This window comes from Gnatocerus cornutus, chromosome 7, assembly GCF_029298725.1.
Source record: "Gnatocerus cornutus isolate USDA-ARS CGAHR chromosome 7, icGnaCorn1.1, whole genome shotgun sequence".
Taxonomy (NCBI): Eukaryota; Metazoa; Arthropoda; class Insecta; order Coleoptera; family Tenebrionidae; genus Gnatocerus; species Gnatocerus cornutus.
In genome coordinates this window covers 12,356,144-12,570,587 of record NC_142239.1, presented here as the reverse complement: position 1 = coordinate 12,570,587, position 214,444 = coordinate 12,356,144, and the positions used below count along the sequence as shown (strand labels likewise).

The following is a 214,444-nucleotide window of genomic DNA, read 5'->3' as shown; positions in this document are numbered from 1 at the left end:
GACAATGCTTGTCGAAAATTGTGATGTAAACAAAACTAGACCTAATTTTTCCTGCAGAGAATTTTTCTAGGCGCCAAATTTAAAATTAGCCTCTGTGATTGGGCGTTCAGCAGAGCGAGTTGTACAACTTGACAGTAGCATGTGGAGCCATCTATTAGACAAAATTAGCGCGTCTTCACTACAGGTATCTAACTTGTCATCTTTGGTAAACCGGTAAACTCTCTACAGGAAAAATGCACATTAGCTTTGTTATAAATATTGCTTTTAAAGTCAAATTCTAATAAAATTCAACAGAAAAATGTAGCTTTGACTAGTCGCAACATTCAAATTTTGAAAAATCTGCGCTCAGTAACAATTTTTGATTACGTCAACGCAAAATCTGACTCCACCGATTAAGCTCTCAATCTCTGCTGAATCGGTGCTTTGATCTCCAAACCCTTCAAGCACATTTTTGGAAAAAGTAAACATTTCTCCCCTCACGAACTAAAGCCCGATTTCTATAGAACTTGTAGTTTTTTGACTTAAGTCATGATTACACGCATATCTTAGCTTATTTAATTCGCGATAAGATTTTCTTTATCAGCCGCAACGTCTTTCGCGGCAATTAAAACTCGTTTTTTCAATGACAACAATAATGTATCGTTCAAATCAGGCAGCTTGCTTCTTGACTTATTTTAAGACGAGCTGAGTCCCCCCACCTCCACTATGACGTTGTACGCATCCAGAGAAACCCTAGGACCCATTCGCAGATCGCAGATTGTTGATGGTGGTACCTTGGGAGAGGTGTGGGACTTGAAAAATACGGAGTGTTCGCATGAACAGAAGTCAGGTGAGTACACTGGTTTGATTTTCTTGGTGTTGTGGTTGTGGTAAAATTTGCTTCCTGTTGTTGAACCTGGGAATGAGTCCCGAAATTCGGAACGTGCTGTTTTTGTTTGCTAGTGCGCTGAAATAACAAACACGGATCCTTAGTTTCCCATGGGCACGTGCCTTTAAGTTCCTGGATTCTATTCATTGCGACATTGTTATGCAATTGGAGCTTTGGCCCGAAAAAAAACTTTATGACTCAGCCGGTGTAAATTCTCCAGGATTTCCACGTGCCCTATTTAAATTTGGGGCAAGCAAATTAAAACTTTCTGCACCTGTATGGCGAGCTTGCTTTCACCCTTTTGTTTTTCAGTGTTGTTTCACTAACCAATGAAAATGGAGGACTTTTCTTTTTTCTCTGACCCTGAAATCCTTGAAAAGAGGTGATTATGACCATTTTGTTTTATGTGCATGTCGATCAACGTCTTGGTTTTTGGCCAAAAAAATTGAATGTTGCATGTCTATTAATAATAACAATGCCAAAATGACTCCCGGTCAGAAAGATTGTACTGTTGTTTTTTACTAGGCTGACCAAAATGGCACCAACTGCTACTCTTTTGAGTCAGCAACCTTCGCCGTCGTCCATCATCAATAGCTTCCCGGCCACCAACTGGGTGCAGTTGGCACAAGCGGAACCTTTCCAGGTGAGAATTCTTTTCTTTATATCTCCAGAGTTGTGCAATTTTTTTTATTTTTCCAGCCAAAATTATTACCGAATTGGAATCCATTCCACGACTTGGCGGATCAGTTCGCCGATTTAACAATCGATAAAAGGGTTTTGAAGAGGCCGCCGTCCACTTATATGTGCCATCTCTGCTTCCAAAAGGGCCACTACATTAAAGATTGTCCCAAGGTAGGTGCTTTTGAGTCTTCGTCTTCATGCGCAACGCGGATTTTTCTACATTCTTTTAAATAACGTCTTTGGATTGTCTTTCAAAACATTGATAAATTAGAAGGTTGGGAGTATTAGTTTCTGGAGCGAGCATGAGAAATACTAGTGCACATTTGATATCGTCTTGTTAAAATTTAAAAATTCAGTTTTTGTGTGATATGAGCAGTAAATTGCGTTTTTAACTATGATGAGGGTTTTTACACTTGTCGAGTGGGAACGTGCCTGAAACGATCCTTCTTGAGAGCACTTGAAAGATTTGTTGTCCTCCATAAATTTCGGGCTTGTTTGTTTTTTTAGAATTGGACTCAGTTTCATAAATTATTTTCACAGAATAATAATTCGTCAGTATCAAAACTTGGCGTTTTTTGAACGACCGAAAATTTCGAATTCTCGTTGCTTCAAAATGAAAAATTTGGCCAATATCTGCTTTACTAGTGGAGTAATAGGAATTCGTTTTAAACAGAATTCCACGTAGAATCTCAAATTTCACAACTACAAAAAAACTATTTTAATGCAATTCTCAAACTTTCTCAAAGATGCGGTTTAATTACACTTTTGTTTTTTCATTCATCTTATTCGGCTTCGAAAATGTCACCTGCACGACACATGTTTTCTTTACATAATTTTGAGAGATTATTTTTCAATTCACCGAATTTTGAATCAAAGTCATAATAGGAAATTTTTTGATTAATGTCACACTGACATTAATATTTTTGTACCAGTGGCGTAGTTGGTTTGTAATTGTGAAAATAAACTTATTTATTGCTCAATACGGCTATCGTTATTACGGTGGTTACATGTTTGTATTATTCAAAATTTATGGTCATGTTGAACAGATATTAAAATTGCAGTAGTTTTTCTTCCTCTTAATGACGCCATTGATTTCGGTGACAAATTATTTATTTGGTCAAAAGACTTGGATTTTGGCAAAATTCAAAATTCAAAATGTTGGAATTTAGTGCAGAAGAATGTCACGTTGAAAGAAGTAAAACATGCAAATTTCACTGTTTTATGACTAAAACTGCTAAAGCTACAGACTTTAATAAAAAGTAGTAGAGAATTTTAGGTCGTCTTCATTATACAAATTTCAAAAAAAAATTTTTATTCTAAAATTTTGGAAACACAGTTGATTGATAGTCATCAAGTCAAAGGCAAATTTTACTATTTTGTAATTCAAACCGTCAAATTATAGAAATTCACCAAAAAACCAGAAAAAAAAATTAATTTTGTTTTGTCGTGTCATTTTTTTCTTAAACAATTCGCAATAAAAATGATAAAAAAAAAAGATTTTTGTTTTTTTAATGCCTCTCTGAAGGTACTTAATCTATTTACCATCTTCGGATTTAAGATTTATACAACACCCAAACTTATTCGACGTTATTTTCACTGCGAAACAAATTTTAAAATAGACATTAATATTATTGTGTTATTTATTCTACTTACTATTTATTTATTTATTCTACTTACTTCAATACTATCCACACCTCGAGATAAAACTGGTTGAAAAGTCGCCAAATGCCAAAAAAGAAAATATTAAAAACTAATTCTGACAGTTTTCACGAAATTACGAGCGCTTACCTTCTTTGATTTGCTGATTTAATAACTGTAATAATTACAAAATTATTGAGCGTAATGTAATTCAAAATGTAATTTTGAACGAACCAAAAGATTTACATAAAATTTTTGAAAATAAAACTGTCACATTAGAATTGCAATCAATTTTGGGGGTGTTCCCATTTTTCACGATCTAATTTTGAATTGAAAATGCTATCAGGTTAATTGATTTTTTCCAATACATATTTTTATTTTAAATAATTAGTTTGTTTACGATTATTCTGTTTACATTAACCATTTGGGTGAAAACACGTGTGTAAAAGGTATCTGCGACATTTTAAGAAAATAACACTTTTAATGGCAAAATTTGCTTGAATTGTCTTAAATGGAAACAAGAATCCCGCCAAATTTTGGTTATAGGGCGTAATTTTTTATACTTCACATGATGGTAAATATTTTGCATATACAGGGTGATGAAAAAAGGCCCCCATGCTACCTACCTATCATGTTGATTTTTTCCTGAACCCAAAATAGAAAACCAAAACGAAAATTGTGCTTTTTTAACTAAGATAAAAACTTTTTTTTATAAACGATCAAACTTTGTTTGGATAAACTTTTTATAGCAAGTTCATAGTTAGACATCACATTTTTTACTGTAAATGTATCAAAAAAGGACAAAAAGTGCTTCAAACAATTTCTTGGCTTTGTAGAAAATTTTTCAATGTTGCAACATTGTAAAGCTCTTAGTATTAGTTGCTTAGTTCCGGAGACTGCCAAATGTAAAATTTTATTAAAAATGGTTGAGCAGCAGCATTGCCAAGTTTTTCCTTTGAAAAAAATTCACGTTGTGAAAAGTAACGGATTTAAATTAATTTTGCTTTGATTTCTGAGATGGTTTAAATGAAAAGGAAACGATCCTCACTCATAGACGCCTTTTTTTCATCACCCTGTATTTACCTATTGAAAAGGGTACAAAAATTGCACTTTTAACATTGAAATGGTTTAATTAATATCAAATTAAACTTCACCTACTCAGTAGTAATTTGGGCGCGAAAGTCTTGGGTGGGCCACCCCCTTTTTCGACGAATTCACAAAAGCATAATTTTTTAATAAAGCGATATCTTCGCAGACAAAAGCTGAAGTAACCGTAGGACGAAAATAAAATATGAACACGTGTCGTCTACTATTACCGGAATTCCTGTACATTTACGATAGAAAACACATAAATCTAATATTTCTCCACTTTTTTCACAGAATTGAAGTGAAACAAAGAACGCATCAGTAACTTGTCTTTCTGTCATAACTGTTCTATAAAACGAACTTTTTATCACGTCCAAGAAGTTTTGAAATGGAAAACCAATCCCATTCAGATTTTGCCTAAAATCTAATGAACGCCAATTGCTTGAGCATATCGCTGAGTAAACCATTGACATTTTATCACTGTCAAACGTGCGAAAATGTGCGAATTCGAAGCGATTTTAACGGGTAGACATTCTAAAAATACTCTGATTTATGGCGTGCGAAAGCTTACGCGATCACAAAGAGCTATTAGTAAAATTATTTGTCGTTTCCTAACCCCGAACTGGCTATCAGAAACTGATCCGCATTTTCCTGCAAATGTAGAGGACCATCCTAACACCGCGGTTCTGATTGATCGTTTCCACTACTTGGAATAAATTCACCTGATGACACAGCACCTGCTGTGGCTAAAAATAGCCTCTGGTTTAACCCTGATTTGATCAAAATTCATTTGTTTCAAGAAAAATGATCTTCAGTCAGATCTGTAGCGTCAGTTATTTACCAACTGCCGTGCGATATCGACAGTGATAAGCGGATGTTAATCATGTGATCATATCCCATACACATCATTCGCTACAGTGGATCAGTTAAGACCCTACTGAAGACGAAGAGAGAAGATCAGTTAAACGGACTTATAACACTGGTTGCCTCCAACCTCGCGTAGTATATGACGTTGAGCGCTCTCTATGATCCTCTACTTTAACTCGGGAAATTTAAAATTAGATCTTTTCAGGCTCGACCGAAAGGCGAAGGGAAAACTCCCTACCAAGGAAGGAAGAGGTGTTTCGGGGAGTTCAAATGCCCCAAATGTAAAAGGAAATGGATGAGTGGCAACTCCTGGGCGAACATCGGCCAAGACTGTATTAAGTGCCAAATTAACGTGTTTCCTCATAAACAGGTGAGATTTTGAAGTTCGGTGGAGTTGAGGGACTGATTTTTGGTTGTAGCGGCCTTTGGAAAAGCCTGATGGGTTGGACGTTTCGGACCAGTCCAAAGTGCATCCTCAGCACCTATGCCAGAAGTGCAGGGAACTGGGATTTTACTGCAGGAAAGTGCAGTGAAATACCAATTTTTTATTTTTTTTTTATTTCATTAAGTTCCACACTTATCTTTTTATTATATTGTTTATTTTATATTTTTATAATTTTATGAGACATTTTTACCTGACCATAGTTGTTTTCTTATGAAGTATATTTTTATTTTGTGTTTATACATATTAAGGATATTGTTTTTGTTTCATGTTGGTATTTTATTGTTTTACTGCAAGTATTATTTTATTATTAGTTCCGGGCAGCTCCTATTATTCTAGCTTTTGAATTATCTCAGGCTACGATCTGGTTACAATTATAGAAGTTTTTTGTATAAATTTTCGCTGATTAAATATTGAAGATTGTAAGATGTCTCGTTCGTTTACAGTGTAAACAAATATACCTCGTTTATACCAGAACATGTTTCATTGAAGCCCTGGATGTAAAATAGAATTATCTGTATAAATTTGGTTGCAATTTGGGCGTAATATCTGTATATACCCCTGTGTGCACTAACAATAAGAAGTAAGAGTCCATCTAACACAAAGAGTGTTACCCAATAAACTGAAGAGAGCTCACGAGTTGTTTTTTATCCCCAATCAACGAAAATACGTTCTTAATTACCAAAACAATCAAAAGAACTCACCAAAAGATCGATTACCACCGAAAATTGTAAAACTTGGCCACTATCATTTTTCAAACTTTGAATCTTGACACGCACAGTCGCGACTTTACCGACCGAGCCAAGTCATGCGTACCACTTATCTGTCACTTGTCACTTGTCAAATCAAATGTGTGAATAGAGGTTAGGTAGTTTTTAAAAATAACTCTTTTAAAATTGGCAACATTCAGTTACGTGACGAGTTAACTCGCGATGAAGTAAGTCTGCCACCGGCTCTTTAAGTTACATAACCTAGAACTCATAAATAATAATTTCTTGATATTGTCTCAGGGTAGTAACGAGGAGTTTGAGCGTGGTTTTGGGGCTATCAGTCTGTGGCATCTCAGGATACCTCCTTTACCTTCTTCTGAAAAAAGACGAGGATGAAGACTACACCGACACCTTCACCAGAGCTTCGAAATTCAAAATTCTCGAGATTGCAGTTCCCAAAGACATGGTGAAGGTGCTTATTGGACGTGGGGGCAAGAACATCAAACTTATACAAGAACAATCAAACACGAGGATCAATTTTAAGGAGCGCGAAGGGCAGAATGACTCAGTTTGTGTCGTCCGGGGCTCCGTGGAGGCTTGCCATATGGCCGAGAACCTGGTGCAGGAGTTTCTGAATAACCAGCCTGTGGTGGAATGCGAAGATGTCTTCGTACCACAGCAATGCATCGCGAGGGTTATCGGGAGAGACGGGGAGAAAATCCGGGAGATTTGCTCAATGTCCGGGGCTAAAGTCACGGTGGATAATAACAGAGCGAGCGCCTCCAGAAGGGTCACAATCAAAGGTAAACTCGTCTTCAGTTTGTCTTGTTGTTAACACGTTCTTTAGGTTCGAAGGAACAGATCTGCGTGGCGAAATCCCTCATTGAAGACGTCGTGGAGCAGTTCCAGAGAACCCAAGTCCAAGTGGAGGCGAGCTTGGCGAAACGCGAACCTAGACTACCTCCGAAATCCGGCGACAGCCCCAAATACCTCAGTAGTCCCAAAGTTGAAAGAATATCCCCAGTTCCGGGTAAAACTTTATTTCTAATTAATACAACTAAAACTCAATACATTACTGCTTGTACGATTGGATCGTTGCGGGGTTAGCAGGGTGGCTCCCCCAGGTGGAGTGGTACCCTCTGGACTGTCCAAACGCCAAAGTTGCAGTCAGCGTGACGATTCCAATGACCAAATCGCGGTTGTACTTCCGCTGGTTTCTATCGTAATGCGTCTTCCAGCTCCCTTGAGGGTTTGGAAGTTCGTTCATTGTGACCCTCGGGTGGGTTTCATTGGTGGCGAAACGTCTTTGCGCGGCTTGTCTTAGGCGGATGGTTTGGCGATAGAGGCGGAGGCCGTGCATTTTTGGGGGTTTGGACACTGAGGTTTTGTTATGTAAGAGAACGTGGACGTTATTGGGAACTTATAGGTGCGATAGGATATCTTATCTACGCGGATAAAGAGGATGGCGGAGTGTCAATATTGGTTTAGAACTGGTTTGCGGTTGAGGGACATCATTTCGGTTTTAGTGTCTATTGTTTCTATTTTTATTATAGAGTTTTTTGTTGTTTTTTGTTGGGGTAATGGATAAGTTTGGTTGAGCATATGGGGACACTTTAATAGTATTCATAATTGCGAGTCTTCTTGCATAACAGTTTTTTTTATTTTTTTTTATTTGTATGATTGTCTAATAGACAAAGAAGCAAATATTTCTTTCGCAAACTGTATTTGGAAGAGCAAATAAATCTAGAAAACTAGAGCCCAGTCGAAAGAACGAGATTTTGTCTAGATTGTGCATTTTCTTTAGATTTTCTTTTCAATTCGCATCTGTAATTTTAGTAGTTTTGATGCTAGGACAATTAAATTAAGAGAGATTACTATTTTTGTCCTGTTGACTGTCTATTCCAAATTTCATTTTTTTTGAGTTACAGGGACGGATTTTAGAAATTTTTATTGTTAAAACAAGCCACAAATTCCCAATATTTTCCATTTCCAACTGAAATTTTAATAATTTTGATGCTAGGATAATGAAATTTGGAGAGATTTTTACCTTTGGCCTGTTGACTGTCTGTTCCAAATTTCAATTTTTTTTGAGTTACAGGGACGGATTTTAGAAATTTTTATTGTTAAAACGAGCCACAAATTCCCAATATTTTCCATTTGCATCTGCAATTTTAGTAATTTCGTTGCTAGGATAATAAAATTTGGAGACATTACTACTTTTGATCTAATGAGTGTCTGCTCCAAATTTCAATTTTTTTGAGCAACAAGGACGGATTTTAGAAATTTTCGTTGTTAAAGCGAGCAAAAAGTTCCTAATATTTTCCATCCGCATCTGAAATTTAATAATTTTAATAGTTTTGATGCTAGGACAATGAAATTTGGAGAGATTACTGCTTTTGGACTGTTGACTGCCTGTTCCCAATCTCACGTTTCTTTGAGCAACAGGGACGGATTTTAGAAATTTTTATTGTTAAACGAGCCAAAAATTTCCAATATTTTCCATTCCCAACTGAAATTTAAGTAATTTTGATGTTAGGACAATGGCATTTGGAGAGATTACTACGTTTGACCTGTTGACTATCTGATCCAAATTTGAAATTTTTTGAGCAACAGGGACGGATTTTAGAAAATTTCTGTTTTAAAACAAGTCAAAAATTCCAAATATTTTACATTCGCATCTGTAATTTTAGTAATTTTGATGCTAGGATAATGAAATTTGGAGAGATTACTATTTTTAACCTGTTGACTGCCTTATCCAAATTTCAAATTTTTTTAGTAACCGGGACGCATTTTAGAAATTTTCGTTGTTGAAATGAGCAAAAAATTTCCAATATTTTCCATTCGCATCTGAAATTTTTGTAATTCTGATGCTAGGACAATGAAATTTGGGGTGATTACTATCTTTAACCCGCTGACTGCCTGTCTCAAATTCCAATTTTTTTTAACAACAGGGACGGATTTTAGAAATTTTCGTTTTCGAAACAAGCCAATAATTTCTATTTTTTCTAAAATTCTTAATCCAACCCTGCAAACGTGTTGGTCTAGAAAAAGTAGAAACACGAGCAGTTGTTTTTAGAAAACTTGTTATCTTCAACATCATCTTTATTGAGCTAGTCCTCATTGTCGCATTTTAGTGCAAACAGTAAAATACTTATGTAACTAAATTTCTTTGTATTTCAACAGCTCAACACACATTTAAAAATAAACTCTGACTCAAAAACAACAAACAATACAATTTATTGCGTTTGTTAAACAAGATAATTTAATTTGCAAGTTTCTGGTTGCACTGTGACGATTCTGAGATAATCTCACACAGTATTTTATGCATCAAGCACGTGAAATAAAATTTTTGCACCAAGAAGATTTTTTTTCCCAGGTCAGCCCGACGCACAATTCGAAGTCTACGTCTCGGCGATGGTGGACCCCTCCCGCTTCTGGCTTCAAATCGTCGGCCCTAAAGCAGCCGAACTCGACGTCCTCGTCGAAGAAATGACCGAATACTACCGCAAACAAGAAAACCGCGACCTCCACACCCTCGACAAAATCACCAAAGGCGATCTCGTTGCGGCCGTTTTCCAATACGACGGAAAATGGTACCGAGCTGAAGTCCTCAACTTGACCAACGACAATCCTCCTCAAGCCGAACTGTACTACGTCGACTACGGCGACACCGATCTCGTCTCAACCGAAGAACTCTACGAGTTACGCACGGATTTTCTTCGGTTGCATTTCCAAGCGATCGAATGTTTCCTCGCGCGAGTTGGTAGGTAAACTCTTTGTAGCCTCCAGAAGTTGATGGTTTTGTCGACAGATCCTGTGGGAGAGTCGTGGTCGGTGGACGCCGTCGACAAATTCGAAGAGTGGACGCACGTGGCGCAATGGAAGAAACTCTCGGCGAAGATCAACGGGTATTCGGTTAGGGAAAAAACGAGGGCGAAGCGAGAGGGCTCGCCGGTTCCTGGTGTGGACTTGTTCGATGTTAATAACGAACAAGACATGGATATTGCTCAAGAATTGGTTAATCAGGGATTCGCGGTGTTTAAGAAAGACGTGGATCTCAGGCCGAGTAGTCGAACTACTAGTGCTAGCAACATTAGCATAGCTTCTAGTTCGTAGTTTTTTTATGTACTTTTTTACGATTGCTATATTTGCCATTTTGTTCCTGCATGTCAGAAAGGTGTTTCCACAGAGTTAACAGTTGAATTATTTATCCAGCGAACGTGTGTCCGAACTTGACGGAAAAACGTCAAATAAGTCACAGATGTCGGGAAAGGACAGATATTAAGACATACGTTCACAAATAGTTCAATTGATTGCACTGTATATTTTTTACGAGAGTATTTTGTATACCTGGACTTTGTTACTTAATGAGGCTTCTTAATTCTTCCACGAGTTGACCGCTTTATAGGTGTGTCTGTGACAATCTTGTCCCAATAGGTGCATTTTTTACTAATTTATTTTACAATTAACAATAATTTGTACCTTACACTATCATTAGGGTAGATATTAATTTTAACTAAAGAAATTTGTGCCTTATGAATTTCTGCAGCACATTTCTTGTTTATGTGATCATTTCTTGTTAAGTTTCTGTTACTTTCTGTAAATAAATCTTTTCAAGAAAATCGAGTTTATTATTTTTACGACCCACAGGTCAATTTCGTCACAACCAGATCTCACTCAATTTTACTCTTACACTCCTAGAAGAGTTCTTGAGGAAGATGCAACAGTATCTACTCTTCCTGTGCGTTTGTACGATTTTCTGCCTCCTCAAGCTCTTGTACGAGAGGCGCAACTACTATTTCTTATCATGGAAACTTCCGGGACCCTTCGCCCTTCCCATAGTCGGAAACGCGTTTTCCTTCTTCTGCAAAAACGAAGGTGAGCCCTCAAACTCCCAACTCCTGTTAATTCCGTTCTTTCAGACGTTTTCAACAGAGCCGTTCTTATAGCTTCTAAGTACAAGAGCCCCATGCGCTTCTGGTTGGGCCCCAAATTCTTGATGGTCTTTACCGATCCCGAACAAGCTTCGGTAAGAAAATTATTGAATTTTCAGATGTTGACTCAATTCTAGAAGATACTGTCATCGCCGAATTTCACCCAAAAAGACGAAATCTACAGGTTCATGAAAATCGTGAATGGTGAAGGGCTCATCAGCGGCTCGGGGGCTAAGTGGAGACGGGACCGGAAGCTTATGGCCTCTTTATTCACTAAAAAGAACGTGGAGGAGTACTTCTCCGTCGTCTTCAAGCACGCGGTTGTTCTTTTGGACAAACTAAACCACCTGGAAGAGCGGAGTTTCAACGTGGAGACGTTCCTCCATCGCTGTTGTGCAGATTTTGTGAACGGTGAGAGCAAATAAATTTGTTTTCTAACGTCTTTTAGAGTCGATCATAGGCATTAGAACCGACGCTCAAAACGGGGAGTTGGACGAGTTTCTGGGGGCTGTAGACAGGTAATACCGCCCTTGATAAAACAAAACTGACGTTGATTTTAGGATGTACGCCCTCATCCACGCGAGAATAACAAAAGTCTGGTTGCAAATCGAATGGTTTTTTAGGCTCACGCCCTATTTCCCCCAACAGGAGAGCGATAGGAAAAAAATCCACGATTTTTTAAGACAAGTAAGTCTGAGTTTCCACCTCAGTACGTTTGATTGCCATTTCAGATCGTCCGGTTCAACGAAGAGAAGCGATCAAATTCCTCTCAGATCGCCGGGACTTTTCTGGATAAGCTTCTGGATATCAGGGAGGAGTTTCACGACTTTGCTGTTGAAGACGACTTGGTCCACCACTTGTGCACTTTGTACACAGCGGTACGGTTTTAGAAACCGCAGGTCAAATTCTATATTTTCAGTTTTAGAGCGAGGATACTGTTACAAACATCGCATCTTTTACTCTTCTCCTCCTCGGGATGTATCCAGAAATCCAGGAAAAAGTCGCAACAGAAATAAATAACGTCGTTGGTGCCAGAGATCTGGAACTCGAGGATTTGGCTCAACTCACCTACTTAGACTTGTGCCTCAAAGACGTGTTGCGACTTTTTCCCATTGCGCCTTTCATAATGAGAAGAACAGCTGAAGATTTTTCAATTGGTGATGTGACGGTTCCGAAAGGTTGCTCAGTGGTCATCGGCATCCATAATATTCACCGGAGTCCTGTTCACTGGGAGAGACCCAATGAGTTTTATCCCGAGCATTTTCTTCCGGAGTCTGTAAAGAAGAGACACGCGTATGCGTATCTTCCGTTCAGTGCAGGACCTCGAGGATGTTTGGGTATGAGAGTCGTGAAGAAGTCGCGGGTTTTAACGTGTTTTTCAAGGAAAACCGTACTCCAATATGGCTCTTAAGATTCTCATCGCGCTGATTGTGAGGAAGTATCGGGTTTGGGCTCGAGGAAACGTGGAGGATTTGGAGCTGAAGACGGATATCAGCGTGCGGCCAAAGGACAGGCAGTTTCCTGTTAGAATTGTACTTAGGCGAGGCCCCTGAAAGCATTATATTGCGTAGAATCTTAATATTCTGAATTGTAGGACTCCTTAAATAAGTTTTTATTAAATTTAAATTCAAAATTTGAACTTACCGCTTTCTGCTTAAAGTAAAAAACCCCATACTGCAACGTTGCCAAATGAGCAAGACAATTTGAAATATTGCATGAGTTAATCAATTAATCAAGAAAAATTGCACTTTTTTGTTGGCGGTTTCTTGTTATCAATGCACTAATCATAAAAAATCGGTGCCACTATTGTTTTTAACAAACAATTTATAAAAACTCGACATTTTTGACATATGTTAGAAGTGCGGCAACACTGTAAGAGTTTGGCGGGATAGCGTCATTGTATTTGTTCCCGGTTTTCCTGCTTTTTGTCGTAATTTTTTAGTCAGTAGAGCGAGTGTTGGAGTTCCTGTCCACAATGGGTGATAAAGGCGACGCCGGTAAGTAATTTTCGCTAATAATTCCGTTATTTTACCCCTCTTGTTAATATAACCTCAATTTTTGTCCCTTGATGTTATCAGTGTTAATTCGTACAGAACGTTTTTCAATTGTCTTTTTGTTCAATTAAGCACCCTCTGATGCTCTTCCAGAGACTTTCGACGATGCGGTGGAAGAGAGGGTCATCAATGAAGAATACAAAATTTGGAAGAAAAACACCCCTTTTTTGTACGATTTGGTAATGACACACGCTCTTGAATGGCCGTCTTTAACAGCTCAGTGGTTGCCGGACGTGACGAGACCCGAAGGCAAAGATCATTCGATCCATCGTTTGATTCTTGGCACACACACTTCAGATGAGCAGAATCATCTGCTGATTGCCAGTGTGCAGTTGCCCAATGAAGACGCTCAGTTTGATGCCTCACATTATGATAACGAGAAGGGCGAGTTTGGGGGTTTTGGATCAGTCTCTGGGAAGATTGAAATCGAGATTAAAATCAACCACGAGGGTGAAGTAAACAGGGCGAGATACATGCCTCAGAACCCTTGCGTTATCGCGACGAAAACCCCTTCAAGTGACGTGCTGGTTTTTGACTACACGAAGCACCCAAGCAAACCGGACCCCAATGGAGAGTGTCATCCGGATTTGCGACTAAGGGGGCACCAGAAAGAAGGATATGGACTATCCTGGAATCCTAATCTCAACGGGTATTTGTTGTCGGCCAGCGACGACCACACTATTTGTTTATGGGATATCAACGCAACCCCGAAAGAAAATCGGATTATCGACGCGAAGACAATCTTCACCGGCCACACTGCAGTTGTTGAAGACGTGGCTTGGCATCTTTTACACGAGAGTCTCTTTGGATCTGTCGCGGATGACCAGAAGTTGATGATTTGGGACACGCGATGCAACAACACCAGCAAACCTTCTCATACAGTTGATGCCCACACCGCTGAAGTCAACTGTTTGAGTTTCAACCCTTACTCGGAATTTATTTTGGCCACTGGGAGCGCCGATAAAACTGTGGCTTTGTGGGACTTGAGAAACTTGAAACTGAAGCTTCACAGTTTCGAGTCGCACAAAGACGAGATCTTCCAGGTACAATGGAGCCCTCATAATGAGACGATTTTGGCGTCGTCAGGAACTGATAGGAGACTCCACGTGTGGGATTTGAGCAAAATTGGAGAGGAACAAAGTCCGGAAGATGCTGAAGATGGACCTCCTGAACTGCTCTTCATCCATGGAGGACACACCGCTAAAATATCAGGTGAGGAGACTTATTAGTTAGTGGTGGTCTTTACGATTTTTTTTAGATTTTAGTTGGAACCCCAATGAGCCCTGGGTGATCTGTTCCGTCTCCGAAGACAACATCATGCAGGTCTGGCAGATGGCCGAGAACATTTACAATGATGAAGAGCCGGAACAGCCCGCGGATATGGAAACCCCCGCTAATTAGCTTTGTCAATTTGATTTTTACTTTTAATTTAGTGTTACCTGTAGCTTTTACAAGTTTGGTCCGTTACGACCGGTAATATCTTGTGATGTCATTATTTTTTGTTTTCCACTTATGTCAACATTTTTCTATTTATGTATTTTTTACGAATATTTGTGTAAGCTAAGTGTTTATCCAATCAAATTGATGGGGCGATACAGGCAACGAAAGAAAAGTTTTAACTTATTTGTTCCCGCTCTTCAGGTAACAATTGGCAGAGTGGATTTGGACTTCATTCATTGTAAGAAGTACAACCATAAAAGAAGACAAGTTTTTCTTTGAAATGTGTTTGATGTGTTAAATATTTATTCTTTCCACCTGCCAAACACAGTTACCTTTCTTGTTTTTGCTTAGTATTTATGGCACTTCATTGTAAACTTTGATGAAAAAAGAAACATTAAATAGTTGGTCTTTTAAAAACTGTCTTTTACCGCGTTTGTTGGAATTCATGTTCAAATTTCGCGCCGATACTTTTCAACGATCTTCTTTTGTTACGTAAAGTCCGTTTTTTTTATTAAAAAACCACAAACACCGCACTCTCCCATTACTTTACAACCGGCAACATCGTCGATGGTGACATTTTGGTGATAAAATCAAATAGGTTAGCTGCCTAATTGACAATTTGATTACACAAAACGGCCTTTCAGGCTGTGCCGAGTCTTTTCACTATTAAATCATTTGATTTGCAATCTAACAGGCTGTAAAAGAAACGTTTTTAACGGAAACACTGCCTAATTTTCAGAAATGTCACAAATGTGACAGCTAATTTCTCACCAAAAATCTCCCTAGGCAACGTTGCCGGTTGTAATGCAGGGGAAAATTGCGGTTTTGGTGGTTTACGGACTTTACAAAATTTTCAGAAATGATAAATCTCCACCTGTTGAATGGTTGGTACAAAATAAAAAGTCCCTAAATTAATTTTCTAATTATGAATTAATTTATTATTCAATTACACTGGTCCACACGATTTTTGTCGTCGGCGTAAAAAGTTGATGTTCTTATGTAATTTGATTCCCTGAACACGAAGGTGACCTTGAAAATTCTCTAGGACCTCCAATTTTTGAGATATTTATATAAAAACTCAAGATAATCACTTATTTCTATTCAAAAGATCTTTTAAATGAAAAAAAAATATATCAAAAACGGTTAACTGAATAGGTTATACCCATAATTATGTGAAAATTTATTAAGTAACATTCAAAATATGACTGTCAATGTTCTTAAAAAAAGATTTACCCCAACTTACCTTATTTCGAAAAAAAAAATTATAGAATAGAAAAAATCTAATGTTTTTTTTTAAATTGATATAAAAAAAAACACAAAATTTTTGTCGTACTCATAGCTGCCAGGATCAAGATTTTCCGAAAAAGTGTAATCAAAGTGTTTTATTTTTGCGTTTTTACTTGCGGTGAAAAACTAGAACTTCCATTATGCCAATTGTGTGCAAACACAACCCCGCCATTGCAACATTTGCAACTGGACCGACTTACACGATACAAATTTTCAAATTTAACTTAACAAAAATAACTTGCGTTACTGCAAATCCCATTTGCAACATAGCAGCGTTAATCACATTGCTCATACCTTGGCAACGGTTGCAAATTGTTAACGCAGTGACTTGAAAACGACCCGTAACTCTCCATTAAATAAAAACGCCAAAATTTAAAGAAAAAAAATTCTTTATTGAATTCACAACTTCATCCCAGTAAAGTGCTTGCTAAGCCCCTGCCAGCACTGGTAGTACTTCGGATCTAATTTCTCGCAGGTGGCCAATCCCCATTCCGTCACAGCCAGCCCCAAGCAACTTTCAAACATAAAAGACTGAGTTCCTTCAGCAACTCTTTCCGGTTTCAATTCCGCCTTGCTCGCAGCCTCGAAACAATTAAAATCAGGACCATGAGGCGTCATTATACTGTGCAAAGTGGCGCCCCCTGGTTGGAAACTACCCTTTTTCGCCTCGTACTCCCCAAAAATCAAACCCATGAACTCCGACATGCAGTTTCTGTGGTAGTACGGCGGTCTGAAAGTGTGTTCTTGCACGGACCACCGAGGCGGAAAAATGACGAAATCGGCGATGGCGGTACCTTTTTTCTCCGACTGGCAAGTTAGTACCGTGAAGATTGATGGGTCCTGGAATTTGGAGTTATTTCCAAACGGTACTCTTGGTAACTTACGCAATGGTCGAACGACACGGAATTGATGACCATGAACTTGCCCAGGTCGTACTTGTACGGTACGTAGTTTCCATACCACGCAACAACATCAAAAGGACTGTGGTCCTGCTCATAAACAAACAATTTTCCTTGGTACTTGGCCACAACTTCGTACTTCTTCACGTCGCGATCCTCGAATCTCGCCACAGGGGTGAGAAAATCGCGCGGATTCGCCAATCCGTTCGCTCCAATTGGACCCAAATCGGGGAGAGTGAAGTGCTGTCCAAACACTTCCAAGATGTAGCCTCGGGAGGGTTGGTCGACATCCACCGCGAATCGCATTCCTTGTTGGATCACGCAGATTTCATTTGGGGCGACTGCTAGTTTTCCGAACTCGGTGGTTATTTTTAGACTTCCGGATTGCGGTACTGTTGGGGTGAGTTTTATTAGGAAATTACAAAGGGGTGAACGAACCTATGAGGAAATCGCCGTCGGCATTGTAGAAGCAACGATCGCTCATTGATTTGTTCGCGGAATAGATATGGATGGCCAAGCCTTGTTTATTTTTAGGGTCACCAGCCCCTGCGAGGGTATTTAGGCCGGTGATGAAATCCTTAGTTTGGGCGGATTTCGGGAAATCGAACGGATTCCAACGCATCTGCGGGGGTGATAAATAATTCACCATTTAATGAAGAAACAGATTCAAACTGTCCCGCCAGCGATTTAGAATTCAAATTGAATTTATTAAAAAGTAATTTACCTGATTGGGGTCCGGTTCGGCCTCCGCCCACTTATGGGTGACGTTCCCTTCATTGAAGGGTTTGAAAGGGCTGTGTCCCACTGAGGGTCTAATTCTGTACAGCCAGCTTCTCCGGTTTTCGCTCCTGGGCGCCGTGAACGCGGTCCCTGATAATTGTTCTGCGTACAGCCCATAAGGGCACTTCTGAGGGTTGTTTTGATCCTTTGGTAATGAGTTGGGGCATCGTGGATCTTCAGAGGAGAATTCCGATCCAAATCCGTTCAAATACTGCCGAAAATGGATGAAATTGGTGAAACGGGAAAGTGACTTACCTTGAGTGAGGACATTCTTAGATAACACTGTTGAGACGACTGAGATTTCTTGTATTTGTCGCCGTAGAAATAACATTATGTAAATGATTGAGTTGTTTATAATACAAGATCACAAATAATGATTAAGCAGTTTTGTGGTATTTATGGTAAACAAGTCGAGGGTTAGAATAAAAGAGAAATTAGAAATAATTTTTACTTCACAGAAAACCAAAGGTACAGTCTTAAACACAAATGTTAACTGAAACGAGATTATAGCCAAACGCAGTACTTTTATTTTTGAACATCACTATACTTAGATCAGGTAATGACTTCTCAGTGATAGAACGAATTCACATACAAGGTGTGTCAGGGGCAAACACCCTGTACATAAATATCACACATCAATATTCACTTCATAAAAAAAAGAATTTGTACACAATCTGAACGTTTTTACATAAATATAGAAAAAGAAACTGCACTTAATTAAAAACACTGAGTATATAACTAGGACATGCATACCTACCTTTTATATTTATGTATAATAATTTGGTCGCGAATAGGGCAAACCTACCAAACCTCAGTACTCGAATTTGATAATAATTTAACAAAACAGTTTAGAAAAAAGCTCGTTTCGCCCCCCTTTCATGTTAAATTATTAGTAGGGAACTGGGCGGGGAAAAGGGCTGTTCTCCTTCAGACTGCGCCATTTGTACGCTACATTTTTTTGTTAACAAATACAATATATCTAAGCAAGTTTATGATATTGCGATTGACAAATATAAGAATTACAAGAAGTAATCGGGTGTCCTGCGCGTCACGTGAGGTTCGCCACGACGAGGTGCTGGGTCGAATTGTAAGCTGAAATCACATCAATTAACATCAAACCGTACCCACATCACCATCTTACAATGAATATTTTAGAGCGTCATCTAGTTCCATGATGGCGGCTTGGTTACCACAACGATAACAGTAATTTGGGGCGCTAAAGATGGTCACGACGTTGCGATCGTGACACCAATTGTAACCTTCCATAACTAGCTGATGAGCTCGTGAAACTAAAGTCAAACCATTTGAATGATTGAATGTTTCGGAAATGTCTTGACCAAAGGTGTAACCAGCTCCTCGCGGCGAAATTCCCCATCCGCCACGATCGTCTGGGTCCGACCACAACAGGTCACACATCGGGCCTTCATGAGGAACCTGAAAGAACAAATCACTCACTCTCATGTTTTATTAAACGCGCGTGGTTGATTATCGATTCTGTCATTAAACGCCACTATCAATGTTTCATATCGCGATACAAAACAGGACGAATTTTCATCAAAAATTGCAATATCGACTCTGTCTTTCATTCAATTTGCTGTTTTCCCCGATGGTCCTTTGTTCTCTAGTTTCAATTTTCCAACACGTACTACCAGAGAATGGCTTTCCAACTTGGGTAATTCCACGAATTGTTGTCAATATTTCCTTTTCGCAACGGAGAACATCATTTCCTCCGATAAAATATTAACTTCGCGGGAATAAAAATAGAAGTTTTTGGGTCAGTGAAAATTAAATATTATCAAGAAAATTACACTGCGGCGTGAAAAGTTCTGACCACCTTATGGAAGCGAAATTAGTCCCAGGCAACAGATTTATTTGTTACTATTTCAATGAACGCTTTAACTGTGAATAATGTAAAACTAATTGATCGACTTGTTTACTGTTTACGTACAAAAAAAGAAGCACTTTGCGTAGGTGTCTAGTCTAATTTTATTACCCATCATCGATTATTTAGATATGCTTAATTAATTTCATTAAATTAATGATTCGACTAATTAGACACTGCGCGTCCTGATAAAACACGTCGCTGCTAAAAAGTTTCCACCAAATTCAAATAACTCATAAAAATGTGCATATCTTTGATGATATGATAATCACGTTACGTCAGAAAGGAAGAAAAACTAGTTTCAAGTTTCTTTAGTACGTATAATGACAAGCAAGTTTTAGTTTGAAAGGAGGGTGCCTGTTTTTTTAACTCCTTCATAATACAGTAGATTCTCGATAATTTGAAATTCAAGGAACCTGGCAAATTATCGAGAGTTCAAAATATAGAGTGATTCAATTAATCAAGAGAAAGAGAAGAAGCCATTCAAATAAACGAGAGTTTAAAGGCAAACAGACAATAGTCAGAATAAACAAACCAATCAGAGAAGAGAGCGTAAAATCCACTAACTCCACTTTGAAGAAATATCGTAATACTTATGTTTTGTAAGCTATGAATTCGTCTAATGAAATAGATTTATGCTACGACGAAACTTCCAAGAAGCCTTTATTAAAAGAATAAAAAAATTTGGACTTTAAAGCTGCAATGGAATTTTTGAGAATGGCTTGTTCAGAAGTTCTCTGTTTTTCTGTTGGCGGGAAAAAAGTTCTAGATTTTACTTTAAATTAACGAGGGGACCAAAATACATTGAAATTTTTTAATTTATCAAGAGAAATCGAGGGAACCGGGAAAAAAATCAAATTATCGAGGTTCAAATTATCGAGAGTCTACTGTACCTCAAAAGTTTTTTGTGCTTAAAGTAACAGTTGGATTCTTGTTTAGTTAAGTTTAATTAAGTCGACAAAAATTCGACCACAAGTTATGTTAAACCACCGTCATGTCAGTTAAAAGTTCGTGGCCTATTCCAATTCCATTTTTTTCAAAATATTTGTACACGTAATTAAACCAAATATTTATCTACAAACACCTTTTAAAACATTAAAAAGTTCAGTTTAACACTTTTTACCGTGTAAATGTGAAGTTATTAGAACATAATTCAGTTTTTCAGGTTAATGATTACACTTTATTACTTTATTATTATTAGTCGGCACGAAACACGACTCGTTATTATGTAAAAGACAAAATTAGAAGTTTCCAGTTCAGCAAAGTAAATATAACCTTTTAACTCTTCTGTATTGTCTGTCCTCATCTATGTTTTGTGTAACTCGAGACAAAATATCTCGTGACGTCTGGAAAAACAATACCTCTGTGTCACTGTCATTACTTAACAAAGAGTTTCATTCATTACAAACGGCCAGTTATTTCCGTTTAATCTTTCTTATCTTCAATACTACAGTGTAGTAAAGAAGCCGACTACCGATAATTGCGATAATGACAAGGAGATTGGTACGACCACCCTAGAAATAACTAGTCGATTCAGATTGCAATGTGCAACTTTTAAACTTTTTCAATCGTGTAACTTGTTCTCGTTGCATTTGTTGCAATGCGTAAATTGGGTTTTGGGGGACAAAAGACGATCGTGATGTTCTGTTTCGGTTGCAATTGTCCGCTTGGAATCTTGCTGAATTAATGGCATATTCTAGAGAGACAATGATGCCAACTCATTTTAAAATTTCCCAACTTTAAATAAAGAAAAAACTGTCAAAGCAGACATTTGCAACCTGATTGTACGAGGGGTTAATCTCCCTGGGAAATCAGTGTATCAGTCTTAGGAAATCAAGGGAAGTCGTTTGGAATCAGGGAAATCAATGGAAAATCAGGGGAAATCATTAAGAATGTCTTAAGAGGCAATCAATAGGAAATCAGGGAAAGTTTTACGAAATACGAAGCAAATAAGGGAAAGTTGGACAAAAACTAGACGAAATTAGAAGGAAATAAGTAGAGTTTGGACGAAATTAGAAGGAAATAGTTGAAATAGGAAGTTGAACGAAATCACAAGAAAATAAGGGGAAGTTGGACGAAAACACAAGGAAATCAGGGAAATTTAGACGAACTTACAAGCAAATAAGGGAGAAAATGGAAAAATCACAAAGAAAATAAGGGGAAGTTGGACAAAAACACAAAGAAATCAGGGGGATTTAAACGAAATTACAAGAAAATAAGTGGAGGTGATACGAAATTACAAGGAATTCAGGAGAAGTTTTACAAAATAACAAGCAAATAAGTGGGAGTTGATCTAAATCACAAGAAATTCAGGGGAAGTTTAACGAAATAACAAGGAAATAAGGAGAAGTTGGACAAAATCTCAAGGAAATCAGGGGAAGTTTTATGAAATGACAAAAAAATACGGGGAAGTTGGACAAAAACTGGAAGAAATTACAAGGAAATAAGTAGAATTTGGACGAAATCACAAGGAATTCAGGAGAAGTTTAACGAAATAACAAGGAAATAAGAGGGAAGTTGGCAAAATCACAAGGAAATAAGGGGAAATTGGACGAAAACACAAATAAATCAGGGAGATATTGACGAAATTACAAGGAAATAAGTAGAGGTTGTACGAAATCACAAGGAATGCAGGGGAAGTTTTACGAAATAACAAGCAAATAGGTGGAAGTTAACCAAACCTTAGAGAATCAAATAACTTTTGCAAATGTGTCGGCAGGGCTACCAACATAAAAAATAATTAAGACTGTGGGAAGTTAATATTTCCTACCGTCGCGAAACAGTGGAGTGTTGTAATTAGGTCAAGGGTTGTCACCAAAACAACGTCCTTCATCTGATCAATTCATCTCGCCCTACATACGAAGGGGGTTTCGTGCGACAATCAGCAATCACCTTCACCCCCATCGCACGCGAAATTAGCTCAGACTCGCCTTTTAAACCCGTTTTATGCGACAGGCAATTAATTTATTATCAATTGCGCTTGATTACACCACACGTGGGTTATGTTTTGCATAAACACATCGCGTAATTTTTTGCCAATTAAACCGTCGCTCATTACGCAAGACTAAAAAAAGGAGGTTCATAAAGAATTGCGGAGACCCTTATAAGTGCCGTTTTATTTAAAAGAGGGTTTAATGTTCTGCCATAAATAAGAGTTCTTTGAGCTAACGATATTAGTCATAAAAAATTCATAAGGAAAATGCAATAGTGAAAAGACGCGCGTAATCAATATCCGGCGAATTTTTCAGATAAAATTCAATTCAGCTGGAGGGAAAAACAGTGTGCTACCTAAACACCAACTTTACCAAACTGTTAATTACCGTTTTGACAGAACAAATTACCTTGTTAACATGTTCTCCACGTGACTTGTACAACCAATCGCGAATCCGACCTTGAGATCGGTAATAATGAATCAGATCACCGGTTTTACGGTGGGATTATACCCCATATGAATCTTTTATTATTAGTAATAAGAAAATAATTAAATCCAGTCATTTTAACGCTTTCTGATTCTGAACTAACAAACCGGATAATCTTCGTGCGGCGCCCGTAAATACCAACGAAAATAAATCCATGATGCAATCTAATTAGGGACCTTTGCAACTGAGTGAAGCCACCTAGTTTTCAATCATACATAATGAATCTGTGTCATATTATATCGTCGGTTGAGATTCACGAAGCCCCAAATCGTCTTATGTTTAATACAGGGTGTTTTCTTAAACTCACCTCTTGTAAACGATCTAGCGCCCTAATGTGATCCAAGGTGTCGATGCTCGGACTCAACCCTCCATGCAGACAGAAAATTTGACTATCGACGAGTGCCGTCAACGGTAAATAATCGAACAAATCAGTGAAGAACTTCCAAACGTTGGCGTTTCCGTATTTTCTCAAACATTCGTCGTAGAAACCGTAAACTTGGGTGATTTGTCTGGACTCGTGGTTGCCTCTTAGGATTGTTATTCTTTCTTTATACCGAACTTTGAGGGCTACCAGTAGTGTCACCGTTTCCACAGAGTAGTAGCCACGGTCGACATAGTCACCCATGAACAGGTAGTTTGTATCGGGGCTCCTTCCTCCTATCCTGAACAGCTCCATCAGGTCGTGGAATTGGCCGTGGACATCGCCGCACACAGTTACGGGGCATTTTACTTCTTGTACGTTCGACTCTTTTGACAGGATTTCTTTCGCCTGGAAAATGCGGAGTTATGATTATTTAGTTGTTTTTTTCTGGAAAGATTGACATCACGGTATGAATCATTTATAATTACAAGTGTGGACCTATTGTTTGATTTGATTCAATCGAGGGGGCTTGAAGACGCCAAGCACCTCGTTTTTCTTGATAACGTAAATGCAAAGTAAATATTGAAAGGCAATTGTAAACTCGTTAATCATCCGCTGATTAAACGACACGGTAATTACATACACTGATAATAAAGTAAACGTACAATTCGAACTGTTTTTCCTCGCGATTTCGTATATTCTAGAAGAGGGCATATTTACCTTATCACAGAGTGTCTTTACTTGATTCTCGGACAGTTGCTTACAGTCATTTAACTGTTCTATCCACTGATCCAGTTCTTTACACGAAGCTTTATCATCCATTGCTAGCGGTATCTGGTCATACACACAAAAATAAGTTATATTATAAATAATTACACTAAACTGCACGGAATTCGGTTTGTTTTTCTACATAAAGTACCCGTTATTTTACTTTTTATATTTTCTCTGATGAACACACCAAAATGGCGATTGTGTGGTATATTTCTGAAGACTGACGATCCCCCTATCGGGCGCTTTATGTACTCCCAACACCCGGGAAATTCAAACCATGCGCACTCGTACCCCTCACACCCCATTACCTTGCACGGTTTTTCAACAATCAAAGGAGCCCCATTTCCCGGAGCCCTAATCTTAAAAGCCTTCGGTATCTGAGGGGGCTTCATCGTCACCAAAATCAGTTAAAAGACAATCTGACAGCTCAAGGTCGTTAGTTGCAGCCGCGGCCCATGCGATGCGATTGGCCCGTTTAAACTCACCAAGAAAAAATAAAACAAAAAAGCAGAACAATCCGTCAAACCAAAAAACAAAATAAAATCTCAAAAAGAACTTAAATCAACGCAGGTTTCTTCAGAACTTCTCCTAACAACAATTTTTAGTTTAGTGATTTTGTTTCCTGGAGGTTGGTGTTTGGTCGTCACGTTGGTAACTTTCCACTTCCCGTTCTTTTCGTGGCGGTGCTGGTCGTGTAAGGTTGTGTTCGCCTAACCTTGTGCTGATTTAACGAAATGTCTGAGACTCTTCAATTGAAAGGGACCCTAAGGGGGCACAATGGGTGGATTACCCAAATTGCCACCAACCCCAAGTACCCTGATATGATTTTGTCTTCTTCTCGAGGTGAGTGGCCATGCCGGGCCCCCAATCTTTCAACATTTTCGAATTTCGCAATCATCCGCCCCAGTTTCGGGGCAAAACAACCAAAAATGTCTCCAATGCGTCGCGGGGTTGTAATATTTTCGGTTTTGTTCCACAGACAAGACTTTGATTGTATGGAAATTGACCCGCGATGAGACCCAATACGGTGTCCCCCAAAAGCGTCTGTATGGTCACTCGCATTTTATTTCTGACGTCGTCCTGTCCAGTGATGGCAATTACGCTCTTTCTGGATCTTGGGACAAGACTCTTCGTTTGTGGGACTTGGCTGCTGGGAAAACCACACGTCGCTTCGAGGATCATACCAAGGTTTGATTTAATACAGTATTTTATCCAGACAGTATTATATTCTCACGTTGCAACAGTTGGAAGATTTTTTGTTTTTATTAAATAATTGCGACGTCTGAAGTCGATGCAACTTCTGTAAGTATAGTGAGAATGGCTGTTATGCAATCACCAACTCCACACTAATTGAGTACTTAGATTTGTGTTTGTTTAGGATGTATTAAGCGTGGCTTTCTCTGTTGATAACCGTCAAATCGTGTCAGGATCTCGAGACAAAACCATCAAACTATGGAATACATTGGCTGAATGTAAATACACCATTCAAGACGATGGTCACTCTGATTGGGTAATTTCAAGGAAACCACCTGTGATTTTTAGTAACCGTGTCTTTAGGTGTCTTGTGTTAGGTTTTCGCCTAATCACTCCAACCCTATTATTGTCTCAGCTGGCTGGGACCGCATGGTTAAAGTATGGAACTTGACCAATTGCCGCCTGAAGATTAACCATTCAGGCCACACTGGCTATTTGAACACTGTTACTGTTTCCCCTGACGGAAGTCTCTGCGCCAGTGGTGGCAAAGACTGCAAAGCCATGTTGTGGGACCTCAACGACGGCAAACATTTACATACGCTTGACCATAACGACATCATCACTGCGTTGTGCTTCTCGCCAAATAGGTAAGATTAGGTCAAACTTCACAACTACTTGATGGTTTTAGTGATGACAACTAGAACTGACCACTTGATTGCTATGAGAGGTTAGCGGATATGGGGCTGATGTAACTTTAATCGTACCATTTGGAAGTTGTCTCGACTGTGGTGTTAATTCTTGACTTTGATAGGTATTGGCTGTGTGCTGCCTTCGGCCCATCTATCAAAATCTGGGACTTGGAGAGTAAAGAAATGGTTGAAGAATTGAAACCTGAGGTGGTTTCTCAACCTGTCAACAAACCTGAGCCTCCACAATGTTTGTCACTGGCTTGGTCCACCGATGGACAGACTTTGTTTGCTGGATATTCTGATAACACGATCAGAGTGTGGCAAGTTAGCATCTCTGCCCACTGATTTTGTATTTTAATATTAAATAAACGTCAGAAAATAAGTTATATTATTTTCTTTATATATTTTTTTATTTAGTATGTAATCTGTTGAAAATAAACAAAATTAAACTCATTAGTTTCGATTTGTCCGATAAAAAAAACAGAATTTGACTTGAAAATGGTCCATATTGATAAGTCGGTTTTTGTAGGTTACGTTATGTAACCACAACCAATCAAAAGTGACGTCAACAACTAAAAATTTTTGTTCGCTACTGTAAAATAAAGCGGTTATGCAACATAAGATACACGACAGAAAGGTGTGTGGCATAATTTACTTTAGATTTGAATTTTTAAGAAAATCGGAATAAATTTATTGTACAGTTAGGATCGTGTACTTGGGATTGTATTTCACTTTTAATTACAACATGCAGTTTAGCACGATTTGTGTCTGCTGTCTAGATACCGTTGAAGTTTCTTGTCTTGGAAGTCTTAATTTCATCATATAATATAAACCTACAGAGAAGATTTCTCTCTACTTCCTTTAACGTTTTGTTCCCCTAGATTGACGAGTTGATTAGGCGCTCAATATGGGGGCTCTGAGTTACATGGTTCAAATAATAAATTAGAACTTTTTGGAGGTGCTGTTTCTTTCTATTTAAGTCATAGATTCCAAAGTTTTTAGGCCTTCAATTTCAAGATTTCTCAATTTTTTGGAGTTTTACGTTGTCAAAATTTGAGATTTGGTTTTCTTATAGGAATTTTAGGCTTCTAAATTTTTGAATTCTGTATTTCTTCTAAAATTTTTGCACTTTTTTAGTGTTTTTTACTTTTTTTATTCGTTTTTTCTTTCTTTCGAATTTTTTCTTCTTATTTAAACATTTTTTCAATATTTAAAACCTTTCTTTTTTAAGATAGCTTTTGATGAATTATAAAAAAACCTTTTTTTATTACACATTTTTAAAAAATATTATATAAAATTTTAAATTTTTACAGCCTTTTAAAAATTGTTCAGATTCTTGAAAATATTTCGGAATTCTGTCTAAATTTTTATACATGAACAAGTTTTTAGAAATGTTTAAGGATACATACATTTTTTAGGAAAACTGGAACTTTCTCTAGATCCTTAGAAATCCAATGTAGACAGACATTAAAGATCAATAGAAGAACCGAAAATTTTTGGGAACACATTTAGAAACTTTATAATTCAAAAACTTGTTTTTTTCTAATATCAAGGATCGTTAAAAGTCCTCAGTGTTTCTAAAAAATTATTAGAGATCTTTAAAAAGACTTCTAATTATAAAAAAATCTCTTTAAGATCTTAAATAGATTTTAAAGTTTTACGAAATCCCACTTAAAAATCTAAAATAGATTTTAAAGTTTTACGAATTCCCAATTAGATTTTCCTATCGCGAGCTTTCCATTTTATCGGTTGCCAATTTTAAGATTTTTTCACGTTTTACCTTTTACCTTTCGAGTTCCAAGGCTCCAAAATATTTAAGTCTTATGTTGTCATGTTTCAGATTTCGAAATCTTTAAATTTTAAGATTCATCTTAAGCAAGAATTTTTACATATTTAAAATTTACGGTTTTTGGTTCCTAAAGTTCAATAATTCTTTGATTCTAAAAGAGACAAGTATTTGACAAATGTTGGTTTCCAAGTATTCAGGTTCTCAAGATTTTTATTATTTCTTCAGTCTTCGAAATTTCTTATTTTTTATTTTCTAGATTAACAGAAATAATAAGTAATAACAAGTTTTTTATTTCCCCGTTTTTTCTGTAGTTAATTTATTAACGTCAGGTTTATTAATTGACATTTTTCTGATTCAGTGCTTTAAAAGTTCCATTATAGCATTGTTTTTCAATGGTTTCAGGTGTTTTAATAAACTTCTTAAAGCACTGTTTTGTGAGTTGGTACTCCTGTCAATTGCTTGTCAAAACTATGAGATTCGTTCAATAACAAACGCCAGTTGATAACAGATGAATCTTAAATGACGTTTTACCAACTTAACTGTTGTAGGAAAATGTCCCTAAATGGAAATTTCAAATTGTTTGTCTAAAAAAACATTAAAATAAGGCCTCGACAAAAAGTGGTATAAAACCCACATTAAATAAACTTGTATTGTAATATACTATTATTATGTAACAATTTATTCACACAAAAAATCAATTCGTAACATTTTTTAAATGAACAAAATGCTATTATACGCCAGTTTAATACAAGTTTTTATCCAACGCCGCTTTGTGGATTGTACGAAACGTCTTTGCTAGTACTTGTAGGAAAAACTTCTTCACTTCTTCTTCTGCATCCAAAACAAACCGCAAGAATTCTAACTTGTTGATAAACGAACCTGTTTAGGTGGTGGTTAGCGATGATTTCGTCTTCCTGTTATTGTAGATGACCTATCGCACCACCTGCCGCGTCTTCAGATAAAAGCTCACAGGAAGAAATAAATTACCTGATTAGGGGTTTTACTTGTTTGGTTGTCGCTGCTTAGTTGTAATTTCCATCCTGTGATGAAAATAAGAGCAAACGGAGAAGAATCAAGTGTTGATTGTCGTCAAAGCCCAATTACCAATATGTCAACTTTTCGAAGCAGTGACGCGGGTCATCTTCATTATTAAAGTAAATTAACGTGACATTCAAAAGGACACAAGATTGAATTTTGAACAAATATTTAAACGGAGAACAAAGGTAACAATTAGGGGCTCAAAAATATTGACATTTTGATGTAAAAATAGCCTTGGAACTTTGATGTTAAATCGTTGTCGTGAGTTATGCCGGTCGTTGTTTATGACAAAAAATGATTGTTTGATTGATGTCTCGTCCAAAAATACGAAATGAGCGCCTCTGTTTATACAACGAAGAAATAAAATATAATATGAAGTCTGTTATAAACATCAATATAATCACTTATTGATGCCAACAACATATTTCAGAACGGATGATTGATAAAGTGACGAAACGAAATTTTTGGCAACGATTTTATTAAAATCATTCATAAAAATTAGCAAGTCGTTTTGAGTCGAGGATGTGGTTTCATTACCTCGAGAGCAGATTCTGGTCTAATGGAATGTTTTTAATACGCGTCTTCCTCAAGGTTGTTAGCCCATGAAGAGCAATGTTGATTGCCTACTCTTGGTGTTCTTCAGGAGCGTCTCTGAAGAGGCGCATCATTTGTTTAATCGCAAAATCACAAACCCGTGCTAATTAACAACATAAACCGAAAGAGTTTTCCAAAACCTTGGCCTAAAAATAACCATCGGGAGTAGTATGCATGCGGTTTGTACGAAAAGTATAACCGTGAAAACGAGCAGTATCATTGGTGAAACGGTGAGGTATACACAGCGTTTTAAATTCTCAGGTGAATGCCAGTCCATCAAGCTAACTTCCAGTGGTCAACTGGTGCTCAGTAATGGCGTTGTGCGTGTGCTCCTAGTGTGTGTTTAAAAACCGTCTCGTTTTGCTGCGTTTTAAAATAAACCTCACGCATTTTAAAGAATTGTAGCGTGGTCAAGAGTAATAATAGCGTTTTACTCCGGCTGGACTTAAATAGAACATTGGCTACCACCAAAAGGGGGATTTTTGTGCTAATGATGTGATAGTGCTATGTGGATTCTTCCTACAATCACCCGTTTAATGTTGAGGAAGCCGGCACTACCAGAGGAATGTAGATAAGGTAAAAGAATCCGTAACATCAAATCTCATTATCTCCACTAGAATAATTACATCCATACAATTCAAGACTCGCCCGTTTTCTTCGATTCTGATGATAATGAAGAGTCTCTTGTATTTCCGTCATCGAAAAACCTTGCGGAACGGAATAAATATTTACCCAAACGTAACGGCTATCCGGACAAAAAAGAATTCAACGCGTCCACAAATTAAAAGGGAATTAGGATTAAACACACTCAACTCAAATCGGATTAAGTTATTTAAGTCATGATATCTTCATCGACTGTGTAAAATTCTCAGGTGATGAAACGTCCCCATAAATTACACGAAATATCATCCAAGACGCAATTAAACCGTTTGCACCGAATACTAAATTGTTGAGCGTCCATAATGGTTAGTTTTCTTAAGACGACGCGTAACAAGTGTATAATTTTGCGAAAAGCCGCCGATAATAGGAGCGATTCTTGGAGTTGGAATTCGTGTTTATTATAGCAAAATGTTGAGTTGTCGTAAAAACACGCCTACAACTAAATAACGGAAATTTTGGGGGAGCGAGCTCGTCTCTGTTATCGAAAAATAACGCGTTGAAGGTGTTAAATTATAAATTGCATCCATTGGTACTAATTAATATTCATGAAACCCGTCGAAATTCTTTATCGGTGTTTCGGTTACTCTTCAATTCAAAAAAGCGTGTAGGTTGGTCTAGCCTTTGACTAATTAACAATACGAAATCGTAAAGTTGCCTCGAAGAACGACAAGAATTCAACATCTGCCATCTGAAGCTGCTGTTTTTCACTCGCGTCTAGAAAGTGCAGAAAGTAATAAAATAAATGTCTGTTTTATTTTGTGTTTCCTGTGTTTATTTTTTATTTAATTTCACACGTTCATGATGGATATTGAAAAATTGTAATGAGAGGTTTGATTTTCATTTTTGTTTATTTTCGCGGTCGGTTATTTGGTGTTCATTTTGTTAACACTACTCATTCTTGATTTGTTGACGCCAGGTTTGACTGCAGAGCTGTCATCGCAGAAACGACGATTCCGAGTTTCAGGCGAAAATTTCCGACTCAGTTGATGAAAATTTTGGAATTTTTTGACTCGGACACTTTTTGACCTACCGAGCTCAAATTTGGCCAGTTGGTAGTTTTCGAGCTGATCTTTCGATCAATGTATAACTCAAAGGTTTTCGGCCTGAAGCAGAAGTTAGCTGTCTTTCAGTCTCTAATTCGGACTCGGTCGCTATCTCGCTTATTTATTAAGCAATCTTAACGTATTGGTGCTCATTTTACGCAGAATTTTACGCATAATCCAAAAAGGTGAGACTCGTTAAGATCGGTCCTTCAATGACTGAGTTATGAGCGATCAAATTTTCGGACATTTGATTCCGATCTTCGAAACTAAAAAAAAATTTAAGAAACGGTTTGCGCCATCGTTTTTCTCGGCTTAAAGCTCTCAAAAGTAAAAAATTCGATGGTAACATTTTTGGGCAAAAAAATTTTGCGACTCGATAAAAATTTTTCAATATTCCGTTTTTCGATCTCTCCTCGTAAACTACTAGCTCGATCGATATGAGATTTGGCCAGTCGATAGATCTTGAGCTCCTCTTTCGATCGATGTATAATTCAATAATACTAAACGCAGTTTTCGCCCCGAAACAGCGTCTTGAAAATGACCCTAAAATCACCCTCTAAAAATGTAATTCGGTCGATATCTCGGTTATTTGTTGAGGAAATTTGAAAAATATATCATTTTACGCAGAATTTTGCGCTGAATCCAAAACCACCCTTGTTTTTTATCGTCAGTCAACAAATAACTGAATTAGAGGCGTTTGAAATTTTGGCTTGTGGTGAGAGGACCAAAATTTTGAAGCCCCGGAAACGAATTTTCCCAAAATTTCCGAAATTATGGCAAATATGACGAAACTCTTTAGAGAGTTCGAGTTCGAAATTTAAATTTTTTCAATGTAAAAGTTGTCTTTCAGTCTCTAATTCAGACTCGGTCGCTATCTCGCTTATTTGTGAAGCAATTTTAACGAATTGGTGCTCATTTTACGGTTCAAAAATAACTGAGTTATAAGCGATCAAAAATTCGGTTATTGAATTTTGAGTTGGAATATTTTCAAAAGCTCTACATCTCTGAAACTACGACAGATTTTGAGAAACCGTTTTCACCATCGTATTCCTTGCGTTTTTTTGTTTAAAAGTCGTTCTCAAAAGACTAAAACTCGATGGTCCATTTTTTGGGCAAAAAAATTGCGATTCAATCGATGACAAATTTTAAAAATTTTAGACTGTATTTTTTAAATTGTTTCGAATATCTATCTATACTCATTTTTTGCACCTTTTCTTTCGGTGTTTTTGGGTATAGTTTTCACTTGTTATATTGTAAATTTCCTCACTTTTATTTTCGTAAGTTCTTTTGTTACAAGTTTCCATTTTTTTTTTTACAAATCAACTTCTTAAAAAATTGTCTGTTATATACCAATATTTACAATTTTTACAATTTATCAAAACATGAACAGGAAGCTAAAACAAACCATCTTCTATCTATTGAATCTTCACGGTCTCTTTCTCAACTCCAGGTGGTAACCCTCTGCTGGCTTACCCAGAATATGGAAAACCATCTCAATTTCATGCAAAGATTTATATTTTTTGTTCGGAAGAACCTCAAATTTTCCTAAGACTTTCGCCAGTAAGATTTTAGCCGTTCTTATTCCATGCCTATAACCTTCAACAAAGACTCTTGCAATAATAATAATTATGAAAATAAAAGAATAATTTCATACCGATGCAGTTCCTTGGTCCATAACTAAACGGTATAAACGCACAACGTGGCCTATTTTTACTTTGTTCTGGTAAGAAGCGATCAGGATCGAATTTATAAGGATCAGGCCAATATTCAGGTTTCCGATGAATCTTTATAATGGGAATAAAAACGGCACTTCCTTCTGGATAAACCTGCGAATCAATCTCAACAGTTTTGTCGACGTATCTTGAGATGAAGGGAACTACAGGGAATAGTCGACTAGTTTCTTTGATCACACGGTCTAAGTAGTCTAAACTATCCAGTTCTTTATGTGTGAATTCGCGCTCGCTGAAACTGGAGAGTTCTTCATACAGCCGACTCTATAAACAGTGGAGTAGTCGTTGCTAGTTTATTATCAGTGGTACCAACCTGGATGTGGGGGTAAATACTCATTGCCATAAGGACGTTACAAACTAGAAGAGCCGATGTTTCGCTAGCGGCGACGAACATAAATCCTACCTCATCTTCTAGGTCTTGTGGAGTGTAATTTTCTTTTTTTATGCAGGTGATGAATTGTTTCTCATCTGAAAGAGACGTTGCAATGGTTTTTCTTAAAAACGTTCACTCACCGTTTGGATCAATAAACTCAGTTCGGTGGTGATCGACTATCTAAAACGCCAAAATAACACAGTTTTGGAAAAAATCGGTTTATTTTAACAGGTCCGGATTCAGAGACAATTTTGAGATATCTTTTAATTTTTCGTGAAAACTTGCAAAGTTATGAAGTTGCTCCATGGTGTTTTGGAAAGACAATTTAATCAGCTTGACAACGAGCTATAAGTACTTCTGGTCATATTTTTGAAAAACTAGTCTTATATTTCAAAAAAAAAACTTTTTGTATGCAATTTTGAATAAAACTCAAGCATTATTTTAGTGATTTTTTGATGTAATGCATCATTGAAACGAGTGAGATTTTGTCTTTTTGACGCGCTGACAAATCAATTGCGTTGTTATGTCTTATTTTTTAGAAATTACAAGACAATCAACATTGAAAAGTTTATCAGAAGAGAAAAGTTTTTTTAATTTTCTCGCGATTTCTTTGAAAAATCAATGCCATTGCTTACAAAATCGTCATTTCTAGGCATATATTAAATTTTAAAGTGACTTTAATGCTAACGCAGATCAGAATAATAGAATTACTACATTTAAAAAAATTCTTGAGAGTTTTTAGTTTGGTCATGGACCAAAAAAAATAGAGTGTGGAAATTAAGGGGTAACCCCTTTGGAAAATTGGTGCATCCGTTCTGGGAAATTACTAGGAAATCAGGGAAAATCGTTAGGAAATCAGGGAAATCAGTAGGAAATTACTAGAAAATCAGAGGAAATAATTTGGACATAAAGGGCAATCAAGGGGAAATCAGAGGATATCAAAAAAATATCGGGGGAGGTTAGACGGAATCACCAGGAAATTAGGCGAAGTTAGACAAAATTACAAGGAAATTAGGAGAAGTTAGACGAAATTACAAGGATATTAGGGGAAGTTAGACGAAACCACAAGGAAATCTGCGAGATAATCAGGGGAACAGTTGCTGCATAATTCTTATCTATGATTTTCCATTCTCTCTAATGAACTTATTTTGAAACGAGATTTATCGAAAAACTACAATTTTGTGGACTGCAAACCAAAATTTTTACAATAGCTTCGAAAGTTAGCAAAATGTGAATTTTTTGTAAAAATCGCTTCAAATTTTTTGTCTTGTAACTTTAAAATGTTAAGAGATAATAACGTTTTTAACACCTCTTTGGAAAGCAGAGATCTGCTATGAGACATTACACTAAAAAATCAAAGTTCCTATTCAAGGATTCTATGCAAGTATGAAAAAGTTTAAAAAAAACGTTCGTTTTTCGAAATTTCCATTAGTTTTTCTTAAATAACTCGACATAAACTAACTCTTTTAACGACTTTAAAACTTTACAAAGTTTTATAAAACTTTGCAAATTGTAAAGCAAAAGTGAACGTGGTGCACTCGGAAAAACTTAATTTACAAATATTTCTGAGTCATGACCTAATGGAGGAAAATTCGTCCAAAAACTATTCTACGACTTACTTCTTTAATTTGGCGCCCCCATTCTTCCTTTATCAAAGTCAGTTCTTTAAACGCGGCGCTCCTCTTCCAGAAAAAGTCCTGATAATACATAACTTTGAGTAGCCGCTCCACTGCCAGTTCTTCATATCTGCAAAAAAAATCTCAAACTTTGCAGTCAATCAGTGGGATTTTACCTGATGATCGGTGGAATAAATTTCGAGAGGTTTCCTTTTAGCACCTCAACATCGTATCCTCCGATGGTTTCAAAAACATTGTTTAAGTTGTTCTCCCAAACGACATTTAGTATATTTCTTGGATTTTCTTCTAGTTTTTCAATTAATTTATCGGCGTACTTTACGCTGGTATCGAAGAACGAGTTTAAAATAGTTTGACTGAAATTCCGGTTCATATTTTTCCGGCGAGGTTGCCACAAGTGTACTAAAATTTGAAATTAAAACACGCACTTTGAAGTTTTCAGACTCACTATCTTGCGTTAAAATTGCGTTGAAATTCTCATGTGCGTAAGTATACAAAAGAATGTTCTTCTTCTGTAAACAGTTAACCAGCAAGTACTCCACATCTGCAGCTCTTGAGGTGATGATAAACAACTGATCTGCGATCCACATTCTAAAAACTGAAGGGTACTTTTCCAGCATCGACAGTAGCCTTCCACATAAGCCTAAAATTTCGGAAATTTAACAGGAAGTTAAAGAAAAGGGCTTACCTTTTTGTCCCGCAAACACGACGTAGGGACTTCCGATTATTGGTACGGAAAAAGGGCCTGGAAGGGTCCAGGATTGGTAGTAGATCCAACGGCGCTTCCATAGACGTCGCGCAAAGAGGATTAAGCACAAAATAAGAACAGCCCACAGGAAAATACTCCCGAGTGGAATCTCAAAAGTGTTCATGTTGAGGCTCAGGACGCTACTGCAAGAGGCATCAGAGACCCCAACAAATTTATCTGAAATTCAAAGGTTAATTAATGGACCAATGCTAATATTGCTAATGCTGATAAACAAAATTAATTCAATGAGGCGTGAAAAAAATATAAATAATCATGAGGTTTAATTTTTCCGGAATAGTGCAGTTTTCCCTAAAAGGGCGTGAAAATGATAAAATTTTAAACAACTACTTTTTACAATGCAAATATTTAAAAGTTTTAAAATTTGAGGTGCCATTTTTGATCTCCAGAGGTCAATAGGTAGATACTACGACTTATTTTTGTTTTTAAGGATTTCAAGGTTCTAAAAATAACTATATATTATTAAATTATTCCTAAAAAAAAAACAAAATTTATTATTATTATTTGAAATGAATGAAACTTTAGTTCGAAAAATATACAAATTTTGAGTTCGCTTCCGCGAACGTGGAACATTTCGGCTTATTTACTTCCAATAAACTGGGTAACATTCCTACTAAATTATAATTACTAGTTTTTGGCAAACGACCTTCTTAATTTTTCCTAAACTTAATATTATTTTGAACGAAAAATTACATAATTTTGGCATTTTTTTTGGGAAGTGGGAATAAAATGTGTAGTTTAATTAGCTGATTTAAGAATTTGTTTGCACAGTTTTAGCACAGTAGCTGACCTTATGAGGAGGTGTCTTTAAGAAGCTGTTGCAAGTATTAATTAATTAACATTTTAAGTTATTTACCGGGTTTAATTTGCAAGATTTATTATTGGAAAACTTCCATTACATTGGAACCGGTTGATGAGGAGTGGAGTTATGGGCTGATGTAATCTTAATGAAAAAAGTGGAGTAACTACTTTCCTCATTCTTAATTTATTAATAAACAATTCCGCATGCTTACTTCACATTTCATATTAATTATAAAATTATTCATATTAATTATAAATTTAGGAAGGTTGAGAAAGTCGAAAAATATTGTAGAGAAAACAAAGAATAAGAGAAGAACCCAAAAGAACAAATGTGAAAAACTGAAATTGAAATTTGAAGAAGCGAGATGATTCTTATTATTATTTGATAGAATTTAATTTTTTTTTAACTTTCTTTAATAATTCTGAAATTTTGAACACTAAATAAACATATAAAAAGTAACAAGTTCACCAAGTTTCAGTCTGTTACTGTTAAAATTGACGGATTTTCAGATTTTAATGGTAAATTGTGAATTTAGCTTGTCCTCCAAATGAAAAATTCCAAAAATTGTATTTTTTGTTTTAAAATTGGATTCTTTAATACTCTAAATATGCATGTAAAAAGTAACAGGTTCACTAAATTTTATTAAATTAGCTTTAAAATTATGGCAGTTACAGATATAAATAGACAACTTTGAATTTTGCGCTTAGCTTCTAAATAGAAAAAAATCCAAAATTTTCATTTCTTGTCTTAAAATTTTGAAATTAGGTACACTAAATTAGCACTTAAAAAGTAAGAAGTTTACCAAATTTCAGAGTGTTCGCTTTAAAATTGACGGATTTACTGATTTTAATTGAAAATTTTGAATTTCAACCTCGCTCTCCAAATAAAATAATACCAAATTTTTCGTGTCTTGTCCTAAAATTCTGAAATTTAGTGCATTAAATAATCATCTAAAAACTAATAAGTTCCCCAAATTTCATTACTTTAGGGTTAAAATTGTCGGAGTTACGGATTTTAATAGAAAAATTTGAAGTTTTAGCTCGTTCTCCAAATAAAAAATTCCAAAAACTTTATTTATTTCTCTAAAACTCTGTTTTTTAATGCTCAAAATAGACATAAAAAATATAATAGGTACACGAAATTTCATTGCATTACCGTTAAAATTGTCGGAGTTATAAATATTAATAGAAAATTTTGAATTTTGCCCTCGCTCTGCAAATAAAAAAAATAATCAAAATTTATATTTGTTGTCCTAAAATTCTGAAATTTGGTACACTAAATAAACATCTTAAGAGTAATAAGTTCCCCAAATTTTATTACTACAGCGTTAAAATTGTCGTTGTTACAGATTTTAATGGAAAATTTTGAATTTCGAGCTCGTCCTCTAATTAAAAAATTCCAAAATTTGTAATTTTTTTTTCAAAAATTTTAAAATTTGGTACAATAAATAAACATCTAGAAAGTAATAAGTTCACAAAATTTTATTGGTTTATTGTTCTAAAATTTTGTTATTTGGCACACATAATAGGCATGCAGGAAGCAACAAATTCAGCAAGTTTTATTGTTTTAGCATTATCTCTGAATCCGGACCTGGCACTTTATCAATAAAATCAAAGTACATAGTTGAAAATATTATAAAAAGTCTAAAAACCTTGAAAAATCCAGCGAACATAAAAAATTTCGTTTTTTTTCTCTTGAAATAATAATTTAACCGACAGCAGCAAAAAAATCTTGTCTAGAATGATCGAAGTTGATGAAGACGAGTTCAACAAGTCCATTGAAGTAATGAAGGGACATGAAAAATGGCGAAGGAACAAGTTTATGCTGACGAGGAAGATGAGAGTCAGGAAGACGGCAAAAAATAAAATAACGAGTCTTCATTGCTGCAATGCAAGAAATAGAGAACAAAATCCACGAAATTCGAGAGCGATACTGTTTTACGCAAGAGTAACAAACAAGATTTTTTCGATGAATAATTTAGAATGGTACAAAATAATTGTTTACTTACAATACTTCCACACTAATATGTTCTTTTTACGCACTTTCGCAGTCAAAATGTGCACTTAATCCCTTTTTTGAAAGGAAAACGGTGGGAAAAATAGTAACAAACTGTATAAATGACTGTTTTATCTTGCCCTCGTTGTGGTTTGTGTAATTTTCTCGTCGATTTCTTTGTTCTCAATTTGTTGGGTTTTTCACAGTCAATCGCTTAATTGAGTGAGCCCACCGACCACTGATCGCTTTTTCGTATCTTTATTACGTTACAGAAAACTGTAAATCAATGTTTTATCTCAATATTCTTGTAATTCTTTCCGCGGTATCTTCGCAATGCCGTTTTTTGGAATTTCGCTCTAGTAATCTCAACGGGCAAATACCTGTAAGCAATCACTTAGTGATTTTAATAGCACACTTAATTATAGCCACTTTTATAGGTGTAGTCATGCATTTATCATTTCTTATAGTGCGATTTAACGATAAGTCTCAACTAGAATTAGTGTCAATTTTTTTTCAATATAAAACTCTCATTTTCTTTGTATGGAGACGACACTTAACCAAGAAAGCTAAATGATTATTTTTATTACGAATTCTTCATCAACACCAACGGCTATTAAACTGTTCAAGAGATCCGTGATAACCGCCAGTGTCGTATTGTTTTAACGGTTATGATAAGAGCAATAAAATCTTTATACTCTTCTTCGAATCATGACCTTACATGTCTTCTGAATCGAGCAGATCTATAAAACTTTCACGGATGAAGAAAGTGTGTCGGATGCTAAAAATTGTGAAGGTCATTTCTGCGCATTTATTTATTTCGTTTGTTGCATACCTGTGCGGTTAATAGAGCTACATGTGTTATAAACTTGTATGAAAGGTGCCATAAAATGGAAATTTACAATAATTTATTCTGGAGGCGAAGAGCCTGGCGAGAAGCCGACCATGACAAACCTGCCGCATTATTTTAAAGATAAGACTTTATAAAATAATCATAAAGTTCCTGTAACTGCGAGAAATGCGTGTTGGGTCGAGGATGATTAACTTTAATTTGTTGATTATGAAAATGGAGTGCACGGACAGGGGCGTACGGAAACTATTTCTAATTTCAATGAGATTTCAGACTTTTGAAATTATCAGATTTCTTCTTTTTACTTAATTTTTTGTCATTCTGTAAAAAGTTTTAGGACTCTGTAGGATTCTCTTATCTTTTTTCAATTTTTTTTTCTGTCATTTTACTTTTTTAGACTTTATTCTAGACTTTCCAAAGTGTGTCTAAAGTCCTCTAGGTTTTTCCGGAATCTTTAGGATCTACCGGACATTTGAGATTTCTATTTGTAAGATTCTTTGAATTTGTTCGATACTTCAGTTCTCCAGGATTCTTCAGGGTTCTCTGGATGCTCGGGGATTCTTTACTTCAACAATAAGAATATTTACAAATTATCCCGGATTCAGGATTAATAACTACTCTCTAGAATGTCCGGGCACTTTTTGCTCTAGGAATATTTACGAATTTTCAGGGATTTTTTTGTACTTTTTCAGGATTATCCAGAACTTTCCAGGGTCCGCCAGTTTTTTTTTTTCGTTTGCAAGATTCTTTGAATTCGTTCGAAACTGTACAATTCTCTAGGATTGCTCAGAGTTTTATTGGATTCTCGGGGGTTTTTGGCTCAAATACTCTATCAGAATTATTCAGGATTCGCGTTTTTTTTTTCTTCCATATTTTTCTAGATTTTTGTAAGATTCTTTGATTTTTCTCTTCAACATTCTCTAGCATTTCTCTATTATTCGGGAATTTCTAGGGCAATTTAGGAAGATTTTCTAGTTTCTTTTAAATTATCTAGGATTTTAAAATTTATGTTATTGTCTATACAGGGTCCGGCAACACTTGTGTCCACCCCCAAAATCGCCTTCAATTTTAAAGATAAAATTTTGAAAATTTGCAAACGCTCATAGTTGACAAGGCTCTAAAAGCTGACGCAAAAATTTGTTTTTTTATCACTGATAGTGTTGGCGTCGCGACGCCCTTAAAATGTCATTTTTAGTTAATTGTGAGGGTTTGTGATATCAACCTCTAATTTAATTTTTTTTCAATATAAATGTGTAAAAAATATCTCAGTTTTTAACAACTAAACTCTGTTAAGTTTTAAATGTCTTTATTTACAAGGAATATAATTATTACAGTAAATTGCCTTTGGGGTCAGGACCGCTAGCCGGTGCTCTGTCTCCGCAGGAGTCTTTCTCGCTTGTTCTTTTGGGATTGGGACCGCTGCCGGTGCACCGCTCTCAAAGAAAAGTCTTATTGAAAGATCAAGAAACAAGTGCTCGTTGTTGGTGGCGGTGCATCTTATAGAGGGTTGCGGGTGACCGTTACAATACAGCGCTGAGCTGGACCAATGAATCGTGAGGGTGGTGGAGTGGGGTCTTTGGCCGTTATGTCCGAGAAGGCGACGGTGGTGCCTAGGCAGAGGGTGGGGCGGAGCGCATTGACACTATTTTCGTTACAATCTCCCCCTCAGGCCCATGAAGACGACTCGGCTAGTGGGCCTGAATCTTGCATGGTCGACCTCGTTTTCGTAGGGGAGCGATGGGGTTGGTCGCTGCGTCTAGAGGTCCTCTAAATGGTATTAGATCGGATGCGTGGTATACTCCCAACACCAGGTCTGGTTGCGAGGGACTGGCAACTTCAAAGCTAGTGGCTCCTTTCTGTTGGAGGATTACATAGGGGCCATCTTGCTTAGGGGCAAACTTCGAGGTGTAACCTTTGGAGGCGTTGCTGAGTGGATGGGTTTTTACCATTACTAGGTCACCAGGGATGTATGGGGGAGTGGTTCGTCTTTTTCCGTCGGCGTATTTTTTCCGACGATCTTGCTCCTTTTCATGGGTTTCCCGGGCCTTCTTTAAGGTATCATCGAGTTCTAGTAGAAGAGGTGTTGCTTCTGGTATGAAGTTTTCGCTAAGCGTGATGCTTCGTAAGTCGTGGGTGACGTCGTCTACGGTACGAAGTTCACGCCCAAACATCAAGTATGCCGGACTATAGTCTGTACTAACGTTCCAGGCGGTGTTCATCGCGAATCGAATGGCTGGCAATTTCTGGGGCCAATTCGGATGAGGTTGATCACCTAGTAATATTGCTAGTTGCGTTTTAAGGTCACGATTCTTTCTTTCCACAGGGTTGGCTTCTGGGTGGTACACTGGGGTGAATGACTGAGATATCCCCAGACAGAAGGTGATTTTCTGCATTACGGCACTAATAAATTGGGTGCCATTGTCACTGACGAGACGTCTGGGTAGACCATAGCGTAGAAAAACCTCGTTAATCAGAGTGCTAGCGCACGTTTCGGCGTTGGCTTCGGTTAACGGGAATACTTCAATCCAACGAGTGGCGTAATCTTCAATGATCAAGACCCATTTTTCTCCTTTCGAAGATGGGGGTAGTGGGCCAAATAAATCAACGGCGAGTACTTCCATGCGCTGTTGCAGCACCGGGGTTTGTAGTAGCCCAGCGGGTTTCATGTTCGCGGTTTTATACCGTTGACACTCGAGACAATTTCTAAGATAATCTGTAATGTAGCGTCGCATTCCCGTCCAGTAATATCGTTGTGCAATGCGACGCGTTGTTCGTTCGATTCCGTAATGACCGGCAGTTGGTGAATTATGGTATTCTGCCATAATCTTTGTGCGTTCATGACTTGGAACAACGAGCTGAGCGTCATCTCTTTCACCATCTTGGGAGTATCGGTACAGTACTCCTTGATTTAGGATGTAGCCTCGTGTAACCCAGGGTTGAGTTAGGTCAGCACTAGATTTAGTGATATCTTCAATGATTTTCTTTAACTCTGGATCCTTGAGCTGTTCAGCTCGGATCTCGTCTGCTTTTCGGATTGGGAAGTCAACTTCCACGGTGCTTATAGAAGTAATTGTCTCTTCAATCGAAGGTCTAGAGAGCATGTCTGCGACTACATTTGCTTTTCCAGGGGTGTATTCGACGACCAGGTTGAAAGGCTGAAGTTGAAGAGCCCATCTGGCGAGCCTTCCGGTAGGTGTTTTTAATGTCATCAACCACTTAAGGGGTTGGTGGTCAGTGATGACAATAGTGGATGATTCTTCAAGATATCCACGAAACTTTCTCACAGCCCAAACGATGGCGAGGGCTTCTCTTTCAGTAGTAGAATAGTTTTTCTCTGGGGTGGTTAAGAGTCGGCTTGCATATTCGAGCGGTTTCTCTTCAGGACCCTCCCCCTGGAGGAGCGCCGCACCGATGGCGTAAGAACTAGCATCAGTCCTTAGTATGAATGGAATGTTTGGATCTGCTTGTCTTAAGATAGGGGCGGCGACAAGATGACTCTTCAGTTGTTCAAATGCTTCCTGGTGAGTTGGACCCCATTCCCAAAGGGCATTCTTTTTTAGTAGGGTGCACAGAGGTTTCGAAATAGCCGCGAAACCGTTGATGAAGCGTCTAAACCAGGAGCAAGTTTGTAAGAACGACTGTAGTTGTTTTACGTTCTTTGGAGAAGGTATTTGTGTGACGGCGCGGACTTTTTCGGAATTTGTTGCGATGCCGGCCGGTGATATTATATGGCCGAGGTACTGCACTTCTTGGCATCCAAACTTGCATTTAGCTCGGTTGATTCGTAATCGGAATTCACGCATTCGCTCGAATACCAACCGCAAATGTTGTAGATGGGTGTCTTTATCAGGCGAGATGACGACCCAGTCGTCCAGGTATGCAAGTAGAGAGAGCTCTGGGAGTCCAGTGCGAAATCGATCCATTAGTCTTTGGAATGATGCGGGCGCGTTTCGTAGCCCAAACGGAAGTCGCAAGAATCGAAAGAGGCCGAAGGGACATATAAAGGCTGTCTTATCTCGATCTTCCGGTCGCACCTGGATTTGCCAGTATCCGGCCTGGAGGTCAAGTGTGCTTATACACCCAATTTGCCCAACTGACTGCAGAAGGTCGTCTAATCGTGGCAAGGGGTACGCATCTGGCTGCGTGATAGCGTTGAGTCGACGGTAGTCGATGCATGGTCGAACGGTGCCATTGGGTTTGGGTACCAGCACTACGGGTGCTGACCATGCGCTATCGCATTCTTCAATGACCTGGGCTCGCAGCATCTTCTCGATCTCTGCTTGAAGTAGTTCTCGTTTGGCGGCCGTAAGTCGGTATGGGGGTACCGAAATTGGTGCATGACTGCCGGTTTCAATTTTGTGTTCAGCATATGGAGTTGGAGGTCCATTTTCTTTGAAGACGTCTGCGTACTCGTCGATAGTCTCGTTGAATATGTTGCGATCTTTGCCTTGGTACATCGTGCCTTCTTCGGGTCGTAAGTGCAACGATGAGATAAATATTTTACGTGGGCCGCCGGGGAAAAGATCCATTTGCGGCATCTCTTCATAAGCGTCGGCGATGGCGACGTTAGCGTCTCCCCACATAAATTGATCTGCGTGCCGAGCTTGATACACGTTCCATACCCCGTGTGGAGTAATAATACCGGTCTGTTGTATCTGTGGGACAGGTGGTGCCGGACCATACCCTTCGTAGATGTCATCATCTTCCATGGGTTCGATCATTGCGTCCAAATTCATTTCTTGGAACACCGCTTGGACCTGTTCTTTCGTGGGCGTCTTATGTTTGTCCATATCTACAAACGGATGGCGCCGATCGGGACGATCCCGGAAGTAGAAATATTTGCCACACAGGTCAGGGACCACCTGGGCGTCTTCCAAGAAGTCTGCTCCCAGCAGAGTACGTGTGTTGTTGTTGGTTGACAGGACTATGAAAGTGGTTTTCACAATCCTGCCCATGACCGCGACGTTAGTGGTTATAGAAGGAACCACCAGGTGCCGAGTTGTACCATCAGCGAGGGTAGCTAGCACGGGTTCTGTCTTGGCCGTGTGCCCCGTTTTCAGCAGGTGGTGGTACAGTGACGCGCTGGCTACACTGTTGCAGGCGGCGGTATCTAGGTAACCGGTTCCCTCTGAGCCGGCGATGTTGACTTGGATCGCTGGACGCGACCGTGGTATCAGTGTGGTCGCTTCCACGGCACAGAATGCCATGGGTTCTGTACTCGGCCCATTTGATGTTGGCTTGGGGTTGCAGTTAGGACAGTTGCGTCGGAACACCCCAGGACGATTGCAACCGTAACATTTAATTCCCTCAGCCGGGTTCTGTGGGGTGGAGCTCGATGAAGGTGGCATTTCTCGCTTTTTCTTACGGCATTCTTGCTCTTGATGACCGAAACATCGACAGTAGTCGCATTTCGGTCTGGAAGCGCGAGTACCGTGTTCAGTCTTTTTGTGGCCTGCAGGTTCGACTACCGTCTTCTTACTTCCCTTCCTTTCTTGTTCGCCGTCTTCAACAGCGCGAGCTTTGTTTAGGAGATCAGCAAAGCTCGTAACGCTGGTGCGCGTGACACGGTCACGAATTTTGTGACGGAGGAGGCCATAAAGAATGTCTATCTGCCATTCTTCATCCAACTCTCTAGACATTCTGGACATCTTCTCCCGCTGGATGGTGACGTATCTATCTGTTGTCATGTCATCTGGTTGGGGTTGGTTGAAGATATCGACGAAGAGGCGATGATTCGGAACCGTTGGTGCGAAGGCACCCCGTATTAGCTTTACGGTTTCCTCCCAGGTTGTGGCGTTTGCCTTTACGCCGTTCCACCACTGCAGAGCTTCTCCCCTGAGAAGCAGTGGTAGCGTTTCGATGGCATCTGCATCGGCGATCTTCTCCACCTTTTTGTAGAGAGTCGAAGCGATGATGAATTCATCGACAACCGCGGCGTTTCTGGTACCGTCGAAGCGTGCCGAGCACTGGCTAAAATGCTTGGACACCTGGACCTGCGGTGCTTCAGGTGCTTGTGGAGTCGCTCTTCGCAGGTGGTCGATCAGTTGCTGAAACTGCTCATTCGACATCTGCAGTGCCATGTCGGGGTTCAAGCGAAGACTTCTTCGAACTGTAATCGGCGTCGTGGGCGCAATATTGAAATCTCTTGGCGGGATTCGGGCCGCTACGTTGGGCGTCAGTTTTAACAACTAAACTCTGTTAAGTTTTAAATGTCTTTATTTACAAGGAATATAATTATTACAGTAAATTGCCTTTGGGGTCAGGACCGCTAGCCGGTGCTCTGTCTCCGCAGGAGTCTTTCTCGCTTGTTCTTTTGGGATTGGGACCGCTGCCGGTGCACCGCTCTCAAAGAAAAGTCTTATTGAAAGATCAAGAAACAAGTGCTCGTTGTTGGTGGCGGTGCATCTTATAGAGGGTTGCGGGTGACCGTTACAATACAGCGCTGAGCTGGACCAATGAATCGTGAGGGTGGTGGAGTGGGGTCTTTGGCCGTTATGTCCGAGAAGGCGACGGTGGTGCCTAGGCAGAGGGTGGGGCGGAGCGCATTGACACTATTTTCGTTACAAGTTGTTATTTTAGATTCAAGGCAAATTGCCTTCAAAATTTGAGAAAAAAATGCTGTTTTATCAAGTTAGTTTCCAATTTCATTATGTCAAAGTTGGGAACTACGTTTACACCCATCTGCCAGCATCTTGTGTCACAAATGAATTCTATCTTTTGGCTCGCTTTAGATTGTAACAAAAGTCTTACTTGATGAAATTGTCGCTTTGTCGATCTTAATTAACGATTTCTGGTGTCCATAAAGTGTAACATGCCCGTGTTAATCAAAATTAACCTTTAAAAGAGTGAATGAAGTGACTTGTGAAATTTTGGTGCAAACGTAGTTTGCCGCTGCGATGTCATAATTTTGAAAACTAACTTGATAAAACAGCGTTTTTTTCGCAAATTTTAAACACAATTTACATTAGATTTAAAATAAAAACTCAGATATTTGCATCACAGTTATGTTGAAAGAACATTGAATTCGCGAATATTTCCACAAAAACTCAAAAATCGCGAAAAATTATACTTCTTAGGCGTCGCGACGCCAACCAAACCGTGATAAAAAACAAATTTTTGCGTCAGCTTCTAGAGCTTTGTCAACTATGAGCGTATGCAAATTTTCAAAATTGTAACTTTAAAATAAAAGACGATTTTGGGGGTGGACACAAGTGTTGCCGACCCTGTATTATAAAAAAAGTTTGATATTATATTTTTCAGATTTACATATTTTATGATTCTTTCGGTTTTTTCGAATGTTCAGGTTTTTCTTCAATTTTTTTAACGCAAAATCCTTAAAGAACAATTTTTTATTAATAGAGAATCTCGAACTTTTACAAAAAATCGAAATTAATAAAAGTCAAAGAAGCATTTACAATTCTCAGTCTTAAAATCCACAAAAAATTATCGTTATTTTCTAACTTTGGTAGTTTTAAGACCACAACAATGAAATTTAAAAACAGATATTTACATTTAGTTAGTACATTTATTATCTGTGATAAATTACAAAATTTTAGAACAAGTTCGGTAGTTTTATCGTACTAATGACTAACTTATTATTTTGGGTAAATTTAAAAAATTTTGACCAAAAAAAACGCTCCTTAAAAATACTTTTTGATTTTCTTAATTTTTGATACATTTTTTTTTTATTGGCTAAAAAATAATTAAACCTGTTTTTGTTTAAACAAACCGAAAGGTCATTTTGATCAATAACAACACAAGCAGAAAAATCTGCTAACGGTACCACCTAGTCCAAACCTCTAATTACACCAACATGGATGAAAATGAATTTGAATACAATAATAAACGGTAATTTTCGCATTCTCTACAGTGAATGTAGTAATAGAAAAAAAAACTCGACGAGACCAATTAAATTTAAGTACTAAAGAAGGCAAGTTTCCTTTTTAAGTCCACCGGGATAATCTAATTCATTTTTTCTAAAACAAATAGTTAAAAAACAGCTTCGCAATAATCTTTATAAATTTCTGTCACGAAGCTATCGCAATTCAATTTGGCTTTTAACCTCAATTATAGCACAGCCAATAGAAATCAGGATGACGACCTTAAGAAAGTCAATACTCGGTACTAATAAATTTTATGTAAAATAAGAGAGAATGCTCCACGCGTCGTGTGATATTAAATGACACTTCACGTAGGCTGTAATAACTGAATCCTCTTGATTACATCCTGCATTCCATCTTTTTGTTGTTCTTTGATCTATTTGTCCCCATTTCGTCCTTTTGCTCTCCAACACCTGTTATTAGCGTTTGATGAACGAGTGGCACCATTAGACAAAGAAACTGGAGCTGTGAAAGTGACCGATCCTCCAGTTTGGCACTATTGTCAGTTGATAGACGGTCAAACCATCTTGGGTTTAATTGCAAAAACCATCTGTTTGAACAAAAACGGCGATAAAGACATACAAGGTGCTTTTAAATGAGTCTGTTAATTCGGTTGTGATGACACGGAATGGAAGCTTCGAACTTGTAATAGAAATGTTTTGTGATACTGAAGAAATTCTCGAGTGTTTGTTGTCGATTAACGTATAAATATAGGATGTTGATTGTTGACACTGCTATTGACAAGCTGGTATTAACCGACATTAACACATGTACGACGATTTAGAGGTTTTGTTTTATTTGCAGCGCCTTCGGCAACGTCGTGTTAAAATAGACGCGGGATGACAGATCAAAGAACAACTATTCTGCCAAAAAAAAGCGCTATATTCGGAGCCCAACGGATTTTGTTTCGGCAGGAAATGAACGGAAAACCGACTCATTTCTCAGAGGATGACATACCTATGAGAAAAAAATCAAAATCTGGAGCTAAAACTTGGAAATCTATCGATTTTTTATTAAAAAACTCTAAAATACGAGAAATCTTGAAACGAAGAGAATTTTTCAAATTTAGAATTTCAATATTCATAATTCAAACAGACATCACTTTTGAATGAAAAAATTTGAAGAAAACATCCTGTCAACACGTCATTTTGACAATCTTTGTCGTTCGAAAAGTTTGTAATTATGTCGAATTAATAACCACGTCGGAATTAGTAACTCTAAATTTTATTATTTTAACGATAAAACTACCGAAGTTACGGAATTTAATAGGAAAGTATGAATTTTTTTTTGTTATGTAGTCTTAAAAACACAAATTTTTAAAATTGTTGCGATTTGCACTATAATTTTGTAACTTGTCACGAATATTAAAACTACCAAACTTTTTGGAAAATAAAAGAAAAATTGTCGCTTCTAAAATCCAAATTTTTAAAACCACTTTTTGTGTTCTAAAATTTTGTTATTTGACACAGATAATTAACGTTTTGAAAGTAGTAATGCTAGAAAGTTTATTATTTTACTGGTAAAACAGAAAAAATTAAGACAGTTAATATAAAAATGATATATTTGTTTGTCGCAAAAAGAAAAATTTTTAAGTGCCGTTTTTGTTGTTAAAATTTTTTGAAATTTGGTATAAATAATAAACATGTTGAAAGTAGTAACTTCTCTGATTTTCATTATTTTAGCGATAAAACTACAGAAGTTACGAAATATAATAGAAAATGATGGAATTTTTTTGTTAGTCCTAGAAACGAAAATTTCTAAAATCTGTGGGACTTGTACTAAAATTTTGTAACTTATCACAAATAATAAACGCACTTGAAGAAGCAGCGTCTTTAAATTTCGTTGTTGTGGGTTTCAAATTACCAAAGTTACCGAACATTTTAGGACATAAAAAAATGTCGCTCCTAAAATTCCAAATTTTTAAAACTAATTTTTTTGTGTTCTAAATTTTTGTCATTTGGCACAGATAATCAAAGTTTCGAAAATAGTAATGTTTACAAAGTTTATTATTTTACTGTTAAAACAGAAAAAAATAAAACAGTTATGGAATAAAAAAATTGGGTATGTATTTGTTTGTCCCGAAAAAAAAATTTTAAGTGCCGTTTTTGTTGTTCAAATTTTTTGAAATTTGGTTTAAATAATAAACATGTTGGAAGTAGTAATTCCTCTTAATTTCAATACTTAAGTGATAAAACTACAGAAGTTACGAAATATAATAGAAAATGATGGAACTTTTTGGTTAGTCCTAGAAACAAAAAATTCTAAAATTTGTGGGACTTGTTTTAAAATTTTGTAACTTATTACAAATAATTGAACGTACTTAAAGGAGCACCGTGTTTAAACTTCATTATTGTGGCCTACAAATTATCAAAGTTACGAAACTGAAAAATGTAATGAAAAATTTTTGTTGGTTCTAAAACTGAAAATTGTAACTTCTTTGTGTTGTTTTTTATTTTTATTAATTTCAATGATTTTTCAAAAATTTCAGTCTCAAAAGATCTTTCAAATTTCAAATCTTTAAGGATCCTGCAAATGGAAAAAAATTAGAGAATCTGGAGTTAAAGCGCCGAATAAAAGTAAAATGTAAACATTTTTAGAAATTGGAAATCCATCGATTTTCCATTTAAAAACAAACTCGGGGATTAAAAACGAAGAGAATTTTGTAAATATATTTAATTCCAAAATCAACAATTTAATAAAAATTAATTTCTAGGAAAATTTTGTAATCGTCCTGAAGCAGGCTTTCGAATGTGAAGCGACCATCCTGTCATCACGCCATTTTGGTATAACCTGAATCTGTCAGAGCTACCAACCTATTTAAAATTCCAAAGCCTACAAGTTCCTTCGGCAAAAATCTCGCAAAACTGTTTACTTTGCGTTTTTGATTTGAGCATCACGTAAATTATTGACGCTGACATAAACGCTCTCCCTGAAGGTAAACTTGGAAGCAAATCTCCCATTTAAAAATCTCCTCTCCGTGATCGTGAATATTCAGTACAGTTACCGGGCAATTCCCCCACGTCTTCGTCCGACTTTTCTACAATTCTGATTTACTAATTACTGCTCCATTCCTTTACCTTCTGGCACAGGAGATTGATGGAAACTCAGGTCACTTCCTCTATCATACTTAGAAAACGCGCGTTTGTCGCTTCGAGGCGGAGTTTTTGTTATTTCCGCACAGTACGCCACTGCCTTACCATCCACCACGATGAAGAAATAATATTTGCATATTCTCGAAGGCGCACTTATCGGAATTAACACGAATTAAATTAGCCAAAACGTCATAATCCCAATCCTGCTGAACAGCATTCCTGCGAGGTGTATTCAGAAAATTTCGTTTTTGATGGACTGCCAATAGATCAGGCCCGGGGCCTCCTTCAATTTCCATTAATTCTCTCCGCGATATTATCCCTGTCATCAATGCAACTTAATCGGGTGTAATTATGAAGTTCGATAATTACAGGTTGGCTCCGGAGGAAAGTCCGGGAAAACTTCTCATAATGTATCTTTGGAGTTATGAAATGAAAAGAAATTTATTCATCTCGAACTAGTTTTTGTGTCCGTCTTGGAGCAATTCTAATCTTGATTTATTGTAGTGTTCGTCAAAGCAATAATGATAAATCTTGAACAGGCTTTTATACTTTTTTTCGTTGCCTGTATCAAATTGCAAACGAGAATGTTTCGTGTTGGACAAACAAATTGAGTGAGACGTACCAAATGCGATTTGCATAATTAATTCTGTAGTACAAATTTGGTATAAGCTCCAGTTCCATTTAAATTAGCTAAAACGTAATGGGAGCTATTAAATTCATTCGATTCGGATGACTTCTTTATCTCCTCTGTTAACAATGACATGCTTCAGCGAGCCAAAGCGGTTTTTCAGTAAAAAGTTCGTTTCGTGTTCCAACTCGCGCATTTATAGTTTGCTGTGATTAAATGTAAAAATATAACAGACATAAAACAGAGTCCAGAGGAAGCTAATAAATTATGTGTTCACATAATTAGATATTGTCGTTCTGGTTGCTGGTGTCCAGTGGGAGTTGGGAGTGAACAATGGTAAAATGTTGACAAGTTAATTAGACTCGAAGTAAATATGCAAATACAACTTAATTATAATAAAATACAACAATTAACAGAGCACCTATAACAAAAAACTAAATATTTAAAAACGGGCATGATTAATCGGTCTGTGCTAATTGAAAGACCTATAAATTCCAACGCTGATATAGGTGGTCTTAAAGATACGATCACAGAGTGATTTATAATTGTTTAAGAGTCTGACGTCACCTTTAGAAAAATAGAGCTTTGTAATTATATCTGATTTTGCAATCCTCCAGATGGTACACCTTTTACCGTCCGTTACAATAATAACGATAATTATACTAGGCCGCAAATTTTGGACGAAATTCTATTCGAGTTTTACTTAACAACTTGCAATATCATGAAACTTCATCATACATTGTTGAAAGGTAATTGAATAAACTTAACATTCAACTATAGAAGTCGCCGAGAAAGTAAGTTTTTCACGCTCTAATTTTTTTTTTATAAGCAAACTAAGAACTCATCAAGAAATTTTTGGCTCGTCTTGACAATAAAAAATTCTAAAATCCGTTCCTGTTGCTCAAATTTGGGATTTTGGACAAACAGTCTACACGTTAAAAATAGTAACTTTTCCAAATTTTGTTGCCATAGCATCAAAACTACCAAAATTACAGCTCCGAATAGAAAATATTTGAAATTTTTAGCTCATCTTGAAAATAAAAATTTCTAAAATCCGTCTCTGTTGCTCAAAAAATTTGGGATTTTGAACAAACAGTCCATAAGTTAAAAATAATAATCTCTGCAAATTTCATTGCAATAGCATTAAATCTGCCAATATTACAGGTTCGAATGGAAAATTTTCGAAATTTCTGGCTCGTCTTGAAAATGAAAATTTCTAAAATTTGTCCCTGTTGTTCAAAAAATTTGAGATTTGAAACATACAATTAAAAAGTCAAAAATAGTAATCGCTAAAATTTTCATTGCAATTGCATCCAAACTACCAACATTACAGGTCCGAATGGAAAATATTCGAAATTTTTGCCTCGTCTAAAAAATACAAATTTCTAAAACTTGTTCCTGCTGTTCAAAAAAGTTGGAATTTGGGACAGACAATCAACAAACTAAAAATAGTAATCTCTGCAAATTTCATTACCATAACATCAAAATTAATAAAATTACAGGTTGGAATGAGAACTATTCGAAATTTTTGATTTGTCGTAACAATAAAAACTTCTAAAATCCTTCCCTGTTACTCAAAAAAATTGAAATTTAAAACAGACAGTCAATAGGTCAGAAGTAGTAATTTCTTCAAATTTTATTGTCCTAGCAACGAAACTATTAAAATTACTGGTCCGAATGGAAAATATTCGAAATTTCTGGCTCGTCTTGGAAATCAAAAATTTCTAAAATCCGTCTCTGCTGTTTAAAAAATTTGAAATTTAAGACAGATAATTAACAAACTAAAAGTAGTAATTTCTACAAATTTTATTACCATAACATCAAAATTACTAAAATTATAGATCGGAATGAAAAATATTCGAAATATTTGGCTCGTCTTAAAAACGAAATTTTTTAAAATTTGCTTTTGTAACTCAAAAAATTTGGGATTTGAAACAGACAATTAACAAGTCGAAAATAGAAAACGCTGCAAATTTTATTGCCATACGCCAACTAAAAACTGTAGAAAATAAAATTTCGTACATTAAAACTCAAAAAAAACAAACTTCAAGAATATTTTTGAGTCCGGATCTGTTGGAGTAAAACAGGCCTTTAAACTCCACGTGGAAGTGTTTCCTTCAAAACATAAGGCACTTCCGGTACTAAATTGAGAGCAGGAGTAAGTTTTATTTTGACAATTAAATGAAATTACATGGTGTGATTTCACTATTTGCATTTTAAGATTCTCAGGCTTATTTATTGCAACTTAGAGTAAATTATAGCTGATCGTGGCGAGCAATTATCGAATTAAAAACAAGTAATGCAGAGTTTAATTACGATAATTGTAATTCTGAAAAATTAATTATTTATTTAGCAGACGCTACAGGTCATAAAAATGTAATTTAGTCTCGGTGTGATTATAGCATCGTTTGTTTGATTATGATTCTTCTCGGAAGTGTGTTAATTATTCGGAATTTAATTGATTGCAATTTTTTAACCCTCTGGACGCTTCTGGCTATTATTCTGTTTCTTTTTTAAGAATAATAGTTTTAATAACGGTACTGCAGTCTCTTCAACTTTGCTATTGTTATCTCGGGAGTTCGTGAAGGAATTTTCGAGTTCTATTTGTTCATTAGCATTATTCAAAAGATGTGAAAATTTTTAATGGTATTGCTGGTAAATATTTAAAAACAATTATCGATTTTATTATGTGAAGAACGGAACTGGAGAGCTCTTGGCAAAAAGAGAAACCATAATTTTCACATTCAAACTACTGAAACGATGATGAAAGGATAATTTATAGTCTCATTTATTACAAATTTCTGAGAATGTTGGTATAATTGCCCGGAGCTTTTTTTTTCTTTGTCGGTTTTAATTTTTTTGTCATGACTTATCTTCCTTCAGTTTCTCTGTAATTTCGGTCTTGTCTTGTCGACGAGAAAGAATAGTGCATAACACGTGCTGATTGGATATTTTGCACAAAATAATATAAATAAAATAATACTTTAATAGGTGGCCCTCGTAAATTGATGGATCTCACTTTTTTTGTGGACCTCGTTTTCCCCCTGTAATGTAATGACTTAATTTGTTTGTTGTACTATTAAAGTACTAGTCAGCTAAAGTGACATCAGTAAACAGTGTCGGAATATAAAGAAACACTTTTTTCTACACCGAAGAGTAAAATTCCGGGCGCATTACGCCACAGCATTCCTGAGCCCATCATAAACTTCTATTTACACAAAATATTTACAGTTCATCTTTGACTGGCACCATTGTCCAACCAGCAAATTTCCTCCTCGCAACTGTCACCCGTTTGTTCCTGAAGACATTTTTTCTCCGCCAGAACATTCAGATTACAAGTACAATAGCTAACGGTGCACAAAAAGCATGTCACTTCTTTCCTCTGTAATTTCCAATTATTGCGGTTTGTAAAAAATCCGGAGAGAAATCCGTTAAACCACTTCATTACCTTGAACTTTATACTCCGAAGCCCTAAAATTTAGGCCAAAAGAAAGTACAAAAGAAACCGATGCTTGGTTAGAAATGTAAATTCAACTGGATCGCTTTATCTCTCCATCCATCGAGGTGTGAAAATCGTGAGACTACATGTTTTGGGAGCAATTAAAAAATTTTTGCGTGTCCAAATTAAGAAACATGAGAGAGGAGAGGACGTGGAGGAATTCATGAATAGCAGGCAGAGACGTGGTCATCACAATAATTTTCTCAAATGGAAATTTATCGCGTTTTATTGTTGCAATAACGTGGATTGATGGGCTAAAGTTTCGGTAATTTGCATTAAGAACTATGGGAAAATGGAATTGAGATGTTCGGATTTTTTAATTGGTCTATAGTTACGGGTACCCTGTAGGTATTTGGTGTGTGTAAATAGTAATTAAATACCTCCTGGGATTTCTAGACTGGTTTTATCGATAGGAATAATCTCGATTGCCAGTTATCGAGCAAATTTTTAATTAAAAAAATCGTGATGGATTTGGCTAATAGGCTATAAATACAGGCGAGGTGTACCGTTAGATAATTTCTCTAGCAGTTGTAATCTGGTGCAAAAAAGTATTTCAAATAATTCTCAATGTTTAATTAGATACAAGTGTGCCGGCTATTTCGAAATGATTTGTTTATGATGCTGTGGAGATGAAAGTTGCAACAATCTCGATCTTCAATTAAGCAAGGAAAAAATAATTGGCCCAAATACAGAAGTCTTGAGTTTATTAATAAAATTTATGAATCCATAAATTCGTGTGGTAATAACTTTAAATTTAGAATAATAATGTAGTAATTTAGGGACGTTAAACATAACAAAATATGTTGTATACAAATTAATCTTTAAATTTAGGGCGTAATAACTCAACTCTGAGAACACAAATAAAACTTTTTTAGCCAAAACGCACTAATAAAGTGGTCTTTATTCACTCATTTGAGACAGATAAAGTACTCTATTACTCTCTAGAGACCATACAGAAAATTATGCGAAATTTTCATTACAACAACGCAAGGAAAAGCTTTCTAAATGCCAAAAATTTGTCACTGCAGTCACTTCTCTCAATTTTTTAATGCCTTAATTGCCACCAACAGAGGCCTTGGATAAAATCTAGTATTACATTAGAGTGTAAGAGCAAATTATTCACGACGACAAATCAGTTATTCTCGAAATCGTAGATCGATTTCTTGTATATCTATTTTTGAAAAATTAAATTTAAGAAATTTTAGATTTTTGAGTTTAGTCGGAACATAATGTCTCTCTTCTTTTTATTCTTCTATTTTTAATTGAACACATTTAATAAAACCACCAAAGATACAAAATTGGTGAAAAAAATTACAAAAGTTTATCAGTTAAAACAGATAATAATTAATTTCATTTTTTTTAGGTTGGTACTCTGAAATCTAAGAAACGATGTCACTAAGTCGTAGAGTAAGTAAGATTCGACAGAATTTAATACAATTTTTTATTAGTCCCAGAAAACGCCACAGCCTGCAGCTCAGGCGGCATTTGCTGGAGAGACGTAAAACGTCACTTGCAGTTTTCGAGTCTACTAATAGATCGCGCCACCAATAAAATTAAATTTTGAAAGTCCATAAATTATCTTAAATAAATAAATTACTTGTATACTTGTTCTTTGATGTATAATAATTTTTGTTTATGTCCGTTTTTTTATTTCTATTTTTTGTTGTAAGATTTTATAACTTGGTACACATAATAAGCGTGTCTAAAGTAACAATGTTTCCAAAGTTTATTTCTCTATTCTTAAAACTACAAAAGTTATGGAACTAATTAGTAAATAAAAATTTTTCAATAGGTCAAAATATGAAGAATTTAAAAATTATTTCATAATTTTGTTCTGAACAAAATACAAAAGCTGAGAATAAAAATGAACAAATCTGTAACCTAATATTTCCCTAAAATACATTTTATTGTCAAAAACCGAAGAATAATGAGCGAAATTAGATACTCTTGTGCGACCACTCAAGATTCTAAAATCCGATTTTTATAAATTTTTTAAAGTCAGAGTATCCAGTACACACTTTTTGCGCTCCTTATTTCCGGTTTGGAAACCTGAAGCTCCATGTCCCAGACGTCACTAATTAGCATATTAAACTAATTTCAATAAACAACCTGACAGTTATAAATTAATTTCGAATTACGTTTTTGTTCCTCCGTATAATTCAGTAATTTCTCTCAATTTGCAAAAACCGATCGTGTTCAAAATCCGGCCGATTTTTTCTATTTCTGTCCGTCTCGTCTGTCAGCTTTTAATAGGCGTTTCAACTCTGTTTTATATCTCCGTAGGTGTTTTATGTCACATTTCGTCCAGATAATGTAGGAAAAAAATTATTCTCGATTTCTTCGTTTTTTGTTCCGCGTATTTGGACGGCGGCCAAGATAAATGTAATTTATCTAAATCGAACGTTGCCACCAAGTACCAGCACCCCCGCCATCAAAGCCGCATTAATTTTATTTCAAACATTACAGCACCACTTTGATTTATGAGCAAAAAGACAACAAAAGTTAGGAAAGTCGTCCAAGTTTATTGCGCATGTCGAAAGCCCACTCACCTAAGCTCATTATAAATTATCAGTGTCACAATAAAGGAGATGTGGACGTAGGACGAGCTTTATTTAGACGAGGGCGGATTGTTGCTGCTACTTCACTTCCTAATTGCAAAGGAGGACTTTTCAAGAAGTGAGATTCGATGGAAAATTATGATTTTGTGGCGGTTATAAAACAATTTAAAATTACGTTTTAGGCAATGAGTCAGCGGTTATTCTACCGGAATTATTTTAACATTTGGTAGCGGTGTTGCACAATTAAATTACTAGAAAAGCTATTATTTCTGAATTTAGAGATTTATAACGCGAATTAAAACAGCCTGATTTGATTCAAATTGTTCCAAGAACGAGAAATGCTTAAATTTTCGTCTGTCTAAACGTAAAATTGAGGAATATTCCTGATATTCTGAGAATTAATTAAAATATGATTTTTTAAATTGCTCCAAAAATTAAAATGTTCTCAATCTCAATCAAAAATTCTAAATTCTTCCTAAAAACTGTAAATTTTGAAAATGTGGGTATTTTGTTTTACTTTTCGTCTGTCTAAACGTAAAAACAAAACACTTTCCGAAAATCTACAAAATTAACTAAAATACGATTTTTTAAATAACTCCAAAAACGAGAAATGCTTAAAATCTCAAACAAAAATTTCTAATTGGTATCAATAGCTGTAATCTTGGGAAATGTGGTCATTTTCCTGCAGATTTTGTCTGTCTACACGTAACATTAAGCAACTTTTTAAATATCTACAAAATTAACTTAAATGTGATTTTTTTAAATTATTCCAAAACGCAATTTTTTCTGAATTTCAAAGTATTATTTTCTAATTTTCCGTAAAAAAATGAAATCTCTGAAAATTTGGTGATTTTTTTGTAGATTTCGTCTATCGAAAAATAAAATCGAGAAATTTAAATATCCACCTATTAACAAAAATATGATTTTTTTAAATTGCTCCATAAATTAAAAATGCTTTAAATCTCAAATAATAATTTCAAATTTTGCCCAAAAACTGTATTTTTAGAAAATGTCAATACTTTTTCTTTTACTTTTTGTATGTCTAAATGTAAAAATTAAACATTTTTAAAAAATTTACAGAATTAACTAAAATACGATTTTTTAAGTAGTTTCAAAAACGAGAAATGTTCAAAATCTCAAAATAAAAATTTCTAATTTTTTCTAAAACTTGTAATCTTGGAAAATTCAAAGATTTTCTTGTAGACTTTATCTATCTAAAAGTAAAAATCGAAAAATTATTTAAATATTCACAGAATTAACTGAAAAATGTTTTTTAAATAGCTCCAAAGACGAGAAATGCTCCAAAGCAAATAAAAATTTCAAATTTTTCCCAAAAACAGTAATTTTAGAAAATGTCGGAATTTTTTTTACTCTTCGTCTTTCTAAACGTAGAAAACGAAACATTTTTTAAAAATCCACAGAATTAGGTGAAATACGATTTATTAAATAGCTCCAAAAACGAGAAATGCTTTAAATCTCAAATAAAAATTTTTAATTGTTTCCAATAGCTATAATTTTGAAAAATGTGGTAATTTTTCTGTATATTTTGTTCGTCTTAAGGTGAAATCGAATTTTTTTTAGATATCTATAAAATTAATTTAAATATGATTTTTTAACATATTTCAAAAGAAGGAATATTCCTAGAAATCTTAAAAGAAAAGTTTAATTTTCTATAAAAAATTTTAGAAAAAGTAATAATTTTCTTTTAGGTTTCGTCTGTCTAAATGTTAAATTGTCATTTTTTTAGGCATCCACAGAATTAACTAAAATATGATTTTTGTAAATTGCTGCAACAATGAATGCTGTAAATCACAAAATATAAATTTTTATTGTTCTCTGAAAGCTACAATTTTAGAAAAAATATGACTATTTTATTGTATATTTCGTCTATTTAAAGGTAAAAACGGAGAATTTTGCAAATGTCCAAAGAATTAAATTAAATAGAATTTTTCTTTTCTCGAAAAACGAGAAATGCTCCAAATCTTAAACAAAATTTCTAATTGATTAAAGTGGTCATTATCTTAATCTTAATGTAAACTGATGCTATTTGCAGAAATTTTTTGAACTCTAATAAAACGTTGTTGAAAATTCTTAGATTTATTGGATTATTCTTGCGATATCTTTAAAATTTTGGTCATACAAAATTTCACTTTAAATTTTCCTATTTATAAAAGAAAGCTCGGGCCTTTATACATTTTTATCCACTTTTTTTGCAATATTGTGGTGTAAATACAGAAATCTTTCAGTTTGTAGAAATGATTAAACAATAATTTTCCTAGTAGACACGCAATAAATATTTATAACATGGTGACAAGGCAAGATATAAACCAGCATAAAAAGAGAAATATCCATGTAATTAATGTCCATTTAATTATCTTTAGCGCAATGAATTTGCTCTTAAGATTAGTTTTCAATTTGATCTAAAAACTCGATAAACGTTAACTTTTTTTCCTTTCAAATGACTGTTAATTATGATTGTTGGCAGTTAATAAATTTGACTTGGTCGGTTTTTCGTCACTTTCTACTCGCGATACTTTCCTATTTTTCCGCTTTAAAAGAGCGAGAGATAATTAGATAGCCGCACTTAACTAATCAGGAAAGTCAGCTATAATTCAAAATTTTCTTCATAACTCAAAGCGATACCTACCATTACTCTTTAATGATAATGTCTTGTGCATACCGCTGTCGTAACCTTTCTTCAGTGCCTCGTAAACTTTATTATTCATTTCTACTCATAATAACATACTTTTTGAATAGTTTTTGCTAGTTAAATAAATTCTTTCGGCTCCAACGATACGAATAAATTCTCTCGTGAATTTTTTCGTGCAGTCATTAAGAAAATTAGGAAGTGCTCTCGACCTTTTCACAAAGACGATGGGCTCGGGTCCAAAAACCCAAAACGAAACATTTGTTCGGCGAACGCTGTAATTAACTTCTCAAAGGAAACACAAATATCTTTGCAAAGTTATCTTTATGAAGTCTCGGAGTTGTCACTGCCAAATGCACGTCGAGTTATTCTTAGATGACAGTGACCTAATTGCTGGAGAACGAGGGATAATTATAGACGCGCGTCTATTACAGATGATCCGAATCATTTCTAAATATTTTATATTTATGCAGTCGGGCTCGTGTTGTTTTTACAACAAACAAATCATTTCCCGGCGAATTATAAGTGATTTAAGATAGAGATAAATGTGCAGTTAAATTTACGAGAACGGGCTCATGCATCATGCTGAAAAATATGCGTCTTTAAATTTTTCGCATTTCGCAAATGAAGAATTTTACAAAAACTCAATTTTACTTTTTAATAGACGAAATCTGCAAGAAATTGAACACATTTTATAAAATTCCAGCCTTGGAAAACAATTACGAATTTTTGTTTAAGATTTTGAACATTACTCGTTTTTCATCCCTTTAAAAAATAGCATTTTAGTTATTTCTGTGACTTTTTAAAATATATTTCGTTTCTGCGTCTAGACAGGCGAAAAGTAAAAGAAAATTCTGTCATTTTTTAAAATCACAGTTTTTGTGAAGAATTTGGACTTTTTGTTTGAGATTTGGTGTAGTTTTAATTTTTGAAGCAATTTAAAAAATCATATTTTAGTTAATTCTGTGGATATTTGAATAATTTCTTGAATTTATGTTTTGATAGACGAAATCTATAAGAAAATCACCAAATTTTCAAAGATTATAACTTTTGAGGAAGATTTTTATTTTGATATTTCGAGCATTTCTCGTTTTTCGAGTTACTTAAAAAATCGTATTTTAGTTAATTTTGTAGATTTTTAAAAAATGTTTGATTTTTACATTTAGACAGACGAAAAGTAAAAGAAAAAGTATTGACATTTTTTAAAAATACAATTTTTGGGCAAAATTGGAATTTTTATTTGAGACTTAGAGCATTTTTAATTTTTGGAACAATTTAAAAAAATCATATTTTTGTTAATTCTGTGGATATTTGAATAATTTCTCGATTTTATTTTTCGATAGACGAAATCTCCAAGAAAATCATCAAATTTTCAAAGATTTCATCTTTTTACGGAAAATTAGAATCTAATACTTTGAAATTTCGAGATATTTCTGTTTTGACAGAATTTTAAAAAATCATATTTTAGTCAATTTTGTAAATATCTGAAAAAAATCTAGATTTTACGTTTATACAGACAAAATCTGCAAGAAAATTACAGATTTTGGGTACAATTATAAATTTTTATTTAATATTAAGAGCATTTCTTTTTTTTTTGACTATTTAAAAATTCCGTATTTTAGTTATATTTGTGATTTTTTTTAATGTTTTGTTTTTGCATTTAAACAAACGAAATGTAAAGGAAAATACCGACATTTTTAAAAATTACTGTTTTTGAAAAGAATTAAAAATTTTTGTTTAAAATTTGAAGCATTTTTAATTTTTGGAGCAATTTAAAATTTCGTATTTTAGTTAATTCTGTGGATTTTTAAAAAATGTTCTGTTTCTACATCTAGACACACAAAAAGTAAAAGAAACTACCGACATTTTTAAAATTACAGTTTTTAAGAAGAATTTGGAATTTTTGTTTAAGATTTGTAACATTTTTAATTTTTGAAGCAATTAAAAAATCATATTATAGTTTATTCTGTGCATATTTGAATAATTTCTTGATTTTACGTTTCGATAGATAAAATCTACAAGAAAAACATCAAATTTTTGAAGATTACAACTTTTAGGGAAAATTAGAATTTTTTTTTTGAGATTTCAAGAATTTTTTGTTTTGACACAATTGACACAATAAAAAAATCGTATATAAGTCAATCTTGTAAATATCTGAAAAAAATCTCGATATTTTGTTCAGACAGACGAAATTTGCAAGAAAATGACCACGTTTTCGAAAATTCCAGTCGTAGGAAACAATTAGGAATTTTTGTTTAAAGATTTTTCGTTTTAAAACCGTTTAAAAAATCGTGTTTTAGTTAATTTTGTAGATTTTTAAAATTTTCCTTGTTTAACGTGTAGACAAACGAAAGATAAAATAAAATTATCAGTACATATTTTTCTATTTTTTTAGTATGAAGTAAATTTGCAAAATATGCAATTTATCTATAAAATATAAAGGAAATGGGTACAAACCCGATATCATGCAAAAAACCGTTGTGAACTCCTAGGTACGATAACAACGGAATATTTTCATTTCCCCGCTTTTCACATGCGGCATTTCCTGTACGATAAATCTCCCTGCTAATTGTAGACGTCGATTTTCCCTTCTACTTGAACAAAACACGCTAATCATCCCGGATTTTATCCACTAGAATTCCTTTTTTGTGTTAGAAAAAGATATGGGCTACGCAAAGCATGATTTGTGGCCACCGGTTCGTTGTGGTAGCGTGAGTCCACTTCTTCGGCGTGATCATGCTAAATGGTTGTCGTGTGGTGGTCTGGAACTTTTCTATACAAGCAATCACATCGTTTGCTCGAAGAATTAGATGAGAAGTTGCAATCGTGCGGGAAAAACTGACCAAAAGGTCACGTTTTGTGTAACGGTTTTGCTTGAGATCAAGGTTGGAATTGATGGGACGGACAATGGTGAAGATTTGAGTTTAATGATAGGGTGGAGTGCTAATATAAATGGTAATATGCGACGGTTTCACACCCACAAGGAGGTTGTGACTCACTGATTTCATTTGAAATAATAAGAAAAATCATTTGAAAGCCTGGGAAGCAAGAGGAAATTGTTCTTTTCGAGGTTTATTTCTACGATTATATGGAAAGTTGGTGATTGCAATAAATTAGATTACTTTTTCATTAACGGAAGACTGTTGAGTGTTTGAAGGAAATACTTTGTCGTTTGTAATTGCCTACGTTTATCTTTACAAAGGTTACAATCAATAAGACAGGCAGCTTTTATGTATTGAAGCAATGTCGACTCATGCAAATGTTAACATTTCTTTTTCGTTTCAGGTTCGTAAATTGTGAGCTGCAGAGGAAGCGGCAGAGTAAGTAAGACGTGGCGAAATGTCATTTTTTCTTACATTTTTTCATATATGTTTACAAAAATTACAAAAAAAAATTACTTTATAAATAATGCAAATTTAGGTTTAGAGATTTTTATTCAAATTATTTTTAGTACAATTAGCTGCATACTGTCTGGAGGCCGTGAAAAGAATTTAGCAGCAAATAAATCAGACATAGAAAGCTAAAAAAAAAACCAGATAATTCCTCTAATCCCGCAATTAGAGTTAAAATATTTTTGTTGTTCATTCTTAGGTTCATTGCCTTTTACTCAAAACGGATCCAATATAAATATTTGCAATGAGAACGAAGATATTTATGAGTTATGGCAAAAGAGGTTTTTGTGGTAACAGTAAGAATGAATATTACAGTTTTACGAGTCTTTGAAGAAATTCTTGGTTCTGAATTTTTACAATTTCAACTTTTCCTGTTTTAATTTGCGTTTATGTTGGAACAAAATTTTATTATTTTTGAGATGGAAATATGAAAGTTTCTATTGGATTTAATTTTAATTTTTTGAGTTTTAAGTAAACATTCCATAGACGTGAAAAAAGACTTTTTAAAGATTTTTAAAGAATTCTGTCTGCAGACATAAAAAATTAAACAAAATAAAATTTTTTTTTTGTTTGTTCCCAATAAAAGTTGCTCTAAAATTAATACCCAGGTTTGAAATTTAGCCAAAAACGATAGAAATGTCACTTAATATGATAATGCAATTTTTTAATTCTAAAATTTGTAATTTTTCACAGATTGTAGTCTTCATAATTTAACAAACTGAAAAATATTGGAAATGTCTGGCTTGTCTCAAAAATTAAAATTTTTAAATTCGTTACTGTAGCTCTAATTTTTTTTATTTGGGGCAGACAGTCAACAAGTTGAAGATTGTAATCTCTCCAAATTTTATTGCCGTAGCGTCAAAACAACCAAAATTATAGGTCCGAATGTAAAACATTCGAAATATTTCGCTCGTCTAGAAAACGAAAATTTCTAAAATCCGCTCCTGTAGCTCAAAAAAAATTGGAATTTGGAACAGACAATAAACAAGCCATAAATAGGAATTTTTACAAGTTTTATTACCATAACATTAAAACTATCAGTATTACAGGTCTGAATGGAAAATATTCGAAATTTTTGGCTCGTTCTGGAAATTAAAATATTGAAAATTCGATCCTGTCGTTCGAAACGTTTGGGATTTAAGACAGACAATTAACAAGTTAAAAGTAGTAATTTCTGAAAATTGTATTGCTCTAGCATTAAAACTACCAAAATTACAGGTCCGAATGAAAAAAAAATGGAAATTTTTGGGCTCGTCTTGAAAATGAAAATTTCTAAAATTCGTCTTTGTCGTCTAAAAAAATTGGGATTTGGGACAGACAGTCGATAAGATAAAAACAGTAATCTCCGAAAATTTCATTGCTATAGCACTAAAACTGCCAACAGTACAGGCCCGAATGGAAAATATTTGAAATTTCTGTCTGGCTTGCCTTGAAAATTAAAAATTCTCAATTCCGTTCCTGTTGCTTATAAAATTTGGGATTTCGGACAAATAATCAAAAATTCAAAAACAGTAATCACTGCAAATTTCATTGTCTTAGCTTCCAAACAACTAAATTTACAGGTCCGAATGGAAAATATTCAAAATTTCTGGCTCGTCTTGAAAATGAAATTTTGAAAATGAAAAATTAGGATTTGAGACAGACATTCAATAAATTTAAAATAGTAATTTCTGCAAATTTCATTGCCATAGCATAAAAACTGCCAACATTACAAGTCCGAATATTTGTAATTTCAAAAAATTCTATTTTTTATTCTAATATTTTGGCAATTACTACATTTGATAAGCTTGTCAAAAGTAGTAAAACCTCAACGTTTTACAGTTTTATGATTGAAAATACCAAAGTTACGGAATTTAATAACAAATTTTGAAAATTCTTGGTTCGTTCCAAAAATCAAAATTTCTAAAAAGTTTGTTGTTCTTAAATGTTGGAGATTGGCACAGTTTATAAGGAGGTCTAAAGTGGAAGTGGAAAAACCTACAAATTTTGCTGTTAAATGATTAAAATTGCCAATTGCTTGTCAAAACTGTGAAATTTATTCAATAATAAACTTCATTTAAAAATTTAAAATGTTTGCTCCACAAAAAAACAAACAGTAATAAACACACGTCTGGACGTCTGGCAAATTTTTTGTATGAAACTTATATTTTAATATCCTTTGAACCACAAAAAGTACGCATTTTGCATACCCATCAAGTTTTTTAAGTTAATTAAACATCAACATGTAATTAGCACTAAAAATTTGAATGGTAAGATTACTTGGAATTCCACAAGAAGATTTGCAAGAACAAAAAAAGTGCAAAATCATGTTCATCAAGATCGAAATATGTGTGTCATAAAAACGGTCGTTAAAGACAGATTTTCTTTGCATGTTTCTCAACGAATTTTTGTTAGAAAAAGTTTGATTTATTTTCTGAGAGATTCTCCTGCTTTTTCTTGGTAAAAACCAGAGATTTGGAAAATAATAGATCCGGTTACCATATGGAAATTTGGACATACGTTACACAAAACATGTGCAACAAGAATTTTTATTTCCGTCTCTACCTATTGCACTGATTCCTATCGCTGATACGCTTATGCAGTATTGTCTCTCTCGTCAGGATGGAACCAATCAGAGATCATGACGTAGATTGTTACTCGAATTTCAAATGGCAAATCCAAATTGTCATAGCTAATGTCAGTAAAGAACTTTGAATGCAAAGTTTTGTGAATTTAAAGGTTTTAGACGTTATTTCTCTTGTATGTTGCTAAATTTTGTGACAAGGTTCTTTCATCACTAGTTTGATTTCGTTTTCCTGTCTTTTAATGTTGAAACTTTCATTCCTTAATAGGCCGAAGTTCTTCTACATCAAGTGGAGACTCCCACAATATGAATGCGGTAAAACCGATCATTTATAGCTCCACAATTAAACGATATTGATACAATTCTCAGTGTGCATAACATAGTTTTCAATAGGTTTAAGGTCAAACACTAATGACAAAATCAAAATTACCAACGTGTGACTAACACTTCTAGTCTGACACCAGAAACCTGGCAAAATGGAAAAGCTAATTCAAACAGCCTAGATTAATTGTAAGAACATAGAAAACTTTACATTAGACCCAGACTTCTAAAGAAGAAAATGCAGAAAATCTCTTTTAAGATGTATTTGCCACTATTTACATCAATTTGATTTTGCTCCTCGTCCGAGTGTAAGAAAAAAGCACAGTCTTCTGTCGGTCTGCCACGATCTTCTTTTACTCCTTTCTACTCATTGTCAACCTTTTTGCCTCTGTCCAAATCTTAAACAGAATCTTATTTGCTACAATGTCACAGGTTTCCTAGCGTGTTCTTCTTTCTGTTCTTACTTGTCGTCAGAGCTGTCCATTATTTTGTTAACCAGTTCTGAGCTTCATATTCTTTTGATGTTCTCAACAATCTACTTGTCCCTTTTTAATGTATTTTTTACTGCTGTCATGTATATTTCTTCAATACTTTGAACATTTCTCCATTCAACCAATTTAGTTAGATACACCTTGGATTTTTATTAACTAGGATATTTCTTTCAATTGAATCTTGATCTTTTCTTTCTTCGTCAAAATCCATGTTTTTCTTCCTCTCCGTATGTTTGGTGACTTCCGTTTCAACTATAAATCATCTGCTAATCGCATAATAATTCACTTTCTTTGCACTTTGTAGTCTGTGGTTAATTTTCATATTTTGCTTCTCAATTTCTCCACAGACGACGAATTAGTTCAGAAACATGCCACTTGTAATATTCCATTGATTTTTATTTCACTAGTTAGCCCTTATTTGTACCATTTCTATTCTACGCTTATTACAAAATCTGTTGCCACAATTCTCGCACAAATTTGTTCAAATGCGTCTTGAGCCAAAAATTCCTCTTTGAACTCACTTTCTGCCGTCTGTCGTATGGGACGTCGGTAGTTTTATGGTGCTGAGAGAACTTGTTGTGTTCCAGTACGTTGGATTACTCATTTTGCTGTGAACTGTCACACATTACAATTGTTGTCAATCTGTTGTCAAGTTTTAAAATTAGCCAATCAAAAACTCTCCATCCTGGCGAGAGAGATAGGTATACATTGTATCCAGTGAATGCGTGCAACAAACAAGGACGAAAGTTGTCAAGCTAGTCGTAGATATGTTTCTAAGACTTTTGACTATGTCTCCCCATCTATTAATTCCCAAATCTCTGGTAAAAACCGAGGAAATTTGTCAAATAAAAACTTGCGATTTTGGGAGATTTTACCCGGCGCCTCCACCATTAATAAATTATTATTTTTTTAAACGTTATTTAAAAGGATAATAATTTAATAAAAGATTTAGAGCACCGCGCAACGTGAAAAACCATTTCAAAAATAATAATGACACAATAAATCTCTGTTCTAATTTTAGTACTTTTATTTTTTTTATGATACAGATGTGTATCTATTTATAGATGAACCTCCCATTTTTCCTGTATTTTTGACTATAAATAACCAAAATCAGCTATTTAAACAGAATGAAATCTTGAGCACCATAGCCCTATTTATAACACTCGTGTAAAATTTTCTTCCGATCGTTTTTGGCTGCAAGTACGAAACATAAATGAGGCAATTTTCGGAAAATACGAGCAAACTTAACTGCAATTCGGTCCGATTTGCGAAATAGTTATTTACATTCGAGCAAACGTAAGTAGGATTTTACGGCTCAACAGAAAGAAATACGTGAAGGCGCCATTTGCGCCCTTTAAGCGGCCAGTGGCTTTTTTGCCGCACTGACTGCTTTACTATTCAAAAATGTCGCATGAATTTTCTCTTCCATGCAATGATATCAACGAGGTGCAGCCTAGCGATGAAAATGAGCGTTTATAATTCGGGAGTGGGCGAACTTAGTCCCGATTTCACTAAATGAACACATCACGCCTTAGCGTTCCAGTTTTGACGGAGAATGTCATCGTTCCCTGTCAATCACAGTCACGCTCCACACGAACTCAATATGATGAAATCCGCCGCGTCAGGTGGTCAAATTCAATTTTTTCATTGTAGCCATCATCAGATTAGTCGTTGACCGCAGTCATACCAAGCGTAACAATGACTGGATTCTTGTTTGTGACGAAACAAGCGTCACGTTTCGAACAATCCTAATATTTGTGATATCATATAATCCAATTAAGTTCCAATGGGAATAATTACACAGTTCATTGAGTCGTGAGGTGCGCCCAGGAAAAATTCTTTATAACCGTTGGAATTGCGATGATGGAACTAGTAAAAAACGGGTGCCGTTATTGATACTTTGACGGATTTAAAACGAAAACGAAAAATCCGGTGACGAGGTGATGTTGTTAAGGTAGTTACAAGCATTTACTAGATGTTAATTAACAGTTCTTGCGTGACAACTGTCGGTGCGAAGATCGGGGAATGTGGGTGTTATCTAAGGATATAAAAGGTTTGATAAATGGTTTAATGACAGGCACTAAACAGGAAGTGCGATGAGAACGCACCTGGCGCAATTTTCTCAACTTTTGAGCTCAAATTTTCGACTCCTTTAGATGAGAACAACATGGGGGATTTTAAATATTTACTTCCATTGTTCGCTCATAAATCTAATTTCTTGTTAGAAACTATCTTCGGTGCTTATATGAACTCGGATGATGTTGGCCTATAAACTCGCTAATTTGAAAATGTATTTGTCACTGAAGCAGGGAATTAGTTCAATAATTTACTAAAAAAAGTTTGGAATTCTATAGTTTTAAATAGATTAAAACTAATTTAAATAAGTGTAATGTAAACTGTTGATGGTCTGATAATAATAAACTTGGAGTTCACTATTTCGTGGTGAGTTTATCTCGAAAAAAGCAAATTAAAATCATCATTGAGGACAGAAAGAATGAGAATTGGAGCGGATTAGCAATAAAACGGAAGGATTACAAGACAGGAGAAAACAGACTTGGATTAAGATTAGCGGAAATAAAAAAATGGATGTGGTAGACTTGGTAAGACTTGGAGAGCTTTCATCGAGATAAGCTAAGATAATCCTCAAAATCTGTTCTAATTCCGGTGGAAAACTGCAAGAAATTTAAGAACTTTAGGGAAAACCTGCAACCTTTTATTCTCGAATATTTTTTAATCTAAAAATCAGAGAATTTAATAAGACCCGAAAATCACCAAAAATGTGAAGAGTTTGAAAATGCTAAACCTAATTTTCGTAAACAGAGCTTAGACACTTGAAAAAGTGAAAACTCAAAAGCGAAAAGTTTGAAAATTAAGAATCTCTCAACCTGAAATTGTGCCTAAGAATATGAAAACTTAAAGCTTTTAAATTATTTAGGTTTCTTTTAGAAAACCAAGAATTTGAATGCCTAGAAACCTGAAATTGATTGTCTATTTAAGAATCTGAAAATAAACCAAATAAATGAGAATTTAGTTTTCAGATTTGGAAATTTGAAGTAGAAACCCTTAAAAAGTGAAAAGTCAAAAGTCTAAACTTTAAATACAAACCTGAAATTAAGGCAAATATTTTTAAAAGCCTGGAAACCGAAATTGCCTGTCTACAAGTGTGAAAATGTGAGAACCAAAAGATTTCAGGAACCGAATAACTTGGCAGTTCTGCAAATCTAAGTAGAAATACCTGAGCAACTGAGGATCGAAAGCCTAAACTTTGAAACTAAAAGAAAAAGAATCTAAGAATTTTAACCTAAAATAGGTCAAATTAATCTCAGGAAGACAGCTAGCAAGAGACTGAAGAAATTTAGGAAATTCTACAAACCTAGGATTAAATAACCCGAAAATGAAGTTTAAAGTCTCGAAAATTTGTGCATCTATTGACCTAAAAATTTGAAAGGAAAGTCTACAAACCTCAAATTAATGGTGAAAAAGCCTACAACCTTGAGAATATAATAAGAATTTTAGGTCTTGAAAAGCTCCAAAAGTGAAACACGATTGATGAAATTCTAAACCTAAATTGGACAATCAGAGCTTGAATGAAATTTCTAAAAAGAGAGAAGTCAAAAGCCTAAATTTTAAAAGCAAACTTGAAATTGTGGCGAATATTTTTAAAAGTCTAGAAACCTGAAAAATTGATTGTCTAAAAGTGTGAAAATGTGAGAATCTAAAGATTTCAGGCACCAAACAACTTGAAAATGCAACTTGCAAGTCTGAGTAGAAATACCTGAGAAACTAAGGTATTGAAAGCCTAAACCTTGAAACTAGAAAAAAAAGAATCTAAGTATTTTAATCTAAAATTGCGCAAATTAATCTCAGGAGGACAGGTAGCAGGAGACTGAAGAAATTTAGGAAATTCTTCAAACCTAGAGCCCAAATAAACCAAAAATTAGGTTTAAAATCTCGAAAATTTGTGAATCTAGGTACCTAAAAATTTGAAAGGACAGCCTACAAACCTGAAATTGATGGAAAAAAACTCGACAAACCTGAGAATATAATAAGAATTTTAGGTCCTGAAAACCTTCAAACGTGTAAGACGATTAATAAACCTAGATTGGACAATCTGGGCTTAAACTTGCTAAAAAGTGAGAAGTCAGAAGCCTAAAATTTGAATACCTGAGAATCTAAAAAACTCAAATTGATTTGGACAACCTGAAATTGAAAATTCTGCAAATTTGAAGCAAAGCCCAAAATTTAGTTTTATTCACTTCGCATGCATTAAATGGAATGTTTTAATTTCGGCTTTTATTCACATCTATCTTTACTTTTTCGCAATTCTTCGCATGTTAAAGACTACTCCATTAGCGTGAGCCATCAGGTCAAATGAAGTCGTGAGAAACTAATTCGTGCTTAGTCTGAAAAGAAGGATCATAAACTGACGCCAGGTGGATAATTTCTGTTTTTCTTCCACTTTTTGCATTTCTTCCTTCAGTAAGTGTAACCGGATCGTAAGGAATAAAATTTTGTAGAAACTCATTTCTAGAAATGTCAAGGAAAATGATTGACTGCATGGTTTAGATCTGGTGAAAGCTAATGGTTTTCTCTTAATTTTATTTACGTTATGGCGTTTTATTGGCTATTATCCAGGTTAATAACGCGGCTACCTTCCCAAGCTGAAGGCATTGTATAAAATAATTTAAATGCCTTCAACCAAGAAGGGAATAAACCGCATACCACCACATGCAGATTCTTTCTAGGCCCATCAACCCACATTTTAATTGGTGTCTGACAAAAAATTTTATTACAAGAAGAGCGGACATACCTACATAAAAATCAGCCAAAGAATATTAATCTCGAGTTTAAAAATGTCATTCCATTCCTGAGAAACAGGTTAACAGTATAACAAGTCGTTTTATTGTTTATTTATATGGCAATTTTGTATAATTGAACTCCGTTTAACGGAACCTACATTATCTACCGATAGCAACTTTAGCACATTTTTATGAACTCGGCCACACAGATTTATGTGCACTGTACTGAAAATTCTGGCATCTTTCTAATTGCGGTAATAAAACCAGCGGCTCTTTGATAATTTCAGCGTCATTTCGCCAAATGAATAATTTATTTATTGTTAATGAAAATCGTACAGTAAATCACGGAAAGGGACGTGTGAACATTTTTATTACAACCGCTCAAGTCGCGGCGTTTTTGAGTGTACTAATTAAGCATGATTTTATGTTTATTATTATTGTGGCGGTGTTTATTTATTGTTGCCACATTTTCAGCAATTTTCGTTAGATTTGTGACTGGCATGTTTAAGCACAGATTTTTTTCAAATTCGCGTTTCCGCAAAAAATGTAAACGTGGTTTTCCCACGTAAGCTGTTGCGGATTTCTAGGAATTTCTAGACGATTACCAGACAGATAGTCAGGATGTCAGACGTGTTTATCCGTGGATTGGAATCACTGGTAATCTCGATTTTGGCGAGGAATGTGCTTTTTTGGTCTTTTGAATTGCTATTCACACAACACACGTGGTAAGTGCGGAAAAGCTGCAGGAGTGCGGCAAAAAAGTCAAATTACACGGGCAGCTCAAGGATCTCAAAGCTCTGAAGATTTTTAAATTAATTTTTGTTTGTTTAATAATTTCTAAAATCTCCGCAAATTTCAAAGTTATAGTCCAACAATTAATCAATTTACGAATTTATTTCACAAATTTTCAAAAATTTTATATTCTCAAAAATGAAAATTTTAAAAATCTGTCCCGTTTTTTGTACAAGTTTGCAATTCGGCTGGAGTAATAAGTTAGGTGAAACTAGTAACTTCCGCAAATTTCAAAGTTACAGTTCGACTATTAGCCAATGTACGAATTTATTTTACAAATTTTTAAAAATTGTAAATCCTCAAAAACGAAAATTTCTAAAATCTGTTCTGTTTTTTGTACAATTTTAAAATTTGGCAGGATTAATGAACAATGAGAAATTAGTAACCTCTGTAAATTTCAAAGTTATAGTCTAACAATTAACTAATTTACGAATTTATTTTACAAATTTCCAAAAATTGTTGTTCTTCAAAAATGAAAATTTTTAAAATCTGTTTCATTTTTTGTACAAGTTTGCAATTTGGCAGGAGTAATAAGCTAGGTGAAACTAGTAACCTACGCAAATTTCAAAGTTATAGTCCAACAATTAACCAATTTACGAATTTATTTTTCGAATTGCCCAAACTTTCAGTTCCTCAAAAATTAAAACTTTTAAAATTTGTCCCGTCTTTTGTAAAGTTTTGCAATTTAGCAAGATTAATAGCGACGGTGAAATTAGTAACCTACGCAAATTTCAAAGTTATAATTCAACAATTAACCAATTAACGAATTTATTTTTCGAATTGCCAAAACTTCTAGTTTTTCAAAAATAAAAACTTCTAAAATCTGTCCTGTTTTTTGTAAAATTTTGCAATTAAGCAAGATTAATAAAAAAGGTGAAATTAGTAACCTCCGAAAATTTTGAAGCTATAGTTCAAGAATTAGCCACTTTACGAATTTATTTTACAAATTAAAAAAAAATATTTTTGAAGAACTAAAATTAAAATTTTTTGAAATTTGTAAAATAAATTAGAAATTAGTAACTTCCGAAAATTTTGAAGCTATAGTTCAAGAATTAGCCACTTTACGAATTTATTTTACAAATTTCAAAAAATTTTAATTTTAGTTCTTCAAAAATATTTTTTTTTAATTTGTCCTGCTTTTGTACAATGTTGCAGTTTGGCAGAATTAATAAGCAAAGTGAATCTAGTAACCTCCGCAAATTTCAAAATTATAGTCCAACAGAAAAGCAATTTACGAATTTATATTTTGAATTGCCAAAACTTTTAGTTTCTCAAAAATGAAAATTTCTAAAATCTGTCTCGTTATTTGTACGATTTTGCAATTTGGCAGTATTAACAAACAATGTGAAATTAGTAACCTATGCAAATTTCAAAGTTGTATTACAACAAACAATCAACTTACAGATTTGTTTTACAAATTTCTAAAAAATTTTAGTTTTTCAAAAATGAAAATTTCGAAAATCTGTTCCGTTTTTTCTATAATTGTGCAATTTGGTAGTATTACTAAGCAAGGTGAAACTAGTAACCTCCGAAAATTTCAAAGCTATAGTTTAATAAATAATTAATTTAGGAATTTATTTTTAGAATTGCCAAAGTTTTGGTTCCTCAAAATTGAAAATTTCTAAAAATCCGTCTCGTTTTTTGTACGATTTTGCAATTTGGCAGGATTAATAAGCAAAGTAAAATTCGTAACCTCCGCAATTTTCAAAATTCTAGCCCAACATGTAGTCAATTTACGAATATTTTTCGTAGAAAATCTATTTAAGTTAAAGGTGATAATAACCATAAATTATTGTGAAATTTTTAACCATTGGAAGCCCCAAAGACAACGAAACAAACTTCCATTTAATAAACGAGCTCTGTTGCCATATCTGTCGTAATTTCGCTATTTCCAGATCCAGTTTTTGTAATTCCACAACAGGGCGGAGCTCGCTGCGCGCGCCAAAGCCTCACTCTTCAATGACTGTAGCATTTTCAGTTTTTATTCTTCCGAGTTTAACTACTCGTACATTCATGAGTTTTTTTGAAAGACCATCTTTAGTAGTATTAGTTGTGTTCATGGATATTTATAACAACCTCTAAAGAAACTAATTAGAATGCAAATTATTAATTAAATCTCCAGTAATACGGATTATATGACACACAGATAAAACTTGGCTCGCTTGAAATAGAGTGTTTGAAAAATCTCCATTCTGGCGTTCTCACCGTGGTCATAATTCAACATTTCCAAATCGCGGAAACAAAAAGAGCCCTAATTGCCAACATAACAACAAAAGATAATCGAGTTGGCATGCTTTTCCATTGTCCATGCCATGTAATTGTTATTTTCGGTTGTTTTGTTTGAAAAGTCGTGTTGCAAAGTCGTTGGAACTCCACGCATTGGTGAGAATTTTCCTTAGTATGCGAAATGGGTGTGATTTTATATGTTCGCGAGTGTTAATGGGCGCCAAAATACGAATTTGCATATAATCGATGGTACCGAAAGTTGAAATCCTTGAAAGCTGGATTCGGTAACCGCATTTTTGCGACAATGCCAGTATTGAAGAATTTATTTTAAGACAATGAGAAGAAAAAGATCGGATATGAGGCGTAACAGTGCGGTTTTATGCAAAACGCTAAATGAGCGCAAAAGGAGGAATATTTTCAGTTTTTAAGATTAACGACTTGATAAAATGATGTTGGCAGAACTTCAATTTAATGCCAACACTTTTTATCTTTGAGGTATTGGAGCGGATTAAGTGCAATTAAGTCAAACTGAGAAGATTTTTTATGTGGCGCTTGTGTGTTTTATTGCACAAGTGCATTCGGGACGCTGAGTTGACAATACTGCATTTAAATGCATGAAAAATGCAGCACCACTAAAATGTTTATTACGAAGTTAAAGTCTGCTTTATAACTTCATTTTGCTTTAGCTCTGCATAATAAAGAAGGCAATGGCTCGGGGAGAATTTTTCTCGCTTTCTATCGTTTCAAATTACAATATTACAAAATTTCGACCTTTGTCTCCTTGAATAATAACTGTAATTTTGTACGTTTTTTCTCAGTTCATTCAAATATTTTTATTAAAATTAGTTGTTTTTGCTCTATTATTTTGAAATTTGACACAGTTAGTAACTAAGGCTCAACTAGTAAGATCCTCAAATTTGATTGTTGTTGCGTTAAAATTACCAGAGTTACAAAATTTAATTATTTTTTTTTGAAATTTTTGGTTTTTCTTGAAAAAAAACCCAAAATTTATCTTGTTTGACTTACAATTTTGCATTTTGACACAGTTATTAAGCAACACCAAATTGCAAATTTTCTGGAATTTGATTGTTGTGGCGTTAAAAGTTACACCTTAAATAAAATGTTTTCGTAGTTTTCGGTTCATTCTAAAAATAAAATTTTCTAAAATCCGTCGTTTGTGCTTTATAAATTTAACATTTGGCACAGTTAGTGACTGAGTCCAAATTAGTAACTTTTCCAAGTTTGATTGCTGTGGCGTTAAAATTACAGAAGTTAGAGCCCTTAACATATTTTTTCAGAAATTTTTTGCTTACTTTCAAAAAAATAAAGTCAGTCTTTTTTTTTGCTCTATAATTTTGAAATTTAGTTTAGTCAGTAATTAGGTCTAAACTAATAACTAATAACTAATAACTAATAACCTCCACAAATTTGGATGTTCTGGCCGTAAAATTACTAGAGTTACAAGCTTAAATAATTTTCTTTTGAAAATTTTTGGTTTATTTTTAGATTAAAAAATTCCAAAATGTATTTCGTTTGACTTACAATTTTGCAATTTGACACAGTTAAAAAGCAACCTCAAATTACTAACCTCTCTAAATTTGCTTACTGCTTAAAAGAGTTTTCTTCATTTTCAAAAAATTAAATTTTTAAAATTGGTTTTATTTGCTCAAAAATTTTGAAATTTGGCACTCTCAGTAATTAGATTCAAAGTAAAAACCTCCGTAAATTTGGACGTTGTGGCCTTAAAATTACTAGAGTTATAAGCTTTAATATGTTTTTTTTTAATTTTTGGCTCATCTTCTGAGTAAAAAATTCCAAAATGTATCTCGTTTAACTTACCATTTTGCAATTTGCCACAATTAATCAGCAACTCCAAGTTACCAAGCTTCCCAAATTTGACTATTATGATGTTGAAATTACCGGAGTTTTAAAAAATTTAAAATGTATCTTGTTTGATTTACAAATTTTCCATTTGCCACAGGTAATAAGCAACTCTAAATTAGCAACCTCCCCAAATTTGAATACTATGGCGGTGAAATTACTGGAGTTACAGCCCTTAACAAATTTTTTTAGGAGTTTTTGTTTGTTTTAAAAAAAATAAATTTTTAAAATCTATTCTTTTTGCCCTATAATTTTGAAATTTGGCACAGTCAGTAATTAGATCTAAACTAGTAACCTTCTCCAATTTGGACGTTGTGGCCTTAAGTTTACCAGAGTCACAAGCTTCAATAAAGTTTTTTGAAAATTTTTGGTCTATCTTTAGAGTAAAAAATTCCAAAATGTATCTTGTTTGACTTACGATTTTGCAATTTTCCACAGTTAATAAACAACCTCAAATTATCATCCTCCCCAAATTTGATTACTATGTCGTTAAAATTACCGGAGTTACAGTCTTTAACATATTTTTTGAGAAGTTTTTGTTCGTTTTCAAAAATTTAAATTTAAAAAATCGGTCCTTTTTGTCCTATAATTTTGAAATTGGCACTTACAGTAATGAGGTCTAAACTAGTAACCTTCCCAAATTTGGATGTTGTGGCCTTAAAATTACAAGAATTGCAAGCTTTAACACATTTTTTTGAAAAATTTTGGTCCATCTTCAGAGTAAAAATTTTCAAAATTTATCTTGTTTGACTTACAAATTTGCAATTTGCCACAGTTAATAAACAATCTCAAATTACCAACCTCCCCAAATTTGATTACTATGTCGTTAAAATTACCGGAGTTACAGTCTTTAACATATTTTTTGAGAAGTTTTTGTTCGTTTTCAAAAATTTAAATTTAAAAAATCGGTCCTTTTTGTCCTATAATTTTGAAATTGGCACTTACAGTAATGAGGTCTAAACTAGTAACCTTCCCAAATTTGGATGTTGTGGCCTTAAAATTACAAGAATTGCAAGCTTTAACACATTTTTTTGAAAAATTTTGGTCCATCTTCAGAGTAAAAATTTTCAAAATTTATCTTGTTTGACTTACAAATTTGCAATTTGCCACAGTTAATAAACAATCTCAAATTACCAACCTCTTCAAATTTGAATACTATAGCGGTGAAATTACTGGAGTTACAACCCTTAACAATTTTTTTTAGGAGTTTTTGTTCGTTTAAAAAAAAATAAATTTCTAAAATCGTTTTTTTTTTGTCTTATAATTTTGAAATTTGGCACATACAGTAATTAAATCTAAACTAGTAACCTCACCAAATTTGAATATTGTGGCTCTTAAACTACCAGCGTTACAAGCTTTTACATTTTTTTTTGAAAAATTTTGGTATATCTTTAGAGTAAAAAATTCCAAAATGTATCTTGTTTGACTTACAATTTTGCAATTTGACACAGTTAATAAACAACTTCAAATTACCACCCTCTCCAAATTCGATTAGTGTGTCGTTAAAATTACCGGAGTTACAGTTTTTAACATAGTTTTTTAGAAATTTTTGTTTGTTTTAAAAAATTTAAATTTCTAAAATCGTTCCTTTTTGCTCTATAATATTTAAATTTGGCACAGTCAGTAATTAGATCTAAACTAGTAACCTCCTTAAATTTGAACGTTGTGGCTTTAAGTTTACCAGAATTACAAGCTTTTATAATTTTTTTTTTTTAATTTTGGTCCATCTTTAGAGTAAAAAATTCCAAAATTTGACTTACGATTTTTCAATTTGACACAGTTAATAAACTACCTCAAATTACCACCCTCCCTAAATTTGAATACTATGGCGGTGAAATTACAGCCCTTAACAATTTTTTTGAGGAGTTTTTGTTCGTTTTCAAAAAATTAAATTTCTAAAATCGGTCCTTTTTGTTCTATAATTTTGAAATTTGGTACATACAGTAACTAGGTCTAAACTAGTAACCTCTCCAAATTTGGATGTTGTGGCCTTAAAATTACCAGAGTGACAAGCTTTAACACATTTTTTTGAAAAATTTTTGTTCATTTTTAGAGTAAAAAATTCCAAAATTATCTTGTTTGACTTACGATTTTGCAATTTGACACAGTTAATAAACAATCTCAAATTGCCACCTTTCCCAAATTTGATTACTGTGTCGTTAAAATTATCAGAGTTACAGCCCTTAACATATTTTTTTAGAGCTATTTTGTTTATTTAAAAAAAAAATATCATTTTTTTAGTCTATGTAAAATTTTGCAATTAAACACGATTAATAAGCAACTCTAAATTAGTAACATCCCCAAATTTAGTTGCTTTGGCGTTAAAATCACAATAACTATAAGCCTTTGATTCAAGAATTTTCTGTCGAACTAAATTTTTTTGAGGCACAGATTGAAATTCTGGCCCTCAAAAGTAAACAATTTTTTGTTTGTCTAATAAAAAAAATAATTTGTAGTAGTTAATATGCGACACACTTTTTGCAATTACTCTCAGGTCATCGTTAATTAAAACCCACCTGCCACAAGCCACAAGCCTTTCCATTTTCCATTCCTCCGAAGCAAGAAGCTGATTATTTCCTGCAAGAGGTGACATTCGAGACTTATTGTGTATCGAAATTTATAGTACCATGTAAATGAAGTTGCGTGATTTATCCAAGACACGCATTCATAGTATCACCATACATCTTATGAACCCGATCGTGTGTCGTGCGATTATCTCTCAGCAAACCCATTTCTCTTCCTTCCAGTTCGTTAAACCGGGAACGCAGCAATAAAGAACTGTTTTCTTTTCCAGGTAGTATGTCGGATGGCTCTGGATGAGCGGAAGCAGTACCGGGAGCGGAGGCGGTGCAGCGGCGCTACGAGCTGCCGCAAGCGCAGGAGATGTGGCAGCCTGCAGCCGTTACTTGGGGACGGCTCGCTGCGTCCGCTTCTCCAGGGACGAGCATGGGAGATCAGCCCTACATTTGTCGGCGAGCGCCGGCCACGGCGCCGTCGTCAGATTGCTTCTCAATGTTGCCGCCCCCAAGGAAGTCGACAGTCCCGATGGCGCTGGCTGTACCGCCCTTCAAAGGGCCGCTGCCGACGGACACGAGGAGGTGCTGAGGCTGCTGTTGGCCCGGGGGGCAGATGTAGATAAACAAGATAGCGTGGTAAGTCAACGATTTGCTCAGTTAACGAATTTTATCAAGCGTTGTGGTGGAAGGAATTATTTTTCAATTAGCCGAGACAAGAAGTTATTGTCTGTGGAGGAAAATGAACAAAAAGAGGAAAGTTCTTGCAAGTTACAATACTCCATCACCTTTGTACCTTTCATACTGTTACTGATACCAATGGAACTGTGATTGAATGCCTCGTTCCTTCTAATGATCATTTCAAAATAGCTTAGTCGTGCCTCGTCTGATAATAGGATACTGTTTAAACGAGTGTGCTTTATGCCTCTTGGAACTAGCAATCAAATTGAATGTGAATTTTTGATATCTGTAGTCGTGAGCAGGCAACAAACTTGTGAAAAAATTCTTTACTAAATGCTTTAATTATAGAAACTATTGTGCTTATTCCTTCCTTGTTAATTTAGGATTAATGACCACTTTTAACAATGGTCTAATAGACAATAATTCACTTCATGCGTGACATTTATTGCAGTTTATGAATAAGATTGAAAATCAATTAAAGCACAATAATAGCTATTTATGTAACAGAAGATAAAAGCATATTTAGTGGCGAAGCTGTTTTCAGTTCTGAAGCCCCGACTATTAAGTGCCTGTATTTTTGAAAGAACCAAATAAAAATCATAAAATGACTCATTTTAGTGACTTGAATGAGTCCGTAAAATAGCTAAAGTTACCCCGGAAACTGTCTAAAGATTCTTGATTAAGTTTACGGTACTTCTGGCATAAATGAACATCAGAAGGAACTCGACAAAAACTAGAAATTATGGAAAATATGTAGAATTCAAGGTCACATTTCCTTTTCAGTATTTATGGCTACCGAAAAAAAAAGATTTATGCGTTTCATCCTGCAAATTACTAAATTATCACTGTTAGAGACGAAACGATTAGAGAAATTTACCGATAAAATTGCCCACAGTTGCTGCACTAATCTCTTAATAGTATTAATAAACGCAAAAAGTATGAATTGAAATGAGTGTTGGCGAGGAGGTATCAATTTTGTATAATTGGCTGCAAATTGCTTTATTTTAAAAAGATTTTTATTTATGTCCTTTCTTTCGCTACAGGCCAATTTTTTTAATAGTTGGCTAGTTTACAGGCGTTTTAAATCATTCGTGCCTAATTACTAAAAGATATATTTTGGGATTATTTATTGAGGATCCACTCTTTGTTCACTGCAAAAAGGAAAATGGGACTGAAATCGGATTAAATCACAAAAAAACACTTATTTTTATTGGCTTGCGTTAAGAAGTTTTTATGACAAAAAATGCACCCGTTTTGCAATTGGGCAGGATTAATAAGCAATGCAAAACTAGTAATCTCTGCAAATTGCAAAGTTATAATCTAACAATTAGCCGATTTACGAATTTATTTTATAAATTTCCAAAAATTTTAATTCTTCAAAAATATATATTTTTTTACATTTGTCCCGCTTTTTGTACAATTTTGCAGTTTGGCAGGATTAATAAGCAAGGTGAAATTAGTAACCTCCGCAAATTTCAGAGTTGTAGTCCAACAATTAACCAATTTACGAACTTGTTTTTCGAATTGAAAAAAAAATTTGGTTTTTCAAAACTAAATTTTTTTAAAATCTGTTTCGTTTTTTCGTAAAATTTTGCAATTTTGCGGGTTAATAAGTAATGTAAAATTAGTAATCTTCGAAAATTTCAAAGTTCTAGTCCAACAATTAACCAATTTACGAATTAATTTTTTGAATTGATAAAAAATTTTGGTTTCTCAAAAATGAAAATTTCCAAAGTGTGTCCCGTTTTTTGTAAAATTTTGCAATTTGGCAGGGTTAATAAGCAAGGCGACACTAGTAACCTCTGCAAATTTCAAAGTTGTAGTTCACCAATTACCCGATTTACGAATTTATTTTACAAATTTATAAAAATTTTAGTTCGTCAAAAATAAAAATTTCTAAAATTTGTCTCATCATTTGTACAATTTTTAAATTTGCCAAGATTATTAAGCAAGGTGAAACTAGTAACGTCTGCAAATTTAAAAGCTATAGTCCAACAATTAGCTAATTTACGAATTTATTTTACAAATTTCTAAACATTTTAGTTCCTCAAAAATACAAATTTCTAAAATATCTTTGTCTTGTTTTTTGTAAAATTTTGCAATTTGGCAGGGTTAATAAGCAAGGTAAAATTAGTAACTTCCGCAAATTTTAAAAATCTACTCTAACAATCAGTTTACGAATTAATTTATGAAATTGATAAATGAAATTGATTTGTTTTCTCAAACATCAAAATTTTCAAAATCTGTCTCGTTTTTTGCACAATTTTGCAATTTGGCAGGATTAATAAGCAAGATGAAAGTAGTAACCTTCGCAAATTTTAAGGTTATTGTCCGATAATTAACCCATTTACGAATTTATTTCGAATTACCAAAACCTTTAGTTCGTCAAAAATTAAAATTTCTAAAATCTTTCCTGTTTTTGGTAAAAGTTTGGCATTTGGCAAAATCAATAAGAAATGTAGAATTAATAACCTTTCCAAATTTCAAGGATACAGTCCAACAAACAACAAATTTACGAATTAATTTTTGGAATTGTCTTTTGCACAAATTTTGCAATTTGGCAGAATGCGCGAAGAAATAACTGTTTTCATTTCTGAACGGATCTAATTTTTCCCCGTGATGTCATTCTCGTGAAAAATTACCTGCCACGGGTAATTATGAATGTAATAATTTTACACTTCTGGAGACGGCAGATTTATAGTGGGAGTCGTAGGTGGGGTCATTTCTCAAATTTAAAAAATTTCGGCGACGGGAGGCGCGGCGGTTTTTGATATGCTTTGTCGGCTCTATTTTATTTACGTCTAACGGTGAAACCACACGCCTTTATAATGTTTTTGTTCTGCAGAGGAAGTCATATTTTACGCCGTTTCAAAAATTCACGTATCAATTTAATGTGGAAATAAAATTTCAGGTATCCGCTTTTTGAACATAAAATGAAATCAGATATCTCAGATTCTTCGAAAGTCACGACATGACATGTTATGTAGGTGAGAAAAACACGTTAGATAACAAGTTTACCTTTGTAATCGTTTCACATAAATTAATTTCTGATTGAAGTGTTGAGTTGCGACACCGAAAAATTGGGTTGATTTAGAATTGTAATTAACTGCGACGGTAAAGAGGCGAGTTATTGTGTAATTTAATGTTTGGTTGGATTTTATTAGGTGTTTATTTATAAATAAAGTAGTTAATAAAGCAAGATCGCGTGTTTTGTGAAGAGTTGGATTTCTGCCGCCTGCAGGGAGAGATTTTTGAAATGGAATTGAGATATTTGTATGGAAATATTTAGGAGAAGCGAATTCTTTCTGGGTGATGAAATTGGTTTCGTTTCTCTTGAAACAAACAGAAATGGAAAGACAAGTAATCTCATTAAATCAGTGGAATAAAATGTTCAGTGAACAGAAAATATGCAACAAATTTTACGAAAATTAAACAGTTTTTATAATAGAAATTTATACAGGGTCCGGCAACACTAAAATCGTCTTCAATTTTAAAGATAAAATTTTGAAAATTTGCGTACGTTTATATTTGACAAAGCTCTAGAAGCTGAATTTGTTTTATTATCACGATTTGTTTGGCGTCGCGACGTCTAAGAAGTAAATTTTTAGCGATTTTTGAGTTTTTGCGGAAATACTCGCGAATTCAATTTTTTTTCAACACAACTGTGATACAAATATTTGAGTTTTTATTTTATATTTAATACAAGTTGTGTTTTATATTTGCGAAAAAAACACTTTTTTATCAAGTTTTTATCAATTATGACGGCGCAGTGGCAAACTACGTTTACACCAAAATTTCACAAGTCACTTCATTCACTGATATGAAATTCAATTTTGATTAACTCGGGCATGTTGCACTTTATGGACACCAGAAATCGTTAATTAACATCGACAAAACGACAATTTCACTAAGTAAGACTTTTGTTACAATTTAAAACGAACCAAAGGATCGATGTCATTTGTGACACAAGATGTTGACAGGTGGGTGTAAACGTAGTTCCCAATTTTGACGTAACTAAATTGGAAACTAACTTGATAAAACAGCATTTTTTCCTCAAATTTTGAATACAATTTGCATTAAATCTAAAATAAAAACTGAGATATTGAAAAAAAAATAAATTAGAGGTTGATTTCACAAACCCTAACAATTAACTAAAAATGATATTTTTAAGACGTCGCGACGCCAACACTATCGGTGATAAAAAACAAATTTTTGCGTCAGCTTGTAGAGCTTTGGCAACTATAAGCGTTTGCAAATTTTCAAAATTTTATCTTTAAAATTGAAGACTATTTTGGGGGTGGACACAAGTGTTGCCGAACCCTGTATACCAAGAAAAGGAGACATTTTTTTTAAACAATTTTTATCGGCCGGCATGTTACCGCAAAAGGGTAAATTTGAAAAATCGTTTGATTGAATTAACTTCACAGTTAATTCCCGTTTCTTAGTAAAAGAACACATGAAATAAAAGCGCGTTCAAAAAAGGAATTGAATGTGCAAAATGGCGATAAAAATTAACAGTAATTTGTTGTGACGAGGTTTTTTGAACAGGGTTATTACTTTAATTTGACGATACGGCTTTGCCGGTTAATTAACTCGTAAGCGAAAATGAAAAAGCAGTCCACACCGAGAATGGGAAAGATGCAAGAGCGTTCTAATAATCAACATTTTTCAAGTCTAAAAAATAAATTCGTAAATTAGTTATTCGTAAAACTATAACTTTGAAATTTGCGAAGGTTACTAGTTTTACCTTCCTTATTAATCCTGCCAAATTGCACAATTGTACAAAAATCGGGTCAGATTTTAGAAATTTTAATTTTTGAGGAACTAAAATTTTGGGTATAGTTCGAAAAATAAATTCGTAAATTGGTTATTTGCAGAACTATAACTTTGAAATTTGCGAAGGTTACTAATTTCACCTTTCTTATTATTATTAATCCTGCCAAATTTTAAAATTTTACAAAAAACGGGACAGATTTTAGAAATTTTAATTTTTGAGGAACTAAAAGTTTTAGCAATTCGAAAAATAAATTCGTAAATTGGTTAATTGTTGAAGTATAACTTTGAAATTTGCGAAGGTTACTAACTTCACCTTGCTTATTAATCCTGCCAAATTGCAAAATTGTACAAAAGACGGAACAGATTTTAGAAATTTTTATTTTTAAGGGTTCCCACTATCGTCTTCAAAAGTGTGAAACTTCATTCTAATTACCCGGTATTTTTTCACAGAAATGACATCACGGAAAAAAATTAGATCCGTTCCGAAATCAAAACAAAATCATTCCTTCATGCGTCGCATATAAATCAGAACCGATTGATGAAGATCTGATCGATTTGTGTAATGAAACGTATTACACGCTCATATTAATTATGTAACCAGAAACCGATTTTCGATAATTAAACTATATTTAAATATTTAATAATCCGCGCTCGGTTCTAACATTGATTTATGGTTCGATTCAAGTCGAGTAATAAATTAGAGAGTTTTCATTTGCCAGTAACGATTAACCTGAATCGAAGTTTCAGGAGGTAACGGAGCTTTCAGGACACTACTTTTACGACCACTTTTCTTATTTTTGTAGCTCCCTTTATTGAGTCAGATGTCTGCATAAACAAGAGTGGGCAGCTCTTCCTTGTACAAATATCACAGATTAACGATCGTAATTTGTTCGACTTTGTCATGCTGTGATACGATTAAAACCATAAATAAAACAAAGAAACGGCGCAAATGCGGAACCTTGGGGGACACCGCGCGATTTTTTCCCATTAAGGCCGTTCGAAAGGGAAAATTTAGTCCATGATTAATTGCCTCTATATTCGTTATTTATTATTCTAATAATCCGGTTTATTACATTCTTCGTTTTTATGGTCGTTTTACTATCAAAACAGAATGTTTTATTTTTATAAGAGTTTAGGAAACTTGGCATCCATCATAAATGGGGTGTGTCAAAAGTAACGCCCACTGAAGTATAAAACTGAAGAGTTGATCCATATATGGGTATCTTTATGGGTGACCTTTTTCTGGTCGAGAGGTTTAACGTCATGGATAAAAATAAAATGAAATGGGAAACTGAATTCTTGACTTAGAGGAGAGACAGTCTGGAGGCGTCTTTGGGGAGAACAAGTTGTCTGGAATAACGTCTCTATTTCACATTATCTTATCACATACACGAAGCACGAGTTGGGCTTGTGGATCAAGTTTCTTGGAAACAAAGATAAATTAAATTTACTTCATAATTTATTACTTGCAAAAGTGTTCATTGTATTCAAATGATTCCAAAATCTACAAACAGTGTGCCTACGCAAAGTAACATAAGAAATGTGAAACGGACAATAAAACTTTGTTTTATACTGTGGGAAATATAGAAAATGACACTGCTAGTAAATCAGCGTATAATATGTAAATAACGTCACTTTTGATTACTTAACTTTCTTTCGATTTAATTTGGCTAGTTTGGAACTTTCTGCGAAAATTGAGCTCTTGAATTTAAACCTGCAAACCATGAAAGTTGACGCACCGTTTCAACCTTATGGGAAAAGACCTAAATTTTTAAAAATTCCTAAATTTATTATTCGTTGGACTACGACTTTGGAAATTGAGGAGGTTGCTATGTTCTTTATTAATCCTGCCAAATTGCAAAATTGTACAAAAAACGGAGTAGATTTTAGAAATTTTTATTTTTAAGAAACCAAAATTTTTAGAAATTTTGTAAAATAAATTTGTGAATTGGATATTTGTTGAACTAGAACTTTGAAATTTGCGGAGGTTACTAATTTAACTTTCCTTATTAATTCTGTCAAATTGGAAAATTTTACAAAAAACAGGACAGATTTTAGAAATTTTATTTTTGAGGAACTATAAGTTTTGGCAATTCGAAAAATAAATTGGTAAATTGGTTAATTGTTAAATTATAACTGTAAAATTTTGCGGAGGTTACTAATTTTACCTTTCTTATTAACCCTGGCAAATTGCAAAATTTTACAAGAAACGCGACAGATTTAAAAAAAAAATATTTTTGAGGAACTAAAAGTCTTGGCAATTCAAAAAATAAATTCGTAAGTTGGTTATTTGTAAAACTATAACTTTGAAATTTCCGGAGGTTACTAATTTCACCTTTCTGATTAATCCTGCCAAATTGCAAAATATTACAAATATTACAACAGACGGGACAGATTTTAGAAATTTTCATTTTTGAGTAACTAAAAATTTGGAAATTTGTAAAATAAATTGGTAACTTGGTTGTTTGTTGGACCATAATTTGCAGAGGTTACTACTTCCACTTTGCTTATTAAGCTCACCAAATTGCAAAATTGTACAAAAAACAAGGCAGATTTTAAAATTTTTAGTCTTGTAAATGACGATTTTAGCCAATTCTAATTCTACTAAAATTTTTTAGAACACACTTTTGTTTACACAAAACTAATACTAACTATTGGCACCGGTTCAAAACATAATGGCACACCTAGACAATACAAATTCATCTTTTCTCCACAATTTATGGCTCGGGTGTGCCAACTCAATTTTAATTCAAATTGTGTGTTATTTAAAAAAATATAATTAAAAACACAATAACTGTTTTTGATCTTAACAGATCGATTTATCGAGGTTAGATAAAAAAGGAGCACCAATCAATGGATTGCAAAGTTCTGTAATTCTAATTACACTCCTAAGTTCTAATTAAAGATAAGAGCAATAAATAGCTTGCTTGGTGTTAATGATCTTGCGTTAATTGGAATCCAGAAATACGCAATTATCATTCTAGAATTATGACACCCACTCGGCGTTGTTGTAATAAGATAACAATTTGCAGTTACGGGTGTTAAGTTTCAGGACTCTAATTAACACACTGTATATTGTTAATAAAGTTTATACAGTCTGTTATCCAGTTTTAAACAATTTTTGGTTGGATTCTTCCGTCTTTTACCTTATAAAAAAATGAGAAGAAGGAGACTGTTTTAACAACTCTCGCTTTTCTATTTTATTTGGCAACAAATTCTGCGCGCTACTATGAACTTCTGCAATAAATTCTAGGTTTACAAGAGTTTCTCAGACAGTTTTAGCAACAAAATTTTCACTCTCATGAGCTCTCAGAAGCTTTTTCTGCTGTTTTTGCAAAAAAAACTGTGCTTTTGAGAGCTTTCCATGAATTTTGCATTACCATTTTCTGGAGGCTTTCACAGGAAATTTTCTAGCTGTCTTTCTTTGATAGCAAATTTTGGGCTCCTATGAGCATTTCATTTTACGATCGTTAGTAAGAAAATCTGCATTTTCATGAGTTTTTTCGACTGTCTTTAATGCTTTAGTGCTGTTTTCTCAGGAGATTTTCCGCCTGTTTTTAGTAACTAAATACACTTTTGAGGGCTTTTTCCGATTGTCTTTTACAGAAAATTTTGCGTTTCCGTTTTTTCCTTTTGCGGAAGCATTTTCACAGTCTTTTTTTAGTAACAAATTTTGAGATTTTAAGAACTTTTCGAGTGTATTTAAATAAATTCTAGGATCGCAGAAGATTTTCAGTCTTTACCAACAAAAAGTTCACTTTTATGTGTTTTTAAATAACAAATGCTTTTTTCCCAGGAACTTTTCCGGCTGCCTTTAGCAGAAAATGCGTTTCTGAAAGCTTTCCCTGTTTTTTTTGCAGCAAATTTTGTATTTCTGTTTTTGCAAGAGCTTTTCCGGCTGTCTTTTTTATTATTTCAAGTGCAGCATTATAAGGAGATATTCCAGCTGTCTTTCTTGGATAGTAAATTTTGTGCTTCTTTAGCAACAAAATCTGCATTTTCTAGAATTCTTCCGACCATCTTTAACAACAAAAACTGTTTTCTCATGAGCTTTTCCATGTGTTTTTTGTAACAAACTACACTCCTGAGAGCTTTTTCCGTTTATCTTTTACAGAAAATTTTGCTTTTCTATTTCCTCTTTTTGCTGGAGCATTTCCACAGTTTTTTTTGCCAACAAAATGAAATTTGTGTTTAACAACAAGTCCTACTTTCTTTAGGAAAATTTTTTTGCATTATTATGAGAGCTTTTCCAGCTGTCTTTTTTTATTTGCCAATAAATACTGTTTTCTCAGGAGCTTTTCCAGCTGTCTTTTCTATTTGGCAAAAATTATGCTTTTCAGGAACTTTTCCGACTGTCTTTAGCAGGAAACTGCACTCCTGGGGGGTTTTTTCGATAGTCTTTTGTTGCAAATTTTGCTCTCCAAAGGACTAATCAATTGTTTTTGGCATACATTTTATGCTCATAAGAATTTTTTGGACGGACCAAAGAGTTTTTCTTTGTCGTTTTCCGATGTTTTCGATTTATTTGATGATTTTAAAATGGAAGTTTTCTGTTTTTTGCGTGCTTTTATTAGATTTTTTTATATTGTGCAAATTTTTTGAATATTCTTGTCTTTTAAATTCCGTTAATTTTTTGAGTTTTATAAGCCATTGCCTCTATGAATTTCTTACTTAGATTCTTCTAATTCTTCAGCCCTCTTTTCTTTGAATTTTTTAACTTTTTATTCTTGTGGATTTATTGTGGAGTTTTTTTATTTGTTTTTTTAGGTTAATTTGAATTCTCTCGGATTTTTTTCAGTTTTTTTATTTTATTCTGAAACCTTCCGGAAATTTGTTGTTTTTTTTGAGTCTTTCTAAATGATTATTTATTTAGGTTTCTTTGGAGTTCTTTACATCAATTTGAGTTCTTCCGATTGTTGTAAATTCTTTTAGATAATTTTTGTGGTTTGTTTCATTAATTTCTGCTTTTTGGTAAAATACGATTTCAAATTGAATTTAAACTGAAATGGTTCGCAATTCTCATCGTATTTCTATGTAAAAATCGTTAATTAGAAACTCTTCTTTTCCAGCACGGTAACAGCGCCCTGCACGAAGCCGCCTGGAAAGGCTACTCCAGATCCGTCCGTTTGTTGGGAGCGGCAGGCGCCACCCTCTCTCGCGCCAACGGGGGTGGCTTCACCGCCCTCCACCTCTGTTGTCAAAATGGCCACAACCAATCCTGTCGGGAACTCCTCCTCGCCGGTTGTGATCCCGACATCCAGAACAACTACGGGGACACTGCTCTTCACACAGCTGCACGCTATGGCCACGCGGGTGTTACAAGAATATTAATTTCAGCACAGTGTCGTGTGTCCGAACAAAATAAGAACGGTGATACCGCCCTCCACATAGCGGCGGCTATGGGGCGGCGGAAACTGACAAGGATATTGCTAGAGGCGGGATGTGATAAAAGTGTGCGGAACAAACAGAACGAGACTGCTAGAGACATTGCGCTGAGGAAGGATCTAAACGAGATTCTTACCATTTTGGATGAGTGCGTGACGAAGAAGGAGAAGAAAGGGAAGAGTAAGAAGAGGTCGAAGAGTAAAGTGAGATTTGATGCCAAGTACGGGACAGGTGAGGGTGATCTCAACTCTTAATTCTTCATTTAATAGTTTTTTTCTGCACAGACGCTGTGGATCGAGTTGAAAAACCGCGCCACTGGTCCCCTTATGGTTGTCACTACTATCCAGACCCTGAAGCTTTTCCATCGCCGCGTCTGGACTCCTTACCTCAAGAGCCGCTTAAAAGGGGAGAACAGTACTACCTGGATCTCGCCGGAAATATCTGTAAAGGTCCCGTGGGCGTTGGATACACGTGTTACTGCGCCCCTTTGTTCCGCCACCTGGAGGCGCGTCTGGAGAGAGACAAACGCGAGCTCCAGAGGGCTCAAGTCCGACTAGGTCAACGCGTGGCGGGTTTGGAACAAAAACTCAACCGCGGAGCCCATGGAAGGAGGTCTGAGAGAATCATCCCCAACCAAAGGGAAGAACCACCTCTGCCCCGCTCCAGAAGCTTGGAGATGTTGGATAAGATGGATCGCGCCCCCATACAAACCGCCAGGTGAGTTACCATCTTATCCTCCAGGACTCTGTTGGTTATTGTAATTTTTACCACAGAAGCATGGACGAGTTGGACCCGGTGGAAGGCCAAGCATCTTCACGCCCCTCCGTGAAGGAACTCGTCGCTCGGATTCAGCAGCAGCAACAAAACAGCACTGGTAACCACAGTGAAAGTAGCGAAGATGAAGACAGCCCCATGCGGATGACGCAGTATAAAGGTACCATGGGCGACTCCAACATGGCGAGTCCGCTCCCCATGCCCAACTATGAAAACGTCCCAAACGACGCTCCTCCTCGGAGCAGAAGCGGCGTTTATAGCCCTACCGTCATCAACCCAGCGCTTGTGGACTCCAGCAGTCGCTACATCGAACCCATCGTCAAAATTCAAGAGTCCAGCATCCGCTACAATGGACCATCAACCAGTGGGTACGTGGAGCAGAACTACCGCCATCCGTACTATGATAACGACCCGGGGAAGTACTATGATCACAATTCGAAGTACGTTGATTTGAATTCTCGGTTTGCCAAGTTGAGGGTTTTGGATGGAGGGAAAGGAGGTCTGGAAGGCGCGCGGATGTTGGATTCGAGTAAAATGTTCGAGAGCACCACCAGGATGTTGGAAAACCCGCAGGATACCGCTGATAGAGACACTAATAACGATTCGGGGTACTCGACGAAAGTGTACGGCAGTTCTAAAGGAAACTCGCCGAGTTTGTCAGGACAAATTGATAACGAGTGCTTAGGTGCGTCCAGTCTTGTGTGAATGAAGACACCAAATTTGTAATTCCATTTTTTTCAATAGATTGATTCTGTAGGTTTATGTACAAAGACAGTCGAGACGACGTGTCAAAATTTTATACTGAAATTGCTTTAATGATGGTGCCGTATCTTCATATTTAATTTGAGAATACCTGATGTATTAAACTGTATTATATAGGAAGTTATTTTGTTAATTTAAGTTTAATATTGCATATAAAATATTCATTTTAGACATCACTATTACATTCTCCATTGAGTTTTATAATTAGGTTTAGAGTTGTTGAGATATGTATATGTAGAAAATCATGAATAAAGTTGATATATTTTATTAATTATTATATTTTGAGAATCAACACGCGCACAAAGCAAAAAGGAGGGAAAATAAAAACAAAGAGATTTACCAAAAAACAAAATAGAGGAAATAGCACGGAAAGACTTAAAAATTTAGCAAACGTAGACAAAAAAATGACATAGAAAGGATAAATTTGAAAGAAATAGTAACACGGATGGATAAAGGAACGAAATTAGACAGGAAAATGCGGTAATTGGACTAATGTTAAAAAAAATCGCATTTCCGTTTCTTTCTGTTCTTGCAGAAGCTTTTCCATAGCCGTTTTTTATTTGACATCTAATACTGCTTTTCCGACTGTCTTTAACAGTAAACTGGGCTCCTTAGAGGTTTTCCCGATTGTCTTTTGCAGATTCGTTTTGGATTTCCGTTTCTTGCTTTTACACGAACTTTTTTAGCTGTTTCTGCTCTCAAAAGAACAATTCGATTTTTGCTAACACAAATTTATGCTCGAAAGAGTTTCGCGGACTAACCAAAGAGCTTTTCTTCGATTTTTGATGTTTTAGATTTATTTGATAATTTAATTAAAGTTTTGTTAATTTTTTCGTGAATTTATTTGGATTTATTTAACGATTTTATTTCTTTGTATTTCAGTCTTTTAGATTCTTTAAATCTTTTGGGTTTTACGGGTCTTTTAGATTCTTCAAAGTCATTCTTCTGAGTCTTTTTAAATTTCTTGGTTAGGTTCTTAAAATACATCGTCTTTCTTTTCCATAAATTTCTTTTTATTATTTTAAGACTTTTTATTATTTTAAATTATTTAGAATAACCATAATTTTGTGACTTCAACTACTAACTAAGTTTCTCTTCTTCTTTTAACATTACATCTTTTATTTTGAGTTTTTAGAAATTTTGGTTTTATAGTTTTTTTTAGAAGGTTCTAAAATTTTCAAGAATTCTCAAAATATTTTGACCATCTCTGGACGTATTCGAAAATTTTTGATATCATCAGGAATCTCTCGCAATTTGTACGTTATAGCAATGAAATTTGGATCTTTTACTAGTTTCTAAACACTTATTAATTGTGCCAAATTACGAAATTTTTCAAACTGACCAAAATTTTCTTTCTATTAGATCTTGTAACTCTTGAAATTTTAATGTTAGAACAGTAAAATTTAGTGGAGTTACTACCATCATTACATTTATTAACCCAAGAAAGTTACAAAATTTTAGAACAAGAATCACAAATTTTAAAAATTTTTGCGTCTAGAATAAACAAAAATTTTTTTAAGCACACGGCGTCGGTCATGTCTGTTAAATACATTTTTAATAAATATTTTTCGTAAAAATTCCATTAAAGACAAATCAGTTTTTCAAAGAGAATTAAACGATAAATACAATGAAATTTTTGAAAATTCTTCCTGTTTGGTTAAAAATATATAATTTCAGAATTACACATTAAATATTACATTGTAGTGTCCCACTTCAAATTCAAATTTCAAACTTTTCGCGCCACAACGACCGCAGGGATTTTTGCGTTAAGAAGTTGGTGGACTTGGTAGTTCACCGCCGCCACAGCGGAGGAGGCGGGCGATGCCGGAGGCAATGATTTCTTGGTACGACTTCGGAACTACCAAGGTGCTGTGTAATCGAGTGCGTTTCGTCATATTTTTGACAGTGTTAATTTTTATTGCCATTTTGTTTGAATTTTTCATTTTTGCGTTTTTGTTAATTTTTTTTGTTGGTCAAAATCTTTTAAACAATTTTTTTTTATTTTAACGGGAGTGTAGTGACTATTTTAGGGCTTCTTGTAGAAGCGCTTGTGTGTTGTCACCTTTTGGTATGTAATTATTTTTGTCATTTGTTGTCTTAAGAAGGAAGTCTCTCCGGATTCATGTAAAGTAGCTATTTTCCGTACAATTCTAAAGTAACGCGTTTTTTTTGATGACGTAAGCGTCTGGATTCAACCAGTGTTCGCCCGCCGTCCGATAAGCCACGTGCAGAAGCAGTTTAGATTCGTGGAAACCCGATAGTTTTGGGAACTTGAATTTTATTCGATTCAGTTCAAGGAATTTTTACTGTTGAGTTCGAAGGATTAAAAATAGAATAGGATTTTAAAGAAATTGTGAAATACATCAAATTAACTGGAAATGTCTTTTTGAATCGCTCTGTGTCATTCGTGAGCAAAAACGAGTACATTTTTCCTAAAGTCCACGACTTTCTCTTCCATTGTATTTTATTGAAACTGAAACTGAAAATTTATATGTTTATGTATTTTATGTATGTCCCTTGTTTTCTTAGCTGCTCTGTACTTGTCCGAACCCAATTCTCCTTTCTAGATTTTCTTCGTCACAAAAGACTCAACATAACAAACAGCCTCTCGCGTTAATATTAGTAGATTTTTCAGAGTGTGATCAATTCAAAATTAAACTTTGATTTTGACTTTCGAAAACCCTCCAGTGCTGGAAGCTTGTTACGTGGGACTCGCGGGGTAGTCAGGGTTCACCTAACTAGCGGGTCTTCCGCGGGTGAGATGTTGGTTACTCTTAATCTGGCCATAATTTGTTAGTACTCTCGATAAGACACCGCCTGTACTATGCTTGCGGAATAGGAAAGATTGTCTTTGGGTCTTCCGAAAACATAATCTCGTCCTGTTTCTGTGTGTCGCCTTCGAAAATAATTATCTTTTATTAATGTTTATTGATAAATTGTGTGTACATGTTTACTTGGTAAATTGTGTGTTGTTTTTCATTGTTATTTTGTTTTCAATAATTTTTGTAGTTTGATCACACTCACAACAGAGAGAATGGAAGATTTTTGTAGTTCTTTTGATGTAATTCACTTTCCGTTAATTTGTTTATTGCATTTTTTGTACCGAAACGTTTCTTTGTAAAGTGACTTCTTTTGACATTAAAGATTATTAAGAATTTTGTAACATGATCAGTTCGTCTGTTCAAATGCTTGTAATTCTTGAACAATTAGCTGTAAAATTTAAATCAAAACCATTCAAACTTTTAAAGTCTGAATAAAACAAGTTAAACCACATTTGGTCTGGTGTATTTTATTGCTTTGTGTTGGTACGTTCTTCCCAAAAAGACGATGCACTGCTTTGTATCCAACGAACATCCGCCTTCACAACACAACGTAGGTCCTAGCCGTTTCAGACGATCACGATTTTTGGCCATTTTATTTATTTTAAAGTTCGCGGTTCTCGAGTTTGGCGGTTCATTTGAATTTTGGCGGAATTGGGTTACAGATCATTACAACATGGATTTCTGGCAAAATTTTAGCGTTTTCTACACGTTATGAGCTCGTGCTCTTAATACTTTTAAAGTGACGAAGGTTGTTAAAATAGTACCGTTTTGTGCCCCCAAATCGATTTCTTACGAGCCATAAAGATTTATTTCCGAAAATCAGTCTCGCTCAATTTTGCCAATAAATAACGAAATGTTCCCTCAGGTTTGATTTAGTTCACTTCACACCAAAATACTGCCAGTTGCAATATAAAAAAAATACCGTTTGAATAAGAGACCTTTGAGTATTAAAAATGGTGGATGCGCCGAATTAAACCTTGAAACCGAAAGACTCTATTAGCCAACCCACGCCGTAAATAGCTTGTTGCAGCCTTGAGAAGTCTGATTTTTCATTTCTAAAGTGTTGATCAGAGCCTTTACCTTTTATTATCGTTTCAAACTATAAATAAATGATAATGTGTCGTCAAAGATCGCTATGATATAATCAGCGATGACACATACTCGTAAAGCAAAGAGGGGAATAAAATAAACAGTCAACAGTTTTAGTATTAGAACAACGCAGCTGTAGTGAGTTGCTAAAACTGTGCGTGTCCTTCATCTCTTTATCTCAATGTCAATCGCATAATCTCTGCGCTCAGTGTACATCAAAATGTTGACAATAATCCTGGGCGTTCTTTTGGGCGCGATAATTTACTACAAACTACTAAAAGGGACGAAATTTTGGGCCGAAAGAAACATCCCGCACGCCCCAGCATGGCCATTCTTTGGAAGCTTTGGGGATTTTATGATAAGAAAAAGACACTTTTTCATCATAGCAGACGATATCTACAAAAAGTTTTCCAATGAAAGGTAAGATTATCTCTCTTTCACTGTATGATCGACCATTTTAATTTTAGATACGTCGGTTACCACCAATTTTCCGCTCCTGTTCTTTTAATACGTGACCTGGAGCTGGTTAAACAGATTGGAGTTAAAGAGTTTGAGAGTTTCCATGACCATCAGGCGATAGCCAACATCCAAACTGATCCTCTTTTATCCAAGTTTTTGATTCATTTGCGTGGGGAGAAGTGGAAGGAGATGAGGGCAACCCTAAGCCCGGCGTTCACTAGTAGTAAAATGAGGAACATGTATCAGCTCATGGTGGAGTGTGCTGAAAACTTCGTCGAGTTTTTCCGAGGAAAAGAACACGACATTGAAATGAAAGCCGTGTCCACCAGGTTCGCTAATGATGTCATTGCGTCTGCAGCCTTTGGGATTCAAGTGAATGCAGTCAAAGAGCCAGAACACGAGTTTTTTAAAATGGGGCAGAAATTGACTAATTTAACAGTGTCAGACTTTGTGAAGGCGTTCATGTTTGAGATTTCAACGTGGATAGCTAAAGTGTGTTTTTTTTCGGTGTTCATACTAATTACACTTCGTTTCTAGTTGCTCAAAATTCGATTGATAAAACAAGATGTGGCGGATTTTTTTTCCTCCATTATTAAAAACAATATTAACAATCGTCTGAAGAATAATATTACTCGGCCGGATTTGATCCACCTGTTGTTAGAAGCTCGGAAAGGCAAGCTGAAGCACGACACCCATGAAGAGCGCCAAGAAGGTTTTGCAACAGTTGAGGAGTCCAGCATTGGTAAAACCACGCAAAAATTGGAACTCTCCGACGACGACATTGTCGCCCAAGCTGTTCTCTTCTTCTTTGCGGGTTTTGACACGGTTTCCACAGCTACGTGTTTTTTGGCTCACGAACTAGCTGTTAACCCCACGATTCAGAAGAAGCTCCAAGAAGAAATAGACGCAGTACGACTTCAGTACGATGGTAAAATCCCGTACGAAGCGCTCCTCTCCATGAAGTACCTCGACCAAGTAATCTCTGAAAGTCTAAGAAAGTGGCCTCCAGCATTCCAAACTGATAGAATGTGTGCTAAAGACTTCACCATTCCTCCGACGCGACCGAATGAAAGAACAATTGTGGTGGAGAAAGGAATGACTGTTGTAGTACCGATCATGTCGATTCAACGGGATCCGCAGTACTACCCTGAGCCTGAGAAGTTCGATCCTGAGAGATTTAGCGATGAGAATAAAGGGAAAATTCTGCCAGGGACGTACTTGCCGTTTGGAGTTGGGCCTAGGAATTGTATCGGTACGTTTAAAGGGCCTTGAAAATTGCGATTAATGTGGGTTTTAGGTTCGAGATTCGCTCTTCTTGAAGTAAAGACATTGTTCTTTTATTTGTTGTCAAACTTTGACTTGGAGCCCAACGCCAAAACGGAAATTCCGATGAAAATTAGCCCGAAGAAGCCTAATATAGGTCCTGAAAACGGATTTCAATTGAGATTTAAGCCTAGGAGTTAGGCTGATGGGTTGGCAATAAATTGTTATTAATAAATTCTTGTTTTTGCTATCTGAGACTTTTTCTTTTTTTATTCGCTAACTTTGAACAAATCGCAAATCGGTAGAATTTCGCTCTACAAGATAACAGAGCTGCCAACATAAAAAGATGTGTGAGGGCCTTCCTGGCCAAAGTTTTGTTGACATTTCAGAAATTTCTTAATTTTGTTGCTTTATAGACTCATTTCGACACTTTTCAGATAATAAATTTTCAAAAAATGATTTTTTTTTGAATTTCTAGCGGTTTATTGAATTATTTGGTGCTGTGGATTTTTTCTTATTTTAATTTATTATTCGTGCTTAGATTTTATTTGGGTCTTTTGAATGTTCTGCTTTTATTATTGCAAATTTTGAAGATTTCAAAAAAGTCGTAAATTTTGTTACTTTTAATCCTACAGTAACGAAATTTGCCATGATTACTACTTGTAACAAACTTATTAATTTTGACGAATTACAAACTTCTAGAGCAAAAGAGACACTTTTTAGAAAATATATTTTTAAAGATCCACCTTATCCTTATAATAAAATGAAGGATGTATTGAATTCGGATTAAAACCAAAAAAAGAATTTGTGTGATTGGCTGGCTTTCTCTTTATCGAAGAAGTTTTTATAATAAAAAACGCACTAGAGCAAACGTAACTTATTAGTTAACAATTATCATTTACTGGCTGGATGTTTAAAACTGCTTATTAGATCGATTTCTTTGCTAATTAAAACATGCGCAAAAAAATGTCATTAATTTAAAAATTCCAAATTTTTGTTCTTTTACCTGTAATTTTGGCAGTTTTTATGATATTGCAATGAAATTTGGAAAGCACTTTCTCTTTGATCGGTTTATAAGTTGCACTAAATCTTAGAATTTAAGCTCAAATAAAACAAGTTTTAGAAATTTTTATTTTAATAACAATTAAAAAAATGTCAAATTTTCTGATCTTTTGCCTGTAATTCTGGGAGTTTCGATGCTATTGCAATGAAATTTAGGGAAAACACTCTTTTTTATCTGTTCGTGAGCTATTCCAAATTTGAGAATTTAAGAACGAAAGATATTAATTTTTTTTAATTTTTATTTTGAGGACGAATTATAAATTTCAAAATTTTTCAATTTTTTCTATTAGACCTTGTAACTCTTGTAATTTTAATGTTATGACAATGCAATTTAGTATAGTTATTACTGTTATTACACTTGTTAACACATGTCAATTACAACATTTTAAAACACAAAACAAGATGTTAAAAATTTTTTTTTTTAGATAAACATTTTTAATTATTTTTTGTTTAATAAATTCGTAATATTGTTATCTGACATTTTTTCTTTCTTTATTCTACAAGTTTAAACGTTTCATAAAATTGTTCTGTTTTAGTGCTTTATAGACTCACTTCGATACTTTCCAAATGATAAATCTTCAAAAATATTTTTTTTTTGGGTTTTTTGCGGTCTATTGAAACATTTGCTTTTATTTTTGTAAATTTTGTTACTTTTAAACCTACAGTAACAAAATTTTCTTAGCTAATTAAATCATGCACAATAATGTCATTCATTTAAAATTTTTAACAACAATTTCGTTGCTGTAGCTCTTAAATTACCAAAATTACAAATTTTACTGGAGGATGAAGCAAATTTGCTTGGATTTCAAAATAAACATTTCTATAATTTAAGTTTTTCGCTCAATTTTGCAATTTGGTAGAGTTAATCTATGACTCAAAAATAGTAAATAGTAACTGAGTGTGTGAAAAATTGCCTAAGTCAGAACTCAGCAGACTCGCGACAGAAACTTGCGGTATTTATTGCAAACAATCTAAACACGTAAGAAAGAATTCGCACGAAAAACTGTCGCGAGTTAGTCTTCAGTCTATTCCTGGCAGTGATATTTTTGAATCAACTTCTGGTCGGCAAACAGTCAACATCAATTGTTAATGAAATCAATATACAAACCGAAATGTCAAAATTTCCTAGTTTTATAACAAAATTATTTGCACCAAATTGTGCAACATTCACCATTCGTGTAATATTATATTTATTGCGCAACCCTGGAAGTAGATAATTATAATTACACAATATTACAAATGTGAGCATAACCTTGCCCAAACCTTTTATTATAATTTCGAATTCCACCAATCGCTACAACAAGTGCAACGTCAGAGATAACAACACGAGAATCCTCAATCGATAAAACCACTAGGTAAACGCGTCTAGCACCAAACGTATCAAACGTTACCTTGAAAAATGTTGCTGTTAATCCTCGGAGTGATTTTAGGTGCTTTAATCTACTACAAGCTTATCAAAAGGGCGCACTATTGGTCCGACCGCAAAGTTCCCCACGTCCCAGCATGGCCCTTAATCGGAAGCATGTGGGACAGTATCATGTGGAAAGCACATTTTATGGACGTCACTACAGATTGGTACAAGAAATTTTCCAACGACAGGTAAAAATCCTTCCTATATTATTACCATAGTGACTGAATTTCTAGATATTTCGGTTACAACCAATTCAATACAGCTTGCCTAGTTATCAGAGATCTCGATCTTATCAAACAAATCGGAGTGAAGGAGTTTGAGACTTTCCATGACCATTTTAATATTTCCGATCCTGATATCGAAAGTGATCCTCTTCTGTCAAAAAGTCTGATTAATTTAGTGGGGAATAAATGGAAACAGATGAGGGCGACACTAAGTCCCGCTTTTACCACGAGCAAAATGAAGAATATGTACCATTTAATGGTGGAATGCGTGAAAGACTTCACTACTCATTTAGAGGAAAAAAAGGAAGTTGATGTTGAGATGAAGGACTTGTTTGGAAGGTTTGCTAATGGTGTGATTGCTAGTACAGCCTTTGGAATTTCTGTCAACACGGTTAAAGACCCAGAGAACGAATTTTCCACAATGGCACAAAAACTAACACAGATTGACTTCTCAATCGCTGTAAAAGCAGGCGTGTTTGGAATATCTCCAAAACTTGCCCAGGTACTTTATTGCATTTTCTAGACATTATAACCACTCTTCTTTACAGATCTTAAAATTGCGACTAGTTAAACAAGAAGTGGCGGATTTCTTTTCAACCATCATCAAAGAGAACATACACAAAAGAATCAACGAAGGAATAGTGCGTCCGGATTTGATCCACCTCCTTTTGGAAGCGCGCAAAGGAAACTTGAAACACGACGACCAAAAACAGGAAGTAGGTTTTGCAACGGTTGAAGAGTCCCATATTGGTACTAAAACTCATGGCATGGATCTAAGTGACGATCATATTGTCGCCCAAGCTCTTCTCTTCTTCTTCGCTGGTTTTGATACTGTTAGTACCGCTCTGTCGTTTATAGCCTACGAGCTAGCAGCTAATCCCCACGTCCAGAAGAAGTTGCAAGAAGAAATAGACTCCGTTAGACAAAAACACGAAAACGTACCGTACGAAGTGTTAACTTCAATGAAGTACCTCGACCAAGTCATTTCTGGTACGTTCCACACTCGCTGTTGATAGTTTTGATAAGATTCGATTTTAGAGGGTTTGAGAATGTGGCCCCCAGCGTTTCAAACCGACAGAAACTGCAACAAGAATTTCACCATTCCTGCGAAGAAGCCTCAAGAACGATCTATTGTCATCGAAAAAGACGTTCTTTGTGTTGTTCCTATCACCGCGATCCATCGGGATCCTCAGTACTTCCCTGACCCCGACAAGTTTGATCCTGAGAGATTTAGCGATGAGAATAAGTCCAGGATTGTTCCAGGATCGTACATGCCTTTTGGTGTAGGTCCTAGAAATTGCATTGGTTTGTAGGGCGTTGGGCAATTTTCTTAAATGAAAAATTAGGTTCCAGGTTTGCGCTTCTTGAGCTGAAGACGTTGTTTTTCCACTTGTTGGCGAAGTTTGATTTGGTGCCCAACGAGAAGACGGAGATTCCTATGAAGATTAGTCCGAAGAAGGCGAATCCGGCGCCGGAAAATGGGTTCCAGCTGCGGTTTAAAGCAAGACAATAATAGTATTTTTTGTCTCTATTGAGCAGAAAAAATAAATTTTGTTGTTTTTTTTTAGTTCTTTGTTTGTTGTTTTTACCGTTTTCTTCTTCATTTTCTTGATCTGTTTTTGAAGTCTAAGTTAATGGAATGTTCAAAGTTAGAAATTTCGTTAATCGGCGAAGTTAGCAGTACTTATTAGTAAATACTCTGAATAACACTGGTCAACAAGATTTTTGTCGTCAGCGTAAAAATTGATATTCTTATGTAATTTGATTCCTTGAACACGATGGTGACCTTTAAAATTCTCGAGGACTCCTAGTTTCTGAGGTAAATATAAACTTAAAATAATCATTTTTTTGTATTCAAAAGACCTTTCAGATGAAGAAAAATATCAATAAACGAAAAAACTTTTTTTTTCTTGGTTAGTTGACTCAAAAACGGTTACCTAATTTTTTTTTTGTTACCCAGATACCCATAATTATGTGAAAATCGTTAACAATTTATTAAGTAACATTTAAAATATGACTTTGTATCAATTTTCATAAAAAAATTACCCCAACTTACCTTATTTTGAAAAAAAAATTATAGAATGGAAAAAAATTAAATGTTTAATTTTTTAAATTTGGTAATGCTAAAATAGGAACAAAATTTTTGTCATCACGCTTTCATCAAGATTCTCCGAAAAAAAAGTTATAAGAAAAGTAAAAAAAAGTGTAATAAAAATGTTTTATCAACGACCATTAGAGAAAAATCTTAGATAACCATAAGAAGAGTTTATTATCAACAATTAGTATCAACCTAACTCCTAGGCTTCAACTTCAAATTAAACCCGTTTTCAGGCCCTAGATTGGGCTTGTTCGGGCTGATCTTCAGCGGAATCTCAGTTTTAGCATTGGGCTCCAAGTCAAAGTTTGACAACAAATGGAAGAAGAACGTCTTCACTTCAAGCAGAGCAAATCTCGAACCTAAAAACCCCATAAGCCACGATCTTTAAAACCCTTTAAACGTACCGATACAATTCCTAGGCCCAACTCCAAACGGCAAGTACGTTCCTGGCAGAATTTTAGCTTTATTCTCATCGCTAAATCTCTCAGGATCAAACTTCTCAGGTTCAGGGTAGTACTGCGGATCCCGTTGAATCGACATGATCGGTACTAGAAGTCTCATTCCTTTTTCCACCACAAAAGTTTTTTCATTTGGTCGCGTCGGAGGAATGGTGAAGTCTTTTTCACACTGTCTGTCGGTTTGGAATGCTGGAGGCCACTTTCTTAGACTTTCAGAGATTACTTGGTCGAGGTACTTCATGGAGAGGAGCGCTTCGTACGGTATTTTACCATCGTACTGAAGTCGTAATGCGTCTATTTCTTCTTGAAGCTTCTTCTGGATCCTGGGGTTAACAGCTAGTTCGTGGGCCAAAAAACACGAAGCTGTGGAGACCGTGTCAAAACCCGCAAAGAAGAAGAGAACAGCTTGGGCGACAATGTCGTCGTCGGAGAGTTCCATGTTCTGCGTCGTTTTACCAATGCTGGACTCTTCAACTGTTGCAAAACCTTCTTGGCGCTCTTCATGGGTGTCGTGCTTCAGCTTGCCTTTCCGCGCTTCTAACAATAGGTGGATCAAATCCGGACGAGTAATATTATTCTTCAGACGATTGTTAATATTATTTTTAATGATAGAGGTAAAAAAATCTGCCACGTCTTCTTTTATGAATCGAAGTTTGAACATCTAGAAACGAAGAGTTATTTGTGTGGACATTGAAAAAACACGTACTTTAGCTAGCGATGCTGACATATCCAACATGAACGCCTTCACAAAGTCTGAAATGGTAAAATTAGTCAATTTTTGCCCCATCTTAAAGAATTCGTGTTCCGGCTCTTTGACTGCGTTCACTTGAATTCCAAAGGCTGCAGACGCGATGACATCAGTAGCGAACCTAGTTAACACTTCTTTCATTTCAACATCATGTTCTTTGCCTTGGAAAAACTCAACAAAGTTTTGAGCACATTCCACCATAAGCTGGTACATATTCTTCATTTTGCTACTAGTGAACGCTGGGCTTAGCGTTGCCCTCATCTTCTTCCACTTATCCCCACGCAAATGAATCAAACTCTTAGACAGAAGAGGATCAGTTTGGATGTTGGCCACCTTCTGATGATCGTGGAAACTCTCAAACTCTTTAACTCCAATCTGTTTAACGAGCTCCAGGTCACGTATTAAAAGCACAGGTGCAGAAAATTGGTGGTAGCCGACGTACCTAAACCGAAAATCATCGATCATGCGTCAAAAATTAGCTAATGTTACCTTTCGTTTGGAAAATTCTTGTAGATGTCGTCTCCTATGGCCAAAAAGTGTCTTTTTCTTATTATAAAATCCCACATGCTTCCAACGACTGGCCATGCTGGGGCGTGCGCGATTTTTTTCTCGGCCCAGAATTTCGTCCCTTTTAGTAGTTTGTAGTAGATTGCGGCCCCCAAAAGAACGCCAAGGATTATAGTCAACATTTTAACACACACTGAGCGCAGAAATGATCTCAATGTCAAGCACGTACTCTCTCCAGCTGCCTTGTTATGATACTAAAAAGTGTTTGTTCCTCTCTTGACTTATGAGTCATTGCTGATTATTATTATCATTCCGATCTTTGACGACACAGTATTTCTTCTTCTTAGTTTCCACGACAGTTCATGCTGCGGGATTTTTTCCTCGGTTCAAAAATTATGAGTTTGTTGTAAATTTCGGCAGTCAAAACGACACCCAGGATTATGGTCAACGTTTTGATGTGTGGGCATAGAAATTATATGCTTGGCTAACAATAGGATAAAGAGATAAGGACACTTATAATATTAGAAACTCATACAGCAATTTGGTTTTAAGTAAAAGTGTTTGTTCCGCTTTTTCACTCATCGATGATTACAATCTTATCGATATTTGTAACCGCATTTCTGTTTATTGTTTAGATGAAAGTGGACAACAGAAGTACATAGGAACTGGTTGAAGAGATCGGTATTTAAAATTTTTTTGGTTGCGAATGAGTCAACGTCAGTTTTACCCGGCGCATCCACCAGTTTTAACATCTCCCAAAAAATCTTTAATATAAGTAGTTAAACCTTGCAGAAATCTGAGGATTGCCTGATTAACCCGTTAGCGGTTGTAAATGTATATGCAAATATGCAAAGGATAAGAATTTGAAATTTTGGGGACAAAAGTAAGGGGATAAGACAGGAAGTGGCATTCAACTTGCTTATTTTAAAGAGAGCACCCTATATTCTATTGCATTTTTAAATTCTATATGCAAATTAAAGATCACTTTCTATATACCGTGCTATACAAAAAATGTATCATTTCTGAAATATACCGATTTTTCAAAAAAATTAATTAAATCTGCTTTACAAAAAAAATCTACAAACATTTTTTAGAATTTTTATTTTTATTAGACCACCAAATTTGTTTATAAAAGATCCACATAAAATTGAATAGTAACCATTCCAAAACATGCTTAAAAAATTGGAAACAAAAGAGTAAACACAGTTTTTATTTCAGAAAGAAAATTTCACTTCTGTTGTGCAATTTTTTTTACAAAAATCAAGATATTTCTGAAATGGCTTAATTTAAGTATAGCACATTATACATAAAGTCACCTATAATTTGGATGTAGAATCTGAAAATACAATAATATATAGGGTTAGGTTATATAGGAAGTGTCACAAACATGTAATTATTGTCATTCAATTAGATTTATTCGCTTATTTTTATTCCCAAAATTTCAAATTCTCATCTTTTGTAGTTTATGAAAAAAATGTCAAAACGTATGTACAGGTCTCCCAGAACTCGTGACCCAGGGAAAAAAGGCTTATACAGGGTGTCCCAGAACTCGCGCTCCAGAGAAAAAGGGCTTATGGAGGCAACAATTCTAAACAAAAATTTTGAAACTATAATTTTTTAACTCAAAAAATAACAGAGATAAGACAAAAAAACTGTAGCCAATCCTGAAGCTTAACAGAATTTGAAAATTGATAACTATGAACACATACTATCATCCATTGGTCAGATGAAAATTAGACTCTCGTTGCCTAGGAAATTTGGATAGCCTTTTACTCCACTTCTCGAATAAGCTTTCGGGATTGGTTATTAATTATTTATCAGTTCTTGAATACTATTAAACTTAGTCAATTTTTGATTTGAAATCAATATCTATGGGGCGCGAGTTCTGGGACACCTGTATAGGCAACAATTCTGAACCAAAATTTTGAAACAAAAATGAGTTCTGGGACATCCTGTATGCGTTTACAACAGTTAAAGGGTTAAGAAAACATTTTTTTTCTGTGAGCAAAATGCTCAAAATACTAGTAGATCTCACATAACGCTTGCGCAATATATTAATGTGATAACACGTCAATTTTTATTAATCGATAAAATTGATAACCGCTATTATAAAAGCAAACACGAACATAACACACCACAACTGTGAAACATGTTTCTGTTACTCCTAGGAGTTCTTCTGGGTGTTGTAATTTATTACAAGTTTGTCAAAAAGACGCACTACTGGGCAGACCGCAAGATTCCTCACGTTTCAGCATGGCCACTAATCGGAAGCATGGGGGCCTTTGTCACCAGAAAGAAGCACATGTTTGAAATCACCAATGATATCTACAAGAAGTTTCCTAACGATAGGTAAAAATCCTTTTTTTATTATTACTTTATTATTGCAATTAATTTAAGATACGTCGGATACAACCACTTCAACACCCCTGCACTCTTCATCCGAGATCTTGACCTAATTAAACAACTCGGTGTGAAAGAGTTTGAGACTTTCCACGACCATTTTAATGTTCCCGACGTCGAAACTGATCCGATCATATCAAAAAGTCTGATAAATTTGGTAGGGTACAAGTGGAAACAGATGCGGGCGACGCTAAGTCCTGCTTTTACCACGAGTAAGATGAAGAATATGTACCAGTTGATGGTGGAATGCGTAGAAGACTTGACTACTCATTTGCAAGAGAAAAAGGAATTGGATGTCGACATGAAGGACTTGTCTGCAAGGTTTGCTAATGGTGTCATTGCTAGTACTGCCTTTGGGATTTCTGTAAACGCGGTAAAAGAGCCGGAGAACGAGTTTTACACGATGGCACAAAATTTACAATACAATTTAACGTCGTCGCTGTGGTAAAACTAATAATTTTTGGGATATCCGCCAAATTTGCCAAGGTACTTCTAAGGTTTTGCTCGGTTTTATAATCACTGCTATTTACAGCTATTGAAATTAAGACTGATGAAACAAGAAGTGTCGGATTTCTTTTCCTCCATCATCAAAGAGAACATGCATAAAAGAATCAACGAAGGAATAGTCCGTCCGGATCTGATCCACCTCCTTCTAGAAGCGCGCAAAGGAAACTTGAAACATGACGACCAAAAACAGGAAGAAGGTTTTGCAACCGTTGAAGAGTCTCACATTGGTACCAAAACACAAAGCATGGAACTGAGCGACGATCACATCATCGCTCAAGCTGTTCTCTTCTTCTTCGCTGGTTTCGATACTGTTAGTAACGCTCTGTGTGTTATAGCACATGAGTTAACAGCTAATCCCGACGTCCAGAAGAAACTCCAAGAGGAGATTGACGAAGTTCGACAAAAACACGATAAAATTTCGTACGAAGTTTTGGTTTCAATGAAATATCTTGACCAAGTTATTTGTGGTACGTTTCAAACGTGCTAATATTTTTTTACTATAGGCACCAAATTGATTTCAGAGGGTTTGAGAATGTGGCCTCCGGCGTTCATAACTGACAGACAATGCAAAACTGATTTTACCATCCCTCCGAAGTATCCGCATGAACGGACTTTTGTCGTTGAAAAAGGCATTCTGTGTATGTTTCCCATCGCGGCGATCCATCGGGATCCTCAGTACTTTCCTGACCCAGACAGGTTTAATCCTGATAGATTCAGCGATGAGAATAAGTCCAAGATTGTTCCAGGATCGTACATGCCTTTTGGTGTAGGCCCAAGAAATTGCATCGGTTTGTAGGGTTTTGGGGCGATTTTCTAAAATGAAAAATTAGGTTCCAGGTTTGCGCTTCTTGAATTGAAGACGTTGTTTTTCCACTTGTTAGCAAAGTTTGATTTGGTGCCTAACGAGAAGACGGAGATTCCTCTCAAGATCAGTCCGAAGAAGGTGAATCTGGCGTCCGAAAATGGGTTTCAGATGCGGTTGAAAGCAAGACAGTGATCAAATTTGTTGTGATCATTGAATAAACTTAATAAAAAGTCTTTCAAGTTGTAAGTTTATTTGATTGATATCTCGCTTATTTGCGGAGTAAACTGAAATTATTGGTGCTCATTTTACGCAGAATTTTACGCAAAATCTAAAACTGGGCAAATTAAGTAACTAAATTGGAAGCGATTAAAATTTTGGTTATTAAATTTTTAGTTCTGAAATGTTGACCGCTCAATATCTCCGGAACTGGGAGATTTTTCTTCGCGCTTTCGCTGCTTAGAATCTTCTCTCAGATATCCAAAAATTAATAGACAATATTTTTGGGAAAATAAATTGACTCACTGACTACGGATGTTGGGCGTTTGGCGGTTTTCTTAAATGAAAAATTAGCTTCCAGGTTTGCGCTTCTTGAGCTAAAGACGTTATTTTTGCACTTGTTGGAAAGCTTGATTTGGTACCCAACGAGAAGACGGAGATACCGCTCAAAATCAGCCCGAAGAAGATGAATTTAACGTCCGACAATGGGATCCAGCTGCGGTTGAAAGCAAGACATTGATAGTATTTCTTGTGATTATTGAGTAGACTTAATAAAAATTCAGTCATGTTTTAAGTTTATTTGCGCATATTTCGTCGTTTTTCTATCGTTTTCCACGCACTTTTGCTGAAAAAAATATTTTTCCAAATCTAATTCGGTCAATATCTAGCTTATTTGTGAAGAAAACTCAAGTCATTGGCGTTCATTTAAGGTTCTACGCTCCGCATATACTCGCATATGGCCTACGATTTTTCGTTTTTGAGGCGCACTTTAGACTTTAGAAAATCGCTCAAGTTTTGTATGTGTGCGTCTCAGGGAGATCTATGGAGGTGACATCTTCGAATTTTGAAAAAGTGAAAAATTTGACTTTAATTAATCAAAAACTGAAAATCCCATTTTTCGTTTTTAAGGAATATGAAGCAACATACGAAGTTCAGAAAAACACCAACTTGTAGAGAATTAAAACCTCTATGGAGGTGACATTTTTGTTTTTGACATTATTTCATAATTTTGAAGATATAAATAAAAAAACAAATCAAAAATAATGTAAAATTTCACACAGAATCCAAAACTGTGAATTTTTTAGATATGTCAATAAATAATTGAATAAGAATCGATTAAATTTACAAGTAGTAAATTTTCAGTTCCGAAGTATTAATTCAATTCTTTCAAAACTAAAAAAAAATATCTTTTTTTGGGTTTTTGTTGTCTATTGGTTTATTAGGAGCTGTGGATTTTTTTTTATTATTGTAGTTAAACAAACTAAACTGACATTCACAACAAACTTCAAAGTACAGTCCTATGAAATGATGATTGAAAAGTACACTCTGATTTTACAGAAATCAAAGGTAATTTGATTTTTATGTTTTGTGAATGGATATTAATTAAAACATGCGCAAAAAATGTCATTTATTTAAAATTTCGAAATTTTTGTTCTTTCACCTATATGTAATTTTAGCAGTTTTTATAATATTGCAACGATATTTGGAAAGCACACTTGCTTTGACCGGTTTATAGGCTGATTTAAATCTCAGAACAAGTTTTAGAAATTTTTATTTCAATGACAATTGATCTTTTGCTTGTAATTCTAGGAGTTTTTATGCTATTGCAATGAAGTTTGAGGAAAACACTTTTTTTATCTAATTATAAATTGTGCCAAATTTCAGAATTTAAGAACAAGAGATATTACATTTAGAAATTTTTATTTTGAAGACGAATTAAAAAATTTCAAAATTTCTCAATTCTTTCATTAGACCCTGTAACTCTTGTAATTTTAATGTTATGAGAATGAATTTAGTATAGTTATTATCACACGTATTAACACTAGTTAATCACAACATTTTAAAACTAAAAACAAGATTTTTGAGAAATTTTTACTTATAACATTAAACAAAATTGTAAATAATTGAATCGATTTGTTACCTAATTAAATCATGCACAAAAAAGTGTCATTCATTTCAATAAAAATTTCTAAAATTTTAGAACAAATTTTGTAAATGTTGCTCTAAAATTACCAAAATTACAAATGTCAGAAATTTTACTTGAACTTTAAAATGAACATTTCTAAAATTTGTTTTGCTCTATAATTTTGTAACTTGATAGAGTTAATCTATCACTTAAAGATAATTAATAATACGCCAGTGTAAACGGGTGTGTCTAAAGGTCATTTTCGCAGCGAAAAGTTTGTTAAAAATTACCTCGAAAGGACCCTTGGAAAATCTAAATTGACCAATATTTTGTTTATTTGTAAAGCAAACTCAAGGTACTGGTACTCATTTAATATTACGCCGAATCCAAAACTATGAATTTTTCACTTACATCAATAAACAACCGAATAGCAGCGATTGAAGTTTTGGGTTGTCGCCAGAGAGCAAAATTTTATGAATCGTTAAAAGTTGGAAAAATGAAGAAAAAAAGTCAGTTAACAATAATACTAATTTATTGATAACAATTTATTGCCAACGCATCAACCTAACTCCTAGGTTTCAACTTCAGATAAAACCCGTTTTCTGGTGCTAGATTAGGCGACTTCGGACTAAGCTGAAGCGGAATTTCCGTTTTTGCGTTGGGCTCTATGTCAAAGTTTGACAATAAATGAAAGAAGAACGTCTTCACTTCAAGAAGAGCGAATCTTGAACCTAAAAACCACATTAGTCACGATCTTCATAACACTTCAAACGTACCGATACAATTCCTAGGTCCAACTCCAAACGGCATGTACGTCCCTGGCAGAATTTTTCCTTTATTCTCATCGCTAAATCTCTCAGGATCAAACTTCTCAGGCTCAGGAAAGTACTGCGGATCGCGGTGAATCGACATGATCGGTATTTGAACATTCATTCCTTTTTTCAGCACAACTGTTTTTTCATTTGGTCGCGTCGGAGGAATGGTGAATTCTTTTTCACACTCTCTGTCGGTTAAGAATGCTGGAGGCCACTTTCTTAGACTCTCGGAGAATACTTGGTCGAGGTACTTCATGGAGAGGAGCGCTTCGTACGGTATTTTACCATCGTACTGAAGTCGTACTGCGTCTATTTCTTCTTGGAGCTTCTTCTGGATCGTGGGGTTAACAGCTAGTTCGTGGGCCAAAAAACACGAAGCTGTGGAGACCGTGTCAAAACCCGCAAAGAAGAAGAGAACAGCTTGGGCGACAATGTCGTCGTCGGAGAGTTCCATGTTCTGCGTGGTTTTACCAATGCTGGACTCCTCAACTGTTGCAAAACCTTCTTGGCGCTCTTCATGGGTGTCGTGCTTCAGCTTGCCTTTCCTAGCTTCTAACAACAGGTGGATCAAATCCGGACGAATAATGTTATTCTTCAGACGATTGTTAATATTGTTTTTAATGATGGAGGTGAAAAAGTCTGCCACGTCTTGTTTGATGAATCGAAATTTGAACAACTAAAAAAAAGTTTTATTTGTGTAGACACGAAACTAAAACATACTTTAGCTAACGATGTTGATATTTCCGCCATGAAGGCTTTTATAAAGTCTGTTAACGTAGAATTAGTCAGTCTTTGCCCCATCTTAAAAAATTCATGTTGTGGGTCTTTGACTGCATTCACTTGAATCCCGAAGGCTGCAGACGCAATGACATCAGTAGCGTACCTGGTGATCACTTCTTTCATTTCAATATCGTGTTCTTTTCTTTTGAAACACTCGACGAAGTTTTGAGCACACTCCACCATAAGCTGGTACATGTTCCTCATTTTACTACTTGTGAACACTGGACTTAGTGTTGCCCTCATCTTCTTCCACCTGTTCCCGCGCAAACTAATCAAAGTTTTAGACAGAAGAGGATCAGTGTGAATGGTGGCCACCTTCTGATGGTCGTGGAAACTCTCAAACTCTTTAACTCCAATCTGTTTAATTAGCTCCAGATCACGAATTAAAAGAGCAGGAGATAGAAATTGGTGGTAGCCGACATATCTAAATCGAAAATTATCATCTATTGAAAGAAGGGAGGACTTTACCTTTCATTGGAAAAATTCTTGTAAATATCATCCACGATGGTGAAAAAATGTCTTTTTCTTACAATAATATCCCACGTGCTTCCAACGAGTGGCCATGCTGACACGTGTGGGATTTTTTTCTCGGCCCAGAAATTTATTGGTTTGATGAATTTATAGTAAATGGCGGCACCCAAAACTACACCAAGTATTAGAATCAGCATTTTGATACACTGAGATTGAATAGCACAGTTGCGATATTTATATACTTTTATCGGTCCGGATATGGCGATAAGAGCACTTACACTTTTAACAATTCATCATAGCGGCGCGATTTTAACACCAAAATCAGTTTTAGTACTTTTACATCGAAAGACAAGAAAACAAGAGTGAAGAGGAAATTGTATTTTTATTCGTTTTTCATCTTTTCTTTGTTAAGTTAGTGAAAATTACTTGTGCAAATAAAAAATGTGTCTGTCATCTTATGTATAAACACGCAAAGACCTTTAAAATCCATTTCAAATATTTAATTTCTAAAGCGATAAACCCAAACATTATTTGTTGCAGGAATTTTTGTCGAAGATGCCGGAAATTTCCAAAATTGAGAGACAATGATTTGCAGGTTTTAGAAACTACAACTGAATGGTAATTTATTTGAGAAAATCGGTTTTACCATTACCAAAAGTAAAGATTTTTGACCATTCCAAGACAAAAATGTTGACAACAACTCAATTTTTCGTTACGATGCACAAAATGTCAAGTCATTTGAATTTGTGACTTTTGAGTATTTAAAACTGTGTGAGACTAAATTTTGGGAAGCCGAGACTCTTTTGACACACACACACACATCTAGTTTAAGTTAACAATTTTGACTATCATCCACATTCAGTTTTGAAACTGCGCCGCTACCATGAGTTGCTAAAAGCGCTCGATTTATCTTATCAGGTCCTTGGAACCTATTTAAGTCTCACATTTGTGCAATTTAATCAGAATGTCTAAAGATGCTGATCAGAACAGTTGGTGTAGCTACAAATTCATAAAACTAAGAATGAAAAATGCAAAAGAAGATTTCTTATTTTCTCAAATTTGTGAAGGAGGTGATTCACGTCCACTTGAAGTCGTTTTAATCGTAGAAATTTGACAAGAATGAATTACAACTTTCTTGATCCTCGGCTTTTGTTCCTAATCCACAGATCAATAAATATAGTAGCCGAAGAATTCTCTGGCTTAAATACGAGCACTTTATCACCAATTTTCATTATCATTGTTATTCGACGCACCGCCTTCACCAGTTGCTCTGTGACCTCCAATTACCAAACCATTTTGTTAAATTCTTCACTCCGCGATGTGGTGGATCGTGTTCGCTGTCATCGCCGTAGCGGCGGTGTACTGGAAATTCGTCCGCCCCCATAAATACTGGCTGGAAAAAGGGGTGAAACAGGGAAATCCTCGTTTTCTGGTGGGAGACAACTGGGGGACACTAGTAAAAACCCAATCTTTTGCCGGGTTGATTGAAATGGTGTACAAAATGTGCCCCAATACCAGGTTGGTGTAATTTCATTCCAACTAAACAAACTTTAATTTTTTTCTAGATATTCAGGTTTCTATCAGTTTATGCTGCCTACTCTCTTAATCAAAGATCCAGATCTCATCAAACAAGTCACTGTTAAAGACTTTGAGCACTTTGTGGACCACCAAGTCTTCATCCCTGAAGATGCTGATCCGATGTGGAGTAAAAACCTCTCGGCTCTTACAGGGAAGAAGTGGCGCGATATGAGGACGACTCTAAGTCCTGCTTTTACTAGTAGTAAAATGAAGTACATGTTTTCTCTAATTTCGCAAAGTGGTAACCAATTTGTTAACCACCTCTTGAAGAAGAACGAAGATTTGATTACTCTGGAGATGAAAGACACTTTCACGAGATACGCAAACGACGTGATTGCTAACACTGCTTTTGGGGTAGAGTGCAACTCTCTGGAAGACCGCAACAACGAGTTTTACTTAATGGGAAAAGAAGCAACGGATTTTAGCGGTTTTTGGCGAAATGTGAAGTTTATTGGATATTTTCTCCTACCTGGAATCTTTAAGGTTTATGGAGTGTTTATTAAACAATCGTTTAATTAACTGGTTTTTAGTATTTCGACCTGAAATTCTTCTCAACCGAAGTCGCAAACTTCTTCACTCAACTAGTATCGTCAAACATTTCCAGCCGTGAAAAGCACAATATAGTTCGCCCCGATATGATCCACCTTCTGATGGAAGCCCGGAAACACGGTCTAGAACATGAGGAGTCGCAACCTGAAGACACAAGTTTTGCGGTGGTTGAAGAATCAAACATTGGTAAAACGCAGAAGAACGGAAAACTTGAACTAACTGATACAGACATTGCCGCGCAAGCATTGATCTTCTTCTTTGCGGGTTTCGACACTGTTTCCGCTCTGATGTGTTTTATGTCGTACGAACTTGGTGTTAATCCAGACATTCAAAAACGACTCGTTCAAGAAGTGGATGACACTTTTAAAGCTTGTGGTGGTAAACTCACGTACGAAGCTGTTGTTGGTATGAAATACATGGACATGGTCGTGTCCGAAACCTTAAGAAAGTGGCCGAGCGCCATTATGACAGATAGGATTTGTGTCAAGCCGTACACCATTGATCCGAAGAGAGCGGACGAAAGACCTGTGCATCTAGACAAAGGAACAGTTGTGTGGATTCCGATTTTCGGGATTCATCGCGATCCTGAGTATTATCCAGAACCTGAACGGTTTGATCCTGAACGATTCAGTGAGGAAAATAAGCACAGTGTTAATCCATACACTTATTTGCCGTTTGGTTGTGGACCCAGGAATTGTATCGGATTGAGATTTGCACTGTTGGAGACGAAGATTTTGTTCTTTTATTTGTTGAGTCACTTTGAAGTCGTTCCTGTGGAGAAGACTCAAGTTCCGTTGGTTATATGCAAAACTAATTTTACTTTGCATTCTGAAGGAGGATTTTGGCTTGGAATGAAACGACGCAATTAAATTTAATAAGGGTCACTATGTTATTCATAATTCTGTTAGTTTTTTTTCACTATGCAGAGAAGAATTCACACGATCTAAAAGAAATGTAGAAAAATAATATAAAAATCTTGTAAAAGAAAAATGTAAAATTAACTTACACAATACAAGAATAAAAAAAAATCAAACAGTAAAAAAGACCTAAAATGAATTTCTAGTAACTAAAGAAAGATCAACCAGAGCAATTTTAGAAATTTGTAATTTCGGTAGTTTTGACGCTAAGGCAATGAAATTTGGAGAAATTACTATTTTCGACTAGTTTATGGTCTGCTCTAAATCACAATTTTTTCGAGCAACAGGAACGCACTTTAAAAATTTTCATTTTTAAGACGAGAACAAAATTTTCAATATTTCAAACTTCGACGTGTAACTTCGGTACCTTTGATGCTAAGGCAATAAAATTTAAAGAGATTACTATTTTTGACTAGTTTATTGTCTGTTCTAAATCTCAAATTTTTTTAAGCATCAGAAACGGTTTTAGAAATTTTCATTATCAAGGCAAGTCAAAAATTTACAATATTTTAAACTTTGACGTGTAATTTTGGTAGTTTTGATGCTTGGGAAATAAAGTTTGGAGAGATTAATAATTTTGACTTAATTATTGTCTGTTTTAAATCCCAATTTCCTTGGGCAACAGAGACGGATTTTAGAAATTTTCGTTTTCTATACAAGCCAAAAATTTACAATATTCTAAACTTCGACGTATAATTTCCGCAGTTTTAATGCTAGGGCAATAAAGTTTGGAGAGATTAATAATTTTGACTTAATTATTGTCTGTTTTAAACCCCAAATTTTTTGGGCAACAGAGACGGATTTTAGAAATTTTCGTTTTCTATACAAGCAAAATTTACAATATTCTAAACTTCGACGTATAATTTCCGCAGTTTTAATGCTAGGGCAATAAAGTTTGGAGAGATTAATAATTTTGACTTAATTATTGTCTGTTTTAAACCCCAAATTTTTTTGGCAACAGAGACGGATTTTAGAAATTTTCGTATTCTATACAAGCCAAGAATTTACAATATTCTAAACTTCGACGTAAATTTCCGCAGTTTTAATGCTAGGGCAATAAAATTTGGAGAGATTAATAATTTTAACTTAATTATTGTCTGTTTTAAACCCCAAATTTTTTGGGCAACAGAGACGGATTTTAGAAATTTTCGTTTTCTATACAAACTAAAAATTTACAATATTCTAAACTTCGACGTGTAATTTCGGTAGTTTTGATGCTTGGGCAATAAAGTTAATAATTAATAATTTTGACTTGATTACTGTCTGTTCTAAATTAAAATTTTTGAGCAACAGAGACGGATTTTAGAAATTTTCGTTTTCAAGACGAGCCAAAAATTTACAATAGTCTAAACTTCGACGTCTAATTTCGGTAGTTTTGATGCTAGCACGAACCGCTGAACCAATCACAAATCCGCATTTTTAATGAAAAACAAACAGCGTAATTTCCACAAAACAGTTCAATAGAATCGTCCTTCAACTTCGTTAGTTTGCTCAGTAAGTCTGCACGATGTGGTGGGCATTGGTAGCTATCGCCGCTGTAGCGGCCATCTACTGGAAACTCGTTCGCCCCCACAAGCACTGGCTAAAACGAGGGGTGAAACAAGGAAACCCTTATTTTATAATGGGGGACCACTGGGGGCCAGTGTTAAAAAAACACAGTTTCGCGGAAATGGTGGAAATGGTGTACAACGCCTGTCCAAACACGAGGTAAGAACCTTTGACCTTTTTTATCCAAATCTCAGAATTCTTTCGAGGTATTCCGGTTGCTACCAATTCTTAATACCAACTTTAGTGATAAAAGACCCCGATCTTATAAAACAAGTCACAGTGAAGGATTTCGACCACTTTTTGGACCACCGAAGTTTCATTCCTGAAGGAGTGGATGCCATGTGGTCACGAAACCTTTTCTCTCTCTCTGGGAAAAAGTGGCGGGATATGAGATCTACGCTAAGTCCTGCTTTTACCGGGAGTAAAATGAAGTACATGTTCTCCTTAATTTCGCAAAGCGGTGAACAGTTCGCGAAGTACTTCTTGGAGAAGAACGAAGCTCTCGCCACTATAGAAATGAAAGAAGCTTTTACGCGATTCACAAACGACGTCATTGCCAATACTGCGTTTGGTATTGAATGTAATTCTTTACGCGATCGAGAGAACGAGTTCTATTTGATGGGAAGACGAGTCACCACTTTTGGTTTCCAGCAAAATCTTAAAATTTTCGGGTACTTATGTATCCCGTGGCTTTTAAAGGTATTTGTTCTCTGTTTTGTTTTCACCCAATTTATCCTCTCTTTGTAGAGTTTAAAAATCTCGTTCTTCACAAACGAAGTGACGACTTTCTTCACCGGCCTAGTAAAATCAAACATTCAAAGTCGCCAAAAGCACAACATTGTACGTCCCGACATGATCCATCTTCTTCTAGAAGCCCGGAACGAAGGACTGAAGCACGAAGAAATGCCACTAAATGAAGACACGGGTTTTGCAACAGTTCAAGAGAGCGATGTCACCAAAGGAAGTGGTAAAACTCAAATAACCGATGAAGATATTACCGCCCAAGCGCTGGTTTTCTTCTTTGCTGGATTCGACTCTGTTGCTTCTTTGATGTGTTTCATGTCGTACGAGCTGGGGATTAATCCAGAAGTTCAAGATCGACTAGTCAAAGAAGTGGATGACACTTTTAAAGCTTGTGGTGGTAAACTCACGTACGAAGCTGTCGTTGGTATGAAATACATGGACATGGTTGTGTCCGAAACGTTACGAAAGTGGCCCAACGCCATCGCCTCGGATCGCGTTTGCACGAAACCTTATACGATTGAGCCGAAGAATCCGGGCGAAAAACCCTTGCATTTGGAGAGGGGTGAAGTTCTGTGGTTACCAATTTTTGGTTTGCATCGGGATCCGCTGTATTATCCAGAACCAGATCGGTTTGATCCCGAAAGGTTCAACGAGGAGAATAAGAAGAAGATTAATCCGTATGCTTATTTACCGTTTGGTGTAGGACCGAGGAACTGTATTGGTTCCAGATTTGCTCTTCTGGAGACGAAAACTATGTTTTGTTATTTGTTGAGGGAGTTCCAGATTGTTTCCGTGGAGAAGACGGAAATTCCGTTGGTTCTTAGCAAGAAGCAGATGAATTTAACAGCGGAAGGGGGATTTTGGCTGGGGCTGAAGAAGAGATCTAAGAACTAGTTTGTTGGATTTTGTATTATTTATGTAGACTTTGTTGTAATAAAAATTTTTGCACTCACAATTTAGTAGTTTTTTTGGTAAATCCTAATCAAATCTGAGAAATGAACAAACTCAAATTCTACGAAACTAATCAAAATATTCTGGACTTATTTAATTGGAGAATCTCAGAATTTCAAGCAAACATAAACATTTTGTGGATTATTCTGTACAATTTTGTAGATTTGTTAAGTAATTTTCAGGGATCCTTCAATAATTTCTTTGGAATCCTTCTCAAATTGTTTAATGTTGCTCGGATTGGCTAATCTTCTCTTTAATTCCGCAGGTTTTTGGGAAATTCTTTGGGCTTTAAAAAGGCAAGATCTCAGTCTTTTCAATGATGCATTACAATACAAAATTGATGGAAAAGTTCTTGAGTTATATGCAAAATTGCAAATTAAAATTACTAAAAAAACGCGTTTTTTGTACATAAGATCAGAACAAATATTACAGGAAGTACTAACCATAGCAATGAGTTTTAGAGGTCATTGGATAGCTTATTAAACTGGCTGTTCAAAACACTGCCGAGCAGTTCTATAACGTTGCAAGTTTTCAAGAAAAACCGAAAAAAACGCATTTTTAACCGACCTTAACTAAAATAGTATATTATGAAACGCGTTTCATAATGAACATTTTGCCGCACGCACGTTTTTAGGACACGACGAGCGCAAGTAGTAAGTGCGGCAAAATGCATTGTGAACAAGTATCATACGCTATTTTTTCTATTTCGCCTTATTTTAAACGAAAAAACTTGATTTCGAAATGTAGGGAATTTTAGGGTAGTTGGCATTTGCAAAATGTTCGGAAAAAAATTCGAAGTAGCCAAATCCAGTTTTAGTCAGTTTGACAGGTGTGAAGTTTTTCTCCGATGAATTATTAAGCCAAGTACAACAAGAAATAATAGTGTATTGATCGATTTATCAAAGGTTATCAAAACCAAAATCTAAATTGTCAACGTTGACGGCAGGTTGACGGTTTGTCTGCTGCAAACCTAAGAAAAATATAAGTTCCTGGAAATATTGGCACGGGATTGGTCCATTACGATACCGAAATACTCTCAAACGCGTATCGAAATATCTTCATTATGAACGCGAAATAGGAAAACTGAATTTTCAGTTCTCAAATGCGGACGAAAAATTTTGAGCGTAATAGAAGTTACTCATTTCGGCAAGGTTATTATTTGGACTTAATTTAAACAAATTTGGACAACAAAAATGGTACTTCAAATTTTTTCTGATTAGAAACAAGTCAAATATCCCAATTTTTTAAAAAATGTTTTATTTTTATCTGTTTGATGGCTGAAATTATAAAATTAGGAAATATTACTACTTTCAAAATGTTGATTATCTGTGTCAAATGACAAAATTTTGGAGCACAGAAAAAGTTGAATTTTCAGTCTTCACAGCGATGGAATTTGAAGACATATCTACTTTTAGTGCGTTTATTATCTGTGATAAATTACAAAATTTTACAACAAATCTCACAAATTTAAAAAATTTTTTTTAGAACTAATCCAAAAAAATCCATTATTTTCTATTATGTTTCATAACTTTGGTGGTTAGTTCTCTAAAATAATGAAATTTGGAGAGGGTAATACTCCTGACTTGCTTATTATTTAGACCAAATTTCAAAATTCTTGGACATAAAAGACGCTACTTAAAAATATTTTCAGGCGATCTTAACTAAAATCTAAATTTTCTAAAAATTACCGTTTTCTGGTCGCTTTTATTTTTATCCGTGCTAGGGTTACGCCATCTACCGTTAATTTTTTAAATTACATCAAGATACCGACATTACTCCCAATTTTATAATTATTTGGGTAAAATCAAATCGACAAACTGCTATAAAGTGCAACAAAGGCGTGTTGACTTATTGCAAATGAACATGTCTAACAGTGCTGCTGCAACAACATCAAAAAGCACATCAAACGTAATTCATGCATTTGTGAAGCTACACATGCCGAAATTTCAAATGTAATTAAAGAAAAAATAAGCTTTTCAAGAGGATTCATAAATATTTACTATTATTCAGTTGTTATAAATGATTAGATTAACATTTTTTAGTCTTGGTACACAAATAACTATTTCTACAACTGAACCTAAAAAACTCATTTTTCAGGAATATCTCTGAATCCGGACCTGATGGAACAAAACGGACTTCAGGTTGAGAATCGAAACGTATTTCCACTTTTTTCTGTTTTTTTTTTTCGAAAATTACTTAACTAGGGTTATTACAAGTAACTTTTGCGTTGTAATTGTGCAAAACATTACACATTATGTCCAATGTTTACTTCCAAGCAATTATCTTTTCCTACGAAAATAGACATATCTTGTTATTCTACAAAATCCGACAAACATGTTTTCCTATCAAAACCAGAACGTCAGGTAGAGTCTCAATCTCAATTATCTCCCACCAATTCCTAAGTTGCAATCGCTAAATTGTTTATTGCGTCAGATAAACGACGAACTCAGTGAAGGTCAGAGGCGGCTCCTATTAACATTCAAAACACAGAAGACCTAATCAGTACTAAATTAAACTAACAATTGTTTAAGTGTGTTAGTGCGTTGTTTCGAAGACGATGTGGTGGATCCTGATCGGCATCGCCGCCGTCGCGGCGCTCTATTGGAAACTTATCCGCCCCCATAAGTATTGGCTGGAAAGAGGGGTGAAACAAACAAATCCAACTTTTCTTCTGGGAGACAATTCAGGGACGGTTTTGAGAAAACAGTCTTTCGCTGAAATGGTCGAAATGGTTTACAACATGTGTCCCAATACCAGGCGAGTCCAATTCTGTTTACTTCAGTCAATTGATTTTAATTGTTGTTAATTATTGTTTTCTTTCTTTCAGGTACTCTGGTTGTTATCAATTCTTGATCCCAACCTTGGTACTGAAAGACCCCGATCTAATCAAACAAATCACAGTGAAAGACTTCGACCACTTCGTTGATCACCGCTCGTTCATCCCCGAAGACATCGATCCTTTGTGGTCAAAGAATCTTTTTGCATTAACCGGAAAACGGTGGCGAGATATGCGGGCAACCCTCAGTCCTGCTTTTACCAGTAGTAAAATGAAGTACATGTTCTCCTTGATTTCACAGAGTGGTGAACAGTTCGTGAAGTACTTCTTGGAGAAGAATGAAGACACCATCACGGTGGAAATGAAAGACACTTTTACAAGATTCACCAATGATGTCATTGCCAACACTGCATTTGGCGTGGAGTGCGATTCGTTGCGCGACAAAAAAAACGAATTTTATTTGATGGGTAAAGATGCGACTGATTTTTCCGGTCTCTGGAAAAGCCTCAAAATGTTTGGGTATTTATTACTCCCGGGTTTATTCAAGGTTGGTAGTCCTTCCCGCTAAACAAACAAGTAATGTTACTTTTACAGTTACTGAACTTCCAACTTTTTTCCCAAGACGTGTCAAACTTCTTCACCAGAATCGTCAAATCAAACATTCAAAGCCGCGAGAAGCACCACATTGTACGTCCGGATATGATCCACCTCCTTCTGGAAGCTCGCAAGCACGGGCTCAAAGAAGAATTGCAACCTAATGAAGACACGGGTTTTGCAACAGTACAAGAAGCAGACCTCGGGAAAACTCCGAAGAACGGCAAACTTGAGATAACAGACGTGGATATAACATCCCAAGCGCTCATTTTCTTCTTCGCGGGTTTTGATTCAGTCTCTGCTTTGATGTGTTTCTTTTCGTACGAACTGGGAGTTAACCAAGACGTCCAAGAGCGATTAATCCAAGAAGTTGATGACACCATGGAGGCTTGTCAGGGAAAACTAACGTACGAAGCCCTCGTCGGTATGAAATACATGGACATGGTCGTGTCGGAAACTCTAAGAAAATGGCCCAACGCGGTTTCGGTTGATCGGGTTTGTACCAAACCGTACGTCATCGAGGCTAAGACTCCTGAGGAAACACCCGTGCAGTTAGACAAAGGCGACGTTGTGTGGTTGCCAATTTTCGGGATTCATCGGGATCCTCAGCACTATCCAGAGCCGGAAAAGTTTGATCCTGAGCGCTTCAACGAAGAGAACAAGAAGAAGATTAATCCTTACACCTATTTACCGTTTGGTTCGGGTCCTAGGAACTGCATTGGGTCCAGATTTGCCCTGTTGGAAACGAAGATTCTCTTCTGTTATATTTTGTCCCATTTTAAGATTGTTCCGGTGGAGAAGACTCAAATTCCTTTGGTTTTGAGCAAGAAGACGTTCAATTTGACTGCTGAGGGAGGTTTCTGGTTTGGGCTTAAACCTCGTAAGATGTAATTGTTTGGGTTGAGTAAATAAAATGTTGTTTTGATCGTGTGTGGGGAGATAACGTTAGTTAAGGTCAATGTTAATTTAGAATATCCGGACGGATTACGTCATGTCAATTTGTCAATAGAGACTGTTGAAACGCAATAAAATTCTGAAGGTGTGGCAAAATGAGTGCATCTCAATCTTTAATTCTTTAAGGGACATTATGTGTTGCATATTATTCCCATAAGTGAGGAACTATTTTTCAAAAGTCTATAAATCCAATTTTCTATAAATCCAATTTTGACTGACATTGGGTTTGATGTGAAAAACCTCTTGCTAAAACATTGTTATGCCAAAATAGTTCATGTAAACTTGAAGAAAATTGAACAAATTATCGTTTTTTCTAATCCATTGTCAAAATTTATGAAATGGATTTATTGAGTTTTGAAAAATAACTCCTCAAGTATCTAGTTAAACGTCTTTTCTATCAATAACCCGGTCAAAATAGACATTTCAATAACTAAAATCCCGACAGAGCTGAATTTTCATAAGTAATATAACGAGTGGGCTCGAAATTGTCGGAAATTTTTCCGACAGACGAGTAGTTTTTTCGACGATCAATTGCACGAGTGAGCGAAGCGAAGCCAATTGTCCGGAGAAACAAACTACGAGTACTGGAGGAAAAATTTCCCACAATTTCGAGCCCCCGAGTTATATTCGTCATGAGAATTCAACGAACTGACAAGCAACTGACAGCAATTGTCACTCTCGCGTGGTATTTCCGCTGAAAATTTCACTAGTGAAAATTTCCAAAAAAAGTTTGCTCTGATTGGTTTATTTGAAAAAATAAATGTCTCTTATTGGTCGAATCTATGGTGAGTTGAATTCTCATAGAAATCTTGGATACACCTGTAGAAATAAAGTGCCAAAATTCCCCATAAATCCCATGTGCGTTAAAAAAGTTATTCAATATCAAAAGTCAAAATTTTTGGTTTTTTGGCATTTTCTTAAGAGCGGTAAGTTTTATCAAAAATATAGCTCAAATAAAATTGGTAGATCATAACATTATCTACAAAAATAGTCGTTATACTTTTTTTCTAACAATCACCATTCCCAAGATATCGTCGTTTTAAAAATTGAAGGATTTATTTGATTTCCATAAAAAATGCAACACCTAGAAGCAATAAGCACATTTTGGTGAAATTTGCAGAAAAGCTTTATTTCAGCATAAAATTGAAATGATAAAAAAATCATCAAGATATTTCAACTGGTTATGTTTTCCTGAGTGCTTCTTGCTTCTTGAAAATGCTTTTAAGTGTATTTTTATTAGAAAAAAAATTGATTTGTAACAGTTGTATTGACACATTCTTAACGAGAGCCTTTTATCAATGCCTCGAATTCCCCAGAATTGAAACTTTCAAGAATTTTGACCGAAGACGAATTTATTTGGTATTAGGAGCTGCGAAGTGCCGACATATTAAATATCTTCAAAATTTATGATGCTTTTTTATTCAAATTTTTATCATTTGTCTATAATGAACAAATAGAACCTTTGTATAAATTTTTCTACAATCGGCTTAATCTTTTTCTGTTTATAAAAATCTGTTTATTTGTGTGCATATCATGTAGAATGTAAATCTTTCAACTTTTAGAACGACGATATCTTAGGAATGGTAGTTCTGAGGAAAAAAGTATAAAGACCATTTTAGTAGATAATTTTATTATCTACAATTTTTGTATGAACTATATTTTTGATAAAACTTACCGTTTTGAGAAAAATTAAAAAAATCAAAAATTTTGATTTTTCACTTTAAATAACTTTTTTGGCACACATGGATTCCATGGAAATTTTTGGCACTTTATTTCTACTTGATCTCTACCAAAAATCAGCTCGGTCGGACTACAAAAAGAGCTGTTCGTTCGTCTGGGTAGCACTTTCTACTGCACTGAGAGAAAAATACAGGAGAAAATGACGTTTCTTTTGTGTTAAAAATGGTGAATGCGCCAGGCTCTTCCACAGAAAAAATATATTCAAGATTATGTCTGAAGTTAAATCTTTTTTTTATTTTTATTCAACACATACGTATAAACTATCATAGTTGCACTCACTTTAAACAAGTAAAGTGATAAATAACGCACTAGTAAGTTATAAGAATAACTCACTGCCAAATTAACTGAAGCCCTTGGCGGAACAATTAATTAATCAAAACTAACTTTTATTGAAATTTAATACAATAATACAATTATCAATTAACATTTAATCAAAATAAACCAAAACATTTGAAAATCACACCAAAGTTTTTTCAATGCAATGAGTTTTTGGAGTTGACTTAGAAGTTATTCTCACTTCTAGAAGATATTTGTTGATGTGTTAAATACATTTTTACATGGAACTCATGTGTTATGGCTATAAGTCACTTAAGAAAATTAGTCACTTGATCCTACGTCTCTCGAAACTAAACTTTTTTTGCGTGACTTATTAGCATAACACACTAGTCCCATAAATAACTATTATCTATCTTTAATCGAATAACAAAACTTTATATCCAGGTTAAGTAGTTTATCACCAATTTTTATTATCACTGTTATTCTACGCGTTGAAGCGGCCCCTCACTATTAATAATTGACCTTCAATTAGCCCAGTTGGTTAAAATCCAGCACTGAGTTGAAACCTGCACGATGTGGTGGATCGTTTTCGGCCTTGTAGCGGTGGCGGCGGTGTACTGGAAACTTATCCGCCCCCATAAATACTGGCTGGAAAAAGGAGTAAAACAGGGAAATCCCAGTTTCTTCGTGGGGGAAAGTTGGGGGACAGTTGTAAGATCGCAGGCCTTTTCCGAAATGGTCGAAATGGTCTACAAGATGTGCCCCAATACCAGGTAGGTGAAACTTCACTTTAATTGAGTAAAAACCGTTTTTTGTAGATATTCCGGTTTTTATCAGTTTCTAACACCAACTTTAGTCATCAAAGATCCAGAACTGATCAAACTAATTACAGTGAAGGAGTTCGATTATTTTGTCGACCATCAAAGCTTCTTGTCTGAAGACGCAGATCCATTGTGGAGTAAAAATCTCTTTGCTCTAACTGGGAAAAAGTGGAGGGACATGAGGACGACTCTAAGTCCAGTTTTTACTAGTAGTAAAATGAAGTACATGTTTTCCTTAATTTCGCAAAGTGGTAACCAATTTGTTAATCACCTCTTGAAGAAGAACGAAGATTTGATTACTCTGGAGATGAAAGAAACCTTTACGAGATACACGAACGATGTCATCGCCAACACCGCTTTTGGCATTGAGTGCAACTCTCTGGATGACCGCACCAACGAGTTTTATCTAATGGGGAAAAAGGCAACGGATTTTACCGGTTTCTGGAGAAACTTGAAGTTTGCTGGATACTTTTTACTACCCGGACTATTCAAGGTTGTTTTCCGGTTTATTTAACTCAAATCTCACTAACACTTTTTAGTATTTTGACATGAGATTCTTCCCTCTCGAAGTAGCAAACTTCTTCACTCAATTAGTATCGTCGAACATTTCCAGCCGTGAAAAGCACAATATAGTTCGTCCAGATATGATCCATCTTCTTATGGAAGCCCGGAAACACGGTCTAAAACATGAAGAGTCGCAACCTGAAGACACGAGTTTTGCAGTAGTTGAAGAATCAAACATTGGTAAAACGCAGAAGAACGGGAAACTCGAACTAACAGATACAGACATTACTTCGCAAGCTTTGATCTTCTTCTTTGCGGGGTTCGACACTGTTTCTGCTCTGATGTGTTTTATGTCGTACGAACTTGGTGTTAATCCCGACATTCAAAAACGACTCATTCAAGAAGTCGATGACACTTTTAAAGCTTGTGGTGGTAAACTCACGTACGAAGCTGTTGTTGGTATGAAATACATGGACATGGTCGTGTCCGAAACCTTAAGAAAGTGGCCTAGTGTTATCACCGCCGACAGGATTTGTACGAAGGAGTTTACCATCAAACCGGAAACTCCGGAGGAAAAACCTGTGCGTATAGAAAAAGGAACAGTTTTATGGATTCCTGTTTTTCCGATTCATCGAGATCCCGAATTCTATCCGGAGCCAGAACGTTTTGATCCTGAAAGGTTTAGCGAGGAGAACAAGCACAATGTTAATCCTTACACGTATTTGCCGTTTGGTAGTGGACCCAGAAATTGTATTGGATCGAGATTTGCGCTGTTGGAGACGAAGATTTTGTTCTTTTACTTGTTGAGTCACTTTGAAGTCGTTCCTGTGGAGAAGACTCAAATTCCGTTGGTTTTATGCAAGAAAACTTTTACTTTGCATTCTGAAGGGGGATTTTGGCTTGGGTTGAAACGTCGCAGTAAAATTTAGTATTTTTTGGTCAATTTGAGTCTCAGAAACAAGAATCCTAAGAAGATTTTTCGATACGAGGCCTCGTTAATTTTTAATTGAATTGTTAAGTGAAAATAAAAACAGAAAAACACTTTCTTTATCAATTTGGATCTCAAGAAAAATCATCTCAATTCTGATTTGCAACTCATAGATTGCCAGCGGTTATTCTGTAATTAAAACTTATTATTTATAATTGGGTCTGAAGTTAGGCATGAGTGGGGTTCGTCCGTATGCCGTAGCTTAGTAGTAAGCACATTTCTTTCGCGATTTTTTCGGAAAATTTTATTGATAGCGAGGGAAGAAGAAATGGATTTAGAATTAGCAAAATATCTGACTTTCAGTCTTTAATTCAGACTCGGTCGCTATCTCGCTTATTTATGAAGCAATCTTAAAGTATTGGTCCTCATTTTACGCAAAATTTCACGTGGAATTAAAAAATGTAAGATTCGTTAAGAGTGGTCCACAAATAACTGAGTAATGAGCGATCAAAATTTCGAATATTGAACTTTGTGTTAGAAAATTTTCAAAGCTCAATATCTCCGAAACTACGAAAGATTTTGGTTTTCACCATCGTTTTTTTCGGCTAATTTTACTTTAGGATAAGCCCTCAAAAGTCAAAAATTCGATGGTCAATTTTTTGGGCCAAAAAATTTTGCGACTCAATCAATGAAAAATTTTCAATTTTTCGTGTTTCAATCGCCCCCCGTAAACTACTTACTCGATCGATCTGAGATTTTGATTTTTTTTTCGATAGACCTCAAGCTTCTCTTACAATAATTCTAAACGCAGTTTTCGCCCCGAAACATCCTCTTGAAAATGACCCTAAAATCACCCTCTAAATGTAATTTGGTCGATATCTCGGTTATTTGTTGAAGAAATCTTAATAAGCTCATTTTACGCACAATTTCGCGCTGAATTCAAAACCACCCTTGTTTTTATCGTCAGTAAACAAATAACTGAGTTAGAGGCGTTTGAAATTTCGGCTTATCGCCAGAGGACTAAAATTTTGAAGCTCCGGAAACGAGTTTCACCGATATCTCCGGAATTATGGCAAATATGACGAAACCCTTTTCGAAATCGTTTTTCTCGCAATTTTTTACCTTAGAAACTCATCTCAGAGAGTTCGAATTCAAAATTTTCATTTTTTTAATGTAGAAGTTTAATGTTTAATGTATTAGAATTTCATGCAGAAGCCAAAACTGGTCGTTGCATTAACATACGTCAATAAATAAGAGAATTAGAAGCGTTTAAATTTGCGAATAGTAAATTTTTATTTCCAAAATGTTTAAAGCTTGATCTCACCGAAACTAAGACAGAGCGAATGATAGGGTTTTCACAAATTTTTTTTTCGTTAATAAAATTTCCAGATTTGAATGTAACGGAACACGTTTGGTAAATGTTTGCGCATTTGGCCTACCTCTGAATGACTTGCAGATTTTTTGGAATCAGTTGCAGGTAGTTTAGAGTGCACTCGGTTTTTACACTCGTAATGCATTTATTTCATTGATTTGGACTGTTTTAATGGAGCGAACATAATAATTTTCCCAGCGAAATGATACAGCACGATGATAATCCAACTCATCTTGTTTATCCCAAAATAGTGCCTCCTCACCACATCGAAAAAATCATATAAATTCTCATCTCACAAGCACCAATTTCATTTAATTTCAATCGTTGATAACACTCGTCAGATAGGACGGTCGGGGTCGGATTCGGCTATTATTACCAATCCAAACACAGCAGACTTCAATTACACGTCCAATTAATGACCCCTCTGAGTTACTGCGACGATTTTTAGTACACAAAATGTGGTGGTACTTAGTCGCTCTAGCTGGCGTCGCGGCGCTATATTGGAAACTTATCCGCCCCCGTAAGTACTGGTTGGAGAAAGGGGTGAAACAAACCAACCCAACTTTTCTTTTGGGGGACAATTGGGGGATGGTTTTACGAAAACAGTCAATCGCCGAGATGGTGGAAATGGTTTACAATATGTGTCCGAATACGAGGCAAGTTTACCAGTAATAAAACTTCTATTATTTCTCTTCTTCAGATACTCTGGTTGTTATCAATTCCTGACTCCAACTTTGGTACTAAAGGATCCTGATCTTATCAAACAGATCACAGTGAAATATTTCGATCATTTTGTTGACCGGCGGGCGGCTATTCCCGAAGACATCGATCCACTGTGGGCGAAGAATCTCTTTGCTTTACCAGGAAAACGGTGGCGAGATATGAGAGCCACCCTCAGTCCTGCTTTTACCAGTAGTAAAATAAAGTACATGTTCTCCCTTATTTCACGGAGTGGTGAACAGTTCGTCGAGTACTTCTTGGAGAAGAACGAAGACACCATCACTGTAGAAATGAAAGACACTTTTGCAAGATTCACAAATGATGTCATTGCCAACACTGCATTTGGCGTGGAGTGCGATTCATTGCGCGACAAAAAAAACGAATTTTATTTGATGGGGAAAGCAGCGACTGATTTTTCCGACTTTTGGAGAAACGTCCGATTTTTTGTATTATTGTTAATCCCGAGTTTATTCAAGGTTGGTTAGTCGCACCGTTAACAACCTTCGTAATGTGATTCTTGCAGTTGCTGCACCTCCAAATTTTCTCACAAGAAGTGTCAAACTTCTTCACCAGACTCGTAAAATCAAACATCCAAACCCGCCAGAAGCACAACATTGTTCGTCCTGATATGATCCACCTTCTTCTCAAAGCCCAAAAACTCGGATTCGAAAAAGAAGCACAGCCCAAAGAAGACACGGGTTTTGCAACAGTACAAGAAGCAGACTTTGGCAAAACTCCGACGAGCGCTAAAGTTGAGATAACAGACGTGGATATAGCATCCCAAGCCCTCATTTTCTTCTTAGCGGGTTTCGATTCAGTCTCCACTTCGTTGTCCTTCTTGTCGTACGAACTAGGCGCTAATCAAGACGTTCAAGAACGTCTAATCCAAGAAGTTGATGATGCCATGTAGGCGTGTAACAGAAAACTAACGTACGAAGCTGTTGTTGGTATGAAATACATGGACATGGTAGTGTCCGAAGCCTTAAGAAAGTGGCCCAGCGCGGTTGTTGTTGATCGGGTTTGTACCAAATCGTACGTCATCGAAGCTAAGACTCCGGAGGAGAAACCCGTGCACTTAGAAAAAGGCGACGTTGTGTGGTTGCCAATTTTCGGGATCCATCGAGATCCTCAATACTATCCAGAGCCTGGAAGGTTCAATCCTGAGCGCTTCAACGAAGAGAACAAAACGAAGATTAGTTCTTACACGTATTTACCGTTTGGTTCGGGACCCAGGAACTGCATTGGGTCCAGATTTGCACTCTTGGAAATGAAGCTTCTTTTCTGTTATCTTTTGTCCCATTTTAAGATTGTTCCTGTGGAGAAAACGCAAATTCCGTTGGTTTTGAGCAAGAAGACATTTAACTTGACTTCTGAGGGAGGATTTTGGTTTGGGCTTCAACGTCGCAAGGCGTAACTGTGTTGTTATTGTTGTGTAAATAAAACCGTTTCAGTTTAAGCCAAATTGAGAGAATTTTGCAGATATCAAAACTACTCTTTAATGCTTTTATAGTATTTCATTCCAAAGGCAACTAGATGAAAATCATTTTGAAGAACGGTGTATTTAAATTTGCCATAAATATAAAATTTTCGTTTTTTTCTATTTCCAAACATAAAATTTTTTAAAATTGGTATATTGTGGTCATCAAAACATGAATAATTAATTAAACGTTATCTGTAGTAACAAGTTGAATTGAATATTTAATCAAACATTAACCAATCCATCTTTATTAATTAAATACAACTTCTAATACGAATGAGTGGTGTACAAAGAATTACCTTAATTAATTGTGCTTATAAACTCAAATATTGATTAACCTACTTACTGTAATAACCAAAAAGACACATAAAACTAAAATCCTTCAAGAATGGATCCAGCTTTGTTATCTTCTTTCCGCTACTTACTCCAAGCGTGTAATTATCTTGGCCTCACTTCTTATACAGTCAAACATTCCAAATCATTGATAATCAAAAAAACAGTTGCTGGCATTGTTATCAATATCCTCGTTCTTTCACTGTGGACACTTTCTTTCGTCGTGACACTCCTGTTAAGTTCTACAAAAACAAACTTGAAGTGGCAATCAGCAAAAATAACGCGAGTGTCTTTCATAATTTATTTATTAAGTGTAATAACAATTCTAAATTTTAAACAGACTTTCGTTGTTAAAACATTCGAGAAGATAATGAAATTTGAAATGTTAGTGCGTGAAATGACGAAACAAACGGTGAATATTGTGAAAATCAAAAAAATTCTAAAGTTTTATTTAACCATAAGATGTGTCGGCAGAACTGTTTTGACGATAATTGGTCTAATAATAATCACTCGTAGTTTCTACAATTCACTGACCGTAATATTTATCCTTCAATCAATTTTGACTAATTTCATTATCGTATTTGGCGAGCTTCTTTTCTTTTTTTATTTGTTGATCTGTTTGTTCATTTTAAAAGAACTTAACTCTGTCATTGCAACGACGGATTTCTATCCCAAACAGATCAAGCGAGTTTTTACAAGTTATTGTGAGCTTCGCTATGAAATTCAAAGTTTTTCTCAAATGATATGTTTCTTTAAATTGGTGTACGTGGCTTTGGAACTTGCGGTGATGTTAAATCTTAGTTTCGATTCCAAAGAACTCAAGTTCAAGTTCAAGTTGATGACAGGTACAAACAAGTGGGTTTTGCGGTGTTGATATATCAACTTGTGGAGCTGGTGGTGGAAACACTTTTTGTTCTGTGCCCTTATGTTTGTCTCCACGAAGAGGTAAGATAAAGTAAAAATTAAATAAAAAGAAATATTTTACTTTTCGTATTATTTTTCAGGTACAGAAAACTGTGTCTCTTTTTGATGATCGCTCTGCTGCTGGTGTAAACCAAAAATCTAAACAGGTAAAAAATTGTACACACAGACAATGTAGAATGTAATTTCTAAAATTTATAGATAATCTCTTTTTACTTGCAAACTTTAATGACCAGCGTAAAGTTTTCTCTCAATGGGCTTATTGAAATAGACTGGTCAATCATTTTTGTGGTACGTCTTAAAATGTAGTCTCAGGTTTTATTACATGCTCAAAGTTTCTTTTTAATTTTAGTTGATTGCTGAAGTTGCAAGAAATGTGATTTATTTAGTTCAATTTAACCAAATGACGCAGTGAAACAAATGTAAAAATAAGCTGAAAAATTAATTTTTTGTTTATTTTCTAACATAGTAATAAAAATTAAAAGAAGAAGAGTCTCAAAGTTGTGATAAAAAATTAATAAAAAAAAATAGTTTAAATTTTAGCAAACTCTGCAACCAACAATACACTTTAATTTTTAACACTGAAGTTGGTTGACACACCGATAGAAAGCGCTCGTATTTTTAATTTGAAATTTTTAGCCAACTTCATTCTATATTGTTTTAATTTAAATCAGTCTTTGAAATAGTTTAGGACAAAACTCCTTCAGCAAACGTTATAACAGTGTTGAATTTTGATCTTCAATAGTCTCTAGAATAATAAACCCATTATCAAATTTTAAAATCTGCGCCGCTCGGTCGGTATTGCAGATTCCTCCCATTTGTTTGTTTTGCGTCGTAATTGACAAACATGGCGCCCAGCCTTTGACCATTTGTTGTTTTTTGCAAAAACATCTGTTTTTGATAAAATCGACCGGATCTTTACTATTTACCGCACTTCCTGTGACGTCAGTGCTATCAATCGTCGCCAACATGTAGAGGTGCAAGTTTGAAGAAAAAATCCGCTCCAGTTTCGTAAGTGTTTCATAAGTTGTATTTTTGCCAAAAAATGGAAAGTATCGGCGATTACGAGTACAGTACGAAGGACATCATAGGCCATGGAGCTTTTGCTGTGGTTTTCAAAGGCCACGAGAAGAAGGTGAGCGATTTTGGTGGAATTAGGTTAAGTTTATTAATTAGTCGCAATTGCAGAATCCTAGTAAAACGGTGGCTATCAAATGTATCACGAAGAAGAATATAGCGAAACAGAGCTTGCTTGGGAAGGAAATTAAGATTTTACAGGAACTCACTGAATTACACCATGAGAATGTCGTGGCTTTGTTCGACTGCAAGGAGTCCACTAACAGCGTTTACTTGGTCATGGAGGTAAGCAAAATTCTAGTATATTGTATTAAATAATAAGTACATAAATAATATAAAAAAATTTACGATTTCACACTTAAATCATTAGTTCCGTTCTCTGGAATTTCCTCAGTGGAAGTCGTTTTTTTCATGTTAACCATTTCAACCTCCTTCCCCTCCATCAGGGGTTGTTTCTCACGCTCACTGTCTGGTTTCGCCAAATTTTGTAAACTCGTTTTGACAGTAACCCCTCTTTCCAAATCCGCAGATCCTGCAGATCTCTGTTTCCGTTTCTTGATGAAGTTATAACCGAAAGCCATAGCCCCCACGACCACCACCGCTGCGAATAAAACGATCAAAATCGTCGTGTCTTTGCTTCCTGCCGTTTTCGTCTCTTGGGTTGACCCATCGGTCTTCACCGCCTGTTCAGGATCTGGAATAATTCTTTAGTTTTGGTCAGAAGAAGGGGGCTACTCACCTATGCTTTCATTTGCGTGGGTGTGACTGATGAGTGACTTCCCTCCTTTTATTACTTCGACTTGCTTCTTTGGGTGGTCTTCATCTTGTTCTATCTTATCACTTCCATCAGACGAGGAGGGCTCTTTGTCTTTAGACTCTTGGGTTTGGTTTGCGTGGTCTGTTTCGTCTCCTGAAGAAGGAGGTTTTTCGGTTTCTTGTTTAACATCTTCATTGTTTTGTTCCTTGGCTTCATCTTCGTTTTCATTCGCAGCAGGTGCCTCAGTTTCAGGTTCTTCTGCTTTTTTCGTTGTTGCTTCTTGCGTTGTTGGTTCTGCTGCTTTTTCCGTTTGTGGTTCTTCTGGTTTTTCTGTTGTCACTTCGGTCTTTGCAGTCGTCACTGCTTGGACCTCATCGACAGGAACCGCAGCTTCTTTGGTTTGTGATTGTTCATCTGCACCCCCACTGGTTGTACTGTCTTCACCGAAAGGAGTACTTGTTTCGTATTTTTCCGGTGGAGAACCAGACCCTTCGACAGGTGGTTCCTCTTTATTTTCGTCAACTACCTCCCGTTTGATTCTACCCTGACTCGCCTCCACGGGTAGTTCCGCCATGTTAAAAGTCCTGCAGTCGATCGTGACATCTTCTTCGCTGATATAGACGGAACTGTTGGAATTTCTGCATATTTCCTCGAGTTTTGTTTTTGAAATGTTCTCGAAATCGACGACGCCAACGTCATCCGCATTGTCATCGTTAGTCTCCTGAGAAAAAAGTTTTATCTCTAGTTTTCAAATATTTAATCAAAAAAGGTATTTATTCAGTTATGAATAGACTTACGTAGCTTGATAAAGAGTTCAGATCTGCTTCTTCCTCGATCAGAGAAAAGCTGAAATCAATAAAATTATTCAAAGTGTTTTATCGATGACAATATGATGTATTGTGGGGGCCTTATCAATTTCCCCACGCTCAAGGGGCTATTTTTAACGGTTATGTAATTGATTTCGTGTTACGATCGAATTATTATCGATTTATCTAGGATTATTTTGCATTTTAAAAAACTGAAAACTCACCCATTTACTAGTAACGGCGCCAGAAAACAAATATAGACGATGTACATTGCGGATTTTCTTCTATTACTGTGCCAACATGTGATTACACGAAGCAAGATGAATGATTTGTGAAGCTAAAGTTGGTACAGATAAGATAAAATCGTTATCTTTTATATTTACCTTACTTGATTGGGCTGTACGTTGAATTTTTGGACTTTATAAAAGGTGTGAATCGTTTTATTTAACGATTCGATTGATATCGTGATGATTTGGACTTTTCTTGACGACATTTTCGCTATGTCAAGTTTGAGGAAATTAGATTTTCTGTGTATTATAAAAAATACAACTTTCTTAGTATTTTCTTATCAGAACGAACCCTCGACTTTGTTTGTGATTGCATCACTTTGGGAGGTGAAAACGAGTCAAATATTGCAAAGGAGGCGATTCATCAGAGCTAATAGTCTTGTTTGCATATAAAATTATTACGTAAAAAAGTCTAAAATGTTCGTAATTAAATTAGGGATTGGTATTGACCACTTTTTGTACTAAATTTAACTAATTTTAACAAGTAATGTGGTAAAAAGTTACGGGACCAGCAGAGTGGAAGCCGGCAAAAAATATTTCGTAATTAATCAAAAGTGATTATAGGTCAAGATAATGAATAAATAGCGGAAGAAACGGATTAAAGTGTATTAAAATCACAAAATTCGCAAACTATAGACTCTTTTTTGGACTTTTAAAATTACTCAGATCGATTCAGATGCTTGAGACCTTTTCTTTTAAGATTCCTTTGAATTTCGTTGATCTTTTAGTGGCTTCAGATCCATCAATGAAAGTTTTTTTTTTAAACTATATGTATAAATAAATGTGAATAGAAAGATAAATATACAATTCTTTAAAATTAAGTTAGAAGCTTATTTTTTTATGAATATTTTTTTCTTTTATCTTTGCGATCTTTTTTTTCTTACAATTCCTATATTCTTTTGATTTTTTTCAATTGTGTTTGACACGATTTTTATGTTTTTGAATCCTTAATTCTTTTAGATTCTTCATATTTGCCTTAGATCTTTTAAATTCAGCGCTCTGGATTTTCTAAATTATTATAGACTAAAAAAATGTTGAGATTCTCTCAAGTTCTCTATTCTTATTGGATTTTAGACATTTTCTCAATTTTTTTTTAGATTTTTCTTATATTGCCCGTTGAGTCTGTAGTTGACAATTTTTGAGGGGTTAAACTTCCGGGGAAATCAGTGTATCAGTTTTAGGAAATCAGGGGAAATCGTTAGGAAATCAATAAGAAATCACTAGAAAATGAGGGGAAATCATTAGGACATTAGGGGCAATCGATAGGAATTCTAGGGAAATCAGACAAAATCACAAGAAAATTAAGGGAATTTAGACGAAATCACAAGGAACTAAGGAAAGGTTAGACGAAATCACAAGAAAATAAGGAGAGGTTGGACAAAATCACAAGAAAATTAGGGGAAGTTAGACGAAATCACAAGGAGAGAAGGAGAGGTTGGACAAAATCACAAGAAAATCAGGGGAAGTTAGACGAAATCACAAAGAACTAAGGGGAGGTTAGACGAAATCACAAGAAAATAAGGAGAAGTTGGACCCAATCACAAGAAAATGAGGGGAATTTAGACGAAATTACAAGGAAATAAGGAGAGATTGGATGAAATCAGAAGCAAATCATTGGGAAATTTGGGGAAATCAGGTGTATGTCATTTTTCGAGGAGTAATAACCCCTGGAGAATTATTTCAAATTCTGTTTAAATTTTTTTTGATTCTTCTTGGATTTTATATTTATTTTCTCTAGGTGCATAAATTCTTTTTGAATTTTTTTTGGGATTTTTTTTTAGTTTTTTTTTATTTATCGCCGATGTATTATTTTTTCGTTTCGTCTGAACTCGTTTTCCTTGATTTTATATTGTATGTTTACTTTTGATAAGATTTAACTGCTAATGCACTTATGGGCCGTATTCGTAGAACTTAACAGGATTTTGCGGTAAAGGACAGATCTTATCAGTATCAGAAACGAAGCATTATCAAAAAACGTTGAATTTGGCAAGGTCAACGGTTTTTGTTTACTTTAAAAATACAAAGTACACTTTTTAAAATCAAACCTGTGAATCCGTAATCGATTTAAATGACAAAATTTGCCTGTTTAATCCGAGTCTAAACCTCAAGTTGCTCAATATTAACAGTTCTACGGGTTCATTGATATTTGTTGCCAAGTCGTAAATCGCCAATTACACACCAAATAATCCCCAAAAAATGATAATCTTCTCTATTGTTTTCTCAGTTTTGCAAAGGCGGCGACCTTGCGGATTACCTCGCCGCCAAGGGCACTCTAAGCGAAGACACAATCCGCCTCTTTCTAGTCCAATTAGGTAAGTCCGCATCTCACCCCTCGACGAAACGTGACACTTGTCTTTTCAGCGGGTGCTATGAAAGCCCTCTCAGCTAAAGGAATCGTGCACCGTGACTTAAAACCGCAAAATATTTTAATAACATACGACGTGGAGGAGCAGCACCCTCCCCCACAACTGATAAAACTAAAAATAGGTGAGTTTTGATCCCCCTTTGATTGGGTCTAACAGTCGGTTGCAGCTGACTTCGGCTTCGCGCGGTTCCTGCAGGATGGAGTTATGGCGGCGACTTTATGCGGAAGTCCCATGTATATGGCACCTGAAGTTATTCTAGCGCAGCAATACGACGCTAAAGCGGATTTGTGGAGTCTTGGGACGATCGTCTTTCAGTGTCTTACTGGAAAAGCGCCTTTCCATGCGAGCACGCCGCAGGCTTTGAAGCATATTTATGATACCACGTTGAATTTAGTCCCAAAGTGAGCTCGTTTATTCCTGAAATAGCTTCCAAACTATTTTTTTTATAGGATTCCAGCGGGGACTAGTCATGAGTTAACAGATCTTCTTCTTGGACTGTTAAGACGCTCCGCGAAGGAGCGGTTTAATTTTGACCAGTTCTACAATCACAGGTTTATTAGAGCGGAGCCGCCGAAACCTATGAGCCCTTTACAAAATGGTACAATTGATGGTATTAGTTTCCAAGTAATTACGATGAGGTTTAGTTGCAGATATGCCTCTACCCATTGGGACTCCTCCGAGTGGTTCTGCAGTACCAATAAGCAGTCCCAGACCGGTTAGAGGTAGTTCTTTGTCGCATCCGGACCCTCCAGGTTGGTACAAGGTTGAGGTAGTAAATTTCGCCTCATTTTGTGAAGAACAGGTAGCTTTTGATAGTGAGGATCCTGATTTTAGTTTGCTTTTGCTTTACTTCAAACAATCATCCTTCATAATTCATAACCTACCTTTGACAAAATTAACAAATCATGCTCATCATTCATTTCTTGTAGAATCGCCACGATCTACAAGAACAGCTCTTAGTTCGAGTCCTGAAGATGATTATGTTATAGTTTCGAGAAACATCCCGGACCAGTCAACCGAAAGTGTCGAATTAGAGAAACAGTGAGTAGTTTTTATGAAAACGAACAATTTTATGTGTTTTTTGACAGATTTAAAGTGATGACGGTACGATCGCCACCTGCACCATGTGGACCAGTTGCGAGTCCTGTAAGACCGTCATTTTTACCGGTAACTGATCCGGTTCCGGTCCCCACAATGAAAGAAGCGTTTAGACAAATGACCAGCCAATCGGAGAAAAAAGACGAACCGCGCACCCCAACCAAGGTTGGTTTTTTTCGTGTTAAAACTGTGCCTAAAGAAGTGTTTTGCAGCCTGCTAATAGCAACGTCCCTCGCTCCCAACCAATCACAATGAAGCGTTCTGAGAATCGACCAATGCAGAACGACATCGACATTAGTTCTTTGTCGCCTCCTTCAGTACGTACGGTCTTCCAAGTCAATCGCGTCTGTTAACACTTGAATTTTAGGTCAAGTTCGTCATAGGAACCCCTCCAGGAGGCGGCCGCCGCCGCTCTACTTCCGGGGGCAGTTTGTGCGAGACGCCACCTCCAACGAACTTCTGGACGCCGTCACCGGTGGCCAAAACGGCTCCGATTAATTCTCCTCTGCGAAGATCTGGTACGGTCTCTTAGTTACAGTAGAACCTCGATTGTCCGGACCTCTACTATACGGATGCTCGATTATCCGGATCACTGATTTAAAAAAGAAACACGTGGCGAAAGGTTTTCTGTTATCTCTTCGGATTGCGTGCCAACGAGTGTCTTAGTATTGTGCGAATCCGAGACTTGGCCGCCATTAAGGAGAAAAATTGTACCTATCAAACAACAATTACAAAGTATTCAAAAAAGATATATAATTGTATAACTTTTATAATAATCCAAGTTTTGCATTATTTTTTGTGTTTTTTATATATTTAATTATCCGGATGACCTCTGCAACAATTAGTTCGGATAATCGAGGTTCTACTGTACTAGTTTGACTTTTCTAATTGGAGATTTTAGGTACTTCCCCTCCGCTTCTGGCGGGACCTTTGGCACGAATGCCAATTTTGAGTAGTCCGAATTTAAATAATGAAAACAATAATTTGACGAGATCGCCCAATTTGCCGTATTGCACAAGGGCGGTGACACTGCCGGAAATATCGGAAATACGAAATTATGCCGTTTTTAATGACAGTTATGAGCAGCATCCGATTACTTTCTTGGCGCCGGAATTACCGGAGGAAACGCTTTTGGAGGTTTGTACTAATTGGTTATCTGATTAGATCATTGATATTTTTCAAGAGTTTGCGTATATGTGACGAAATTTGATGACGTACGACGATTTTTATCTTTTTTTTGCATTTAGTTTTGAAGGGCTTTTACGTTTTTGAGTACTATTAAGAGCCGAAAATGATAAGAAAGTGAAACACTATTACAAAAGTACGTTTTTTTATGTAAAAGTTTTATTCCAGTAATTTTTTTTCAAAATGGACTTTTTTGGCTGTAGATACATAATTTGATTTGTCAGTAATTTAATTTAGAAATATTTATCACTTGACAGGTGGTGTTAATCTTTAATATAATTAATATTAGGGTTATTATTTTTCATATTGAACTTTAGTGCCATATGGTATCGGGTGAGCAGAATAAAACGTGATCAAAACAGGCGAAGCTAGCTTGAACTTTTTTTTCTTAATTGGTTTGTTATTGTTTGATTTTTAATGTTGTATTGTGTATTTTGTTGTTACATATTTGTTAAATTAATGTTTTAATATTAATTAATTAATTTTTAAATTTGACAAAATTTTTATGAATAACGGCCTGACAATTTTAATGGTTACCTGTAAGCTTTTATATCAGCAAATTATATTGTGAAATATTTGATATTCACTTTACATTAAGTTACATAAAAAATAATTTCGAAAAAAAAATGGAGTTAGCTATTAGCATTTCCAAACGAAGCCACAACTAACTAACTCCGTTTACGCTATTATTGATATCTCTATTGTTCAATTTTTTTAATATTTGTCTGTAATTACAGCTTTAGTTTTCATTACTTTCTGCATTTTCCTGTAGCAGCCAAATATGTTGAAAAATTTATAATTTTTGCCGCTCTCTAAAAATGCGAATTTTGGAGTTGGTCGATTTTTGCTCTTAGGTACAGAATTATTGTCCCATCACGATGCGCACTTAGCGAGCACGTTTTATTCTGCTCACCCATTATGATTATTTGGTATTTAAAATCAGTTGGTATCCCTGCAAGTTACGTCTATTTAACACTTCTCCAGACTTCTCATTATCAAAGTAACTATGTAGTTCTGAATTTTCTATTCTGATTTATAAATCTCGAAATTGTCAGATTTTTCCGGTTTCCACTTGCTAGACTCGATTTTGCTAGACTTTCAAGAGATTTTTTTGGGTTCTTGGATTCTAACAAGGATCTTTAAGGTTGTAATTCTAATTTCAGGGCTACCAACCTATTTGAAATTTTAGAGGCCGCTTGACCCCCAGGTACAAGTACAGATTTGGATAACAATTTTTTGTTCTTCATTATGTCCTTATTTTTGTGCTGCGTAATATTGACCGTGCTCAGATAATCGCGCATTGTTATGCAAGCAAAAAAAGGAGCAGCCAGAGCTCCTAAATTTGTAGAAAAATGATCGGAAATTGGATGTGGTCGTGAGATTTTACCTTCGATAAGAAAATATTTTGTTCGAACTCTAAATGAGAACGTCGCTATAAATTGAAGGGACAATGTAAAAAGTTTCTAATAACGAGTTTGCGAACAATTTACGTTATCTTCGAACCGATTAAACGCGCATAAAAAGTAGCAAAAAATTGTTTGCTTCGATAACGCAATTTGGTTTCTTTGTTAATGACATAATTACCATTCCAGCGATTATAATCCTGCGAATTAATTTATAATTATACTCTTTCATATTGTTCGACTATTAAATTCGAAGAACAAACCAATAATTTGTTAAATTCTTAACACTAAATTACATGATCCGGGTAATTACCGGTTACCGGACTCTTAGAACTTAATTAACGTCTTCTTCAAACAATTCCACCTGCGGCGCTTTTTTTTAACACGTTATTAAAATATTGCAGAAAGAACACAACGAAACGCTCGCCAAAATCAACTTCGTTTTGGCCCTCAGCAACTGCATTCTTGACTTAGCGGCAATGCGTTCAACACCAATAGGGGCCCTCCATGACTCTGTCCATCTCCAATCTCAAATTCAACACGAGCTGGTGAAACGAGCCGAACGTTTCGTCCTTCTCATCAGAGCTCTTCAGTTGTTAAGTTCAGGTTTGCAATTGGCCACTCAACAAATGAAATCCGGTCAGTTACGACCGAGTTCCAAAGTCAAAAGTGGTAAGTTTGGAACGATACGCTCCGTTTCAGATGACAGTTTTTATTTGTAGTAATGTCGAGTTTGAATAGTAAATTCAAAACTACTTTAAGCGAGTGCAAACAGTTGAACAGTACGGAACTGATGGCGAAAGCGGCCGATATCACGGCGGATAAATTGTTGTATGACCACGCGGTGCAAATTGTGAGTACAAAAAGTGGGTTATTTGAACTAATTGCTTTTTGTAGTGTCAAGCGGCGGCGCTTGACGAGTTGTTTGACGCCCCCGACCAATGTTTCGCGCGGTACCAAACCGCGCAGATTCTTTTACATAGTTTGTCGCAGCAGCTGCCGCAGCAGGACAGAGCGCTGCTGATAAAATGTAAGTAGCTATGTGAGAAGTAACACAGAATTCGATTTTTGCTTATTTAACAACACCTTCTAATTACGTGAGAAACTTTGTAAGAGAAATAAATTACACGCATCAATCTAATTTTTAATACCTGTCATGTTAGCTTGTTGCGTTTATTAATAAAATTCTGAACTTTCCAGATAAAGAAGCTGTGGAGAAACGCCTTTTTGTGCTTCAGCAAAAAGGTTACGTCTACTCGACAGGCTTGAGCCAGATGAATTAAGCACTCGTTATTATTTATCCTTGAATTAATAGTGTAGTAATATTAGGAGAAGCTACTTTAGCTAACTTTATTTCTATGTGATTATTTTATTCGTTGTGATCATTTCAACTAATCGATATATATAATGACGCTATAGTTACAAATGAAAGAATGTATTGACTGTTAAAGGAGCGGAAGCGATTAGCGGAAGGTGTCTACTTTTTGCGTTGAAATCGTTTCCCGGTGCAATTTTATCGATCAATTGTTGCTTGCAGTCGTAAGAATGTAAATACAACCTTGTAATTGTTTACGACACATCCTCAATTGTACGCTTCCATGTGAGCATGTCGGGTGAGATATCAAGACTTGATAGTGATTTCTTTGTGTTCTTTTAATTGTATACAGAATAAGTAAAAAACTCATTAAATTACAACGTGAGTTTTATGACTCGACCCACCACAACTCACTCCCTAGCTCCACATTCTTTTCCACCGGAATTTCCCCAACCCCCGGTATAATAGTGGTGGTTCTCTATTTATGGACATGTCTGTTAACATTAGACATATTAAAAGAGTGAAAAACACGCGAGAGGTCCATTTCTGGCTTAATGCATGCATAGCATGCAGTTTTTTACGCGCGAGTTGAGTGCAGATGCTTTTTTTGTGATTCGCAAAAATGTGCCGAGGAGAAAGTGTCGAATTAAGGTTTTGCGTGGTTGGAAACTTGTAATTTTATGTGTACTGCTTGACTTTCCGGTGGAGTTGAATTAGAAATGCATTCATTCGAGGAAGATACGAAATCGATATTGTTGAACAAGAGCGAAAGATTGTTGCTATGCGTGCGAGGTTTAATTGTCGCGGGTTGGGTTTTTTAGATTCGGTAATTCAATCTGTTTATATTTGTGATTCAACTTTACTTTACAACTTTAAATGGTTTTCATTCATTCTCTAAAAAAATGACATTCTTGTTCTAAGATTTTGAAATTTAGCACAGTTATTGAACTAACCGGAAGTAGAAACGCTTCCAAATTCTACTGCCTTACCATCAAAATTATAAAAGTTTCGAAATTTTATAAAAAATGGTTGAAATTTTTTACCCTTCAAAAAAAAAAGTCTAAAAATTGACATTCTTGTTCTAAAATTTTGAAATTTAGCACAATTATTAAACAGGGCGAAAGTAGAATCGTCTCTAAATTCTACTGTATTACTATAAAAACTGACAAAGTTTCGAATTTTTATTGGAAATGGTTGACATTTTTCATTCAGTCTCAAAAAAAAACTCTAAAATTGACATTCTTGTTCTAAAATTTTGAAATTTGCACATTAATTAAAATTCCCGGAAGCTGAAACGCTTCTAAATTGTACATCTTACCGTCAAAATTGCCAAATTACGAAATTTTATAGAAAATGGTTAAAAATTTGCATTCATTCTAAAAACAAAAAACTCTAAAAATTGACATTCTGGTTCTAAAATTTTGAAACTTGGCACATTTATTAAACTAGCCAGCTTTAAATTTTACTGTCTTTACATAAAAATTACCAAAGCTACAGAATTTTATTGAAAATAGTTGAAATTTTTTATTAATTCTCTAAAAAATTACTAAAACTTGACATTATTGATCTAAAATTTTGAAAATTTGACCTGTGATTGAACAGACCGGAAGTAGAATCGTCTCTAAATTTTATTGTCTTACCATCAAACCTGTCAAAGTTACGAATTTTTATAGAAAATGGTTGAAATTTTTTATTCATTTTCTAAAAAAAACTCTAAAAGTTGACATTTTTGTTCGAAAATTTTAAAAATTTGTACAGTTATTGAACAAGCCGGCAGTAAAAACGCCTCCAAATTCTACTGTCTTTACATCAAAATTGTGAAAGTTACGAAACTTTATAGAAATCTCAAAAAAAAACCTTAAAAAATTGACATTCTTGTTCGAAAAATTTGAAATTTAGCACAGTTATTGAACAAGCCGGAAGTGGAATCGTCTCTAAATTCTACTGTCTTTACATAAAAATTAGCAAAGTTACGAATTTTTATAACAAATGGTTGAAATTTTTGATTTATTCTCTAAAAAAAAAACTCTAAAAATTGACCTTCTTCTTCGAAAATTTTGAAATTTAGCATAATTATTGAACAGGCTAAAAGTAGAATCGTCTCTGAAATCTACTGTCTTACCATCAAAATTGTCATAATTACGAAATTTTATAGAAAATAGTTGAAATTTTTCCTCCATTCTCAAAAAAAAACTCTAAAAATTGACATTTATGTTCAAAATTTTTGCAAATTTGCACAGTTAGTGAACAAGCCGAAAGTAGAAACGCCTCCAAATTCTACTGTCTTTACATAAAAATTACCAAAGTTATGAATTTTTATAGAATATGGTATAAATTTTTAAATCATTTTTTCAAAAAAAGTATAAAAATTGACAATCTTGTTCGAAAATTTTGAATTTTAACACAGTTGTTAAACAAACCGAAAGTAGAATTTCTTCTAAATTATACTGTTTTACCTTAAAAATTGTCAAAGTTACGAAATTTTATAGAAAATGTTTGAAATTTTTCATTCATCCTCAAAAAAAACTCTAAAAATTGACATTCTTGTTCGAAAATTTTGAAATTTAACACAGTTATTTAACAGACCGGAAGTAGAATCGTCGCTAAATTTTATTGTCTTACTATGAAAATTGTCAAGGTTACGATTTTTTATAGAAAATGGTTAAAATTTTTATTCATCCTCAAAAAAAAACTCGAAAAATTGACATTTTTGTTCTAAAATTTTAAAATTTGGCACATTAATTAAACTATCCAGAAGAAGAATCGTCTCTAAATTCTACTGTCTTACCATCAAAATTGCTAAAGTTACAAAATTTTATAGAAAATTGTTGACATTTTTCGTTGAATTCTCTAAAAAAAATCTAAAAATTGACATTCTTGTTCGAAAATTTTGAAATTTAGCACAGTTATTGAACAATCAAGCAGAATCGATTCTAAAATCTACTGTTTTACCAGTAAAATAGATTTTTTTAACCAAAATTTTCGAAATTCAGCCATCATGTTACCAACTCCAGCTTGCTTAATTTTGTCGAAACTGCAAGGACCCGAACATGAGAAACGCCTCCTCAACAGTTCATTTATTACATTATAAATTCAAGAATGGGAAGTGAATGAGTTCGCATATTTCTTGCAGTAGCACAATGCTCGTTATTCAGGACCCACCTTCAATTGTTTCCCTCTTAAATCACGTATAATTTTAGCCTGCAAACTCTCCCGTTATTTTAATTCCGAAAGAAAATTCACTCACGAGACAATGATCATCATTTAAACTCATTTTTTGCGATAAATCTCGAACATTACGAAAACTATTGTTGCCGCCTTACCACAGACATGTCTTAATAGTGTCAAAATTTTCGATGAGTACACACATCTCGGTAAGTTTTCTAATCTCGTGAACGTCAAGCTAATTATTTTTTTAATTTGATGAAGAAATTAGTAGTCACGAAACGTATTGTCACAGTCTCGGCGCTTAGTGGTCATGACTTCCTATTGAAAGTTAATTCCGGTGAATTCTGAGAATCTTCGCATGGGAGAAATATTGATTAATTAAGTTTTGTACAGCTCCAGATGCATATTTTATCAAGGAAAAAATATTAGGCTTTGTGTGTTTGTTAAGATTTTCCTTTTTGGACGAAATAATGGAGCAGTTTATTCAGTCTTGTCATATTTATACCGACTGAGGTGTAGGCAGGCCTTGGTGTGACCACGCAACTAATGATCAAGAAGTCTAATAAAATTACGAATTAATTACTTAATAGTAGATTTAGGTGACAGTATGTATAGAGCGTCGGCGTCGCGACGCTGTCTTCAAAAGCAAATTATTTTTAATGAACATTTTTAGTTGAAAGGTCCAATTAATTAGCAACCGCTGCTCTCTCCAGTTCTGAGAATTAATTAGAGTATTGAATTTCGGGTTTAGAAACCGACAATAAATTTTCAATAATCGCGTTATTACATAGCAGGTAATCAATGATAAACAATAGTGGAATTAATCATCTTACAATAAAGAGAAATTTCCATAACAGTTATTCGCAAACCTCATCGGTTTTATCAGTTTTAATTACTGTTTGTGGAACAGATGAAGAATGGAGCGGATTTTCTTTTTTTTCTGCATTAAAAATACAGTAGAACCTCGATGCTCGCTGTGATTTTCGATAAGAAATTCTACTGGAGAATGTTTTTTTGAATTTTAATCGCGTTTTTTGGAAATTTTAGAATCGTTTTTTTAGCATCTTCAGCTTTAATTTGTTTGCTTTCTTTAGATCCATCGGCAGTTTAAATAACTATAAAACTCAGTTATTGGAAAACGAATATGAAAATCGAAAATATTTAAATGGAAGATGTCTGAAATTTTGGTCTTCGCATAAAAAATTTCTAAAATTTATGTCTTTCGCTCAACAATTCTGCAACTTGGCAACTTGGCAACTTGACTCAAAGATAGTAATTTCCTCAAATTTCATAGCTGCAGAACTAAAATTACCAAGATAACGATTTTTAGTGGAGAAAGTGGGAAATTTTGGATAAATTTTTGATAAAAAATTCTAAACTTTGTTTTTTGCTCGACAATTTTGTAACTTGGCAGTCAAAAGTCAACTTGGAAGTCAAAAGAAGTAATTTCCCTAAATTTTATTGATGCAGAACTAAAATTACCAAAATTACGAATTTTAGTGGAAAAAGTCGGAAATTTTTATAAGTCTTCAAAATAAAAATTTCTAAAATTTGTGTTTTTTACCCAGCAATTCTGCAACTTGGCAGAGTTAATGTACGACTCAAAAGTAGTAACTTTCTCAAATTTCATAGCTGCAGAACTAAAATTACCAAAATTACGAATTTTGGTAGAGAAAGTCGGAAATTTTGGAAGTTTTCGAAATAAAAAATTGCAAAATGTGTGTCTTTCGCTCAACGTTTCTACAACTTGGTAGAATTAATATACGACTCAAAAATAGTAACTTCTCCAAATTTCATTGCTGGAGAACTAAAATTATTAAAATTACGAATTTTAGTGGAAAAAGTCGGATATATTGGACGTCTTCGAAATAAAAATTTCTTAAATTTGTTTCTTTTTTTCAACATTTCTGTAACTTGGCAGAGTTAATGTACAAGTCAAAACTAGTAATTTCCTTAAATTTCATTGCTGCAGAACTAAAATTACCAAAATTACGAATTTTGGTGGAGAAAATTAGAAATTTTGGATGTCTTCAAAATATTTTTTTTTTTAATTTGTATTTTTTGTTCAAGAATTCTGCAACTTGGCATAGTTAATGTACGACTCAGAAGTAGTAACTTTCTCAAATTTCATAGCTGCAGAACTAAAATTACCAAAATTACGAATTTTGGTGGAGAAAGTCGGAAATTTTGGAAAAGTTTTCGAAATAAAAATTTGCAAAATGTGTGTCTTTCGCTCAACGTTTCTACAACTTGGTAGAGTTAATATACGACTCAAAAATAGTAACTTCCCCAAATTTCATTGCTGGAGAACTAAAATTATTAAAATTACGAATTTTAGTGGAAAAAGTCGGAAATATTGGACGTCTTCAAAATTAAAATTTCTTAAATTTGTGTCTTTTTTTCAACATTTCTACAACTTGGCAGAGTTAATGTACAAGTCAAAACTAGTAATTTCCCTAAATTTCATTGCTGCAGAACTAAAATCACCAAAATTACGAATTTTAGTGGAGAAAGTCGGAAATTTTGGATGTCTTCGAAATAAAAATTTCTTAAATTTGTGTCTTTTGCTCAACAACTCTGCAACTTTGCTGAGTTAATGAACGGCTTAAAACTAGTAATTTCCTTGAATTTCAAACCTGCAGAACAAAAATTACAAGAATTACGAATTTTGGTGGAGAAAATTAGAAATTTTGGATGTCTTCAAAATAATTTTTTTTTCAATTTGTATTTTTTGTTCAAGAATTCTGCAACTTGGCATAGTTAATGTACGACTCAGAAGTAGTAACTTTCCCAAATTTCATAGCTGCAGAACTAAAATTACCAAAATTTCGAATTTTGGTGGAGAAAGTCGGAAATTTTGGAAAAGTTTTCGAAATAAAAATTTGCAAAATGTGTGTCTTTCGCTCAACGTTTCTACAACTTGGTAGAGTTAATATACGACTCAAAAATAGTAACTTCCCCAAATTTCATTGCTGGAGAACTAAAATTATTAAAATTACGAATTTTAGTGGAAAAAGTCGGAAATATTGGACGTCTTCAAAATTAAAATTTCTTAAATTTGTGTCTTTTTTTCAACATTTCTACAACTTGGCAGAGTTAATGTACAAGTCAAAACTAGTAATTTCCCTAAATTTCATTGCTGCAGAACTAAAATCACCAAAATTACGAATTTTAGTGGAGAAAGTCGGAAATTTTGGATGTCTTCGAAATAAAAATTTCTTAAATTTGTGTCTTTTGCTCAACAACTCTGCAACTTTGCTGAGTTAATGAACGGCTTAAAACTAGTAATTTCCTTGAATTTCAAACCTGCAGAACAAAAATTACAAGAATTACGAATTTTGGTGGAGAAAATTAGAAATTTTGGATGTCTTCAAAATAATTTTTTTTTCAATTTGTATTTTTTGTTCAAGAATTCTGCAACTTGGCATAGTTAATGTACGACTCAGAAGTAGTAACTTTCCCAAATTTCATAGCTGCAGAACTAAAATTACCAAAATTTCGAATTTTGGTGGAGAAAGTCGGAAATTTTGGAAAAGTTTTCGAAATAAAAATTTGCAAAATGTGTGTCTTTCGCTCAACGTTTCTACAACTTGGTAGAGTTAATATACGACTCAAAAATAGTAACTTCCCCAAATTACATTGCTGCAGAACTAAAATTATTAAAATTACGAATTTTAGTGGAAAAAGTCGGAAATATTGGATGTCTTCGAAATAAAAATTTCTTAAATTTGTGTCTTTTTTTCAACAATTCAAGAATTACCCGAATTCTGCAACTTGGTAGAGTTAATGTACGACTCAAAACTAGTAACTTCTCTGTATTTCAAAGTTGCAGAACTAAAATTACCAAAATTACGAACTTTGGTGGAGGATGTCTGAAATTTTGGCCAAGTCATTAAAATAAAAATTTCAAAAATTTGTATCTTTCGCCCAACGAATTTCTTCAAGAATTATCCGCTCGAGATACGACATTAAGGTTTAGTTTCAGCTAGTCGAATTATTGATTTGATTGAATTACTCCCCTATAAAACAAGATAAATGCTAAACAATAAATAAACCGTAAACAACAAATTTTAAATATTCAGGACTCAGGTTGTAAACATAAAAGTGTATGTTAACAACTTCATAAATCAACTTTTATAAACGGTGATGAAAAAGAAACTTAATTTTAATTCATTTCTGTGCGAAACCACTGAACAGAAATGAATACCATTCATTTAATAACTACTTGCATTGGTAACCCCATTTTGTCACTCGGTTAAAACACAGTGGAATGTCTCTTACCATCTTCTCAGGGTCGGACAAGCCTCCTGGTCAGGTGTAGTCGTTTTTACCGTTGCGACGCAGCGTTTATGGTAAACGATGGTAATCCTAGCACCGAGCAAAAACAATAATTGCGGATTTTCTAACAGTTATCTTCCATTGGACGCAGTGGCGTATCTGTACGTCGACACGACGAAGGCCCACCAGATATGAATGATTAATGGACTAATGGCGGACTAATTAGTCCCAATGGACCTTCCCGGAATCAAAACGCCTTTACTTTGGGAGCTACAATTTGACATTAATTTTCGTACGTGCTTGTAAACTCAACCGTAATTAATTTTAAAGGCTCGTACTTCAAGTGAACTATTAGAATATGGATACGGGGGGATTTTCCGGATTTCACTTAGTGAAATTAGCGACGAATTGTTTGATACGGTTTTTGAACGCGCAATAGTCAGAAAACGTAAGTTTATCGTGTTCGACGAAACGATTTATTGATTAGTGAAACTAATAGTGGCATGTTGAAACTCTCCCAATTACTTAAAGACGTTATTACGTATTTGATGAGCGTTAATTACTTGACTAATTGGAATTTAAAAATTACAGTACGACCTCGATTGTCCGGATTACTGGAATGCAAGTTTTTTCTTTGCCTTCTTCGCATTATTCCGATTTTTTGTTTAAATTTTTTAAATTCTTCAAGGATTTTTTGAAGTTTTCTCCTGCATTTTTATTTAAGTTTATCTTGTATTGATAGATTCTTTCTTCAGATTGTAAGTAAGAATTTCTGAAAATTCTTTTGCTTTAAAGTTTTGGAATGTTGTCCGTTGATAAACAAGTGGAAAGTCTTTAAATTTTACTGTTTTAGGATTCAAGCTGCAAAAATTAGAATGTAACAGAAAGTTGTGGAAATGTTTGGATCGTCTTCAAAATGAAAATGTCTAAAAATTCTTTATTGTTCTAAAATTTTGAAATTTCACACAGTTTATAAACAAGTCTAAAGTAGTAAAATCTTCCAATTTTCACGTTTTTGGATGAAAAATGTCAATGTTACGAAATTTAATAGAAATTGGTAGAAATTTTTGATTCGTATTCAAAATAAAAATTTCTAAAAATTCTGTTTATTGTCCTAAAATTTTGAAATTTCACAGTTTATAAACAAGTCTAAAGTAGTAAAATATTCAAATTTTCATGTTTTTGGATAAAAAATGTCAAAGTTACGGAATTTAATAGAAATTGGTAGAAATTTTTGGTTCCTCTTCAAAATAAAAGTTTCTAAACATTTTGTTTATTGTTCTAAAATTTTTAAATTCCACAGTTTTTAAACAAGTCACAAATCTCCAAATTTTACATATTTTGGATGAAAACTGCCAAAGCTACGGAATTCAATATAAAGTGGTGTAAATTTTTGGTTCGTCTTCAAAATAATCATTTCTAAAAATTTTGTTTATTGTTCTAAAATTTTGAAATTTTACACAGTTTATCAAAAAGTCTAAAGTAGTAAAACTTCTAAATTTCACTTCATTTGGATGAAAACTGCCAAAGTTACGGAATTTAATTGAAAGTGGTAGAAATATTTGGTTCTTCAAAATGAAAAATTTCTAAAAATTTTGTTTATTGTTCTAAAATGTTGAAATTTTACACAGTTTATAAACAAGTCGAAAGTAGTACCTTCAAATGTTAATGTTTTTGAATGAAAACTGCCAAAGTTACGGAATTCAATATAAAGTGGTGGAAATATTTGGTTCATCTTCAAAACGAAAATTTCTAAAAATTTTGTTTATTGTTCTAAATTGTTAAAATTTGACACAGTTTATAGTCAAAACTCAAGTAGTAAAACCTTCAAATTTTAGTGTTTTTAGATAAAAAATGCCAAAGTTAAGAAAGTTTATAGAAAGTAGTAGAATTTTTTGGTTCGTCTTGAAAATAAAAATTTCTAAAAAAATTGTTTATTGTTTTAAAGTTTTGCAATTTTACACAGTTTATAAACAAGATTAAAGTAGTAAAACCTCCAAATTTTAATGTTTTTGGAAGAAAACTGCCAAAGTTACGGAATTCAATATAAAAATTTCAAAAAATTTGGTTTATTGTTCTAAAATTTTAAAATTTTACAAAGTTAATAAACAAATCTAAAGTAGTAAAACTTCAAAATTTTAATGTTTTTGGATCAAAAATGTCAAAGTTACGAAATTTAATAGAAAGTGGTAGAAATGTTTGGTTCGTCTTCAAAATGAAAATTTCTACAAAGTTTGTTTGTTGTTCTAAATAGTTGAAATTTTAGACAGTTTATAAACAAAACTAAAGTAGTAAAACCTTCAAATTTTAGTGTTTTTGGATAAAAAATGCTAAAGTTACGGAAGATTATAGAAAGTGGTAATTTTTTGGTTCGTCTTCAAAATGAAAATTTCTAAAAATTCTGTTTATTGTTCTAAAATTTCTAAAAGTTTTTTATAAACAAGTCTAAAGTAGTAAAATCTCTAAATTTTAGTGTTTTTGGCTGAAAAATTCCGTAATTCAATAAAAAGTGGTGGAAATTTTTGGATAGTCGAAATTGGACAAGTCAGGGAAAGAGAGTCTTGAGTGAACATGAAGAGAACCTATAAAATCCAAATTTCCAGATCCAGTAGCACCTCGCTTATCCGAAATTAAGGGAAACCGAACGGTCTACATCCACTTCTGCTTCTAAATTTCAAAATGGTTCCTTCAGTTTGGGACCATATTTTATCACTCAATCCCACATAAACCCGATAAAACCATATCAAAAATGTTTGTTGATTGACTTCAATCGCGCGTCAAAAATTAAGATTTCCACCAGTCCATTTGCACGGTAGTTAACTCTAGATTTGCCGTGAAGCCCCATAAATTCCGATTTCAATTCATAAACTACTTATGGCGTTCATTTACTCCATTTGTCCGTTATTAATTTCGGCTTGTCCGGTCGAATCCCCGTGGAATGCGGCATACGCGCCGCGACCATTGACACTACCAGATAATCCATCGGTCAAGATTTCGCCCACAACTCCTCCCCCGCAATCGCCTCAATTAAAAACCATCCCCAAACCTCGCAAACAAAGCATAATACCCATCTCACCTGAATAAATTACCTTTATAAATAAGAAAAATCCATATTTGGGGTAAGTCCACGCATGCTCCACGTCCATGTGGAGGGGCGTGAGTGCATTCATGGAATTATCAGCCGGTTGTCAACACGCCGAAGTCAGTTGCGACGCGGTGCGTTGGAGGTTAGTGCCGCTGCCGTTTCCTGGCGTGTTTGTGGTGTGTTTTGTTGGACGTTGTGGATAAAACCCGATGGTAAGTTCCCAAAATTACCCCCATAGTTAAATAAGCGACGTGGGGGTTGATAATCACCCCCAAACTCTCACAAAAGTGACGTTTTCGAAATCACGGCCGCCTTTTCTTTTACCCGTGCTCATTCCGCTAATTAAATTGTCTAATTACTCTAATAGTTGACCGAGCAAAGAAAGGGGTTTTTCATAAAATCGGTCATTTGTTGAAATCACAACAAAAGATCAACGGCGGGATTCGCGCACTGTTTGACTTGTCAATAATAAATGAGTCCTGTTTAGGGATTTAGGGACTGATGGATGAACCTCAATTAAAGATTTATTAGGTAATTATAATTTCAGGGCTGGTAACAATAGGCTGTGCCACAATCGATACAGCAAACAATCATTATTCTGAGATTGACACTTCTTGGAATTGACAATGTGGTGATTTGTTGACAGATTTAGTGAGATTCGAGAGATTTTCTGAAGTTTAAAGGGCCAATAAGCAAAACTTGATACCGACACCTTTTTTTGGGACATGTGCAAGTTATCTTTTGACAATTTCTTGCGCCGGAGGAACGAAACGTCTAAAAATAGTGTTTGTACCTGTCTCAAGTTTACGTTTAGGGATTTAGCGTTTATTCTGATCTTAAAAAGTCATTGCAAATAAGTAAAAAATTACTTACAATAATTTTTTATTTTCTCATTTTCGAAAATTCTTTCTAAGGATGTATCATGGGCTATTATTTGGTAGTATGTACCAGAATTATCAAAGAAACAACTGAATTTTTTCAAGGACACCTGTATACATAATCAGAATTAAGAAAATATGTGTTTTAAATACAAAATTAAATTTCCTTTTAAATGAGGTGTCACATACATACTTCACATTAGATTTTTTTAGACTATAGTGTCTCTAGCGCCATCTATGACATTTTCATTATTAAATTTATTTCGAAATGTAGTACAAATGATACCATTTTATCTAAATTTTATTATGTGCTTTTATCTTACAACAGTGTGCTTACAACAGAAACTGTATAATTTTTGACACTTTAAAACGTATTGGACTTATTTTATATTGATTTTCGAATTTAGAGCCCACGATTTATTAGAAATTCATCAAATTTGATCGTGTCCTCTTTTTTTTTTCATTTTGTTGTCTAAAAAAATAATTTTCTGTTTTCAGATTTTAAATCTTTAAAACGAAGTTCTTGAGATTTCACAATTGGATTTTTGTATTTTTTTTTTTGGATTGCTCAGTTTCTAAAATGGATTGGATTTTTTTTAGGTTGGGGACTTTTGACTTCACATTCGATGAATTTCTTAGTTTTTTCACATTCTCTATTTGATTTTTTGTTTGTTTCGCCTGGGTTTTTGAATTCTGCTTTGTCTAATTTTACTTTTTTTTTCAGATTTTTACTTTGGTTTTTGCGTATTTACGCTCTTTGAATTTTTCTTTCGTCGCAATAATAATTTGATACTTATTGTCTTCAATTTCTCTTTGTTTTTTACTTTTCTTGGCTTCTACTTGGTGATTTTAGTTTAGTTTTTTATTTATTTACGGACGGCAATGTAAAATTGCATTCGTCTAAATACTTTTCAATGTGAAATTCAAAATTTATATTTTTTTAATTTTTTGTATTCTCTTAATTATTTCGAATTCTTCCGATTTTATTTTGACGTCTGTTTCGTCGATTTTTAAAACTTATAATTAACGAGTTTTATGACTTTTCTATGATTCAATAAATTTATAAATTCTACAAAAATTTTAAGTTTTATTTCTTGGGCTTTTTAAATCCCTGGAGTTCCGTTTAAGCTCTTTTAGAAGTTTTTTATTTTGAACTTCTAAACTTACGAAATTGACTAACGATATGTTTTAAAACAAGCTGCAAAATGGGCTATATTCTAACACGACTGGTTGAACGTACGAGCTGCAAGTTTTAGACACTATTTTCTATACCTATTGCCGCTTTTATTTCGAATTTTTCTTCAAAAGCATCCAAGTTGACACATTCTTGAATGATTTTTATTGACTTTTTGCAAAGTTTATAAATTCTTGTATTTTTCTTCTTAGTTGAGTTTTATTTCTAATTAACGGTGCAATCATTTTAAAAGTAATTAGAGAGGCCATGACTTTGTTTCATAATTTGGCAACACTGACAAACAATTGAAAAATGACACTTAGAATGACATTATGTGTACAATAACAGACCTGTAACCTCAATTGGTTTTCAAATAAAAATTTCTAATAATTTTGTTTATTGTTCTAAAATTTTTATATTTTACACAGTTTATAAACAAGTCTAAAGTAGTAAAACCTTTAAATTTTAGTGGATTTGGATTAAAAATGCCAAAGTTACGGAATTAAATATAAAGTGTGGTCTATTTTTAAAATGAAATTTCCTAAAACTATTGTTTATTGCTTTAAAATTTTGAAACCCAAATTCGAAAGTCAATTTCATCGCCCACAGTAATAAAATTGATCACACTGTATATTTGATCTTAATGTCAAGGTTGCCACAACTTTACGATATTTGTCGATGTAAAAACCTGTAAACATGAAAACACCAAAATATTGTTATCCCATAAACCGGTTAGTTACAGTTTTTCTTGGAAAGTTGGAGGATTAGGAACTTTTTTTCTCAAGATTAAGACACGGAAACTGTCAGGATTCAGATTTTAATTAAGCAGAACTTGGCGCAGGTTGGAGATAACCAAACTTAAATCTACGTAGGTAATCAGCATAATAACATGTCTGTTTTTCTATTGAAGCACCTACATTTTTGAAAACAATGTTTATCGATGGCACTAGTTATCAAAAAGTCCCTCCGGAGGTCATTGTCAGAGTTCTGTAAACAATGTAATCGGAACAATGACTAGAAACTTGAATTAATCTAATTTTCTGTAATTTGTACGTCTTGTCCTTGCACGAAAGTATGCGGTAATTACTTCGAACGTTGATTTTATTCAAATATTCTAAACCTTATCAGTATCAGTTCACGGATAAATTTCAGTTAATTGAAGCGAAAAAGCGAACAAAATTCGAATAATTCTGCTATCTTAGTACATGTCATCCGAACGAACTCTCTGATATTCAAATTGGAATTTAAATTAGAAGCAGCTTTTCTCATTAACTCCGTAAAAGTTCGCACTCAATCACGTGTTTATGACATTTGTTACTGTCATTAAACACTCGTCAAATTTGACAGGCTGCGTTGTGACGAAGCCGACTTCAATCGGTGAATTTAATTAATTATGTACCAAGGGAAAGAAGAGATTTTTTAGGCTCGAGTGTTATTATTTCCCGAGATCCGAAGGATCGAGGGAAATTACTAAGCGAGGAGTCTCGATTATTTTATTATTCACCCTGTAGATTGTATAATAGGCAAAGAAAGAGTCGTGGGAACCTCGGTCGTCGTATTAGTCACATTATTAGACCATTTTGTAGCATAGCGGAACTGCTGGTCTTAATTAATTGGAGCTTGTTGAACGCAGGAAATCGGTGGGTAACTCTCATTTCATTATAGAGAACGTCATTGTAAAAATGGGATTTGATTTGGGCGTAAAAACTTTTTACTCTGGCTACATAAAGTCCTTATCGCATTTACTAAAACGTTCGCGTTTAGGAATGTCGTTTGCTGTACTAATAGTCACGTCATAATCACATTATAATCAAATCACGAAAAACTAGTTCAAGTTATGCTAACCAACTTGTATAACTCTTCTTACATAAGTGACCGCAATGGCTCATCAAGATCAGGAAAAAAATTCCCAATCACTTTTTCCCTCACCGCAACAGGTCCAGAATTTCATCGCGGTTTCCCCATTCCAATCGATGAGATTTCCCTTTTTTCTATCAAGCTTTGTTATGATTCTCTCCACGTCTCCGTGTCTTTGTCTTCTCGGATTTGTCCCATCCCTTTGGATGACAGATCCGGGCCAATAATCCAGGGTCGTCTCACCGGATAATTGTCCGTTTCCATCGTGACAGGTAAAAAGAACCACGTGTACATAAGACCGTCTCACATTCCTATCGATTCAACGACTTTCGACGGCAGCATCGCCGTTGGCTTACTAATAGCTGCAGCGGTCAGAAGGTGAAGGTGTCGGTCACGAAGACTGAAAAACAAACAGAGCTGATTTCCCTTAATTAACGCGTTCTTCGTGTCGCTGCGTTTTCGCAATTTTCTAATGCACCGTCCGATTGGATAATTTATTGCTAACTATTTCCGTCGGCGGCTAACCTCCGATCTAAATTTGAGCGAAAAACAGTCACGTAATCGAGGCCTAAGTGGAGAGGCATGTTGTAATTAACCTAATTTAAATTGCAAATTTTAAGGTTGGATCGCGAAAAAACAGGCGAGTTTTCTTTATTTGCGAGCGAGAAATTTTGGTTCTAGAAAGAATCGCACGGAAAATATAAACTTTCATTTAAGGGCGGGGGTTGAAATTGCGACAATGCGGAAAGAATTTTAATAACTGGCTCGAGGGGGCAGGGGGTTGTTTCTGCCACAACAAAATCGCCAGCTTCTTTTTCTAAACTCGCTGATTTGATTGATTGATAGTAATTTTCAGCCAATTAAATATTGGATCTTAAAAACATGTTTTTCGATTTCACGCTCATTCAAGTTTATTGTCGCGATATTAATGTTCTACAGGACATATACATATCGTAATTTGTGATGTTAATCGTTTTATTAAAACACAACAAATGTGTTGTTTTTCACGCGTAATGAGGCATTATTATTAAATTTCGTTATAATAACTGCTTAACAGTATTGCTCGCCACTTTAGAACAATGAAAACATGTTATTTTGGAATGGAGTGGGCCACCTCAAACACAATGAAAGTTTGAATTTCACATTTTCTGTTACATCTTCTATTTAAAATGCCATGTTTTTGAGTGCGGCTTCGCACGAGTGGGAAATGAACGGTCCGTGCGAGTTTAAACTATGCTTTTTCTACGAGTGCGCACATCTTTGTCTATTTGTGAAGTTTTCTTTGCCTATTTGTGAAGATTCTTAAAATGTCGTGAAATTTCACTATATAGTTCTTTCAAATATTTGAATATTTGTTTAGCAGTTTTCCAGAAGTTTTAGTTGCTCTAAAATATGTCTCGTTTTTTGTTTAAAAATCTATTTCGTTCTTGTACAATTTTGAACTTTAGGAGGATTAATAAGCAAAGTAAAATTAGTAACCTCCGCAAATTTCAAGGTTTTAGTTCTACAAATAACCAATTTAAGAATTTATTTTTTGAATTGCCAAAACTTTTGGTTCCTGAAAAATGAAAATTTTTAAAATCTATCCCGTTTTTTGTAAAATTTTGTAATTTGGCAGGATTAATAAGCAAGGTAGAATTAGTAACCTCCCCGAATTTCAAAGTTCTAGTTCAACAATTAACGAGTTTTGGATTTTTTTTGAATTGTCATAACTTCTGCCTCCTCAGAAATGAAAATTTTTAAAATCTGTTTCGTTTTTTGTAAAATTTTGCAATTTGGCATGATTAAAAGGTAGGGTGAAACTAGTAACCCTTCCGCTAATTTCAAAGTTATAGTTCTGCAAATAATCAATTTACGAATTTATTTTTCGAATTGTCTAAACTTTTGGTTTCTTAAATATAAAAATTTCTAAAATCTGACCCGTTTTTTTGTACAATTGTGGAATTTTGCTGAATTAATAAGGAAGGTGAAATTAGTAAGTTTCGCAAACTTCAAAGTTATAGTTCTACAAATAATCAATTTACGAATTTATTTTTCTAACTGCTCAAAATTTTGGTCCTTCAAAAATGAAAATTTCTAAAATCTGACCCGTCTTGTGTACAATTGTGCAATTTGGCAGGATTAATAAGGAAGGTAAAACTAGTAACCTCCGCAAATTTCAAAGTTATAGTTTTACAAATAACTAATTTACGAATTTATTTTTTAGACTTGAAAAATGTTGACCTGACTAACGCCAACAATACAACAGCAACGTTACTATGGCTTTGAATACTGGAAATTTAAATTATAGGGGGGTACAGTTCTGCAATGTTGCCATTTTCCTAATTTTCTTTTGCTCTTCCTGCGAAAACAGAGAGTCTGGAATTTTTTTTAACATTTTTTTGGTACTCTGGGGGACCACACAATTATCCCCTTTCAACAAGATGGTGCGTCACTTTCCGGACACTCTGTATTTCTAAAACTCGTTTTTTTGATGTTTTTGAATCTTTGACTTCTTTAATTCTTATGTTATTTAGATTTTTCCGAGGATTTTCCTTGCATATTCATCCTCCAAATCCATTCATTACAATTTTAGATTTTAAGTTTTTGTGGATCTTCTTAAATGTTATATTTTAATTCATCGCATCCTTTGGATTTTTTCTAGATTTGTTTATTTCCTCGGATTTTTAAAATTTTTTGGTCATTTAAAATTACACTTTGAATGCCTCTTTTTTATTTTTTCTGTCAATGCTTTCGATTCTTTAGATATTCATTTATGTTTGTTATTTGCTTGTCTTAACTTCTTTGGGCATTCTTTTTTATTTCTTTCAGTTCAAAAATATCCTTGAAGCTGCAGACGCTTTGGTTCTTTGAATTTTTTTATTTCTTAGATTGTCAAGATTCTGAAGCCTCTTGAGACTTTTGTATTATTTTTTTTTAATTTTGTTTTGATTCCCGAATCGGAAATTTTTATGTTGTTATTAGATCTTTGAACTTCTGAGAGTCTTCTAATTCTTCTGATTTTTTTTCCAGAGTTTTTGAAATCTTTCAGTTTCACCTAATTAATATTTATTTTATTATTTCCTATTTCTTCAGATTTTTAAGATCTGTATAAATCAGTCCTGTTAGTTTTAATTTTACAGCCATTTAGATTTTTTTTGTAGTTTTAAGAGTCGTCTTTGGATCTTTATTTTCTCTAAAATTCCCTGAAATTTTCGCTTTTTTTAGTGTTGCAGTTGCCAATTTCCCTACCTACATCTAAATTCTCAGAATAAAAAGTATCAGCCTAAAAATGTATAAAACATGCGAATTGAAAAATCTAACACTGAAAATAAAATTAGGGAATCTTAGAAACTCCAAAATAGCAAATTGAAAGGCGCAAAATTTTGGGAACGAGAGCAACTAAAAATCTATAAACCAATTTTTTTCCTTAAAATCGAATAGAGTTTATAGACGCTGACACGCATTTGTCCCGACATGGCGCCCTTTCGAATCGAAAATAAGAACAAAAACAGCGAAATTTGGTCAGCAAGATGTGGGCAGATAATGCGCAATGATGAATAGCGACCAGACCTGCAAAACGTAAAATGAGTAGATAAGGAATTATCTGGAACATGTACGCAGACCGCAACTTTCTGCTTTTTTTTAGAAATATCCGCATCAAATATTGCATTGAAACTCTCTTGAAACTGCAACTGTATTTGCCTTTGTATTTCCCAACAAAAATCGCTGCATGACTTCTCGTTAGCTCGGGTCAGGTTTCTGGATTTGTTTAGAGCGTTGTAAAGCTTCCCGAGACGAAGTTATTCCATTATTAGCTCAAGCACAGCAGTTTTTCGCATGAATATTGAAACCCTGAAAGTCAACTTTGAAAACATCACACACTGTCATTGAAACCGTTTTCAATAACTTCCACCCACACGTTCTTGGCAAATTACCTTCTCGAGTCTTTTCGATTTGATAGTTATGAAAGTCGCACGTTTAAATATTGACTTTTGGAGGCGCGCGTTCTCGCATTGTCCATTAATTCGATTACAATTCCGTCTTCATTACTCTTTCCCTCGTTGGAGTTTTCCTATTTAAGGCCACATAAACATATCCATTTCTAACCCATTTGTACGTATAATCCGTCGAGGTGCGGCCCTGGAAAAGCGTTTCGGGCGTCCGTGGAATAAATTAGCGGTTACAGAACGGTGAAACTTGCTTCTAAATTGCCAAAGTTTGATGGCCACCCCACTTAGTGTCGAGTGGGTAATAAAATGAATATAAACATACGCTAGTCTTGAATTGGCCCCCCGGAGGCCCCCTAGGAGCTCTCGCAAGCGAATTGTATTTATTGCTGCTTCTGTTCCAACTTTCCAAGAAGCTTCCACGCAGAGCTGCTCCTCACTTAAACGAATGTTTGAGTGTGTTTTGAGTCATAAAACTCTTAAACTAATTTGCATTGCAAGGGATCAATGAGTTAATTTTTCTTTTTGGCGCACTCATCACATTGAAGCCACTGAACGGGGGTTTTAGTGCAGTGCTGCCAACCTAACTTTGGGACTTTCCCTGCCAACACAACGCGTAAATTCTGATTCTTCATTGTTCCCCCCGGAAGAACACAGGTACGAAGTACAATTTCCAATGGAAGTTTGTAATTAATTGTGGAGACGTCCGGGACGGTTAAGTTTCGAGTCGAAACTAAGAAGCGGGAGAAACACTTCTAAATTAGTTTTTCTTTTTATGTGTGCACCGCGCAAAGTATTGTCTCGTCTTATTACCATATTTACACAAAAGGCGACTTTAACGTTGTTATATGACAGTTCTTTGTTGGGATTTTAGCTAACCGATAACCATCTGCCTCGGAATAAAACGAACTTATTATGCAGAACACAATGAAGTTTGTAGGCATGAAAGAGTAGTAATTAAGCGAGATGATACAATTAATTCTACTTTCGTTTTCTTCGAGAAAAAATTCCAGATTGCCTCTTCTATGGGCTCTGCAAAGTTAATCGCTTCTGTTAATTACAGATTTGAGATGAGGGAAAATCTGGAGCGGAAGTGTTTTGGAAAAGTTTGGGAGATAAAGAAAGCGGGGCTGCCTTTTAAGGCTTCAAAATGCAAATATGTACATACAGCTGTTTGCTTGTTTTTTCTATTAAATTTATTTTTCCCACGCAAACAGATTTAATTTAATTATACAATAGTTATTTATGTAATAAGGACGTAATTATTATCATGCCACCAATCGTGAAATTATCAGACGAGGCGTCGGCCGAGATGAATTATATGCAAGATCTGTTATCTGTTTGAATGCATTATGCTCCCTAGAAGACACGTGTAAGTAGATAAAGTCGTTTTTTGTTGATTGTGAAGTAACGAATTCGTGCTGAAAATGTTGTGAGTTGTAAAAATTGTACATGCAATATTATGTTTGGTAAACATCAAAATTTTATTGGTCTTAAGTCGTAAATCCAACAATAGAACAATAGAAAAATGAAAAATATTTGTTATTAATGACTGTTTTAAGTTTGAAGAAATATAATAGGAGTATAAGATTAAAATTTCTAAAATCTATTTCGTTTTATGTAAAATTTTGAATATTAAGAGGTTTAATAAGAAAGGTAATATTGGTAACCTCCGCAAATTTCAAAGTTATAGTTTAACAAACAACTGATTTACGAATTTATTTGACAAATTTCCAAAAATTTTACTTCCTCAAAAATTAAATTTTGTAAAATCTGTCTCGTCTTTTGTACAATTTTGCAATTTGGCAGTATTAATAAGCAATGTGAAGCTAGTAACCTCTCCAAATTGCAAAGTTATAGTTCAACAGTTAACCAATTTACTAATTTATTTAACAAATTTCTAAAATGATTAGTTTCTCAAAATTTAAAATTTCTAAAATATGTCCCGTTTTTTGTACAATTTTGAAATTTGGCAGAATTATTAAAGAAGATAGAATTAGTAACCTTCGCGAATTTCAAAGGTAGAATCCACTAATTAACCAATTTACGAATTTATTTTACAAATTGCCAAAACTTTTAGTTCCTCAGGAATGAAAATTTGTAAAATCCGTTCCGCTTTTTGTAAAATTTTGCAATTTGGCAGGATTAATAAAGAGAATCAAATTAGTAACCTCTGCAAATTTCAAAGTTATAGTTCAACAATTAACCAATTTACGAATTTATTTGGCGAATTGCCAAAACTTTTAGTTTCTCCGAAATGAAAATTTTTAAAATCCGTCTCGTTTTATGTAAAAATTTGCAATTTAGTAGGATTAATAAGGAAAGTCAGATTAGTAACTTCCGCGATTTTTAAAGTTATAGTCCAACAATTAACCAATTTACGAATTTATTTTGCGAACTGAAAAAACTTTTAGTTTCTCAAAAATGAAAATTTCTAAAATCTGTTTCGTTTTTTGTACCATTTTGAAATTTGACAGAATTAATAAGGTTAAATTAGTAACCTCCGCAAATTTCAAAGTTATAGTCTATCAATTAGCCAATTTACTAATTTATTTTGCGAATTGCCAAAACTTCTAGTTTCTCAAAAATGAAATTTTCTAAAATCTGTCTCGTTTTTTGTACAATTTTGAAATTTGGCAGCCTTAATAAGCAAATTGAAGTCAGTAACCTCCGCAAATTGCAAAAAGTGATTGTCCAACAATTAACTAATTTACGAATTTATTTAACAAATTTCTAAAAATTTTAGTTTTTCTAAAATGAAAATTTCTAAAATCAGTTCCGTTTTTTGTACAATTTTGTGATTTGGCAGGATTAGTATGGACGGTGAAATTAGTAACCTAACAGATTTCAAAGTTATAGTTCATTAATTAACAAATTTACGAATTTATTTTGCGAATTGCCAAAACTTTTAATTCCCTAAAAATTAATTAAAATTTCTAAAATCAGCTCCGTTTTTTGTATAATTACGTACTTTGGCAGGAGCATTGAAATTAATAAAACTGACTCATTTTAATCCTCTGATTTTATTTTAATTATGACAACGCATAAATCATAGATAGTCAAATAAAAAAAATTGTAAATAGGATTGCTAAAGCATTTTTTAATCTTGATTCTTTCGATCCTCTCTGATCACTCAGATTCCAAAATTCTTGGATTTTTGCGCCTTTAATTTTCTTCTTCAGATTGCCGAGATTTTTCTGATCCTGCAGATTTCCCAGATTTTTTTGTCTTTGTTTTTTGTAATCCTTGTGCTTTTTTGGATTCGTTGACTTCTTTATTGTACAAACTAAACACCGCAATATTGTTCCCGCAATAATTTAATTGAAATTAATGCGAACATTTGATTGGCATCAAATATTAAATCCCAATTAACTTCTGTGAACCGGGCCTATGGATATCATTTATGAATTCGTCCGTTATTCATCTCTAATTGTGTATTTTATTCTTTCAGGTTTATGTAGCTTGAGACTTTTTTCTCTCGTTTGAAACCTTAAAGGAGAGGGTAAGTCCCTTCATTACAATTTATAAGTGTTTAAAAATGTTTTACCACTGAAATCATTTATAAAAGTCTTTTGTTCTCAAAGAGACTAAAGCTCGGTTGAAATTGAACACCAAAAAAATTCACTTAGAATTACTCAATGCGTTACATGTAAACTTGATACGTTTTAGTGAAATCTCTGGATTGAGCTTTGATCGTAAAACTTGTCGGCCCAATTTGAAACCTTAAAGCTTCATTATTTTCTCTTCGAGAAGCTTAAATCCGATCAAAATTTCCAAGTCGATTTATAAACTTTAAACCTTTGAACACGCCTTAAGTAATTTTTAAATTTTTACTGCTTTAAACCCGACTTTATGGGCGATATAAATCCATGTCGCCTATCACGATGTCATTCTCTAGTTCTGGTGTTTATTTTAGAAACTTTTCACGTTTTGTCTCCATATTCAAACATCTTGACAGCGTCTTCTTCTTGACAATTCCTCATTCTCGTCACGAGAAAATTAGTCTCGAATATTCTCGCTCGATCGTTCTCCATTATTCACGTTTCCACAACTCCAAAGATTGATTTAAAATCTTCAGCTTTGTAGCTGCAAGTTTATCCAAAGTTTGAGACACTGATTCCAGTTTAAAAGACATCGATTCTTCGGAAGTTTCCCTTTCACAATTTCAATCTCAATGTTTTAATTCACACCGACTTTGAGCTGTTAACTCGAAATTGTCGGTTTGGACACTTTGTGGAGATGCGTGATTTTGTAATTACCACCCCCATCACCGCCTCTCTCTGTTTTAGATCAAACGAGCACGTAATGGGCCATTAAAAAGTCGCTCGTATTTTAAACGCTGGAAGTCTTCATAACATGCCGCCCCCGACGTCGTACAAGTTATCTGTCACGATTTAGCAATTACTACTAGCTCAATAGTTTTATGAGGTTGTTAAAAAAAGTTATCGGGACATAAAGGGGTGGTATTACATGTCACAACTGACATCTGAATTAATTGTTATTTTCGATGCGACATGAAGAAAGAGAACACAAAACGGAAGTAAATTCTAGGGATAGATAAGGGAAATAAATGGCGCTGGGGTTGGTCGCGCGAAAAAGGGGAAAACGTGCACGAAAATGTATAAATTTTTCGATTTTTTTTAATACTTTTAAATTTTTTGATGCGTTCAGAGTCTTTGGATTTCGAAGTTCTCAAATTATATATTTTTTCGTCTTATTTTACGAATGTAAAACTTTTAGTTTCTCAGAAATGAAAATTTTTAAAATTCGTTCCGCTTTTTGTAAAAATTTGCAATTTTACAGGATTCATAAACAAGGTGAAATTAGTAACCTCTCCAAATTTCAAAGTTATAGTTCAACAATTAACGAATTTACGAATTAATTTTTTGAATTGCTAAACCTTTTAGTTTCTCATAAATGAAAATTTATAAAATTTGTTCCTTTTTTTGTTCAATTTTGCAATTTGGTAGGATTAATAAGGAAGGTGAAATTTGTAGCTTCCGCAAATTTCAAAGTTATAGTCTAACAATTAACGAATTTACGAATTTTTTGTTTCGAATTGCGAAAACTTTTGGATCTTTAAAAATGAAAATTTCTAAAATCCGTTCTGTTTTTTGTAAAATTTTGCAGGATTAATAAGGAAGGAGGAATTAGTAACCTTTGCAAATTTCACAGTTATAGTCCAACTATTAACCAATTTACGAACTTATTTTTCGAATTTCCAAAACTTTTGGTTCCTCAGAATTGAGAATTGCTAAAATTTGTCCCGTTTTTTGGAAAATTTTGGAATTTAGCAGAATTAATAAGAAAGGAAAAATTAGTTATGGTTTAACAATTAACGACTTTACGAATTTATTTTTTGAACTACCAAAACTTGTTGCTCAGAAATGAAAATTTCTAAAATCCGTCTTGTTTTTTGTAAAATTTTGCAATTTAGCATGATTAATAAGGAGGATCAAGTTAGTAACCTTTGCAAATTTCAAAGTTATAGTCCAACAATTAACGAATTTAGGAATTTTTTGTTTCGCAAACTTTTGGATCCTCAAAAATCATAATTTTTAAAATCCGTCCCGTTTTTTGTAAAATTTTGCAATTTGGCAGGATTAGTAAAGAAGGCGTAATTTGTAACCTCCGCAAATTTTAAAATTATAGTCTAACTATTAACAATTTACGAATTTATTTTTCGAATTTCCAAAACTTTTAGTTCCTCAGAATTGAAAATTGCTAAAGTCCGTCCCGTTTTTTCGAAAATTTTGGAATTTGCCAGAATTAATAAGGAAAGTAAAATTAGTGACGTCTGCAAATTTCAAAGTTATAGTTCATCAATTAACGAATTTACGAATTTATTTTTCGAACTGCCTTAGTTCCTTAAAAATGAAAATTATTAAAATCGGTCCCGTGTTTTGTAAAATTTTGCAATTTGGCAGGATTAATAAGGAAGGTGAAATTAGTAACCTCCGCAAATTTCAAAGTTATAGTTCAACAATTAACCAATTTACAAATGTATTTTTTGAATTGAGAAACTGAAAGTGAAAATTTCTAAAATCCGTCCTGTTTTTCGTAAAATTTTGCAATTTGGCAGGTTTAGTAAGAAAGAGCAAGTTAGTAACTTCTGCAAATTTTAAAATTATAGTCCAGCAATTAACCAATTTACGAATTTATTTTTCGAATTTATCAAAACTTTTAGTTGTTTAAAAATGAAAATTCGTTCTGTTTTTTGTAAAATTTTGTAATTTGACAGGATTAATTAGAAAGGTGAAACTAGTAACCTTCGCAAATTTCAAAGTCGCAATCCAATAATTAACTAATTTATGAATTTATTTTTTGAATTGCCAAAACTATTAAATCTTTAAAAATAAAAATTTCTAAAATGTGTCCGATTTTTTGGAAAAATTTGGAATTTAGCAGGATTAATAAGGAAGGTGAAATTAGTAACCTTCGCAAATTTTAAAGTTATAGTCCATTAATTAACCAATTTACGAATTTATTTTGCAAATTGCTAAAACTTTTAGTTTCTCAAAAATGAAAATTTCTGAAATCCGTCTCGTTTTTGTACAATTTTGCAATTTGTCAGGATTAATAAGAAATGTCAAATCAGTAACCTCCGTAAATTTCAAAGTTTTTGTCTAACAATTAACCGATTTAGGTTTTTATTTTTCATTTTATTTAGTTCTTCAGAAATGAAAATTTCTAAAATTCTTCCCGTTTTTTGTAAAGTTTTGAAATTTGGCAGGATTAATAAGGACGGTGAAGTTAGTTACCTTCGCAAATTTCAAAGTTATAGTTCAAGAAGTAACCAATTTACGAATTTTTTTTTCGAATTGCGAAATCTTTTGGATTCTTAAAAATGAAAATTTTTAAAATCTGGTCTCGTGTTTGTACAATTTTGCAATTTGGCAGGATTAATACTTAAGGTGAAACGAGTAACCTTCGCAAATTTCAAAGTTATAGTTTAACTAACAGCCAATTTACGAATTTATTTTATACTTTTTCAGTTCTTTAATTTTTTCACACATTTTTGCTTAGAGTTCTTTGATCATGTTTCTTGAGAAAAATACTTCGTTTTTCTGGATTATTTAGGTTTACATGGACGCAAAAATAATAAATACTCCATTTTTATTAATCACACAATTCGTGGAGCCCTCGACTGGCTGCAACCAGAAAAGTAATGACTCTTCAGCCACTTTCCCCATCCATTTTTCTTCCTGGAGCAACTGATCCTCTTGTAGTGGTAATCTCTATAAATCAGCCTCGCGCTCTAACGAGAAAACGATGCAGTGACCTGATTGGGCCCTCGCAATTTTTAATGTTATGTTAGTTTCCATCGAGGACCAATGGAAAAGGGTGGCAAGGGACCTTGTCCTAGTAACGAACGCGCGAAAGGATAACTGTACCTTAGGGAAATTCCCGTTACAATACCTGGCCGTCTGTTGGCACTCTTGCGTCGGTTTTAAGTGGCGTTAGGGCTAGTTTACGATGCCCTTGTCATTAGCCGGCCCTTCCACTTAACCAGTCGCGAAAAAGAACAGCCTTGTCACGATTTATCATAATGTGATTAACACTTGACGCTTATATGGCTCCGGCGACCCACATAACGGCACTCGATCGGTTTCTTGTACCTAATTGTGGATTACCGCATCATGTTAAGCTCCCAGAAGCAGCAGGTGAGGTGGACGGGTCGTAACCGCGACGTTCCTCGCATATAATTCCATCGCAGATCACGTACAGAGGTGGTTACTGACGTTTTTCTGCCAGAACAATGGCGACACTGCTTAAATATTTATCTGCACTTTTGTTATTATTAATAAACAGAAATCGGGGACGTGACCACCTTGACTTTTACAAACTAATGGAAGATTGTGCAACGAAGACGTTTGATGAATTATCGTAATCTCACCGGAGCTTCTGCTGGAGACAAGGCCGCGCAACGTCCGGGAGCAGATGATGGACAGGCACCTTTAAAAATGCCCAGTCCTGCGAAAGAAATCGGAATGACCTCGCGAGATCCGGGTGACATGGGAAGATCCAAGATTTCACTTATTGATCTGTTCAAACATTTATTTTAGCAACTTTTTCCTATTAACCTCTAGTTACATAATAACAGGTTTTGCTGACAGCTCCCGCCGAAGAAGCCTCAGTGGTCACTAACCTCTGGGAACTATTTACTAGTTGTTGTAGTCCAGAAACGAATTTGTTGTAATTATGTAAATTGCGGTCGTTGTCAAGGTTGTTGAAATATCCTGCTGGGATTCGGTCGTGTGGATAATGGCAGTGCTAATCGTTTTTAAACATGTTTAATTGGCGAAAAGTTGGGTGGTACGGCTCTGGAAAACGATTGTTTAACGCTTTAAAGTGGCTTTGTTAATGTGATAAAAAGCAAAGTGCGGAATCCTTGAGAGAACAATGAGAGCTGCTCGGAATGTTGGCAAATGTGTGAAGAATTTAAAGGAGAAATGAGAGTGCATGTAGGATGACGAATTTGTGGGAAGGAGAAAATATTAATTAAGCGATTAGTTTTGATTCGTTTTTTGAAATTGTATTGTTTTGGAAGCGGAAATACCTCGAAAAATTGAGATTTTTAAATTATACCAACAACGATAGAGATAATGGAAAATAGATACCGAGACACGCAAGCCAACATCAAAATCAATCTTTCACTCTTACAGAAAAATGAATAATTCGTGACATTATAGGACGGGAAAATAAATAAGATTTCGGGGTTTCCCAGACCAAATAACTAAACAAAATGGTAATTTCCAAAGTTTGAATTGTCTGGCAAATGTTACAAGTTGACATTTATGGGAGTGAACTTGAAAATTGCTATTCTAAAGAGCATTAGAGAGTGTACAAATAATTATTACTAATTTAAATTATCTAATTTCATTGGTAAACAGTTAGTTATAGTGTGTGCTTTGCTAATAAAAAAGTTGTCACATTGGAAATTGACCTGAATCTTCGTATTGTCATTAATAAGAAGCTTCGACATTTCGCATCTTCTTGTTATGCAAGAGTACAAGTCTAAGAAATTATACATAATGACGTGACAAAATACTGAGAAACTTAGATAATGAAAAAAATCAAAAATCAATTCCAAATCTCTCGTGTGATTGAAATTGAATTTTTAATTTGGCATGAAAAATTGTAAAATTCTTAGTTTTTGTTCTAAAATTTTAGTGAACGCCTCAAGGTAGTGTCACCTACAAATTTCTCTATCTTACGACTAAAAATACCAGAATTGTGGAATTTAATAGGAAAAATTGTAATTTTTAGTTTGGCTTGGAAATGAAAACTTAAAAAATTCTTAGTTTTTGTTCCAAAATTTTGGAACTTGGCACCCTTAATGAACGCCTTAAAAGTAGTGACACCTCCAAGTTTCACTGTCTTATGGAATTTAATTGAAAAAATTGCAATTTTGAGTTCCGTTTGGTATTCAAAAATTCTAAAATTTTTATTTTTTGCTCTAAAATGAGTAACTTGACGACCAATTAGTAGTACTGATATCCTCAAATTTTTCAACACGAAAACTAATTTAATAGAAAAACTAAAAATTTTTAAATGAAAAATTCAATTCTAAAACTAATTGACAAATATTTCGGCGTTTCATTACTCGTTTTTTAAAATCCCTGTTTAAAATGGCAAAAATGAACCATAAAGGCAAGGTTCAATACTTCTGATTTTTTGGAAATCAGTGTTTACAGCTTTGTTCGACCATATCCATTTCCACTTCTCGTTCAACTTTTCCCCTAGAAGCAATAACAGCGAATAAAAGTGCTTGAAACAGAAATAAAGTGATATCTAAGCTTCTTTTGTTGCTCCAATAATCGTTTGTGTGTAAATGTTATGTCCAATATGGTTTTAGTTTGTACTGTATTGACTCCCTAAAATCATTTCTTTTTGTGTAAACTGGATGCATTATATTGCACATTGCAAACAAAGTCAATTTGCTTTATCTGTATTGTATGCAGTTGAGCTTTATTGTTTATAAGCTGGAGGGTATAAAATGTCCCATAAACCAGAGTAGTAATGTATGTCCTGTTGATTCTCTAAGTATTATAAGATAATTTAGAGAGCGTCCTTTTTCGCAATCAACTCGAGTTTTGTTTTATTGGAGGAAATTGTGAAGGACTACTTTTTCAAGTAGAGCGTTATATGTCTTAATTTTCTCTCTAAATGGCCGTTCACTCGAAGACTTGTAAGAGCACTCCTTTTTTCCAATTTGTAGATTACGCCACTTGGAACTGTAAATCGCAATAAGAATGTCGAAAATTACCTCTAATAACTTCGCCTTAATCACACATTCCCACTCTCCCATCTGCAGATGAAAGCAATAAAGCTTCAGATTCCGCTTCAAACTCCATTCCCCATTCAAAATCTGATTCATAACTGCGCCATGTACTTCCAAAGTCCTAAAAATGACGAATAGCGCGGGTCCAGGAGCGGAGCCCTTGTGGACTATCCATAATAAATGTGGAAAAGATGAGGCCATTTGTGAAACCGTTACGACGTTCCTTTGCGTTATTAAGCGATCACTTGCAATACGTTGGTTCAATGTTCTCTCCGAAAATAAATTTTCTCCCCTACAAATTCGGGCACCAAGTTTGGAAACCCTGAATGGGATGATACACGACGTCGTTGCAAATTAACGACGTTCTTGCATGGTTAAAAGCTGAATTTTGTGCACAGAGCCGTAAAACTTTAATTAAAACTGCCACACAAACTGTAGATTTAGTGCCTTCGGAGACAAGTCTTCACCTGCGAGGCTGTGACACTTTTTCGCGAGGGGCGCACACAAACTTTCATAATAAAAACAAAGAATGCCGAGGGGGCTCTCGACAGCGAATCGAAAGAGGTTTCCAGCTAAAATTAAGACTTGCAAATGCATTGGATCGAATTTTGTTGTGTTGATTTTGGATACAACTGTCTTGAGCAACAGTTCCTGCATTTTTTGGCGCTCTTCAGTGTCAAATTTTGCGCCCTCATGATGGTTTTAGTAGCAAGTTATGCATTTGGTGGTAAATCCAGTTATTTTAAGAGTTTCCGACTGTCTTCAGCTACAAATTCTACGCTAGCAAGAGCTGAAGATGAAAAATTTCTATTTTAAGTTCGGTCTACAAATGAAATTTTTTTTTTACCTTTTGTTTTTTGTTCTAAAATTTTGAAAGTTGAGACACTTAATAAACGTCTCAAAAATAGTGACATTTTCAAATTTTACTGTTTTACGATGAAAAATACCAGAATTACGGAAGTTCATAGAAGAAAATTGCAATTTTCGGTTCGGCTTGGAAATTAAAAATTAAATTCAAAACTTTGTTTTAAAATTTTGGGGCTTGGCGCACTTAATAAACGTCTTAATAAAAAGTAGTGACTTCTCCAAATTTTACTATCTTACGACGAAACATAACAGAATTATGGAATTTAATAGAAAAAAAATTGCAATTTCGAGTTAGGCTTGGAAATGATTCATTCTAAAATTTTTATTTTTTGTTCTAAAATTATAAAACTTGACATACACAATGAACGTCTCAAAAGTAGTGATAACTCAAAATTTCACTGTTTTACGACGAAAAATACCAGAATTACGGAATTTAATAGAAAAAAATTGCATATTTGAGTGCGGCTTGGAAATTAAAAATTCTAAAATTCTCAGTTTTTGTTCTAAAATTTTGAAACTTAGCACACTTAATAAACGTTTCAAAAGTAGTGATACCTCGAAATATTATTGTCTTACGCCGAAAAATACCAGAATTACGGATTAATTAGACAAAGATTGCAATTTTGAGTTCGGCTTGGAAATGAAAAATTCTAAAATTCTCAGTTTTAGTTCAAAAATTTTGAAACTTGACATACACAATGAAGGTCTTAAAGGTAGTGCCACTTCCAAATTTCACTATTTTACGACGAAAAATACCAGAATTACGGAATTTACCAAAAAACTTGCAATTTTAAGTTCGACTATGAAATGAAAAATTGTAAAATTCTCAGTTTTTGTTCTAAAATTTTGAAACTTGGCACACTTAATAAGTAATAATAAAGATAATTATATCTGCAAATTTCATTGTTTTACGACGAAAAAAAAAACAAAATTACGGAATTTATTAAAAAAAAATGCAAGAGTTCGGCTTGGAAATGAAAAATTCTAAAATTATCAGTTTTTGTTTTAAAATTTTGATACTTGACATACACTATGAACGTTTTAAAGGTAGTGATATTTCCAGATTTCACTGTCTTACGACGAAAAATACTAGAATTACGGAATTTAATAAAAAAATTGCAGTTTTAAGTTTGACTTGAAAATTAAAAATTCTAAAATTCGAAGTTTTTGTTCTAATATTTTGAAACTTGGCACACTTAATAAACGTTTCAAAAATAGCGTTACCTCGAATTTTCACTGTTTTACGACGAAAAATACCAGAATTACGGAATTTTATAGGAAAAGCTGCAATTTAGAGTTTGGCCTAGAAATGAAAAATTCTAAAACTCTTTGACTGTCTCTAGATCTTTAGATTTTTTCATCTTTTAGTTTTAACAGCCATGTAGATCATTGAAGTCTTTCAACACATTTACATCCCTTAGATTATAGTCTTTTTTACATCTCTAAGTTTCTTCTTTACATTTAACATTTTTGATTGCAAGAAAAATAATTGATCACCACCGAACCGTGTAACTGCAGAATAAGAGCAAGTCCTTATTGATCCCTTTTTAATCGAGTTATTTAATAAAACCTCCCTGTCCCGCTCTTCGACTTTTCAATAAGAATAAACAAAAGGCCGCCTCTCCTTCCTCATCGTCTATCTTTGAAGCAACAAAACCAACAAAGGTGTCAATACAAATCCTTCTACCGTTCTCACACAAGATTTTCCTTTGTCTCAACCAACAGCAATTTGTTTGTGCAAGTCTCACCCGTCTTATTAAATTACGCCCCTATCAAAGGACGTTATTGAATAACTAATGAAGATCCCAATAATTCCGACCATCGGATTCCGGACTCTCCATCCCCATCGATAACTGTTGTTTCCTCGAGGAATCCGCTCCGGAATTGCGTCTGAATAGAGCTCGCACCCGGAAAAGTCCAGGGACGAGATGTCATCACACCCCTTGACAGAAGTATAATTTGTCATAAAGTTGGCACAGACGGACTGTGTCACGTGATAAATGACACATCACGCTGAAACAATTTAATGCTTCGTCCTGTATATTCCATTCGCATAAACAGCCAGTAAAACGTGCATTTATAGCGTCCAGGGGACGTCACCGCCCTTATCGGCACGCCGCCGTTACAGTCACGTTTCCGTTGCCGGTTTGCATTGCACTTTGCGAGTTTCATAGCTACCGGGAGATGGAGAAATGTGTTCGTGACTACGCCTCGAGGACCACGGAAAATGGGATTGTATTCCTTTGGCGCGGTTCTTCAAAGAGAATCTTGTGATGATGATGATGGCGATGATGGCTCAATTGTTACCTTCGTATGCTGGAAATAGCAGCGCAAGGGCGTAATGTGCGGTTTTACCTTGATGGCGCTCCAAATTTTGTTGATTTCTCCACGTAAAGAAACTAATTGGAATTGAATTTTTAAGAGCGTCCAATTATCGGTACGAGACATTTGCATTAGAGATCTAATTCAAAGAACAATAATTAGATCCGAACAACCTGATTATGCTTTTACAAGCTCCCCAGTGTGCCACGTACGGTTTAATAGAGATAATATTGCAACAAGATGAAACAGCGCCAAAACAAACATGAGGACACTTTAAAGCAGCTCCGGTCATAAACTCGCAACTTTATTATCATCAGCAAAAGCGCAGTTTAGTTTATTCAAATCCGGGTTTATTTTATCAAAGTTTCGCCCGGAAAAAATCGCAACGCGTCTAATCTCCGGGAACAAGAGTATTAGCGGAAGAATATTTACCACTCATCTCGAAAAGAACGACGTATAATCACGTAGCTTTAGCCGTTTGTGGCGTTCTCTTCTGAAGGAGTCCTCCGTTTAATGAACCGCATGAAGTTGTCGAGGAACATAAGTTGGGTAAGTTGGTTGAAGAGACCACGCGATATATTTACATAAGTAGGATTTAGAAACGTTGGAGCGTAAGTAAGTGCAGTTCTAACCTCCGGAACTAGAGCCGTTTAATAAAGTTGCGAAGCGTGGCCGGATTTTGCATGCAAACTCACAATAGTTTAGCACTATTAAACATTTTACGAAATTTCTAAATTATCCTGCAGACTAACTGAAATTATTAGAATCAGGACTTTTTATTTTTTATTTTTTCTTGCAGAGATTTTAGCGCAGGATTAGTTAGATACCTGTGGATACTTGTCAGTTTTGTTTACTACATGGCTCCACAAGCAACTGTCAAATCATGATAAAAAATTTTTTTGACTCACTTAATGGACGTGTTAAAAGTTGTGTTAACTCCAAATTTCACTGTTTTATGATGAAAAATACCCGAATGTCGTAATTTAATTGGAAAAATTGCAATTTTGAGTTTGATCTGGAAATAAAAAATTTAAAATTCAATTTTTTGTTCTAAAATTCTGTAATTTGGTACTCTTGACAGACAATTTAATAGTAGTGATATCTCTAAACTTCACTGTCTTATGACGAAAATTACCGGAATTACGAAATTTTATAGGAAAGATTACATTTTCGAGTTTGGGCTAGAAACAAAAAATTCAAAGTTTTTTATTTTTTGTTCTAAAATTCTGAAACTTGACATACTTAATGAACGTCTCAAGACATCTCCGATTTACTTACGACAAAAAATGTCAAAATTACGGAATTTAATTTACAAATTCGCAATTTTGGGTTCGGCCTAGAAATAAAAAGAAAATAAAACTCTTATTTTTTGTTCTAAAATTTTGTAATTTGGTACTATGTATTGACAAACAATTCAAAAATAGTGATACTTCTAAATTTCAGTGACATACGTTAAAAATACCGGAATTACGTAATTTAATAGGAACAATTATAATTTTGGATTTGGCTCAAAAATTAAAAATTTTAAAAATTCTTATTTTTGGTTCTAAAATTTTGTAATTTGCTACTCTTGATGAACAATTTAAAAGTAGTGATATCACCAAATTTCACTGTCTTATGGCGGAAATTACCTGAATTACGGCATTTATTAGAAAAAATTGTAATTTTGAGTTTGGACTTGAAACAAAAAATTCTAGATTTATTTATTTTTTGTTCTAACTTGACATACTTAATGAACGTCTCAACAGTAGTGACAACTTCGATTTTCACTGTTTTACGACAAAAAATTCCAGAATTACGGAATTTAATTGAAAAAATCGCAGTTTTGAGTTAATCGGAAAATGAAAAATTTTAAAACTATTATTTTTGTTCCAAAATTTTTGAAACTGAGATACTTAATAAATGTCTCGAAAGTAGGAAGATTGTACAATTTTTATAGCGATTTTCTACTTAGAATTTGCTAGTTTCAGATCAGTAATTTTAGCCATAATATTTTAGAAATCTTAAATGAAGAATAACGAAAAATTAGCAAGTTTATTTCACTGATTTACTTACTCTCGTAAATGGTTTAATTTGAGAGTTACAGGCTTGAATTTTTTTGGAATATATTTGTCTTGGATCGCTTATTAAGGACACGAAATTTCAAATTAGATTTATTGGAGAAGCTTTTAATAGTTTTTATTGAAGATTACCTAAAATGTAGCAATTTTAATTGATTCTAGTCGTAAATTATTATTATTTATTCACTATTTTTTATTAGTTTTTTGATTATTTAGTTAGAACACGAAACTACGAAATTATACCTGGGACAGGGAAGATTTCAGAATTTTTAAGTTCTGACGCTCACTAAAGTCACCCAAAAAATCTATTTTATTACTTTTCGTTCATGTAGCATTTAGCAACTGATCATAAACAAGTGCAGTTGTAACCTCAGGAACTAAAGCCGTTTAATAAAGTTGCGTATCGTGGCCGGATTTCGCATGTAAACTCACAATTTATTATATGGGACGACGTTTATTTCGTCTTAATACCCTCGAGGACTATTAATATCAAGGAATCAGGACATCATAAATAACGACGAAGTGGTATTTTTTCGCGATCGCCGGAATAATCCGGGCTCGGAAAAGCCACACAAAGCTAGTTAATTCCAATCAGTTTCCACTCCGGTGGTAATGATCGATACAAGCGGACGGACAATTAAAATGATTCAAGAAGAGTGCTGCCCTTATAACTGAATAATTTACGGCGCTGCGCCGCCACTTACCGGATTTACATAAGCAGTGTTTGTAAATATTTAATAAAAACTTGGTCGGGATTAAATATTTAAAGCTCTTCAATCCGCACGGTGCTAAAACTGTTTCTAATTAGTTGCCTTTACGAGCCATAGTAGCTATTTTTACGCACTAGACACATTTCGCACGTGTAAAATACAAGATTTTTTCTAAGTTGGTCGAAAGTAAATAGCTATTAAAGTTCTGCTGTAAAATTTTCGACAAGGCAAAAACCGAACAGCTTTCGTCTCCTATATTTCTTTCTGATCACGTCCCACTCCTCTCCATTACTCTCCCCAAATCCCTCGAAACTCATCTTCGACAAGCTCATCAAGTGTATGTGTTGATAAGAACAAAACCACCCAGCGGATAAAACTCATCTTCACTGCCTGTTTACGTCCTCTGGAAATTCGAATGGTCTGAATGAGTCGTCTAATTGTAAATTCCTCACGTTTATGTAACAATGGTAGCTAATTAAGTCGTTTGACGTGGAATACTCCCCGAAATAACAAATTGCTTTCCGATAATCGTAAAGTTTAGCAGTTGGCGAAATGGCAGGACTGAGTCCATAATTAAGACCATTAAAGCCCTTGTCGCGCAGATTGGCCATCATTTGGTATCACCGGCTCAATGTTCCGCGCTCGTGGACCGGGACCTAAAGAGCGATATCTCCACTTCTCTGTGACGTTATCGCTTTTAGCACGTCCGTTTCCTGGTGGAGTGTGGGGGCGGCGAGAGACGATACTCGAGCGAAGGAGAAAGAAAGAAGTCAACGCCGCAAGTTGTTCAAATTCGATGGTTATAGGCTATGTTTCTGTGAGACTGGAGGCGGTTTTCGGCGCATAAACCGAGCGAAGACATTTCTTCTAAAATCGCTATAAAGTTGACATTTTAATTGTCATTTTATTGTCGCAATGGCACAAATGCGTTATTTACATACGAGCAACTGTAAGTAGGATTTTACGGCTCGAGATCACGCGAAGCGGCATTTGCAGGAGAGACGCGTAATCTTTACTAAGATGGCGTCACCAATAAAATTAATTTTTAAGGTCGGAAAAATCATCCTAAATAACGAAACAACTTGTAAAAGCTTTTATAATGAGCGCAGGATTTATTAGAAAAGGCAGCTGGGGAAAGAGTTGACAGAGCAATGGAAATGAAAAAAATTTAAATTCTTATTTTTGTTCGAATATTGTGTGGACACATTTAATGAACGTCTTAAAAGTAGTGCTAACTCCAAATTTTACTGTCTTATGACGAAAAATACCAGAATTTTGGAATTTAATTTATAAAATTGCAATTTTTGGTTCGGCCTAGAAATATATTTTTTTTTTAATTTTTTTTTATTCTACAATTTTGTAATTGGGTACTTTTGACGTACAATTTAAAAGTAGTGTTATCTCCAAATTTCACTGTCTTTTGACTACAATTACCAGAATTACGGAATTTATAAGGAAAAATCTTAATTTTGAGTTCGGACTAGAAATAAAAAAAATTGACATTTTAATGTCGCAATGACACAAATGCGTTATTTACATTCGAGCAACTGTAAGTAGGATTTTAAGGCTCGAGATCACGCGAAGCGGCATTTGCTAGAGAGACGTGAAATCTTTACATTGGATGGCGCACCAATAAAATCCATTTTTAAAGTAGAAAAATTATCCCAAATAACGGAACAACTTGTAAAAGCTCTGATAATGAGCGCAGGATTTATTAGAAAAGGCACCCGGGGAAAGTCTTGACAGAGCAGGATTTATAATCAAAGGTAGTAAAGGAAACTACCGGGAGCGCAGAATTTCGTGCTAAAGACAGTTAGAGAAGCCGTTGCACGCAGACTTTTTTGCTAAAGACAGTTAGAGGATCTTTCTCAAGCGCAGGATTTGTTGCTAAAGACACTTAGGGAAGTTATTGGACGCAGAAATTTTTGCTAAAGACGGTCGGGAAAGCTCTTCTGAGCACAGGATTTCCGGGAAAACTACTGACTTGGCAGGATTTATAACTAAGGACAGTAAAGGAAACTTCGGGGGGTGAAGACTTTGTTGCTAAAGACAGTCAGAGGAGCTTTTCCGACCAAAGGTTTACACAGTCGGAAAAGCCTTTATGGGCGCTGGATTGGTTATTATACACAGCCGGGGAAACTTTTGAGCGAACAGAACACTGAGGGAAACTCTCTCAGAACTTCATAATAAAGACAGTCCGAGAAGCTCTTCTGAGCGCAGGATTTGTAATACCTGAAAACATCTCAAAAATCCAAAAAATCTAGTTAATTCTATGGCGTCTTTATCAATATTCAGCTTTCTATACTTAGAGTAGGCATTTGGCCTTCTTGAAAGTGGGTCAAATCTTCAAACGAATGTCTTTGAATTAACTGTTGTAACGATCATCCCAAGCATCTCTGTTTCAAATTAATTTATACTTTTTACATTCAATAATAAATAATGAATTTCGTGGAAGCAATAATTTATTATGAACTATGTAGCTAAAATGAAAAATTCTTGAGTACAAAAGCTTCCAAATTGAATCTCTTCTTCGTCTTTTTTTAGCATCCTGTCCTCATTTTTAATAATTAGAGGAAACAGCGATACTGAATTTGTCATGGTAAATTAGGAAGCATGGATGCTCTTTAGCTAAGGTGTCCGGAGTTAATTAAATTTTGCCTAACATTAGACGACTCATGTAGTGCTGATTATATTGAATAGCAAATTTCTGTTCCACCTGTTTGTTGCGTAATTATCTTATACGTTTGCACCGTTGTGTTGAATTCATTTACACGCTCGGATGAGACATATGAAATGGAGGAATGTTGGTTAATAAACAGCCAAACTGCGGGCTCGCAACCAAAAAGAAAAACTTTCCATTAAAATGATTGTGTTTTAAATAATTTGTGCGCATTTTTTCATTGAAACGAACGTTCAATTATCTTTTATAGAACCATCAAGGGAAATATATTTTTTTGTTGGTACGACAAAACCGTTTTTATTAAAAATTTCCCCTAGTACATCTCATATCAACAAATCAATAACATTCCACCTTCCACCAGTCTGTCGAAGTGAAGCTAAAATCCCTAAAACCCGAATCCTCCTCCATACCCCTCATGCAACCCCCACTGGTTATGTTTGGTCGATTCTTCGGCGTGAGCCGCCAGATGTTGAGCTTTCGCAACATAAACTTCAGGAGTATCGAAAGGAACTCCATTCGGCGTCAACACCGGAATTCCCACCGAAAATCCCCCGGAATACTTCACTCCGGCTTTTTCCAGTTCGTGAGCGACGAGGTGTTGTTGCCGGGCGGCTTTCACGGAGGCCGTGTTCACAGGTACACCCTTCTTGGTGATGATCGGAATGTGGTAAAAGTCTTCGCTCGGGGAGTGGTAATAATCGTCGTCGTCTTCTTCGTGAGCGGAGGCGTGAGCCAGCAAGTGTTGGTATTTGGCGAGTTGAACTTCCGGAGTTTCTTCGATGGCGGTTGAATAGGCGAAGATGCTACGCCGGAGGCGGTAGTGGTGGTTTTGTGCTTGAGAGAGCGCGGTGAGGTGGGCGGCGCGGGCTTGTTGCACCTCGGGGGTGTCTATTGGCAGGTCTGGAATTGAAAGTTTGGGTGAGGGATTGCCGGCTCATTATCGACAGGGACGGAGTCAGGGAAAAATAGGCCCAAAAAAGCTTAAGAAGTTTTTGTAGTTTTGGTTTGGTAAATATTTAAAATCGCGCCTTTGCGTTTTAAAATTTTCTCCGTTTATATAGCAAAAACTTATATCCGCTAGGACATAATAGAGTGAAACTGACATCAGCACCGGCTTCGGGATCTAAATTGTGTTGGTAACACTGCTTGTCAACTTAAAGCGTATTTCCTGACAGTTTGAGGTTAAACATTAATTTATATGCAATGATGTCATTGTTAACAAGTCTCGTGAGTTGAGAAACGTCAAAATAAATGAAGATGATTGTGAACTAATCCAAGACCTGCTAGACGCCGTTTATTACAGTCGAACTTTCACAACTCGATTTTTTCTACAACTCGAAATTTATTTTATTCTCTTGCGTTTTCCTTAAAGTAAGCCATAATACAAATTTTTAATTGCAAGAAGTCGAACTAAAAATTTCTACCAGTTTTTATTAAATTCCGTAATTTTGGCATTTTTTATCCAAAATTTCTGAAATTTTAAAGTTTTACTCCTTTAATCTTGTTTACAAATTGTGTTAAATGTAAAAATTTTAGAACATAAAACAAATTTTTAAGTGCAAAAATTCAGATCAAAATCAGATCTTTAACAAAAATTTAAGAAAATTATAAAAATTGCAACTCAAAACGATGTAGATATTGAAGATTCACATTTATAAGTGAAAAATGCGTTTAAAATATAGAAACACTTTTTTTTACAATGAAAAACTGTGCTACTCAATACATTTATAATTCTTTAAAAAACAATTTTATGAAAAAAGTTGTTAGAACAAACATATGCCCTAAAATTTAATAACGGATTATGTATTGAGAGATCAAATAAAAACTCATCCTCAGTTACCTTTGGAATTTCACACCCTGTCCTTAACTGCCACTTTGACAGCTGCCAATGTTGAGGTTATAAAATGAAAACTGTCTTGAAATGCAAATAATGGAAAGCAAGAGTATGTGTTGTGGTCAGTTTTTCATTAGAGAACTTTTTGCAATATGAATTAAACATGACAGCGTTGTCAAAATCGTTCATTAAAATTTTCACATAATTTCCAGTTTGACAACGTCAAATTACTTGACAGAAACAAAAGACTGTTTCTTCAATCAAAGACATGACCTGAAATTTCAAAGCCAACCGAGAATATTTTCAATTTTTGTTTAGTTTTTCTTTGACTCGATTTTGTTTTAATTTGAACCAATTGGGGTTTCCTTTCAGACTTCGAGTTATGGAAGTTCGACTGTATCATTTAGACAAAATTATGAAACAAATGAAAGAAATTTAACAAAATAGAGCATAACATTGGTAATTGGGGACCGTGGAATTCGTGAAATTCTCTGAAATTCACGCCTAATCTCGAAATACTTTTACTATTATGCCACGTCTTCATTTGAATTTGTAATATTCGCTTCTAACTTTCGTTTTACTTCATTTCGAAATTTATTATGTATGTTATGTTGTGATTTGTTGTTATCACCGGACATACTTCAAATAAACAAAAAATAGTGTTGATAACGCATTGGAAACGTTGCATTTTTAGATAACAGAAAACCGTAAATTACCTGAAGAGAATGACGCAATCGCGTACTGCTGCTTGGGCTGCGAGTAAAATTCGTTGCTTTGTTGAAACAAATTTTGCTGTTGGTACGACTGCTGGGGTTGGTACTGCTGAGGTTGGTACTGCTGCGCCTGGTACTGCTGCGGCTGGTACTCCTGCGTTTGGTACTGCTGCACCTGTTGTACCTGTGGCTGTTTGTACTTCTGACTCTCGACATACTGCCCATTGGAAGGGTTCCTGGCGGCTAGAACCCTCGCCCTTTCGTAGGCTTCGAAGTGGGCAGCTTTCGCAGCTTGGACCTCAGGAGTGTCAACTGGCACTCCATCTTTGATAACAGGTACATGATCAGCGCGGCCTTGGTACGCATAATTCTGCCCTTTCACTACCACGCACAACACAACAAAAAGGAATTTCGTCTTCATTTCGACTTCAACCTCCTCGGCGGTGGTACTCGAGGACTGTTGACTGGTGGTGTGCCGCAAAACGGAACTGCTCTTATTTATATCCACCCCGAAATTGAATAATAGGGGCGCCATCCGTGACGTCTAATTAATCGCGGTCGATGGGTTTTATTGCCCAAAAGTTTGGAGCATGTATGGTAATTTGGGAACACTTTCGCTGGTTAAATTTTTACGGTTGTGCGTAGGAAGAGATTTACATTGGTCCAATTACACTGATTCGTTTTGAATATTTGAGAAAAATTAATAAAAGTTTTGGAAAACGGCTAATTATTAAGAGTCACTAATATAAACAAATCTTGACGAAACGGTCGATTTTTCGCTTATTTTTAGAGTAAACATGCGTTATTGGGACTCATTTTACGCAGATTCCAAATAACCGAAGTTATGGCCGTTTAAAATTTCGGATAGCTGATTTTTATTTTTTAAATTTTTAATGCTCGAGATGTTTCAAACTACTACAGATAAAAAGAAACGCGTTTTACCCGCAGAATTTTCCCTCAAATACCCAAAATTCGATGGTCGATTTTTTGGCGAAAAAATTTCTCGACTCAATCCACCTTAAGACTTGTTTATAAATTGTGTAAAATTTCAAAATTTTAGAAAAATAAACAAAATTTTTAGAAATTTTTATTTTGTAGACGAACCAAAAATTTCTATCAGTTTCTATTAAATTCTGAAACTTTGGCATTTTGTATCCAAAATCGTTACAATTTGGTGGTTTTACTACTTTAGACTTGTTTATTAATTGTGTAAAATTGCAAAATTTTAGAACAATAAACAAAATTTTTAGAAATTTTTATTTTGTAGACGAACCAAAAATTTCTACCAGTTTCGATTAAATTCTGAAACTTTGGCATTTTGTATCCAAAATCGTTACAATTTGGTGGTTTTACTACTTTAGACTTGTTTATTAATTGTGTAAAATTGCAAAATTTTAGAACAATAAACAAAATTTTTAGAAATTTTTATTTTGTAGAGGAACCAAAAATTTCTACCAGTTACTTATTAAACTTTGCCATTTTTTCCACAGATTATAAACACGCCTAAAGTAGTAAAACCTCCAAATTTTAGTGTTTTTGGATAAAAAATGTTAAAATTACGGAATGCAATATAAAATAGTGGAAATTTTTAGTTCGTTTTTGAAATAAAAATTTCTAAAATTTGTTTTAATATTTTAAAAATTTTCACAGTTTATAAAAAAGTCCAAAGTAGTAAAATCTCTAAGTTGTACTTCTTTTGGATGAAAACTGCCAAAGTTACGGAATTTAATTGAAAGTGGTAGAAATTTTTGGTGCGTCTTCAAAATGAAAATTTCTGAAAAATTTTGTTTATTGTTCTAAAATTTTGAAATTTTACACAGTTTATTAACAAGTCTCAAGTAGTAAATTCTTCAAATCTTCGTGTTTTTGGAAAAAAAAAGTCAAAGTTACGAAATTCAATAGAAAATGGTGGAAAAATTTTGGTTCGTCCTTAAAATGGAAATTTCTAAAAATTTTGTTTATTGTTAAAAAATTTTGAAATTTTACACAGATTATAAACAAGACTAAAGTAAGTAAAACCTCCTATTTTTAGTGTTTTTCGATGAAAAATGTTAAAGATACGGAATTTAATATAAAAGCTGGTAGAAATTTCGGGTTGTCTTCAAAATAAAAATTTCTAAAAATTTTGTTTATAGTTCTAAAATTTTGAAATTTTACAAACTTTATAAACATGTCTAAATTAGTAAAACCTCCAAATTTTAACGTTTTTAAATAAAAAATGCCAAAGTTACGAAATTTAATAGAAACTCATAGAAATTTTTGGTTCGACTTCGAAATTAAATTTTCTAAAAAAATGTTTATTGTTCTAAATTTTTGAAATTTTACACAATTTATAAACAAGTTTAAAATAGTAAAACCTAACTTTAGTGTTTTTGGATGAAAAATGCCAAGGTTACAAAATTTCATAGAAAGTGGTAGAAATTTTTGGTCCAAATACTCGAAAAGCTATGAAAATCTATATCTAATTAAAGACCACTTTCTAAAGGATCGAAGATAAATAAGTATTATATCATATTTATATGTATAAAACAAATCACGAAATGACGAGACTCTTCTTGAAATGTAAGATTACGCCAAGTACGTTTATGATCCTGCAATAAGTAATAAACAATACTTTAATAACCGATAAATCTAAAAATAAACTTTACAATGTGAGAACATGATCACATAACGCACATTAAATAACAATAATTTACTATAAATGTTGTGAAGTAGTGAGTATTTATTTCGCATGCCGAACATCCATTAAAAATCTTCGGCGGAGAAACGAAAATAATTGGAGAGCTAAATGTTCTTTTCTGATGAGCCAAGGAACAATTCTCTGAGCTTATTTACCGTGCGATGGAAGAAAAGCACAATGTAGCAATTTCAATCTGCAACGTCCAATAAAATTTATCAATTTGCTGTCACGTAAGTCTTTGAGTTTCTTTTTATAGGATTGAGTAAAACACTTGAAAATCCTTAAACAAAGTAATGGAAAATCTATCTGACAAGCCATTTCCACTTTCCACCCTCAAAATATACATAGATCCTGTCTTTGGAATTCAATTAGCAGTCAGTTTTCTTGTTTTGGAACCAAGACGCTTTCAAGCCAATTTGTTTATTTTCCCTCATTACTAAAAATTCCCGGGCCACATCCGCTCGATTTATCACAATTATTGCGCAGTATTCGGACCAAAAAAAAAACACAAAAGCAGTTACGAAGAAACTAATTAAATATGCAAAATTGTAATTCCTCCACCATTCTCATCCCCACAGCGCCAGTTTTATTTCACTTCGTAAAACCCTCTTAACAACGGCGCAATTTTCCTCCCCATTTGATCAAATTTACTGTATCCTTTTAAGTACGACTTATTCTAAAACAATTTTCTTGGTGCGCCACCGGTTTTTCCACACATGCAAGGATGAAGGGGTGGGATTTAATGCCCGAACTCGATCTCATCAACCAAGACATGATTAAGCTGTTGTAATCCGAGCGACAATGCCGGTTAAACCAATAAGATTACCAAATTAAAGGATAACACCCCGACTATTAATCAACAGGGGTCCATTGTGGTGTGGGAAGCTTTAAAAACAATAGAGGCGGGGGCGGCGTGTGTGGCGCGAGATAGGAAAACTCGTCTTCCAGTCTCAAGAGCTATACTAGTCAACAATAAATTGCCTCCTGATTTGTTGTGTTATTAGGTGCGCGAATTTGTTTATAAACTGTGTAAAAATTCGAAATTTTGAAGACGAACTAAAAATTTCTACCAGTTTTTATTAAATTTCGTAACTTTGACATTTGTTATCCAAAAACACTAAAATTTGGAGGTTTTGCTACTTTAAGTTTGTTTATAAACTGTGTAAATTTTGAAAATTTCAGAACAATACACAAAATTTTTAGAAATTTGCATTTTGAAAACGAACAAAAAATTTCTACCAGTTTCTATTAAATTCCGTGATTTTGACATTTTTTGAGTTCGTCTAAATATTATGACTGAAATAACCGGTTTTCAAACAATTCGAGGATTTTTAATACTTTAGACTGTTCATAAACTGTGTAAGAATTTAAAATTTTAAAACAATCAACAATTTTTTTTTAATTTTTATTTTGGAAACGAAATAACAATTTCTACCAGTTTCTATTAAAATTCGCAACTTTGGCATTTTTTATTCAAAAACACTAAAATTTAAAGAATTTACTACTTTAGACTTAGTATTAAACTGTTTAAAATTTCAAAATTTTAGAACAATAAGCCAAATTTTTAGAAAATTTTATTTTGAAGACAAATCAAAAATTTTTACCACTTTTCATTAAATTCCGTAACTTAAGCATTTTTATCCAAAAACACTGAAATTTGGAAGTTTTACTACGTTAGACTTGTTTATAAACTGAGTAGAATTTCAAAATTTTAGAACAATAAACAACATTTTTCGAAATTTTTATTTTGAAGACGAATCAAAAATTTCTACCAGTTTCTATTAAATTCCGTAATTTTGACATTTTTTATCCAAATACACTAAAATTTAGAAGTTTTATTACCTTAGACTTGTTTATAAACTGTGTAAAATTTTAAAATTTTAGAAGAATAAACACAATTTTTAGAAATTTTTATTTTGTAGACGAACCAAAAATTTCTACCAGTTTATATTGAATTTCGTGATTTTGCTATTTTTTATCTAAAAACAGTAAAATTTGGAGGTTTTACTACTTTATACTTGTTTATAAGTTGTGTAAAATTTCAAAATCTTAGAACAATAAACAATTTTTTTAGAAATTTTATTTTGAAGACGAACTAGAAATTTCTACCAGTTCACATTAATTTTCGTAACTTTAGCATTTTTTATCGAAAAACACTCAAATTTGGGGGTTTTACTAGTTTAGACTTGTTTATAAACTGTCTAAAATTTCAAAATTTTTGAACAATAAACAAAATTTTTAGAAATTTATTCCCGTAACTTTGACATTTTTCATCTAAAAGCCCTAAAATGTAGAGGTTTTACTACTTTAGACGTGTTTATGAACTTTGTAAAATTTCAAAATTTAAGAACAATAAACAAAATATTTAGAAAGTTTTATTTTGAAGACGAACCAAAAATTTCTACAATTATCTATTGAATTCTGTAATTTTCAGACGTTGAAGCCGTTTTCACGAGTATTTTTCTCAATAAATTAATTAGAACTACTCTAGAAAGTGCTAAGTAGTGTTTACATTTTTTAAATTTCTAATTGCTGTAGGAGCATTATTAATATCTCCAGCTTTTATTTTAGTACTAAAATTTTATCGCTCTTCATAAAACTAGACGAAACCCTTAAAACGAACTAATTATAAAATGACTCCATGGAGTCATTGAAGCAAGAAATTGTACAACACGATAGCTAGTCTTTCCTTATTTGTGAAAGTAAATTAAAACTAGCCTTTCCTCCTCTTCGCAATTGAATTTTCCCCCAAAGACAGTAACCCCCCGGCTTTTCCTATCAGATTTAATAAAACCCGTGTCGATTTCCCGCCCCCAACAGCACTCAATTTTCACTCTTTTTTTGTTGCAGATTGCCAGCGGACAGCCATGTCGGAATAATCGACTTGACTCTAATGGAGGTCAGTATCACTCATGTTTTCCGTGGAAATGTCGCTCCTATAAGGCCATTAAGGTCGACGTTAACACTGTTAAAGTGTCAATGAGAATTTCCAATCGAGCGATCTGACCGACCACGACGCGGTTAAATCGATTAAAGTTAGTTTGATGGCGTGCATATGGGCCGTTGCACGTAGAAATGAGAAATGGAAGCTGAGAGAATTTTATATTTTGCACCTCGTAAATAATATTAGTGAAAGGCGTCAGAGGAAAGTCCTGCGGGACGACTCTAATTAAAATTGCCAAGTCTCTGCAAAACAGGTGCTTTGTGGTATTAAATTAATTTCGTGTTTTCGTGGGGGACAGGCTTTATGTGTTTTAAAAGGATGCGGAGTGCCAGGACGCGCTCTATTTTCAAAATTTATGAAAGAAGTCACCCGAGGGCTTGATGGAAAGTCGAGGTTTTATTATGATTTGAAAGCCTCTCACCGCACTTTTGTTAAATAAATTAATTGAATTTTTAACGAAATTTTGTTGTGGCGCCATCTATTGATCAAAAAATCATGTACACTACTCGCGCACAAAGCTCAGAGCGAAAGCTCGCTCACATATAAATAACAAGTACCGATTTCCCTGTTGGGAAAAAAATTCGTTAATAATCAATAAACCGCACCGGATTTTGGTTTGGTAATTTGATTTTTTCGTTGTGTATTCATAACATGTTGATTCGGTTTTCAATAATATAATCCTCGGCGGTCAAAGGCCTGTAATTCGGACAATTTTCAATTACCAGTTATTTGGAGCCGATAAAATGCGAACAATTGAGTTTGCACAAATATTATGAATGGGCGACACCATTTAAATACAGTGTGGTTTAGTATTATTAGTTTTGAATTTAAAATATCTACGGAAAGTGCTAAAAATTAGAATCCGCATTTGAGTTCGTCTAAATATTATGACTGAAATAACCGGTTTTCAAACAATTCGAGGATTTTTACTACTTTAGACTGTTCATAAAGTGTGTAAGAATTTAAAATTTTAAAACAATCAACAATTTTTTTTTAATTTCTATTTTGGAAACGAACAATTTCTACTAGTTTCTATTAAAATTTGCAACTTTGGTATTTTTTATTCAAAAACTTTAAAATTTGGGGGTTTTACTACGTTAGACTTGTTTATAAACTGAGTAGAATTTCAAAATTTTTAGAAATTTTTATTTTGAAGACGAATCAAAAATGTTTACCATTTTCCATTCATTTTGAATTCCGTAATTTTGACATTTTTCATTCAATAACACAAATATTTGGAGGTTTTATGATTTTAGTTTTGTCTATAAGCTGTAAAATTTCAAAATTTTAGAACAATAAACAAAATTTTTGGAAATTTTTATTTTAAGGACGAACCAAAATTTTTCCATCATTTTCTATTGAATTCCGTAACTTTGACATTTTTTATTCAAAAACACTAAAATTTAAAGAATTTACTACTTTAGACTTAGTATTAAACTGTGTAAAATTTCAAAATTTTAGAGCAATAAACAAAATTTTTAGAAAATTTTATTTTGAAGACAAATCAAAAATTTCTACCACTTTTCATTAAATTCCGTAACTTAAGCATTTTTTATCCAAAAACACTAAAATTTGGAAGTTTTACTACGTTAGACTTGTTTATAAACTGAGTAGAATTTCAAAATTTTAGAACTATAAACAACATCTTTAGAAATTTTTATTTTGAAGACGAATCAGAAATTTGTACCATTTTCTATTGAATTTTGCAACTTTGACATTTTTTATCCAAAAATACTAAAATTTGGAGGTTTTACTACTTTAGACTTGGTTATAAACTGTGTAAAATATTTAAAATTTTAGAATACACAAAATTTTTAAAAAATTTTTTTTTAAGGATGAACTAAAATTTTTACACCATTTCCTACTGTAATTTCTAACTTTGACATTTTTTATTTAAAAACACTAAAATTTAAAGGATTGACTACTTTAGACTTGTAAAATTTTAAAATTTTAAAACAATAAGCAAAATTTTTAGAATTTTTTATTTTAAAACAATACCAAAAATTATTGTCACTTTCTATTAAATTCCGTAACTTTGGCATTTTTCATCCAAAAACACCAAAATTTGGAGGTTTTACTTCGTTAGACTTGTTTAGACACTGTGTAAAATCTCAAAATTTTAGAACAATGAACAGAATGTTTAGAAATTTTTATTTTGAAGACGAACCTAACATTTCTACCACTTTCTATTAAATTTCGTAACTTTGACAGTTTTTATGCAAAAAGAGTGAAGTTCGGTTTTACTTACTACGTTAGACTTGTTGATAAACTGTATAAAATTTCAAAATTTTTGAACAATAAACACAATTTTTAGAAATTTTAATTTTGAAGCTTTGTTTTCAGTGTGGTTTAGTTTAATTAATTCTGAATTTAAAATAACTACGAAAGATGCCAAAAATTCACATTTTGAGTTCGTCTAAATATTATGACTGAAATGAATCGTTTTCAAACATTCGAGCATTTTTAGCCCGTGTGTTTTATCATCATTAATCTGGAATTTCTAGTGAGGTATTGTTTGTTTAATTTGATTGAAAATTGTGTAAACACACTTTGGGTTGTGCTTTATAATAGAGGACACTGGACGTGTTATGAAATGGTAATGTTGTTTGCTTAGTAACTTTTCCACGAATTTTTGCGTCCACTCTATGAAATTTCTTTGTAAAAGGAATTGATCACAACAAGTAAAAGTGCTTTTTGGTTCTTACTGCAGAAGTAATATTTTTAGAACCTCAGAATCAATACGAGTGTGTTGTTTTTATGAAGTTTGAAAGCAATCGCTGAGGAAAAATACGAGGAATTTGTACTTTTTGGTTTATGGGCAGATTTTTATTTATTTTTTGAGTAATTGCAAGGCCCCAATTCAACAGTTCTATTCTTTGAGTGTTGAAACTAACAATAATAGTTGTCGACGATTGCAAAGACTCAACACAATAATTTTTATTTCAATTATCATCAGTATTTACGACTTGCCACAATGATGCAATTGTAAATGTCAATTTTTCATGAATTTAGTATGTCGCTTTCACTCCCTAGAAACTTTAATGACACGTTTAAATCCCATCTAATTGGTAATTGTCATTTTACGATGCCGTAGCGATTAAGTCGTTATGTTGTCGGTCGTAAGTACAATTTTGATTCGACGCTGAGTAATTTCCTGAAGAAGATAACGGCTAATTTTGTTATTACGTTCCGTTTTGAGCGTTTAACCTGCTCTTAATCAACCAAAGTAGTAAAACTAGAGATGAATCTCATGTGGCAAAACGTCCCCCGTGGAAAAGCGGCTCTTGTTTTAGTGAAATCTTCTTTCGCATGGTTCCGTGATGAATGGTTGTAACAAGCCGAAGATAAGATCCGAGGTTCGTTGTTAAAATTCAAAATAACAAGTGTGCGAAGCGGAACCCTTGTCTGCCACCTAACAATAGCACAATTCGATTTTTTCGCGCCTCATATCCTATTGTACCAACACAAAGAAGAATCGACGGATCATATTAATGTTGAAGAGCCACGCGAACCTTGGATCTCCTCGGTTTTTTAGTGGAAAACGTCAATTTTGCTAATGAGTGTCGAACGGCCGATATCGATCGTTCAACAAAGAAATATTTGCTGGGTTTAGTCAACAACAATTATCCTCTATAAATCAAAAGGTCCTTAGAAACATCTGACATAAATCACGCGGATAAATGTTCGACATCTACTGATTAAGTTTGACAAATGCTCGTTAACAATTAATAGCTTTCGGATGGGGAAGTGACGGGGTGAATTATCGGGGAAAAAGTGGGACGAGGGTCGTAACAAACAGACTGATTTGAATACAACGAGCTTTTAGTACTAAGCTCATTAACTTATTATTTGTTATTTCTGCATAAAGCTGAGGAGCGCGTTCAGACATATTAATTGGTTTGGTGCATGTATTTAGGTCGTACTTTACAATGGGGGATTGTCTATAGCTAACTGAACAACGGTTTTAATATTTTGGGAAATTTCAAGTCCTCCACAAAATGAGCTAATTGGGAAGTTTTCAGGTATCCACCCTTCTAAATGAATTTTTTATTGTTAAAAGAATAAAGAGGCAGAATTACGAATTTTAAAAATTTTTGTTTATCTGGCATTCAAAATTTGACTTCTCTTTTAAAATTCGTAATTTTGAGACAGTTTTGCCGCTAAAGCAAACACAAAGTTTGCTTAATTGTAGAATTTTAGAACAATAATTACGAATTTTAGAATTCTTCGTTTTTCTAATCAACTCAAAATTTTAGTTTTTTTTCTAAATTTTACAACTTTGACTATTTTGTCGCTAAAGCGAGAAAATTTGGAGCACTTATTGCTCTAAAAACGATACTTAAGTGCGCTACACTAAATTGTAGAATTTTAGAACAAACATTACGAATTTTAGAATTTTTCGTTTCTAACTAATTCAAAATTTCAGTTTTTGTTTTAATCTCACAACTTTGACAATATTGCTAATAAAGCGATGAAATTTGGAGCACTTATTGCTCTAAAGTCGATACTTGAGTGTATTAAATTGTAGAATTTTAGAACAAAAATTACGAATTTTAGAATTTTTCGTTTCTCTAACCAACTCAAAATTTTAGGGTTTTTTTAAATTCCACAACATTGATAATTTTGCCGAAAAAGCAATGAAATTTGGTACACTTAATGCTCTAAAGGCAGATATTAAGTGTGCTAAGTTCTAGAATTTTAGAGCAAAAATTACGAATTTTACAATTTTTTGTTTATCTAACTAAAAATTTTAGTTTTTTTTTTAAATTTCACAACTTTGATAATTTTGGTACTAAACCAATGAAAGTTGGAGCAGTTATTGCTCTAAAGACAACAATTAAGTGTGTCAAATTGTAGAATTAGAACAAAAATTACGAATTTTAGTAGTTTTTGTTATAACCAATTCAAAATTTCCGGTTTTCTTTTATAATACACAAATTTTACATTTTTATGTCTTAAGCAATGAAATTTGCTACACTTAATTCTCTAATGACGATACTTAAGTGCACTAAATTGTAGAATTTTAGAACAATATTTACGAATTTTAAGATTTTTTCTTTTTCTTACCAACTCAAATTTTCTAGTTTTCTTTTATATTTCACAACTTTCACAATTTTATCAATTAAAGCAATGAAATTTGGTACAATTAGGGCCGGTTTATACAATTATTTAATTGAAATTAAATTAATCTCACAACTAATTTGATAATTTTTGACATTTGATTGGCGGAAAAATTATAACATGTCACTTTAACATGATGTTAAGTGTTTAATTGAAATTAAATATTTAACGTAGCTTTTGTAAACCGGTCCTTAATGTTCTAAAGAGGTTAGTTAGGTGTGGCAAGTTGTAGATTTTTAGAGCAAGAATGACTATGAATTTTAGAATTTTTTGCTTATCTAACAAACTAAAAATTTTACATTTCTTTTAAATTTCACAACTTTGAGAATTTTACCGTTAAAGCAATGAAATTTGGTACCTCTAATGCTCTAAAGACGTTAATTAGGTGTGTACAATTAAGTGTAGAACTTTTAGAACATTAATTACGAATTTTAGAATTTTTCGTTTTTATAACCATCTCGAAATTTCAGGTTTCCTTATAAATTCCACAATTTTGACAATTTTGCCGCTAAAGCAATGACATTTGGTACACTGAATGGTCGAAACACATTGATTAAGTGCGCTAAATTGTAGAATTTTAAAACAAAAATTACGAATTTTAGATTTTTTCGTTTTTCTAACCAACTTAAAATGTCAATTTTTTTTTTTAATTACACAACTTTGACAATTCTGCCGTTAAAGTCATAAAATTTAATGCACTTATATTGCCTTAAAGACGTTAGTTTAGAGGGTCAAATTGTAGAATTTTAAAACAAGAGTTACGAATTTTAGAATTTTTTGTGTTTCTAACCAATTCAAAATTTCAGTTTTTTTATAAATTTTACAACATTGACAATTTTGTCGCTAAAGCAATGAAATTTGTCGCTAAAGGGGTTAATTAAGTGTGCCAAATTCTAGTGCTCACGTGTGTGTCCTTTGAGCCCTAATAAACAGTTTTCTTCAAATGAAATAAAAAGCGAAAGTCCTTGACCCATTAAAAAATTCCCAACCGTATCGTTTCTTCGGCCTCTCCACATGACCGGCCAAGTCGAAACGTTTCCAACTTCCAAAGCCAATAAGACGTTTCGTCACGTAATTAATAATCATTATTCCCCCTCCCGCCCCCGGTGAGCCTACCACCACGTGTCCATTTGCCAACTTGGCTTCGAATTAAATATTCACAAGCTTTCTTCGTATCCAATTTAGATCTCAGACTGAAATATTGATGTCGCCGGGTAACTATAATAGTCTCGGAACTTTACTTCTTGCACGTCGAGATCTTAAAATGTTAACTTTCCGTTATCCGCTGCAATTGCTTCGAATACTCGTCGCTTCTCTTCTTATCCTGATAAATGAAAAAGTTTTATTGGCAAACTTGAGGCGTACGCTTGTGAATTTATTTCTAAAAAATGATAACACCTTCTTTGGGATTTGTTGTTCTTAATTAAAAATTAAGCGGGATTTGCATGCCGGAAGATGCTAAACGGAACGAAAATGGCGCCGGTTCCGTCGACTTCGGATTTGCATTGACGGGGAGGAAATATGATTAATAAGGCGAATGGAGAGGAAGGGCTCTATTAAAGACCGCTTGTTTGGGTACAATAGCTTTCGATTAACGTTTTTTACGCTCTTCCTTTAAAGAAGCAAAAATTTTATTAGATAGATATTAGACAAATTAGTTCGAGCCCTTCAAGATGTTTCAAATGAAATGAAATTTTCTTTAAATACAAACCAGGAAATAGAAAATTTAATAAAAGAAAAATTATAAAAGTAACAAAGAATATAGGATTAAAACAACAAAATTTGAGAATTCTGAGCATCGGAAGTTCTGGAAAATCTAGATAGAGTGTAAAGCCGTTTTCTAAAGTCGAAAGAAATCCGAACGCGAACCATGAAAAGGATGCAAGAAATTTCAGCGTTAGTTATCTCGAATGAAAATGAGAACAATCCAAAACAAACAAAATAGCCGATTGAGATCTTGACTTCTGTAAACGCGAGATTTCTTTGATATTTACAAAAGGACAAAGACAAAAAGACTTGCTTATTAAAAGTATTGAATTTTTATCAAGATTGAAGTGCTTATTTATTATTCTGCGAGTTTTTGTTGTTAGATTTTAATATTGATGAATCGCCAAGCACAATTCTATCGATTTTATAGTCTCTTTTTAATCGAAAACGTAACTTGGCGGATCCGTGGTAAAACATAAAACAAAATCAATAAAAGGTACCATTGAAAGCATCAATCTCTGATTTATTACACTTTTGTGGGCGTGTTGACAAACAAAAAATAAAATGTTTTTCCCGATGGTGGAGTAAACTCGAAACTTTTTTTATCTGATAAGTTTTTGCTAATGAGCAAAAAAATTTAGCAACATTTAATTAACGCGAAGTGTTTCGAAGCTTGCAGACTTTCTCATAAAATCCATACAATTAATCTACCGTGAATGAAAAATCGGTATCAAAATCGGTATTTCTTCTAAAGAGCGCGGAATTATCGTCATTCATTGAAACACGTGAGGTTGCTTTGTTCCGCAAATGTCCTGACATTTAGCTACTGTTGAGTTTATGCAGGTATAAATTCAAAGGAATTGAAAATGTTGCAGGTTATGGTTTGGCGAAATGCATAAATGCCGCATCTAATCAATAAAAACAGATTTATTGCTTGTAATCCGTCAGCGAGTCATTAAATGTCATAAAAATAACAATGGTGCAGGGGTGGACACTTGTGTACTCTAATTTAGAGAGAATTATGACTGATATAAATTATGGTTCATTAAAATACGTCAATGGTTTGATTTAATTTTTCTCTAATTTTTATTTCCGTTTCCAAGTTTCTAAATCTTCAAGCAAAACTGTGAAAGTTAAAGTCTGAAAATGGTGGATGCGCCAGGATACAGTCTAAATTTGAACACTCATATCCGATTCTGTCTGTTTAGTCTAAAACTACAGGTAGAAGCAAACCATTCTAGAAAATTTAGAGGTTTTCCAATAAATACAAAAATATACTTAAAGGTTTATTAAGAAAGAAATTCTAATAAATAATTCATTCTAATAAAAAATTCTAAAAACTGTCTTTTTTGTTCAACAGTTTTCAAAATTTGTGTTTTTAAACGAGCCAAAAGTAGCAGACTGACGAAATTTCGTTGCTGTAGCGTTCAAACTGTCAAAATTACAAGGTTTTGCTTAAAATGTTGGACATATTTCGTTCTTTTTAAAACTAAAAATTCTTACAATCTGTCACTTTTGCACAACAATTTTCAAATTTGGTGCAGATTTTAAGTTGGTTAAAAATAGCAATCAGCCCAAATTTCATTGCTGTAGCGTTGAAACTGTAGAAATTACAAGGTGAAGTCCAAAATTTTTGGAAATTTTTGTTTGGTTTTGAATTGAAAACTTATAAAATCTGTCATTTTTGCTTTACAATATTTAGATTTCGCAGTCGTTAAGCAATTCTGAAGTAATAAACGCTCTAAATTTTGTTACAGTAGCATTGAAATTGTCAAAATTACAAGGCTTAGATCAAAATGTTGAAAATGTTGGTCTTGCTCTCTTAAAAAATTGGAAAATCTGTCTTTTTTGTTTGACAATTTTTAAATTTGGCGCCGATTTTAAGCGAGTTAAGAATAGTAAACTCCCTAAATTTTCTTGTCATAGCGTTGAAACTGACAAAATTCAGTGTTTTGTTCAAAATTTTTTTCTAAACTAAAAATTCTTAAAATCGGTCATTTTTGCCCAACAGTTTTTAAATTTGGAAGAGATTTAAAGTTGATTAGAAATAGTAAACTTCTCAAATTTCATTGCTGTAGCGTTGAAACTGTCGAAATTACAGGCTGAAGCCCCAAATATTGGAAATTTTGGATCCGCTCTCTAAAAAATTTGTAAAATTCGTCCTTTTTGCCTAACAATTTTTAAATTTGGTGCAGATTTTAAGTAAGTTATAAATAATAAACAGCCCAAATTGTATTACTGTAGCGTTGAAACTTTCGAAATTACAGGGTGAAGTTCCAAATGTTGAAAATTTTTGTCCCGCTCTCTAAAAAATTTGCAAAATCTGTTTTTGCTGAAGCTTCCAGAATTACAGTTACAATTTTGGGCAATGTAGCGCATTTTCGAATTAAAAATTTCTTAAATTTGTTTTTGTTGGTTTACCATTCTCAATTTTGGTACAAATTCTGATCGAGTCAAAATTAGGAAACTTTTTAAATTTCGTGGTTGGCGGAAAGTCTAAATTTGAATCACTGATATTAGCAATCAATATTGGAATTAAACATTCGTTTGTCACTAATCAATAAAGTTCAACAATTTAATGTTTTATTAGTTTTGTTGCAGTTTGAAACTAAAAAGTTTGTACTTTTGTACTGACTTTACATATTTATATTTTTAAATCGCATATTGGAGTGCCTTCAAATAGAATATCTCTCTTTTTATTCTAGGAAATAAACTTTTGAACTCGCATTAATTTATTATTGTTATTTTCCTATGAATGCTTTATTGTGCTCTAACAGCAATGACAACACAGTAAAGCATACTAAAATTAATGATTCTAAATTTAAGCCTAATATAAATATTATATGGGAAATATTAGAGATAAATCGAAGCAATGAAAGACACAAAAACCCGCGTCGTTACAACAATATTTTTCGCATTACACCGTTTCAATCAGAAACCGTTACAAGACAAAATCCTACCTCATTACCACAGCTTAGCCCTCAATCAACTCTCGTCTTTTTTCTCTTATTCCACCTTTTGTCCCATTCTAATCACGTCTAAACGATATTCTTAATCCAAAGAAAAGCGATAAGATTATTCCCTCGCCATGTAATTACCCAATTTGCGGCTTCAATTCCCACAACTGATAGCGAAACACCTTTTAAAAAGCTGACATTTCGCTCTGATACAATAATAATAAATTTGCAATTTGCGCAAGATGAAGCAACATAAAGCGGCGATAATCAAATAACCAAACAGTTTTTTGTTGCAAGGATCCGAGTTTCAACACATTTACATCCAGATGATTGCATTGGAAGTGGAATAAACGCAAATTGCACAAAAGATTTGCAATTCCTGGGTGAAATCAAATATCTCCGCGAATCGCGCAAATTGGTCAAGAGAAAAAGAAAAAAGGAAACGGCGGATGAATAAATAATTCATGGGCCGGCTCGCACGTGGCGGTCATGTGATCTATCTATAAAAGAAGGGAATTTTGGAGGTTTTTCCGCGGAGTTATCCACCGTGCATATTAATTTATCCATAGTGGCGATATTTTTGGAAACAAAAATGTGGAAAATCCGGAAAATTTCAAGCCCACTGCCCGAAACAGTTTCCCTAATAAAAATAGCAAAAGTTAAAATCCAATTTCCTTCAGACTTTTTTTTCTAAATCTTCTGCTTCTTTAGTTTCTTAGCACTAAAAGACATCTCTGTCAGCTCGAAGTAATATTACTAATTTACTAATTAATATAATATACTTATTACTTATAATATTACGAATTACGTAATTATTATTACGAATGTCAGAAAGTTTTAATTCTTCTTAAAAATAAAAATTTCTAAAATGTGTGCATTTTGCTCTACAATTTTGCAATTTAGTGGAATTAATACACGACTCAGAAATAGTAACTTTTCTAACTTTCATAGTTATAGCACTAAAATTTCCAAAATTTCAAATTTTTATGTTAGATGTCAAAAAGTTTTACTTCATCTTAAAAGAAAAATTTCTAAAATGTGTGTCTTTAACTCGATAATTTCGCAATTTGGTGGAGTTAACAGAGGACTCAAACCTAGTAACTTCCCCAAATTTCATAGTTTTAGCACTAAAATTACCAAACTTACTAATTTTAGTGGTGGATGTCGGAAAGTTTTACTTTATCTTAAAAATGAAAATTTCTAACATTTGTGTTTTTTGTTCTACAATTATGCAATTTTGTGGAGTTAATACACGACTCAAAAATATTAACTTTCCTAAATTTTATAGTTGTAGCACTAAAATTACGAATTTTTATGGTGGATGTAGGAAAGTTTTACTTCATCTTAAAAATGAAAATTTGTGTCTTGTGCTCTATATTTTTGCAATTTAGTGGAGTTAATACACGATTAATAAATAGTAAATTTTTCAAATTTCATAGTTGTAGCACCTGAATTATCAAAATTACGAATTTTAGTTTGGGATGTCGGAGATTTTTGCTTTATCTTGAAAATGAAAATTTCTAATATTTTGTGTCTTTAGCTCTACTTTTTGCAATTTGGTGAAGTTAATACACATTTTAAAAATAGTAGTTTTCCTAAATTTTATTACTGTAGTACTAAAATTACGAAAAATACGAATTTTAGTGGTGGATCCGAAAATTTTTGCTGTCTTGTAAATAAAAATTTCTAAAATTTGTGTTGTTTGTTCTACAATTTTGCAATTTGGTAGAGTTAATACAGACTCGAAAATAGTAATTTTCCAAATTTTTATAGTTATAACACTAAAATTACTAAAATTACGAATTTTGGTGGAGGATCTCTCAACTTTTTGCATCGTTTCCAAAACAAAAATTTTTAAAATTTGTGTTCTTTGCTCTACAATTTTGTAATTTGGTCGAGTTAATACACGACTCAAAATTAGTAACTTCCCCAAATTTTATTGCTGTATCATCAACATTATTATAATTACGAATTTTAATGGTATTGTCAGCTTAAAGTAAGATCTAGTAGGTCATGTTGTTTACTCTCACAGAACATTTTTGATAAACGACGCCAGATGGCGCGTCGGAAATTACCAATAGAGTCATAAACTTGCGATTCCTACTGATTTGAAAGAAGCATAGTTATAACTAATTATAGTAGTTTGCAGGAAACTGTAAATTCGCTTCCGGATGAGACGCAATAACCATACCGTACGGTATGGAAGTTAATATGATTATTCACCCTGTAGAGCTTTTCCACGTGTATCATTGTCGTTACCTTCCTGTTGCACATTCTTGCAGTGCTTCTCTTAGTTATCGTAAAACTTTATTGTTGTAAACCTCTTCCAACATCGCTTTTATGAAAGAACATGTTTTACGATCGTATAAAACTGATCTTTCGCCCCTAATATTGAAGTCTATCGCACCCCCATTAGCCAAGGCAGCCAATTCCACCTCTCAGCCGCTACTCTAGCATCCAATTAAATTAAAACAAGCGACTTAATGCACGAGTGCCCACCGTGTACACCACCACAAACACGATAATTAGCTGTTTTTTTCCCTCCACGTTATGTTTACATCGTTCCAGCGGATCACCAGATATAATTAAACAACCCAAGGGTGAAAAACTTGAAAAAACGCGCCATCTGGCGATTAAATAGCTTGATTTACGATCGACAAGTTCGCTATTGTTTCGTCTTTGTCCCTTGTTCGATTAGTATTCAGGAACGTTTTTGCTTCTTCGTGTAGTAAATGTTCCAGAAATACGATTAGTCTTCATAACGGCGGCACTTGGATAAATTCACGTTCTTTGTTCGGGGAATCCCGAACTAAATGGACTGGATGCGTGTATGTGCCCGGACAACTCGAGAATTTTTTCCGCTAATAACACAATTTGGGGGCGGCAAATTGAACGATGAGGGCACTTTTTGCCACCGCCAGAGATTAAAGACGGGGTCAGATCAAATTGTTTAGGGTTCATTAAATTCATGGGAGGCCAGTAATGGTTTCTATTGTGGAGTTATTATGTTAGATAGCGGTTTTGCTGTTTTGGCCAAATTTTAGCCAATTGCGGTCACCAACATAGTCTGCAACCTAACAAAAATTTCCTTCTTTTATTTGGATTCTTCTGGTTCTCTCAATAAATGATGAACAAAGTTTTATCTACGACCGCTCACGGCTTAAAACGGTCTCATTATATCACTTGTTGCATAAAGAGTACATTATACAACGATTATTGTCTAATGTCTAATAGAAATGTTTCTTAACAACAATAAATTTATTGCAATATGTATAAATAGATAAATAATAATAAATAATTTTACTGCTAATTATAAATTTATGACAATCCTATTAAATCCAATAATCCAGGAAACTTAATCCTCTTACAAAAATCGATTAAAACCGCCCACTTTATGGTCTTTCAAATCGATTTTCGAATAATTATAATAAATAATCCATAAGTCATATTTGGTATTATAAATTAACGTGCACATCGTAACAATTTTATAATTCCGAAATTTAATATTTCTATTGTAATGAATAATATTTGTTTGTCAAAACGATTTTTGTTCATTCAGTATTGAGTGTCAAATTTAAAATATTTATATGACTTTATAACTGTTGGAACTACCATTAAATTTGAAAATTTGTAGTGAAATTCCCAGTAGATTGCGTTCATTTTAATTTAGTTTTATGACATTTAAATTGGGACAGTATGAATAGTAATTTATATTATAAGTGAGTGAAATGCTACATTATACATGAGCGCGTTAGCTCGAGTGGCACAAATCTCACGAGCTTTGGCATTTTGATATTTTTGACGTTTTATTAAATTATCATGTTTTTTAGAAATGAAACGAAGAATGAGTGATGTAATTGAGTTTCTTTATATAATTAGTTGTATAATATAATAAGTAGTTATACGCATTTTTTTTATTAATTGTGTGTATTTGTTCGAATATTCTTCTATAGTTTAGGCGGAGCTTTTGGTAACAAGCAGATTTTTATTTTGAAATTACATATTTTTGTATAATACTAATTTAAAATTTATTTTTCTTGGAGTCACCCTGTATAAACTGAAATGGGCGTGTTTTTTTTCTTTTAACTCATTTAAACAAGATCATGTTAAACTGGTCGAATGTTTAAAGAGGAGTTCTCACTGGAGGCAACGACCTTCCTTGTGATGCTAATGAATGACCAAAGAGCGGAAAATATACAAAAATCTGGTCATATTGTTTTAATATATGTGCAAAAATTTGCAGTAGAATTTGAATTTGTAGTTCTTCTAAGACTGTTTTTTCCCACACAATTGAAAATATTCACATTTAGGTAAAGAAGAAAATTTTATAAACGTAATGAAACTAAAATTGTGACTGAAAAATTGGAAAAAATTTGAGCGATCCTCATAAGTAAAACTTCGTAATGTAAAATCAAAAGCTCTGAATAATTTAACATACGAAACGAACAAAACTGAAAACTCAATTATTCGTTTCATTGCCACTTTGATATTTATATAATCTCCAGCTGTCGGCCAAGCATAGAAATTAAATTATCAAAATCACCAATCCATGAAGAATGCACCAAAGAACTGCATAAATAAATCAAAACCCAACTCTTTTTAATTGACGAGGGAATAAATGAATATAAACAAGTCAGTACGAGCACAAAACAGAACGAATAAAAAACATTATCGAAAACAACAGCTCTTAAATCCACTCTGCCTTCGGATGTTTATTCCCTACTTTCCGGGCTATTTACACCGAACCGAAGCGGGCCATTTTGGCATTTTGTTCATCACGCTTCGTTCGTTTCACAGAGAAAGCGACCAACACTCGACATTTTCAGCCGGTGGAAATATGAAGGAAGAAGCGCAGATCTCGCTTTGTTTGCTTATATGCAAATGCTTCGGTGAAATCAAAAGTCATTTCTGAGGTAGAATTGCCTTTGGATTCTAAATCCGAAACCTGTTTTGCTTTATCAGGTCAGGACTTGTAAAAAAAGTTTTTTTTTAGAAGGCGTTCGGTTTTTTCAGTTTATCTTAAAAGTAAAAATTTCTTAAATGTGTGTCTTTTGCTTTAGATTTTTGCAATTTGGTGGAGTTAATACATGACTTACAAATAGTCACTTCCCCAAATTTCATAGTTGTAGCACTAAAATTACCAGAATTACGAATTTTAGTGGCGGATCTCGGAAAGTTTTTCTTTATCTTAACAATAAAAATTTCTGAATTGTGCGTTTTTTGTTCTACAATATTGCAATTTGGTAGAGTTAATACACGACTCAATAAAAGTGATTTTCTAAAATTTCATAGTTATAACACTAAAATTACCAAAATTACGAATTTTAGTAGAGAAATCTCGCAAATTGTTGCACTGTTTCCAAAATAAAAATTTCTAAAATTTGTGTCTTTTGCTCTAGAATTTTGCAATTTGGTGGAATCATTACACGGCTTACAAATAGTAACTTCTTTAAATTTTATAGTTGTAGCATTAAAATTACCAAAATTAGGAATTTTTATGGTGGATGTCTAAAAGATTGACTTCATCTTAAAAATAAAAATTTCTAAAATGTGTGTCTTTTGTTCTACAAGTGTGCAATTTGGTTTAGTTAATACACGGCTTAAAAATAGTAACTTCCCCTAATTTCATAGTTGTAGCACCAAAATTACCAGAATTACGAATTTTTATGTTGGATGTCGGGATTTACTTCATCTTAATAACAAAAATTTATAAAGCGGGTGTTTTTTTGCTCTAGATTTTTGCGGTTTGGTGGAGTTACTGCACAACTTAAAAATAGTAACTTTCCCAGATTTCATAGATGTAGCACTAAACTTACAAAATTTACGAATTTTAGTGGAGGATGTCGTAAATTTTTTATTCATCTTAAGAATAAAATTTCTAAAATTTGTGTTTTTTGCAATTTGGTGAAGTTAATACACAACTCAAACTTAATAACTTCCTTAAATTTTATAGTTGTAGGACTAAAATTATTAAAATTATGAATTAAATTAATTAAATAAAAATTTAACATTTTAAATTTAAATTTGTTAAATTTGTACCGTTTACCAAAACTTATTAGCTCAAATATTTCCGTATTTTTATTTTTTTTTTTTTTGTTAAACACGCTAAGTTCTTTAGCTGCAGTAGGAGAGATTTTAAAATTTTTTGTTTTTTGATCGAGGAGAAATCCAACTTTCTGTTTTTCTTTGTAAATTTTTCGTGTTACCAGTTTAAAATATTCAGAATTTCTCACTTTTGGTTTATTTATTAAACACACTAAATTGCAGAATGTTGGTGTAAGCAGAAAGATTAAAGAAATTCTTATTTTGAGATGAAAATTTTAAACTTATTTTTTTCAGTCTATCAGCTTGAAATTAATTTGCAGGATTTTCAACTAATTTCTTTAGGTATTAAGCATTCTAAACAACACAATTTCAGCTGCAGCAGGAGATTTGCGGTTTGCGATTTCCCGGATTTACCACATTTTTGATTCGTTTTTTACAGGATCAGGAACATTTCAGTTTTAATCTCGAGCTTCTACAACTTTCATGAATCTTTATTATTATAAAACTTTATACGACTCATTTTAACACCATTCAAATTCCTGAAATTTTCCTCGCGCATTGCTGAAGACCTCACCGGAGAAAGCAGGTTATATGTAAAGACGAAATGCGATATAAAAATCCCATTTCCCTACAATACCACTAAAATGTATTACAAGAATAAGTACAAACATTTACCTGCTATTAATGCTAAAATCCGATTATATCCTATCGATTTTATGTTATCACCGAAACTCATGCCCTCATTTTTTGCGAAAATATTCAGCACGTTACTCGTTTTCTTAGATCTCGGTTAAATATTATTTTATTAGCGTAACGAACTTTGTAAGCTGATTTGCATTTATGTAAGTTTAATAATAATACGTTTGTTTGTATGCTTTTTAGACCAGTAGACCATTTCATGTGAAAAGCACATGAGTGGCGCGGAATTTATACTTTGATCAGATTTAGAAACGTTTCAAATATGTGTTAGCTTTTACAATAAAAGCTTATTCCTTACGCTCCATTAAACTGGAGATAGAAGAGGGAAGAAGCGTGTCAATGCAGGCGGAACAAAGCAGAATTGTAGGTGAAAAATGAGATGATGGAAGGACATTATTAGTTGTAAAGTCTCAATTCTTTTATTCCTGACCTGAATGAAGCAAAACGAACTTATTATTATTATTAATCAACACCGCTGCATGGTCAAACACGTGAGCAAATAACGTATGTAGGTAATGCCGATGATAACATCGATAATTGCATAATTGTGTTGTTAAGACTAAGAGAAAAAAGAACATTATGACCATTATATTCTGCTTGTTTAGATGTTTGTTTGACACGGCAGGTTTAATATAGTCGTAAAGTATTCAGGCACGAACTCTTTACTTCACTTTTGTAAATCACTCTGTAGTTTAGTGAACAAAATAGAAATCTCTCTCCATGGGGGTAATAATTTACGATCCACTCGTCCTATTTTACAATTATGGTGAATTCAACTACACGTGTGAAATTAAATTATGGCAGAGTGGATTGATTCCGACCTAAATTATTTGTCTAAATTGGGTGAAATTTGGAGTGAATCGAATTAGACTCAACAGTTACTATCTAATGTTATGAAACTCTACAATAGAAATCATTAATGGAACGGGGGGTGGCTCTCATTAAATTAACGGAAATTGAACGATTTTAGCTGACTTTGTCTTTCATTGTGGTGGTCATACATGTGGCTTCGTTGTTCAATTTTGAAATTTTTCTCTTACCTGTTTTAAGTAAGTTTAACTAGTTTTTTGAAAATAGTAACTTTTTAGATTTTTATAGTTGTAGCACTAAAATTACCAAAATTAAGTACGAATTTTAGTGGTGGGATGTCGGAAATTTTTTATTCGTCTCGATTATAAAAATTTCTGCAACTTGTGTCTTTTGCTCCATAATTTTGGTAGCACTAAAATTACCAAAATTACAAAATTACGAATTTTAGTGGCGAAACTCGGAAATTTTAGATAAGCCTTCGAAATAAAAATTTTTAAAATTTCTGAATTATACTCGACAATTCTACAAATCGGCAGAGTTAATGTACGATGCAAAAATTGTAAGTTCCCCAAATTTAATTACTGTAGCACTAAAATTACCACAAATACGAATTTAAGTGGTGTAACTTGAAAATTTTTGCTTTGTCTTGGAAATAAAAATTTCTAAAATTTGTGTCTCTTGCTTTACATTTTTGCAATTTGGTGGAATTAATGCACGACTCAGAGATAGTAAATTCCTTAAATGTCATAGTTGTAGCACTAAAATTACCAAAATTACGAATTTTAGTTTGGGCTGTCGGAGATTTTTGCTTTCTCTTAAAAATGAAAATTTCTAAAATTTGTGTCTTTTGCTCTACATTTTTGTAATTTGGTGGAGTTAACAGACGACTCAAAAATAGTAAATTCCCCAAATTGCATAGTTGTAGCATCAAAATTCCCAAAATTATGAATTTTAGTTTGGGATGTCGGAGATTTTTGCTTTCTCTTAAAAATGAAAATTTCTAAAATTTGTGTCTTTTGCTCTACATTTTTGTAATTTGGTGAAGTTAACAGACGACTCAAAAATAGTAAATTCCCCAAATTGCATAGTTGTAGCATCAAAATTCCCAAAATTATGAATTTTAGTTTGGGATGTCGGAGATTTTTGCTTTCTCTTAAAAATGAAAATTTCTAAAATTTGTGTCTTTTGCTCTACATTTTTGTAATTTGGTGGAGTTAACAGACGACTCAAAAATAGTAAATTCCCCAAATTGCATAGTTGTAGCATCAAAATTCCCAAATTTATGAATTTTAGTTTGGGATGTCGGAGATTTTTGCTTGCTCTTGAAAATGAAAATTTCTAAAATTTGTGTCTTTTGCTCTACATTTTTGTAATTTGGTGGAGTTAACAGACGACTCAAAAATAGTAAATTCCCCAAATTGCATAGTTGTAGCATCAAAATTCCCAAAATTATGAATTTTAGTTTGGGATGTCGGAGATTTTTGCTTGCTCTTGAAAATGAAAATTTCTAAAATTGGCTCCTTTTGCTCTAAATTTTTGCAATTTGCTACAGTTGGTACATACATGACGCACAAATAGTGAATTCCCCAAATTTCATAGTTGTAGCACTAAATTTACCAAAATTACGAATTTTAGTTTGGGCTGTCGGAGATTTTTGCTTTCTCTTAAAAATGAAAATTTCTAAAATTTGTGTCTTTTGCTCTACATTTTTGTAATTTGGTGAAGTTAACAGACAACTCAAAAATTGTAAATTCCCCAAATTGCATAGTTGTAGCATCAAAATTCCCAAAATTATGAATTTTAGTTTGGGATGTCGGAGATTTTTGCTTGCTCTTGAAAATGAAAATTTCTAAAATTTGTGTGTTTTGCTCTACATTTTTGTAATTTGGTGGAGTTAACAGACGACTCAAAAATAGTAAATTCCCCAAATTGCATAGTTGTAGCATCAAAATTCCCAAAATTATGAATTTTAGTTTGGGATGTCGGAGATTTTTGCTTTCTCTTAAAAATGAAAATTTCTAAAATTTGTGTCTTTTGCTCTACATTTTTGTAATTTGGTGGAGTTAACAGACGACTCAAAGATAGTAAATTCCCCAAATTTCATAGTTGTAGCACTAAATATACCAAAACTACGAATTTTAGTGGTGGATGTCGGAAAGTTTTTCTTCTTCTTAAAAATGATAATTTCTAAAATTTGTGTTTTTTGCTCTACAATTTTGCAATTTTGTGGAGTTACTACACGACTCAAAAATACTAAATTGCCCAAATTTCATAGTTGTAGCACCAAACTTACCAAAATTAGGAATTTTAGTTTAAGGTGTAGGAGATTTTTGCTTCCTCTTGAAAATAAAAATTTCTAAAACTGGCATTTTTTGCTCAACAATTTTGAAATTTAGTGGAGTTAATACACGACTCAAAAGTAGTAACTTCCCTAAATTTCATTACTGTGGCACTAAAATTATCAAAGTTACGAATTTTAGTGAAGGATATATGAAATTTTTGCTTGTTGGTGGAAATAAAAATTTCTAAAATTTGTTTCTTTTGCTCTACAATTTTACAATTCTGTAGGGTTAATACACTATCCAAAAGTAGTAATTTCCCAAAATTTAATTGCTGAAGCATTAAGATTACCAAAGTTTACGAGTTTTATTAAACGATGTCGGCAATTTTTGCTTTACCTTAAAATGTGTTTTTCGCCGGACAATTTGGTAGAGTTAACACACGACTCAAAAATAGTAAATTCTTGAAATTTATAGTAGGATGCAATTTTCTAAAGTATTTTTTTATTTTCAGAATGTGAGTATTGCCCTCTCTGCCCTGCCGCATCTTTAAGGTAACGTCCCGAATACTTTCAAATCGCCCGAAAGGAAATCGATAGATTCTCCCATCAATCTTGCGTATTTAAAACCAAAAACCCCCGAAAACATACACTTTTGATAGCTCAAAGTTTACATTTGCTCCATAAATAACACAGATACCTCAATAACACCCAGTAGCCGGTAAATCAATTTGAAAAACTCCATTCCATTCGTTTTACTCTTTTCACTCACCTCTCACCATCCGACTTCGTTCATTCCGTCATCTCTAAAAAAAATCGCCATCGTAGCTAGTGAAAGACATCTTCCATCGCTCCTAATCCAGTCGAAGTAGAAACTGATCCGAGTTAACTGCATCCGTAATCCTCTTCCTTCCGTTGTTTATTGCGATTGTAAAGTGCGTTCGTTCAGCCTCTCGCTCTTATTGAGTTCCAGTTTGCTTGTTTAACATTTATCGTGGCCCGTTTCCTCCAACTTCCAGGCTGCGAGATTAATCCTGGAGTCTGGATAGTGTTTGCTCGCAAGTGAGTTTCAGTATTTTGAACAGGGGAGGAAAAAAAGGGCGATTATTTCTGAATTTTACTAGGGGTGGAAAAGAAACAACGGGAAAAAACGTGTTCCGGTGGTGGGCACGCTCGGGGTTAATTAATAGCGCGTCTATCAAATCTTTTATTCCCTAGGGCTTTGTCCCGAGGGACTTGTAAAAAGGAGACTTATTAATTTCGAGTTTTCATGGCAAAATGCGACAACCCTTGAGTTGTTTAGAAACTGCTGACACGTTATGTAACGTAATCGTTACAGGATGCTCCATAAAAATTTTACTTTGCCATTTAATACAATGAAGAAATTGTTACATTCTTCATTGCAACATCTGTTGAATGCGACTCTGTACAGATGCACGGATCCATTCCACCTAATTAATCACATTGTGAGTTTGTCATGCCATAAAGTCTATTAGACAACTTGTCGTTGTTTGGGATTAATATTCCTGTATTTGTCTTATTAAGACATTTATCATTGTGCATTCGTAATTAGATTGTTTCGAGTTTAATTACAATCAGTGTGAAAATTAAGGTGAAAAGTGATTACTTACTGTAATTGAATCTGTGGATTTTTCATTCTAGGTCGATGTAAATGAGCGAACGAATATAATTCATTTTCTAGGCAATTAATACTGTGGAATTTTATTTACGTTTTAGTGCGGTGAGATGATGTGTCAGGTAAATAAGTTTGAGATTTTACTACTTTCCTCGAAGTTATTTTTATACAAATTTAGTTCGTCCAACATTGGTGGACTATTTTATTTTAGTAACTCTGGGAGATCCATTTTTCCGGAACTAAGGCAGATGTAGTGAATGCCGAATATTCTGAGCGGTTAATTTAGGATTATTGAGGGATTTAAACAACCGACTTGTTCAGTGAGCTAGATTTTTCTAGAATTCAGATTTCTTCTTTAACTAGAATTTCAGAATTTTTTTTAAGAAATGGATCGTAAATTGCATTTTTCATTTATCTCTAAAATTACTTCATTTTTCGTGTTATCAACTTGAAATTTTCAGGATTTGTTACTTTTGGCTTTTTTAGTAGACATGCGAAATTACAGAATTTTAGCTACGGTGGGAAAGTTTTAAGAAATTTTTGTTTTGAGTACGACGAGAAGTTGCAGTTTTGATAAGGAAAATTTACAAGTTGATCATTTTTGGTGTTAAATACTTACAATTTTCCGAATTTTTTACTTTTGATTTCATTTTTAAACACACTAAATTCCATTATCTTGACTTTAACGGGAAGAATTTAAAAAAAATTGTTTAGAAATTAATTAAAAATTGCAATTTTTTAAGAAAACTTTTTGTTTATCTTTACAAATACCTCATTTTTTAAGTTATCAACTTGAAATTTTCAGGATTTGCCACTTTTGGTTTCTTTAGTAGACATGAAAAATTACAGAATTTGTTTTGTAGTGGGAGAGTTTTAAAAAAAATCTGTTTTGCAGTATTGATAAAGAAAATTTACAAATTTGTCATTTTTGGTGTTAAATACTTACAATTTTCCCAATTTTTTACTTTAGATTTTATTTTTAAACACACTAAATATCATTATTTTGACTTTAACGGGAGGAATTTAAAAAAAAATTGTTTAGAAATTAATTAAAAAAATCTTTATCTCTACAAATATTTATTTTTTAGGTTATCAACTTGAAATTTTCAGGATTTGCCACTTTTGGTTTCTTTAGTAGACATGAGAAATTACAGAATTTTATTTTTAGTGGGAGAGTTTTAAAAAAATTATGTTTTGAGTGCGGCGAGAAATTGCAGAATTGAAGACTTAAAATTTTCAGGATTTGTAACTTTTGATTTATTTATTAAACGCGTTAAATTTCACAATCTTGACTTTAAAGGGAGAAATTTAAGAAATTTTTGTTTAGAAATGGATCAGAAATTGCAATTTTTCAAGAATTTATCTTTTCAAAAATACGTAATTTTTAAGGTTATCAACTTGAAATTTTTAGGATTTTTGACTTTTGTTTTTTTAGTAATAACTTGAAATTACAGAATTTTAGCTGCAGTGGGAAAATTTTAAGTAATTTCTGTTTTGACTTTGACCAGAAATTGCAGTTTTGATAAGGAAAATTTACAAATTGGTCATTTTTGGTGTTATAAACTTGAAATTTTTAAGATTTGTTACTTCTTATTTCTTTTTTAAACACAATAAATTCCAAAATCTTCACTTTAAAGGCGGAAATTAAAAAAAAAATTTTACAAATAACAGAAAAATTGCAATTTTTACTAAGAAAACTTTTTATTCATCTCTAAAAATAGGTTATTTTTTGGGTTATCAACTTGAAATTTTCAGAATTTGTCACTTTTGGTTTCTTTAGTACACATAAGAATTTACAGAATTTTATTTGTAGTGGGAGAATTAAAAAAAAATCTGTTTTGAGTTCGACGAGAAATTGGAGTATTGATAAGAAAAATTTACAAATTAGTCATTTTTGATGTTAAAAACTTCAAATTTTCAGGATTTGTTACTTTTGATTTATTTATTAAACTCACTAAATTGCACAATTTTGACTTTAAAGGGAGATATTTAAGAAATTTTTGTTTAGAAATGGATCAGAAATTGCAATATTTTCAAGAACTTATCTTTTCAAAAATGTTATTTTTAAGGTTATCAACTTGAAATTTTCAGGATTTTTAACTTTTGTTTTTTTAGTAATTACTTGAAATTACAGAATTTTGGCTGCGGTGGGAAAATTTTAAGAAATTTCTGTTTTGACTTCGACCAGAAGTTACAGTTTTGATAAGGAAAATTTACAAATTAGTCATTTTTACTGTTATAGACTTGAAATTTTCAAGATTTGTTATTTTTTATTTCTTTTTTAAACACAAATAAATTCCACAATCTTCACTTTAAAGGGAGAAATTTAAAAAAAAACTTGTTTTCAAATAACAGAAAAATTGCAATTTTTACTAAGAAAACTTTTTATTTATCTTTAAATTAGGTCATTTTTTGGGTTATTAACTTGGAATTTTCAGAATTTATCACTTTTGGTTTCTTTAGTAAACATACGAAATTACAGAATTTTAGCTGCAGTGGGAGAGTTTTAAAAAAATTCTGTTTTGAGTTCGACGAGAAATTGCAGTTTGAGAAGAAAAATTTACAAATTAATCATTTTTGGTGTTAAATCTTTGAAATTTTCAGAATTTGTCACTCTTGACTTATAAAAACTTTTTCCTTTAATGTCAAGATTGTACAATTTAGTGCGTTCGCTGAAAAGTTCAAGTCGATTACTAAATTATTTGTTATAAAAAGCAAAAAATTGCGTTCTTTAAATTTTTAACTTTAGTCTAAACTTTTTATCAATAACTTGGGTATTTGGATTTTCTATTCCACCTGTTCATTTCGCTTTCAGGACTCTACCTTTTTTTGGTATTTTGAAATTTTCTCTTGCATTCTTTAGATTCTTGAAGAAATAATTTTAAATTGAGGAAGATCTTTTAATGTTTGTTTTGAATAATAAAACAACATAATAAGAAATACAAAAAAGGTTGTAAAGAAACTCTAAAATTAAAAATGTTGAGCCCCGAAATATTTTATTGAAAATGTAATTAACTAACTTTCAAACTACCTATTATTGACTTTACAGATCAAAGCTACCGTTGTTTATTTATTATAATGTAAAATTTCATTACAGCGACTGGTGATTAAGCAGCCTTTGAACTATCTATAAATTGCCGCATTGAAATCGCCGAACTGAAAATTTTAATTGAACCAAAAAATGAAGTAAAATTATGAGTGTAAAAAATAACGCTAGAAGCCAAAATCAGCGTTTGAATAATTGCGCCTGGAAGTAAATTCACCCTTAAAACCGGCGGATATCCTCCAGTACATTTCACGAAAGCTTCAATTTTTCGACCTACGACCTTCCGCCTTTTTTCTTCGCTTCTTTCGACCCCGCTCGTAAATCATCTCAAAAAACATAAATCATTATCACTTATGCCCTACTTCCGCCTTCTTCGCGTTGCATGAAAACGATTTCCATTGTCCGCTAGCACGTTTTACACGTCGCAAATTATCCAATTCGCTTAATAAATTGATTAGTTTGGTATTGTAGATCGTGATGTAAATTACGACCTTTTAATGCCTCTCGTGTATGAAAGCTGCCTCTCAGTTTCCATCTAAGTCCAATCGAAAACACACAATAACCCTTCCATGATTTATCGCAATGGTATTCGGCGCGTGTAATAATTTACGATTTTCTCTAATCGAGTTAATGGCGGGGTAAATCGCGTCGTCGATTCAATAAATAGCGATGAAAACAAAGCGAGAGTTCCGAATCAGGGGGTTGTTTCAAATGAAAATCGTGACAAATCGTTGAAGGGTTAGAGGGAGGAAGAACGATGCCGACGATTAATTTGAATTTTATTCGGGGGCGGTTTAAGACACCTTGTGAATAATCAAACAAAATTCGAGCCTCGTTCTTCCACGATTTAACGGCGCGAAAAAGGGGAGAACGAGGGGGATGGTTAATTTTCGTTAAAAGTTATTACGTGATGACTTTTTCTTGATTCCCTCTCTCTCTCTGGAAATTTCCTAATTGCTATCTCGGCTGACAAATCGACGGTTTCGGGACATCCGAGCGCTAGTTTTGATGGGTGCTTACTTAGGAAATGGAAAATCAGGTTGGGCGAACGATGCGAGAAAATTAAAACGCGGGTTTCCGGAAAATATGAAGAAAATGTGAGGGATGGTCGATATGTAATCTTGGCCGCGCAGACTAATGGTTTCAGCTGACAGACAGTGCTACCAACGCATTCCTAAACTTTAGAGCTGACTGATTTTACGTCGTCAATAACAATCATTTCTACTTGAATTCTCAGTTTTGCGATTTATTTTTTTAAAACAGTAGAATCTAAAAAATACTTGAAGTCAAAAGTGACAAATTCTGAAAATTTCAAGTTTTTGACACCAAAAAGGACCAATTTGTAGCAGAATTGACACTTTTTGTCGAATTCAAAACAAAAAGTTCTTAAAACTCTCTCACGGCAGCTAAAAAAATAAATAGAAAGTTTTCTTGGTAAAAATTTCAACTTCTGGTTCATTTCTAAACAATATTTTTTTAATTTTGCTCTTTAAAGTCAAGATTTTGCAATTTAGTGTGTTTAATTAAGAGAACAAAAGTAACTAATTCTGAAAATTTCAAGTCTTTTCAAATTTTCTGTATAAAAATTGCAACTTCTCGTCCAAATTAAAACAAAAATTTTTTAAAACTATTTTACTGCACCCAAAATCTTCTAATTTTACATGAATAATAACAAACCAAAAGTGACAAATCTTTCTAATTTCAAGGCAATAACCTTAAAAATAACCATTTTTTGGGATGAGAATTGCAAGTTTTCATGATTATAATTCTAATTCTAGTTTTAAGTTGGGCGTGAAGTTGCAATTTTTAAATAGAAAACTTACAATTTGGTAATTCTTGCTTTTCTACAATGGGAGGGTTTTAAGAAATTTCAACTTTCATCAAGAAAACTGGTTTTTGATCTCAAAAAATTGGTCATTTTTTTTGAGTAATCGACTTGAAAATTTTAGGGTTTCTTATTTTTGTATTTTTTAATAAACATGCGAAATTACAAACATTTAGCTGCAACGGGAGAATTTTAAGAAGTTTCTGTTTTGGGTTAAACCAGTAGTTACAATTTTTGAAAAAGAAAATTTGCAGATTGATCATTTTTGTTCTCTAAGTCTTGAAATTTTTAGGATAAGGATAAATAAAAAAAATTTAGGAAATTTTTGTTCAGAAATGGAACAGAAATTAATTTTTTTAAGAATTTTTTTTATTTATTTTTACAAATACCTACCTCATTTTTTAGGTTATCAACTTGAAATTTTCAGGATTTATCACTTTTGGTTTCTTCAGTAAACATGCGAAGTTACAGAATTTTAGCTGCATTGGGAGAGTTTTAAAAAAAATTCTGTTTAGAGTTCGACGAGAAGTTGCAGTTTTCATAAGGAAAATTTACAAATTTTTAGTGGTAAAGACTTGAAATTTTCAGAATTTTTTGCTTTTGATTTCTTTTTTAAACGCATGAAATTCCATAATTTTGATTTTAATGGGAGAAGTTTTAGAAATTTTTGTTTAGAAATGGAACAGCTTTTATTTATTTCTTCTACAAATTATCAACCTGAAATTTTTAGGAGTTATCACTTTTGGTTTTTTCAGTAAACATGCGAAATTACAGAATTTTAGCTGCATTGGAACAGTTTAAAAAAAAAATTGTTTAGCGTTCGACAATTAATTGCTGTTTTGAAAAAGAAAATTTACAAATTGTTGATTTTTGGTGTTAAAGACTTGAAATTTCCAGAATTTGTGTCTTTTGATCTCCTTTTTAAACGCTCTAAATTCCAGTATTTTCATTTAAACGGGAAAAATTTAAGGAATTTTTGTTTAGAAATGGATCAGAAATTGCAATTTTTTCAAGAATTTTTTTTATTTATGTCCACAAATACTTCAACTTTTGGGTTATCAACCTAAAATTTTTAGAATTTATTACTTTTGGTTTTTTCAGTAAACGTGCGAAATTATAGAATTTTAACTGCGGTGGAAAAGTTTTAAAAAAAATTTGTTTTGAGTACGACGATTAATTGCTGTTTTAAAAAAGAAAATTTACAAATTGTTGACTTTTGGTGTTAAAGACTTGAAATTTTCAGAATTTGTGACTTTTGATCTTTTTTTTAAACGCACTAAATTCCGCAATTTTGTCTTTAAAGGAAGAAGTTTAAGAAATTTTTGTTTAGAAATGCATGAGAAATTGGTATTTTTATCAAGAAAACTTACTATTTCTCGATAAAAATAGGTCATTTTTTGGGTTATCGGCTTGAAATTTTCCAGATTTGTTAGTTTTTGTTTTTTATTAAACCCGTAAAATTGCACGTTTCGAAATTCAGAGTCGGATTAAGGATAAGAAATTATCGGGTCCTTGATTTTCCTAGTTTTTTCTATTAATTTTTGTAAGTTATTTTGATACATTTTTGATTTCCACTAGATTTGTTCTGTAGATTCCTCAGAAATTCTTTAAATCATTAAAACAGACGAGAAACTGTCGTCTCCCATTAATTAGTGTCAACATGACCGACAGAGTTACCAACATCGCTCCAAGAAGTGTCAAATAAAGATAAATGATTCTAGATGATCTTTTAACCACTTTCCGGAGCTAATAAATGCACCTCAAAAGACCAAGCCAACACCGCGAAATAATAAATTTACATTAAGCACCCCCACGCGATTTCCATCGGTGACAAATCTGGGAATCTCGCGACCCACTCTCCACATTTTTGCGCCTCCTCCTAATT

The 214,444-nt window shown here is 34.1% G+C and overlaps 21 protein-coding genes, 1 long non-coding RNA gene and 2 pseudogenes across 31 annotated transcripts; 16 read left to right on the top strand and 8 right to left on the bottom strand.

Moving 5' to 3' along the window:
* Positions 1-717: 717 nt before the first annotated feature.
* Positions 718-6,218, top strand: LOC148171100 (zinc finger CCHC domain-containing protein 24-like). The gene is made up of 5 exons (XM_088041865.1): positions 718-829; positions 1,394-1,511; positions 1,568-1,720; positions 5,346-5,510; positions 5,560-6,218. The coding sequence occupies exons 2-5, from the start codon at positions 1,404-1,406 to the stop codon at positions 5,671-5,673; spliced, it is 540 nt and encodes a 179-aa protein (XP_087897991.1). The 5' UTR covers positions 718-829; positions 1,394-1,403; the 3' UTR covers positions 5,674-6,218.
* Positions 6,219-6,396: 178 nt separating this feature from the next.
* LOC148171098 (tudor and KH domain-containing protein homolog) lies at positions 6,397-10,914 on the top strand. Its single transcript, XM_088041544.1, has 5 exons — positions 6,397-6,519; positions 6,593-7,095; positions 7,140-7,322; positions 9,669-10,055; positions 10,104-10,914. The coding sequence occupies exons 1-5, from the start codon at positions 6,515-6,517 to the stop codon at positions 10,406-10,408; spliced, it is 1,383 nt and encodes a 460-aa protein (XP_087897670.1). The 5' UTR covers positions 6,397-6,514; the 3' UTR covers positions 10,409-10,914.
* Positions 7,317-7,743, bottom strand: LOC148171099 (uncharacterized). The gene has a single exon (XM_088041545.1). The coding sequence runs from the start codon at positions 7,650-7,652 to the stop codon at positions 7,365-7,367; it is 288 nt and encodes a 95-aa protein (XP_087897671.1). The 5' UTR covers positions 7,653-7,743; the 3' UTR covers positions 7,317-7,364.
* A 96-nt stretch (positions 10,915-11,010) lies between the features above and the next one.
* LOC148171097 (cytochrome P450 4C1-like) lies at positions 11,011-12,779 on the top strand. Its single transcript, XM_088042290.1, has 8 exons — positions 11,011-11,170; positions 11,215-11,321; positions 11,364-11,637; positions 11,675-11,744; positions 11,787-11,913; positions 11,958-12,104; positions 12,152-12,563; positions 12,610-12,779. The coding sequence occupies exons 1-8, from the start codon at positions 11,011-11,013 to the stop codon at positions 12,777-12,779; spliced, it is 1,467 nt and encodes a 488-aa protein (XP_087898416.1).
* Positions 12,780-13,072: 293 nt separating this feature from the next.
* On the top strand, positions 13,073-15,137 carry Caf1-55 (chromatin assembly factor 1 p55 subunit). Of its 2 annotated transcripts, none has more exons than XM_088041502.1 (3): positions 13,073-13,223; positions 13,374-14,492; positions 14,539-15,137. In XM_088041502.1, the coding sequence occupies exons 1-3, from the start codon at positions 13,202-13,204 to the stop codon at positions 14,679-14,681; spliced, it is 1,284 nt and encodes a 427-aa protein (XP_087897628.1). In that variant the 5' UTR covers positions 13,073-13,201; the 3' UTR covers positions 14,682-15,137. The 2 variants fall into 2 exon arrangements, with proteins under 2 accessions (XP_087897628.1, XP_087897627.1); XM_088041501.1 differs by having other exon boundaries at positions 13,353-14,492.
* Positions 15,138-16,378: 1,241 nt separating this feature from the next.
* On the bottom strand, positions 16,379-18,045 carry hgo (homogentisate 1,2-dioxygenase). Its single transcript, XM_088042453.1, has 5 exons — positions 17,942-18,045; positions 17,631-17,897; positions 17,345-17,528; positions 16,892-17,298; positions 16,379-16,847 (listed from the first exon to the last, which is right to left on the bottom strand). Exons 1-5 carry the CDS (start codon positions 17,954-17,956, stop codon positions 16,407-16,409), a joined length of 1,314 nt encoding a protein of 437 aa, XP_087898579.1. The 5' UTR covers positions 17,957-18,045; the 3' UTR covers positions 16,379-16,406.
* A 75-nt stretch (positions 18,046-18,120) lies between these two features.
* On the bottom strand, positions 18,121-24,370 carry mts (protein phosphatase 2 catalytic subunit mts). The gene is made up of 4 exons (XM_088042455.1): positions 24,069-24,370; positions 23,295-23,756; positions 18,828-19,120; positions 18,121-18,778 (listed from the first exon to the last, which is right to left on the bottom strand). The coding sequence occupies exons 1-4, from the start codon at positions 24,168-24,170 to the stop codon at positions 18,706-18,708; spliced, it is 930 nt and encodes a 309-aa protein (XP_087898581.1). The 5' UTR covers positions 24,171-24,370; the 3' UTR covers positions 18,121-18,705.
* A 348-nt stretch (positions 24,371-24,718) lies between these two features.
* Positions 24,719-26,384, top strand: Rack1 (Receptor of activated protein kinase C 1). The gene is made up of 5 exons (XM_088042454.1): positions 24,719-24,962; positions 25,099-25,307; positions 25,498-25,629; positions 25,677-25,960; positions 26,125-26,384. Exons 1-5 carry the CDS (start codon positions 24,854-24,856, stop codon positions 26,345-26,347), a joined length of 957 nt encoding a protein of 318 aa, XP_087898580.1. The 5' UTR covers positions 24,719-24,853; the 3' UTR covers positions 26,348-26,384.
* Positions 26,385-29,438: 3,054 nt separating this feature from the next.
* On the top strand, positions 29,439-91,204 carry dgo (ankyrin repeat domain containing protein 6 diego). 4 transcript variants are annotated; one of them, XM_088041518.1, is made up of 6 exons: positions 29,439-29,999; positions 62,863-62,897; positions 78,837-79,194; positions 89,082-89,628; positions 89,682-90,114; positions 90,171-91,204. In XM_088041518.1, the coding sequence occupies exons 3-6, from the start codon at positions 78,859-78,861 to the stop codon at positions 90,874-90,876; spliced, it is 2,022 nt and encodes a 673-aa protein (XP_087897644.1). In that variant the 5' UTR covers positions 29,439-29,999; positions 62,863-62,897; positions 78,837-78,858; the 3' UTR covers positions 90,877-91,204. The 4 variants fall into 4 exon arrangements, with proteins under 4 accessions (XP_087897644.1, XP_087897642.1, XP_087897645.1 ...); XM_088041516.1 differs by lacking the exon at positions 62,863-62,897; XM_088041519.1 differs by lacking the exons at positions 29,439-29,999; positions 62,863-62,897 and adding an exon at positions 74,256-74,317.
* Positions 32,553-35,247, bottom strand: LOC148171092 (putative cytochrome P450 4p3). The gene is made up of 6 exons (XM_088042289.1): positions 35,022-35,247; positions 34,849-34,975; positions 33,370-33,409; positions 33,113-33,324; positions 32,781-32,952; positions 32,553-32,722 (listed from the first exon to the last, which is right to left on the bottom strand). The coding sequence occupies exons 1-6, from the start codon at positions 35,234-35,236 to the stop codon at positions 32,553-32,555; spliced, it is 936 nt and encodes a 311-aa protein (XP_087898415.1). The 5' UTR covers positions 35,237-35,247.
* A 3,732-nt stretch (positions 91,205-94,936) lies between the features above and the next one.
* LOC148171090 (cytochrome P450 9e2-like) lies at positions 94,937-96,816 on the top strand. The gene is made up of 4 exons (XM_088040729.1): positions 94,937-95,264; positions 95,312-95,795; positions 95,841-96,555; positions 96,601-96,816. The coding sequence occupies exons 1-4, from the start codon at positions 95,065-95,067 to the stop codon at positions 96,765-96,767; spliced, it is 1,566 nt and encodes a 521-aa protein (XP_087896855.1). The 5' UTR covers positions 94,937-95,064; the 3' UTR covers positions 96,768-96,816.
* A 2,121-nt stretch (positions 96,817-98,937) lies between these two features.
* On the top strand, positions 98,938-100,830 carry LOC148171089 (cytochrome P450 9e2-like). The gene is made up of 5 exons (XM_088040665.1): positions 98,938-99,227; positions 99,273-99,765; positions 99,812-100,253; positions 100,302-100,568; positions 100,610-100,830. The coding sequence occupies exons 1-5, from the start codon at positions 99,028-99,030 to the stop codon at positions 100,774-100,776; spliced, it is 1,569 nt and encodes a 522-aa protein (XP_087896791.1). The 5' UTR covers positions 98,938-99,027; the 3' UTR covers positions 100,777-100,830.
* Positions 100,831-101,513: 683 nt separating this feature from the next.
* Positions 101,514-103,321, bottom strand: LOC148171088 (cytochrome P450 9e2-like). Its single transcript, XM_088040826.1, has 4 exons — positions 103,057-103,321; positions 102,526-103,009; positions 101,766-102,480; positions 101,514-101,720 (listed from the first exon to the last, which is right to left on the bottom strand). The coding sequence occupies exons 1-4, from the start codon at positions 103,254-103,256 to the stop codon at positions 101,554-101,556; spliced, it is 1,566 nt and encodes a 521-aa protein (XP_087896952.1). The 5' UTR covers positions 103,257-103,321; the 3' UTR covers positions 101,514-101,553.
* Positions 103,322-105,194: 1,873 nt separating this feature from the next.
* LOC148171087 (cytochrome P450 9e2-like) lies at positions 105,195-106,978 on the top strand (annotated as a pseudogene). Its single transcript, XR_015770514.1, has 5 exons — positions 105,195-105,423; positions 105,472-105,960; positions 106,007-106,448; positions 106,503-106,769; positions 106,812-106,978. The product of XR_015770514.1 is annotated as a cytochrome P450 9e2-like (transcript).
* Positions 106,979-109,422: 2,444 nt separating this feature from the next.
* On the bottom strand, positions 109,423-111,819 carry LOC148171086 (cytochrome P450 9e2-like). Its single transcript, XM_088041753.1, has 5 exons — positions 111,627-111,819; positions 110,972-111,579; positions 110,444-110,927; positions 109,685-110,399; positions 109,423-109,639 (listed from the first exon to the last, which is right to left on the bottom strand). The coding sequence occupies exons 2-5, from the start codon at positions 111,169-111,171 to the stop codon at positions 109,473-109,475; spliced, it is 1,566 nt and encodes a 521-aa protein (XP_087897879.1). The 5' UTR covers positions 111,172-111,579; positions 111,627-111,819; the 3' UTR covers positions 109,423-109,472.
* A 464-nt stretch (positions 111,820-112,283) lies between these two features.
* LOC148171085 (cytochrome P450 9e2-like) lies at positions 112,284-114,375 on the top strand. The gene is made up of 3 exons (XM_088041199.1): positions 112,284-112,492; positions 112,540-113,035; positions 113,083-114,375. Exons 1-3 carry the CDS (start codon positions 112,293-112,295, stop codon positions 113,968-113,970), a joined length of 1,584 nt encoding a protein of 527 aa, XP_087897325.1. The 5' UTR covers positions 112,284-112,292; the 3' UTR covers positions 113,971-114,375.
* Positions 114,376-115,479: 1,104 nt separating this feature from the next.
* LOC148171084 (cytochrome P450 9e2-like) lies at positions 115,480-117,265 on the top strand. Of its 2 annotated transcripts, none has more exons than XM_088040441.1 (3): positions 115,480-115,725; positions 115,773-116,265; positions 116,314-117,265. In XM_088040441.1, the coding sequence occupies exons 1-3, from the start codon at positions 115,526-115,528 to the stop codon at positions 117,202-117,204; spliced, it is 1,584 nt and encodes a 527-aa protein (XP_087896567.1). In that variant the 5' UTR covers positions 115,480-115,525; the 3' UTR covers positions 117,205-117,265. The 2 variants fall into 2 exon arrangements, with proteins under 2 accessions (XP_087896567.1, XP_087896566.1); XM_088040440.1 differs by having other exon boundaries at positions 115,761-116,265.
* Positions 117,266-119,646: 2,381 nt separating this feature from the next.
* LOC148171083 (cytochrome P450 9e2-like) lies at positions 119,647-121,561 on the top strand. Its single transcript, XM_088040583.1, has 3 exons — positions 119,647-120,018; positions 120,089-120,584; positions 120,632-121,561. The coding sequence occupies exons 1-3, from the start codon at positions 119,819-119,821 to the stop codon at positions 121,520-121,522; spliced, it is 1,587 nt and encodes a 528-aa protein (XP_087896709.1). The 5' UTR covers positions 119,647-119,818; the 3' UTR covers positions 121,523-121,561.
* Positions 121,562-123,928: 2,367 nt separating this feature from the next.
* Positions 123,929-125,967, top strand: LOC148171082 (cytochrome P450 9e2-like). The gene is made up of 3 exons (XM_088041924.1): positions 123,929-124,374; positions 124,420-124,915; positions 124,962-125,967. The coding sequence occupies exons 1-3, from the start codon at positions 124,175-124,177 to the stop codon at positions 125,853-125,855; spliced, it is 1,590 nt and encodes a 529-aa protein (XP_087898050.1). The 5' UTR covers positions 123,929-124,174; the 3' UTR covers positions 125,856-125,967.
* Positions 125,968-126,052: 85 nt separating this feature from the next.
* On the top strand, positions 126,053-129,408 carry LOC148171081 (cytochrome P450 9e2-like; annotated as a pseudogene). Its single transcript, XR_015770481.1, has 3 exons — positions 126,053-127,882; positions 127,927-128,422; positions 128,470-129,408. The product of XR_015770481.1 is annotated as a cytochrome P450 9e2-like (transcript).
* A 2,071-nt stretch (positions 129,409-131,479) lies between these two features.
* Atg1 (serine/threonine-protein kinase unc-51-like protein Atg1) lies at positions 131,480-141,351 on the top strand. 2 transcript variants are annotated; one of them, XM_088041923.1, is made up of 16 exons: positions 131,480-131,812; positions 131,866-132,039; positions 135,829-135,916; positions 135,966-136,091; positions 136,137-136,371; positions 136,420-136,568; positions 136,615-136,722; positions 136,960-137,011; positions 137,059-137,233; positions 137,281-137,385; positions 137,436-137,586; positions 137,970-138,205; positions 140,061-140,328; positions 140,379-140,509; positions 140,554-140,686; positions 140,857-141,351. In XM_088041923.1, the coding sequence occupies exons 1-16, from the start codon at positions 131,723-131,725 to the stop codon at positions 140,937-140,939; spliced, it is 2,304 nt and encodes a 767-aa protein (XP_087898049.1). In that variant the 5' UTR covers positions 131,480-131,722; the 3' UTR covers positions 140,940-141,351. The 2 variants fall into 2 exon arrangements, with proteins under 2 accessions (XP_087898049.1, XP_087898048.1); XM_088041922.1 differs by having other exon boundaries at positions 136,900-137,011.
* Positions 132,041-133,654, bottom strand: LOC148171080 (uncharacterized). The gene is made up of 4 exons (XM_088041925.1): positions 133,542-133,654; positions 133,309-133,357; positions 132,494-133,232; positions 132,041-132,448 (listed from the first exon to the last, which is right to left on the bottom strand). The coding sequence occupies exons 1-4, from the start codon at positions 133,586-133,588 to the stop codon at positions 132,099-132,101; spliced, it is 1,185 nt and encodes a 394-aa protein (XP_087898051.1). The 5' UTR covers positions 133,589-133,654; the 3' UTR covers positions 132,041-132,098.
* Positions 141,352-151,440: 10,089 nt separating the features above from the next.
* Positions 151,441-206,671, top strand: LOC148171077 (uncharacterized). 2 transcript variants are annotated; one of them, XR_015770476.1, is made up of 4 exons: positions 151,452-151,714; positions 162,792-162,842; positions 186,342-186,390; positions 206,568-206,664. It is a non-coding gene; the product is annotated as an uncharacterized LOC148171077 (long non-coding RNA). The 2 variants fall into 2 exon arrangements; XR_015770475.1 differs by lacking the exon at positions 162,792-162,842 and having other exon boundaries at positions 151,441-151,714; positions 206,568-206,671.
* LOC148171078 (uncharacterized) lies at positions 178,534-181,282 on the bottom strand. The gene is made up of 2 exons (XM_088041526.1): positions 180,815-181,282; positions 178,534-179,164 (listed from the first exon to the last, which is right to left on the bottom strand). Exons 1-2 carry the CDS (start codon positions 181,230-181,232, stop codon positions 178,650-178,652), a joined length of 933 nt encoding a protein of 310 aa, XP_087897652.1. The 5' UTR covers positions 181,233-181,282; the 3' UTR covers positions 178,534-178,649.
* Positions 206,672-214,444: the final 7,773 nt, after the last annotated feature.

Excerpts from the sequence above, each read along its gene's own strand:
- LOC148171100 (XM_088041865.1), top strand. The coding sequence starts at position 1,404 with ATGGCACCAACTGCTACTCTTTTGAGTCAGCAACCTTCGCCGTCGTCC. Across the intron at positions 1,512-1,567 it reads CACAAGCGGAACCTTTCCAG|CCAAAATTATTACCGAATTG; the intron begins GTGAGAATTCTT and ends TTATTTTTCCAG. Across the intron at positions 1,721-5,345 it reads ACATTAAAGATTGTCCCAAG|GCTCGACCGAAAGGCGAAGG; the intron begins GTAGGTGCTTTT and ends AGATCTTTTCAG.
- LOC148171098 (XM_088041544.1), top strand. Across the intron at positions 7,096-7,139 it reads CAGAAGGGTCACAATCAAAG|GTTCGAAGGAACAGATCTGC; the intron begins GTAAACTCGTCT and ends CACGTTCTTTAG. Across the intron at positions 7,323-9,668 it reads AAGAATATCCCCAGTTCCGG|GTCAGCCCGACGCACAATTC; the intron begins GTAAAACTTTAT and ends TTTTTTTCCCAG.
- LOC148171099 (XM_088041545.1), bottom strand. The coding sequence starts at position 7,652 with ATGCACGGCCTCCGCCTCTATCGCCAAACCATCCGCCTAAGACAAGCC.
- LOC148171097 (XM_088042290.1), top strand. The coding sequence starts at position 11,011 with ATGCAACAGTATCTACTCTTCCTGTGCGTTTGTACGATTTTCTGCCTC. Across the intron at positions 12,105-12,151 it reads TGTGCACTTTGTACACAGCG|AGCGAGGATACTGTTACAAA; the intron begins GTACGGTTTTAG and ends TTTCAGTTTTAG. Across the intron at positions 12,564-12,609 it reads AGGACCTCGAGGATGTTTGG|GAAAACCGTACTCCAATATG; the intron begins GTATGAGAGTCG and ends GTGTTTTTCAAG.
- Caf1-55 (XM_088041501.1), top strand. The coding sequence starts at position 13,202 with ATGGGTGATAAAGGCGACGCCG. Across the intron at positions 13,224-13,352 it reads GGGTGATAAAGGCGACGCCG|CACCCTCTGATGCTCTTCCA; the intron begins GTAAGTAATTTT and ends TGTTCAATTAAG. Across the intron at positions 14,493-14,538 it reads ACACACCGCTAAAATATCAG|ATTTTAGTTGGAACCCCAAT; the intron begins GTGAGGAGACTT and ends GATTTTTTTTAG.
- hgo (XM_088042453.1), bottom strand. Across the intron at positions 17,529-17,630 it reads CCGAACCGGACCCCAATCAG|ATGCGTTGGAATCCGTTCGA; the intron begins GTAAATTACTTT and ends TCACCCCCGCAG. Across the intron at positions 17,299-17,344 it reads CGACGGCGATTTCCTCATAG|TACCGCAATCCGGAAGTCTA; the intron begins GTTCGTTCACCC and ends TCACCCCAACAG.
- mts (XM_088042455.1), bottom strand. The coding sequence starts at position 24,170 with ATGGATGATAAAGCTTCGTGTAAAGAACTGGATCAGTGGATAGAACAG. Across the intron at positions 23,757-24,068 it reads TAAAGACACTCTGTGATAAG|GCGAAAGAAATCCTGTCAAA; the intron begins GTAAATATGCCC and ends CGCATTTTCCAG. Across the intron at positions 19,121-23,294 it reads CGCTAGATCGTTTACAAGAG|GTTCCTCATGAAGGCCCGAT; the intron begins GTGAGTTTAAGA and ends TTGTTCTTTCAG.
- Rack1 (XM_088042454.1), top strand. The coding sequence starts at position 24,854 with ATGTCTGAGACTCTTCAATTGAAAGGGACCCTAAGGGGGCACAATGGG. Across the intron at positions 24,963-25,098 it reads GATTTTGTCTTCTTCTCGAG|ACAAGACTTTGATTGTATGG; the intron begins GTGAGTGGCCAT and ends TTTGTTCCACAG. Across the intron at positions 25,961-26,124 it reads TTGTGCTTCTCGCCAAATAG|GTATTGGCTGTGTGCTGCCT; the intron begins GTAAGATTAGGT and ends TGACTTTGATAG.
- LOC148171092 (XM_088042289.1), bottom strand. The coding sequence starts at position 35,236 with ATGAACCGGAATTTCAGTCAAACTATTTTAAACTCGTTCTTCGATACC. Across the intron at positions 33,410-34,848 it reads GGGGGCGCCAAATTAAAGAA|ATAGTCGATCACCACCGAAC; the intron begins GTAAGTCGTAGA and ends TTGGCGTTTTAG. Across the intron at positions 32,953-33,112 it reads CACTGTTTATAGAGTCGGCT|GTTTATCCAGAAGGAAGTGC; the intron begins GTATGAAGAACT and ends ATTGATTCGCAG.
- dgo (XM_088041516.1), top strand. The coding sequence starts at position 78,859 with ATGAGCGGAAGCAGTACCGGGAGCGGAGGCGGTGCAGCGGCGCTACGA. Across the intron at positions 79,195-89,081 it reads TAGATAAACAAGATAGCGTG|CACGGTAACAGCGCCCTGCA; the intron begins GTAAGTCAACGA and ends CTTCTTTTCCAG. Across the intron at positions 90,115-90,170 it reads GCCCCCATACAAACCGCCAG|AAGCATGGACGAGTTGGACC; the intron begins GTGAGTTACCAT and ends TTTTTACCACAG.
- LOC148171090 (XM_088040729.1), top strand. The coding sequence starts at position 95,065 with ATGTTGACAATAATCCTGGGCGTTCTTTTGGGCGCGATAATTTACTAC. Across the intron at positions 95,796-95,840 it reads TTTCAACGTGGATAGCTAAA|TTGCTCAAAATTCGATTGAT; the intron begins GTGTGTTTTTTT and ends CTTCGTTTCTAG. Across the intron at positions 96,556-96,600 it reads TGGGCCTAGGAATTGTATCG|GTTCGAGATTCGCTCTTCTT; the intron begins GTACGTTTAAAG and ends TGTGGGTTTTAG.
- LOC148171089 (XM_088040665.1), top strand. The coding sequence starts at position 99,028 with ATGTTGCTGTTAATCCTCGGAGTGATTTTAGGTGCTTTAATCTACTAC. Across the intron at positions 99,766-99,811 it reads TATCTCCAAAACTTGCCCAG|ATCTTAAAATTGCGACTAGT; the intron begins GTACTTTATTGC and ends TCTTCTTTACAG. Across the intron at positions 100,569-100,609 it reads AGGTCCTAGAAATTGCATTG|GTTCCAGGTTTGCGCTTCTT; the intron begins GTTTGTAGGGCG and ends ATGAAAAATTAG.
- LOC148171088 (XM_088040826.1), bottom strand. The coding sequence starts at position 103,256 with ATGTTGACTATAATCCTTGGCGTTCTTTTGGGGGCCGCAATCTACTAC. Across the intron at positions 103,010-103,056 it reads AAGAATTTTCCAAACGAAAG|GTACGTCGGCTACCACCAAT; the intron begins GTAACATTAGCT and ends TTTTCGGTTTAG. Across the intron at positions 101,721-101,765 it reads TGGGCCTAGGAATTGTATCG|GTTCGAGATTTGCTCTGCTT; the intron begins GTACGTTTAAAG and ends TGGGGTTTTTAG.
- LOC148171086 (XM_088041753.1), bottom strand. The coding sequence starts at position 111,171 with ATGCTGATTCTAATACTTGGTGTAGTTTTGGGTGCCGCCATTTACTAT. Across the intron at positions 110,928-110,971 it reads AAGAATTTTTCCAATGAAAG|ATATGTCGGCTACCACCAAT; the intron begins GTAAAGTCCTCC and ends TTTTCGATTTAG. Across the intron at positions 110,400-110,443 it reads TATCAACATCGTTAGCTAAA|TTGTTCAAATTTCGATTCAT; the intron begins GTATGTTTTAGT and ends ACTTTTTTTTAG.
- LOC148171085 (XM_088041199.1), top strand. The coding sequence starts at position 112,293 with ATGTGGTGGATCGTGTTCGCTGTCATCGCCGTAGCGGCGGTGTACTGG. Across the intron at positions 112,493-112,539 it reads AAAATGTGCCCCAATACCAG|ATATTCAGGTTTCTATCAGT; the intron begins GTTGGTGTAATT and ends ATTTTTTTCTAG. Across the intron at positions 113,036-113,082 it reads TCCTACCTGGAATCTTTAAG|TATTTCGACCTGAAATTCTT; the intron begins GTTTATGGAGTG and ends ACTGGTTTTTAG.
- LOC148171084 (XM_088040440.1), top strand. The coding sequence starts at position 115,526 with ATGTGGTGGGCATTGGTAGCTATCGCCGCTGTAGCGGCCATCTACTGG. Across the intron at positions 115,726-115,760 it reads AACGCCTGTCCAAACACGAG|AATTCTTTCGAGGTATTCCG; the intron begins GTAAGAACCTTT and ends TCCAAATCTCAG. Across the intron at positions 116,266-116,313 it reads GTATCCCGTGGCTTTTAAAG|AGTTTAAAAATCTCGTTCTT; the intron begins GTATTTGTTCTC and ends CTCTCTTTGTAG.
- LOC148171083 (XM_088040583.1), top strand. The coding sequence starts at position 119,819 with ATGTGGTGGATCCTGATCGGCATCGCCGCCGTCGCGGCGCTCTATTGG. Across the intron at positions 120,019-120,088 it reads AACATGTGTCCCAATACCAG|GTACTCTGGTTGTTATCAAT; the intron begins GCGAGTCCAATT and ends TCTTTCTTTCAG. Across the intron at positions 120,585-120,631 it reads TACTCCCGGGTTTATTCAAG|TTACTGAACTTCCAACTTTT; the intron begins GTTGGTAGTCCT and ends TTACTTTTACAG.
- LOC148171082 (XM_088041924.1), top strand. The coding sequence starts at position 124,175 with ATGTGGTGGATCGTTTTCGGCCTTGTAGCGGTGGCGGCGGTGTACTGG. Across the intron at positions 124,375-124,419 it reads AAGATGTGCCCCAATACCAG|ATATTCCGGTTTTTATCAGT; the intron begins GTAGGTGAAACT and ends CGTTTTTTGTAG. Across the intron at positions 124,916-124,961 it reads TACTACCCGGACTATTCAAG|TATTTTGACATGAGATTCTT; the intron begins GTTGTTTTCCGG and ends AACACTTTTTAG.
- Atg1 (XM_088041922.1), top strand. The coding sequence starts at position 131,723 with ATGGAAAGTATCGGCGATTACGAGTACAGTACGAAGGACATCATAGGC. Across the intron at positions 136,092-136,136 it reads ACTGATAAAACTAAAAATAG|CTGACTTCGGCTTCGCGCGG; the intron begins GTGAGTTTTGAT and ends AGTCGGTTGCAG. Across the intron at positions 140,687-140,856 it reads CAGAGCGCTGCTGATAAAAT|ATAAAGAAGCTGTGGAGAAA; the intron begins GTAAGTAGCTAT and ends TGAACTTTCCAG.
- LOC148171080 (XM_088041925.1), bottom strand. The coding sequence starts at position 133,588 with ATGTACATCGTCTATATTTGTTTTCTGGCGCCGTTACTAGTAAATGG. Across the intron at positions 133,358-133,541 it reads GCGCCGTTACTAGTAAATGG|CTTTTCTCTGATCGAGGAAG; the intron begins GTGAGTTTTCAG and ends TATTGATTTCAG. Across the intron at positions 132,449-132,493 it reads CCACGCAAATGAAAGCATAG|ATCCTGAACAGGCGGTGAAG; the intron begins GTGAGTAGCCCC and ends GAATTATTCCAG.
- LOC148171078 (XM_088041526.1), bottom strand. The coding sequence starts at position 181,232 with ATGAAGACGAAATTCCTTTTTGTTGTGTTGTGCGTGGTAGTGAAAGGG. Across the intron at positions 179,165-180,814 it reads GATTGCGTCATTCTCTTCAG|ACCTGCCAATAGACACCCCC; the intron begins GTAATTTACGGT and ends TTTCAATTCCAG.